General features: G+C 35.5%; 11 protein-coding genes and 1 non-coding gene across 22 annotated transcripts; 7 read left to right on the top strand and 5 right to left on the bottom strand.

The window, feature by feature from the left end:
* Nucleotides 1-14,461: 14,461 nt before the first annotated feature.
* On the top strand, nt 14,462-31,801 carry LOC6033065 (vitellogenin-4). Its single transcript, XM_038261561.1, has 9 exons — nt 14,462-14,700; nt 15,186-15,364; nt 19,789-20,971; nt 21,036-21,429; nt 21,492-21,711; nt 21,786-22,014; nt 27,479-28,455; nt 30,587-31,139; nt 31,198-31,801. The coding sequence occupies exons 1-9, from the start codon at nt 14,667-14,669 to the stop codon at nt 31,665-31,667; spliced, it is 4,239 nt and encodes a 1,412-aa protein (XP_038117489.1). The 5' UTR covers nt 14,462-14,666; the 3' UTR covers nt 31,668-31,801.
* Nucleotides 28,489-30,358, bottom strand: LOC6033066 (arginine kinase Lit v 2). The gene is made up of 3 exons (XM_038261562.1): nt 30,206-30,358; nt 29,173-30,145; nt 28,489-29,116 (listed from the first exon to the last, which is right to left on the bottom strand). The coding sequence occupies exons 1-3, from the start codon at nt 30,212-30,214 to the stop codon at nt 28,686-28,688; spliced, it is 1,413 nt and encodes a 470-aa protein (XP_038117490.1). The 5' UTR covers nt 30,215-30,358; the 3' UTR covers nt 28,489-28,685.
* A 6,943-nt stretch (nt 31,802-38,744) lies between the features above and the next one.
* Nucleotides 38,745-38,816, top strand: Trnad-guc. Its single transcript has one exon. It is a non-coding gene; the product is annotated as a tRNA-Asp (tRNA).
* A 146-nt stretch (nt 38,817-38,962) lies between these two features.
* Nucleotides 38,963-70,648, bottom strand: LOC6054337 (PH-interacting protein). Of its 2 annotated transcripts, XM_038258935.1 has the most exons (11): nt 70,110-70,648; nt 63,377-63,435; nt 63,267-63,296; nt 62,773-62,832; nt 46,656-50,185; nt 46,450-46,593; nt 46,275-46,396; nt 46,061-46,212; nt 42,114-42,304; nt 40,037-42,083; nt 38,963-39,964 (listed from the first exon to the last, which is right to left on the bottom strand). In XM_038258935.1, exons 1-11 carry the CDS (start codon nt 70,171-70,173, stop codon nt 39,638-39,640), a joined length of 6,726 nt encoding a protein of 2,241 aa, XP_038114863.1. In that variant the 5' UTR covers nt 70,174-70,648; the 3' UTR covers nt 38,963-39,637. The 2 variants fall into 2 exon arrangements, with proteins under 2 accessions (XP_038114863.1, XP_038114862.1); XM_038258934.1 differs by having other exon boundaries at nt 40,037-42,304.
* Nucleotides 70,649-78,016: 7,368 nt separating this feature from the next.
* On the top strand, nt 78,017-79,428 carry LOC6033070 (dehydrodolichyl diphosphate synthase complex subunit DHDDS). Its single transcript, XM_038265382.1, has 2 exons — nt 78,017-78,260; nt 78,322-79,428. Exon 2 carries the CDS (start codon nt 78,336-78,338, stop codon nt 79,287-79,289), a length of 954 nt encoding a protein of 317 aa, XP_038121310.1. The 5' UTR covers nt 78,017-78,260; nt 78,322-78,335; the 3' UTR covers nt 79,290-79,428.
* Nucleotides 79,429-81,831: 2,403 nt separating this feature from the next.
* LOC6033073 (myotubularin-related protein 13) lies at nt 81,832-114,305 on the bottom strand. The gene is made up of 8 exons (XM_038259196.1): nt 113,316-114,305; nt 94,167-94,252; nt 88,808-94,107; nt 88,597-88,752; nt 88,314-88,535; nt 88,133-88,257; nt 87,977-88,065; nt 81,832-83,671 (listed from the first exon to the last, which is right to left on the bottom strand). Exons 1-8 carry the CDS (start codon nt 113,368-113,370, stop codon nt 83,579-83,581), a joined length of 6,126 nt encoding a protein of 2,041 aa, XP_038115124.1. The 5' UTR covers nt 113,371-114,305; the 3' UTR covers nt 81,832-83,578.
* Nucleotides 114,306-122,054: 7,749 nt separating this feature from the next.
* LOC6033074 (zinc finger protein 853) lies at nt 122,055-142,606 on the top strand. Its single transcript, XM_038264722.1, has 5 exons — nt 122,055-123,039; nt 123,102-123,676; nt 123,732-123,824; nt 131,497-131,973; nt 142,397-142,606. Exons 1-5 carry the CDS (start codon nt 122,227-122,229, stop codon nt 142,470-142,472), a joined length of 2,034 nt encoding a protein of 677 aa, XP_038120650.1. The 5' UTR covers nt 122,055-122,226; the 3' UTR covers nt 142,473-142,606.
* On the bottom strand, nt 132,073-143,377 carry LOC6033075 (protein O-mannosyl-transferase TMTC4). The gene is made up of 3 exons (XM_038264721.1): nt 143,216-143,377; nt 142,667-143,153; nt 132,073-133,689 (listed from the first exon to the last, which is right to left on the bottom strand). The coding sequence occupies exons 1-3, from the start codon at nt 143,267-143,269 to the stop codon at nt 132,107-132,109; spliced, it is 2,124 nt and encodes a 707-aa protein (XP_038120649.1). The 5' UTR covers nt 143,270-143,377; the 3' UTR covers nt 132,073-132,106.
* Nucleotides 143,378-148,558: 5,181 nt separating this feature from the next.
* Nucleotides 148,559-246,631, top strand: LOC6033077. 10 transcript variants are annotated; one of them, XM_038264716.1, is made up of 12 exons: nt 148,559-149,324; nt 192,369-192,494; nt 194,045-194,495; nt 194,878-196,358; nt 219,749-219,840; nt 227,024-227,257; nt 227,328-227,755; nt 227,820-228,130; nt 228,195-228,353; nt 228,448-228,521; nt 236,394-236,717; nt 243,715-245,409. In XM_038264716.1, exons 3-12 carry the CDS (start codon nt 194,489-194,491, stop codon nt 243,797-243,799), a joined length of 3,195 nt encoding a protein of 1,064 aa, XP_038120644.1. In that variant the 5' UTR covers nt 148,559-149,324; nt 192,369-192,494; nt 194,045-194,488; the 3' UTR covers nt 243,800-245,409. The 10 variants fall into 10 exon arrangements, 9 of the variants coding, with proteins under 9 accessions (XP_038120644.1, XP_038120643.1, XP_038120646.1 ...); XM_038264715.1 differs by having other exon boundaries at nt 194,041-194,495; XM_038264718.1 differs by lacking the exon at nt 194,045-194,495.
* A 5,007-nt stretch (nt 246,632-251,638) lies between these two features.
* Nucleotides 251,639-265,848, top strand: LOC6033079. Its single transcript, XM_038263255.1, has 6 exons — nt 251,639-251,964; nt 258,072-258,482; nt 258,542-258,877; nt 258,943-259,470; nt 259,958-260,816; nt 265,589-265,848. Exons 1-6 carry the CDS (start codon nt 251,824-251,826, stop codon nt 265,738-265,740), a joined length of 2,427 nt encoding a protein of 808 aa, XP_038119183.1. The 5' UTR covers nt 251,639-251,823; the 3' UTR covers nt 265,741-265,848.
* On the bottom strand, nt 265,834-267,587 carry LOC119769741. The gene has a single exon (XM_038263256.1). It carries the CDS (start codon nt 267,267-267,269, stop codon nt 265,908-265,910), a length of 1,362 nt encoding a protein of 453 aa, XP_038119184.1. The 5' UTR covers nt 267,270-267,587; the 3' UTR covers nt 265,834-265,907.
* A 3,025-nt stretch (nt 267,588-270,612) lies between these two features.
* Nucleotides 270,613-271,611, top strand: LOC6033082 (translocon-associated protein subunit delta). The gene is made up of 2 exons (XM_001843530.2): nt 270,613-271,035; nt 271,096-271,611. The coding sequence occupies exons 1-2, from the start codon at nt 270,778-270,780 to the stop codon at nt 271,354-271,356; spliced, it is 519 nt and encodes a 172-aa protein (XP_001843582.2). The 5' UTR covers nt 270,613-270,777; the 3' UTR covers nt 271,357-271,611.
* The last annotated feature ends 4,178 nt before the right edge of the window (nt 271,612-275,789 follow it).

The raw sequence follows: 275,789 nt of genomic DNA, 5'->3' as shown, positions 1-275,789 counted from the left end.
AAATATCTCGAAATTCAAAGCGATGACCTATACTTTATATGGATAGAAAATGTTCAGAAATATTCTAAAATCAATTTGTAGTACTTGAAAATATTTTAGTACATAAAAATATTTATTTTGGGCAAAATATTGAGAAAAATCTATTTTTCAAAGAAACTCAATATATTCCAAGTATTTCGCCAATATCTCGAAATTCAAAGCGATGACCTATACTTTTATGGATGGAAAATGTTCAGAAATATTCTAGAATCAATTTGTAGTACTTTGAAAAATATTTAGTACATAAAAATATTTATTTTGGGCAAAATATTGAGAAAAATCTATTTTTCAAAGAAACTCAAATATATTTCAAGATTTGCCAATATCTCAAAATTCAAAGCGATGACCTATACTTTTATGGATGGAAAATGTTCCAATATTCTAGAATCAATTTATATTATTTGAAAATATTTTAGTACATAAAAATATTTATTTTGGGGCAAAATATTGAGAAAATCTATTTTTTCAAAGAAACTCAAATATATTCCAAGTATTTCGCCAATATCTCGAAATTCAAAGCGATGACCTATACTTTTATGGATGGAAAATGTTCAGAAATATTCTAGAATCAATTTGTAGTACTTTGAAAAATTTTTAGTACATAAAAATATTTATTTTGGGCAAAATATTGAGAAAAATCTATTTTTTTCAAAGAAACTCAAATATATTCCAAGTATTTCGCCAATATCTCGAAATTCAAAGCGATGACCTATACTTTTTATGGATGGAAAATGTTCAGAAATATCCTAGAATCAATTTGTAGTACTTTGAAAAATATTTTAGTACATAAAAATATTTATTTTGGGCAAAATATTGAGAAAAATCTATTTTTTTCAAAGAAACTCAAATATATTCCAAGTATTTCGCCAATATCTCGAAATTCAAAGCGATGACCTATACTTTTTATGGATGGAAAATGTTCAGAAATATCCTAGAATCAATTTGTAGTACTTTGAAAAATATTTTAGTACATAAAAATATTTATTTTGGGCAAAATATTGAGAAAAATCTATTTTTTTCAAAGAAACTCAAATATATTCCAAGTATTTCACCAATATCTCGAAATTCAAAGCGATGACCTATACTTTTTATGGATGAGATTGTCTAAATATTTAGAATCAACTTATACTTCTGAAAAATATTTTAGAATATTGCAAATATTTATTTTGGGTAAATATTGAGAAAAATCTATTTTTCAAAGAAATTCAAATATATTCCAAGAGCCACAATATCTCGAAATTCAAAGCGATGACTCATACTTTTATGGATGGAAAATGTCTCAGAAATATTCAGAATCAATTTGTAGTACTTTGAAAAATATTTTAGTACATAAATATTTATTTTGGGCAAAATATTGAGAAAAATCTATTTTTTTCAAAGAAACTCAAATATATTCCAAGTATTTCAATATCTCGAAATTCAAAGCGATGACCTATACTTTTATGGATGGAAAATGTTCAGAAATATTCTAGAATCAATTTGTAGTACTTTGAAAAATATTTTAGAACATAAAATATTTATTTTGGGCAAAATATTGAGAAAATATATTTTTCAAAGAAACTCAAATATATTCCAAGTATTTCGCCAATATCTCGAAATTCAAAGCGATGACCTATACTTTTATGGATGGAAAATGTTCAGAATATTTAGAATCAATTTGTAGTACTTTGAAAAATATTTTAGTACATAAAAATATTTTTTTGCAAAATATTGAGAAAAATCTTTTTTTCAAAGAAACTCAAATATATTCCAAGTATTTCGCCAATATCTCGAAATTCAAAGCGATGACCTATACTTTTATGGATGGAAAATGTTCAGAAATATCTTAATCAATTTGTAGTACTTTGAAAAATATTAGTTACATTAAAATATTTATTTTGGGCAAAATATTGAGAAAAATCTATTTTTTCAAAGAAACTCAAATATATTCCAAGTATTTCGCCAATATCTCGAAATTCAAAGCGATGACCTATACTTTTATGGATGGAAAATGTTCAGAAATATTCTAGAATCAATTTGTAGTACTTTGAAAAATATTTTGTACATAAAAATATTTTTGGGCAAAATATTGAGAAAATCTATTTTTTCAAAGAAACTCATATATTCAAGTATTTCGCCAATATCTCGAAATTCAAAGCGATGACCTATACTTTTTATGGATAGAAAATGTTCAGAAATATTCTAGAATCAATTTGTAGTACTTTTAAAAATATTTTAGTACATAAAAATATTTTTTTTGGGCAAAATATTGAGAAAAATATATTTTTTTCAAAGAAACTCAAATATATTCCAAGTATTTCTGCCAATATCCGAAATTCAAAGCGATGACCTATATTTTTATGGATGGAAAATGTTCAGAAATATTCTAGAATCAATTTGTAGTACTTTTTAAAATATTTTAGTACATAAAAATATTATTTTGGGCAAAATATTGAGAAAATCAATTTTTTTCAAAGAAACTCAAATATTCCAAGTATTTCCAATATCTCGAAATTCAAAGCGATGACCTATACTTTTATGGATGGAAAATGTTCAGAAATATTCTAGAATCAATTTGTAGTACTTTTAAAATATTTTAGTACATAAAATATTTTTGGGCAAAATATTGAGAAAAATCTATTTTCAAAGAAACTCAATATATTCCAAGTATTTCGCCAATATCTCGAAATTCAAAGCGATGACCTATACTTTTTATGGATGGAAAATGTTCAGAAATATTCTAGAATCAATTTGTAGTACTTTTAAAAATATTTTAGTACATAAAAATAATTATTTTGGGCAAAATATTGAGAAAAATCAATTTTTTTTCAAAGAAACTCAAATATATTCCAAGTATTTCGCCAATATCTCGAAATTCAAAGCGATGACCTATACTTATAACTGATGGAGAATGTTCAGAAATATTCTAGATTGAATTCGAGGTACTTTGAAAATATTTTAGTACAAGAAAATAATTATTTTGGGCAAAATATTGAGAAAAACCTATTTTTTCAAAGAAACTCAAATATATTCCAAGTATTTCTCCAATATCTCAAAATTCAAAGCGATGACCTATACTTGTTTTTCGATGAAGATTTTTTAAAATTTATTTGAATCAATCAACTTTTGACGAACAGTACCGCAACAAGTTTTTTTTTGCAATTTTTTTCCTCAAAAATTTGATATTTTGAAAACTAATGATTGCAAAACAACTGGGCAAGTTGAAGATGCATTTTAAAAAACTTTTTTTTTTTTCAAATGTTTATACCATGGCTTTCAATTTCAAAATATTTGCAACGGCCTGACTCAAAATTTAAATCACTGACCTTTTTTCACATAAGTATTTCGATACAAAAATATTAGCTTTGGACAATATATATCAAAATTGTTCATTGAAATATATAGATATTTTTTGAGAGTATAGTTCGAGTTCTATAATTGGGAAATATTTTCATAAGAATGATTAGGAACAAAGGATGAGCGAATTTGGACCATAATTGTACTTGAACGAGCTAGAGCTCGTCAAATCAGCAACATGTTTCTATCCAGTTGCTGTGAAGTTTGACATGATACCTCGCAAAATTTTTAAATTTGCTAAGAAAAATTTTCATTAGTATGGAGGAATTGCAACATTCGAGCAAAAGGTTTCTTCGTATACTGAAAAAAAATGATGGTAATATTCATCAGGAAATGGTGACAGATTTTGTGAAAAAAATGATTAATTTTACCCCAGAAAATCATGAATTTCCATCAGTTTTTGATGAATATTCATCAGGTTCACATTTTTACACATTTTTTATGTAATATTACTCAAAAAAAGGTAATATTCAACCTACCAAATTTTCAACATTCCAAAATTCAACTTTTTTTTTCTGTGTAAATTTTCAAATTCGTGTAAGCAGTTCACGATTTTTGAAATTATTATTTTCTATTCAAAACTATATTATTTTTCTGGCTGGAAGATTATTTCCTATAAAATATATTATTTATTTCTGTTAGGATTAATTAATGATTTCATTTGTAGCATAAATATACCGCAAAAAAACATGGCATATAATTGTATACATTCATCATGAGGAATTTCAACGTTTGGGGAAACTCATTCCTCAAATATTTATTTGTCCACACATACAATTTTGCATAATTGGTTTTTCAGTCAATAAAAAGTGTAAGATTATAGGAAAAAAATGTTATATAGCAATTCTATTTGAAAAGTGCATGTAAGCATATGTTCAAATATATTTTTCTGAGACAAATATATATTGCTTGAGCAACACATTTTTTGAAAAAAAAATGTTTTGGCAAGGTAACGCAAATGCACTAGAAGAAAAATCAAAAGTAATTTTTAGATGTAAAATTCTGTGCGATTTTGGCAACCTTTTCTAAATCTCAGTAATTGTTATGAAATTGAAACATTACAGGCCATTTTCATCTATTTCTAAAAAAATCAAACTTCTGTTGAATTTCTGCTAAGTTTTTTGTAATATTGAGATAAAGTACTACAAATTGATTCTAGAATATTTCTGAACATTTTCCATCCATAAAAAGTATAGGTCATCGCTTTGAATTTTGAGATATTGGCGAAATACTTGGAATATATTTGAGTTTCTTTGAAAAAAATAGATTTTTCTCAATATTTTGCCCAAAATAAATATTTTTATGTACTAAAATATTTTTCAAAGTACTACAAATTGATTTTAGAATATTTCTGAACATTTTCCATCCATAAAAAGTATAGGTCATCGCTTTGAATTTCGAGATATTGGCGAAATACTTGGAATATATTTGAGTTTCTTTGAAAAAAATAGATTTTTCTCAATATTTTGCCCAAAATAAATATTTTTATGTACTAAAATATTTTTCAAAGTACTACAAATTGATTCTAGAATATTTCTGAACATTTTCCATCCATAAAAAGTATAGGTCATCGCTTTGAATTTCGAGATATTGGCGAAATACTTGGAATATATTTGAGTTTCTTTGAAAAAAATAGATTTTTCTCAATATTTTGCCCAAAATAAATATTTTTATGTACTAAAATATTTTTCAAAGTACTACAAATTGATTTCAGAATATTTCTGAACATTTTCCATCCATAAAAAGTATAGGTCATCGCTTTGAATTTCGAGATATTGGCGAAATACTTGGAATATATTTGAGTTTCTTTGAAAAAAATAGATTTTTCTCAATATTTTGCCCAAAATAAATATTTTTATGTACTAAAATATTTTTAAAAGTACTACAAATTGATTCTAGAATATTTCTGAACATTTTCCATCCATAAAAAGTATAGGTCATCGCTTTGAATTTCGAGATATTGGCGAAATACTTGGAATATATTTGAGTTTCTTTGAAAAAAATAGATTTTTCTCAATATTTTGCCCAAAATAAATATTTTTATGTACTAAAATATTTTTCAAAGTACTACAAATTGATTTCAGAATATTTCTGAACATTTTCCATCCATAAAAAGTATAGGTCATCGCTTTGAATTTCGAGATATTGGCGAAATACTTGGAATATATTTGAGTTTCTTTGAAAAAAATAGATTTTTCTCAATATTTTGCCCAAAATAAATATTTTTATGTACTAAAATATTTTTCAAAGTACTACAAATTGATTTTAGAATATTTCTGAACATTTTTCATCCATAAAAAGTATAGGTCATCGCTTTGAATTTCGAGATATTGGCGAAATACTTGGAATATATTTGAGTTTCTTTGAAAAAAATAGATTTTTCTCAATATTTTGCCCAAAATAAATATTTTTATGTACTAAAATATTTTTCAAAGTACTACAAATTGATTCTAGAATATTTCTGAACATTTTCCATCCATAAAAAGTATAGGTCATCGCTTTGAATTTCGAGATATTGGCGAAATACTTGGAATATATTTGAGTTTCTTTGAAAAATATATTTTTCTCAATATTTTGCCCAAAATAAATATTTTTATGTACTAAAATATTTTTCAAAGTACTACAAATTGATTCTAGAATATTTCTGAACATTTTCCATCCATAAAAAGTATAGGTCATCGCTTTGAATTTCGAGATATTGGCGAAATACTTGGAATATATTTGAGTTTCTTTGAAAAAAATAGATTTTTCTCAATATTTTGCCCAAAATAAATATTTTTATGTACTAAAATATTTTTCAAAGTACTACAAATTGATTTCAGAATATTTCTGAACATTTTCCATCCATAAAAAGTATAGGTCATCGCTTTGAATTTCGAGATATTGGCGAAATACTTGGAATATATTTGAGTTTCTTTGAAAAAAATAGATTTTTCTCAATATTTTGCCCAAAATAAATATTTTTATGTACTAAAATATTTTTCAAAGTACTACAAATTGATTTTAGAATATTTCTGAACATTTTTCATCCATAAAAAGTATAGGTCATCGCTTTGAATTTCGAGATATTGGCGAAATACTTGGAATATATTTGAGTTTCTTTGAAAAAATAGATTTTTCTCAATATTTTGCCCAAAATAAATATTTTTATGTACTAAAATATTTTTCAAAGTACTACAAATTGATTCTAGAATATTTCTGAACATTTTCCATCCATAAAAAGTATAGGTCATCGCTTTGAATTTCGAGATATTGGCGAAATACTTGGAATATATTTGAGTTTCTTTGAAAAAATAGATTTTTCTCAATATTTTGCCCAAAATAAATATTTTTATGTACTAAAATATTTTTCAAAGTACTACAAATTGATTCTAGAATATTTCTGAACATTTTCCATCCATAAAAAGTATAGGTCATCGCTTTGAATTTCGAGATATTGGCGAAATACTTGGAATATATTTGAGTTTCTTTGAAAAAAATAGATTTTTCTCAATATTTTGCCCAAAATAAATATTTTTATGTACTAAAATATTTTTCAAAGTACTACAAATTGATTTCAGAATATTTCTGAACATTTTCCATCCATAAAAAGTATAGGTCATCGCTTTGAATTTCGAGATATTGGCGAAATACTTGGAATATATTTGAGTTTCTTTGAAAAAAATAGATTTTTCTCAATATTTTGCCCAAAATAAATATTTTTATGTACTAAAATATTTTTCAAAGTACTACAAATTGATTCTAGAATATTTCTGAACATTTTCCATCCATAAAAAGTATAGGTCATCGCTTTGAATTTCGAGATATTGGCGAAATACTTGGAATATATTTGAGTTTCTTTGAAAAAAATAGATTTTTCTCAATATTTTGCCCAAAATAAATATTTTTATGTACTAAAATATTTTTCAAAGTACTACAAATTGATTCTAGAATATTTCTGAACATTTTCCATCCATAAAAAGTATAGGTCATCGCTTTGAATTTCGAGATATTGGCGAAATACTTGGAATATATTTGAGTTTCTTTGAAAAAAATATATTTTTCTCAATATTTTGCCCAAAATAAATATTTTTATGTACTAAAATATTTTTCAAAGTACTACAAATTGATTTTAGAATATTTCTGAACATTTTCATCCATAAAAGTATAGGTCATCGCTTTGAATTTCGAGATATTGGCGAAATACTTGGAATATATTTGAGTTTCTTTGAAAAAAATAGATTTTTCTCAATATTTGCCCAAAATAAATATTTTTATGTACTAAAATATTTTTCAAAGTACTACAAATTGATTCTAGAATATTTCTGAACATTTTCCATCCATAAAAAGTATAGGTCATCGCTTTGAATTTCGAGATATTGGCGAAATACTTGGAATATATTTGAGTTTCTTTGAAAAAAATATATTTTTCTCAATATTTTGCCCAAAATAAATATTTTTATGTACTAAAATATTTTTCAAAGTACTACAAATTGATTTTAGAATATTTCTGAACATTTTGCATCCATAAAAAGTATAGGTCATCGCTTTGAATTACGAGATATTGGCGAAATACTTGGAATATATTTGAGTTTCTTTGAAAAAAATAGATTTTTCTCAATATTTTGCCCAAAATAAATATTTTTATGTACTAAAATATTTTTCAAAGTACTACAAATTGATTTTAGAATATTTCTGAACATTTTTCATCCATAAAAAGTATAGGTCATCGCTTTGAATTTCGAGATATTGGCGAAATACTTGGAATATATTTGAGTTTCTTTGAAAAAAATAGATTTTTCTCAATATTTTGCCCAAAATAAATATTTTTATGTACTAAAATATTTTTCAAAGTACTACAAATTGATTCTAGAATATTTCTGAACATTTTCCATCCATAAAAAGTATAGGTCATCGCTTTGAATTTCGAGATATTGGCGAAATACTTGGAATATATTTGAGTTTCTTTGAAAAAAATATATTTTTCTCAATATTTTGCCCAAAATAAATATTTTTATGTACTAAAATATTTTTCAAAGTACTACAAATTGATTCTAGAATATTTCTGAACATTTTCCATCCATAAAAAGTATAGGTCATCGCTTTGAATTTCGAGATATTGGCGAAATACTTGGAATATATTTGAGTTTCTTTGAAAAAAATAGATTTTTCTCAATATTTTGCCCAAAATAAATATTTTTATGTACTAAAATATTTTTCAAAGTACTACAAATTGATTTCAGAATATTTCTGAACATTTTCCATCCATAAAAGTATAGGTCATCGCTTTGAATTTCGAGATATTGGCGAAATACTTGGAATATATTTGAGTTTCTTTGAAAAAAATAGATTTTTCTCAATATTTTGCCCAAAATAAATATTTTTATGTACTAAAATATTTTTCAAAGTACTACAAATTGATTTTAGAATATTTCTGAACATTTTTCATCCATAAAAAGTATAGGTCATCGCTTTGAATTTCGAGATATTGGCGAAATACTTGGAATATATTTGAGTTTCTTTGAAAAAATAGATTTTTCTCAATATTTTGCCCAAAATAAATATTTTTATGTACTAAAATATTTTTCAAAGTACTACAAATTGATTCTAGAATATTTCTGAACATTTTCCATCCATAAAAAGTATAGGTCATCGCTTTGAATTTCGAGATATTGGCGAAATACTTGGAATATATTTGAGTTTCTTTGAAAATATATTTTTCTCAATATTTTGCCCAAAATAAATATTTTTATGTACTAAAATATTTTTCAAAGTACTACAAATTGATTTTAGAATATTTCTGAACATTTTTCATCCATAAAAAGTATAGGTCATCGCTTTGAATTTCGAGATATTGGCGAAATACTTGGAATATATTTGAGTTTCTTTGAAAAAAATAGATTTTTCTCAATATTTGCCCAAAATAAATATTTTTATGTACTAAAATATTTTTCAAAGTACTACAAATTGATTCTAGAATATTTCTGAACATTTTCCATCCATAAAAAGTATAGGTCATCGCTTTGAATTTCGAGATATTGGCGAAATACTTGGAATATATTTGAGTTTCTTTGAAAAAATATTTTTCTCAATATTTTGCCCAAAATAAATATTTTTATGTACTAAAATATTTTTCAAAGTACTACAAATTGATTTTAGAATATTTCTGAACATTTTGCATCCATAAAAAGTATAGGTCATCGCTTTGAATTACGAGATATTGGCGAAATACTTGGAATATATTTGAGTTTCTTTGAAAAAAATAGATTTTTCTCAATATTTTGCCCAAAATAAATATTTTTATGTACTCAAATATTTTTCAAAGTACTACAAATTGATTCTAGGATATTTCTGAACATTCTCCATCGATAAAAAGTATAGGTCATCGCTTTGAATTTCGAGATTTTTGCCTTCCAAGGTAAAAACCAGCTTTTTCAATATTTTCAAAATATGGTGATGGCGCGCTATAGTTTTTACTAAAAAACGGCAATATATTTTGGTCAAAAATTATAACAATGTTCTAGACATATGTTGCCCACATCCCAACGAACATTTTGGTGTATAAAAAAGTATAGGTCATCGCGATAAATTTTGAAATACCCCAGAATTTTGAAAAACTATTTTACTAAAAAGCACCGATGGAGAAGAAAAACTCACTTTTTTTGAAAAATGAACCCGTAGTTAGAAAGCTGAGAAAATTCTCTAAATCGTGATGTGTTTGGATTTTTAAAAACGATAATATAACAAATATGAAAAATGATAAACCACGCGCGCGCGAGTCACGAGACGGGGGCCTTAAGAAAAATATCAAAAACTATACGTTTGCCAATTTAAAAAATACCATGGAAGTTATAAGTATTGTTGAACTTTCGATTTTTTTTCAAAGACTAATTGTTTGTGTTTCTACTCTGAATCATAATAATGAAATTACATTTTTGAAGTTTTCTTTATTTGTTGTTTAGTGTCTGTATTTTAAAAAAATGCCTATATTTGGATTTTTTTTAATTCATTGAGATTTTTTTTCGGTGGTTAATAGGGTATATGGCCCTATTTTGGACCTACTATGCAAAGTGTCAACATATTTCCCTTAGTTCTCAGGAACGGTCTAACTAATTTGGCCCGTTTCAGGATTATTTTGTGCCTTAATTTATGCTTTACAAAGTGTACTATTGAAAATTTAAAATAATTTAACCATTCCATTGTAATAAGCATTTCAAGTAAAACTTTTTTTGGATGCTTTTTGGACTTATTGAATGTATTTTGGAGACATCGCTGAACCTATTTTGGACCCACACTCTGATTGGTTGAAATTTGGACAACTCGAATTGCGGCGTGCGACGGCAACACGCTCACTTACAAAAACTCGGTTTGATAAACCAAAGGGCCTATTCACGATTATAATTTGGAAAATATTTATTTCAGAAATTAAACAATTATGATGAAACAATGGATTTGAATTTGAAAACGTGTTTTAATCATATTGAATGGAAACTCACGCATCTTTAGCAGGTCTCTGTCCTATTTACAATTTGCATATTCTTACGACCTAATTGTTCAAGCATTAGAACATAAAAGACAACCCGTTATTACTCGCAATAAAAACACCTTATCTTAAAATTAAATGAATGACACAGATACATAACAAGTTACAATGAAAAAAGGTTCTAAATTTTACGCAGAGCTTATGTTCAAATATTATTAAACAATCAAGAAATTTTAAAGGGAGATTATAGCTTGTAACTTGGTGTGAAACTTTCTCATCTGTCATGTTAGACTTTACAGTTGCTTGACAAAAAGTTTAACTACATGTTGCACTTTAAAAACAATGTAATATTTGAAAAAATCTTTGTTTGAATACCAGGGTGCCTTTGATAGTCATAGTTTGTCTTGTTAAAAGCAGATTTGAGGTTTTCATACATTATTTTACTTCGAACTTACCATCACTTAGGTTGCTGATATATTTTTTAAGAAAATCATTCATGTCAATACTTAGTTAATTATGTTTATAAGTTTTTTAATATAATACATATAAATTTTAGGTAATATTGTAAAAAATTCAGAACTTTGCCTGAAATTCGTTGAAACTAGTTTTGTTTATTCAATTATGGATTTGTATTACATGTATAACTGAATTTAAAGAATGAATCAAAAGTTTTCACATTTTATATGAAATTTGTTTTACTGGAAATGCCTATAAATTATGAGATTTTATTTAAATTATGTTTCAAAAACAAATAATATTTAATAATATTGATATTACTTATTTTACCTTTTCCTAGTACCCTTTTCCTAGTAAAAGATCGTCCGAAGAATCCGAAAATGCATTCCGTTTTACGATTCAAAATCATGTTCATTGAAAAAATCATGACACGTTGAGAAGATGAAAATAATGCTATTTATCAACATTTTCTTAGTTATAGTTAACTAACTTTTTAAACTATTCAAAATTTCATGAAAAGTTCTTCATGAGGTACTTTGAGCACTTCTCTACCATGGTTAGTATGATTCCAACGTATTCAATTTTTACTCTTCATTTTGCGGGCTATATGTCTCAAATCATAAAATTCATAATGTTAACATCGCATTTACCTCTCATGCTTATTTTTTTTCGAAGATTTTTATTTTTCTAGCTGGTTTAATTGTGTTTCTAACATGATTGACACGGTAAAATTTCAAAGTGTAATTTATTATAAACCAACGCTGCCAATTGTGAAAAAAATCGTTATACCTGTATTTTTAAAAATTATATCTAGCAAAACAATGCCAAAGGGCCGTTGTGGGTTTGTAAACAAAGAGTGTATCCCTTTCATGCCAGATGTAAACACCCTCTAGCGTGAGCAGGACACACTCTTTGTTTACAAACCCACAACGGACCTTTGGCATTGTTTTGCTTGATATATAGATAAATATGCAAAAATCAGATAAAACTTACAAAAAATATATTTTCCATATGTATATTTCTCTGATTAGTTTGCAATACGTTTAAAAGCCATCACGATCTCCGACAAATTTTTGATTTTTTTTCTGAACCAAACCAAATTTTGTTTGTTTTCCAGTAAAGAGCATTTAAAAGACGTGCAGATGATAATTCAAAGCATTTTTTATTTATAATTCGTAAATTGATCGAGAACTAATCGAAAAATTGATTTGTTTACAACTAGCGCTTAGGATCTTTTTAAAACTAACTCAAGATTTTTTGAATTTAATTCATTCGACTTTTTCAAAAACCACTCGTAAGCGATGTTGACAGCTCCTGTCACGGTGACAGCTGACGATTAATGAACTAGACCCTTTAGGTTTTTCAATCGTTTCCTCTTCAATTCCAACAGGGTAGCCAGTTTGCAAAAATTTACAATATATGCGGCTAAATTGGTGATAATGATGTTAAGACAAAAATAAATCAACATCAGTTTAAATTTTGGGATACTTTGCAATCGGTCCTAACAATCATCTAAATCTCTAGCATCAATTTGCATTTTTATCGTTTAAAAAACATATTTTCATTGTTTCTGTTAATCATTTGCTTTTCAAAGCTTAGATTTCATTCAAATAATTACAGTAAAGAAATTCAATTCAAAATATTAAATTATAAAATTTCAATCAATTTCAATGAAATATCGAAATAAATTGATAAACAAAACTGGCAACACCTTGTTATGCATGTGTTGGTGATAGCCTTGAACCGACGGCAAAGTAGCTCCAAAAACTGATCCAACGCGGCTGATTTGAAAAAAATATTTTGAAATGAGTTTTTTTCGATAATAGAATAGTTATTTCAATGGTTTAGTGACGGAAAACAAGAAAGAATTAAATAAACAACAGTTACATTGCTCGGAAACCGGACGAAATTGCTTGGTGTCAGTGCAAAACAGAAAAAATCATCAAGGTGTCGCGAGCCAAATCTGATAAGCAACGAGGCCGGATTTTTTGGACCTAATTGATGTGCTAGGAAAATGAAAGCAAGTTCTAATGGCGTTGGAAAAAGTGGCTGAAAAAGCGGAAATAATCAAAAATGTTAACATTTTTGGAAGAGGTAAGATACAAAACGCTCCTGCCTACACTTTCTGTTGGTTGGATTCAGTGAATTCGTACTTTAAAAGCCTGAACTACCTCGATTAATAAAAATAGGTCCAAAATAGGTACTAGGTCCAAAATAGGGTCATATACCCTATTTTGTGAATTCAAAGTTTCGTAAATTTCAAATTTGCTATTTGAAAATGTTGTTGTTGTGAAGCTTTAAAATATTAAAATTGCAAAATAAACAAACAAAAAACCGGAATGTTCCTTTTTTGCCTTCCTCACCTTACTTAGAGAGTCTAAAAAATCAACTCAGAGTCAAAAAGTAAACAAATCTCTCTCTCTCTCTCTCTCCATACTTTTCCTGTCATTCTTGAACGACAAAACGGTCTACTTTTCGCTACCAAAAATATCAAAATGCAAAATTACCTTTCAATACAAGTGCTGAAAAGTTGAACTTTTCAGCACTAGTATCGAAAAGTAACTCTTTGCATTTTTTTTTATTTGAACGATCAATTTACTTGCCACTTGTATGTGAGTTTTTCGGAATTGCAAAAAAAAATCTAAGCGACTTGTTGCTAAACTTGATTTTTTTAAGTTTAAAAAGGCAAAAAGTGACTTCTGTCCGTAACTAAGTCAAACCTATTTTTTTACCTTTATTTTTACAAATTCATAAAAAAAATAACCCTAAAACTAATCGAATTCCTAATTATTAGCTTTTAAGGTAAAAATTAAGCATCAAAGTGGAATTCTTCTGAGTGTACGAATCAATTCCCACTCTTCGGCAAAAAATGTTAAAAAGACTCAAAAATAGCAAAAACCAAAAAGCATCGACTTTACGGGTTAACCTCTTTTAAACTTCAAACCGAGTGCGTCCCAACCGACAGCATAAAGGATGCAAATTCTGCAACTGCCCGACCGGCAGAATTGAATCTCAAATTTGTCCTGCCTCTTCCCCAATCACTCTCAGCAGCCTGCTATGCTGTGCTCTCGGCGAGTAGAGTCTCTCTTTTAAATATGTATTAGGAAGCCAGCCTACTGTGTGGGCAAATAAAAAGAGCTCGATCTTCTTGCGATCCTCTCAGTGTTCTAGTGAAAGTCGTCGCGATCGGTCGGTTCAGTTCGAAAGCGGACCCGCGGATATCAGTTGGGGTGTGATTTGTGAAGTTCTGGAAGCATATTTGTGGTGGGAGGCTCTGCTTCGATGGGATAACAAATCTGTGACTCAAAAGGACATCGAAGCAGGCTAGGTGATTGTTGGGAAACTGTGAAGAAGAACCCCCCTTTCGGAAACCATGGGTTTCAAAACGTGGCTAGTGGCAACGGCATGTTAGTATCTTTATCTTTTTGTGCAATTTTCGTGTTGCGAATTTGAAAAATTCCACACCCCAAAAGGAAGTAAGCTGCCCCAGCTGAGCGGAGCGAAACTCGGTTCTTATCAGTTTCGGAACTTTCTTTTCCGTTTACATCATTCTCACTGGTAAACTGACGATCATCGTGTCTCTATCAGTGCAGAGAAGGCAGAAGCAACAGAGAGAGAGAGAGAGTGCAAGAATGTGTCGTTTGGCATTTCGATGAAGTCATGTGGCGTCACTGTTAAGAACCACGCGCGTACGCGTAGTAGGCCGCGCTTCTTCAGGAGCTTATCGCAGTGTAATCCGGGGGGAGCGATGATTCAAGAGCATGGCGCCAAGCCTACTATGGTTGCCGGCGACGGCAGAACAGTGGGACGCTTGTTTGTGAAATTTAATCAGATTGTTTAAAAAAAAAAATGTTAATGAACGTCACATGTTTTTCTCACAATTTCACTGCAGTGTTGCTCGTGGGGTCTGTCGGTGCGTTTGACCTTTTTCCCGCGAACAGCGAGATCGTGTACCGGTTGGAGGCTGATGTGACGCTGGTGCCGGATCTGTCGGCCAAGTCCAACTACGTGTGGACGATGGTTGGGCAGCTGCACGTCCAGCGGTACGACGCCAGCAATCTGGCCGTTAAGGTAGGATGACGAGGAAGAGATGAGGATTGAATTGATATGTTTCAGGGAGTGTTTCCCGAGAAATTCAGACTTGAACTGTGCATGATTAGTGGTTGCAGATGTTTGCTGGTTTGGAAGTAAGATTTAAAGAATTGATTTTGATGATTTGATTCAATTGGGATCAAGCAGGCGGGTTAGGCAACCTAGTTAGAAATTAGTAAGAAATATGTTAGTCGGGTTTTGACCAATAATTTTTGTTATAAAATTGGAAATAATATTGATCAAAATAGCAATTCTCAACGAAATCCGAGAATAGAATTATTTTTTTATTTAGATTTAGATAAAACTTTGTGGGGCGCTATTCCATAGGATAGCATATTGCATCATTTGTCCGTTCATACAATCTTAGTTCATTCAAAAATGTTACTATAATTCCAAAATCTGGGACACAAAGATACGATTTTTTGAAAAAAAAAAAAATCAAAAATATTGGAAATCTATTCTAGTCAATTTCAAAAGTTAAATTTAAAACTAGCGTAACATTACAGATTCAAATTTTCAAAATTCAGAAATTCCATTTAAAAAGAGCCTAAACAGAAAAAAATTTCCCCGATCAGGTTCAAATTTTTTCTTGGGGTTCCTTGGCAAAAATAATTAGGCCCGTATTTTTTTTTTTGTTTGGCCACCTACATCGTGCCAGGGTGGTTAAAAATATGGCAATTTTCGCTATTTTTCGCAAAAACCACTTTTTTCAAAAAATCATGTCCCCGCGCTATTTCTTCCGATTTTAGCTGTCTTAGACGCAAAAGAAAGGTAATGAGTTTGGCTATTTGGGAAAAATAGCCTGAAGTTTCAAAAATCTAGCTTAACATTTGAAAAAATCGTATGAAAACTTAAAATGACGTTTTGATCGTGACCGAACCAAAGAGCCTATGTCTGAAAATTTTTTTATCGGATTCCTCGGAAAATTTCACACACCATAACAAAAAAAAAAATGGCGATGTCGAACCGTACGTTTCCGAGATATGATTATTGAAAATAAAAACTGAGTTTTTCGACGCGCCTCGCGCAGAAACAGGAGAATGATAAAAAAAAAAGAAAAAAAAAACATCTTTTTTCACTAAAACTGCGATAACTTTACAATATCAGCGATGACCTATTATAATACATATTTGGGTATCAAAATTTTCGTAATTGAAAGTCGCAACTTTTGGTACCCAAACATGTATAGGCCATCCCTGAAACAAAAAAAATACGGGTTTCATTATTTTGGCCAAGGAACCCCCAGAAAAATGTTGAGCCCGATCAGAGAACTTTTTTTTCGGTTTAGGCTCTTTTCAAATGGAATTGCTGAATATCTATTTTCAAAAGATTAGAAAGTTTTACAAAACTTCATTAAAAAAATCACATTAGCAGAGGATTTTTACAACCACCTATTTTTTTTTTTAAATTAACAGGCACCATCTTTAGAAATAAAAAAGACGCCTTTCATGCCACAAATAAGCCCTCAGGTGCCTATAGCTGAATAATTCTCTAAGTTTTCGCAAATCGACTTTTTTTTGTTACAACTTATTTGATTAAAAAAAAAAACTTTGTTCATGAATTTTTTATGTAATTAGTCTTTCCATACAAGGCTAACATTTGGCGGAATCTTCGTGCAAAATGAGCTAGTGCGATATTTTTATTTTATTTTATAACGTCAAAAGTTGAATTCAAAAAAACTCATTTTTTCATTTCTTTTTTTAAGGGAACTCAAGGAAACATTTTTGTTTGCGGTAAAGTTTAGAATGGCGTAACATGTGATTCCGTAGATACGACTTTTTTAAATGGCTGTATTTAAAAAAAATCTTAAAAATATTTCATGAAGGAAAAGCACCCCTGCAAAAAAGGTTCGAAAAGCTTATGCCTACAATTTTAAGTTTATTGGTAGGACTGCTGGTTGCTGAGGTACAGACACTTATAATTTAAATTTTGTCAAATCAAGCAAAACAATGTAAATGGGCCAATGTTGATTTGTAAACAAGCAGGTTGTCCTGCTCATGTCAAATGTAAACAACCACTGACATGAGCAGGACAGACTGCTTGTTTACAAATCCACATTGGCCTCGCCATTCAACTTTTTTTTTATTTAAAATTTCCTGCTCTTTTTTTACACTTTGCCAAAAAAATGAGTAAAGTTTTTTTTCAATTTAAAATTTTGTTTTGCCTCTTGAAATGATATTTAAAACAAATATTTGACTTTAATGTTTTTCTAAAAAAAATACTTCAGTATCACTTATCATTCGTAAAATATACTTTTTTGGTTCCCTAGAACATTAAAAAAAATCGAAATTTGATAAATATGTATTTTGAGAATGCAACTTTTAATGATGAAAAATCGAATAAAAATCGTTTTTTTCGCGTAACTTTTTTTTTCTGAAAAGAATCATATTCTACAACATTGCCGAAGACGCTAAATCAATCACGAAATTACCATGACACAGATTTTCTAATATTCACATGTCCATTTTTTGTACCTAAAAACTAATGATGCAAAAGAGCGTTTTTCGACATAGGGAAGCATGGGCAAAGATTCATCAAAACAAAATAAATAAATAAAAGTTAAAAGTCCCGACAAAAGTTCTGTGAATTTATCTTTAAAAAGATGCAACGTGCTTTTTGATTACAAATTTACTTTTAGCATTAAAAATGAAAGCTCTTTTTTGGGTCCCTAAAATATTGTCAAAACACAAAAATAAGGTTTTTTGGAAATCCATTTCTTGTGAAAAAATTACAACCCAGTGAGATATTGGCCCGAGTTTCGCTCGATCTTACCAAATTGGATTTCTAACTGGGAGATATTTGAATACAGCCACTAGCGTGCCCAGCTCATTGAGGAAGGTGGGGCAATAATAAGGACGTTTTGAAAAATACGTCATTTGTGGACACCCCCTGACCAAATTTAGAACAAATTTCTGAGGATGGTGGGGCAGTTGCCCCATGTTGCCCCACCCTGTGCACGCTAGTGAATATAGCCCAAAATCGATTATCCGAAGGTTTCTAAGGAACTTCGAACTCCATCCAATTTGCTCATTTTCACTATTTAACCCTCTACAACCTAACCCCGCCTTTAGACGGGCTTCGATATAAAAAATCGCCAAAAATCAATTTTCCAACCGATTTTTGATCTTTAAAAAGCATTGGAAAGAAGAACTCTTAAAATTTTAGAAAATTTCAGGGTTGGAAGTTTAACTTGTTTTATGTGACTTTGCCAATGTTTTCAAAAATATCATTTTTTAAGGGTTAACTTTGGCTGTGTTTTTTACTAACATTTCTGCCATATTATGTGAAATGAAGTATGCAGTAATTTTTGTAGTGTCCCAGACTATGCCTCTACGCATTTTTTTGCAATTTAAATGATGATTGTGCCATTCGATAGCAGAAAATGTGAAAAACATGCAAATAATTGAAAAAGTGACTGTAAAAACGTGAAAAATTAAATAGGCAAAATGTAATTATATTAGGTGGTAGAATAGGCCAAATACCAAGCCAAATACTACCAAAAACAAACATAAACTAAACAAGATAGATGCAAATTAAAATACTAAAAATAAAACAAGAAAAACATAAAACAAGAGAACTAAAATTTTTTGTAGAAAAAAAAGTTGCTCAAAATGCCCTCTTGAACACGTGAAAAATAAATATTTTCGAAAAAAAAAATTTGGGCAGTAGAGGGTTAAACAATTTATTTTTTAAAACTGTTTTTCTGTACCAAAAAAAAAAAACAGAATCGAATAGCAACACTTTTCAAAATAAATGCTGAAAAGCTCTACTTTTCAGCATTGAAATTGTTTCGAAAAGTGATACTTTCCAACATTTTTATTTATTTGAATGATTTATTGACAAAATACATGAACATTTGACGTTTTATTTTCACTCAAAGGGTGTTTTTACGGATTGCAAAATAATGGTTTTGAGTTGCTTACAACATTTTTTTGCAATTCCTTAAAACGCCGTTCAAAACAAAAAAGAATTGAAAAATGTTACTTTTCGATACTACTTCTTTTCAGCACTCATTTCAGTGCTTAAAAGTAGTACTTTTTTGAAAGGTATTAATTTTCCATTCTGTTATTTTTGGTAGAGAAAAATAAGCCTTTCCGTCAGTCGAAAATGACAGGAAAAGTAAGTAGTTTCACGACGGAATTGCAAAAAAAAAGTTGTATGGAACTACTATTTCATAGATCTAGGGTTTTTTTTCTCAAAATTTAGTTTCCCTAAAAGAGCACTCAGCTAGCAAATTCTAAACGTAGAAAAATGCTCATGAATTGATCGATATTGAAGCTTTTCGAAATTGCTGAATAGCAAATGAGCTAAATTCTAATAAAAACACAAATTGAATTGAATTGAAAAAGTCATTTTAAATCATTTGCCTACATACATTTCGCCCTCGTCACAAACAATCGCAGATCACGCTGGACGTCGATTCGGCCCATCCCCCGGAGAACAACGTGGCCACCGACATCCTGATGGAACCGTTCCGGGTCGTGATTGCCAACGACAGTACGGTGCTGAGTATCCTGTTCAAGGAGCATGAAACCATCTGGTCCAGCAATATCAAGCGCGCGTTGGCCTCGTTACTGCAGGCCCACGGCGATGGCCCGGGGGCGTTCGTCGTCGAAGAGCAGACCATTTTCGGCAGCTGTCCCACGGAGTACTTTGTGGTGAACAAGTCGAATGTGTTTGAAATTTCCAAAACGTACGACATGGACCGGTGTAACATCTATCCGGGTGGGATTTATTTGACGCGGAGTAACATTCCGTTGAACTTTTGCACGGCCCACAAGCAGGAGCAGGCGATAACGTCGCGGATTGCGAACTATAAGCTGCGGAAGGTTGAACCGTACCGGTACATGCTGCTTGAGGTGGACGGGACCATGCGGACGAATGTGAGGACGTTCGAGTCGTATCATCCGCAGTTTTTGTACACGAAAGTTCAGCTGAAATACGTTAGCCATGGTGCGATTGCTCAAGCGCTGGACGTTGTCCAGGGGATGGCTCTGCTTTATAGTCCGATGCTGTTTATAAGTCCCGAGGCCGAAGCGACCGGTGGCCGCAGTCCCAAGTCCAAGGAGAAGCTCGTCAAACGTACGGCCGACCTGTTGAGCACGCTGGCTGACAATCTCGAGTCGGTAGACTCGAAGTTGAAAGAACCGTACGACGAAACGGTGAGTGAGATCATCCGTTTGATGGGGACCATGGATTTGGACACGCTGAAGCTACTGTTTGAAGAGATCGACTTGGGTACGTCGTACCGACAGGAAACTGCCCGGAACATCCTGCTGGAAATCATCCCTCGAACGGGAACGGCCGCAACGATCCTGCTGACTCGTGAGCTGATCATCAACCAGCAGGTCAACCCGACTACGGCGGTCCAACTGCTGATCTCGTTGCCGTTCTACATGTCCGAACCGTCGTACGATCTGCTGAAGGAGTGCGAAGTGTTCCTGAGCTTCGGCGCGGACCGGCCCGACATCAAGCACGCCGCCGTCCTGAGTTACGCGACCATGATCTACAACACATTCGTCGCGGGCAAAGTGACCAAAGACGTGGTTGAGAAGTACGTCAAGATCTACTTTGACATGTTTTTGAGTGAGTTTTAGCAGTGTGTTGAAGGAGGAGGGTTCACGAGCTCTAGCAATCTTCCCCCTTTCAGACAGCTTCGAGTACGAGCAGCAGATGCTGTACCTGCAGGCACTCGGAAATCTGCAGCTGGAGAACGTGGCCGAGTATCTGGATCCGATCATCAAGGCCGATTACGCCCAAAACACCGACATCCGGTTCCTGGCGATGTGGGCCACGATGCCGACGGCCCACCTGCGTCCGAACCAGGTCTACGAGACGTACTGGCCCATCTTTCACTCCAAGAGCAGCCCGCTGCAGCTGCGCGTGGCCGCCTTCACCATGCTGCTGGTTTCGAACCCCACGCCGGGCCGGCTGCTGGGTCTGTACAGTGTCATCAAGACGGAGAACGACCCGCACATGATCAACTTTTACCGCACGACCGTGCTGAGCATCTCGTCGACGACCTATCCCTGCTATCAGCATATGTAAGATTACCATCTTTTAAAAGAGTTCCAATTATCTTTTTTCTTCCCTCCTACAAAAAAAGGAAGCAACTGCTAGCCTACATGACCCGCCAGCTGCCCAAGGCTCCACCGTCCAAGTACTGGGTCACCGGCAACTACCTGTTCGACTACCGCGACCGCAAGTTCCACATCGGATCGATGCTGCAGGCGCTGCTGATCGGCAGCCACCGGACCGACCTGCCCATGATGGCGTACGTCAAGTTCGACACCGAAGCCCTCGGGCGGTTCACCGGTCAGCTTGGGGTAAGTGTGTCTCACAAAACTGCCACCGTCTCCATTGAACACTGCTGAACCACCCTGCGTCTCCACCGGTTTAGTTCTACATCAAGGCACGTGGCCTAACGGACGCCGTCATTCACCGGTTGACCAACCTGAACTCTAGCTATCTGAAGATGGATCGGCTTACCAGTATCCTGAAGTCGATGAAGATGCCCGCGTCCAACCCGACACCGCTGCACTTTGAGTTTATCGTTCAGTTTGAGGGAAAAGCGGTTCTTTCGTACCACCTGAACCAGACGACCTTTCACAACTTGACCGACGGGGATTGTGAGTATTCTACAGGGGATTTTGTCGTGATCTGATCTTATAAAACCGTCAACTGGGGCGAATCGGGACAACAGTCTGGAATAGGGACAGCAATTCCTTCGAAGTGTCAAACGATTTTTTGAGTTGTAAACGGAAATCAAGGTTCCAGCAACACTTTCAACGCCAACTAAGATGAGCTATTAAAATTATCACAAATGAAACGCGAAACACTTTCTGACAGCTCAATACGTTTTTTTTTTCTTTTTCAAAAACGTATTAAAATATTAGGCAAAGTGCGAACCTCGGAAAGGAACACGGTCAAGAAAAGTTGCGGATTTATTGCGTGACCTCGGTGACTCTCCTAAGAAATGTTGACAGTTCGGTGTTTGAGCGCTTTGGGCCGTACAAGCGCCTGAGATTCTTTCGCATTCGCATCATGGAGGATGTGATCTTAGCGGGTTGCAGATTGGAAATTTTCGTCTTGTTAATGTGATGATTGTCAAGCCCAGATTGCTTCTGAGATTTCCTAAATTCTGGAGTTTTTTTAAAAAAAAAAGGTCCAATAAACCAAAATTTCAGTTTTTGCATTTGGGTGTTTTCAATACCCCTGACTCAAGGCGGTTTCAAAAACACCCATAAAGCAAAAACTGGAAATTTGGTTTATTGGACCTTTAACTTAACTTTTAAATTTGAAAATTATAAAATTCTAAAAAATATTCTTAAATTCTAGGACTCTAAAGCTCTTTAATTTTAAAATTCGAAAATCCTGAAAATTTACAATTATTAAAAAATATTCTAAAATTCTAGGAGTCCTAGAATTTTAGAATATTTTTTAGAATTTTATAGTTTTCAAATTTAAAAGTTACTTAAAAGTTTCTAAATTCCCGTCCCAAAATTTTAAGATTTTATTAAACTTTTAAAATTTTTAAACTATTTAGTTTTTAAATTTCTGAATTTATGTATTTTTGAATTTAAAAAAAAGTTCCAAATTTTCTACGTTTAATTTTTTTTCCAAGAAAAATAAGATTTCAACTGCCTTAGAATTTTTATTAAGTTTGGAATTGTTTTTTTATGTTCCCAAATTCTAAAAAAAAATAAATAAAAATTTTACAACTTAAGAGTTTTAGAAATCTTCCCACACGGTCCCGGTTTCGAGACGAGATTTGTCTGATCACGCCTTCCGTCGGACGGGGAAGTAAATGTTGGCCCCGGACTAACCTAAAAAGGTTAGGTCGTTAGCTCAGTCCAGGTGCAGGAGTCGTCTCTCTGGGTCCTGTCTCGGTGGAGTCGCTGGTAGGCAGTTGGACTCACAATCCAAAGGTCGTCAGTTCGAATCCCGGGGAGGATGGAAGCTAAGGTGTAAAAAGAGCTTTGCAATTGCCTCAACAATCAAGCCTTCGGACACCTAGTTTCGAGTAGGAATCTCGCAATCGAGAACGCCAAGGCAATGCTGTAGAGCGAATAATTTGATTTTTTGATTTAGTTCTAGAAATCTAAAATTATTTTTATTTACAAATTTTAGTAATTTAAAAAAAAATAAAAATGCTAGAATTTTCAAATCAAAGTTTTTTTTTTAAGTTTTAGAATTTTATTTTTCAAGGTTTTTGATTTATGTATAAAACATTATTTTAAATGTTGATGTTGATCGTAGTAATCGGTGCGTGCGGGCGTGAATTTTTTTTACTGCGTCATGTTTTTTTTTTCGAATTTAAAATTAACCTTCTAGGAAAATTTTAGAAAATTAAAGTGTCTAAACCAGATATTAGATCCGTATTTTGCCTTTTCTGACAGTTGGTTGTAATGTCATCATTCGCGGAAAACTTTGTAAGGTGTAAGCTGCCAAAGCGAAGAACTGGACATTTCTGCAGAAAGTGTGAAGTCTTCCGAGTGTTGGTCCAGAAGGGATTTCTACTTTCTTTTCGTATGGATATCGTTGAAGACGTCGGGAAGCTGTTCCAAGGAAATTGGAATGTTGGGTTCCGATCCCTACGAAATCTACCAAGCCGATGGATCGGAATTTTGCTTGTGAAGGAGATTTATTATGGATCGTTGAATCTGAATCTTGATTTGGTGAGATCTATCCATTTTATCTACCATTATTTGATAGAAGATTTTTTTTTTCTCTTATTTTATATAATATTCTATTGATCAAATGATATATCCATATTATCCCTTTCCCACCTTCCCTTTCTCCTATCCTCATTTCCTCCTTCCCCCTTTAAATATTATTATCTGCCAAATTTACACTAACACACCACACCACAACTGATTCGGAGCGTTTGGTACGGTATGTCCACGCATCCTTCCTCCCCTGATGATTCTGTGAAATGTGATCCGTTCACAGAATCTGTCTCTGCGGTTAATGCAACACAGTAGGCCTGGCCGCTTTAATTTTTGCTATACATTTTCGGGGTAACTCGGATGTACTGTAATCATTAATATTGACAAGAAAGGACTTGAGGCGTAATCTTACCACAAGTTCTTCCAGGATGCTTTCTTCGGACTGGCTGCGCTTGTGTTCGATTAGATTAGATTAGATTAGAAAACATTATTTTAAATGTTGCTCTTTTAAAATTTTAGAAGAATTTATTGTTTTATTTTGTTTCAGTCTTGATTTTTAGAAGTTAAGATTTTTTTGATTATTTGCTTATTATTTTACTTCTATTATCATTTCCAACTTTAAAAGTTATTAATTTTAATCGTTTTAATTATTTCGGAGTTATTGGAGGTTACTGTCGGAAGGAGATTCTCTTCCCCTGAGGACACCGTGAGTGATTTTGCTTGTTCGCATCCAACCATCCCCTTTTGGCCCTTCATACGGCAGTAATTTGAAGATGCTCCCTTTAAGTCTGAGCCACTGTAATTCTAGGCAACCGCTACATAGGTCATCCTTGTGGCCCTGTTGGTTATCCCATCAAATCAAATCAAATCAAATCAAAAATTTTAATCGTTTTAATTATGTTTTGTGGGTTTTGACTGAGAATTTCAATGTTTTAAAATTTTCAAAACTTTTAAATCTTTTAACTTTAGAATTTTTTAGTTCTTGGATACCCAAAATTTTGTATTGTATGCACATTGAAAAGAAACAGTTTTTTCAGTCAGCACTTTGCTGGCTTTTTCTGTCAAAATAAAAAAAAATAAAAAAAAAATAAATAAAATATTTAGAAATGTTCTGTAAAACATTGTTCAATTCCGAACTTTAAAGTTCTTCAAAATTAGAATTATTGTTTTTCGAATTTTAAAATGTTAGAATTTTAAAATTAATGTTTTTTTAAGTTTAAGATTTTTATTTTTCAAGATTTGATCATTGCATATTTTTTTCGAATTTTTCGATTTTTTCCCTTTTAGAATTTAAGTGTTTTAGAATTTTGGAAGTTCAAAATTATTTAATTTTATTTAGTTTTTGCATTTTAAAATTATTTGTTTTTTTTTATATATATTTATTTTTACTTTGGAATTTTTAATTTCTTGAATTCAAAGGTTTTTTTCAATTTTTAAAGTTTAGAATTTAAAAATTTGATAATTAAAGATCAAAACAAAATTTTTAAGTTTTTAAATTTTAGTATTTTAAAAGTTATAAATTTTTAATCTTTGAATTATATTGTTTTAGTTTTTGAATAAGAATTTAACTATTTTAAAAATTGAAAATTTTAAATCATTAAATTTTGGAATTGTTGAGTTCATTAATTCCAAAATTCTAAAATTTTTGATGATTTCAAAATTTTAAATTTTAATTTTAAAATTTTAAAAGTTTACTAATTTTAGAATTTCACGATCGTTAATTTTTTTAAAATAAAAAAACATTTTAGAATGTGATAGTTTAAATATTTTGGAATCTTAAAGTGTTAAAATTTTACAATGTGAATTTTTGTAGATCATTTACAGAAAAATATAGTTTAGAATTTTTGAAAATCCAAATTATTTTTTTTTGAATTATAAATCTAAAGTTTTAGAATGATAGATTTTTTGTTTTAATTTAAGATTTAAGAAATCTTTAAAATCTTTTAATTTAAATTTAGATTTTTTTGGATTTTATGACTTTTTAGAATTTTGATCTGTTTTTTTTCCGTATTTTAAAGTTCTTGAAAACTAGAATTATTGTTTTTCGAATTTTAAAATGTTAGAATTTTAAAACTAACGTTTTTTTCAATTTTTTCCCTTTTAGAATTTTAGTGTTTAAAAATTTTGGTAGTTCAAAATTAAATATTTTTTTTTTTAGTTTTTGATTTTTAAAATTATTTGTTGGATTTTATTTATTTCTTTTTTACTTTGGAATTTTTAATTCCTTGAATTCAAAGGTTTTTTTTTCAATTTTTTAAGTTTAGAATTTCAAAATTTGATAATTAAAAAGATCAAATCAAAATTTTTAAGTTTTTAAATTTTAGCATTTTAAAAGTTATAAATTTTTAATCTTTGAATTATATTATTTTAGTTTTTGAAGAAGAATTTAACTATTTTAAAAATTGAAAGTTTTAAATCATTAAATTTTGGAATTGTTAAGTTCATTAATTCCAAAATTCTGAAATTTTTGATGATTTCAAAATTTTAAATTTTAATTTTAAAAGTTTACTAATTTTAGAATTTCATGATTGTTAATTTTTTTTAAATAAAAAACATTTTAGAATGTGATAGTTTAAATATTTTGGAATCTTAAAGTGTTAAAATTTTACAATGTGAATTTTTGTTGATCATTTATAGAAAAATGTAGTTTAGAATTTTTGAAAATCCAATTTTTTTTTGAATTATAATTCTAAAGTTTTAGAATGATAGATTTTTTGTTTTAATTTAAGATTTAAGAAATCTTTAAAATCTTTTAACTTAAATTTAGAATTTTTTAATTTTATGAGTTTTTAGAATTTTGATCTGTTTTTTTTTTTGCAAAAAAATATGATTTTTCTTTTTGATTTAACTAATTGTTAACAAAAAAAAACAAAATTCACACTATTGATATTCTCTCCTTCAAAATTCAGCATTTTGAGATTCGGCCTTATGGAGCAGCTTTGGATTATCAATTCACAATAACATTGAATACATAATTATTTGAACGTTAGCAATTTTCAGTCGCATTCAAATTTAGGAAATTCAACTTCCAAATTATTCAATTTATTTTAGTTTTTCATATATACTTAAATATTTATAGTTAGAGAGAGATATATCACAAGATGCAAAGTTTTGTATAAATTTTCAAGGAATTTTCATGTTAAGTGTACAATTTTTTACAATTTGTAACATAGCCTGGCAAAACGATTGCAAACGACGTTAAATTTTCTATAAATTTCCACTGTATTTGCAATTTAAAAAAATAAATTACAGAGATTTTTTTTTGCGAAAATCCATTTCAAATTATAAAAACCCCAAACATTTTAAAAATATGGTTGAATTTTTTTTTCAATTTAAATTAGTTATCTCCGATAAAATTATCTTAATTCGAGAACGATAAAGGTTATTGTAACCAACTTTGTTAATAACTTTTCCCCTCCAAAAGTAATCAACCGGATCAACTTCCTGCTGCGGGACAGCCACATCAACATGCAGATCGTGCGGCGCCCGTTCATGATCAAGTACGCGCTGCCGACGCTGATCGGCACGCCGGCGGACATCCTGATCGAGAACACGGTGCTGGCGACGATCCGGGGCAACACGACGCAGCAGATGATGATGGACCGGGTGGCGCGCAGCAACCAGGTCGACCTGCGGTACTCGTCGTACGCGGTGATCAAAATCCGCAGCTACAACCCGATCGAGGACATTGAGTACTCGACGATCCGCGAGCAGGGCTTCCTGGTGTACATTCCGATCAACAACGAGATCGTGTGGGATATTGCGAGCAAGTCGATCAGCTACGCTTTTTATCGGCCGGACGGGTTGACCAGCGGGGTGTCGCTGAAGAGTCGTACGAGGAATACGCCGTCGGATTCGGCGTTGATTATGCGCGATCGGTTGGAACCTAAAGAGGAAGAGATTGCTGGGTTTGGGTATACGTTTGATGATTTGGGGATTCAGTTTATGGCAAGGGCGCACGAGGACTACACTAAAGACAACGTGATGTTTATGCTCGAGACTGACGTGCTGGACAATGCCAAGGTTCTTTCGGGGGCGCCGTTCTCGCTGGTCAACCATGTGCTCCGACTGATTAACCTGATTCAGCTCAACACGATCCACATCGGGCGGGACAAACACTTGACGCTGCTGGTGTCGAACCGGCAGAAGACCCGCCTCCAGGGAACGCTCAAGTGGGACGTCGAAAACTACTCCCGCCAGACGAACGTGTCCGAAAACGAAGTGTTCCGGGTGAATTTGATTCTGGCGCATACGATCCCCAAGCCGGAAGGAAGCCGCGACGAGGTCAAAGTGCTGCACAAGTGGGAACTGACGTCACAGTTCACCGACTACAAGAGCAACAACGCGGCCAAGTTCTTCTTCTCCGTCACCCGCCAGGAGTGGAACAGTTCAAGCTGGAAGGTGAGCGCGCTCAATTAAATTCAATTATAATCAATTTTCAGCGTTTGTCTTTTTATTTGGTGCGCGATTGCGCTTTCTACATCGGCGGCAAATTATCGCGTGATGGCGCGAATAAAATCAATTTTGCAGACTCTTGCAAGCAAACTAACGATTTAATACAAATTGTTCTAAGCAGGTCTTGTTACGTCGATTGTCTCCGTAAATCTTAAAGCAAGCTGATTTGTCAATCTCTACACCTTTGGTGCCGACTCGGACGGCTTCGTCTCCGACGGAGATGCTTCCGCTGGTTTCTCCTCTTCCTTCACATCCTCAGTGTTCTTCTCCAGCTCGATCAGCTCCTTGATGCCGTCGTACATCTCCTTGACCGCTTCGTACTCGGTGAGGCCGAGCCGTCGCTTGTTCGAGATGTCAAAGACGCCCTTCTCGGACTCGGTGTGCTCGCCGCGGGTGCCCCGAACCTGCAGCTTGTACTTGGCGGCCGCCTCGTCCAGCTTTTCGCGCACCTTGCCCAGCTTGGGCAGCTTGATGTGCACAGAGGCGCGGATCGTCGTACCGAGGTTGGACGGACAGAAGGTTAGGTAGCCCAGGCGTTCATTCCGCACGAAGGCCATGTCTTTGCCGATGGTCTCCACGGCGGTTTTGAGACGTTGGTAGATGGCACCTAAAAAAGGGGCAGTTAATTGTGAGGGTACGAGATTAATGTTGAGTAAAGCTTACCCAAATCTCCGCCCTTGTCCATCGAGATGATACGCAGGTGGTCTTCTTCGTTGACCCAAACCACAAAGGTTTTCGGCTCGTTCAAAAAGATGGCTCGTCCAATGGGCCAGAACCGGCAGGCATTCGCCGTCTGCAGAAACTTGTCGCCTTCCTTGAACAGGTAGTGATCGTCGATGAGCTGTGTCTGCAGTTCCTTGGTCATCCCCTCCAACGGGTGGAACACGCCCTTCAGATCGTCCTGCAGCCCTTCCAGGACGGTCTTCACGCGCTCCATAATCTGCTCGTAGTGGTCCATCGTCATGCGCGGGTTGAACGGGAAACCTTCGATCGACCTTCCGCAGCGAACCCTCGTCGAAACGATAAACTCGCCCTCCGGGTCCAGATTCTCGAACGTGGTTGCGTCTCCCCAGTCGCTGGCCGGGTGCGTTTTGTCATCGCCAAAGTCAACGTGGTACTCGTTGATGACCTTCTTGAAGAGCGCTCCAAACAGCTCGTAACATTCGGCGTCCGCCGCGTACAGTCCAACGCCCGAGTCGTGGTGCTCCAGCCCGGACTGAACGCAATCCAGCAGGGTCGATTTGAGGGCCGTCTTCTTCTCCTTCAACTCGTTGAAGACCTCTTCCGTGAGGTGCTTCTTGAGCAGCGACGTGCAGGCCTCATCCTCCTTGAGCTTGTCGAATCCGGCGGTCAACGCGAGCGCAACTTCGCTCGAACTCCGTCGGACTTCGCCCTTCATGGACATGATCTCCTTCTTCAGGCAGCAGATTTCCTTCTTCGAATCCGCCAGGTCCTTGGTCATCTCGGTGACCTGCTCGTCCGTGGGACACGTCTCGCACATGATCTGCCGGAGGAACTTGCACGCATCCTCCGGTTTCTGTTCCTGCTGGTACAGCTTGATCAGGGCCTTCGAGAGACAGTCGATGGCCCCGGCCCCTTCCAGGTACTTCCGGAACGCCTCCCGCTTTTGTTCCAACTTGCAAAAAATCGATACCATCATTTCAAGCGAAATAAAATCAAAATTTTCTAAACTTACCGAAGCCATGCTAATTTAGCTGAAATAGGTTCCAATTTTCAACAAATTTTAACCGCAAAATTCCGATCCACACGAAATTTTTCACCTGCTGCCAAAGTGCTGAACGAAAATTTTCACTCTGCCCTCCGAACGTTCCTAACAACTCCAGTGCCTACTGCGATGAAATTCCAAAGGTCCTTGTTGTCTTTGCATCGCCATAGTAACGACGAGGTCGCGCGCGCAAACACGCAGCCACCACGTGGAGGTGCGTCAATTGATGGCACGTGTTCACTATTCGTTTTTCGACCGAATTAGGTCAAGGAGAGGAAAATTGTTGATTTTTTCGGGGGGAGAAAACGATAATCAATAGCAATGTTAACGCTCTTCCCCCTTTTCCCGCAGCTATGCCTGTTTGCCGACTACGAGCCGCTGGTGTTCCTGAAGCGTCCCTTCAGCCTCACGGGCCACCTGGCCTTCAACGAGACGCGCGTTCCGAAGCGCTGTCCCGACTCACCCCGCATCACGTTCAACGTGTCCTACCATCTGCCCAAGTACGTGCACGACTTCTACAACATCCTCGACACCGGCGACGCAAACTGTCCCAAGGAGATTCTCCGGTTGACGCCGCCGCCGTTCTCCGGGAATTGCAGCGCGGAAACGTTCGCCCCGCTGACCACCGTGTCCGGGCTGGACGCGAGCTTCAAGTTTGAGAAACTGCCCTCCTGGAGCGTGAACCTGCTGCACCGGCTAGACCACCTGGTGTCGGCGGTCGTGCCACGACGTGTGCAAACCCTAAACATCACCGACCACCTGGACGTGCACATCAAGACGACGCGCTGGAACAGCGACACGGACATCACCATCAACGGGGGAACGATCTGGATCCCGACCCGGTACAACTACAACGAAAAGCTGCACCATCCCAAGAAGAACAGTATCGACTACGGATTCACGAGTAAGTTACCACAAATGAACCACTTCTCACCCCAATACAAAACTCATCTCCCCTCAAGGTATGTGCAGTCTGGTCAACAACAAGCTCACCACGTTCCACGACCGAATCATCCAGCTGACGCCGGAACTCCGGCAGGACTTCCGCGCCAACGATACCTTCCTCCTGGCGGCGGACTGTTCCGACTCGCCCAAGCTGGCCGTCTTCATGCTGGACAACGCCAAGGGCATCCAGATCTACACCGGTGGTAACTACGTCGTGTACGAAATTGCCAACCAGCAGGAAACGGACCCGATCCTGAACATCAACGACGAGCAACTGATCAACCTGCGCAACGTGGTGTACCAGTACCCGCCGGACGAGGAGATCTACGACTTCCGGGTGTACCTGGACGACGAGGACGTGCTCATTCTGGAGAATCAACTGAACGGAGCGGTGGTGCAGTACGACCGGAAGTCCATCGCGAGCATCCTGCTGCCGACGGTGCACAAGGGGCGGATGTGCGGACTGTGCAGCACCCGGATTCATTAGAGTAGATGTTTGTGTATTGCGAAACGTGGTTCATGACCATTTTGATATAGCTTTCTGATATATAGTGAATAGAGTTATTTTTTATTGTAGCAAAGCACGTGAATATATCAAGATAATGTATTCTTCAACCAAAACGGTACTTGTTTTTATTACCTTCTTATGATTTTGCAATGCGTTTCTTGAGTAGGTATTCATAAATATCTGAAAGTCAAACTATAGTTTACGTCATTGCTAATCGGATTAAAAGTTTGAAAGTTGTAACAACTTAAAAAAAAAACTCAGTTAAACAAATTGTTTCTTTAGTATGCAGTCCAGACTTGGCTATACAAAGTTCTCGGAAAAAATCACTTCGGATAAACGAATCGCAAATTTGAGTCTTTGAACTCGAATATGAGCTAATAATAATGGTTAAAGCAATTTGGTAATGTAACATGCGATCAATCATTAATTTTTTTTCTAAAATTGGCTCGCAGACCTAAAATTGGATGCTTGACATGTGAAAATAAAAAAATAAAAAAAAAAAACAAGAAACAAAAATTGTCGTGATTCGATTATCTGAACTTAGGTAGTTTAATTCCTTCGGATAATTGAAACATCGGATTATATATTGTCGATTACATTTCGCCGCGATTTTTACATTTTCATTTTTGGATGAAACTTTGTCCATGCATTCACTTTTTATCACTAAAAGTTGAATTGAGTCCTAAAATGAAGCATAGATTGCTGATATTATTGTTTACAGCGATAAAGCTTATTTTTCTGAGTACAATGACCCTTTGTACGACCACAAAGAGTTTAAAATGGATTTTTAAATCAATTTTGAAAAATTTACCTCGCGGTCCTTCTTGACAGCTCGTTCCAAGGGGACCATAGTTGATCCATCGAAAAAATGTTGTCTTGTCAAACAAAATTTTTGCATTAAAATGAAAAAAAGTGATCAGAAATGGTTTTTAATCGTGTTTTTTACCGTTGTACATAAAAATTGACATAGGACTTTAGTACCCAATTGAAATAATTTTAAAATTTTAATATTAGGCAGAACTTTTGAAAAGTTATAAGATAGAAATTTTCCTTATTTCATATTTATTTCGGCAAAATTCTAAAAAAATTCAAATATCAGAAAACTTCGCACAAGTTTCAATTTTTAACATTGAAAACAAAGCCAATCGTTTCCAAGATATAAAATTACAGTCCACACTCGATTACCCGGAGGTTTTCATTTTCTTGTTTTTTAACATAAAATTTTAGTTCTACGACCCCATTTTAGTAAAATTTGAGGTGTTGATTGCCTCCCCGATTGCATCACCGGCATTTTGGCCGCCATTTTAGCGTAGTTTAGCAGTCATACCTAATCAAAAATCAGACGTTTTTTTGTGAGGCTATATCTTATCTTTCAGAGAGAAAATTACAGGAAATTTTATCAGCTTTTCAAAAATATTTTTTTCAGTTGTGGTTTTTCTTCCAAGAATATTTTTTGAAACTGAAAAAAAATCTAAAAATCGCAAATTTGTTGATTTTACCATATGTTGTATAAGTACTTTTCAATTAAAATTCTGTTTAAAAGACATATTTTTAAAATTATTTTTGTCCGATTTTTTTCAAAATTTCATATCTTTTAAACCAAATTGTGCAACATCACGCACTATGGCTCACAATATGTATTTTAAGTTCCATAAAACATAAAAATAACTCAAAATAAAAAAATTATTTTGGGATTTCCACTTAAGTCATTAAAAGTGAAATAAAGAAGATAGGGCTCTTTCTTATAACCCACAACTTTGCCGAAGACATCAAATTGATCAGAAAATTCCTGCTCAAAATACAGAATTTCATAAATTTACATACCCATGTTGTATGATCAGCCTCCAAAATTGTACGGAGACTTATGAAAAACTTATGATGCATTTGATCGCGTTTTTAACCGTTGTATATACAAACTTACTTTGGACTTTTGGACCTTATTCGACCCGTTGGTTGGCCAATAAATTACAAAATAAAATGGTGTTGATAACCCAATGTCGCCATCTTTGATCACATTGGAGCACTTTTTGGTAATATTTAAGGTCAAATTTTAAATCAAATTAACTTCCTCCCTACCCAAGATTTTTTACGGTTTTCCTTGCCATTTGTTACAGAGTTGACCAAATTGGATGCAATTTGAATTGGAGGCAGTAAATATCCTGCGTAAATAAAACTGCGCAGGAAAACTGAGTTCACCTCATTCAAAAAATTTCGAGATGTTTCAATTTGAAGGGAAAAATTAGTGCTCTGGTGCAACGGGTGTGCCCCATTTGGCATAATTATTACTGTTTTTGCCTTTCTTACTAAAGAAAGGTATAGGGTTTGCTTTTGGCTCCGACTCCAAATCAAGCTTCGTTCCCAAATCATTTCTCGAGAAATATTCATTCGAAAAATCTGCAAAAAATCATGGACGACCGATTTTCGACGCCGGTTGACAATGACAGAATTGGTCTATCTTCAATATCCGAATTTTGGCGCTTAATTTACTGTAGAGCACGCGTGACGTCCGTGTGTGGTAAAAAAGTGCTCAATTTTGTGGTAGGGGGTTTCTCAGAGCCCACATTATGGATTTAAGCTCTCTTAGGCGCATTTGAAAGGGGATGTGCTGAACCTGGACCAGTTCCATACCAAATTTGAATTTATCCATTTTTTAAGGGGACTCGGAGTGTGTTTTCACCTGATCAGGTGGTTTTCAAATGAAAATTCGATCGAAAATTGAAGTATTGAAATCGTTTATTTATCCAAAAAATTGCATTTTTCGAGCCCTACAATTTAGCGATAGGCAGAAAACATAACGAACATCGCAAATAGTGAGCTAATTCTCTGCCTCACAAATAATTTGTTCTGATTTAAAAAACGAAAATGCTTGTGTGCGAGCACAGCTTACACCCGGCCATGGCAAATGAGGCAAAAACCAGCGCTTTTCAGTTTTATGAAAAAATCATGATGAGTTTTGAATTGATTCATGAATGGACTGTTCTTTATTTTGCTATTTCTTTGAAAAAAAAAATCAACTGCCGTTATCTTCCTTTTGTAAGAAAGGCTCTATCTCACCCCAGGTGGGATTAAATCGGGTATTTCTAATTTTTACAACTGTAAATGTATTGTTTTTTTACCTTTTTTATATTACTATAAGAGATTATCATTTGTTTCGAATTATTAGGTATCTCTATATTTTTTCCACAATAATAAATTGTTTCCTTTTTGAATAATTCACAATAAAACATTTTAATGAAGTCTTCATGCTTTTATTTAAAATTTAGTTTAAAAAAGGAAACATTTACATTTTTCCTCTTTCAATATAAGTAGCATTTATATTTTTTTTATGGAATTTTCCCTTCTTTAATTTGAATTTCAACTTAAAGATGACAAAAACCCCTTCAAATCTTCGACAATGGAGACAATTTTGCTTTTTTTTATATTTTGCAATTAAGTTTTTTTTTTGCAATTTTCCCATCTTTTTTATATTCAACTTGAAGAAGGGAAAATCTCTTAAAGATGTTCTCTTGAAACATTTCTATCACTTCTGCATTTTTTCTCTGTTGGTTTATTTTTTCGCAATAAAATTGTTTACGCAAGTTCCCTTCTTTTATTTATTCAAAACCAATCCTAAAGACGGGACAATAAAAAAAATGCTAATTAAATTGATTTTTTGAATAGATGTAGGTGAAAAACATAAAAAATAATGCGATTTAAACAAACATTTAAAGATTTTTATAAAAAAAAGAAGGGAAAATTTCATAAACAAACTCAATTTTCAAATATTCCAAAAGTATTTTTTAGAGATGTTCCCTTCTAAAAGTTGAAATTAAAATAAAAGAAGGGAAAATTTCATAACAACTCATTTGCCAAATATTTAAAGAAAGAAAAAATGTACATCCATTAAGTTGAATATGAAAGAAGAGAAAATTGCATAAAAAACAATAATTGCAAAATATTGAAAAAAAAAAAACAGACAGCAACGCTATTGAATGATTTTGCCTTTTTTAAGTTTTAAAATAAAAGAAGAAAAAATTGCTTAAAAAAACTTGTTGCATTTATTTAAAGAAGAACAAAATGCAGATACATTATTTAGGTTGAATTTTAAAAAGAAGGGAAAAGGGAAAATAGTTAAAAATCTTTTTTGCAAAATATTTAAAGACTGGCGAAACTTACATCACTTTGTTAGGTTGAATTTAAAATAAAAGAAGAAAAAATTTAATACAAAAAATTAGCAGCAAAATATTTCAAAGGAGAAATATCTTGATATTACATAAACTATTTTTAAATACATGTTTTAGTAAATTTATGAAAAATTGCATTTTAAAGCATTTTTAAGAAATATTCAAAAAAGGGGAAAAATTACATCTATTGGGAGAAAATGACAAAGATACTTGATTTCTTGAAAAAAAATCATCTTTTAAAGTAAAATTATCTGTTTAGTTAGAAGCTTTACATTATTATTCTTCACAAAAGATAAATACGTTTTAAACAGAATAGGCCAATTTTGTGAAGTTATTTTCTTTTATTTGATCCCTATGACCAAAGAAGCTATTTTCTGTCATTAGTTCACCCATAAAAATCTCCATACAATTTAAGCAGATGTCCATACACCCATAAAAATCTCCATACAATTTAAGCAGATGTCGCAATTCGCAATTCGCAATTTTCAGTGTAAGAACGGGCCTTGACCGATCTTATGCACCAGGTTCCCGACGAACACGCACTGCCCTTACACCTACATCTCACCCTTGCTCTGAGTCAGTACGAGCAGCACGCTAGAACACGCTTTGAGTGTTCGTGCCAGGCATGCACACCTTCTTTTCCGGTTACGCATTTTAACTCGGCCGGGGGTGGTACATTACGTAGGGTTTGATGTAAGTATAAGCGCCTAACCATTTATAGTGTGCCTATCAACTTTCATTAAAGCAAAAACTGTTATATTTTTAGATTGAATTAAAAAACTAATTGTTATTTACTGTGTATTGTTTTCTCCTGAAATCTTCCCTATTGTTGAGTCGTGTTTATCTGTTGCTATTTCTTTTGTCGCGGTGTTTTGTTACAATATTTTGGTCCTAAGCATTTTATAAAAGTTTTTCAAAAGTACAATAGTAATATTTGCGTTAATCCTTTAATCATTTCATAAATTGAGTCAGGGCTCGAATCTCACTTGCTTAAGAAAAAGGTGAAGTTTCAAAACAATGGACAGTGAAAGAAATATACTATGTAAAGAATCAATAGTAAAAGAAAGATAGTTATTTATGAAGAAGATAAAGAAATTAACAATAGTTAATGAAAAGAGATAACAAACAAGCTTAGATTATCATTATTGTTATGATGGGCAATTTACAGGGAAGATGAGAAATTATTGAAATAGATAAATAAAGAAAAGGCACATGATAAACAAAATTGACATCGCTGCCAAATTAAGGGAAAGCAGACAGTTTGTTGCAGCAGCATCAATTAGTAAAATAGAGTGGAAAAGCGTTGAGAAATAAGAGAATCAAATAAGTAAAATCGAAATCAAATGGAGGATAGTAAACAGAAGCTGCGTAAGAGAATCAGTGAAACAAAATTAACAGAATATAGATGATAGATAAAAACGGAAAGAAGAGAAACCCCGTTGTGTGATGTTTCAGGTACATCCACAGCAGTTGACTCAACATACTGCGAATCAAAACAATACCGTCTACAATCACAAATTACTTCCCTTTCCCACATTGTCGCGCCCCTTTCTTCTAGCCGTCTCGACTCTGACCCGCGGTGGTCAAAGGTTTACGATCCGTTTCCACAGGCCACCAGCTAGGTCATCATGAAAACCAAGCCAACGTGGAGGTAAGAAAATAGGACACTTGCAAGGAACCAGAGCTATACTGTCCTGATCAAGAAAGATCTAACAGGACTACGGACGTAGTCAGTGACGCTCCTTCCAGGATGTTCCTCGCCTGAGCGTCAACTGAAGGGATATCATCAGAATCATTCGCACTTGGCCTGCAATTTAAGCAGATGTCCATGCAAAAACGGTACGCAAATATTCGAAAGTCTGTATCATTTGAAAGAATCTCCTGTTTGTAGCGAATATCCCAGAAACCGACCCAATCTTTAATATTTTTTTGACGAAATTTTAGAAAGTTTTCTCAAAAAAGGATAAACACTACTCCAAACGGTTGAAAATTAGCGGTTAAAAAACCCCAAAGAGCAAAACTTCTTACTTTAAACAAAAAAATCGAGTTCTGCGACCCTATTTTAGCCAAATTTGTATGGTTGATTGCCTGTAAAATTAAAAAAAAATGCTTTTTTTCAATATTTAATCATCGCTATTTTGAGCGCCATCTTGAATTTAAAAAGCCTAAATAACTTTAGAATAGTTTAAAGGCTGTATTAAAGCTTAACAATCAAAAATAAGACAAAGAAAAAAAAAATCGTGATTCGATTATCCGAAGTGAAATTTTGTTAAGGCCTTCAGATAATCGAGTCTTCCTCCTAAATAAATTCCACAATTCTTGAAGTTCTATTTTGTTTAATTTTACGTTAATTAAGATTTTCTTCTGAATTTTTTAATTATTTTTTTTCTTTCTACCAAAAGTTAAATGAGTTTATTTGCAATATGTCATATTTTCAATTTTGGAACACTGAGACACTATAAAAATCAACGTAATTTTCATATGACATAATATTTTCTATCAAACCTAGTTTGCATTATTATTCTACCAAAGTGATTTTCCCGGCCAGACTAGAAAATTCCCAATTATTTCCCGTGGTAACCACCCTGGCCAGCAAATTTTGCTTATTCGATGTGCTTACTCAACGGCATCTGTTTGCTGGAAAGTTTATAAACAGTTTGCCATACGCCGAAGATAGGTGACTCACGAGATTAGACATATTCCCCCTACATCTGAAAATCAATTTGCGACAACGTGGAGAACTGCTCAAGTTGCGACGGAGCAACTGCACGAGCTGCACGCGAACCGTTGCCGAACAACAAACAGTCAACGCTGAGATAACGAAACGCTATTAATAGAGCTCAGTCCTCAGTCAACACACGGCTCGCCCCAAACTCATGAATGTATCACCAAATCCTCGATAGTATAGTGGTCAGTATCCCCGCCTGTCACGCGGGAGACCGGGGTTCAATTCCCCGTCGGGGAGAGAAGGATGGAACTTTTTTTTCACTTACCTTTTTTCTGTGAAGCTTGGTTCGTCACGGCGGATATTTCATCCTGCAAAATTAGTAACAGTTGAGATTATCGGGGATCACTTTCGGTACGCCTTAGCTAAAGGACAACAACGCTCGGTTCAGAATAATCTTTTGCAAGAAATTTAGTCTAACTTTTTTTGCGTTTGTTTCTCTCTGCGCTGCACTGACTCTCTCTTACATCTAATAACTACGTTGACAATCGATGCCTTTTCTGTGTTGTGTTGTGTTAGCATTACTCATAATAATAGCTTGACGAATCACGAATGTTACTCCTCGATTTATGTGTACTTTTTGAGTGAATTAAACTTAAGCGCGGTTGAGAAAACGATACTTACAAAGGGACACTCGAAAGCGCATAAACACTAACCTATTGTACATACACACACTTAGGATGGTTTTTTTTTTTTTTTTTTTTTCAGAAAGAGCAAAAGATTGAAAGTTGGCTTGTTTTTGCGACAACAACAGAAAAAAATGAGTTGTTAATTCGATCAGTCTTTTAAACTTTCTAACAAGTTACTCGTGTTCAACTCAAATCTAGCTGGTTCAAAGTTGAGCATCTGATTCGTGACTTAAACGATACTTTAAAAACCGGTACTGTGTGGGTGTGTGTTTCGGAAAATCTGGCAGTATTGGAACGCGGCGTTGATCCGTCTTTCTTGCTGTTGTAAAATCTAACAATCCATTGAACTTACAAAACTACCAAAACGGGAAAGAGACACAGAATAATTTACAAGGGTGACTGTACAAAAGAGACGCCTGCCTTCTGCTGCTGCTACTCGCGGAATATTCTCCGCACGTTCGGTTTGATGCGCCGAACTCGACCGCGGCTGCTCACGCTCGTGAGGGCCTCGTTGTCCTCGCTGTGGCTGTCGGTGCCGGTGTTGCTGGTTGTGCCGCCATTGTGTTGTTGTTGCCGACTGGCCGACGAAGGACCTCCGCCGCCAAAGTACTGATGGGGCCGTTCGCTGCTGGGCACAATGGTTGGCCGCTTGGGTCGTTGGCTTCGTCCGGTGGCGCCACCATCCTCGTCGTCGCTGTCCTCGTTGTAGCGGGGTCGCTTCAGGTTGCGCGTGTTTCGCAACGTCGACGGACCGGGACCCTAGGTTTTTGGAGGAGAGTTGCCGATTAGTATTGTGATTAGCTAAAAAAAAAAACAAGACGCAAAACTCACCCCGTAGTCATCCTCGGACGAGTTCCGCTCCTTTTGCCGCGTCCGACTGCTGATGTTCCCACTTCGGCCCGCCAACGCTGACGACGTCGATCGGCTGCTCGGTTGCGTCCGGCGGCTGGAGGCCGTCCGCGATTTGGACATTACCCGCAGCGGCGTATTGTCGTCCGAGTCGTCGTCGGTGCTGTCGCCGGTCACCTTCTCCTCGGAATCGCTCTCCTCTTCGACGCCGATAAACTCCTCGTCGGAGTCGTTTGGCCGGGCGCCGTCGTCCTCCTCGGACGTCCCGGACGACTTTTTGCTGCCCCTCTTGGCCGGAGAGGCGGTTTTGCTGCGCAACCTTGAGCTGATTTGGCTGGGACGCGTTGCGGTTCGTGGCCGCAGCGGGGCGTCGTCACTGGTGTCGTCGGTTGGCCCTTCCGTCGTGTGCGGATCTTCGCCCTCTTCCGGGGTGTGATCGAGCTCGTCGGCGTTTCGCTGGTGGCGTGAGAGCTGGTGCCTGTTGCGGGAGGAGCGTCGTGACGACGGTTCCCCGTAGTTGTGGTCCACGGTGTGTGGAGGTGGCGTCACGGAAGGTTCACTTTGGGAGATGTTACGGAGGCGACGATTCGTGGCGGATCGACTGCTACCTTCGCCGGCGGTTGAGCTGGTGGTTTTGCGGGGCGATCGGGTCGTTGACGCCGTACTGCTGTTGCTGTTTCCGTTGGGAGGAACCACCATTCGACTGACGCGAGCACGTGACGTGGACGAGCTTGTGCTGGGAAGTTCCGGCGACTGCAGCTGACGGTGGTCGTTGTCACTCTCACTGGCCAACCATAGGCGGGCTCGGTTGGCTGCGGCCCGCTGCGACGATCCTCGCTTGCTGATGGTGGCAGTTTCTTCGGGACTTTGCTCCGGATCCGAAATTCGGTTGCGAGGTCGCATCATCCGCCGACTACTGCTGGCAGCGGATTGTTGCGAATTCGACGGTTGTTCGTCCTCCGGAGCGGCGTCCAAACTGTCCTCACTTCGACCCCACTCGGCCTGAGCTCGTCGCGTACTGCCGCGCGTACTCCGCGGAGACTCCTGCTCCTCGTGGTCCGAATCCGACACAATCCGAGCCGCCTTCGGCCGTTCCATGTGATAGCTATGATCAGACTCGTACCGGTTTGCCCGTTTCGGTACTCGACGCCCACTGCTCGGACCTTCACCCGCCTCGTCATCGTCGTCTTCACTCTCACTTCCGGTATTGTTCCGGGTGCTTCTCAGCGTACGTTTTCCGCCACCACCACCAGTTCCAGTAGCGACGTTCTTTGGTTTGTCTTGCTCCTGCGATCGACGTTCTTCAACAACTCTCCTCGTTGAGCTGCCCGCCACTCCCAACCCCGCCACGGTGCCATTACGCTGTGGCAGATGCTGCCGACTGCTGGACGAAAACTGCTCAGACCTTGACCCTCCAGCGATTGCCGTACTACCGGACGTCGAGGCCGTCGCCGCACTCGTCGTCGGAGGCTTCTTCTTCTGCGGCGTCGATGAACTGACCTTGCTCGGATTCTTTTTCTTTGCCTTTTTTGGCTTCGACTGCTTTCGCCGCCGTCGCTTGTACGGATCGTACATCTCCCCGGAGTCGTAATCATGCCGGTGGGACACCGGAACCGACGCGCTGTCGTCGCTGCTGTCACTGGAATCGCTCGAGCTGTCCGTTCCCGCACTGCTCATCGTTCCGTCGTCTTCCGTTGCAGCTTCCTGAGATCTTCGCGTCACCCGGCTGGACGACGACGTACCGGCCGCCGCCGACGACGCCCCCACACTGGGCACCGCCCTGTTGCTTCGACTCGGTCCCGGCTGTGCCTCGGGCGAAACGTTGTTACTACTCGAAGAAACCCCGTTCGAACTGCTCGAAAGCATTCGCCGGGCCGAGGCCGTTCCGTTGCGGGTGGGTCGTTTCCGCGAGGGTCCCTCCTCGTCGTCTCCATCATCATCGTCATCGTCCTCGGTACGATTCTGATTCCTCGAACTCCCGCTTCCGCTGGCGTTGTTGTGGTTTTGCGGGTTTGACCGTCGACTGCTGGGTCCAGCTCCGCCACCACTTCGACTGCTGCGGTCGTCGCGGCCACGATTCTTTGGTGCTCCTCCACTGGATCCGGCTCCGGCCGATGATCCACCGCCCTGGCCGGCCGCCCGTTTGGCCGCGTTCGCCTTGCCACGCCTCCGGGCCGACTTCCAGTTGTAGATGATCGGTTTGATGTGCGCTTCGAACAGCGTGCTCAATCGCAGCGTCATCGAGTAGATCTGAAAGGGAGAAGAAATAAAATAAACTTGTTGAAAAACGTGTTCAGAACTTGGGTTCGCCTAACTTTCTTCGACGTTAAGAAACATTTAAAGCTAATCCCTAACGTTGACATTTAAGAATTTAATAAAATTTCATGCACATGAACAATATTCAAAAATAGGTAAATTTGTTCAATTGGTCTTACCGCAATACTCTCCTATTATAAGAAATCAAACGAATTTAAAATTATTCTCTCAATGGTACAAGAATTAACTCTCGTTTTCAACGGAATTTAGTTTTCGATAATAAATAAGTTTGTTTTCGAATGTTGTGTGCATGAAAGGGATGAGAAAATATAGAGCATGTTCAGGATTTTCTTTTCGGTCTAAGGGCATCTCCACTGCTGGGTGCAAACAGAGTAGCAAAAACTTGATCTCAACTGATTAGGATTTCACTTTGCTCTTTGCAATCGCGTCAAATTAAGTGATGGAACAAAAAAATATAAAGTTAAAAAAATCTAAGTTATGGGTTTTCAATACTAAAACTTCTTCTTTTTCTTATAACGAAATTGACTTAAAAGCGGTCGGCAACTAATGCTAGGTAAGTCAACATTTTATCTCCAAGGACTTTGCCGCCCTGGGCTCCTAAGGGTTTGAAAGGAGCCAGCTACCCATATTAACGCGAGTTTCGAGCCGGCGACCTCTGGATTGTGAGTCCTGTGCGCGATCCGTTTGATCCACATGGGCGGGACAAAAAAAATGTAATATCTCAAATTTAAAAAAAAAAATAAAATTGCATTTTTTCATATGCAATTTTATATTTACCAAATAAAAAAATATTTATATCTAAAATAATATATAAAATTATGGATGTTTTTTTTAATTTAGGAATTACAATTTAAGTCTTTTTAGTATTAATTAAAAAATGGAGATTTTTTTTTTTAATTTGTTATTTTGTAACTATTTGTTTTTGAATTTTTTTACATTGCATTTTTTTTTTTTAATTTCGGAATTTGTTATTCCCATTTTTTCTGCGTTTTTATTTTATACAATTTTTGAATACTAAATTACCTAGATTAAAAAAAATTAAACAGATTAGCAAAAAACATTCAAACATCCAAATTTAAAAAAGAGTTTTCCAAAATAAAAATAAACGAAATTTTAAATTACATTTTGTTCATAGTGTTTTTTTTTTACTTTTAAAAATATGGATTTATTTTTTTCAAGGTTCAGTAATTTTTATAAGTTCATTCTTGTTTTTTTTTAAATATACAGCAATTGGGTACTAAAGCCCTATGTCAATTTGTATGTACAACGTTTTACCGATTAAAAACCATTTCTGATCACTTTTTTTTCATTTTAATGCAAATTTTTTTTTGACAAGACAACATTTTTTTCGATGGATCAACTATGGTCCCCTTGGAACGAGCTGTCAAGTAGAAGCTTTTCTATCAAGAAGGACCGCGACGTTATTTTTTCAAAATTGATTTAAAAATCCATTTTAAACTCTTTGTGGTCGTTCAAAGGGTCACTGTACTCAGAAAAATAAGCGGTATCGCTGTAAACAATAATATCAGCAATCTAAGCTTCATTTTAGGACCCAATTCCCCACGAAAACAGCATGATTCAAAAAAAGTTCTCCGATCGGGCTCAAAATTTTTCTGGGGGTTACTTGGCCGAAAAAGTTAGACCCGTATTTTTTTGTTTGGCCATTAGGGTGACCTACGTCGTGTTAGGGTGGTCCGAAAAAGGGCAATTTTCGTCATTTTTAGCAAAAACCACTTTTTTTTTTTAAATCATATCTCCGCGACATTTAATCCGATTTTAGCTGTCTTAGACGCAAAAGAAAGGTGATTAGTTTGGCTATTTAGGAAAAATAGTAAGAAGTTTCAAAAATCTAACCTAACCTAAGGTCGTATGAAAACTTAAAATGCTGTTTTGAAGGCCTCGGGACCAAAGAGCCTATGTTTGAAAATATTTTTATCGGATTCCTCGGAAAATTTCACATAAAATATCAAAAAATGGTTAAATTATGGTTTCGATACTCTGAGATACGATTATTTTGAAAATAAAAATTGGGTTTTTCGACGCACCACGCGCAAAAATGGAAAATTGACGAAAACGGAAAAACCAACTTTATTCGCTAAAACTTAAAAAAAAAACTGCGATAACTTGAAAATTTCAGCGATGACCTATACATGTTAGGGTACCAAAAGTTGCGTATTTCAATTACGTAAATTTTGGTACCCTAACAGTTTTAGTGAAAAAAGTAGATTTTTTTTCCGTTTTCGTCATTTTCCCATTTTTGCGCGTGGCACGTCGAAAAACCCAGTTTTTATTTTCAAAAAATCGTATCTCAGAGTATCGAAAACATAACTTTACCATTTTTTGATATGTTATGTAAAATTTTCCGAGGAATCCGATAAAAATATTTTCAGACATAGGCTCTTTGGTCCCGAAACCTTCAAAACAGCATTTAAATTTTCCATACGACCTTTTCAAATGTTAAGCTAGATTTTTGAAACTTTTTACTATTTTTCCCGAATAGCCAAACTAATCACCTTTCTTTTGCGTCTAAGACAGCTAAAATCGGATGAAATGGCGTTAAGTTATATTTTTATGAAAAATGTGGTTTGTGCGAAAAATGACGAAAATTGCCATTTTTCGGACCACCCTAACACGGCGTATGTACCCCTAATGGCCAAACAAAAAAATACGGGTCTAATTATTTCGGCCAAGGAACCCCAAGAAAAAATTTGAGCCCGATCGGAGAACTTTTTTTTTCGAATCATGCTGTTTTCGTGGGGAATTGCTGTATATTTATTTGATTTACTGTTTTTACGGAAATTCCTTTTTAATCTGGAAATTGGGTTTTGAAATTAAGTTAAGAATGCTGATATTATTGTTCACTACGTTAAAGCGTATTTTTCTGAGTACAAAGACCCTTTACACGACCATAAAGAGTTTAAAATGGATTTTGAATTCCATTTTAAAAAAATAAACCTCGTGCCTGAAAAGGTCCTACTTGAAAAGGTCCAAGGGGACAATAGTTGAACCATTGAAAAAATGTTGTCTTGTCAATACTATTTTTTGCATTAAAATGAACAAAAAAATTATAAGAAATGGTTTTTAATCGTGTTTTTTACCGTTTCACATAAAAATTAACATAGGGCTTCAGTACCCAAATTTGTGTTTTTTGTCCTTTTTTTGGGCCAATATTGACGGAAGGGAAACTTTGAAAAATATTTGCAAATAACAATGAAAAAAAATATTTTTTATGTTTTTATTCAAATAAATTAACTTGTAAACAATTAGAAAAAAAAAGTACAAAAAAGGATTACTTTTTTGAATTTTAATGTTTTTTTAACCCTCTAATACCAAAGTCTTGCTTTATATTTTTCTTATTTTTACAAAAAAATTAGTAAATGTTAGTGAAAAAATGACATTTTTAAAAACATTTACATTGGCAAAGTTGCATAAAAAAAGTCAAACTTCCAACTCTAAAATTTTAATAGTTCTTTTTACCAATGCTTTTTAAAAATAAAAAAATAATTGAAAATGTATTTTTGACGAATTTTCAGATCGAATCTTGCCTAGAGGCGGGGTTAGGTTGTAAGGGTTAATTGAGGGCTTGAATGCTTGGATTTCAAATTGTTAAATGTTATTATTTTAGAATTGCCCTTCGGTGGCAAATTAATTTGCCCCCAGCAATGGAGACGCCCTAACCCAGTTGCAGGGTCCGTTACGCTTAGCATTACACCCCCACAACAAACTCACCCTCGACCGCTTGTTGGTGTTGTAGTTGCGCGAGTTCTGGAAGATGAGCTTCATGTCCTTGCAAAAGTCCAGCGGCGACTCGTAGTTCCCGCCGAGCAGGTCTTCCTTGATGGTGCGCAGATCCATCGGGGTGTCCACGATCTGCAGGTAGTCTGTGGGCAAAACAGGAAGGTTTAGTGTGACAAATCTACTTTCGTAATTGGGTTTGTCCTACCTGGATGCTGAATGGTATCCACCGGCTCCCGGAACGGTTCCGAATCGTCGCACTGCCAGATCATCTCGAGCAGCTCGCGGCAATCGACGCGCCAATCGCCCTCCGGAACCAACCTGCGAGATCTGCGGGATTTAAGCGTTAGTGTGAAGTTTCTAATTGGAGTCGACTAGCTTACCGTCGAGATCCAGCCGGTGGCCGCCGACTGCTGGTGCTGGTGGAAGGTCCCGCTCCCTGGTTGGTATCGCTGTCCGAGTCCGAAGAAATGTACGTGTCTACCAGCTGGTGGTACACGGCCGGAACGTCCACGTCGTTCACATCTCTGTGAAAAGATAAGATTAGAATCAGAATTTGAAATCGCACGTAAGGACTTCCTCAACCTACCCCAATATCCGCAGGCACAGATCGGTAATGATCCGCGCGTGCTTCACGATGTTGCTGTGCGATTCGTTGAACTTTTCCGCGTTCGTGGCCAGGTAACGCACGTCAAACTGGGCCGACGTGATGCGTCGATAGAAGTGGTTCTCGAAGCGCGCCTTGATCGTGTTCAGATCGATCGGATACTCCACGACGAACGCGTACTCCGGGTAGATGTTCAGATCGACCGGGGCGAGGAACAGGTCGGCGATGGCCAGGCCCATGACCTGCTCCAGTCCGGCGATAATCCTCCGACAGGACGCGTCCCGATCGCCCCGTGGCCACTCTTCCGTCTTGGGTTGATACAGCGTCGCTTTCAGTTCTTCGTCCAGCACGGGCACGGCTCCGCCCACCTCGACGGGCAGTCGGTTCTCGTCGACCGGTTCCAAATCCCACGGGCTCATGAATTCGTACTCGCCGTTGTCCCAGCGTACCCGGAAGCACATAAACAACGAGTCGGGGAAATCCGGCGACAGCTGGTTGTGAGATTCGATTTGGCCGAGCCACCACACGTCTTCGATCATACAGCGGAACCGGTCGCCGGGTCCCCAGTTGCGACGCACCGAAGTGTCGAACGTCTGCTTCAACACCAAAAAGTCCAGCACGTCGGGCATGTCGTGATACTTGATGACGAACGAGCGACCCGTTTGACCGCCCTCCTCGTTCATGATGCCCAGCTTGAGGCAGCACAGCCGCGGAGGTCGAATCTCGTACTTGATACCGATCACCTTGCAGCACTCGTGGTCACGCAGCTCGATCGACGCCCACGGTTCGCACTTGTTGCCCAGGTTGAACACGTTCTTGTTGCGGACGGCCTCCAGGTAGCGAGCGTGGCCCTGCCGGAAGTACACCACCGAATCTCCCATCTGCGGGTAGTACGGGGCTTTGCGCGGGATGACCTCCGACAGCCACTCGGGGGGACGGTACGTTTCGGGGATTTCACCGTCGCGGGTGATCGGGATCTTGCGCACCTTCGGACGCCGTCCGTTGCTACTGCTGGACGGTCCCGGGGCTTCCACTTCCGGAGGTGAGTACGCACGACGTTGGACGTGCTTGCGCTTGGACCGCTTGGGTGGTTCCAGGTTGCGACCCGGTTCGTGCGACACCCAGTCCGAGTAGTCGGAACTGTCCGTGTCCGAGGTGGACGATCCGGACAGGTCCAACTCTTCCTCGATGGCCGTTGAATCGTCGCTGTTGCTCGTTTCCGACGAGGACGATTCGTGCTGCTCGGGAGCTTCCGGTTCGGGTTCGTTTTCCCGCACGGCTCTCGTTCTGTACGCTGGCTGGGCTCGACTCCCGTTGGCGTCGCCATTGGCTTGTGAGCGACGCAACGGACGGCTCGAGTTGTTGCGACTTCCGCCGCCGGAGCGACGATTCGACTGGCTTGTCAGTGAGCTGCTGTTGTTGGACGTGTTGATCATGAGCGGCCGCCGACGCATCTCGCGACGGTACAACTCGTGCTCCTGCAGACCGGCGGCGTACGTCTTTTGTTTGAGCATTTGCAGCAGGGAATGGTTCATCGGGCGGACGTACTGCCGGCGGTGGAACTTGTAGCTGCCATCGCGATGCCAGTTGCCGGCACTGAAACGCTGCACCCCTTGCTGGGAACGTCCTCCGGCGGGACGGTTTGGGTCGTTGGGTGGGGCGTCTGCTCCTTGCGGTTGAGGATTGTCGCGATCGTTGTTCGAATCGGGTGCCTGATCTCCGCCATCTGCTCCGGCTTGCCGATTGGCCAACGCTTCGATCATTCGGTCAATGTTGGACCAGGACACTTCCTGCGAGGGCGATTCGGCTGCTTCTTGGCCGCCAATGCCAATGTTTGGCACCAGCTGATCCGTCGGGCAGTTCTCCCGTCCAGGAACTAACCGCTGCATGGCCGGAGGGTACGGATTGCCGTCGATGTCGACCAGGAACGGTGGTGGCATCAGATGGGGCATCGTTTGCGTTTGCTCGTCCATCACGTGGTGGGACGAGTCTCGAATCAGCGGTCGGTAATCCGTGTGAAAGAACAACTCTTTCGGCAGTTGCTTGAGCCGTTCGTGTCCGGAACCGTACCCGAACATCAGAATGTGACCGTGTGAATCGGTGGCAGCGATCATGTTTCCGTCCGGTGACCACTTGGCATCGAAAATCCCCCCATCGCCCTGACCGTCGATGTGGTTCAGGAAGTTGGCCAACGAAACGCCCTGCACAATGTCCCAGATGTACAGCTGACCGTCGTGCCCAGCCGAAAGCAACACTCCCGGATCCTTCTGGTGCGACTCCAACACGTAGATTTCATTCGTGTGACCACGCAGCACCTTGTGCAGCTTGCCGTTGTGAGCGTTCCAGATTTTGATGGTGAAATCGTTCACCGCCGTGATGACCCAATCGTCTCCGTTGTCCCACGACACCATCGTCACCTTGGGCTTCGAGCTGGCCTCCTCGGGCGTCGGCGGCGGACAACTCGGCAATCGTTCGGTCATGTTTAGCCGAGTTGACTTCCACTGTTGCGTTTCAAAGTGCCACACCAGTGCGGTCCCATCCTTGCTGCCCGAAATGAACCGCAACCCACGGTGGGCCCACTGGATCGAATCGACCGTGTCCGAGTGGGACTCCGTCTCGAGGATCCGCTTGGGCCCATCCTCGGACATTAGGTAAACGCGCACGTGATGATCCGCCGAACCGGCAGCGAGGAAAATTCCCCCCGGAGAAAACGACGCGCAAATCATCTGCGCCTGCCCGGGTCGCAGCTTCTCGTGGTACATGACCGGCTTCGAGTTAAAGTTGGCCTTCCCTCCGCGCGTGCTGTACTCCCAAAAAGCGACCGATCCGTCCGTGCTGGTCGTCACCAGGTAGCGCATGTCCGTCTTCGGCGACGGGCAAAAATTCACCGACGTAATCATCCCCGTGTGCCCAGACAGTACCGCAATCGGTCCACCGTACTGAATGTCCCACACGCGCAATATCCGATCCAACGAGCCCGCCGCCAGCATCGTGTTGTCCAGATTAATCGCAATATCGGTAATTTCCGCCGACGCCCCTCGGAACGTCGCCAACAACCGCCCATCGATGGCGCTCCACAGCTTCACCAGCAAATCATCCGCCCCGGTGATGATGTACTTGCCCGACCGGTCAAACAGCACACAGTACACCGCGCTCAAATGCCCCAGAGTGCGCCGTTGCAGCATCTGCTTCGAGTAGAACGAGCTAGGAATCGCCAGTCGGCGCACGATCGGCCCAGCACTCTCCCGTCCGTACAGCACCCGCACGATGTTGTGCGTGTTGTTCCGGTGGACGGCATCGGCCAGGGGCATGTGGTTCCGCCGCGAGCAGTAATCGATCAGCTGCTGGGGCTGGGTTACGCTGTGCCGCGTACGGAGCACACTCTGCCGACCTGCGCCCAACAGGGACAACACCCCGGGGACGGCCGGCGCCAGCTCCTTGTCCAGGATCGGTCCGATGCGGGCGCATAGCTCGAGCAGATGCTGCGGTCCAATGTGCGGATATTTGCGCTCCTGTTTTTGGGGGGGAAGAGGGGTAGAATTGCGTTAGTAAAGAGAGGGAGGGAGGGAGCAGAAAAAACCTCTTTCTTTGACCTAACACACGGGGGCAGTTTGTTTGTGTTTGTTATGATGTTTGAGTCTGTGTGAGTTTCTGCAACCAAAACAAACGTGTAGAAATTCGAGCAGTTGCCCTGTTTTTGTGTCGCAACATTTTACTTTGTGTCCGAGGTGTGTGCAACAGCAGCGCAGCAGCAGCGGCAGCATAGCCAAATTTATGCTCACACATTATTAGAGGTGACGATGCTGAGGTGCCATTATTTTATCTTTTGAGAAGGAGCTCAGTTGGTAGTGAGAAAATAGATTCAGGCCGAAGTTTTTGTTGTTTTTTTTCTGAGAAACATTCTTATTTTTTTAAAGGGTCCATCTCAAATTTGTTCAAATTATGAACAGGAGGTACTTTTTCAAAGTTTAAATGAAATGATTTAGTTCATTCTTTACAAAGTAAAAACTATTTGAAAACCAACCCGAGATTGGTACCAATGTAATGAAACAACTAAAGAAAACATCACAACAGAACATCAAGTTCATTGATATTTTGTATTACCGTTAACCGGAATGACATCGAGCTACAGTTTTTGCTAACATTTAAAGTAAAAGTAGGACAAAGCTTTACTTTCAGATAAGATTAATTGCTGCAAAAAAAGTTGATTGGATATTTTGACAATCAATTGCTAAATCTTAGCCAAAAAGATTTTTTTATCATGCCCAATTTAACAAGTTGAACCTGCTTGAGCAGTCTAATCACGCAAAATACCCTAGGTTGATAAACGCCTAGGATCTTCTTGTAACTATTAACATTTGCTGTGCCCCGTAGCATTACAAACGTCAAAGCGGCCAGGCCAACTGCGTAAAGTAGACCGCAAAGATAACTCGTTGAATTGGATTGAGTTTGAGCACGAGTTGAACCTGCTTGAGCAGTTGAAATAAGCTTTTAAAAATATTTGCAGCGCCCAATTTAGGTTTGCTATATTTGAATACGAATAAAAAATAACACACATGAGCAAGATTTCGGTCATTCGATTTTTTTTGTATTTTTTTATCTGGCTTAAACTTTTTTGGTGCCTTCGGTATGCCCAAAGAAGCCATTTTGCATCATTCGTTTGTCCATACAAATTTGGCAGCTGTCCATACAAAAATGATGAATGAAAATTAAAAAATCTGTATCTTTTGAAGGAATTTTTTGATTGATTTGGTGGCTTCGGCAAAGTTGTAAGTATGGATATGGACTACACTGAAAAAAATAATACACGGTAAAAAAAATTGTGATTTTGAATTTAACTTTTTGCATAGCATAGCATAGCATTGGTGTCTACCCGTAGCTGCTACTTCGTTATTGACCAGGACCCCCAAACATTGCTCCGTGGACCACAGATGAAAAGTAGGAACCAATCATCACCCCTTCGCAATTTTCAAACGTCCCTATCGTGCTGATCAATACCGACGCCGGCCACGACCAGTGGTAAGACACGGGGAAGTGGATGGGAATGTTAGTCCGATACTTGAGTGATGGGACCGCCAAATCGACTGCGTCTCCGACAAAGTATCACATGAGTTTTGAGGGGTTAGTAGATGGGTATGAGGTCAGGATTCACTGTGGTAGGTGATGCGACCATGAGCAACTTGTTTATCGGTTGAAATTTTAAAAATCTTAGGCAGCCGGCTGCGAAAAGATACCTATCTAAGGATTTAAATATAGTATTAATTCGACCGCGATTCTCCAGAAATTCTCCGTCAGCGTGCCTTCCGATCAACGGTGATGTAGGAAGGGCTTCATTCAAAAAATTATTTTATATCATAAGCCTTAAAACATATCCGTCGACGTGCCTTCCGATCCTCGATGATATAGAAAGGACTTAATCCAGCATAACGACTTGCTTGTCTCGAAAAAAAAAGAATTCGGATCGTTTCTATCGAAAACTATGTAAAGAGACCAAAAATAAACTCATTGGCCAACGAACGCGCGAACTAAAAATAAAGAAAAAGAAGAAGAAGAAGACCAATCACCCCATGCACACAAACAACGACACAAAAGAGATGAAAACAACACGAATCAGAAGAAATCCAATCACCCCATGTACACAAATAGCGACACAAAAGAGATGGAAAATAACACGAAAAAACAGGACTGAGCGTCCACACAGGCAACGCACTACCAATAATGACCAATCACCCCATGCACTCGAACAGCGACACAAAAGAGACGGAAAATAACACGAAAAAACAGGACTGAGCGTCCACACAGGCACCGCACTACTGATGCCATTATTTAATTATAATGACCAATCACCTCATGCACTCGAAAAGCGACACAAAAGAGACGGAAAATAACACGAAAAAACAGGACTGAGCGTCCACACAGGCACCGCACTACTGATGCCATTATTTAATTATAATGACCAATCACCCCATGCACTCGAACAGCGACACAAAAGAGACGGAAAATAACACGAAAAACAGGACTGAGCGTCCACACAGGCACCGCACTACTGATGCCATTATTTAATTATAATGACCAATCACCCCATGCACTCGAACAGCGACACAAAAGAGACGGAAAATAACACGAAAAAACAGGACTGAGCGTCCACACAGGCACCGCACTACTGATGCCATTATTTAATTATAATGACCAATCACCCCATGCACTCGAACAGCGACACAAAAGAGACGGAAAATAACACAAAAAACAGGACTGAGCGTCCACACAGGCACCGCACTACTGATGCCATTATTTAATTATAATGACCAATCACCTCATGCACTCGAAAAGCGACACAAAAGAGACGGAAAATAACACGAAAAAACAGGACTGAGCGTCCACACAGGCACCGCACTACTGATGCCATTATTTAATTATACTGACCAATCACCCCATGCACTCGAACAGCGACACAAAAGAGACGGAAAATAACACGAAAAAACAGGACTGAGCGTCCACACAGGCACCGCACTACTGATGCCATTATTTAATTATAATGACCAATCACCCCATGCACTCGAACAGCGACACAAAAGAGACGGAAAATAACACGAAAAAACAGGACTGAGCGTCCACACAGGCACCGCACTACTGATGCCATTATTTAATTATAATGACCAATCACCTCATGCACTCGAAAAGCGACACAAAAGAGACGGAAAATAACACGAAAAAACAGGACTGAGCGTCCACACAGGCACCGCACTACTGATGCCATTATTTAATTATAATGACCAATCACCCCATGCACTCGAACAGCGACACAAAAGAGACGGAAAATAACACGAAAAACAGGACTGAGCGTCCACACAGGCACCGCACTACTGATGCCATTATTTAATTATAATGACCAATCACCCCATGCACTCGAACAGCGACACAAAAGAGACGGAAAATAACACGAAAAACAGGACTGAGCGTCCACACAGGCACCGCACTACTGATGCCATTATTTAATTATAATGACCAATCACCCCATGCACTCGAACAGCGACACAAAAGAGACGGAAAATAACACAAAAAACAGGACTGAGCGTCCACACAGGCACCGCACTACTGATGCCATTATTTAATTATAATGACCAATCACCTCATGCACTCGAAAAGCGACACAAAAGAGACGGAAAATAACACGAAAAAACAGGACTGAGCGTCCACACAGGCACCGCACTACTGATGCCATTATTTAATTATAATGACCAATCACCCCATGCACTCGAACAGCGACACAAAAGAGACGGAAAATAACACGAAAAAACAGGACTGAGCGTCCACACAGGCACCGCACTACTGATGCCATTATTTAATTATAATGACCAATCACCCCATGCACTCGAACAGCGACACAAAAGAGACGGAAAATAACACAAAAAACAGGACTGAGCGTCCACACAGGCACCGCACTACTGATGCCATTATTTAATTATAATGACCAATCACCTCATGCACTCGAAAAGCGACACAAAAGAGACGGAAAATAACACGAAAAAACAGGACTGAGCGTCCACACAGGCACCGCACTACTGATGCCATTATTTAATTATACTGACCAATCACCCCATGCACTCGAACAGCGACACAAAAGAGACGGAAAATAACACGAAAAAACAGGACTGAGCGTCCACACAGGCACCGCACTACTGATGCCATTATTTAATTATAATGACCAATCACCCCATGCACTCGAACAGCGACACAAAAGAGACGGAAAATAACACAAAAAACAGGACTGAGCGTCCACACAGGCACCGCACTACTGATGCCATTATTTAATTATAATGACCAATCACCTCATGCACTCGAAAAGCGACACAAAAGAGACGGAAAATAACACGAAAAAACAGGACTGAGCGTCCACACAGGCACCGCACTACTGATGCCATTATTTAATTATACTGACCAATCACCCCATGCACTCGAACAGCGACACAAAAGAGACGGAAAATAACACGAAAAACAGGACTGAGCGTCCACACAGGCACCGCACTACTGATGCCATTATTTAATTATAATGACCAATCACCCCATGCACTCGAACAGCGACACAAAAGAGACGGAAAATAACACGAAAAACAGGACTGAGCGTCCACACAGGCACCGCACTACTGATGCCATTATTTAATTATAATGACCAATCACCCCATGCACTCGAACAGCGACACAAAAGAGACGGAAAATAACACGAAAAAACAGGACTGAGCGTCCACACAGGCACCGCACTACTGATGCCATTATTTAATTATAATGACCAATCACCCCATGCACTCGAACAGCGACACAAAAGAGACGGAAAATAACACAAAAACAGGACTGAGCGTCCACACAGGCACCGCACTACTGATGCCATTATTTAATTATAATGACCAATCACCTCATGCACTCGAAAAGCGACACAAAAGAGACGGAAAATAACACGAAAAAACAGGACTGAGCGTCCACACAGGCACCGCACTACTGATGCCATTATTTAATTATACTGACCAATCACCCCATGCACTCGAACAGCGACACAAAAGAGACGGAAAATAACACGAAAAACAGGACTGAGCGTCCACACAGGCACCGCACTACTGATGCCATTATTTAATTATAATGACCAATCACCTCATGCACTCGAAAAGCGACACAAAAGAGACGGAAAATAACACGAAAAAACAGGACTGAGCGTCCACACAGGCACCGCACTACTGATGCCATTATTTAATTATAATGACCAATCACCCCATGCACTCGAACAGCGACACAAAAGAGACGGAAAATAACACAAAAACAGGACTGAGCGTCCACACAGGCACCGCACTACTGATGCCATTATTTAATTATAATGACCAATCACCTCATGCACTCGAAAAGCGACACAAAAGAGACGGAAAATAACACGAAAAAACAGGACTGAGCGTCCACACAGGCACCGCACTACTGATGCCATTATTTAATTATACTGACCAATCACCCCATGCACTCGAACAGCGACACAAAAGAGACGGAAAATAACACGAAAAACAGGACTGAGCGTCCACACAGGCACCGCACTACTGATGCCATTATTTAATTATAATGACCAATCACCCCATGCACTCGAACAGCGACACAAAAGAGACGGAAAATAACACGAAAAAACAGGACTGAGCGTCCACACAGGCACCGCACTACTGATGCCATTATTTAATTATAATGACCAATCACCCCATGCACTCGAACAGCGACACAAAAGAGACGGAAAATAACACAAAAACAGGACTGAGCGTCCACACAGGCACCGCACTACTGATGCCATTATTTAATTATAATGACCAATCACCTCATGCACTCGAAAAGCGACACAAAAGAGACGGAAAATAACACGAAAAAACAGGACTGAGCGTCCACACAGGCACCGCACTACTGATGCCATTATTTAATTATACTGACCAATCACCCCATGCACTCGAACAGCGACACAAAAGAGACGGAAAATAACACGAAAAACAGGACTGAGCGTCCACACAGGCACCGCACTACTGATGCCATTATTTAATTATAATGACCAATCACCCCATGCACTCGAACAGCGACACAAAAGAGACGGAAAATAACACGAAAAACAGGACTGAGCGTCCACACAGGCACCGCACTACTGATGCCATTATTTAATTATAATGACCAATCACCTCATGCACTCGAAAAGCGACACAAAAGAGACGGAAAATAACACGAAAAAACAGGACTGAGCGTCCACACAGGCACCGCACTACTGATGCCATTATTTAATTATAATGACCAATCACCCCATGCACTCGAACAGCGACACAAAAGAGACGGAAAATAACACGAAAAACAGGACTGAGCGTCCACACAGGCACCGCACTACTGATGCCATTATTTAATTATAATGACCAATCACCCCATGCACTCGAACAGCGACACAAAAGAGACGGAAAATAACACGAAAAAACAGGACTGAGCGTCCACACAGGCACCGCACTACTGATGCCATTATTTAATTATAATGACCAATCACCCCATGCACTCGAACAGCGACACAAAAGAGACGGAAAATAACACAAAAAACAGGACTGAGCGTCCACACAGGCACCGCACTACTGATGCCATTATTTAATTATAATGACCAATCACCTCATGCACTCGAAAAGCGACACAAAAGAGACGGAAAATAACACGAAAAAACAGGACTGAGCGTCCACACAGGCACCGCACTACTGATGCCATTATTTAATTATACTGACCAATCACCCCATGCACTCGAACAGCGACACAAAAGAGACGGAAAATAACACGAAAAACAGGACTGAGCGTCCACACAGGCACCGCACTACTGATGCCATTATTTAATTATACTGACCAATCACCCCATGCACTCGAACAGCGACACAAAAGAGACGGAAAATAACACGAAAAAACAGGACTGAGCGTCCACACAGGCACCGCACTACTGATGCCATTATTTAATTATAATGACCAATCACCTCATGCACTCGAAAAGCGACACAAAAGAGACGGAAAATAACACGAAAAAACAGGACTGAGCGTCCACACAGGCACCGCACTACTGATGCCATTATTTAATTATAATGACCAATCACCCCATGCACTCGAACAGCGACACAAAAGAGACGGAAAATAACACGAAAAAACAGGACTGAGCGTCCACACAGGCACCGCACTACTGATGCCATTATTTAATTATAATGACCAATCACCCCATGCACTCGAACAGCGACACAAAAGAGACGGAAAATAACACGAAAAAACAGGACTGAGCGTCCACACAGGCACCGCACTACTGATGCCATTATTTAATTATAATGACCAATCACCTCATGCACTCGAAAAGCGACACAAAAGAGACGGAAAATAACACGAAAAAACAGGACTGAGCGTCCACACAGGCACCGCACTACTGATGCCATTATTTAATTATACTGACCAATCACCCCATGCACTCGAACAGCGACACAAAAGAGACGGAAAATAACACGAAAAACAGGACTGAGCGTCCACACAGGCACCGCACTACTGATGCCATTATTTAATTATAATGACCAATCACCCCATGCACTCGAACAGCGACACAAAAGAGACGGAAAATAACACGAAAAAACAGGACTGAGCGTCCACACAGGCACCGCACTACTGATGCCATTATTTAATTATAATGACCAATCACCCCATGCACTCGAACAGCGACACAAAAGAGACGGAAAATAACACGAAAAAAACAGGACTGAGCGTCCACACAGGCACCGCACTCAGATTTTGAATTTAACTTTTTGTCACTAAAACTTGATTTGCAAAAAAAAAAAAACATAAAAATGTCATATTTTCAGAAATTTCCAGGTTGTGCAAAAAATCTTTGACCGAGTCGGTCAAAATATCGGTCGCAAAAATTGTTCAACTTCCTTTTTCGATGCAAAATCAAATTTTCAATCAAAACGTAGTTTAGTGAAATTTTTATAAAGTTCACCGTTTTCAATAAAAAAACAGCTATTTTAAGGTAACTTTTTTGAAAATAGTCGAATTTTCGATTTTTCAAAATTCGGTTAATCCGAAAGTTTTTTAAATGTTCTTATTTTTAACAACTATTTTGCGTTTTGCAACCCCATTTTAGTCAAATTTGAATACACTGAAACCCCGATGGGTTGACACCCTTTATACGCAGAGCTCAAACCTACCAACAAACGTTTGGTTTGATAGTAAGTGTGAGACCCGTGTAAAAAGTGACAGTTCGTCACAGTTCGTTCGGAAATCAATAATTTTTTAATTTCAAAAATCGAAAATGTTAAAATTTGGGAGTTTTAAATTTTGATTTTTTTTGTTTACACATTTTTCAGTTCTGAAATCATTTAATTATACTTAAAGTTCTTAAATTAAATAATTTTGAAATGTTTAGTTGTTAATTTCTAAAATGCCGCCAGAAAATCAGACTTTTTTGGAGTTATAATAAATCAAAACCTGTGTGTAGAATAGTGGTTCGCAAAGCGGCCTCAATTTAGAACTGTCAAAGCAAAACCAATTTGCTGTTTGCAAAATGATGCTACGAAATGGCAAGTATTGTAATCGATCGCGTCGAGCTTTTAAAGTATTCAAAGTCAACTAATCTAAAGAAGAGAGTTGAAATCTCTTTTGGACGCCCATGATACGAACAAAAAAAAGCACGAAGCACTTAAATTATCAGCAAAAACTATAACATCTACAGAACCAAAATGTTTCAAAACAAGTCACTTCAGCAGCAAAAAATAAGTCATGCTTGAGTTTGAACATAGCCTTCTACTCTGTTTATGTTTACAGCTGTAGTGTAGTTGTAGTAGTGGGGAGCATTCGAAAATCACGCTACGCATTCTTTCTTTTCAGCACCCAGGTCAAAACATATCTTGTTGTTTTTTTTTTATTTTAAATTTTTTTTATTCATTTCTTTCAAAAAAAACTATTTTAGAATTATTCAATTAACTTTCCAAATTTAGAATTTTTGTGTTTTTTATTTTAAATTTCAGAATTAAAAAAAAATAGTCTTTGATTTCTTTAATTTTTACACTTTTTGAAAAAAAAACATTAGGTCGATGCAAATATTTTTCAAAGCCATAGTTTCAGCATTTGCATTGAAAAATGTTTTAAAATTCATTTTATACTAGTTCAGTTGTTTTGAAATCATTAATTTAAAAAAAAATGAAAGATTTTACGAAAACAAATTTTTTTGCGAAAAAAAAAACTTAAACATTCTAAATTTTAAAAAATTCTATAGATTTTTAAATCAATTCAAACATGCTTAAAGTGATTCTAGGGTAGGGAAATGCATTTTAAATTGATTTCAGCTGAATGTACCAAAATTTCGATTGAAATTTTGAAGTTTTTTGAAAAAAAAAAAAATTTGCTTCCTGATTTTTCGGGCCAATTTTAAAGTGGGGGGAGACAAAAACATTAAATAAAATTTGTTCCAGCCTTATTAAAGTTAGGAATTTTTAAATGTTGGACTCTCTGAATTTTTGAATTTCAGATTTTTAAATTTCTTTGATAGTCGTGACCCTTTCTTTGACCGTTTCTTGTGCGTTTTTTTTAAATATATTAAGTTCTTTTGTCAAAAAGGTCATACAAGCTATTGTTTTATATGTTTGTAGGAACTATTGAAAAAAAAATGATATGGAGGTTTGCGTTTCTTCCGAGCTGCGTGTCAGTCTTTTAGGAGTCATATTGAAAAAAAAAACCCCGTGATTCGATTGTCCAAAGTAATTTTTTTCCGAGGCCTTCGGATATTTCGAGTTTGGACTGGACTTGACTTAAAAATTAAGGAACAGAAAAATTAAAAATATCAAAATTTTAAAGCTCGTAAATTCAAAGAAAGATATCAAAAATTCAATTATAAATAGAAAATTCAAAAGTGTTAATAAAATAAAATTCAGAGTTTTTAATTTTTCCAAAAAATCTGAAATTAAAAAACAACACCTAAAAGGTAACAAAAAATTAAAAACATTTTTCTAAATAAAAAATAGCAACCTTAAAATCAAAGGTCTTCAAATTTTTGAACACAGTTCGTAAACGATTCTCCGAAATTTTCGCCAAAATTTCACTCAGGGTAATCAAATCACTGAATCTAAAAATAAGATGGCAGAAAAAATGGTGGCACTAGAGTTCAAGAAATAGTAAATGTTTAATTTTTATTTTTTTTTTGTATTTCTGAATTTTAGGAACATTTTTCAAGAGGATAAGGGAAATTCTCCCCGTATACTAAAGAAATTCAAATGACGATATTTCAGAAAGTACAAATTGGACCGTTTGTTTTTCGCTATCTTTATCATTGTTTTAAATTATTTTAATTTCAAATTAAGTACAAGGAATGTAAAGCCTCGTATGATTCGCAGGTTTAAGATTTGGTCCGATTTCCGTACATTTAGCAAATAACCGATTTTGCAATATTTAAACAAGTTATTTAGCAAACTTATTAGAGGAATCTGCTTGCTCTCTTCTCATTGAGCAATGTTTCTTAATTTCAATAAACAACGCATTTTAAAAAGCAGTATTTTAACTAACCAAACAAATTTTGCAAATAAAGGACCACCAAACTTGAATATTACCTCTTCAATTCTTCAAAGTAACTATCCCACGTGAACTTTTGCTGAGAACTTCGAAAAATCAAGTTTGTGTATTAAATTTAGCTCAAAGTCACCCCAGCTTACTGGTGCGCCTCGCCTGGGCCCACCAGCAGAAACACGATTCCTCGACTGAACTCAACGGTGTGTGCGAGGCGGGCCGACCTCCGTGTATTGTAGGTATTTCGTTCGAGAAGAACCTCCACCGCTCAACAACATCACGATGACGACGACGATGGCGAGTTGGTATTGGTGCCCGACCGAACGTTCCCCGGTTTCGAATATGGCGCTGTGCCATGTTATGAACGCGAGCTGACGATGATGAAATTGCTCGCAGAAAAAAATCTCGCAGCTTTTTAGGGGCATTTTTGGTCAAATTTGAGGATTTTCGAAATTTTAGTATTTTTGGAATGCTCGCGGCGAGGACGTTTGGAAAAGTGACACGATTTTGATTTTGGTTAGGTGGCCAAAAAGTGGGCCGGATCGGGTTGAGTCGCATACGGCCGGAATCAGCTGGCCGCGGCCGTTCCGTTTGTAAACAAACCATCCCGATTGGGCTCCTTTCGGCACGGCGGCGGCCAGGATGATTCAAATCGTGTGTGAATGAAAACTTTGCTTAGGTAACGCGCGCCCGAGCAAAGTATAGAGGGAAGGTTTTTTTTCCTCGTCTGCTATCGTCGTCGTACATCGATCCGGGCAGGGTGGTGAGCGAGCGCGTGTGGTTGTGTGGCTTCAACACAGTTGGATGTGTGTGCGGGTCTCGTTGAACCGTCGTCGTCGACGACGACGACGAGCGAAAGGAGCCAGAAGGTAGAAAATAAAATACGTTTCTGCCCCTGCTAAAATGGCGTCGCGATTTGAAATTTGAGGGCAATTGTTGTTCAAAAATTGTGAAAAAATATTTTTTTGAAAAAGTTTACTTTTTGGCATTGCTAGATCATTTGCTACAACTTTGGTAAAAGTGGAAATTTGACATTTTTTGTCTTCAAATCGCTAGTACTAACCTACTTTCAACCCTAACAATTAAAACTTTTACAAAAATCGTCAAACTATTGTAAAAATTACAAAAATATCCATCATTTTCGCTAGCTCTATAAATTTCTGCTGACGCAAAAGCAACACGAACGAGAGAGCGCACACACACTCAACGCTTCGTCGTTCTGCGCTTCACACAAAGCCGTAAATGAAAATTGTTCCCCTCGTAACATCCATTCAGCCTTCGATCCAGAATGTCCGGATTGTCCACTTCGTGAAGACCTTCGAACCATGGCTGATTGTCCCCCCGACTTGAATCTCAAACCCTCGCAAAAGAGGTGAATCACGCGCTCATCCAAGATGGCGGCGTCGACGAGGTCAAGCAAATCGATATCTCGCACAGCTTGCGCGGCGGGCGGAATTCCGGCGAATCCAGGTTGGGCGCGTCCGGTGGCCACTCGAGGCGTTTCGAGGGAGACTTTTGATTGATGGCTTGATAACATTTTTGGCCTTGGTTGAAAATTTTGGACGGGATTTTTTTCCGCTCAAAAGTCGATTTCGTCGCTCCACCGGATGTTCCGGGTTGGTTCCGGAACCGGTCGGGTGAAAACGGTCCCTCAATTTTGCGAGCTTCAAAGTGGTCTAAAATTAACATTATTATTCAAAAAATAATGACCAACGTAAAATTAAATCTTCGAACGGTTAAAAAAGTGACCACTTCCGGTCCAAATCCGCGGAGGCACCGCGGAACCGACAAATTTTCCCCCGGGGTCGCCCTTCATTCCACATCGCAAAACGAGTGCTGCTGCTGCAGTGCGCTGAGTGCTCAGTTGGCCATGTCTCTTGTGTGGTTGTGTGTGTGTTCGCGCGAGAGAAAGAGAGAGAGGGAGAGGGGACGGTTGGGTGGTTCTCCGGAGTCCGGATTCCGGTCATAGAAACCGAAAGTGGTGTCCGTGACTCATCAAGACCACCTCCAAACCAAGACTTCCCAGCAATACACTTACCAACTCCTCCAACGTCTGCTGGTGCTCCTGGCCGGTCCAGTCCAAACGGCGCGGCAAGATCTGCACGGTGGTCATCCCCCAAAAAACGGTCGGTGGGGCAAGGGAATCCAGAAATCGAAAGGGAAAGGAGAAAACGAGACCAAAACAAAAAAACCAGCATAAGTCAATGAACTTTGGATCGCAGCAGGCCCCGCCAGACGTCATCGGAGGCTCGCCGCCGTCTGTGTGTTTCTAGGACAAGGTCAAGGCCACACACGCCAGCAGGTCTGGGTCGTCGAAAACACACCCTGCACCGTTATAACACCACATAACGGTTTCCGATCGCCGCCTTTTTGACAGTTCTCGGAGCACGTGCTTCTTTCTAAACAAAAACAAACATTATTTTGAACCCCCGACGATGACGTCTGACGTTGCGGCGGCGGCGGCGTCTGGTGCTAAAACCGTTCTGGCATTTGTTTACAACCGTCCCAACAACAACAACAGCAAAAACTTACATTTAAATGCTCCAATTCGCGGGCCAAAACCTGGAACAAACGGAATGAAAGTTAGTGCGGTTCGGGGGTCCGCCCACCGGGGAAGCCCCGGCGGATCAGATTTTACCTACCTTGGCCGTTTCCTGCAGGGGTCCGTTGGCCAGGAACTTGGAAATCAGGAAGTAGAGTTCTGCGAACCGAGAAAGAAAACAAGGAGACAAATCTTGAGTCATTTCGCTGCTGCTGCTGCTGGCCGTCGATTTGTACGGTCGCAGATGATGGGTTTATTTTTGCTTGGTGCTGCCGCTACAGCAGAGCGATCTGAGAGCTGAGAGCCGTGAGAGGAGGGGGAACTCAGTCCACGGGGTTCTCACTGGGACGGAGTGGATTTCTCAGGGCACGGCAGGGGCGAAGTTTGAAAAGTTTGACTTAAAGTTTTTGCCATTCCAAATAATGTTTAGTAAAGGTTTGTATTTGAACAATTTTGATGATAATAATTAGGAATAGATTGTAAAACTTTTAACTCATACTGTTATGAAGAAACGGCCTCACTAAAACTAACAGAGTCGAAAAGTAATACTTTTCGATACAACATCTGAAAAAAATACTTTTTGCAATTCCGTCGTGAAACTACTCACTTTTCCTGTCATTCTTGAACGACGAAATAGCCTACTTTTCTGTACCAAAAATAACAGAATCGAATAGCAACACTTTTCAAAATAAATGCTGAAAAGTTCTACTTTTCAGCACTCAAATGGGTGCTGAAAAGTTGAACTTTTTAGCACTTGTTTCGGAAAGTAACACTTTTCAACTTTTTTTTTATTTAAACGATTTATTGGCAAAACACATGAAAATTTGACTTAGAATTTCACTCAGTGTGTGTTTTTTGGAATTGCGAAAAATGTTGTATGGAACTCGTTGCAAAACTTGATTTTTTCAGCACTCTTCGTATTTATCCAACTCGGTGAACCTCGTTGGATAAATGTACGACTCGTGCTGAAAAAATCCTCTTTTTGCAACTTGTTGCATAAACTACTATTTCAAAACTCAAAAAGTGCTATTAAGTTGGAATTTTCAGCATTTTTTTTTTTTTTTGAAAGTAATACACTTTTCAAAATAACTTTGTCTTAAACTATGGATTGACTTAAAACATCGTCGGTTGCCTTAAAAATCTTACTCAAATAGTATTTGTATTTTTTGGTATTGCAAAAAAATTTGCTTGCAACTAGCTTGCAAAAAATGTTTTTTTTTTCAGTACTCTTGTGGCAGCAGTACTTGTGGCATAACTACGATTCGAAAGCTTTTACATCATGTCCTTTTTATTAATTTAAGATAAATTTGGTTTCATCAAAACAATCTGGAATAATCGAACAATATATTTTTTTGTAAGTTTGTGAGGTGACGTCTTCCATCATTGCCAAAATTTTTCGTTAGACGATATAAATTTTGTTTCGTTTACAATATTTTCTTAAGATTATTTCTATAAATTGTGTAGAATAGTATTCTGCACGTGTTGATACTTTCTGATACCGATTTTCCTCATCGTTTTATAGTTATGAAAATCATTATAAATCCCGGTGACGAATATCCATTTGTAGGTTAAAATTACATTAAATAAATAAACAACATAATGAATCAATTGTTATCAAACAGTCAATGATTGTTTCATAAAATTATATAACTCTGAGATACACTTGATTTAAACCAAAAAAATTAGCTTAAAATTTCAAAAAACTACAGTTATCAAAATCGCACAATTCTTTAATCTAATCTAACACAAACGCAGCCAGTCCGATGAAAGCATGCTGGAAAGTCTTGTGATTAGATTACGTCCCAAGCACTTTTCTTGTCAATATTAATAATTGCAATACATCCGAGATCACCCGAAAATGTAATACAAAAATTAAAGCGGCCAGCCCTACTGCGTTGTGTTTACCGCAGAGAGGATTCTGTGAACGGATCACATTCCACAGAATCTACAGGGGAGGAAGGATGCGTGGACATACCGTACCAAACGCTCCGGATCAGTTAGGTGTGGTGTGTTAGTGTAAATTTGGCAGATAATTATATTTTTAGGGGGAAGTGAAATTGGTAAAAATGGGATTAAGGAATGGGAAACCCAAGTAACATTTTTTCCCAGGAGTTCTACAAGAGCTCTTCAAGATAGCTACAGCATAGCAGTTTGCCGCGGTTCTTCAGGAGTTTGGAAGAGTACTTGAAGAGAAATTTATCCTACGGTGGTCCAAACTGCTATGCTGTAGCTATCTTGAGGAGCTCTTGTAGAACTCCTGGGAAAAAATATTACTTGGGAAGTGAGGAAGGGGTAGGAGGGCTTTTGAATTTATAGTATAATAATATAAGGGAATATAATCATTTAGCAAATAATGATGGAAAGCTCTCACCAAGAATCAGCAAATCTTAAAATCATCGAAAGACACAGCCAGATTGTGTCCCAATCTGCAGCTCCTAAGTTCTTAGGAGCCGCCAATCTGGCCGCATCAAATCAGCCAAGATTTCCTCGTCATCTGCGCGATTGAGGCTCTATCCAAGGTCAGCGACGTCTTCCCGGACATGCAGCAACGCAACGCGAATCTCGGATATCTTCACCATCTCCACCTTGTCCACTGCCACTCACAAGTTCGTCTAGAACTAGCCGATAAGAATTTGACGGAAATCCTCAGAGGACGAAAAAACGCGGGACGAAAAATCCTCATCAAAATCGCACAATTCTTTAAAAAAAATTAGTTTATCTTGCGATTTTTCGATTGATTAATCTACCAACTGTTTTAATGATTAATTTACGATTTGCAGGGGAAAAAAATCTTTTATGAATTGTATGATTTTCACTTATGATTTTTTTTGTTATTGTCTGGTGTGCCACAGTTGTGGAAGGTATTGTACCTTCTCCCAATTACAAAAAAAAAACAAATCAGAGAACTGCCTAAACAAGGCTTGAGATTTTTCATCTCCATGCTCTTCAATTTTCCAAACTCAAAATCAGTAAAACTTTGTTTTAAGAGTCTTATGTAAATTAATACTATTAAGCAGGAAAAAAACAACCAGGACGTTTTATTCATTAAAAAATAAACTTCTAAATTTGTCAAACTTGAGTGAAACGGATTACAGTCCAGACTCAATTTTCCGAAGATTATCTGAAAAAATTCACTACGGATAATCAAATCATATTTTTTTCGTTGTCTTATTTTTGATTCTCGAGCTTACGTATGGCCTCTAAACTACTCTAAAGTGATTTAACATTTTTGGCGGCCAATATGGCAGTGACGAAATATTGAAAAAATACATTTTATTATTGAATAGGCAATAAACTTTTAAAATTTGACTAAAATTTAAAACAAAATCATTTTTTAGGGTGATCCAGCCACACATTGGTGATGTAGAAACCTCTGAACTGGGCCCTCGTCCTGTCACGCCCGTCAGAAATCTTGTCGTACATTATAACTAGTACCAGATCTGCCAATGAATTAGTAAAATTAGTAAAAAATTTAAAACCAATTCAAATTTGATATTTTAAACAAGAAAAAAAATAAAACGAAAAAAAAATAAAACGAAAAAAAAACATTTTTTTTCGTGATTCGATTATCCAAAGTTTCAAACAAACCTTCGGAAAATCGAACTTTCGGATAATCGAGTCTGGAGTGTACAAAGTTTAAAATAATTTTGCAAATATTCTTCACTGTGTTTGCCTCCTTCTTAAAAAAAAACAAAGCTCTATAAGGCCGCTGCACAGTGGTCCAGATCGCAAAATTAAGTGGAAAATGGATTTTTCGAAAAATGGTTAAGTTTTGGAGCTTTGGTGTCTTCAGAAGAGTTGTTGCAAATAGAAAGGGGCAACTTTTGGTTTGGTTGAAAATTAGGGTGGTTCACGATTAGGGTGATTTTGGAAATCTAACTTTACAGGAATATTTTTGGGATTTTTGTCTTCTAGAAAGTTGTTGGGCTTGCCATTTCAAGCAACTTTGTCGAAGACACAAAATTTTATCTCGTAATCTACGCCTTCTATGACCAAATTTATAGAAAGCATCTGAGCAAACCTTCAAAAATCAGTTTTTTGAACGTGGCAATTCAGGGTTAAGTTTTAGAGAAAAGCGATGTTCTGAGCACTTTTAGAGCTCTAAAAAACGAACATTTTTATTTGTTGACATGCCAATTTGGACTTAAGGGTCAAAAGTTACAGCCATTTTAAGGTAAAAAAGATGCAAATTTAAAACTTAAATATCTCGAAATGGCGCAAGCCAAATTTTAAGCACTAGGTTGCATTTGAAAGAGGAGATCTAGCACTACAAACGCTGAAAAAATCTCAGAGGTGTTTTTCTTTAAACTCGAGATATCTTCATTTGAAAAAGTCTAATTTTCAAGGGAAAATCATATGGGACCACCCTAACGAAATTCGAAAAATGTCCAAATATATGTTTTTCCATGTAATTTTGCCCGCTGAATCCGAATCTGCCCTCAGAATTGAGCCAAAGTATCGAAAAATCGAGTTTTGGTCATTTTTTGGGTTTCCATGTAAAATTATCATTTATGACCAAATTATGACCAAAACTCGATTTTTCGATACTTTGGCTCAATTCTGAGGGCAGATTCGGATTCAGCGGGCAAAATTACATGGAAAACATATATTTGGACATTTTTCGAATTTCGTTAGGGTGGTCCCATATGATTTTCCCTTGAAAATTAGACTTTTTCAAATGAAGATATCTCGAGTTTAAAGAAAAACACCTCTGAGATTTTTTCAGCGTTTGTAGTGCTAGATCTCCTCTTTCAAATGCAACCTAGTGCTTAAAATTTGGCTTGCGCCATTTTGAGATATTTAAGTTTTAAATTTGCATCTTTTTTACCTTAAAATGGCTGTAACTTTTGACCCTTAAGTCCAAATTGGCATGTCAACAAATAAAAATGTTCGTTTTTTAGAGCTCTAAAAGTGCTCAGAACATCGCTTTTCTCTAAAACTTAACCCTGAATTGCCACGTTCAAAAAACTGATTTTTGAAGGTTTGCTCAGATGCTTTCTATAAATTTGGTCATAGAAGGCGTAGATTACGAGATAAAATTTTGGTGTCTTCGACAAAGTTGCTTGAAATGGCAAGCCCAACAACTTTCTAGAAGACAAAAAATTCCCAAAAATATTCCTGTAAAGTTAGATTTCCAAAATCACCCTAATCGTGAACCACCCTAATTTTCAACCAAACCAAAAGTTGCCCCTTTCTATTTGCAACAACTCTTCTGAAGACACCAAAGCTCCAAAACTTAACCATTTTTCGAAAAATCCATTTTCCACTTAATTTTGCGATCTGGACCACTGTGCGCTGCAAATATTGGAAAATTGGTTTATTGCACCTTTAAAAAAAAAAAACTCCAGAATTATTCAAAGAATTTTTAATTGGGTGAAATTTTTTGATTACTCTCAAATTTCATCAACATCTTGTAAAAAAATTGATTTTGTTGTATATACCTAGTTGTACACATAGTCAAAAAAAAAATGCTTGCAAATTGATGTTATAAAACAATGCAAAAGGTTTGGAAACGAATAAAATGCTAGCAGTCGGGGAACAGCATCTAATTCCAGCCTGCCTCTAGTGTTGGCAGGTCAGAACTTTGACATTCAATTAAAGCTAATTAAAAATGTTTTCAACTGAACTCTAGTGATCAATAGCTCAATAAGAAGTGAGCAAGCAAGTTTCTATCAACAGTTTTGCAAAATTAGTTGTATAAATAGTGAAAATCAGCAAATTGGATGGAGTTAGGAGCGAGTGCTTAACCTGCCAAACATACGAGAATGTCCCTATCTGCAACAGATAAAATTGAGTTTTCATATGGAGTTTTGAAAATTATTTTGCTAAAATGGCTGTATCTTGGCACCTACCTACAAAATGATGCTATTGTTTTTGGTGCCAACAATTTTTTGATAAATTTTTGAGAGAAATTCGTAAAAAAATTAGGCAAAAAATGTACTTTTTCCAACGTTTACATGCTGCTAGCCAATGAATAATGACGACTTGGATCAATATAAATACAGAAAATGATTGGTAGGACCTCTAACCTTCATTTGAAGTGAAATACGGAACAATTTGAACGCATTTTTAAGATTTTAGAACAAAATATGATATTTTTTTATGAAAGCAGACCATTTTTCAGGAAATTTAAGTAATCCATTGAATTCAAATTTACAGGTTAAAATGAGTTAAATTAAACTAAAATTTGAATAATTTGAATTAAAATTCAAAGTAGCTTCTTGTTGTTTTGCTGCCAATTTGGGTATGATCAGACCAGAAAACAGCAGATTTGCAATAGAATTTTAAAAATAATATAAATAAAGCATTATATCGCATTTCTCGCCTACTTTCTCAAAAGGCGCTTCGATTGTTATGAAAAAGTAATTAACTCTATATTAAGGCTTTTTAATTTAACGTGTATATGCCAATATGCATTTATTAAGTGGAATGGAATAACATGGTCTCCCTAACATGGCGAATTTGTTCCTAAAACCACTTTTTAAAGCAATCTTTCGTATTTTTAAGCATAAATTTTAAACTATTTTATTTTAACAAGTACTCATACCAATAATGTATTTACTGGGCTCATTTTTTTTAAGTTTGACATTCCACTAATAATTAAAAAAAATCTACTTCATTGGCGAAAAAAAAAATTAAATGTTGTATCTCGTAATTTTATTCGGTAGCAAAACCCTGTTTAGGTAGACTTTACCTACTAATAAAATTTGCAATGGCTTTGAGATTTGTCCAATTTTTAAATAAAATTGTATTTTTTCACATTTAACACCAAAACAAAAATAAACCTCAGCTTTCAAATTCGATTCAAAAGATTCTTGACTAGTTGCACTTACCTGGAACCAGAATGTTCCTGCTCGGCCCACCTTGCTCCTCCATTCTAACAATGTTTGTATCCATGTTTAGGTGCGAAAATCTATTAAAAACTGCATTTTCCACGAAATAATCACTGTTCCACTTGTGCTAAGTTATTTCACTTCCGACATAAGAACTCTGCCAAAATTCAAGTCACGGTTCTCAGTTGCTCAGCCGACTCAAATGGCCACTCACTCCCACACTGACGCAATCACTCGCGAGCGCACGCACTCTCACCGCTCACTTTGTCGCTGGTGAGTGGTCGACCAATCGTTCCACTCTTTTGTCTTTGCCTTTTTTTTTGGCTCTTCCCAGCCAAGCGAACCAAAAGTTTTCCGCACTTTTCACGACCACCCGCCGCCGTAATCCATGTTGCACGACCGGACGCGCCCTCGGGACACCTTCGCGCACGGTTTGTAATCGATTCCGGAACACTTGGAGCGGGTTTTGCACGGAAAAGAACGATTTTTCGCGGAGCACGATCTGCACTGACTGGTGGTTTGCTTTCTTGTGAACGGTCGGGTGCTGGTGTGCGTGTGTCGAGTTCGAGTTCGAGTTGCGCGCGCCACCATGCGGTCAAACTGAGAACCAAAATGGGTTGTGTCTATGCTGGGTTAATCGAGAAATTAAAAGTGAGAGTGTGTGCAACATGGAGTTAAACTTTCTGTGAAGTTTTCCATGGCACATCTACGTGCGCATGTATTGCGTGTACTTACACGAAAAAGATTGGGGTTAAATTTTGTACCCGCCAGCAAAACAAATGGGGTGCTAGGGAAGAGCCAAGGTTGTAAAAGTGTGGTGGTGCACCAAAAAAGTCGCGTACACGGTTAAAGCGGTGTATGCACATCGGAAGGAACCGGTCAAGAAAAATTTCAAATGGGCAGCAGCAGCAGCGAAAGCAAGCCAGAGAGGGTGAAGAAAAGCCCCAAGAAAACGCTCCCTCTCCTTTGTTCTGCTGATCGTAAAGCTGTTTCTTGACCCCTTTCCTTCCGATCTCCATACACTCAACCCCCGGTGGTTGGTCACTTTTTCGTTTGACACTTTTTTAGTTTGTACCCCGTTGGTTGGTCAAAGTCAAACTAAAAAGTGACGAACTGTCACTTTTTACACGGCGCTCACGCACACTATAAAACAAACGTTTGGTAGTGTGTGTAAACTCCGTGTAAAAGGTGTGTCAAACTAAAACGTGACCCCGTTCGTTTGACAACAGTTTGTGTCAAACCATCGGGGTTTGAGTGTACTAGCCTTAAGGAAGAGGGGGCATTATGGGTAAATGTTGAATCCACTTCGGATCTTGCTTCGGATATTGTTGAAATTCGTTTTAATTTATTTTAAACATAGTTTTAAACATTGGCAATTTTGTGGTAATATGTAGAATGCGTCATATTGAGCAAATGGAAAAACATTTAGTTCCAAGTATCAAGTAACCAAGTAAAATACACAAAACAAGAGCTGATAAACACTGCACTGCACTTTATTTAAGAGCGAGTCTACGAACAGGGCATACCCCTTGGCATACCCCTTTGTATGGGACGTCGTTTGGAGCTCACCAATCGGCCTGAAAAAAACACAATCGAGAAATTAAAAGTGAGAGTGTGTGCAACATGGAGTTAAACTTTCTGTGAAGTTGCTGTGAAGATTACCATAGAACTTTGAAAAGTTTAACTCCATGTTGCACGCACACACTCTCACTTTTAATTTCTCGATAGAAACATGCATAAAAATGTTTATTTTGATCGATTTAAGCCCTTTAAAAATCAAAGTGAGCAATTCTCTACGAAATCGGTCTTTTTTCTTCAATTTTAATTTTTGTATTTTTTAATCCGACTGAAACTTTTTTGGTGCCTTCGGTATGCCCAAAGAAGCCATTTTGCATCATTAGTGTGTCCATATAATTTTCCATACAAATTTGGCAGCTGTCCATACAAAAATGATGTATGAAAATTCAAAAATCTGTATCTTTTGAAGGAATTTTTTGATCGATTTGGTGTCTTCGGCAAAGTTGTAGGTATGGATACGGGCTACACTGGAAAAAATGATACAAAAAATTTGGTGATTTTTATTTAACTTTATCACTAAAATTTGATTTGCAAAAACATTATTTTTATTTTTTTATTTTTGATATGTTTTAGAGGACATAAAATGCCAACTTTTCAGAAATTTCCAGGTTGTGCAAAAAATCATTGACCGAGTTATGAATTTTTAAATCAATACTGATTTTTTCAAAAAATCGAAATATTGGTCGCAAAATTTTTTCAACTTCATTTTTCGATGTAAAATCAAATTGGCAATCAAAAAGTACTCTAGTAAAATTTTGATAAAGTGCACCGTTTTCAAGTTAAATCGATATTTAGGTGACTTTTTTGAAAATTGTGGCAGTTTTCATTTTTAAATTAGTGCACATGTTTGCACACTTTTGGAAAAATATTTTGAAAAGCTGAGAAAATTCTCTATATTTTGCTTCTTCGAGTTTGTTGCAATAACAGGAAAATTGATGTTTTCTAAGTCTCACTCAAACAGCCCACCATTTTTTAATGTCGATATCTCAGCAACTAATGGTCCGATTTTCAATGATAATATATGAAACATTTGTGAAATTTTCCGATCTTTTCGAAAACATTATTTTCAAAATTTTCAAATCAAGACTAACATTTTAAAAGGGTTTAATATTGAATGTTTGGCCCTTTTGAAATGTTAGTCTTGATTTGAAAATTTTAAAAGTAATGTTTTCGAAAAGATCGAAAAATTTCACAAATGTTTCATATATTAACATTGAAAATCGGACCATTAGTTGCTGAGATATCGACATTAAAAAATGGTGGGCTGTTTGGGTGAGACTTAGAAAACATCAATTTTCCTGTTTTTAAACCTTTGCATTGCAATATCTCTGCAACTAAAGGTCGTATCAACAAAGTCCGAAGAAGCAAAATATAGAGAATTTTCTCAGCTTTTCAAAAATATTTTTTCCAAAAGTATGCAAACATGTGCACTAATTTAAAAAAATGAAAAACTGCCACAATTTTCAAAAAAGTCACCTAAATATGGATTTAACTTGAAAACGGTGCACTTTATCAAAATTTTACTAGAGTACTTTTTGATTGTCAATTTGATTTTACATCGAAAAATGAAGTTGAAAAAATTTTGCGACCAATATTTCGATTTTTTGAAAAAATCAGTATTGATTTAAAAATTCATAACTCGGTCAATGACTTTTTGCACAACCTGGAAATTTCTGAAAAGTTGGCATTTTATGTCCTCTAAAACATATCAAAAAATAAAAAAAAATAAAAATAGTGTTTTTTGCAAATCAAATTTTAGTGATAAAATGTTAAATAAAAAAATCACCAAATTTTTTTTACCGTGTATCATTTTTTTCCAGTGTAGTCCGTATCCATACCTACAACTTTGTCGAAGACACCAAATCGATCAAAAAATTCCTTCAAAAGATACAGAATTTTTAATTTTCATACATCATTTTTGTATGGACAGCTGCCAAATTTGTATAGAAAATTATATGGACAAACTAATGATGCAAAATGGCTTCTTTGGGCATACCGAAGGCACCAAAAAAGTTTCAGTCGGATTAAAAAATACAAAAAAAAATCGAATGACCGAAATCCTAGAGAACTGCTCAAGTTTGAAAAAAAATTAAGAAGCTGTTTTTTTTTCTGGTGTCATCTAGTATCCTTGGAAACGAACTTGATTTTCAATAAATGTGAATCAAAGATTTTTTTAAACTTTTATTTTTTAATGGGCTCAAATGGATCAAAATAAACATTATTATGCATGTTTCTATGATGAAATTGTCTCAGGAACACGAATATGATAAAATAATCACCAAAAAATGGGATCTAAGGGGTCCCACGATCAAAAATTTACAATTAAAAAATTCACTAAGAGTAAAAGTGTCTATTTAATATGTTAAAACGGCCTTACCCAAAGCGTTCTCAGTCTCAGATGGTAGTCCCAGATGTCCCCTACAAGCTGCAAGTCGAACCGAGTTGATATCTGGATGAAACACTTTTTTATTTGAGTTTGAAAATTATGCTACTTTTACTAAAATGCCAATAACTCCCTTTAGATTTATTCAATTGGGATGCTTCTCGCTGCATTTTGTTGCATTTGTTATGCCCTTTAAGATGCATTTTGAATTTTGAAAATAAATTGAATTTTGCCTAAGTTATAGCCTTTTTAAGATTTTTGACGGTTTTGAACTAGGTTTTGAACCTTCAAACTTTGTGTCCCGATTTGCCCCACTTCCCGTTGACCTAGAGTGCTCATATTTTGGCCAGATGCTAGTTTTATTTGTACAAACAACCCCTGAAAATTTCAGGCAGATTGGTGAGGTGGATCTGTGGTCCACGGAGCAATATTGGAAGTCCTGGTCAATAAATAACAGAGTAATCTTCAGAAATGGCATCTACGCCACTTTGTCAAAACATCAAAAATGACAGATATCAAATCAAATAGGGAGCGTTCTTTTATTACGTAACGCAGTACACGCAAAACGGACATTAGGTATAAATTCCTAATTTTTAGGTATAATCGAACCTGACTGCAATAAGTTATTTTATTACTAATCGGCTATTAGTAATAAAATTACTAATAGCGTTTTAGTACGAGAATTCCTATATTTAAGGTATAATTGTAGAACCAAAATACCTTAATTTTAGGTATTTTCTGGAAAAGTGAGGGGACCAAAATTACTTATATTTAGGTATAATCCAAGATGGCGGACCATGGTTATTCCTTATTTCTAGGTATAAATACCTAAATTTGAGGTATTTTCTGGAAAAGTGAGGGATCCAAAATTACTAATATTTAGGTATAATCCAAGATGGCGGACCATGATTATTCCTTATTTCTAGGTATATATACCTAAATTTGAGTTATTTTCTGGAAAAGTGAGGGATCCAAAATTACTGATATTTAGGTATAATCCAAGATAGCGGACCATTATTATTCCTAATTTCTAGGTATAAATACCTAAATTTGAGGTATTTTCTGGAAAAGTGAGGGATCCAAAATTACTGATATTTAGGCATAATCCAAGATGGCGGACCATGGTTATTCCTTATTCCTAGGTATAAATACCTAAATTTGAGGTATTTTCTGGAAAAGTGAGAGATCCAAAATTACTGATATTCAGGTATAATCCAAGATGGCGGACCATTATTATTCCTAATTTTTAGGAATAAATACCTAAATTTGAGGTATTTTCAGAAAAAGTGAGGGATCCAAAATTACTAATATTTAGGTATAATCCAAGATGGCGGACCATGATTATTTCTTATTTCTAGGTATAAATACATAAATTTGAGGTATTTTCTGGAAAAGTGAGGGATCCAAAATTACTGATATTCAGGTATAATCCAAGATGGCGGACCATTTTTATTCCTAATTTCTAGGTATAAATACCTAAATTTGAGGTATTTTCTGGAAAAGTGAGGGATCCAAAATTACTGATATTTAGGTATAATCCAAGATGGCGGACCATGGTTATTCCTTATTTCTAGGTATAAATACCTAAATTTGAGGTATTTTCTGGAAAAGTGAGAGATCCAAAATTACTGATATTCAGGTATAATCCAAGATGGCGGACCATTATTATTCCTAATTTTTAGGAATAAATACCTAAATTTGAGGTATTTTCAGAAAAAATTAGGGATCCAAAATTACTGATATTCAGGTATAATCAAAGATGGCGGACCATGATTATTCCAAATTTTTAGGTATAAAAATCTAAATTTGAGGTATTTTCTGGAAAAGTGAGGGATCCAAAATTACTGATAATCAGGTATAATCAAAGATGGCGGACCATTTATTCCTTATTTCTAGGCATAAATACCTAAATTTGAGGTATTTTCTATAAACGTGAGGGATCGAAAATTACTTATACTTAAGAATAATCAAAGATCAAATTAGGTATTATCCAAGAGATATGCAGGCAGAAGAAAACAATGGTTTATATGATATTAATATTTTTATTTATATCAAACACAACTATTTCATTAATGTTCTCACCTAAAAATGAATATTAAAATTTAAATTTTATTTTATTTTTTCAATGCATCTATATTTTTAATATTAAATTTATCTTTTTTTTTTAAATATTTTGGTTTTTTTATGTTTTAATTTTTTAATAGTTAAATATTTCAGTATTTTAATATTTCAATAGTTAAATATTTAAATATTTAAATATTTTAATATTTTAATATTTTAATATTTGATTATTTGATTATTTTAATATTTTAATATTTTAATATTTTAATATTTTAATATTTTAATATTTTAATATTTTAATATTTTAATATTTTAATATTTTAATATTTTAATATTTTAATATTTTAAAATTTCAATATTTTAATATTCCAATATTTTAATATTTTAATATTTTAATATTTTAATATTTTAATATTTTAATATTTTAATATTTTAATATTTTAATATTTTAATATTTTAATATTTTAATATTTTAATATTTTAATATTTTAATATTTTAATATTTTAATATTTTAATATTTTAATATTTTAATATTTTAATATTTTAATATATTAATATTTTAATATTTTAATATTTTAATATTTTAATATTTTAATATATTAATATTTTAATATTTTAATATTTTAATATTTTAATATTTTAATATTTTAATATTTTAATATTTTAATATTTTAATATTTTAATATTTTAATATTTTAATATTTTAATATTTTAATATTTTAATATTTTAATATTTTAATATTTTAATATTTTAATATTTTAATATTTTAATATTTTAATATTTTAATATTTCAATATTTTAATTTTTAAATTAGGTTTTTTCCAAGAGTTATGCAGGCAGAAGAAAAACAAAATTTTAAATGATATTAATATTTTTATTTACACTCACCCTCACCCTTACCCTCACCCTATCTCTTTCCCACATTTTCTTTCGCTCTTCCCCTCCAGCCTTCTCTCACAAACTCCCCCTTTCTCTCCCTTTTCTACTTTCTCTCTCCCTTTCCCATTTTCGCTCTCTTTCATTCCCTCTTCTCTCCCACTTTTTCTCTCCCTCTCCTACTTTCTCTTTCTTTCTCTCTTTCTCTTCCTCTACCCCCACCCATTCACTTTCAGTCTCTCATACACACACGAGCACACACACACACACACACACGAATCGCCACGGTCGCACAATCTCCACGGTTGGGGTCCGTTTATACTTCCCCTTTCCAGCTCTTCCGCAAATATCCGTCCCGAGATCCGTCCTCCAGAGCACGAGAGGGAAGTGGCGGCTTTTTTAATTCCGCCGGGAGTTGAAGGTTCCGTCCTCCTCCTCCTCCTCTTCCACAAGTACGCGAACCACACTTCCTCTAACAAGGATGCTCCGGGTTCCGTTCTCCGTGCAGAACCGGAGAGCCACTTTTCTTCCTGCACAAAACTTACCTTGCCAAAGTTCCTAAGTTTTCAGCAGCACTGCGGAACACCAACTCACAGCCACGAAATTATTTTGTTTTGACTTGTCAAAACGTGAATCGCAATTTTAGAACTAAAAAAAAAAATACTAAAATTTAGGAATTTTTAAGAAGTACTTCAGTGTTCTAAAAAAATCCTAAAATTTAGGAAGAAAAAAATACTAATTTTTAGGTATAATTTGACAAGCTAGAACATAAGTTCAAAAAATACTAAAAATTAGGAATTTATACCTAATGTCCGTTTTGCGTGTAGGGGGGGAGGGGGGGGGGGTCGGAGGCTGTGTTACGCTCCTTACAAAATTTTTAAAATTTGTATGGAAATTTTGTTACGAGGGGGGGAGAGGGGGTCTAAAAGATCGATTTTTCGCGTTACGTAATAAAAGAACGCTCCCATAATACTTCTGCTCGGGCTTCCACCTCCTGATGCTCCCTCTCTCGCACATTATCAAAACAAACCGCTGTCATGTGAGTTCGTTCGTGTTGCTGGTGCGATTTCGCTTTTCTTTCCAAATCGACACGAACCAACTCAGCCAGCAGCACGGTCGTCCGTCAAGACAAGTCAACATCGTTTGCGGATTCGAGGCCCCACCTGTTCACGACGACCGCGAGAGAGCGGACACACACAGAAAAAAGGTGAAATTTCGCCTGAGTCTCTGAGTTTAATTGGCCGGAACGAGGTAAGTTTCGTAACGAGAATCGTCTGAGTTGGTTGAGGAACATTTTGTTGTGCTTTTTTAGGACGGATTGAGACGATGTCCACACCAGGAAGTAGCAACGGAGTGGCCACCTGGGTGCGGGAGAGCAACCTGCTGTGGTACCATCGGTGGGTGATTCGGGTGCTGAAGGCGGGACCGATTCCGCAGCATGTGGCCTTCATCATGGACGGAAACAGGCGGTTCGCCCAGAAGGAGAACATTGCCAAGGCGGAGGGACATTCGAAGGGGTTTGACAAGCTGTCCGAGACGCTGCAGTGGTGTCAGGACATTGGCATCCGCGAGGTCACCGTGTACGCGTTCAGCATCGAAAACTTCAAACGCACCAAGGAAGAGGTGGACACGCTGATGTCGCTGGCCCGGGAAAAGTTCCGCAAGCTGCTCGAGGAACGGGACAAGCTGCACGAGCGTGGAATCTGCATCCGAATCATCGGCAATACCGCCCTCCTTCCCGAAGATATCCAGCGCTTCCTGGCCGAGGCCGTCCTCATCACGCGCAACAACACCAAAGCCTTCCTGAATGTGGCCTTTTCGTACACGTCGCGCGACGAAATGGCCCACTCGATTCGCACCGTGGCGGAAGGTTTCGCCCAGGGAAAGCTCCAGCAGGACGACATTGACGAAGAGCTGCTCTCCCGGTGCATGTACACGAAGCACGGAACCAACCCGGACCTGCTGGTGCGAACATCCGGCGAGGTGCGGCTCAGCGACTTTCTCACCTGGCAGTCCGAGTCGACCGTCATCTACTTTACCGAGACCCTCTGGCCGGATTTCAACGTGTGGCAGCTGTTTGGGGCGGTGTTTTACTACCAGCGGTGCCACTGGCAGCTGGGAGCCGGAGGAAAACGTGAAATCGAAGCGAGTGAGGGTGAAAGCAGTCCGACCGATGAGAAGGAACGCGAGGAACGGGTTCGCCGCTTTTTGGACGACGTCGAGCGGAGAGATCACGAGAGTTTGGTGAAGCTGACGGGGGCAATATCGCTGGAAGAGTGAATGAACACACAACTTAAGTCTCGTCCTGTTATTTGTAGATGACTTGCCGAATTAGTGTTAAGCTACCCAATCATATTCCAATTTAGGTAATAGCGTGTGTTAATTTTTCGGAAAATAAATTTATCTTATTTTACTGGCATTTTTTTAGTTGTCTGTTGTCAATATTAATAATTTTGTTGTTTGTTTCAGGATCAGGGACGAAAAGGATCAATTTGCAGATTTTCAATATTTAAATAACAAACTTTTGATAGAAACTTGCTTGCTCACTTTTTATTGGCAATTTATCACTCGTTTTTAGTTGAAAACGCGTTTAATGAGCAGTAATTGAATGTCAAAGTGCTAATATGGTAACATAAGAGGCACGCTGGAATCAGATGGTGTTCGTCTAGTCCAGGTTTGCTCACGAATAGTTGACAACTGAGCAAACAAGATTAGTTGCTCAAATGATGATCATTTGAGCGATTCTCGTTTTTGCTCTCTGGAGTGAGCGCTCAGTTATGAAAATATAATAATACTGAAAATCTAGAATCAACACATGAGGTCGAATCTTGAAATACCAGACAAATCTCGCTTACTTTTCCAAAAGGTCCTATGTACATAGGTTTTGAAAAAGTTATCTACGAAGACAAATGTTTAAAAATCAACAATACAAAATAATATATTTAAAAAATCAATGCATAAATTCAAAAATTTAATGTTATATTGTATAAAAAAAACAAAAACTAACAATTAAAAAATTACAAATATTAAAAAAATCAAGTTCAAAAATTAAAAAGTAAAAAAAAATTGAAACCGCGAGAAGAAGGAAAAGTTTACTCGCGAACGAGCGTAGGAGAGAACTAACTTCAATCGTTTTGTTGTTTTTTCATTGTCAACTCGTTCTACTTCTCGCTCGCGGGCAGTTCTGGCTCGCGAGCTGGCCCGTTCATGAGCGCTACCGATAGCGTGAGAATTCCAACACTGGAAAGATATACAAAATTTAAAAAAAAAAATCTTTAATTTAAAAGCCCCGAAAATTTAAGATTAGGAGTTTAAAAACTGATAAAAAATAATCTAATAAAAAACATCTAAAACAGATTCTGAAACATTAGAAGTCCTAGTCAAAATTTCACGATTTATTTTATTTTTATTTGGTTTTCTAACAAGTTTTATAACTTCGAATGTGTCTTCAAATTATTTGAATAGCGGAAATTGTCACCATTTTTATAAATAAAGATAAGTATTGAAAAATTGAAAAATTTCAGACATTAAGAATTAAGGAAATAAGGAATTTAAGAATTTAAGAACATAAGAATTTGAAAATTTAAAAATTTAAGAATTTAAGAATTTAAGTATTTAAGAATTTAAGAATTTAAGAATTTAAGAATTTAAGAATTTAAGAATTTAAGAATTTAAGAATTTAAGAATTTAAGAATTTAAGAATTTAAGAATTCAAGAATTCAAGAATTCAAGAATTTAAGAATTTAAGAATTTAAAAATTTAAGAATTTAAGAATTTAAGAATTTAAGAATTTAAGAATTTAAGAATTTAAGAATTTAAGAATTTAAGAATTTAAGAATTTAAGAATTTAAGAATTTAAGAATTTAAGAATTTAAGAATTTAAGAATTTAAGAATTTAAGAATTTAAGAATTTAAGAATTTAAGAATTCAAGAATTCAAGAATTTAAGAATTTAAGAATTTAAGAATTTAAAAATTTAAGAATTTAAGAATTTAAGAATTTAAGAATTTAAAAATTTAAGAATTTAAGAATTTAAGAATTTAAGAATTTAAGAATTTAAGAATTTAAGAATTTAAGAATTTAAGAATTTAAGAATTTAAGAATTTAAGAATTTAAGAATTTAAGAATTTAAGAATTTAAGAATTTAAGAATTTAAGAATTTAAGAATTTAAGAATTTACAAATTTAAGAATATAAGAATTTAAGAATTTAAGAAATTGAGATTTTAAGAATTTAAGAATTTAAGAATTTAAGAATTTAAGAATTTAAGAATTTAAGAATTTAAGAATTTAAGAATTTAAGAATTTAAGAATTTAAGAATTTAAGAATTTAAGAAATTAAGAATTTAAGAATTGAAGAATTGAAGAATTGAAGAATTTAAGAATTTAAGAATTTAAGAATTTAAGAATTTAAGAATTTAAGAATTTAAGAATTTAAGAATTTAAGAATTTAAGAATTTAAGAATTTAAGAGTTTAGGAATTTAAGAATTTATGAATTTAAGAATTTAAGAATAAAAGGATTTAAGAACTTAAGAATTTAAGAATTTAAAAATTAAGAAATTGACAAATTTAAGATTTTTTAATCTTTTTTAAAGATTTAATAATTTTCTGATTGTTTATTTTTTCAATTGTTGGGTTGTTGCTTTCACAGATTTTTGAAGAAGAAAAAATAACTTTACATTTTAGATTTTCGATTTATTAATTTTCATGTTTTGAAATTGAGTTATTAAAATTTTTTATGCTTTCTTATTAAATTTTTGAAGATTTGCATGATATGAAACATTCGGATTCAAAATAATACTCATTTCACGACTCATTTTTAAATTTGTATATAGTTATATATTTGCAATATTAATAATTTCATAATAGCATTTAAATTATTCATAATAGACACTTATCGATACACACCTCACATGGTTCTGTTTTTATTTTTTCGCTGTGATTTTTTTTAAACTTTTTTTTTCGCGGAATTACCTTTCCTCTCAGAGTTTTTTTTTTCCACTAGAAACTACTTGTTAAAATTTGTACAGGGTATAATATCCACGGCACTAATATCGCGCTCCTCTAATTGTTTTCTTTTTTACTTTTTTTCTGCGTGGTTTTGATCATTTTTTCTGCTTTACTGTTTCGACAATAAATACTTTTGCTCTGAAACAAACACTTTGATATGAATCGAACTGATGCTATTGGTTTTGTCGCGGGAAAATTAAAAAAAAGAAGACGATAAAAGGTAACTGTACAAAAACAAAACCGAAGAGATCATCAACGCGATCGCTGGAAGAATGTTCAAGTTTTTTGGTGTGAACGAGGGAAAAAGGGACAACAAAGTAAATAGATTTTTTTGTTTGTTTTATTTTCATAAATAACAAGGAAGACCGTGGTGAAACACTAGCTAAATTATTCGAACGGAGTACCTCACACACACACATTAAAAAAGGGGGAATGTTCCACTGGTTGATTAGAAAGAACGGAAAACGATAATCTTTTTTTTTTTTGAGATCGGACTCGCGTTCGTTCGTTATTCGATACATGTTGGACGTTAAAAACTATGTTGAAATAATGGTTGTCGAGCTACGATCGTTCAGCTTTCTGGTTTAAACGCACAAGAAAATATCACATTTGAGAAAGGTGTGTGTGTGGAAGGTTTGATTTGAAATGTGTGTGGAGGTGTGAGTTGCTACTTTTCTGTCACGGTTCGAGTTTACTAAGTATTTATCATTGAGGGTGAGTGTTTAAGCTAAATTATCGTATTTGAGCTCTTCTCGTCGTCAGCCTTAGCCTAGCGTTTTTTAAAAGACTACAACAATTACAAACCAACGAAAATCTTACGGTAAATGATAGATAGGAGTGATATACAATACACATATAATACATACGGAGTCTCAACAGAAATAAAACATAAAATTAAATAAAAGTTCGTTTTGGAAGGATGCCTTCCCTTTCGCGGCTCAAACAATAAAAAGGTAAATGCAAGCTTTAGTGTATCGGAATAAACCCAATAATAAAGAAGAAAAGAAAAAACGATATTCACAAAAAAAAACACATAAAATATAAAACACAAATCTTTTGGTATAGCTTTCATGCCAAGCTTGTTTTCTTCTCCCCATTTTTTGTTTTGTTTATTTTCGAGAATGTTTGCAAATCTCTCTTTACCAGTATGACACATCTTTCGTCCCTTAGCTAAATATAATTACTTTACTTCAATAGCGCTAAACAGTTCCATCTAAAAACGCAAAAATTAAGCATTCAACTGCGTAACATCAAATATTAGCGAATCATTACTATCCTCTAGCTATTTTTTTTAAACTAAACGTTGAAATTCTTGTGAGTTTTTGTTTTACTGATATGAAATTTTAAGCTTTTCATACTTCCGCTTCACATAAAACGCGCGTTTTCTTCTTTCTTTTTTTTTTTGCTTCGGTCCATAATTTCTGTATGTGAAAATCATTTTTAACTACTGCTACTACTTTTGCTAATATTATCGTGTGTGTGCTTGAATGAGTGTGTGTGTGCTGTCGAAATCCGTTGGGAAATGCTAGAGTTGAGTTTCATGCGTTCTTTCTTTCTTGCATTACTGCAGACACGCCTGGATCTTCTCGATCCACTCCTGGGCGCTGTTGGCGTCCACCGCGTAAAAGTTGTACGTCCGCCGGCTGGTTTTCAGCTGTAAAAATTTTGGTTAAAAAATTTGATTAAAATCTTAAACTTTGCTATCAAAATGTATTATAAAAGCTTAGATTTTTACTGAATTTTTCGAGCTCAGTAAACTTCTGATTTCGGTTGAAACCCCTTAGTGTGTCATTTTAGAACTTCTGATGTAACTTTTTGACTAATTCCATCTCATTTCATTTATTAAGTTGTTTTAGCAAATTATCAGTGCAGTAAAGGAGGTATTAGACTATGACAAACAAACTCGCACTTTTTGACAGTTTGCCTGCTTTGTATGTTTGCAGAAACGTAAGCCTGCATAAATCTTGTTTTGTTTGCGAGTTTGCCGCAAACAAGCAAGCTGTCAAACACGAAAAAGTTTGCCATAGTCTAATACCCCCTTGATTAAGTAAACTAAGTTAAGATACCCACTGAGTATTTAAGCTCGAGCTTCGAGTCGAGCCTGAATATCGTGTCGAAGCTCGAGCCAAAATTCTCAGTGGGTTGAGATATGGACCAAATTCTAAAGCTGGTATTAGACTATGACAAACAAACAAACTTTACCGAACTGCTCAACAGTTAAATATTCGGTAAATCCTTTCCATACAAAAGTGCGATCAAAATATTCGAAAGTTTGAGTCTAGAAAAGGGATTTTCGAATTGATTCTCGTGGTGATTATTGCATTTGGTCGTTATATTTCGATCGTCATTTCTCGACTCATGATGTAATTTGTCGATGGTAAGTCGTAATTTGTCGATAGTAGATTGAGATCATTCGATCGTAATTTATCGATCTATCATTGACAATTATGTTTTTTAAAATTTTTAAAATTTTTGAAATTTTTGAATTTTTTGAATCTTTTGAAATTTTTGAAATTTTTGAAATTTTTGAAATTTTTGAAATTTTTGAAATTTTTGAAATTTTTGAAATTTTTAAAATTTTTGAAATTTTTGAAATTTTTGAAATTTTTAAAATTTTTGAAATTTTTAAAATTTTGAAATTTTGAAATTTTAAAATTTTGAAATTTTGAAATTTTGAAATTTTGAAATTTTGAAATTTTGAAATTTTGAAATTTTGAAATTTTGAAATTTTGAAATTTTGAAATTTTGAAATTTTGAAATTTTGAAATTTTGAAATTTTGAAATTTTGAAATTTTGAAATTTTGAAATTTTGAAATTTTGAAAGTTTTGAAATTTTGAAATTTTAAATTTTGAAATTTTGAAATTTTAAAATTTTGAAATTTTGAAATTTTGAAATTTTGAAATTTTGAAATTTTGAGATTTTGAAATTTTGAAATTTTGAAATTTTTGAAATTTTTGAAATTTTTGAAATTTTTGAAATTTTTGAAATTTTTGAAATTTTTGAAATTTTTGAAATTTTTGAAATTTTTGAAACTTTTGAAACTTTTGAAATTTTTTAAATTTTTGAAATTTTGGAAATTTTGGAAATTTTGGAAATTTTGGAAATTTTGGAAATTTTGGAAATTTTGGAAATTTTGGAAATTTTGAAATTTTTGAAATTTTTGAAATTTTGGAAATTTGGGAAATTTTGGAAATTTTGGAAATTTTGGAAATTTTGGAAATTTTTGAAATTTTTGAAATTTTTGAAATTTTTGAAACTTTTGAAATTTTTGAAATTTTTGAAATTTTTGAAATTTTGGAAATTTTGGAAATTTTGGAAATTTTGGAAATTTTGGAAATTTTGGAAATTTTGAAATTTTGAAATTTTGAAATTTTGAAAGTTTTGAAATTTTGAAATTTTGAAATTTTGAAATTTTGAAACTTTTGAAATTTTGAAATTTTGAAATTTTGAAATTTTGAAATTTTGAAATTTTGAAATTTTGAAATTTTGAAATTTTGAAATTTTGAAATTTTGAAATTTTGAAATTTTGAAATTTTGAAATTTTGAAATTTTGAAATTTTGAAATTTTGAAATTTTGAAATTTTGAAATTTTGAAATTTTGAAATTTTGAAATTTTGAAATTTTGAAATTTTGAATTTTTTGAAATTTTTGAAATTTTTGAAATTTTTGACATTTTTGAAATTTTTGAAATTATTGAAATTTTCAAAATTTTCAAAATTTTTGAAATTTTTGAAATTTTTGAAATTTTTGAAATTTTTAAAATTTTTGAAATTTTTAAAATTTTTGAGATTTTTGAAATTTTTGAAAGTTTTGAAATTGTTAAAATTTTTAAAAATTTTGAAATCTTTGAAATTCTAAAAATTTTTAAATTTTTGAAATTTCTGAAATTTTTGAAATTTTTGAAATATTTGAATTTTTTTAAATGTTTGAAATTGAAATTCCGTTCAAATAAAAAATATTCAAAAAATGGTATTACAAATTACGATCGTAATTTCTCGATCCACGATCGAGAATTCTCAACAGTAAAATTACGATCGTAATTTCTCGATGGTAAGTCGTAATTTGTCGATGGTAGATCGAGATTTGTCGATGGTAAGTCGTAATCTTACTATCGAGAAATCTCGATCGTGAGTCGAGAAATTGCGATCGAATGCAATAATCACCACGTCTGTGTTTTCGGAAAATTAAATGTTGCTCTAATCAGTTCTATTTAAAATAAATGAATGAATCTCAAAATTATTTTTTATTACCTTTAAAATTTAAAATTTAAAATCACAAAAAAAACTGTTGTGATCAAACTTATCTACTTTGATTATTTTAATTTTTGGCCAACTTATGATTTTTTGAAAAATATGATGTGATTTTTTTTTAAATCTCAAGTAAAGCTATTATTATTTCCAAACATATTTTTATTGAACTCTTCAAAAGAAGAAAATAAGTCGTTTGATGTCCGATTGATAGGTTTGATATTATTTTAAAATTCTTAAGTTATATTTGTTTCCAAAGAGCTGAGACAAGTTCATAAATTCACAAAAAAGCTTAAAGTTACTAACAAAGAAGGATACTATTTTTTAAATGAATGTAGAAAACGTGAATGTCGCCCCTAAAAAGAATCAAACTTCAAAGCTTCAATATAAGTAAAATGTAACTCAAACAATTCAAATTGCATTTTTCTGCTATGATAGTCATATAAAGCATAACTAGGCTTGCTCAAAAATATGTTGAACAATAGTGAAATTTCAATGCACCGTAAAGGAGGTATTAGACTACGACAAACGAACTAACCATCTCGCACTTTTGTAAAGTTTGGCAGACAGCCTGCTTTGTTTGTTTGCCTGCATTTCTTTGTTGTTGTTTGTTGTCAGAAACGTCAGCCTGCATACATTTTGCTTTGTTTGTGAGTTTGGCAAACTGTCAAATACGAGAAAGAGCGAGTTTGTTTTTTTGTCATAGTCAAATAACTCCTTAGCCCAAAACAGACTTTTTTCCGCTTTTTTTTATTTGGATTATTTGAAAACGGATGAATCTGATGATTGAAAAACAACTGAACTGGAGTGTAATGCATTTTACAACACATTTCGATTTTCAAATTCAGTCTGATTATCTAAAGTCCATGCAAAAATTTCACTTTCAACTCAAATTTAACTTCAAAAATGACTTATTTGGACATACAGAATCGATTCGTAAATACATATTTTTCATTTGCTAACGCACAACATTTTTGTCGAAAAAAATGTCTTGAAATGCCAATAACTTTAAAAGAATTTCAATTACATATTTGATTTTTCATCTGAAATGATTTTTAAAATCTTGTTTTTGATAATATTTTCGATTTTTTTCTCCAAAAATCACAATGCTTTCAAAAATCTTTTTTTTTTGTTACATATTTTGCACCATCCAAAACCAAGGCTTGGAAAAGAACCGGATTCTGACAGAGATTGCCTGATAATTGACAGAGCCCGGAAGTCAGCTATCATTATCGACCAGATTGTGATTTCGTCAGTGGACTCACACAAAGTTGACACGAAAGAATGCCGAGCATAAACACTCTGTATTTTCCTATCTCTTTCTTGCTTGAGCGGGTAAGTGTGGTGACAGCAATCAATTGAATGCAGTCATGGGTCAAAGTGATCAGTAGCATTCCAACGAATGAGCTCTGAGCGAAGGAGAGAGAAAGAGAGAGGTGAGAATCAAACGACCGTATGAGTGACTTTGCGTTGCGCTCATTCGTTCGAATGTGTGTGAGCGAAAGCAGGGTATCAAAGTCAGACGGACGCAGCGGAAACGAAAGACAGGCTCAGTCGACTGTCACAAAAAAAATGTCGATTGATCACAAGCCCTGTCGTAGCGCTTCTCCTAAAATATATTTAAAAATCAACAATTCGAACATGTGACAATTTTCCCATTTTGAATATTAGAATAAATTAAACAAATTTGAAACACATAAGAAAAACTCACATCAAAGAACGCCTTCTCGTCAATCTTCTTCGAGGGCACCGGCGTGGCCTGGGGTGGCGCCTGCATCACCGATTGCACTTCAGCAAGTTCTGCAAAGTAGTTTAAAAACTTGTTAATTGCAAAGCTCTGCAAAACCATTACACAAACTCAACGCACCAATGTACCCCTTGCAGTTACCGTCCTCCATAGCGTCGTAATAGCGCAGCTGGTGCTTGTGCGAGTCCAGCACGAACCATCGCTGCTTCCAGTTCTTCAGGATCGCGCCCCGCTTGTACAGATATCTGTGGAAGAAGAGTTGTAATAACCTCAAAATTTTTTCACGGGACCACCGCCTTACCCCTCATGCGTCCGGTCGTCCGCCACGTTGCTGTCAAAGTCGTGATAGAAGCGGTGCATGTTGCTCGTATTGGTCGTGTTGACGCTGGACGAGACGCTCCCGTTGTCGCCCTGGTTGCGCGCCAGCGTCTGCTGGTTGCCCTCGACCGCCTTGTACTTGGTGCAGTTCTTCGGCACCGACTCGGCGCACTTTTCGTGGTACGTGTTGCCGCAGTCGACACATCTATAGCGAAAGGGGTGATGTTAGAAGTTGAGTTGAACACTTGGCAGAAGGTTCGCCATACCGTAGCCCGTTGAGCAGCGGTCCCCAGAGCACGTTGCCGCAGTGGTTGCAGTTGATCGGGGCCGAGTAGGCGTGCTTCTCGAACCGATGCGGATGTAGGAAGTTCTCCTGGTGGTAACCGACCTGCCGGCCGCGCATGATGATCTCCAGCGTTGATCTGAAAGGAGAATCATTTTAGTGAAGTTGTTAAGAAGATACAAGAAGAGACTCACTTCTTGTGCAGCAAGCGGCCGTGCGATCGCACCAGGGCACTGCTGAACGAGGCGTGCCGCGTCAGCGAGTCCGAGTGTGGCAGCTCGAGTTTGTCCCAAACTTGGCGCCACTTTTGCGGCAACAGTCCGCGCTCGGCTTCCGCGTTCTTGAGGTCCTCGAGCAGTCGGGAAAACGCGTCCGCGTCGTACCGGTGAAGGCTGTCGTACCCCACGGAGACGACCTTTCGGCGGGGATGGCGGTTCGCCATGGAGTTGCTGCCGCTGCCGCTGCTGCTAGTTCCGGCGTAATCGCTGTCCTCCTCCAGGTTGTCCCCGTTCACCAGCTCCGGATCGTACGCCGGTCCCTGCGCCAGCTCTTCATCCAGGAAGTACGACCAGATCTCCAACACCGACACGGAACTCTGCGGTCGTAGCACCTGCCGCTCCGGGTCCGGAGTGTACATAAAGTTGTAGAAGATGGGACTCTTGGTGTGCTGCCGCTCGATGTAGTCAAACAGCGAGGGGCCAAACCGTTGCGTGTTGGACGCGTGGTTGCCGCGACCTCCGACGCCGCCCGGGTAGATGTTGTCGTCGTCCGACACGGTCAGCGTCTCAACCACGTGCTTGTGGTGCGAGTTGAGCGAACCGCGCTTGTCGTCGATGGCCGTGATGCCAAAGTCGACCCGCTCCAGCTCGCAGTCGAAGAGGAAGGTTCGGAAGCGGGAACTCACGTGGTGGTACGCCAGGAAGCGCAGGTAGAACTCGTTGAACTCGAACGCCAGCGGGAACTGCGACTGGATTTGGTGCACGGCGTCCAGAAACTGGAGGAAGGTCGGAGCGAACGGAGATCCGCTGCTGCTGTTTGGTTTGAGATTGCTGCGATGGCCGAAGCGGTGCCCGAAGGCGAGCCACTCCTTCTCGATCAACACCCGGAAGCCTTCGATGGTTCGGTAATACGGATCGAGGCAAAGTTGGGCCAGCGATGAGATTTGCGCCGTCACGTCCCAACCGTCTTCGAGAGCCAGCGTCACGCTGGACTCCTGCAGGTCCATCAGATCTACGACGGCGCCGGAAAGTTGAAGCAACCCACGAATCTGCTGCAGCCACTCGGACTGCTCGACCAGCTTGGAGAACGTCTGGTCCGGTTCGGTGTTGACGCACGACGGCAGGCAGGCCCGCATCAGCTTCTTGAAGGCGGTCCGCGAGTGGCGCACGTCCGTGTAGTCCACCGGAATGAACTCCGCGTACATCTCCGACAGTTTGGCCGACTTGGACTGAGATTTTTCCCCGAGGAAGTACAATGGCACACGTTGAAAGGTATACTGCTGCTGGGACGGGTCCCAATGGTTGACGTCCCGAAGGGTCGACCCGCTGTTCTGACCTGCTCCACCTCCAGCGCTGCTTCCCGGCTTGAGCGATCCCCACTTGTTGGTTTTCGCGTTCGATCGAAGCGCTCCAAAGCTCGAGAAGCTCGAGTTGTTCATCGAGTACAGACCGACGTTGTTCTTGCGGCTAATGTCCGGCGTAAGCGTAGCCATATCCGACCGGATCATCAGATTGTTCGCGGCTAGGGCGAGCGAATCCAGCGAAATGTTCGAGTCGGAGAGACCCCACGTGTGCCGGATCGGTCGCGTGTGCGGCGTAGTCTTGATCACCGACACAAAGTACCGATCTTGCTCCTGGAACGATCCGGAATCCGCCGAGGTATTCGCCGATCCCGGGTGACCCTTCAGCATGCCCATGACTCCTTTCGCGAGCGGAACCGCCCCCCGTAACAGTGTCGCGCCGTTTTTGTGACGCCACGTGGCCACCGGAATCCGATGGTGCTTGTAGCAGCGGGCCAAATTCCGCAACGCGTCGTCGCTCACGTCCTTCGGACAAACCAGCATCGCCGGGTACGTCCGGCACAGACTGTAGTTACAGTTGATCGAACTTATCCGGTAACCCGTCTGCACATCACCCAACCCAACCCGGAACCAATCCTTGACGTAACTCCGCTCCTTCAGCCGCTCCACGTCCTTCACCGTCACCCGGGGCATCGTATCCGCACCCTCGTCCGACCCGTCCTCATCCTCCGGGTTCTCGTTGATCCCCGTGGCGCTGCTTCCCCCGTACCCGTCTTCATTGTCCGCCCCCGGCAAAATGTACTTCCGCTTCGTCGTACTCTTCTGCTTGAACCCGGCCTTCTTCGCCGTCCTCAACAGTGTCTTCTTGGCAAAGTCCTTCAACGTGGCGTTCTTCTCCTTAACCTTGTGCAGCGGCGTCGGATTCACGATCCCGTGCGTCGTCGCAAACGCAAAGTGCCCAAACTCATCCTCCGGATGCCGCACCCGGTGTATCGTCTTGCGAAAGCCCTCGATCGCCTCCTGCATGACCTCCTCATCGAACGCTACCTTGATCAGCTGGAACGTACTCGACCGCAGCTGCATTCCCTCCTGCAGAACCTGCTCCAGATGCTGCAGGTAGATCACCGTCAGCCGCTTCTCTTTGGTCAGCGAAGATATGGGGAACGCCCGCACGATGCTCTGCTCGCAGCAGTACGGATCGCACGGCCATCCCTTGAACACGATGCGGTAGTTGGTCAGGAAGAGGGCGCCCTCAGCTGGGAGTAGCAGATTGCTCGCTTGCGCCACGTCCTTATCTTCCCGACCATCCGCCAGCAAGTACACCCGCATCGGATCCCCGACGATTTCCTCACCCAACAACAGCGGCGGATACTGCAGCTTCGGCTTCTGAATCGGCGGAATCCGCTTCGCCTCCCGATTCACCGCCTCCAGCGTCTCAATGTGCATCTGAATGACCCCCGGAACCATCTGGTGCAGATTCCGCAAATGCTCCGCCGTAACCTTCCCCTCGTTGCACACCCGATCGATAAACTTGCACACCATCTTGGCGACCTGCGCGCCCACCTCGCTCGGATCGTTATCCTCAAACCCCTCGTCACTATGATCGCTATGCGAGTGCGACTCAATCACGCTGTTCGAAACGCTCGCGTCGTCATCCGCATGCGAGTCCAGCTTCTGAACCCGCCCCCCGCTGTTCACGTCCTGCGGAATCAACAGAAACACCATCCGGTTCGCGTAGTGAATCGCCTGGCTGTACAGCGTCTTCTCCTCCGAACTGATCAGCTCCGTCTGCTTCTCCCCGTCCATCGACGGCCAAATCCGCATCTGATCGGCGGCGATCTCCAGCGCGGAAGGTTCCTGCGCCCGCGACATCAACGTCGACCGGTCCAGCTTGTCCCGCGAGGCGGAGTGCGTCAGCCCGTTGTTGTCCGTCGACCAGCTGCTGTACGGTTTGTCCGCCGAGTGCTGTGACCGCGGCAGGTACAGCTCCTTGATAAAGTTCTGCACGTCGTGGTAGAATGCGTCCTCCCAAAACTGCTGGTTCTTCCACACCGGATGGTCCTGGATGCAGGTGTACGCGAACTGTATCACCCCGGTGCACAACTTCCGGCAGAAGGTGGTGGAGAGGGGGAGCAACGCCGCCGCCACTCCGTACTCGTCCTTCGACGAGTCGTCCTGCAGCGCCCGGTTCATCAGCTTCACCACCAGGTCAAACTGCTGGTGGTCGAGCTGTTTGTTCCCGTGGGCGATCTTCGCCAACTCCCTACACAACGTCAACCGCGCGTCCCGCTGCTTCAATATCCGAAGCACGGCGGGGAAACTTTTGCGCGCCTCCGTAATCTTGTTGTCGAAGATGCAGCTGATGCAGGTTTTGAGCACTTCCAGCTTGCGCGCGCTGTTGTTGACCACGGGTCGAAGTTCGGGGACCGGTTTCAGGTACGGTCCCATCGGGACGATCCGTGGCGTTGGTCGGATGGTTTGAAGTCGCGCTTGCAGGTCGTTCGCCGCCAGGCCATCGTTGATGACCTTTTGAACTTCTTGGGCGTCGATGAGCGGCATCGAAGGTTGGTGTATCCGGGCGAAGGCGCCCTCCGGTGGTCGGAGAACCTTTTGCTGGTAGGTTTGTGGGTTTGGGTTTTCGTTGTTGAACAACTGCTTCGCCAGGTCTTGGATGTGGTTGAGTATTAGGGTGGGGTCGTGCGTTTCTTGCTTGAGCAGATCGTTCATTGAGCTGTACAGTTCGTCCCAGGCGTCGCAGGGTCGCCACGGTGGACCCCGGTCGGTGACGAATTCGGTGAAGAACATGCTGTCCAGGACGCGAGAGAGAAAGTCGCAGTCGACGAGATCGCGGGCGCCGAGGAAGCCGGCCCGGTGGAACTGGATGATCGGCTTCGGGTTGATCCTAATGAGCGTCAGACAAGATCGGTAACCTTGCAGGAGTTGTGCGAATAATCTCATAAACACCGCCCGGATCTCCTTGTCCAGCAGGCAGTCGTTTTTCTGCTCCCGGAAGCTGAACCCGGCGCTGTTGGTGTTGTTGTTGTTGGGTGGGAACGCGTAATCCGCGAGGGCCAACTCGGGATGGAGAACGAGTCGCAGCGCACTCTCCGTCGACTCCCACAGGGCTCGCGGGAGTTTCGCAATCGGTGGAACCAACGACTCCGGAATGTGGATCGAGCCCCCGTCCAGATCGGCAACGATCACGTCCAACACTTCCGTAACTTCAGTTTGCATGGCGCTGTGAATACCCATGATGAAGGGCGTCGGCGTCGACAGCACCTCCAGCAGCGACGCCGGCAAAATTGGAATGTACACGTGGCTGTAGCGGAATGGATACATGAGTGCAGTCAACGCCCGACAGCTGTCCGTGAGGCGCGTGTAACTCGTCGAATGAAACAGGATCTTGTGCTCGGTCATCACCGCACAAAACAGCAACATCACGTTCTTAATGCCAAGCTGGTGAAACAGCAAACTCACGCAAGACCCCGTCACCGGAAGTGTGTGCGACAGCGGAGGTTGCAGCACCTGCTTGTCCCCGGCCCCGATCGAGAACCGCACCTGCGGACCACCCGGCGGCGGAACCTGAATACACCCCAAAATACTCCCAATCAGGTGGTGCAGGTGAAACTTCAAACTCTCCAAATACACCGTGTAGATCGTGCCCAAGCAGTTCCTAAACGTCTCGATGTAATCCAGCCGCGACACGATCACCAAACACTTGGGCGCGTACATGATGCTGTGGTGCGTGATCGACGGCGGCCCACTGTTGGCCGCCAGCAACGCCCGACTGCTCGGCGACAGCGCATCGTCCTCTTCCTCCTCGTCGATCGGTTTGCTCGGCGTGATCGCGATCGTCTCGTTGAAGCACAGACACGCGCAGTAGTGCCGGTTCGCGTCAATGTCCGTCAGGACCGACACGAAGAACTGCGGCTCCTGGCGCACCGTCGACAGTGACCAGCCCTGCGGTTGGCAGAACTGAAACGAAAGTTTTCGATGAGTATGAGCAGATGATCGCGGGGTGATCTACGCGTTACCCATTCGATGCCGCAGATGAACGGGGTGTCCGGCCAGTCCTTCTCTGGGAAGCGCTGCAGGATTTTGCCATTTCTTGTTCCGGTTCCTGTAATGAAGAAGACGAAACAAATTTTACTTTTCTCCACGCAAAGTCAATGGCAAAGTTCAAGGTTATCGAAAACTCTACTATACGCTACACGCTGTAGTAATCATGATTTAAATGATGAGTGAGTTGAATTTTCCCACCATCTAATGAGACTTAAGCTGGTAGCATAACGAAGTGACTGAGCGTTCAGCATGGAAATTCCATGCTGCGTGTGACTTTCCAAGAGTATTGTGTTTTCTCATGCTTCCTGGTTCAGAGTGTGAGTTTCAATTTGAGTTCTAGATGTAGGCCGGCTACGAAATTATGGGAAAGTATAATTTGTATCAACTTGGTTTCTGCTGATACAGCTTATCGCAGTCCAGGGTCCATTTCAGAATGTCAGAGCTCCTTGCGGTATTACAGTGGACTCCAAATCGTCCATTAACCTTTGTTTCGTTAACCATTGCATTCCTCACCGGTATGCCACCTTCCAATCAACAAATTCACCAAGATATGCAGTCGAGCAAAAATATTTTCTTTCCCCCTCGCATTTGGAGCAACCAAAGTAACGTGAGCTCGTAATCAATATAACAACTAAAAATGCTCCTCCCCGCAATTTTGAACTGCCCCCTCCCCTCCAACATCCATCGATTTTACAACTCGACACCCAATCCATTGACTCCGTTCATGAACAACTGAACCGCGAACAGCGTGATGTTATGTAGGTATCTGTATGTTTGAGTTGCACCTGTTGCAAATTACGTTCAGAGACCCCACCACCGCGTGAGGAGGGGGTCTCACAGCACAGCTACAACTGCCCCGCGGTCAGTAGGCCATACCGGGCAGGGGTTCTCAATGATTGATGAAATTTTAAGGATTTCAAATTTTGGATTAACATAATTATTTTGAAAAAAAAAAACAATGTATTCTTATATTTATAGTACGAAAATCGACACAATTTGACTTCTAAAATTCCTTCTAAATTTCAATTAAAAAAAAAAACAAAATTTAGAAAAGGTTCCTTAAAACGACGGAAAACTTCTAAAAAGTCGAACCTAAAAAAATCTGCTTGTCAGTTTCACAGAAGTATGTTTCACAAAAACTTTTTTTTAATCTTAAAAAAATCATTTATATTTGTTGCGGCGTATCTTCGATCGAGCGGACTGTAAAACTCGCGGATTTCGGGATGCCTTTCCGGACAATGAAAACACTGTGAAGTTTTACTAAAACTACGAAAACTTTCTCTTATTCCGATTCTATTTACTAAGTTAGATGTTCTTCCGTCGCGATCCTCCTTACGACTTGGTTCCTTCGTACTCGTTTGCGCACGAACTCTCGTCGTCGCGCCGTTGTTTTTAGTTCTGTCAGGTTGGTAGCGCCTAGCTGTCAACCCTGCAGGGGTGGGGTGGAGCACACTGGGCCAATTGGCACAAAACTGGGTCAAAACTTCGGCTTGGGCCGAACAGTATTTGTATTTATTTTTTGGCTTCAAAAACTACTAAATCGTAAATTTTCTTTTAGTATTTTTTTTAATAATTTAAAAGTTTCTTACATTACTTATATAACTACGGGGAAGTGTAAAATTTTAGCACTTGTATCAAAAAGTAACATATTTTTACAATTTAGTTGTTTTTGAGTTGACAAAACATAATGACGCCAAACTAATAAGAGGAAACAATTTGTTTTCAAATACTGGTCATGTTCGAAATCCCATTTTCAAATTTCTGACTTTTTCCAGGCTTTTCCAGAAACTCAAATAATAGGTATTTCTTATCTTAAAAATGTTTTCAAACAAAAAAATCTGTTTTGAAAAAAGTCAATATAAGCCATCGAATAAAAAAATCTAGATGAATTAAAAAAAAATCAAACTATTGACAACTTTCTTAAAAACAGAAATAAAACAACAAATTCCTTAAAAAATACTTCAAACTGGAAGCACTCATTAGTTTGATTCAGAGTAGAAACATAAACAATTAGTCTTTGAAAAATAATCGAAACGCAACAATACTTTTTATTTCAATGTTGTTTCCAAAATAGGCTAACGAACAGTTTTTGATGCTTCGTTTCAACTTAAAATGCTATTCCTTATTTTATTCAAAGCATAAAACAAGTAATAGCAAGTACTTTTTTTTCCAAGCATTCAGAAAAATATCAGAGAATTCGTTTAAAAATTTGTTTTTATCGAGTTCCCTTTTTAATTTTGTCAATTTGGATATTGAATTTTTGAATCAACATTGATTTATCTAGTTGTCAGTATTGACCTGTTTTAATTTTTTAAGTGAACTTATTTTAAGCAAAATGTTTGAAGAGATAAATTCTTTAAACATATTTTAAATAACTAAAAATTTCACGAGTTTTTTTTTTTGCAATTTCCATATTTTTCATGTTATCAAAAAGTAAACATGTTTTTCAAAATTTTCATTCACAATAAAAAGTTAAAGGGAAACATTTGGGAAAACAAATTTAAAAATTACATAATAAATTTAGTTAAACAGTTAAAAATGTTTACCACTCAAAAAATCATAGCCAAACTCAAGTTGGAATCTTTTTTCAAATATTCAATCAATGTGCCAAAATTAAACAGAATCATAACTTGACGCTGGCAAGTATGGATAATCTTTACAATTAAGATCTTTTATACAGTAGTTGTTCGGTAACTGGGCTGCTTTTTAACTGGGCGCTCGATAACTGGACCGTAGCCCAGTTAAAAAGCAGGCAAACGTCAAAAAACCAAAACAAACCAAAATGACCGAGGGGTTAATGGATGCAAAAACATATTCAAGAAATAAAAAGAAAAATCAAACTTTTGTGTAATTTCCAGTTACAATTAATGAAATATGAAAAGTTAGAATTGTAAATAAATTTGACTAACATTTATTTTTACATTTCATCTGTAAAATATTATTCATCGGTGGTCCCCTCGTTATTTTTTGTTCAGCCCAGTTAACGAGCAACATTCGGTGACTGGGTTACATTCTTAACCCAGTTACCGAAAAACTACTGTATTAGTTTTTCATTAACTTCACCTCTCGTTTAATGAGCAAGAAATAGCAAGGATCTCTTAATTCATAAAAAAATATTATGATTATCTGTGTTAAATGCGTCCAGTAGTAGTGAAAGGAACCTTACATTTAAGTAAGTTACCAAAGAAGAATTGAGTGAATTTAATTTGAAAATTGTTTAAAATTTTTCAAAATGATTCAAGAGTAAATAAAAAAAAATTCTAACAAGTTTGCTTGGGATACCGATTTCCCGACTTGAGTGGCCACCCTGTTAACCCTCTACAACCTAACCCCGCCTTTAGAAGGGCTTCGATCTAAACAATCGCCAAAAATCAATTTTTCAACCAATTTTTGATTTTTAAAAAGCATTGGAAAGAAGAACTCTTGACTTTTTTTTTTGAAAATTTAATGTTTTAAAAACTTTTTTTTTCAGGGGTCAACTTTGGCTGTTTTTTTTTTTACTAACATTGACTATATTTTCAGTAAAAAGAAGTATGCAGTTATTTTTTGTAGTGTCCTAGACTATGTCTCTACGTATTTTTTTACAATTTAAATGATGATGGTGCCATTCTATAGTAGAAAATGTGACAAATAAGCAAAAAATTGAAAAAGTGACTGCAAAAACGTGAAAAAATTAGATAGGAAAAATGTAATAATATTAGGTGGTAGAATAGGCCAAATACTATCAAAAACAAACATAAACTAAACAAGACAAATGCAAATTAAAATACTAAAAGTAAAACAAGAAAAACATAAAACAAGAGAAGTAAAGTTTTTCGTAGAACAAAAGTTGCTTAAAATGACCTCCTGAACACGGGAAAAATAAAAATCTTCGAAAAAAAATGTGGGCAGTAGAGGGTTAAATTAATAAATGAACTGCCAAAGCTTAAGAAATTTTTTTTTCAGGGAACTGGTCATTATTAAGAGAATGCAAAAACTCACAGATATCGGTCTTTTGAATAGTTTTCAGCCAATTTAAACTTTTATTTTGAGAAGGGCTTTTCTGTTCACTTTGGAGTCTTTAGTGAAGTTGTAGGTATTGGTTAAACCTGCCGGAAAAATAGTTTACCATAATTTTAAACGTTTTTCATCGGAATTTTTTCTATTTGAAATTTTTTAAGGTTGAAATCATGGTTATTAAGACTCTGAGAAAAAAAATCGTTGCTTTTTGGTATGGTAATTTAGTGCAATCAGGCAAATTTTAATAAAGTTCTTGACCCTCAGTCCTGGTAAAGGTATATAAAAAAGGTAAATGTCAAATTTTATCCCGATGTTCCAAACATTCAAATAAAATCTATCACAAAATGCTATGTGGTTCTAACCTTTTGTTACTGTACAAAATGTAAATGAAATATTGAACATATTTTGACGATCTTAGCATAACTTGGTAGCATTTTTGTATGGATAGCTGCAAAAATTGAACGAATATTCTTATGGACGAACTGATAAATCAAAAAGGCTTATTTTGTCATACAATTTGTACCCAAAAAAAATTCAAAAGATCTTGCTCATTCTTTTGTGCATGCAGAAGAAATTAAAAACAAGAGAAGACGAAACATGAAACCAACCAAGTCAACTGGAACCCCTGGCTGAAACCGAAACCCCGCGGTCGAACCAAACATTGCGGTAGTAATCAAAAAACAAACGGTGTCCAATTTTGACCTACCCAACATAAAAATCACACGAAAACAAGCAAATATCCATCCCCCAAACACAAAAACACACACACACACATATGATGATTACCCGTTTCAGTTGATTGGAGTTCGTTATGATGGTTTTCATTACAGTTCCTGAATTAAATCTTATTCCACCCCGGCGCGAGTATTGTACAACTTACTTGAGAGATTTTGTGTGAGCTGAGCACGCACTTTTTCCTTGTCTTAATTATCACTGGCCAGGCACGGCCCGAGGGGGGCACTTCCTCGAAGCCCAGCTGAGACAATTGCAGCGGAGTGGATGACGTCGTCACTCGATCGAATTACCACTTGCCAGTGCAAAAGGTTATAATTGGGGCTCGTTCATTAACTCAACCCCCTTGCTACTCCTCCTCCTCCTCCTAGCTGGCTGACTCTGAGTCATTACGTCGACAGGCGAACTTGCTGTACGATAACCGGAGGAGGAGGAGGAGACCCCGTTGAGACCCATCAAAGTGACTGTGACTCAGATATCGATGCCAGCTGACTGCGCGACACCACGATCGTGTATAGTCCTTCTTGGAGACAATTGGTTTGATTCATTTCATTCCGGCGAGATGATCGGTTCAAAATGTGGTCGATCCCACGCAAAATGAGGAGTTCTACTTTCGCAGAATCAATTAGAATTACTTTTTTTTCATGAAGGATGGAAACAAATCGAAAAAATTATATATTTGAATATTGCCCAAGGGAGAACAAAGCACGATTTCTGTGCGATTTAGGGGACTAAAAAAAAATCGCGTTTTGCACCAGAGTGGTGCAAATGTGATACTAAAGTTGATCTGCAATTTTCAATCGATGAAATCTTGGAAACTTTTGTGAAATTTTCTCCACTTCTTGAAAAAATATTTTTAGATTTTTAAACTCACGGCTTATACCTCAATCGTGATTTCACCATCTTATTGGATGTGCGACAAAAGGTCGAAAAACATAAGGTCGAATGGAGGTCGAATTAAAAAAAAAATTTTTTTGAGACGATTTCCATTCTTTCAAACATAAGCAGTTCTTTGAAAAAGTTTAACTTCTAAAATATATTTTTTTCTATTTTTTTTTCTAAGTATTTTTTTTAACATTTTTTTTATAATTTTTTCCTTTTTTTAACAGCTGCTTTGCAAAAAAAAAAGTTGAATTCTATAATATTTTTTAAAGTTTTTATTTAAACTTTAAAAACAACCTTTTCTTGTTGGGTGTTATATTTTTGTGAGTTTTTCCATTTTTTCAAACATGAAAAGTAAATCTTTCCCTATTCCTGAGGGGAACACCCGTGAAGAGTATCGGGGCCGGCATTGCCAAAGCGGATTCAGTGACAGTTTCACAGAAAAAAATGATGGTCATATTCATCGGGAAATGGTGACAGATTTTATGGCAAAATAAATGATAAATTTTACCCCAAAAAATGATGAATTTTCATCAATTTTTGATGAATATTCATCAGGTTCACATATTTACACATTTTTTTATGTAATATTACACAAATAAATAGGTAATATTCAACCTACCAAATTTTCAACATTCCAAAATTCAACTTTTTTTTTCTGTGTTATTAATCAACTTAATGTTAACATGTTAAGGTTAATGTCAACATTCCATAGGTTGTCTTCCTAAGGTGTCGTGATAAGGTCCAGTTTGCGACGATACACTACCTTCCCTTTACTAATCAATCGAATCTGAAATATTTTGGAAGCTTATTTTTATTTTTAAAAACAACCTATTCTTGATTGTCAAAATATTTTTGTGAGTTTTTCCATTCTTTCAAACATGAGCTGTTCTTTCAAAACAAACGACTTCTAAAATAATTCTTAAGTTTTTAATTTATTTTCATAAACCTATTCTTGACTTTCGTAATGATTTTGTGCATTTTTTCATTATTTCAAATATAAGCAGTTCTTTTTTTTTAATACTACTTCTTAAGTATTTTATTTTATTAATACATATCGTTGGAATATTTGAGGGATTTTCACATCTTTCAAATTGAAGTTTAAATTGTTTCGAAAAATTAAAGGTCTTCAAAAATTAAAGGTCTTTTCTTTCATGGTCACAATAGATCCTAAGAAAAATCTGATTTAAGAAAAAATAGTTGTATATATAAAAAAACGATCGTATTTATTTATATTTCAAAGGTAAACCCCCTCTAAATCACCCCCCCCCCCCATCCATAACTTTCAAATCACCTTTCCATAGCTGCTTAGGGACCATCCATAAACCACGTGGACAACTTAGGGGGGGGGGGGGGGGTATGGCGATTGTCCACGGTCCATACAAAAAAGATTTTTTTTTGTATGGACAATTGTCCACGAAGGGGGGGGGGGGGTTGAGATTTCCAAAAAAGTGTCCACGTGGTTTATGGATAGTCCCTTATCAATATTTGTGTATCTAGGCTCAAATCAAATGTTTTGTTTTGTTAAAGGTTGTTTTTTTTTTAATTCGGCCTATTGTCCTTTCGACGTTTTGTCAATTCGACCTTTTGTCGATTCGACCTTATGTAACCTTTTGTCATACATAACATCTCATTTGGTGGTCACAATCGACAATACATTTGAATAATACCGTTTGAAATGCTAAGGCGTTTTCTATAAAAGAAACAAATTTTGCTTTCTTTAAAATATTTTCTCAATTTCTTCTGCAAATTATTATCAAATAACGTAATATTGCGCTTTTGTAATGTTTATCTTTATTTCAAAATTTTTTAAAATATTTTTTTTCGAAAATATCATAAAATTTCATAAAATATATTGGCATTAGAAAATGTGAGAATGTTTGGATAACATTGAAAAACTTAAAATTTCTTGTTCCTTTTTCTATTATTACCTGTTTTTCGCTGTATGTCTCTAAGGCAAATTTTCAGGAATTATGAAAAATGTAAAAAAAAAAAAAATCGAAAAACGGGAAATTTAATTTCAAATTAATTTCAAGTGGCTATAGCTTGAAAACAGTGTTTTTTTCAAAAAATCCGTAAAGCTTTTTCGATTGCAAATTTGATTTTATTTTAAAAGTCAAAATGAAGTAAATTTTTTGACTATAAGTTCTATTTTTTCCAAAAAACTTAAGTTTTTCAAAAAATCATAACTTTTTGGCAATTTGTTTGCCCATGCTTCTCTTAAGCTAAAAAAATGCAGTTTTCTCCTCTAAAAAATATTTTAAAAATAATAATAATACAGATTTTGGTAAATTTAAAAATCTGCATTTTTTTCATTGTTCCTATTTTTTCTGAATAGTCCTCACCAATACCTACAACATTGCTGGCGGCAACAAATTGTATTATTTTTACGTACCATTTCTGTATGGACAGCTGTCAAAATTATATAGAGCCTTGTATGGGTGAACCAATGACCCATAAAGTTTGAACCAAATCAAACAATATAAATATAACCTATGTACGGTTTAACTGGAAAATTGCTTACGTGGTTTATGTATGAGCCCTAAAGTGTTTCTTACTGTTTCAAAATAATTAATAGCTCAAATAAATGTTAACTCTCTTTCGTTGAATTTTCTGAAAATTTCCTAAAAAGTGACCCAAAAGTGATGAGAATTGAAGATAGGTGTGCCGACAATATGTATAAAGCCTTACTTTGAGCATCAAATTCGTGTTCAGCGACCCCATATTAGTAAAATTTTAATGGTTGATTGGCTGTAAAATTAAAAAAAATGCATTTTTTCAATATTTCAACATCGCCATTTTGGCCGCCATCTTGGATTTAAAAATTCTAAATCACTTAAGAGTAGTTTAGAGGTCATAAGACAAAGAAAAAAAATCGTGGTTCTATTATCCGAAGTGTTTTTTCCGAGGCCTTCGGATAATCGAGTCTGGACTGTGTTTTCCACCGCAGATTTTTTTTGTCATTTTTTAATACTATTTCAAATATAGAAAATGTATGTTTTTTAAGAAATGTAAAAATAAATTATGAAGAAATATCATTAAAACCAATATTTTCGAAAAGCTGAGGAAATTTCAGCACAATTGTTTACCTTTAAACCTAAACATTTAATTGATTGAATGTTTTATCAAGGTGTCACCAAATAAGTCTTTGTTTTTTTACCAACGTTGTCTTTTTAACCAGTTCTGTTTTCCACTAAACAATAACATTTTCAAAAATAATTTTGTCAAAAAATTGTGAATTTTGATAGAAAACTTGTCCTTATGTCAAACTTTATTTTTTTTAAAAAGGTATTTAGATCACTCTCCCATTAAGTGAAGCTATTGAAGACATTTCAAAACTGTTAGAGGGCCATCCGTATATTACGTGGACATTTATTTTTAAACTTCAGACCCTCTCCCAGATGGACATCTATAAAATAAAAATTGAAATAACCACTTAGATAGAATGCAATGATTGATAAAAAAAGAGTTCCACAAACACGAATGAATTTTCACGGTGTTGTTAAAACAAAATATTGAGAAAAATATCATCTGGATCCAAATTTTCATCCTAATAGAATAGGTATTTGACCTCTCCTGTTATGTTTTATAAACTGGCAACACTGCCATCAATTATTTTGAAGAAAAAAAACGATGTTAACATAAAAATAGCCTTAAACGTAGATGTTTTTTTTAATGTATTGTACGGCAAAGCCATTAAAAAATCATAAAAAGTTAAACCGGACGCCCATGCCCACAATTCCTCCGCATGAGCCGCATCAACGGCCGAAGAAGTAGTGTAGCGAAAGTGAAATATAAACACCAATTCAGCAAATTCAAACACAGCACAGCACAGCCCAGACAGACAGATGAGCCGCGCAGCCGAATGCTTCTCCGTAGATACTTTACGAACGAAGCAGAAGCTTCGGACCAGATATCAGCCAAGGGGCACACCAAAATAGAAGTGGCCAAGCCGCTATGCTCTATATGGACAAATAACAGAATAGTCGAGGCAGTACCGTCAACGTGGGTGATTTTTAGTTCTACTAAATTATATTTATTTTTGCGGTAAAAATGTCCAAACAATTTTGCACGTAATTTTTGAACGGTCCCCGTTTACAGATAGCGACGCGTCGAAAATAAAGATGTATTAGTGAATTGCGTGCGTTGGTACAAAGTCGACATACAAAGTCACTCGAAATACAGTTTTGTTTTTTGCTGGAGGCTGCAAATTTTTATTTTGCAGAAGGCAGGGTACTGGAGCGGTTGGGGAAGAAAAAATGTGAGGGTAATAAATATCTGAGGAAAGCAAAAACACTCACTTGCGAGGTTTTTTTTCTTCTGTGGGGTGGGTGGCGATCCATAAAGCATTTAGTTATTTTGTTGTTTTTACTCTTTCTTTTTTATGTAACCGACTCTATTAGTTCGTTCATTCATTTTTTTATCTATTTTTTTTTGCTTTCGTTAGCAACATCGAGAGTGAATCGCTTAAAAGTGGGCAATTTCTTGAATATCTAGAGCTTCTTTTTTTTTGCTGACTTGATGAAGTGTAACATGACGACGATCACAACGATGATGATGGTAATGGTGACGAAAGATTATCTCAGACGCGGTGTGATGATGCGTTGAGGAATGTTTTGACACAAGTGCACACATTCTTGGCCGATGCCAATTAACTCCAACTTTGCGAGTATCATGCGCACATACATATTGGGAGTAAATAGAGTAGATCACGGAAGATTGCCTCTGCTAGACGGCAGCGACGACGTTGGCGATGAACGACATCGCCACGACCTTCAGACCAAAATGACTGGAAAGTTATACTACACAGCACGGTGTGGTTTTTGTTGCAGTTTTCACCTCGAATTTATTGGTACTTCATATTACATTATTCAAGAATAAGTATTTTTTTTTACTCTAATCTTAAAAAGACGCAGCAAGTCCGATGAAAGCCACTCGAAAAAAAAAATTAACGCGGCCAGCCCTACTGCGTTATTTTTACCGCAGAAAGGATTCTGAGAACGAATCACATTTCACAGCATCTACAGCGGAGGAAGGATGCGTGGACATACCGCACCAAACGCTTCAGTTCTCTAAGAATTAGTATTTTCCAAAGCTGAGAAAAAAAATCATAAATAAAACTCATTCATGGTAAAATAAATGAATTTAAGAAGACATATTAAACGTTTAAGCACACCGTGATCCTCGAACTGCTGGTTAATTAACTCTGCCTGAGTCAAGGTTGCGGGCCGTTTCGCTTTGGTTAGGCACATGCTACCTACAAAGTTGGTTGATTTTCTCGACGGCTCTGCGTCATCCGGCCGGCAGATTGACCTTCCGGTTTTCGTGGAGAGCGAATCGAATTTGCACCTTGGAAGTGGCTCTTTGGGCGTTATCAATGATTTTAGACAACTTAAAGTTATGCTAAATTTTCTGAACTAAATTTAAAACTAGTTCCAAAGCGGCAATAAAAAGGAAATGCAAATGGCACCAACAGAAAGAAAGAGAGAGAGAGGTGATAGTGGGCAGTAAACGGTGAGGTGATGATGATGTCATTTTGGTTTATTTAGTACGAAACTGTTGCCAAATTGTGGCCGCCTTCTATCGCGTGAGGGCTTGGAACGAGATCACAGACATAACAAAGAAAGAAAGAACAACTTGACCGTTTATGGATGATGAGCTATCAATGATTACGACTTTGGGGAAATCCGTGAGCAAAATAACGTTCTGCTGGGTTTTAACTGAATTTTATATTTCAAGCATAAATTTAACAATCTTGGAGCAAGAATATTCACAACATTTTTTTTTGTTGAGCCTTATGACCACTGCGACCAATTAAAGGAATATTGTGATTTAATCACAACATACTTTATACATTGTTTCAGTTAGGCCATTGCATTCCTCCCACCCCCTTAAAAAATGCCCCAAAAAGAAAAAAAGTATTGCTGTAAAATTTAATTTTTCATTGAAAAAACTTTTACAACTAATTGTAAACTATTTTAAATACATTGTATAACGTTTAATCTTTATTATTTAATCAAAAAGGTCTCTCCATCTTCAGGAAAAAAAATATTTTCATAAATTTTGTAATACTTTTGCTTCAAAATTTTGAAGGTTGGGCATGTTTTCTTTTTAGTTAGAGGAAATCCAGGGTTGTTACGGGAGAGTCGAAAAAAAAATCCGCGCCAAATCCGCGCCGACCTTAAATCCGAAACCGTGCAAAATCCACGCCATATAAAAAATATCGCGACCAACATTTAAGAAATTTTATTTTTTAATGAAGAAAAACTAATTCAGAAAGTTATTATAAAAAAAATCGTTTTATGGTTAAAGGCTCCAAAAGAATGAAAGCAATAAATCCAGGCAAGGGTCATGAAAAAAAAAAATCTTCAAAATAGAAAATACAATATTTAAAAACCTAAAAATTTACCTTCAAAAATATAACCTCAAAATTAAATCAAAATCTAAAATTATAATATGATAAAATTTGAAATTTCAAATGTCTAAATATTCAAAATCTAAGAATTTTTATACAGTTTGTAATCCAAAATCCTCGCTAAAATTTCACTCCGGAAGAAATTTAATTTCTGATATTTAAAAAAAATGGACTTCAAAAATTGTGGAATACAATTCAATTTCAGAACTAAGAATTTCAAAATAAAAACATTTAAGAATTTCTGAATTTAAGAATTTAAGAATTTAAGAATTTAAGAATTTAAGAATTTAAGAATTTAAGAATTTAAGAATTTAAGAATTTAAGAATTTAAGAATTTAAGAATTTAAGAATTTAAGAATTTAAGAATTTAAGAATTTAAGAGTTTAAGAATTTAAGAATTTAAGAATTTAAGAATTTAAGAATTTAAGAATTTAAGAATTTAAGAATTTAAGAATTTAAGAATTTTAGAATTTTAGAATTTTAGAATTTTAGAATTTTAGAATTTAATAATTTTAGAATTTTAGAATTTTAGAATTTTAGAATTTTAGAATTTTAGAATTTTAGAATTCAAGAATTTTAGAATTTATAAGCTTAAGGATACTAAAATCATTTTAGATTTGAGAATTTTTTGCTATATTGTTTTGAATTTGATATTTTTTAGTTTTTTTTAAATCTTCAAATTTTCGATTACCCAAATTTTTGGTATTTTGAATTGCAGATTGCTAATATTTTGAATTTTGAAATTTAAGATTTTTTAAATAACGATTTTAGAAATTTCGGAAAAAAATTATATGTATTATTGAAACAATTTTTTTTCGAATTTCTGAAGCTTTGAATTTTATTTTCGCCAAGAACGTTTAAATTAAAAAAAAAAAAAATATTTCTACCAGACCAAGCCCCAATGATAGTTTTTGTTACACATTCTAATGTCTATATCTTCGGGAAAAGTTTGTAATATTTGATTTACAAAATTAAAAATTCAATAAATCCAGTATAAAATTAAAAATAAATAAGGTTAAAAATCATTACTCAAAACTCAAAAGAAATTTAATATTCAGTGCCGGAGATGTTAAGAAATGACAAGAAACATATAAAAAATAATTTCTACATAATCTTTATCTTCATTTTTCGACGTTTCGTACTAAGAAAATACAAACAAACATTTTCAAAATTGCCATCCGCGCGAAATCCGCGCCTGAGCAAAATTAGCCAGCAAATCCGCACCAGATCCGCGCTATCCGCGCGAAACGCGCCATCCGCGCGATCCGCGCCGTCCGTAACAACCCTGAATACTCATATGTTTAACAGGTTAAGGATTCGCTCCTATTCCCATCTATTTAGCCGATTTTCACTCTTTAAACAAATTATGTTGCAAACTTACTACTTACTACATAGTATGTTTAAAATTATAAATACTCAAAATTGTTCACAAAAGACCGTTTTTTTTTCAAAAGTACTCAAATTTTCATAATTTACGAAAATACACAAATTTTAAAAGAATAGAATACGAATATCAAACGAAGCAAAATTTTGTTTTTTTTTAGTTAAAACTGAAAATTTTCACAAAATACCGTATTTTTGGAAAATACTCAAACTTTCGAAATTTGCAACGTGGGTTTCAAACAAAGCGAAATTTTGTGAGCTTTTCACATTTTTTTTAATACTAAAATTGTCACAACATACTTTATTTTTTCGAAAATACTTAAATTTCAAAACTATGGAATACGATGCAAAATTTTGTATGCGGTTTCACATTATTAGAGTTTTTTTTTTGGTTAAAACCTGAAAATTTTCACAAAATGCCGTATTTTTCGAAAATACTCAAACTTTCAATATTTTAAATATGGACGAAGCGAAATTTTGTATGATGTTAAGTTTTTTGAAAAATAATGAAATGTTCACAAAATACCGTATTTTTCTAAAATATTCAAACTTTCAAATGGACGAAGCGAAATTTTGTATGATTTTCCCTTTACTAAAGTTTTTTGAAAAATACTAAAATTTCCACAAAATACCGCATTTTTTGAAAATGCTTCAATTTTCATGATTTCCAATAAGGGTTTTAAACGAAGCAAATTTTGTTTATGCTTTTTCACTTTTTATTTGGAAAATATTAAAATTTTCACAGAATACCGTATTTTCTAAAATATTAAAATTTTCATCATTTTCAATATGGGTATCAATCAAACGAAGCGAAATTTGGTATGCCTTTTCAATTTATTAGGGTTTTTTTTGGTGAAACTAAAATTTTCACAAAATTTTAATGATTTGAATATTTTTGAAAAAAAACTAGTATTTTGTGAAAATTTTAGTATTCATAATAAAACTATAAAAACGTTAAAAAGCCTTTAAAATTTAGCTTCGTTTGAAACCCATATGGCAAATTATGAAATTTAAGAAAAATTGGATATTTTGTGAACAATTTTTAGTATTACAATTCAAAAAGGGCCCCCCCAAAAAACAAATGCACTTTGAATATTTCAAAAATATTTAGACAGGACCGAATGGGTTTTCCCCAATCTTTGTAGAGAGAATCAGGGCGTTATCGACCCTCGATAATTTTATCGTTAGCAACCTTTGCTATTATCCACTCCACTTGAATTTTCACAAAATCCCGTATTTTTTCGAAAATACTAAATTTTTTATAATTCGCAATATGGGAATTACACGATTCGATATTTTGCATATATTTCAACTGTATCAGAGTTTTTTAAATGAAATACTCAAATTTCCACAAAATATCTTATTTTCTCGAAAAAACTAAAATTTCTATAATTATCAATATTGGTATCAAACGATTCGAAATTTTGCATGTATTCTAACTGTTTTAGAGTTTTTTGAATGAAATACTCAAATTTTAACAAAAAAACGTATTTTCTCGAAAATACTAAAAAATTTATTATTCTTGATATTGGTATCAAACGATTTGTAATTCTGCATGTATTCTAACTGTTTTAGAGTTTTTTGAATAAAATACTAACATTTTCACAAAATAGCGTATTTTCTCGAAAATACTCAAATTTTCATTATTTGCAATATGGGTATCAAATGATTCGAAATTTACATGTATTCTAACTGTTTTAGAGTTTTTGAATGAAATACTCAAATTTTCTCAAAATATCTTATTTTCCCGAAAATACTAAAAAAATTATAATTCGCAATATTGGTATCAAACGATTGGAAATTTTGCATGCATTTTAACTGTTTAAGAGTTTTTTTTAATGAAATACTCAAATTTTCACAAACTATCGTTTTTCGAAAATACTCAAATTTTAATAATTCTCAATATTGGTATCAAACGATTGGAAATTTTGCATGCATTTTAACTGTTTTAGAGTTTTTGGAATGAAATACTCAATTTTTTACAAAATATCGTATTTTCTCGAAAATACTCAAATTTTTATAATTCGCAATATTGGTATCAAACGATTGGAAATTTTGCATGCATTTTAACTGTTTAAGAGTTTTTTTTTAATGAAATACTTAAATTTTCACAAAATTTCGTATTTTCTCGAAACTACTCAAATTTTTAGAATTCTCAATATTGGTATCAAACGATTCGTAATTGTGCATGTATTCTAACTGTTTTAGAGTTTTTTGAATAAAATACTAACATTTGCACAAAATAGCATATTTTCTCGAAAATACTCAAATTTTCATAATTTGCAATATGGGTATTAAATGATTCGAAATTTGCATGTATTCTAACTGTTTTAGGGGTTTTTTTATCAAGTGCTAAAATTTTCACAAAAAACGTATTTTCTCGAAAATAATCAAATTTTTATAATTCTTAATATTGGTATCAAACGATTGGAAATTTTGCATGCATTTTAACTATTTTAGAGTTTTTTGAATGAAATACTCAAATTTTCACAAAATATCGTATTTTCTCGAAAATACTCAAATTTTTAAAATGCTCAATATTGGTATCAATCGATTGGAAATTTTGCATGCATTTTAACTGTTTTAGAGTTTTTAGAATGAAAAACTCAAATTTTCACAAAATTTCGTATTTTCCCGAAACTACTCAAATTTTTATAATTCTCAATATTGGTATAAAACGATTCGTAATTGTGCATGTATTCTAACTGTTTTAGAGTTTTTTGAATAAAATACTAACATTTTCACAAAATAGCGTATTTTCTCGAAAATACTCAAATTTTCATAATTTGCAATATGGGTATCAAACGATTCCAAATTTGCATGTATTCTAACTGTTTTAGAGTTTTTTAATGAAATTCTAAAATTTTCACAAAATATCGTATTTTTTCTAAAATACTCAAATTTTTATAATTCTCAATATTGGTATCAAACGATTGGAAATTTGGCATGCATTTTAACTGTTTAAGAGTTTTTTTAATGAAATACCCAAATTTTTACAAACTATCGTATTTTCTCGAAAATACTCAAATTTGTATAATTCTCAATATTGGTATCAAACGTCTTATCTAATCTTGCATGCATTTTAACTGTTTAGAGTTTTTTGAGTGAAATACTCAAATTTTCACAAAATACCGTTTTTTTCTCGAAAATACTCAAGTTTTTATAATTCTTAATATTGGTATCAAACGATTGGAAATTTTGCATGCATTTTAACTGTTTTAGAGTTTTTTGAATGAAATACTCAAATTTTCACAAAATACCGTATTTTCTCGAAAATACTCAAATTTTTATAATTCTTAATATTGGTATCAAACGATTGGAAATTTTGCATTCATTTTAACTGTTTTAGAGATTTTTGAATAAAATACTAACATTTTCACAAAATAACGTATTTTCTCGAAAATACTCAAATTTTTATCATTCTTAATATTGGTATCAAGCGATTCGAAATTTTGCATGTATTTTAACTATTTTAAAATATGTTTGAATTTTTTTTAGAGATTTTTGAATGAAATACAAACATTTTCATATAATACCGTATTTTCTCGAAAATACCTAAATTTCAATGATGTGCAATATGGTTATCAAACGATTCGATTTTTTTTATTTCATTCGAAAAACAAAATGCATGCAAAATTTCGAATCGTTTGATACCCATATTGTAGATTATAAAAAATTTAGTACTTTAAATAAAATAAAAATTACTAACAGGAATTCAACATAATTTGGTTGGTTTTAGTCAATATTAGAAATATATTAAATATAAGTTATCGTCCGTTATCGTCGATAAAATTTTTGCCGATAGAATTGTCGGAATAACGATAACGATAACCATTATCGTTAGACGATAAAGAAAAATATTAGGGGAGTGTGGGGTAATTTGGACACCCTAAGGAAATTGCTCTGCCACGGGCTGTATGGATATTTTAAAGGAATGTTGATGACACCAGAGGATAATAGAGACCTTATTTGATGGAAAAATGTCATTCATTTCGATAAATTTTGATGAAAAACCCATTTTTACCGCAAAAATTAAAAGGTGTCCAAATTACCCCCACATTTTTGTGTGGGGGTAATATGAACACCCCTATGGGGTAATTTGGACATGCCTTGTGGGGTAATTTGGACATACCTTGTGTGGTAATATGAACACCTTTTGTGGGGTAATTTGGACATACCTTGTGGGGTAATATGGACATACCTTGTGGGGTAATATGGACACCTTTTGTGGGGTAATTTGGACACATGTTGAAGAATAAGTTTAACATTTGATTTTTTGAGCATGTTTTTGTAATTGTTTTATATTTTGATGTGTTTATTTTGCTCACAATATTTCATCAAAGGTATAAATAATGATTTTGTGATTGAACTATATTTCAATAGGAAGATAACAAATGGTTCAGTGTTGTATACATAATTCAATCATTAATTCTGAAATGATTTAAACATTGATTCTGGATAAGGCACAAGTATAGTTTTTAGTGATTAAGGTATTGTTTAGATTTATATAAATCAATCTTTATATAAAACTAATTAACCTGAAACCATCTTTTTTTTTAATTTTACATGTAGCCCTTCAAGTTTTGATATTTTTGTAAACCAGCATAGAAATTAGATATGTCATAGAAATTGACTAAAAGCTAAATGTGCAGTAATCAAATTTCATCCATTTGAATATTGCAATAAATTTATCTAAATTAAAAAATAGGGATTTTGTGAAAGTTCTGATTGCTCACATTCCTTTCTGAGTGTTTTGTCATTTTAAATCCCTCTAAATCCCTTTAAGAACTCAACCAACCATGAAAGTTATTTTTTACCTGACAGGTAGACTTTCAGGTATGTCCAAATTACCCCACAAGCCATGTCCAAATTACCCCCATAGCATATTCTATCATAAATTGCCATTTTTGATGATAAAAATTGATAAAATGCACAATTTTTATAAGTACATATCTCAGACATCGTCCAAGCAACCCCCTTAAACAAAAAATGTCCACTTTTTTGCCACATAACCTCTGCAAAACCTTATTTCTCAACCCTCAAATATTAGAACTTAAGGCAGTGCCAACCGGCCTTTGGAAACTTTCACATACTATACCAAAACTACTCAACCTATTCCAACTTTTTTGATTTGTCCATACTCCTAGGCCATTACTAGTACTAGCCTTATCACTTAAATTGCCGTTTTCACTTTATATCCGAAGAAAACGTGAATTTTTAAGGGGTGTCCAAATTACCCCCACTGTCCATATTACCCCAAACTCCCCTACTTTGGATATAAGTGACGCAAAGTTAAACTTTTCAGCACTCAAATGGATGCTTATTTTTTTTCGATGAAAATAAGACCGTTTTTTCATTCGATTATGACAGAAAAATAAGTAGTAGGGAATCGAACAGAACTATTTCCTAAATTCAATGCAAATTTACAAAGAAAGACTAACGCTTTTCATTGTTTGTGTCACGTCCTTTCCTCATTATCCGTGAAATCCCAACTTCAAAAACTATTCAATTCCATCAAACCATCACAATCGCACGTATTTGCACCCTCCTCCCACCCGTCGTCATGTTTTTAGAAAAGCGAAAATTCCATCCCAATAATTTGTGCGCCCTGGTTAAACGATCTCAATTGACGAACAAATGTTTTGAATAATTCATGTTATAGCTGGAGACCCCAGCGTGGAGGTCGCAACACCTATCAGAAGCCACTTACGCTCTTTCTCGTGATCGTAGCCGACAATTACGAAGTAATCGGCCAGCCGGGACATCTTTTGCTTTAGTTTCGATTTCCGGCGGCGGCGGCGGTTGTTGACGGAGGGTCAGATCAGGGACCCTCCGCGCGGATCTTTTTCCTGTGTGGGTTTCTTCCTGCCCAGCGGGGACACTCTTCCCGATTCTTGCACCACACGTCCTCACGACCAACAAAAACACAAAACACTCTCTCGCGGAGGGAAGAATGTCAACCACTGTCCACCATTTTCGTATTCACTTGCTGCTGCTGCTGTTGCTTCTGCCCGTGTTTCGTGTCTCCTTCTTTCGCCACTTGCGCCTCAAGGAACCGAGGCTGGCCACAACCCGCGTATCAACAAACCCCGAAAAGTGATAACACTCTTGAGAGCGCCTCACACACAAAACATTCACTTTTTTCCTTCTGTGAGCTGCCTCTTTTGCAGATCTTCCTAGGGCAGGGCACGGAGCCAGCGGGGAGGAAGAGGTCAGCAATCTCCCGAGGGGGGGACAGCGATTAATAGCTGCCGCTGGCAGTGGCGAAATCCTCAACCTGGAACATCCTTCAAAAAGTAATCCAGCTGTTCCAGCTGGAAACAGTTACGGCACGGGACCCACCCGCTGAACCTGTTCCGTCCGCGCTCGTCTTACTCTTGTTTTTCGTTTCCTTTTTTCTGGTTTTTTTGGGAGGGGTGCAAACGCCTTTCTTTTTTCCCCGTTTTCTGACGTTCCGTCGTCGAATTCACCCCTTCTGTAGGCGATTTCCAACCAAATCACGCCCGTCCGAAGCACGACCCGACACCGGAGGAACCGTTTTCGCGGAAAAGTAACTTTCAGGTACCGAGCGAGGGCACAAAGCGGAATCTGCGTTCACAGTCCTGCGATTTGCACTTTGCTGGACGGTCAGCAAAACGGACTGTGCGAGCGAACGAGCGCACACCAACACCGACGAAGAACCAACGCAAACTGTCACGCACGTCTTTTGGGTTGGCTGGAAAAATGTCATCGCGGGCAGAGAGGGCGTCAAATGACAGAACGGGGGTGATGATGATGGGGATGGGAATTGGCTTTCCGGGAAAATTCCGGGAATGTTGGAAATGTTTTGCAGCAGTGAAAAATAAATGTTAGTTTTGAATTCGATATGATTTTTTTTAGTGATTTTCTGAATATTGCGCGTATCGAGAAAAAATCAGTTTTGGTGATTTTCTTGTAGGGGTCTCAAAGATAGGAGCGCAAGCGAATTCATCGCAGCAACCGTGTAGATTTCAACTTTCCATTGCTGTCACATTTTTACAAATGTTAAGAAAAATGCCGGTTTCCGTACCAGGTCGGATTAGAGAGCCTGGAGCTTATTAGATAACGGACATCTCAAACCAAAAGTACCAATCGAAGCACGAGAACTGTCAAACGGAGGTACCAATCGAGCATAAGACAAAGGATTTTGCTCGATTGGTACCTCCGTTTGACAGTTCTCGTGCTTCGATTGGTACTTTTGGTTTTAGATGTCCGTTCTCTAATAAGCTCTAGGCTCTCTAGATCGGATGGGGGCAGAACGCGGGCGTGTTCACCAGTGGCCTCCTGTTTCCGGTTCCGGAGTGACCAGCCTGGGTTAGAGGATATCGGCATTACTACAGATGATTATATTTTGCAATTCCATGATGTTTGATTTGTCGCATATTCCGGAAGTGTCCTCCAGTGGCCACGGGTAACCGGTTCCGGAGCTTAATATCCAACATAACGAGTTTCTAGCTAGAACATTATTGGAACCGTTTTTGCGGTACCCTGGAACCGGTTCCGGATTGGCCACAGTTGGCTGGAACCGATTTCAAACTATCAGGGGCTGTATGTAGTGTAGCTATGTGATGATTTACAAAAAAAAAAATCCGGTTGAAAAAATGGGCCCACTGTTGATTTTGTAACAAAAGCTGTTAAAAACATGTTTTAGTATATTCCACGGGCTCCACTTTGGAAAAATTATCCATGCGGGAGCTTAAAGTTGAGGTAATAACCCGTCAAATGCAACCGGAAGTAATCCGCTAGGTGTTATAGTTTCGGAGATACAGGTCCTCAAATTCGGGTCCTCAAAAATGACTTTTTTCGGTTGTAGTAGGTTCCCGGTGGCCACAGTGACCAAAACCGGTTCTGCCAGTCAGAATCGCAAAGAAGGCATCCTAACCTTTCATTTGCGGCCAAGACATCCAATAGACCCCAGAACCATAAATAAGTGCATGAAACGAAGGCCATGCCCGGGTAACCTTCATGGAGGTTCTCCTCGGGGCATGCCACGATTAGCGTATGCCTGGGCTGCTGGTTCACCAACGAGGGGGAAACCTGCCCGACGAAACCAACAACGCCCGCTGAGCCTCCGTTCGACGGAACGACACAGCTTATTGCGAAGGTCGCAGATTCCGGCACTTGTACGGATGCCAACAAACCGGCCGGAGCGCAGGATTCTAATTTTTCTCGAAATGATTTATACATATATGTATTTTTTCAAGCAACAAATGTTGGCATATCCGCATTTTCGCTTTTAATTACAACTTCTAAAACCCATTTTAGTCTTATACTAGGTTTTATATCAAATATAATATATAGATTAATGGGAAGTGGACAAGCAAGCTTTTCTAAAAAAATATTACAAAATAAGTTGTTTGAACAGTCGAATTTAACTAATAATTGGGCCCTATGTAAATTTTTATGTACAACGGTAAAAAACACGATCAAAAACGAGATCAAAAACCATTTCTGCTCACTTTTTTCATTTTAAAGGCTAGTACCCGCATAATCAAAAACCATCGGGGGAATAGTCCAAACTATATTACTACTAAAAGAGATGTAGTTACCACATACTTAACCATTATCATATAGTTACGGCACTATACAAAACCATAACGAAACTGATCGTCAAATGATGACGTTTTTATTGAAGTAAATCTAATGATTCTAACTATTTTTGAACTATTTGGGGTACAATAACCTTACACTAAACAGTTCGGATTGTTTAGACAACGTGACTCAACGAAAAAATGTACAAGTCCAAATAGTTCAAACAATTTATCAACTTTATTGAGAACAATATAGCAAAATTCCACAGATTTTAGATTTTTATAGTCAGAACCTGTAAGAACCAAAACCTACTATAAATGCTATAGTAGAACACAATTGATGGCGGCCACATTTTTTCGATAAGTTTGTATAATCCAAATAATTTGTCAACTTACATGAAGTAAAATTACTATACACCATACTATTTTGAATTAAAAATTTCTATAAGTCCAAATAGTTCAAACAATATTTCAACAGTATGGAGTACAATTACAGTTTGTTATATAATCCAACTATATGTTAAACGATTGGTACAAAAATTTCAACTTTTATCAAGTAAATTGATCACAGTCGATTCCTCTGGATGATAGAGAACCTTCAACACCCCCACTTCTCCTCAGATTATCAGAAAACTCCCCAAAAGAAGAAAAATGTTACGAGGGCTCATGAAATTGACTTTCACTATTCCAGAAAAAGTAGGCATGCTGTTCTTACCATACACCAAAAATATGTGTACTACATGGTGGACTATTACTGTTCACTATAAAATGAGTCAATTGTTTGGACTACTTGGACTTATCGAAAAATACTTGCCCCCGAGCTTGCTCCCTTCTAACACAACATGTCACCAAAACCACTGAAAAACCACCAACAGATATAGATCAATCGGATAAGGCGGCAGCAGTTCGGCAGCAACGTAAATAACATCACATATAATGGCGGTAAACATTCACCAACTATCGATAGAACTTAAAAATCAAATTTGATTATATCCGAAGTAGTTATCACAACAATTGTAGGGTTCATTTTTGCGGTCTTTTTAAAGTGTCGGCAAAGTAGTGTCGGTAAAGTAGTTTTTCAGAAACTATATAGGGAATAGTCAATTTTTTGGGCAATGACTATTTGACGTAAAATCCAAGTTTATAAAAATATTTACATATGTATGAAAACCTCATATAGTTTTCTGCCTAACAACTAATTTCTCATATAGTAAAATCGACCAAAACTATTTTGGGAATGGAATTAATGGTTTGATATATCGTACATATATAGTTGGGTTACAATTTAATGAATAGTAGAGACCATTTGATAAATAGTTGAGTAACTATTTGTCATAAAGTAGTTATATAGTTCATGACTATGCGGGTAGTCTTTTATTTGACAGGTTGACAGGGCTATTTAACATCATGATTAAACATACTTTACTGAAATAACTTTTGCTCATTTTTGGTGGAGAAGTAGCATATTAGGAGTACTTTAAGAATATGCAATATCCCAGAAAGTGTCAAAATGTACATGATGCCTTTTGAAATGTTACCGTCGAAATGTTTAAAATCAGAATTTTAAAACCACACGCAGAAAAATGTTTTGTAGAATCAGCCTGTACGAGGTTTGAATCAACAATTTTTTTGTTAAATACAATCAACGCCAATTTTTCGTTGCAATAAACCTTGATTTTCTCAAGTCCACAAAAGTCTTATGTTGTTTCAAAAAAGCTGCTCAAATTTCGTTTCATAAAAACATTTTTTTCTTGATTTTTTTCACAAAATGGTGGTCTCTGCTCAAAAGTAAATGATGAAGAATTTAAGAATTTAAGAATTTAAGAATTTAAGAATTTAAGAATTTAAGAATTTAAGAATTTAAGAATTTAAGAATTTAAGAATTTAAGAATTTAAGAATTTAAGAATTTAAGAATTTAAGAATTTAAGAATTTAAGAATTTAAGAATTTAAGAATTTAAGAATTTAAGAATTTAAGAATTTAAGAATTTAAGAATTTAAGAATTTAAGAATTTAAGAATTTAAGAATTTAAGAATTTAAGAATTTAAGAATTTAAGAATTTAAGAATTTAAGAATTTAAGAATTTAAGAATTTAAGAATTTAAGAATTTAAGAATTAAGAATTTAAGAATTTAAGAATTTAAGAATTTAAGAATTTAAGAATTTAAGAATTTAAGAATTTAAGAATTTAAGAATTTAAGAATTTAAGAATTTAAGAATTTAAGAATTTAAGAATTTAAGAATTTAAGAATTTAAGAATTTAAGAATTTAAGAATTTAAGAATTTAAGAATTTAAGAATTTAAGAATTTAAGAATTTAAGAATTTAAGAATTTAAGAATTTAAGAATTTAAGAATTTAAGAATTTAAGAATTTAAGAATTTAAGAATTTAAGAATTTAAGAATTTAAGAATTTAAGAATTTAAGAATTTAAGAATTTAAGAATTTAAGAATTTAAGAATTTAAGAATTAAGAATTTAAGAATTCAAGAAATTAAGAAATTAAGAATTTAAGTATTTAAGAATTTAAGAATTTAAGAATTTAAGAATTTAAGAATTTAAGAATTTAAGAATTTAAGAATTTAAGAATTTAAGAATTTAAGAATTTAAGAATTTAAGAATTTAAGAATTTAAGAATTTAAGAATTTAAGAATTTAAGAATTTAAGAATTTAAGAATTTAAGAATTTAAGAATTTAAGAATTTAAGAATTTAAGAATTTAAGAATTTAAGAATTTAAGAATTTAAGAATTTAAGAATTTAAGAATTTAAGAATTTAAGAATTTAAGAATTTAAGAATTTAAGAATTTAAGAATTAAGAATTTAAGAATTTAAGAATTTAAGAATTTAAGAATTAAGAATTTAAGAATTTAAGAATTTAAGAATTTAAGAATTTAAGAATTTAAGAATTTAAGAATTTAAGAATTTAAGAATTTAAGAATTTAAGAATTTAAGAATTTAAGAATTTAAGAATTTAAGAATTTAAGAATTTAAGAATTAAGAATTTAAGAATTTAAGAATTTAAGAATTTAAGAATTTAAGAATTTAAGAATTTAAGAATTTAAGAATTTAAGAATTTAAGAATTTAAGAATTTAAGAATTTAAGAATTTAAGAATTTAAGAATTTAAGAATTTAAGAATTTAAGAATTTAAGAATTTAAGAATTTAAGAATTTAAGAATTTAAGAATTTAAGAATCTAAGAATTTAAGAATTTAAGAACAAGAATTTAAGAATTTAAGAATTCAAGAATTTAAGAATTTAAGAATTTAAGAATTTAAGAACTTAAGAATTCAAGAATCCAAGAATTCAAGAATTTAAGAATTTAAGAATTTAAGAATTTAAGAATTTAAGAATTTAAGAATTTAAGAATTTAAGAATTAAGAATTAAGAATTTAAGAATTTAAGAATTTAAGAATTTAAGAATTTAAGAATTTAAGAATAAGAATTTAAGAATTTAAGAATTTAAGAATTTAAGAATTAAGAATTTAAGAATTTAAGAATTTAAGAATTTAAGAACCAAGAATTTAAGAATTTAAGAATTTAAGAATTTAAGAATTTAAGAATTTAAGAATTTAAGAATTTAAGAATTTAAGAATTTAAGAATTTAAGAATTTAAGAATTTAAGAATTAAGAATTTAAGAATTTAAGAACTTAAGAATTTAAGAATTTAAGAATTTAAGAATTTAAGAATTTAAGAATTTAAGAATTTAAGAATTTAAGAATTTAAGAATTTAAGAATTTAAGAATTTAAGAATTTAAGAATTTAAGAATTTAAGAATTTAAGAATTTAAGAATTTAAGAATTTAAGAACTTAAGAATTTAAGAATTTAAGAATTTAAGAATTTAAGAATTTAAGAATTTAAGAATTTAAGAATTTAAGAATCCCAAGAACCCAAGAATTAAGAATTTAAGAATTTAGAATTTAAGAATTTAAGAATTTCAAGAATTTAAGAATTTAAGAACTTAAGAACCTAAGAATTTAAGAATTTAAGAATTCAAGAATAAGAATTTAAGAACCTAAGAATTTAAGAATTAAGAATTAAGAATTAAGAATAAGAATTAAGAATTTAAGAATTTAAGAATTTAAGAATTTAAGAATTTAAGAATTTAAGAATTTAAGAATTTAAGAATTTAAGAATTAAGAATTTAAGAATTTAAGAATTTAAGAATTTAAGAATCAAGAATTTAAGAATTTAAGAATTTAAGAATTTAAGAATTTAAGAATTTAAGAATTTAAGAATTTAAGAATTCAAGAATTTAAGAATTTAAGAATTTAAGAATTTAAGAATTTAAGAATTAAGAATCCAAGAATTTAAGAATTTAAGAATTTAAGAATTTAAGAATTAAGAATTTAAGAATTCCAAGAATTTAAGAATTTAAGAATTTAAGAATTTAAGAATTTAAGAATTTAAGAATTTAAGAATTTAAGAATTAAGAATTTAAGAATTTAAGAATTTAAGAATTTAAGAATAAGAATTTAAGAATTTAAGAATTTAAAATTTAAGAATTTAAGAATTTAAGAATTTAAGAATTTCAAGAATTTAAGAATTAAGAATTTAAGAATTAAGAATTTAAGAATTTAAGAATTTAAGAATTCAAGAACTTAAGAATCTAAGAATTTAAGAATTTAAGAATTCAAGAATCTAAGAATTTAAGAATTAAGAATTTAAGAATTTAAGAATTTAAGAATTTAAGAATTTAAGAATTTAAGAATTTAAGAATTTAAGAATTTAAGAATTTAAGAATTTAAGAATTTAAGAATTTAAGAATTTAAGAATTTAAGAATTTAAGAATTTAAGAATTTAAGAATTTAAGAATTTAAGAATTTAAGAATTTAAGAATTTAAGAATTTAAGAATTTAAGAATTTAAGAATTTAAGAATTTAAGAATTTAAGATTAAACGAATACAAATTAGCTAATTGGAACGACTGATTGCTGTCAAAAGCTTGAAACCACGTGCTCGGAAATTGTAGAACTATGGCACGGGTATGAATCTTCAAGCAACTTTAATATGGCGACTTGTATCAGAAGAAAGTGAGGCATTTTTGCTAGTTCTCACTGTTCTGTGTTCTGCGTGCACGTCCAAAAACATCGACCACACACATACTAACACAAAGCGCCACCAAGAGATAAAAAGTGATTACGCACGCAGAAAAATGTTTTGTAGAATCAGCCTGTACGAGGTTTGAATCAACAAAATTTTTGTTGAATATAATCAACGCTGATTTTGCGTTGAAACAAACCTTGATTTTCTTGATTCCACAAAAGTCTTTTGTTGTTTTGAAAAAGCTGCTTTGACGTTTAGCGTTGATTCAACAAAAATAATGATTTTCAAATCAACAAAACGTTTTGTTGATTCAAATATGCCTTATTTTTCTGCGTGCGAATATTTTTGGCACTTTCGTTAAAAAATATGCGGTTTTGCAAAAACAAATAACAAAACCACATTTTAAGTATAGTTCGACTATCAAACTTGTAAATCGTTACTGATTTATTCGAAAATTTATTAAAATTAATAAGTTTTTTTGCAGCACCCCTTTTGGACGGACATTTCTGTTGTCACCTTTTGGTTTCTTGAATTAGCCATGGATAATTTCACAGTGTAATAAACAGGGCAGCTACCACCACGCGGCGCCACCGTTTTGAAGGAAAAAATGATACAGGTTTCTCAGACGAGTTTCAATCCCGTGACTATGGTGTTGAAACGGCAACATCAGTTTGACAACTGGATTTGTCGCTTGAGTGCTTTTCTAATTCGAATACGTTCGAATTAGCGGAATCCGCTCCGTACAAACTTAAGTGAAGTTTAGGCGAATGATTTGCCATTATTGAAATTCCCGGGAAGCCAAAAGTAATCCAACTCCCCTTTCTTTTTTCTTTCCTTCGCGCTGTCATTTGACGTAAACAACGCTTCAAGCGCAAAACCAAACAGAATCGGGTGTACAACAAAACGAAGCAAAACAAAAACTGAAACTATTTGCAAACCAAACTAAATTGTTTCAATAGTGATGTGCGTACGATTGAGCTCTCTATGGCCGGTTTAGTGCAAAGTTGTGCTTTTTAAAACGCTTGTGGCGATGTCTCTCGCGGCGGAAGCGAAATTCAACCCGGAGTGGACGGTCACTTGCCGGGTGTGTTTGCAGGAGGGCACCGAGGCGCGGTCCTCGCTGTTCGATCTGTGCCCGGAATCGAACCTTAGCTACTGCGCCAAGGTAATGCAATGCACCAGCGTCCAGATTCGGCGGAACGATTCGCTGCCGGAGCAGATTTGCGCGGGGTGTATCGGGGATTTAACGGTGGCGTACCGGTTCCGGGTGAACTGCGAGAGCTCGGACGCGATTTTGCAGTCTTACAGGGAGGCTAGCCGGCTGGAGGAGGATGTGGGGGAGGAGCAGGAGGATTCCCGGTCTTCGTCGGAGATTCAGATTCCGATCGGGTCGGATGTGGTGTACAGTTACAAGCCACCGACCGGGCTGAACGTGAAGTTGGTGCCGAGGATGTTGCTGGAGAATAACGGGGAGATTGTGATGTGTGGAGCACAGGAGGAGCAGGAGCAGGATGGCGTTCCGGAAACACCAGAACCGTTGCAGGATGACGATGCGGCAGAGTCGTTGATTACGTTCGATGACGATGAGCTGGCGCCTTCGACGTCCCGAGCTGATGAGGAGGAAGACGAAGGGACACAAGAGCGACCAGCGCTTATTAGCACGGGATTGATGGCGGAAGAGGAGGAGGAAGATATCCGGCTTGCCGATGAGGAAGACAAGGTGGACGACAGCAGTGCCAATATCTTCTTTGACGCGGAACTGGTGTACGTGAACAAGGACGACCTGCTGGACCAGCTAGCGCACATCAAGAACGAGAGTGACCCGGAAGACTGGGAGATTATCGTGAGTATTGTTTTACTATTCCTGGTAGTTTCCAGGTCTAATTTCTCGATCCCTTTTTTCAGTACGATGAGGATGAAGACAGCGGTGAGGATCACGCAAACACGACCAGCTACTTCCAGAAGCTACCACAGTCGAGTATCACGGAGCGGGAGGACCAACAACCGGTGCATCAACAAATAGTGCTGGTTCCCCCTGCCGAAACCAACCCGGATCCACCCCCGGAACCACCGACCATGACTCCGATGAAGACGCTCCAAACCATCCGCAAGGCGAACGTCCCCAACGAGGAAAAACCAACCATCGAAGCCGTCACGACCCAACCGGGCCCGGACGGTTCCCTGGAGACCGTGATCCGGGTCAAGCGCAACCTCAAGCCCCAACAGCAGCAGCACGTGTGCAAGTTGTGCAACAGTTCGTACAAGTACAAGCACGCGCTGGAGACGCACATGCGCCGGCACCGGGGGGACAAACCGTACAAATGTTCCGACTGCGAGAAGGCGTTCGTGGTGCCGTTTGAGCTGCGCCGGCACATGCGAACCCACACCGGAGCCAAGCCGTACAAGTGTAAATTTTGTGAGCGAAAGTTTTCCGATTTCGGGAGTAAAATTAAGCACGAGAGGACGCACACTGGGGAGAGGTAAGAAGGAAATTGTTTGAATTTTAGCAGTTTAATTTTGATCATTTTGTTCCAGGCCCTACGTTTGCGAGGTTTGTGACAAGAGTTTTACGTACTCGCACGTGTTGAACAGTCACATGTTGACGCACACCGGTGTGAAGAAATATCCGTAAGTAGAACCCACCTAGAACCTGAAAATGACATTAATTAAATTTTGTTCAAATAATGTTGTGTTCGATAAAATAACATTTAAAGTCCATAGAAGCCTGGCAATTAATAATAATCTTTCCATTTTCTGGCAAAAAAAAACAATCAATAATTTCAAAAATATGAGATTTTAAAATTTCAAAATACTTATATTTAAAATTTCAACAATTCGAATGTTTATAATCTCCCAAATTTCGAAATTCGGAAACTCAAAAACACAAGCACTTAAGAATTCAAAGATCTGAAAATCATATATTCAAAAATTCAATCATTTGGAAATTTAGAAATCAAACTGCAATTTGAAATTGTAAAAATTGAATGTAGGGGAAATATGCCCATTTAAGCCTAATAAGCGGTCATGTTTGAATGATGCTGGATAATCTGGATTGTTCCTTGAAATGTGTGTGTGTGTGTGTGTGTGGTCCAATTCAATACCCGCTAACCGGTAGCGATATTATGGGAAAGTATAGTTTGTATCAGACTTTTGTATATGCCGAATGCTGATACTACTCTTATCTCAGTCCCGGGTATTAGGTGGTGATAGCCCTCGCGCTGCTTCCAACGACCCGTTTCAGAATGACCTTGCGGTCTAATTCCGAGGTCGCTGGGCATTGTTCGGCCCCGCCTAAACATAGAAGCAAGCATCTGAAGGAAACTCGATCTATATTTAGACTTCCACAATCCCGTCAGGCAAATCAGCGATCAGCGCGTATTTAATATGAGAAGATAACATGTTTCAACACTACGGATCAATTCACTGCTAGAGCGTAAACCTTCTGATGGCCGACTGCTTAGCAGTCCCAGACCACCAATCCAGGGGTGTGAGTTCGAATCCCACCTGATTAATTTTCGTTTTTGTTCATATTCTAAGTTTGAATTCCTGATTCCAAATTTCAAAGGTACCGGCCGGGATTTGATCCCTGAACCTTCTGCTTGTGAGGCAGAAGCCGTAACCATTAAGCCACGGAGCCGGTTAGGATTGTTCCTTGAAATTCACTAAAACCAAGCACACCAACGAGTAGAGCAACTTTTTGTGAACATTTTTGTTTATTTTCACTTTTGATTGTGTCACGTTCCCTAGAAAACCATTCCTCCGAATACCATTCCCCAGAAAACCATTCCCCAGAATGTACCGTTCCCCAGAAATATTTATCGTGGTGATTATAATTATTTCCAAAATTTAAAAAAAATCCAAAATTTTCAAAATTTCTGAATGTTTTCAAAATTTTCAAAATTTCTGAATGTTTTCAAAATTTTCAAAATTTCTGAATGTTTTCAAAATTTTCTAAATTTTTGAAATTTCCAAAATTTCCAAAATTTCCAAAATTTCCAAAATTTTCAAAATTTCCAAAATTTTCAAAATTTCCAAAATTTTCAAAATTTTCAAAATTTCCAAAATTTCCAAAATTTCCAAAATTTTCCAAAATTTCCAAAATTTCCAAAATTTCCAAAAATTTCCAAAATTTCCAAAATTTCCAAAATTTCCAAAATTTTCAAAATTTCCAAAATTTCCAATATTTCCAAAATTTTAAAAATTTCCAAAATTTCCGAAATTTCAAAATTTTCCAAAATTTTCAAAACTTTCCAAAATTTCCTAAATTTTTAAATTTTCTAAAATTTTCAAAATTTACAAAATTTACAAAATTTCTAAAATTTTCAAAATTTACAAAATTTCTAAAATTTTCAAAATTACCTAAATTTCCAAAATATCAAAAATTTCAAAAATTTCCAACATTTCCAAAATTTCTAAAATTTCTAAAATTTCCTAAATTTTCAAAATATCCAAATTTTTTAAAGTTTCTAAAATTTCCAAAAATTCAAAAAAACAAAAAATCAAAATTTTTCAACTTTTTAAATTTGTTATCAGTAGCATTCACGGAAAACAAGAAATAAAAAGAAACTGCAATTTATTCGGCATTTGTAAAACAAATTTAACATGACTGAAAAAGAAGGGAAAATTTCTTAGAATAATAGAACGAGTCATAAGCCGAATTAACATTTTCTGTTATTTTCTCAAGAATTGTTGTAAAAAAAAAGAAAAAATTCTTGGCATGGATAAAATACTTGTCCAATTTTTATATTTTCTAAGAAATTTCAAACAAACTAATATTTGAAACTACTTTGATTTTTCGAGAAAGAAACTTTTCTGGGGAATGGTTTTCTGGGAAATTGTACATTCGGGGGAATGGTTTTCGGGGGAATGGTTTTCTGGGGAACGTGACACAATCTTCACTTTTATAAAAAATAGGCCTTTTCTGTTACAAGCATTTAAAAAAAAAATTCCCAAATGCATTCTAATCAGTCGAGTGCATTGGGCCACGCCCATTTTTCTATTTTCAGCTTAGTTTTTTTTCCAGCGCTCTTTTGGGTCTGCTTAGTGCTGCCAAAATTGATGAAATTATAAGCAAACACTCACGAAAAGTAGCATTTATAGCTAAGGTTTCCTGGCTGCACATGCTCACTCTAACAGGCGCTGCACCAGCATGTTGACGGTGTTGGTGGCCACCCTTTGTTCTTTATTTGCCTTCGCGCGGTTTTCTTCAGCCTTCGATTGGAATGAGTAGTTAAAATTGAAACGTCAAAAGACCTGGCGCGTTTGTTTTTTTGATGGTGCTTGCTAATTATTAACATTTTTCGGGATTATTTTTCAAGTGAGTGACTAAGTAATGGTCAAAAGAACATGTTGCCGGTAGTTGGAAGCAATTTTATATCTTAATCTCGGATCTTGCGTGTGGATGTGTGTGCCACCAAAACGATGAGAAATGGTCTCGCAAAATAGAAATTATGATCAAAAGTGCATTAAATTTATTCTCTTTGGCCAGTAAGTGGCATTAATTTGCGTGCTTACTCGAGGCGGTGCTGTTGCTGGTAAGTTTATAGCCTAAATAGTATTTTTGGAGCTTTAGTCGAGCATCAAACTCTCCATATGGCGAAGATAGGTGTTTGATTAGAAAGGGTATATTTTCCCTAATGTGTTTGATGATTCGAAGTCCAAGCCAAAATTTCACTTCGGATAATCGAATAACACATTTTGCGTTTTTCTTTAAATTTCGATCTCTAATCTAAAATATGCTCCAATTTTGATGTTCTGCAATCCAAGATGGCGGCAAATAATTTAGGAATTTTATGAATTTCTGAATTTTTGAGTTTAAATTCAATAAGTCTATTTTCTTTTTAGTTTTTTTTTTATATTTCAAACTTTTTTACTCAAAAATCTCATTCGCAATGTGAACTTTTCTTGGAGGGGTCACGAATGGAATGTGCAACTTTTCTTAACCGCGTTCCTTCCGACCAGGGTTGCCAGGTTGCCTGGCAAATCTGCATGGGAATGCTAGATTTTCAAGTGTTCGTCAGAATAAAGATTTAAGGAGCTATTAGACTTTGGCAAACAAATAAACTCACATTTTTTTGTGTTTGACACAGGGGGGCGACATCTATATCTCACTACAGGCAGCTCGCCAGCAGCCAACACAAGCTGTCAACTTCGGCACCAGAACAAAAGGGAGCTGTCAATTACGGCGCCAGCACAAAAGAATAGCTGTTCGTTACGGAACCAAAACAAAGCAACTGCGCACTGTAAAAAAAGTACAAAAACTGCAGGCATAAAATGGTTATAAAGTAATTATTGTTTTTACGTAAAATTTCACTGCAATGTACGTTTGAAAGTTAGTGTATGTTTTTGAGCTGATTTTTATCAATTTATTTGCAAAATAAACTACTAAAGTTGGGAATTTTTCTCACTGTGCGCAGTTTGCGCGCGTTATTAATCTCAATCATCCAATATGGCGGCCTTTAGCATCCCCCTGGTTTGACAGTATGCCAAACTCGCAAACAAAGCAAAATGTATGCAAAATGACGTTGCTGCAAACAAACCTAGCAAAACAACGCAAAAGGACCGAAGCCGAAGTGTAAACAAAGAGTCTATCCTGCTCACGTCAGTTGATATTTACATTCGGAACGAGCAGGATAGACTCTTTGTTTACACTTCGGCTTCGGTCCTTTTGCATTGTTTTGCTAGAAACAAAGTAGGCAATCTGCTAAACTGTCAAAAAGTTTGCTTGTTTGTTTTTATAGTCTAATACGTCCTGTATGTGTCAGATGTCGACATATTTGAGATTTTCTGACAAGTTCAAACATCTTTTTGATTCAAATGAGCATGTTTAATTAAAAATCGAAAAAATGGGAAATATTTATTTTAATGAAAATATGGTTTAAACATTTTTGAGGCCGAATATCAATTAAACCGTCAAAATTTAACAAGTGTTTGAATTGATTTATATCTTTCCTCAGCCTTCCCATTCATATCTGTTACATTTTCGTTTGCCAGTACGGTAAGATTGTTTCAATTTTGACATGGCAACCCTGGAAGGGATCGTGCATAAACCACGTGGCATATTGGATTTGGAATTGTACAATATGAGAGTTTTTAGTTTGCAGCGATTTTCACAAATTTAGGATGTTTATGTCCTTTTGAAACATTTTACTGATTTTTATTCAAATACTGTAGAATAGCACAAGTGAATTTCTAGAGTTTTTTTAAAGGTCCAATAAACCCAATTTCCAGTTTTTGCTTTTTGGGTGGTTTTTGAAACCGCCTTGAGTCAGGGGTATTAAAAAAAACCCAAAAATCAAAAACTAAAAATTTGGTTTATTGGACATCCTCAAAAAAAAAAAAAAATCTCTAGGTTTGTAATAAGCAGTATTTCCTGCTCGACCTTTTGTGAAAATCTCGAACCTACATTCCATAGAATCATCCGGACAGGAAGGAGGCGTGGACATACAGTACTACGCCTTAATTCAGTCATGAAATAGAGTTATCTAAGCCCGATCTCACGCACACTAGCTTACCATTTGTTTTTGCTGGCGATCACAAATTTTAACCTAAAAATCCATCGTGTACGTACACGCAATACATGAGCACGTACACAGAAAAAAATATTCCTGTAAATTTACATTATTTATCATGTACCAAAAGGTATCATGATAAATGATGTATATTTACATTAGGTTCATTGGAAATTTACACTAGATTCATTGGAAATTTACATTAGTTTTGAAAATTTACATTAGTTTTGGAATTTACATTACTTTTGCAATTTACATTAGTTCAAATCAACTAATTCTGTTTGGCGAATGGGAATGAGAAGCTCGACTTGGATTGCAGTAGGAAAGGGGTGTGGCCTATGTTCTATTTTAAAATGGTTGAAGCGGGCAGCAAAAGGAAAATCTGATTTTAAAAAGATGTTTCACAGGTAGGGGACGCTTTCTCGTCGACGGCCAAGTGGAATAATGCTGGACTGGAATCGAACGGACGACGGGTAGGATGTTCGGTGTTACTGCTGCTACCCGCTGCCGACTGAGCCATCTTCGCATTTTATAAACGAGCGGCTAAAGCATCAACTTGTTGAGGTCGAGGCTCAGGCAGTGGGCAAGCGAAATATGAGAGCGATAGAAAGAGAACCAAATATAACTATTTTTAGTTCGGGTAGTTTTGAAGTCAACGTTTGGCAGAAATACATTGGATATATGATTTACATCAAATAGGAATTTACAGGAAGCCGAACACGGGTAGAAATCCATCAGATTTGAGTTTCCATGCTCAACGTTTCCATTCTATTCATGATTTACATTAGATTTAGATTTACATCGGAGTAATTTCCATGACTTTTTGCTCATTACATCATATTTCAACATTTCATTAAGTGAGTTTACATTATAAACAGCAATTACGTGCTGTGTAAATTTACATATTTTTTTCTGTGTAGCTCTATGGGCTGTAGCCCACTTAAAAAGCAGACACACGTCAAAAAATAAAAACAAACCAAAATGATCGAGGGGCCAGTGGATGCTAAAGGCATGTTCAACCAATTAAAAAAATATTTTGAGATTTGATGAAATTTCAAGTCTTAATTAAAGGAAAGTTGAAAGGTGAGCTCTGGCAAAAAATTGAGCAATCTCTTTTTTTGTATAAAAGGAAAATATTTTGCATCGATGGTTATTTTTCTTTCAGTCCAGTAGCGAGTAGCATTCGGTAACTGGGCTACGACCTCAGCCCAGTTACCGAACAAGTACTGTAGTCAAAAAAAAAAAATCAAGGAGACTGGTTGGGAATTGAACTCCTGATCTTAAATATATATATATAAAAAAAAACTAAACAAAACTGTGAATATTAAAAAAATAAGTTTAACATTTTCAAAAATTTAACTACACAGTAAAAAAATCATGGTAAATTTTTTACATAGAAAGGGGTAAAAAAGGTTAAATTTTACCTCTAACAATGTGTAAATTTACATCTGGCAGACGCTAGGAAAAAATATCTATTATCAAAAAAAAAAAAAAACCAGCGGTAGTTATATCTAGCTTACTAAGTCTGCTCCCCAACCCGCACGGCCAACTCGCAGCTGTTAAAACTGAACGATCAAAGCCGAATTGTACATGTACCGTATATGCAGTAAATAGGGACTACCTGGGTGCTGAAAAGACAGAATGCGTAACGTGATTTTCGAATGCTCCCCACTGCTCCTCACTAATACATCTGCACTACAGCTGTAAACATAAACAAAGTGGAAGGCTATGTTCAAGCTCAAGCGTGAAATATTTTTTGCTGCGGAAATAATTTGTTTTGATTTTTTTTTTAAATCTGTTCATGTTGAAATTTTCGTTGAAAAATTAAAGGCTTCGCACTTTTTTTGTTCGTAGACTAATCGGTGGGCGGCCAAAAAAGGCCTTTTTTGATTTCCACGTGACGAAATATTGCGTCAGAAGTGGGTGGAATTTTTGTGAATCAGAAGAAAAACCGAATCGAAGTTCCGAGATTGTGTATCTTTGAAGAGCAATAATAATGTTGGAGTAATATTATTCAACATTATTTGGCATGCGCCATTCATTGATAATTCGTCGCTAATATTTCAAAAAACGTCATAAACGTAGGTAGACATAGCGCTTATTGAAATGTTAGCGACGAATTTACCCAATCTCGATTTCTACCCTCTTTTTAAGATTTGTTTACGTCGAATACCGCAAAAGCTCGACACCAGCGACAAAATAAATTATAGATCGATTACAATACTTGCCACTTCTTGGTATCATTTTGCGAACAGTAAATTGGTTCCACTTTGACAGTTCTAAATTGAGGCCGCTTTGCGAACAACTATTCTGCACCCAGGGGACTACGTTTTCCACTTTTTCTCCATCGAATCCGTCTACTTTATCGACTTCATTGTGCTGGGCGAGATAGGGCGCCATCTATTTTTAGACGATAACTCAGCACTTAAAAAAACCAGATGGCAGCACGATGTAACGCCCGCCACAGCGGCGAGTTGGCCGTGCGGACTGGGTCGCAGTCTTTGTAAGCTAGATATAGCTATCGTTGGCTTGATTTTTTTTGGGATTACAGATATTTTTTTCTAGCGTCCGCCAGATGTAAATTTACACATTATTAGAGGTAAAATTGAACCTATTTTCGGACATTAAAGATGTACCCCTTTTTAGATGAAATTTTACCACGATATTTTTTACTGTATATAATTCTTCAGAGTGAACCAATCTCTTCGCACTCTTCGGCAAAATTGTACCCACATACTAGCAGCTCATGAAATTTTGAAAAATCAAGCTTATCAACTGTATTTTCCCAGATGTCCCGACTGCGGCAAGCGCTTCGCCAAATCGCACCACCTGAAGGCCCACCTGAACACCCACTACCGTGGCGGATCCTCCTCGTCGCCCAACACAAGCACCACCAACAACAACCACTTGAAGAGCAGCTGTTCCTCCGACCCTGCTGATCCTCCCGCCGCGGACCCCGTCACGCCGATGGATGAAGATGACGCCATGATGAGCGCGTCCAGCGACTTCCGGCTGGTGGACGACGACGACGATGAGGAGGAGGGTTCTAGCGATGGTGGCGGCGGCGTTGTGAACCCGTTCGGTCAGCTCGTCAACATTGGCGACTACATGATTGCGAAGGCGGCCTCTGAAGATGCGGGGGGAGGAGGTGGAGGCGGGACGGATGTTGGGGACGACTCGCTGCTGAACGTGGTGACGGTGCTGGCGGCGAACCAGGTCGCCGGGCTGGTTGAAGGGGACTACGGCAATATCCGGATCATCAGTGGGTGAGTTTTGGGGGAGGCGCGCGATATAAAGAGGAGAGATGTTTTTATTTATTTTAAAGAGGTGGACGTTTTTTCGGTAGAACAGGAAAAAGAACGCCCTGCGGGTTTACTAAAAAGTTTGTCGATTTATTGTTCACGTAGTTCGTGGCGTTCGTCGCGCCGAGAGTAGCTTTGCTAGGTTGTTTTTGGCCATGTCGGAGTTGGGGTTGAGGGCGAGGGCCTGCCGGTACAGTCGTTCGGCTTTGTCGAGCTTGCCCCAGCGGTGGTACAGGACGCCCATGTTCTGGAGGTACTTTTCGACGCGGGGATGTGCGTGGACGAGTTGGGCGTAGATCTGCTCGGCGTCCAGGAAGCGGCCCAGCTTTGCCAGAGCGGTGGCACGGGATGAGAGGATGGTTGGATTGTCCGGGAGGTGGCCGAGGGCTCGATGGGTTAGGACGAGGATCTCCTGCTGGCGGTTGGCGTTGTCGTACACGTTGATCATGTTGTTCCACGCCTTGATGTGCTGTGGATCTTGGCGGACCGTTTCGTTCCACGTGGCCAAGGCCAGGCTGGCGTTGCCCATGTCGTTGTAGAGATTCCCCAGGTTGAACACACAATTGGGGTAGTGCTTCTGCCTCTGCAGTGCCCTCTGGTAGCAGACCAGGGCTTCCGCGTGGTTCTTCATGGCCGCGTAGACAATTCCCAGGTTCATCCAGGCCGTATGAAAGTCCTCGTGGATTTCGATGGCCTTCTTCAAGTGCTTCAGCGCCAGCTCGTACTTCCCCTCATCCCGGTACAAATTCCCCAAGTTCATGTGGGCCGCCTCGTACTCTGGATACAACTCAATAGCCTGCCGGTAGAACTGGAACGCCGTCGTCCGATCACCCTCATCAGTAGCCAACCTCGCAATATTATAGTGCACCTTGGCGTTCCCCGGTACAACCCGGAGCGCGGACCGAAACAGCAAATGCTCGTTAGCCCAGTACGACGATCGCTGGTGAGTTCGAGCGGCCAGCAGCACACACGTAACGACGATCCCCACCCCGCACACCCTCCGACTCACTCCTCTACAACCGTTCAACAACCGGTAGAACCCAACCGCCACCAAAAAGCAAAACCCCAGCGATGGAATGTACAAAATGCGTTCCGCAATCACAAACCCAACCCGCACAAGCCCACTCGCGGGCAAAAACGGAACAACCGTCAACGCCATCCCCTTCAACACCGCCCCCCTCGCTCGATTCCGCCACGCCAAAACCCCAACAACCCCGTAAAATACCCCCACAAACCAAGCCCTGTAATCCCAAAACCCCCCAACCAACCCAATCGATTCCAGCGCCCAGTCGAAGCTCAACCAGTCCGGACACAGCAGAAGCCACGCGTTCAACGCGTACAGATAGCTCTGCGAGAGAAACCGCGTGACCCCAGCGCTGACCGCGACCGGGTTGTCCTTGTCGCGGAACTGGGGTCGGTTAAAGTCCTGCAGCCAGAGGCGGGCGTACACGATGGCGCAGGTTGCCGCGAGTAGGGTGGTCACGCGGGCCATGAGCAGGCGATTTCGGAGGAACGAAGCGAAGGGGTTGTGAAGGTTGGTGTGGGTTAGGATGTCCAGGGCGGCGCAGGTTATCAGGATGGTGATGCCGGTTTCCTTGCAGAGGACCGAGAGGATTGTGAGCAGGATGACGGAGGCTAGCACGGCCAGGTGGGTCGGCAAGGTTGGTGAGGTGTCGCGTGCTGGAAAGATGAAAGAGAATATTTCATTTTTTTGATTTATGTAAAATTTGAAAATATAACCAATTATGAAAAACAAACTTTAAAAATTAACGAATATAAAAAAAGATAAAAAAAATTGAAAAAAAAGCCAATATTTTTCAAATTCAGATCCAGAATAATAAAAAATAACAGAATCATAGAATTTCATAATTTAAGAATCTTAGAAACATATAAATTTAAAACGGATAGAAACAAGAGAAGTAATGTTTCAATCATGCAGACATATCAGAAGATTTAGAAAGTTTAAAAAATAAAAAAAAAATAGAAAAATTAGAAAATTTATGAAATTTAGAAATTTAAAAAATTTAAAAGATTAAGATTAATTTAGAATGTTAAGAAAATTTAAAAGATTTAGAAAATTTAGAAAGTTTTGAAAGTTTAGAAAATTTAGGAAACTTAGAAAATTTTGAAAAATTTAAAAAAATTAGAAAATTTAGAAAATTTAGAAAATTTAAAAATTTAGAAAATTTAGAGAATTTAAAAATTTAGAAAATTTAGAAAATTTTGAAAATTTAGAAAATTTAGAAAATTTAGAAAATTAAAAAAAATTTAGAAAATTTAGAAAATTTAGAAAACTTAGAAAATTTAGAAAATTTTTAAAATTTAGAAAATTTAGAAAATTTAGAAAACTTAGAAAATTTAGAGAATTTAGAAAATTTAGAAAATTTAGAAAACTTAGAAAATTTAGAAAATTTAGAAAATTTAGAAAATTTAGAAAATTTAGAAAATTTAGAAAACTTAGAAAATTTAGAAAATTTAGAAAATTTAGAAAATTTAGAAAATTTAGAAAATTTAGAAAATTTAGAAAATTTAGAAAATTTAGAAAATTTAGAAAATTTAGAAAATTTAGAAAATTTAGAAAATTTAGAAAATTTAGAAAATTTAGAAAATTTAGAAAATTTAGAAAATTTAAAAATTTAGAAAATTTAGAGAATTTAGAAAATTTAGAAAATTTAGAAAATTAAGAAAATTAAGAAAATTTAGAAAATTTAAAAAATTTAGAAAACTTAGAAAATTTAGAAAATTTAGAAAATTTAGAAAATTTAGAAAATTTAGAAAATTTAGAAAATTTAGAAAATTTAGAAAATTTAGAAAATTTAGAAAATTTAGAAAATTTAGAAAATTTAGAAAATTTAGAAAATTTAGAAAATTTAGAAAATTTAGAAAATTTAGAAAATTTAGAAAATTTAGAAAATTTAGAAAATTTAGAAAATTTAGAAAATTTAGAAAATTTAGAAAATTTAGAAATTTAAGAAATCAAAGAATTTTTTTAGGAAATTTTAGAAATTTTAGAAATGTTAGAAATTTTAGAAATTTGAGAAATTTAAGAAATTTAAGCAATGTAATAAATTTAAGAAATTTAAGAAATTTAAGAAATTTAAGAAATTTAAGAAATTTAAGAAATTTAAGAAATTTAAGAAATTTAAGAAATTTAAGAAATTTAAGAAATTTAAGAAATTTAAGAAATTTAAGAAATTTAAGAAATTTAAGAAATTTAAGAAATTTAAGAAATTTAAGAAATTTAAGAAATTTAAGAAATTTAAGAAATTTAAGAAATTTAAGAAATTTAAGAAATTTAAGAAATTTAAGAAATTTAAGAAATTTAAGAAATTTAAGAAATTTAAGAAATTTAAGAAATTTAAGAAATTTAAGAAATTTAAGAAATTTAAGAAATTTAAGAAATTTAAGAAATTTAAGAAATTTAAGAAATTTAAAAATTAAGAAATTTAAGAAATTTAAGAAATTTAAGAAATTTAAGAAATTTAAGAAATTTAAGAAATTTAAGAAATTTAAGAAATTTAAGAAATTTAAGAAATTTAAGAAATTTAAGAAATTTAAGAAATTTAAGAAATTTAAGAAATTTAAGAAATTTAAGAAATTTAAGAAATTTAAGAAATTTAAGAAATTTAAGAAATTTAAGAAATTTAAGAAATTTAAGAAATTTAAGAAATTTAAGAAATTTAAGAAATTTAAGAAATTTAAGAAATTTAAGAAATTTAAGAAATTTAAGAAATTTAAGAAATTTAAGAAATTTAAGAAATTTAAGAAATTTAAGAAATTTAAGAAATTTAAGAAATTTAAGAAATTTAAGAAATTTAAGAAATTTAAGAAATTTAAGAAATTTAAGAAATTTAAGAATTTTAAGAAATTTAATAAATTTAAGAAATTTAAGAAATTTAAGAAATTTAAGAAATTTAAGAAATTTAAGAAATTTAAGAAATTTAAGAAATTTAAGAAATTTAAGAAATTTAAGAAATTTAAGAAATTTAAGAAATTTAAGAAATTTAAGAAATTTAAGAAATTTAAGAAATTTAAGAAATTTAAGAAATTTAAGAAATTTAAGAAATTTAAGAAATTTAAGAAATTTAAGAAATTTAAGAAATTTAAGAAATTTAAGAAATTTAAGAAATTTAAGAAATTTAAGAAATTTAAGAAATTTAAGAAATTTAAGAAATTTAAGAAATTTAAGAAATTTAAGAAATTTAAGAAATTTAAGAAATTTAAGAAATTTAAGAAATTTAAGAAATTTAAGAAATTTAAGAAATTTAAGAAATTTAAGAAATTTAAGAAATTTAAGAAATTTAAGAAATTTAAGAAATTTAAGAAATTTAAGAAATTTAAGAAATTTAAGAAATTTAAGAAATTTAAGAAATTTAAGAAATTTAAGAAATTTAAGAAATTTAAGAAATTTAAGAAATTTAAGAAATTTAAGAAATTTAAGAAATTTAAGAAATTTAAGAAATTTAAGAAATTTAAGAAATTTAAGAAATTTAAGAAATTTAAGAAATTTAAGAAATTTAAGAAATTTAAGAAATTTAAGAAATTTAAGAAATTTAAGAAATTTAAGAAATTTAAGAAATTTAAGAAATTTAAGAAATTTAAGAAATTTAAGAAATTTAAGAAATTTAAGAAATTTAGGAAATTTAGAAATTTAAGAAATTTAAGAAATTTAAGAAATTTAAGAAATTTAAGAAATTTAAGAAATTTAAGAAATTTAAGAAATTTAAGAAATTTAAGAAATTTAAGAAATTTAAGAAATTTAAGAAATTTAAGAAATTTAAGAAATTTAAGAAATTTAAGAAATTTAAGAAATTTAAGAAATTTAAGAAATTTAAGAAATTTAAGAAATTTAAGAAATTTAAGAAATTTAAGAAATTTAAGAAATTTAAGAAATTTAAGAAATTTAAGAAATTTAAGAAATTTAAGAAATTTAAGAAATTTAAGAAATTTAAGAAATTTAAGAAATTTAAGAAATTTAAGAAATTTAAGAAATTTAAGAAATTTAAGAAATTTAAGAAATTTAAGAAATTTAAGAAATTTAAGAAATTTAAGAAATTTAAGAATTTTAAGAAATTTAATAAATTTAAGAAATTTAAGAAATTTAAGAAATTTAAGAAATTTAAGAAATTTAAGAAATTTAAGAAATTTAAGAAATTTAAGAAATTTAAGAAATTTAAGAAATTTAAGAAATTTAAGAAATTTAAGAAATTTTAGGGAATTTAAGAAATTTAAGAATTTAAGAAATTTAAGAATTTAAGAAATTTAAGAAATTTAAGAAATTTAAGAAATTTAAGAAATTTAAGAAATTTAAGAAATTTAAGAAATTTAAGAAATTTAAGAAATTTAAGAAATTTAAGAAATTTAAGAAATTTAAGAAATTTAAGAAATTTAAGAAATTTAAGAAATTTAAGAAATTTAAGAAATTTAAGAAATTTAAGAAATTTAAGAAATTTAAGAAATTTAAGAAATTTAAGAAATTTAAGAAATTTAAGAAATTTAAGAAATTTAAGAAATTTAAGAAATTTAAGAAATTTAAGAAATTTAAGAAATTTAAGAAATTTAAGAAATTTAAGAAATTTAAGAAATTTAAGAAATTTAAGAAATTTAAGAAATTTAAGAAATTTAAGAAATTTAAGAAATTTAAAAAATTTAAGAAATTTAAGAAATTTAAGAAATTTAAGAAATTTAAGAAATTTAAGAAATTTAAGAAATTTAAGAAATTTAAGAAATTTAAGAAATTTAAGAAATTTAAGAAATTTAAGAAATTTAAGAAATTTAAGAAATTTAAGAAATTTAAGAAATTTAAGAAATTTAAGAAATTTAAGAAATTTAAGAAATTTAAGAAATTTAAGAAATTTAAGAAATTTAAAAATTAAGAAATTTAAGAAATTTAAGAAATTTAAGAAATTTAAGAAATTTAAGAAATTTAAGAAATTTAAGAAATTTAAGAAATTTAAGAAATTTAAGAAATTTAAGAAATTTAAGAAATTTAAGAAATTTAAGAAATTTAAGAAATTTAAGAAATTTAAGAAATTTAAGAAATTTAAGAAATTTAAGAAATTTAAGAAATTTAAGAAATTTAAGAAATTTAAGAAATTTAAGAAATTTAAGAAATTTAAGAAATTTAAGAAATTTAAGAAATTTAAGAAATTTAAGAAATTTAAGAAATTTAAGAAATTTAAGAAATTTAAGAAATTTAAGAAATTTAAGAAATTTAAGAAATTTAAGAAATTTAAGAAATTTAAGAAATTTAAGAAATTTAAGAATTTAAGAAATTTAAGAAATTTAAGAAATTTAAGAAATTTAAGAAATTTAAGAAATTTAAGAAATTTAAGAAATTTAAGAAATTTAAGAAATTTAAGAAATTTAAGAAATTTAAGAAATTTAAGAAATTTAAGAAATTTAAGAAATTTAAGAAATTTAAGAAATTTAAGAAATTTAAGAAATTTAAGAAATTTAAGAAATTTAAGAAATTTAAGAAATTTAAGAAATTTAAGAAATTTAAGAAATTTAAGAAATTTAAGAAATTTAAGAAATTTAAGAAATTTAAGAAATTTAAGAAATTTAAGAAATTTAAGAAATTTAAGAAATTTAAGAAATTTAAGAAATTTAAGAAATTTAAGAAATTTAAGAAATTTAAGAAATTTAAGAAATTTAAGAAATTTAAGAAATTTAAGAAATTTAAGAAATTTAAGAAATTTAAGAAATTTAAGAAATTTAAGAAATTTAAGAAATTTAAGAAATTTAAGAAATTTAAGAAATTTAAGAAATTTAAGAAATTTAAGAAATTTAAGAAATTTAAGAAATTTAAGAAATTTAAGAAATTTAAGAAATTTAAGAAATTTAAGAAATTTAAGAAATTTAAGAAATTTAAGAAATTTAAGAAATTTAAGAAATTTAAGAAATTTAAGAAATTTAAGAAATTTAAGAAATTTAAGAAATTTAAGAAATTTAAGAAATTTAAGAAATTTAAGAAATTTAAGAAATTTAAGAAATTTAAGAAATTTAAGAAATTTAAGAAATTTAAGAAATTTAAGAAATTTAAGAAATTTAAGAAATTTAAGAAATTTAAGAAATTTAAGAAATTTAAGAAATTTAAGAAATTTAAGAAATTTAAGAAATTTAAGAAATTTAAGAAATTTAAGAAATTTAAGAAATTTAAGAAATTTAAGAAATTTAAGAAATTTAAGAAATTTAAGAAATTTAAGAAATTTAAGAAATTTAAGAAATTTAAGAAATTTAAGAAATTTAAGAAATTTAAGAAATTTAAGAAATTTAAGAAATTTAAGAAATTTAAGAAATTTAAGAAATTTAAGAAATTTAAGAAATTTAAGAAATTTAAGAAATTTAAGAAATTTAAGAAATTTAAGAAATTTAAGAAATTTAAGAAATTTAAGAAATTTAAGAATTTTAAGAAATTTAATAAATTTAAGAAATTTAAGAAATTTAAGAAATTTAAGAAATTTAAGAAATTTAAGAAATTTAAGAAATTTAAGAAATTTAAGAAATTTAAGAAATTTAAGAAATTTAAGAAATTTAAGAAATTTTAGGGAATTTAAGAAATTTAAGAATTTAAGAAATTTAAGAAATTTAAGAAATTTAAGAAATTTAAGAAATTTAAGAAATTTAAGAAATTTAAGAAATTTAAGAAATTTAAGAAATTTAAGAAATTTAAGAAATTTAAGAAATTTAAGAAATTTAAGAAATTTAAGAAATTTAAGAAATTTAAGAAATTTAAGAAATTTAAGAAATTTAAGAAATTTAAGAAATTTAAGAAATTTAAGAAATTTAAGAAATTTAAGAAATTTAAGAAATTTAAGAAATTTAAGAAATTTAAGAAATTTAAGAAATTTAAGAAATTTAAGAAATTTAAGAAATTTAAGAAATTTAAGAAATTTAAGAAATTTAAGAAATTTAAGAAATTTAAGAAATTTAAGAAATTTAAGAAATTTAAGAAATTTAAAAATTTAAGAAATTTAAGAAATTTAAGAAATTTAAGAAATTTAAGAAATTTAAGAAATTTAAGAAATTTAAGAAATTTAAGAAATTTAAGAAATTTAAGAAATTTAAGAAATTTAAGAAATTTAAGAAATTTAAGAAATTTAAGAAATTTAAGAAATTTAAGAAATTTAAGAAATTTAAGAAATTTAAGAAATTTAAGAAATTTAAGAAATTTAAGAAATTTAAGAAATTTAAGAAATTTAAGAAATTTAAGAAATTTAAGAAATTTAAGAAATTTAAGAAATTTAAGAAATTTAAGAAATTTAAGAAATTTAAGAAATTTAAGAAATTTAAGAAATTTAAGAAATTTAAGAAATTTAAGAAATTTAAGAAATTTAAGAAATTTAAGAAATTTAAGAAATTTAAGAAATTTAAGAAATTTAAGAAATTTAAGAAATTTAAGAAATTTAAGAAATTTAAGAAATTTAAGAAATTTAAGAAATTTAAAAAATTTAAGAAATTTAAGAAATTTAAAAAATTTAAGAAATTTAGAAAATTTAAGAAATTTAAGTAATTTAAGAAATTTAAGAAATTTAGGAAATTTAAGAAATTTAAGAAATTTAAGAAATTTAAGAAATTTAAGAAATTTAAGAAATTTAAGAAATTTAAGAAATTTAAGAAATTTAAGAAATTTAAGAAATTTAAGAAATTTAAGAAATTTAAGAAATTTAAGAAATTTTAGAAATTTTAGAAATTTTAGAAATTTTAGAAATTTTAGAAATTTTAGAAATCTTAGAAATTTTAGAAATTTAAGAAATTTTAGAAATTTTAGAAATTTTAGAAATTTTGGAAATTTAAGAAATTTAAGAAATTTAAAAAATTTAAGAAAATTTAAAAATTTAGAAAAAAATTCAGAAATTTAAGAAATTTAAAAAATAAAAAAAAATGAAAAAATTTAAGAAATTTAAAAAATTAAGAAATTTAAGAATTTTAAGAAATTTAAAAAATTTAAGAAATTAGAGAAATTTTAGAAATTTATGGAAATTTTAAAGTTTTTAGAAATTTTAGAAATTTAAGAATTTTGAAAATTAAGAAATTTAAAAAAAAATAAAAGATTTCATGTTTTTGTAATTTGAAATTTTATAATTAATGAATTTTATAATTCTAGAATATTAGAATCAAGGAATTTTAAAATTTTAGGATGAAAGATTTTTAAATTATGAAATTTGAGATTTTAGCATTTTATTTTTTTGAAAATTGCTTAAAATTCGTTAACTCTGAAATTTCAAAATTTATTTTCAAAATTATAAATTAAATGTTAAATTAATAATTATTGCTCTCATGGTAATGTCGAATAAAAAAATGTGAATAATTTTTTTTCTTAAGCTTAAAATGCCGGTATTAAAAATGCACGTGCACAAATAAACTTTATACAATGTACTCTAATGTTTGCATTCGATTGTACATGTTTTATTTACAACGAAAATTTAATTTTTTGGGCGATTATTTTTTGCTTCCTTGTCTTTTTGGAAAGACGAAAATTGAAAAATTAAATTGCGTCGAATTATAGTGTAGTAAGGAGCATTAGAATATTGCAATTTCGCTATTTTCGATTGTTTGTATTATGGTATTTCAAAGGCATATTAATTAAATGTTGGGAACATAGTTTTTGGGGGCTTAATTAATCGAGTGAGTCATTAAGCTTTTCCTTGACTTTGATCAGAGTAAAGAGTAAATCAAGTGAAAGATGAAAGATACAAAAACCTCCGAAATATTTTTTTTTTAAATTTAGCTCAACAAGAATATCTGAAAAAATGTAGCTTCAGCAAAAAAGATGAAATTATCCTTACCTTTAATTGTATTATAAGTTTATTTTTTCCAATTTTTATTTTCACATTAATATTTATGATTATATGATTTACATTATTTTCTAAGAACTGGAATCTTTAAGCTAAATTTTGAAGAAAAAAATAATTACATTTTTAAATTAGAAAGGATGGAAGCTGGAAGTCAACAGGTTTCATTCTTTCTTAGTTATTCAAACTTGTTTTACCCAGGGATAATTTAAACAAAATTAACTTAATACGTTTTTATTGGGGCAAATTCGTAATTACTCATAATGTGAACAAGGGCGTCTATGCGAATTGTCCCTAATGCCGCTTCAAATTACCTTTACTTGGGGAGGGGCGATACCATCTTTTTTATGTAACGCATTGCGTTATGCATGCGGGTATGACAATCATACACTCATTGCAAACAAAAAATCAACAGTTATTTTCTAGTGAAAACGACAACTCCCAGCTACACAAGTCGAACTTCAAATGCGCAAACTGCGGTAGTATCAAAACTGTTAAGTCTCGTGGCTGTGATGTGCACAATGTGCTGGTCCTTGATTGTTATAATTATGAGGACTTTTTGAAGACCAACATTTTTTCTAACATTTCAGATCGGTCCGCGAAATGTCCCGCTCGGTTCAATCCGTCTCGGCCTACAAGGCGCGCCGGATGACTGCTTGCAGGTAAGTACTGTATTGTTTGCTGATTATAGTTTTCTATGAATTGTATTTATTTTGTATGATAAGAAAGTGTTCTTTTTATGTTATTTGGACAGTATTTTAGAGAAAACCCCAATTGTACATTGAATTTTAAGATTTGAATTATAACCATTTCTCTAGAATGTCTGAGCCTCAAGTTTTAGAATGTCCGAACCCCCTTACCTCTGATCAACCTGCCGTACACGAGGACGGCCACCACGAACCAAAGCGTGGCCAGCAGCTCCGCCCGTCCCACAATGCCCGAAACCGCCTCCGTGTGAATCGGGTGCACCACAAACAGAACCGCCGCCAGGTAGGCCTCCCCACGGAACTTCCGTCCACCGGAAGCCACCACCCGATAGAAGCTCGGCAGCAACAGCCCAATGACGGTGTGCAGCCAAAAGTTGATGGTCTTCATCCGGGTTGCGTCCAGCCCAAAAGCTTGAACCTCCTGCCGGAAGCTGAGGATCGTGAGCGGTCGGTACGATTTGTGGCTCGTGGGATCGGTCAGGTTGGCGCCCCAAAAGTCGTGCCGGAAGAGGTCCACCAGCGGAGTGTCCTTCGCGGTGACATCCGGGTTCTTGACGATCGCCACCGAGTCATCGAACACGAAGGTTCCGGGCAGGGCGTGCCAGTAGCAGCCGGCAGAGAGCAACAACAACAAACCGTACTGTAAGATAATGTTTGGTGAAGATTTAAGGTTTTCATGAATGAAAACGGGACCATTCTTACGCGAATCGTTGGCAGCAGAAAGGACGGGACTTTAGGGTGAGGTTTGAATCCCATTTTTAAGAGTGGTTCTACATGATTAAAAGGGTACAAAATCTAATACATTTTGAAACTGTTTTCTTTTTGCGACGCTGCCAAATGGCAACACAAACAAAAGGTGACAGAGAGCCGGGCATTTTATTTTCACCACTTTTATGAATGAGGTGAGAAACAGGTAATTTTTGTTGTTTGTTGGATTTCATTCTGAAGACACGAACCCGCACATGAATGAGCGTTTCAAATAGGTTGGTTCTTGTCGTTATATCGAAACTCGTTTAACAAATATATATTGAAATAAATGTGACCTCATTTTTAATCTAGAGTAGCAAAAAGTTGCAGCATATTTGTTTAAAAAATGTATTTATTTTCTTCTTTGGTTGGACTTTCAAATAATATTTAATTTTACAGAGAAGATTTTTGCTTATTCAAACCCCGAAATTGCAAATACCACAACTCGACATTTTTGAAGTTGATGACAGTAAATGGTTCAGTTTATACAAGGTATGACAGATTTGATCTTTTTGATCAAGCTACAACCGACAGAATTGCATTTTAGTGAATCTTCTGCTAATAAATAAAATTGTAAATTGTTGAGTGGTATGGAGTCATCTTAAGCAACCATGTGTACTAGCGTGGTTCACGTTTCTATGAAAAAGACAAAAGTTGTTATTTTGTCTTGCATCAACCGGAATTTCGTTCTTTTATGTCCCCAGAAGCACTCCTGAAAATTTGAGCCCATTTGGTAAGGTATAGGAGCTCCAGTTTTAATTTGAAATTTATATGGGATTTTGATTTATTTTCCATGGGAAACTATCTTTTTTTACATTGTATTAGGATTTTTTTTTATAAATCGATGAAAGACTTGATTCTTATAGTAGGAGATAGGTTTTGAACTGGGGAACAACTTTGTAGAACATACCAACATGCTAGGAAGTGACCCTTTAAAGATACAGATACTTTTAGATGATGGCTTTTGAAGGGGCCAGCCACCATCTAAAAGTATCTGTATCTTTAAAGGGTCACTTCCTAGCATGTTGGTATGTTCTACAAAGTTGTTCCCCAGTTCAAAACCTATCTCCTACTATAAGAATCAAGTCATTTCATCGATTTATAAAAAAAAAATCCTAATACAATGTAAAAAAAGATAGTTTCCCATGGAAAATAAATCAAAATCCCATGTAAATTTTAAATTAAAACTGGAGCTCCTATACCTTACCAAATGGGCTCAAATTTTCAGGAGTGCTTCTGGGGACATAAAAGAACGAAATTCCGGTTGATGCAAGACAAAATAACAACTTTTGTCTTTTTCATAGAAACGTGAACCACGCTAATGTGTACCCACCTTTATCTATGGGAGTAGTAATAATAGCACCCGCTTATTACCCGGGCAGACGGTAATAACAAAATTAATAATATTTCAATAACAAATCCAGTTAAAATAACAAAAAGTGTTATTATTTTATCCTGAACTTCAACTTCAAGAAGAAAAAATAATAACAGTTTCTGATAAAATAACAAGATTTGGTACTGAAGTGATATTATAATCACAGCAAAAAATCCGATGGTAAAATCGCATGCATAAGCATGCACATCACCTTCGCCAAAAAAGACACTTAATATTACACACAGCATGTACAATTTTTGTAAACACAAAAAAAAGTTGCAACCGACGGGATTCAAACCCAGCACCAACAGTAAGGACTGGCGCCTTAGCCCACTCGGCCATCAGTCCGATGAAAAGCGGTAATGATAAACGCATATATGAGCTTGACATTTTGGTCAAGTAGGTTTCCCATACTGGTGGGCTACATGTTTCAAGGTGTAATATTACATGGAATTTCATAAAATAATGCAAAATTTATTTTACACCCAGGCCTTTTACACGCAGCTGGATTACTACTTTTCTTGCTGTGTTGATTACACGCTAATAAGAGGAAATGTTATACATTTCAAAAACTCTCCTAATAACAAGATTTGTTATTCGTTTGATATTCTGACATAGAAATAAAATTACCATAAATCGCACAAATGGAAAAGTTTCTAAGTGTCCATAACACAATCTGTTATTATTTTTTCTTTTGTTAAATATGTTTAGATCTTTAGGATAATTTTGACCAATTTCGTCGGGGTCATTATTTTGGCCATGAAAAGGGGCCCCTCAGCTAAAATTATTCTAAAAAGTTTAAATTTTGAAAATTGATTTTTTTATTATTTGATATACCCCCTAAGGGACTTTGCTAAAATTGGTTAGAACTATGCAATAATTTTGACCAATTTCATCGGGGTCATTTATTTGACCATGAAATGGGGTCCTTAAACTAAAATTAATCCGATAAAATTAACTTTTGAAAGCTGGTTATTTTAAATTTTGTTTATTCCCTGAGGGAATTGATTTATTTACTGAGGGTATTTGGAATGTGAATAACAAAAACTGTTATTATTTTCACAGAGCCAGGAAGTCGGAGCTGACGTTGAAGTTCGAGCTGGAGTGAGACCTCGGAGACGGCATTAGATTCAGCTATTTTTTAGCAACTTTTACTTGGAGTCGGAATCAGTGAAGTTGGGTATTTTTGGAGAGCTGAAGCCGTCGCTTTTTTTTTCAAAAAATCATATCTCCGCTACATTTCATCCGATTTTAGCTGTCTTAGACGCAAAAGAAAGGTGATTGGTTTGGCTATTTGGGAAAATAGTAAAAAATTTCAAAACTCTAGCTAAACTTTTGAAAAAGTTGTATGAAAACTTAAAATGCAAAGGACAGGTCCCAGAGCCTCGGAAAATTTTACAAAACATATAAAAAAAATGGTGAAGTTATGTTTTAAATTTTAGGAGACATGATTTAAAAAAATAATAAAAACTGGGTTTTACGACGCGCCACGCGCGAAAATGGGAAAATGGCGAAAACGGCAAAAAAATCGACTTTTTTCACTAAAACTGCGATAACTTGAAAATTTCAGCGATGACCTATACATGTTAGGGTACCAAAAGTTGCGTAAGTTAATAACGAAAATTTTGGAACCTCAACATGTATTTTATATTAGGCCGTTACGAATATTGTTTAAAGTTTATGCCTCCCCCCCCCCCTCCTCCAAAATTTGTCCGGAAATCTGTGGGCAAAATACATATTTTATTCAAAAGCTTCAATTTTTTATGAAAATAGAAGTTAAATCAACTGAAACCAATCTAAAATGCATTTTTCAGCATTGATAATCATATTTAGCATGTTTTTGCTGGATTAAACATATTTTGAATTTTTATGAAATTCCCATCGCAAAACTTTTTTTTTCGCAAAAAAACAAATTTTCAAAAAAAAAAAATTAATAATGTAGATGTTCAGAAATTCATTTATTAGGAAATTAAAAAAAATAAAGAATATTTAAAAATTTGTAAATTAAAAAAAAAAACTGCGGATTTTAAAATTTGTTTAACAGTTCGTACTCGATTATCCGAAATCCTCGTCAAAATTTCACTCCAAATAATCAATTTTGTTAAATCATCTAACATATAAAGTTGCGGCATTTTTTTTAATTTTTGATATTTTTTTTAATTTTCTTGATTTTTCTTATATTTTAGTTTTGAAATTTTCGAATTAGAGCTTTAATTTGGAATATTTCGAGCAAAACAGCGTAAATGGGCTAATGTCGCCTGTTAATTAAAAGGCTATAATGCACACGTCAGTTGATGTTTACATTAGGAGCGAGCAGGAAAACTTTTTGTTTGAACTTCGACATTGACCCAATTACATTGTTTTGCTTGAAACATTCCAAATTCAAAATGTAAAAAAAATTAAAAAAAAACTTAAATTATAAATTTGAAAACTTAGTCTAGAAAATATTTTTTATGTTTTTCATTCAATTGTTCCTTTTACATATTGTTGTGTACACAGTAAGAAAATGTAAAAAAATGGAAGGTATTACAGCTGTAGTCTAGTCGACTCTCTGGCTGTCGATCTTCTCGATATCAATATTACTCCAGCTGTCATTATATTTTTCAGTTCCTTCAAGAAGCATGCTTTGATTTTTTTTTTCAAAATCGACTGAAAAACACTGAAATTGTGGTGAAATTACACATTTTCAGAGGCAAAATTAAACATTTTTTGCGACATAAAATATGTACATATTCTCAGATGTAATATTACCATGACTTTTTTACTGTGCATAATTTTGAAATATTTAGAGGTAAATAATTTGTGAAATAGATTCCATAATTGTAATACTTTATGTATAAAAACTATGGAATCTATCTAGCTATTAAAACTTAAATTAAAACTGTTTTGAAAATGTTATTTTTAAAATTTATGTCACTGCTCTTTTCAAAAATGTTCCGAATAAACAGGGACTGAAAACTATAAAAAAGGGTTTATGTTTTTTTAGTGTTTAAGTGTTAGCAACTATTTTAGACTGTTTTTCCGATTTATACAAAGATTTTTTCTTGGAATTTGGATGAGAGTATAGGATTTTGAACCCTTAAAAAAGCTAAAAAGGTTTAAAAAAATGTTTTATGATTTTTTTCTGAATATACAATTTTGTTTGTAAAAATTAAACAACTGTTTTATAGTTTCAATAGTCTTAGAAAGTGAAATAGACTACATAATTAACCAAGGAACATTTTTTTAATTTATCAAAACATTAAACAAACCAAAATAATCATTCCTGCATAAACTCACCACTTTCTCCTCCTAGAGAAGTCTTAAAGAGAAGTGCCGTAGCTTACTCAGAGGCTTCCATTACTTGTCAAATTTTGAGTTCTCGAGCAATCCTTGCGTTCCTTTGAGTGATTTGAGTGACTTGACGCTTCTCTTTAAGACTTCTCTATCTCCTCCAAAGACTCAAACATTAAAACATTATGATCCGCGGCGAGTATATGCTCAATCATCGACAAATCGATCAAACCATTCGCTCTCCTCTCTTTCTCGTTACTCTCTCTCTCTCTCTTATGCTCACCACTCACGCACACACATTCACCACCTGGAAAATCCTCCACACGGCGGCGGCGGCCGAATCTTTTCCTGTTTGCTGCGCTCTTCCAAGCATGATTGTCCTGTGACTTCCCTTCCCGGTGTAATTGTGTAGTATTTCACACATTTCCTTCTGTTGGGAGGCACGTCTGTGTTGGTGCAGGGACGGATTTGGAAAACAATCTGCACGGTGGGTTTGCGGGTTAATGGTTTTAAAATGAGTTTATTTTGTTTTACGTTTTTTAAAATACATTTTCTTAAAGTGACTGATAATACATTTTGTTGATTTTTTTTAAAATAATTTAATTTCAATTTTCAGCCCCGCCTGACCAGCAGACAACATTCGCGCGCGAGTATTGGTGTAGTGTTTTTCATTGAAGGAAAACATCTTGCACTTTCGACTCGTGAGTGTGCGTGCGTGGAAAAAGGAGGAAAATTTCGTCGGGAGAGAGTTTGGAAACGACACGGCGAACCGACCACGACCAGCAGCAGCCAGCTTGGCAGGCCCAGAGAGTGCGCGCCGTTCTTGCCACCAGACACAGACTGGACACTTTAAGAAGTGGAGGGATACGGACTTCGATTTTCCCTCGATTTTGGCGACGCGGATTTTGTGCGAGGAATTTAATCTCAAGGAAGAACCGCTCCGCTCCAAGCTTGCTTGGATGGGTTGCTCTTTGTCTGGAGTTTTTGAAGTTTTTGAGTTTGTTGCAAGTTGGGATAAATGTTGAAAATTAAGTGAAAGTTCGGATTGAACTGATTGGTTGAGGAATTGATGGAAAATTTCCTCGCAAATCAAGTGAAGAAAAGTTGGATTACAGTACACCACCGTGAAAGTGTTGTTGTAAAGCTGCAATCGATATTTGCGGTAATTTAGCCGCCGTGGGAAGAACGCAAAATAAGATTTGCAAACAGTGACTAAAGTTACACACGGTGAAGTGCGTGATTTCCGGTTTCCTGGCTGCTGGTCCTGCCACCGGAACTAGAAAAGGATACTTGCCGCGGATCGGATTCCTTCGGCGAAGCCGAGAGAGTGAGCAAAAGGTCGTCGCAAAACATGGCGAACCCGACTAGCAGCAGACAAGCCAATCATTGACACCGGAAGGGGAGCTCCAACACACGGTGAGTCCACTGCACTCTGCCACTATTTTTATCTCTGCGCTGAACTGGTTTTGGAAAAATGGTGCCACCATAAATTACGACGGGCCATAAACCTTGTTGTGGAGTGTAAAATCTGCATCCACCCCTGCTCCTCTGCCCTGTCCCATTTCCTCTCTCCATCAACAACACACAATCCAAGTAGTCTGGAAAAGTCAGAGCGTTAAGAGGGGGAGGGGGTGAGGAATTTTCCACCGCCCACACTCGGCTTGTGCAGCATAGTTGGCCAGGCAGACGACGGCGAAGGTGCCACAGCCGGGTCAAGTAGCCCACAGAGAAATGAGTGAGGACTTGCGTGTGAATTGAATGTCCAGAGTGTCGATAAGGGGACGGCTACCTGGGCGCTGTTGTGTGTTGTCGTGTCGAGCGGGGAGGTTTTTCGGATCAAGGTAGTAGTACAGAATCAGTGTTTGCAAACATTTTGGTTCAGGCTGCGTACACAGAAAAAAATGATGGTAATATTCATTAGGAAATGGTGACAGATTTTGTGGCAAAAAATGTGTAATATTACATCAGGAATTGGTGAATTTTCATCAGTTTCTGATGAATATTCATCACGTTCACATTTTTACACATTTTTGAGTAATATTACTAAAAAAATGAGTAATATTCAACCAACCAAATTTTTAACATTCAAAAATGTAACTTTTTTTGTTGTGTAGTTTGTTTTGAACTTTATTGGATTTTTACAAAATTAATCCAGTAGGAAACATGATAAACATTTCAGCTTATGAAATTCCTATTGGATTTTAACAGAAAATCGGAGAGATTTTTATAATTATTGGGCCTTCCAAAAAATACGTAGACACTTTTTTCTCCAAAAAATATTCAAATGGACTAACACTGCCCATGTTCGCATAAATGTCAATTTTGGGGGGTGACAAAAACTTTAAATAAAATGTGTACCAGCCTTAACACTAGTTGAGTAAAAATTGCCACTGAATCCGCTTTGTAAATACCGGTTCTGATTCTCTTTAAAGAAACTGGGAATTTTTTTTTTGCGCAATAAAAAAAGTCTGGGAAATAAATATTCAAAACATTTACTTTATTGAACTGTTCGGATTTTGTGCCTTACCGTTCGGATTTATGTTCGTTTTCGGGAAATTTAAAAGGCTGGATTTTTGTCCGGAATTTTTTTTGCATGGTGAAAATATTTTTTTTGTATCTAAAATGCTTTTTTTTTTTGCTCTGGGGTTAAGGCTTTTGCTAATCATATAAACAAAAAAAATACAAAAAAAAATCTAGAAATGTTCTCATGGAAGCACTAAGAGCGATATTATTCGTAAAAGACAACTTGACATTTCGTTTAGTTTGAACAATTTAACAAAACATTGGAAGATCACAAAGATTTTCAAAAGTGCAAGTCTTCTGGCTTAATCAGTTTATGTCCCCTAAAACATATAAAAAAATAAAAAAAAAATATGGTTTTTGCAAATCAAGTTTTAGTGACAAAAAGTTAAATTAAAAAACACCAAGTTTTTTTTACCGTGTATCATTTTTTTTCAGTGTAGTCCATATTCATACATACAACTTTGCCGAAGACACCAAATCGATTAGAAAATTCCTTCAAAAGATACAGATTTTTGAATTTTCACATATCACTTTTGTATGGACAGCTGCCAAATTTGTATGGAAAATTATATGGACAAACTAATGATGCAAAATGGCTTCTTTGGGCATACCGAATGCACGAAAAAAGTTTCAGCCGGATTAAAAAATACAAATATTAAAATTAAAGAAAAAAGACCGATTCCGTAGAGAACTGCTCAGATCCAGTCATCATAGTAGAAATCATTATTCGCTTTTTTATCATTCATTGAAAGTTGCACCTTATTTTTTGTACCAAGATGAATAAAAAAATCCCGTTTTATCATTTTTTTCGGATAACAAAGGTATGTTAAAATTTTAAGCATTCTCCAAAATAAAAAAAAACTTTTTAAAACAATTAAAAGCTTACTAACATTTTTTTGGATCCCAGAAGTATGTTAAAATTTTAAACATTCTCCAAAAATTAAAAAAATAAATATTTTAAAAACAATTTAAAGCTTCGATACAGAAAATTACAGGTTTCCTAAAAAAAAACGCCAAACACAAACATTCATCCAACTAAGTAAATTTTATTGTAGTTAAAACAAACCTATAAGCTGTAAAAGTTTCAACAAGATTACAAGATATCTAGGAGTTTGTATTAAAATATGTTTCTATCAAGCTTCTTCTTTTATTTGAATGATGTTGATATTGAATTTGAAAAATCAATGCTGATTTATCAAGTTATTTGATTTTTTTTATCTCATTTTTTGCCAAATATATTTTTTTTTATTTTTTTTGTCAACATGTTTTCAGTCATAAGTTATTAGCAATGTAATTAAGCTTATATCTCGAGAGTATTTTTTTTTCGATAAGGTCCAATAAAAACTATTTATTTATTTTTTTTTTTGTTTTTTTCTTTGGGTATTTTTAAAAAAACTTCAGATTTGTTAGCTCATGCTTCCAATTTAAATGCTGTAAGAACCGGCTAGTTTATGGAAAATTTAACGAGCTTTTTAGTAGAACTATTGTCAAGACTGAAAAATGACCAAAAATCACAACAAAAAAGGTCGAAACTTCTGTTTTAACAACATTTTTATTTTATAAGCCGCTGTATATCAACAAGGATTGGAGACTTTGATGTAAAATTGAGTAAAGAATCGATTGGGCGGTTATGAAAATTTTGACCTTTAAACCACTTTTTAAAAACTACGGTTTTGATGGTCGATTTTTGTATGTTATAAGGCGAAACATTAGGGTGTAATATGATAAAAAATGATGAAGTTGTCCAAAATTATTGAGCACAGCATTTTTTTAGTTCCTTTTGGGGTTCTAAACAACTCCTCAAATTTTGGGAACAATTGGTTAAGTTAAGTGCAAAACGACTCAATTTTGTATGGAAATTTGTATAAGAATCCCTGATCTAAATCTCCAACCGATCTAAATCATAAAAATTATAACAGAGTCGGAATAGAAATTGCATTCCCTACAACAAGTGATTACGGAAAACTGAGTTTAAGTTTAAAGGAGGTATTAGACTATGACAAACAAACAAACTCGGTCTTTTTGACAGATTGAAAGTGTAACAGTATGCCTACTTTATTTTTTTATCTGCATTTGTTGTCAGAAAGTGCGAGTTTTTTTGTTTGTCACAGTCTAATACCTCCTTAACTACTCATTTGCTACATCGATTACCCCGTGGCACTTAAAATGCCAACTTTTCAGAAATTTCCAGAATGGGCAAAAAATCATTGACCGAGTTATGATTTAAAAAATCGAAAAATTGTTCGCAAACATTTTTCAATTTCATTTTTCGAATTTGCAATCAAAAAGTACCTAAGTGAAATTTTGATAAAGTGCACTGTTTTCAAGTTACAGCCATTTTAAGGTAACTTTTTTGAAAAAAGTCGCAGTTATACTTAAAAAAAAATAACTGCGACTTTTTACAAAAAAGTTTTTCTCAGCTTTTCAAAAATATTTTTTTTAAACGTGGGCAAACATGTGCACTAATTAAAAAAAAATGAATAACTGCGACTGTTTTTAAAAAAGTTACCTAAAAATGGCCCTAACTTGAAAACGTTGCACTTTATCAAAATTTCACTGAAGCACTTTATGATTGTAAATTCAATTTTACATCAAAAAATGAAATTGAAAAATTTTTGCGACCAATTTTTCGATTTTTTGAAAACAAAAAAAATGTATTGATTCAAAAAATCATTACTCGGTCAATGATTTTTTGTCCATTCTGGAAATTTCTGAAAAGTTGGCATTTTATGTCCCCTAAAACATATCAGAAAATAAAAAAAATTAAAATAGTGTTTTTTTTTGCAAATAAAGTTTTAGTGACAAAAGTGACACCAAAATCCAAAATGTATAAATTTTTTTCAGTGTAGTCCATATCCGTACCTACAACTTTGCCGAAGACACCAAATCGATCAGAAAATTCCTTCAAAAGATACAGATTTTTGTATGTTCACATATCATTTTTGTATGGACAGCTGCCAAATTTGTATGGAAAATTATAGGGACAAACTAATGATGCAAAATGACTTCTTTGGGCATACCGAAGGCACCAAAAAAGTTTTAGCCGGATTAGAAAATACAAAAAAAAACGAAGGATTAAAATCTCAGCGAATTTCTCATCTTCTAGAGTAATTTTATGGGTATTTTGGTTAGTTTTCTTCTCTTCTCACTTTCTATTTCTATATGTTTATCAAGCTGTCATTCCAACAAATTGTTTTATCCATAATTTTCCACGACACGTCCAAAATGTCAGCCCAAACGCAAAAACATCTCGAAATTAATGTATGTCTTCTTTCACGAACAAAATTTATTGCCAAATGTACAAATCAAAAGTTCGAAGAAGCAAAAAAAAAAAATCTGCTCGGCTTCGTATTTTCCACACCATTTTCCATTTCCCACATGATCCACAAATTCGCACGCACGCACGAGTCAGCGGCGGCGGTGAATTTGCTGGTTGCAATCCAGGAGGGGAAAAACCTAAACCCCCGGTCCGGAAAAACCTCAGGTCCCAAAGGCCCTCGGTTTCTGTTTTTGTTTTCGTTATGCGTCGAAACCGAACGTGACGACTACGAAGACGACGGCAGAGGATTGCGTCTTCTGATTTTGGGGAACAGTGGGGATAGTTTGGGTGGAAAAGTGGTTAAAATTTTTGAGTGATATTTTATTCAATAAATCGTGAATTTTGATTCATGAACTCGTGAATTTAATTCATGTTTTAAATTTTAACCGCATTCATAAAATTTTATTCATAAATAACACTTTCATGAACTCACGGAGGAGTTAATTTTTCTTGAATTATTGAATTAAACTATTCATGACCTCTTGTTTGCTAAAATATTAAAAATTTTGACATTTTTTCCACTGATGATCCCACCGTGTGTTGTACATCAACCCATGAGGGTACAAGTGTATTTCGACTGGCGCTAAATTTAGAATTTTCAGCAAATATTTGCGTTGCTCATTTACGTGCACGGAGTCTCGTCAGTCAGCGGAATGGACCAACATTAAGCAGAAGAAGATTGAAAAGTACCAGCACGCGGAAAAATCACCGAAGCGAGTGCACACATCGCGCCGAATTGGCTTCGACTGGGCTGGGAATCGAAAAATGAAATATCATCCGACTTGAAACTGGTGTGAATTTGATTTGGCATTTTTTTAGCGTAAAATTCGTCACACGGAATTGAAAAATGATATCTGGTTGGTGAAATCGCAAGTTGTATTGATAACTCTTTATTTTTGGAATAAAATAAAAACCAAAAAAAAAAAAAATCTTTCACCGATTCTTCAGCTAGCGACACTCCCAAAAATCAGCACCTTCAGTTAATTAAATTTCTATTCTTTTCGCACCCCGGCCTGAAAGCCGGCTGAAAAATTTGAAATAATTAATTACCTTCCATCGTTATGGCGCTTTTTTTTCTCCCTTCCCTAGAGCCAATTTGCAATATCGGCCAGATTTAAAAAATCACTTTTCGTTAATTAGCGTTGCCAATATGCAACGTAATATAACGATGATGATCGATATGTAAATAAGCACCTCTTTTCCCTTGCACACGACACGTCCTTCCGGCACGAATCGTGAATAGTGGGATGGGAGGCCAACTGTGCTAGGGAAAGTGGCCCAAGGCCGTTTCCAACGACGAGAAGGATTGTTGGCCCTTTCGGGTTCAGTTTTGATTTCTTTTGTAATATTTTTTTAATGAATTATCAAATCTAACTTTATTGAATTTATTTTTTTTGTTTTCTTGAAATTTATTCCTTTAGTAAAAAATAAATTTCAGTTCAATGGGCACAATTGGGCTGACTATTTCCTTCCTGACATTTATAACCAATCTTTTTCTTCCTGCCATTATGGAAATTAGTTCTCGTTTGGAAGCGACCTCTTACTGGAGGGTGAAAAAAATCCATACGCCCATTTTACGATAGTTTAGCTGACGCTTATTTCTTCTTTGTGCCTATTCTTGAGAATAATAATGCTCACTGGTTGAGCATTATCTTGAATAAGTTTTACTGCACGCAGAAACTGGGCCAACTGTGGGAAAGTATCGATCACCACGAAATGTACACCCAGAACTGAGCATACTTTTTTTTTTGATAGATGAATTTTTTTTGAAGATGAACCTACACCCAGAACTGGGCATCGGCATACGAGAGAATCTCGAAATTACCGAGAGTACTTTACTCATAGGTTCATCTTCAAAAAAAGTTCATCTATCAAAAAAAAGTACCGGTATCGAGACTCAAACCTAAGACCTTCGGCATATTGAACCGTGCCTTTGCCGTATGGGCCACCACGGTTCGGTGACTAAGTGGCGGTCATATGTCCATATAAGCCACGCACTAGGATGAACTGTTCCAATGAACGAATGAACACGCGAGAGGACTATACTCTCGCAAAATAGCACTTTCCTCACGTTTCTTTTCGTGAGTACTATCCCCTCGTTCTTTAACTTTGGGTGTAAGAATTAGTTTCTATAAATATGCTTGTTTTAATGTGTTTTAGGGAACATATTCCGTCATCAGATTTAGAAACGGAATTAGAATTATGTACACTTAAAAATACGACACGAATGCCATTGCAATGGTAAAGTGTCTTTAATAAAAATAATAATAATTCCGTCATCTTTTCAGAAAATTCTAAACAGGGCAGTTTTTTTACCAAACTATTTTTTTTATGGCAAGGCCGTTGCAAATATTTTTTAAGTTTATGTCACTCCACTCTATCCAAAGTCAAGAACACAAAAAATAAAAAAATATATAAAAATTGAAATTGCCTGTCATTGCAATCAAAACTGCATTACTTGCATTACTTTACAACGAAATTTCACAAAAAATCGAAATATTTTTAATTGATCATGCTTAATATGATTTTAAAAGCAGGAAAATGCATTGCGAATAGTTTTCAGTTGATTAAAATGCCATTTCCATTTAAATGTTGAAGTTTTAGAAAAAAATTACCCCCTCAACCTTTAACAAAAGTTTGCAACGGCTTGATTAGGCTGGTACAAATTTTATTTAAAGTTTTTGTCCCCCCCCCCCCTTCAAAGTTGGCCCTAAAAATCAGGGGGCAAAAAATATTTTTTTTAAAAAACTTCAATATTTTTATGAAAATTAAGGTGCAATTAGTTAAAATCAATTTAAAATGAATTCCCCTGCGTTTAGAATCATTTTTAAGCATGTTTGGGTTGATTTAAAAATCTTTTGAATTTTTGAAAATTTTCGATGGCTACTATCGCTAAAGTTTTTTTTTCGCTAAAATTTTTGTTTTCGTCAGATTTTACATTTTTTGAAAACTTTTATTGCAAAACAACTGAACTAGTGTAAAATACATTTTAAAACACTTTTTCCATGCAAATGTTGAAACTATGGCATGTTATTTTAATTTTATTTTTTTTTATTTTTTGCCCCCCTCCCCCTCGACTCCGGCCAGAGCCGAGGGACAAAAACTTTTAAAAATATTTGCATCGGCCCTAATAAAAAATAACAAAAATAAAAAAAAGTCAAATTAAATTTTCAGTCAAAAAGTACTTGAAATCACGTTTTCAAGTCAAAGCCTAACATTTAGGATAAAAAAAAGTCGCAGTTTTTCGATTCAAAAAAGATACCTTGTTTGCCAACATATCAATAATGTTCAAATGAGTAAAATGTAAGGAAGTTTCTATTTTTTTCAAAAATAGATTAACCATAGGCACTATTAAAAACATCGAAATACTTCTATTTTATCAATAAAGTTATCAAAAAAATCCACATGAATGCCATTGCCTATTTTCTGAAAACGGTAATTTTACTAGGGTACTATTTGATTGCAAATTTATTTATATAAAAAAATAATTTTCTTTTAGATTTCGGCCGATGCAAATATATTTCAAAGTTTTTGTCCCTCGGCTGTCCCCTTGGTCGAGAGTGGAGATGGGTTTGCATTTTAAATTGATTTCAGCTGATTGCCTTTAAATTTCCATTCCAGTTTTTTTTTTTGAAAAAATATTTTTTTTTTGACCCCTGATTTTTCGGCCCACACAGCAAAAAATTTCCGTGTAAAATCGCTTGTAAAAGCGTGCACATCACCTTTGTGAGCAAAAGCATGTAATATTGCATGAGAAAACGTGTACAAAAAAAGCATGTACGCAAGAAAAAATGATTTCGCACACCCCAAAAATATCATCAATCCGATGAGAGTTATCTCCAGATTACCACGTCCGCGCCCCAACCCTCTCGGCTATCTCGCCACTGTGAAATATGGACGTGACGTTACATCGTGCTGCCACCTGGTTTTTTTAAGCGCAAGAGTGGAAAAGTGCTGAATCATCGTCTAAAAATAGACGGCGTCCTATCTCGCCCAGCAAAATGTAGTCGATAAAGTAGTCGGTTTCGATGAGAAAAAGTGGAAAACGTGGTCTAAAAATAGCGACGCCATCCCCCTATACACCGTATTACAGTAAACGCAGTATACGACGTACGAGAAACCGCGCGTTGAACCAAGTTCTTATGAGATGATGAGATAGCCGAGATGGTTGGGGCGTGAACTTGGTAACATGAATATGATCAGATTGATGTTTTTTTTTTGGCGTGAGCAGACCTGATTTTTTTTCTTCGCTACATGCTTTTTGTGTACACGTTTTCTCATACAATATTACATGCTTTTTCTCACACTTTTTTCATTTCAAGAAATGTATTTAGGAGCTTTTTTGTAACATTTTTCAACTGGATTTTTTAATGTTTAACTTTCAACGCTTTTACAAAAATCTTCCTTTTTGGCCACTCTAAAGTTGGAGTTTTATGGTCACTCAAATGCATTATGTTGCACAGCAAAAAAAATCATTCGAGTTTTTTGTGAGTTGACTCTTAAAATTATTTTAAATCGTGAACAAAATAAAACAAAAAAAAAATGTTCGATTTTTAGTCTTATTTTGCACACATTGTTGCAAAACATAAATAATTATAACACAGCAAAAAGCAATCGTAAAATCAATCATTTAACCCTCTACTGCCCAAATTTTTTTTCGAATATATTTATTTTTCCCGTGTTCAGGAGGTCATTTTGAGCAACTTTTGTTCTACGAAAAACTTAACTTTTCTTGTTTTATGTTTTTCTTGTTTCATTTATAGTATTTTAATTTGCATTTATCTTATTTAGTTTATGTTTGTATTTGGTAGTATTTGGCCTACTCTACCACCTAATATAATTACATTTTGCCATTCTAATTTTGTCATGTTTTTACAGTCTCTTTCTCAATTTGTTGCTTGTTTTTCACATTTTCTGCTCTAGAGGGCACCATTATCATTTAAATTGTAAAATATGCGTAGAGACATAGTCTGGGACACCGAAAAAAATTACGAGATACTTAATCTTGCCTAAAATATAGAGAATGTTAGCAAAAAACACAGCCAAACTTGAGCCCTAAAAAAATTACATTTTTTTTAAACATTGGCAAAATTACATAAAAAAAAGTCAAATTTCCAACCCAAATTTTTCTTTAAAAATTATGGGTTCTTCTTTCGAATGCTTTTTAAAGATCAAAAATTGGCTGAAAATTTGATTTTTCGCGAATTTTCAGATCGAAGCCCGTCTAGAGGCAGGGTTTAGGTTGTAGAGGGTTAACACGTTCTTGTTCGTCTTGAATGAGACAGTTGATAAGGCAAGTCGCATTTTAACATTTTAAACCGTTAACTCTCCTCTAATGAGAATTAACTTGTTGAATTTTATATGTAGATAATTAGGTAAAAAATTGTTAAAAATAACTCTTCGCAGTTTTACAGTATATATTTTTTATTTTTTCTTTATCATATTTTTAAACCTCTTAAATTTTTTCTCCAGATTTTTTTTGTATTAAAATAACATTGTTGAGTCATGATTCATCACAAGAGCATAAACCATAAACAACTTTACCACAATTTATCAAAAAATTCCAGCATCTCTTGCAATCTTGCAAGAGAATTTAATAAAGCGATTAATCCACCGCCATGTTTGTATTGTGAATTTCACACCAGTGCGCGCTACTGGTGTGCGGTGTCGCAAACCGTGCGGATGACGCGAGTATTGGTGTCGCCCGAAATTCTGGTCTCCCCTTCCTAACTATTTTTAATAAACAGACCGCCGAACGAACTACGGGAGAATGAGAAGCAACAATAAAAATATCCAGCGGGTTTTGATCGGCGCGATCGCAGTGCGCTTTGTTTTTGTTGTTTGTATAGAAGAGCATGGAGGAAGAAGAGAGAGAGCGAGCGCGCGCGCGCGCGAGCACAAAAGAAAACAAAGACCAGGTGAGCGTGCTCTCTTCCGCGAGAGCTTACTTTGATCGTGAGCGATTGTCTCTTGTTCTCCAGAATCGAACAGGGCTGCGGCGTTGATCGCAGCTGGCTCGCTGGAAGAGCGGTCGATCACGATCAGTCTCTCTGTGACATTCGCGCGGCGAAGGTATTGTCGGTTTCGAGGGAAAAATAGAGTCGGCGTTTGGAAGTGCTCGCGCGTGAACGGACGTGCGGGGGTGTTTTCTGAGTGGTTCTGAGCTGTTTTTTGTATTTGCGACGTGATTTAATTCATTTTTTTGTGGCGCGAATTCCTGGAGCGCGTGGGTGCGATGAATTTTCGAGTGTGCAGAGAGGATTTTTTGCCGCTGATTTGCAGTTGATCGACGGTGACGACGGTTTTTGGGGAATGGAGGAATAAATCTGCGCAATTTATCTTGTCGGTCTCGGTTTGTGTAAAGTGTTGGCTTCTGGTTAAATCTGAAGAGTGGAAATAAGTGTTATAAATCGCAGGATAAAACTAGATATTGCGCTTGTCGCGGAAATTGCGCCAATCCAGCGCCGCCAAAAGGAGAAAATCGCTGAATATTGTCGCGTTTCGAGAGTGAGTAGGGTGCGCTGTTTTGAATAGTAAATGAGCACGGTGTTACATACACCCAAACACAAACACACACACACTGACTGGAGTTATGCTCTGTGTGGTGACGACTGGAAAAAGGTGTGTGCACGGCAGACTAGCGCAATTTCCTGTTTTTAACCGTGCGCGAAACTTTCTATCGCGAACAACGCGCGCGCGCACGTTTTTTTTTAAACTCTATTTTATGTGAAGGTGCGCACAACACCTCCAGACGGAGTACGGGTAACTTGTTTTTAATATTCCAATTTAAGTACACCTTAAACACGTGCGCCAGTGTATTGTTTATCGATCGTGACGGTATTGTCGTTTTCGACAAAAATATTCCAATCGAAATGGGCAATAAAAATGCAGCCTAATTAGCATTAATCTGACGAAATGGAGTTTTGTAAAAAAATGTCATCATAATTATCGTTTAAAGTTCGAATCAAGGGGAATAATAAAAAAAAAGTTGCAAAAAAAAAAAAAAAACAATCGAAAACAAATAAAGAAGAGGAAGCTCGACGAGCCAATTTGCAATTAGATGGCAATTTTACGGCGGTGGATTCTATTTCTTGATCGTGTGGGAGATGCTGGAGAGTGCTGAGAGGCTTTTCGAAAAATAAAATACAGACACACAGCGCGAAGCATCCGCACCGCACACTGAATGGCTGGAGCGTTAGTCAAAGCTGCTAAAAGTGGGCGGCAGCTGTAGGATTGGTTTAGTGTTTGTGATTTAAATGTTCAGACAAAATAAATATTGCAAATTTATTTTGGAGATTTAGTATTAACTCAGATATAGAAAAATGGCACAAACTTATTTTTTTCTAGATAAGATTGTAAAATTATGATTTTGAACGGAAAAAATCTTCCCGATTTTATAATTTTTTTTTCACAAGAAAGAATTGGTATTTTCATATTTTTGAGATTTTTTTTATATGATTCAATATTAAAAAAAAACTTGTCGATATTAGATTTTTTTTTTCACATGAACTCAATTTTCCAAAATTTGTATTTTCAGATTTTCGTGATTTTTTGATATGACTCAATATTTCAATATTATGAAATATTAATCTTGATTAAAAAAAATATAATTTGTTTTAGAAGAATCAAAAAATTTTACGAATGTTGAATTTTTTAACACTAAAAATTGGACCATTAGTTCAATATTTAAAAAAAAACTGCAAATATTTATTTCACTGAAATAAAACTTTCGGTGGCTAAATTTCGAAATTAAAAAAAAAAATGAGTAGATCTTTATGAGATCGGTCTTTTTTTAATTTTGGTATTTTTTAATTCGGCTGAAACATTTTTGGTGCCTTCGGTATGCCCGAAGAAGCCATTTTGCATAATAAGTTTGTCCATAAGATTTTCCATACAATTTTGGCAGCTGTCCATCCCAAAGTTATATATTGAAGGAAATTTTTTGATTGATTTGGTGTCTTCGGCAAAGGGACCATCCATAAACCACATGGTCACTTTAGAAGGGGGGGGGGGGGAGATCCATACAAAAAGTTTTTTTGTATGAAAAATCGTCCACGAAGGGGGGGGGGGGGTAACACATTCGTGGTTTATGAATGGTCCCAAAGTTGTAGGATAAGGGCCACACTGAAAAAAAATAAACACGGTAAAAAAATTGAGATCAGATTTTTATCACAAAAACATGCAAAAGTGCAGTGCTTCTGGGGACGCGCAGTCCTGTTTTTTCGTGATAATTTTCGTCTCTTTTGTGTCGTTGTTTGTGTGCATGGGGTGATTGGTTTTATGTGATTAGGTTTTATTTTTTTATGTTATTTTCTTTCTCTTCATTTCCGCAGTCTGATTTGCGATGCCTTTCCGTCGGGTCGTGTTTTTTTTCGCGTTCGTCGTCGGTGTGCAATAACAACAAAACCTTATCATACCATTTCAGCTCGATAAACATCGTAACTCGTCGTTCGCTTCATTAATCAGTACCCCACTAAACATCAATCATGTAAAACTCGTAAAAACATCTCAATTTAAAAGTCAGACTGTTAAATCCTTCATCATTTAATTACAAATAATTTTGGTTCTATCTTTCCACAGCCGGCTGTTTAAACCATTTCAATTAAAAGTTTACAGCCGATAAACGGGAAATGTCTCATCCGCAGCATCCGATTGCTTGCCTTGAGAATAAAACATAATACCTTTCAACAAACACTATGATTTTGGGTCGCATCGTCATCTTCTATGATGAATCCTGACCAAACACCCTATCCTACTAACAAATTTTCAGGTTCCTGGCGCTTGTGGGGTGTAAGCACAGAGTAAATCAGCTGCCCTAGTAGCAACCTGCGCTAATTAACATTCCCGTCCCTTAAAATCGAGATCTACAAACTGACATGGCGGGCGCCGTTGGTGGCCAATGACTGTTACCTATTCGCAACTGATCTAGTTTTAGCAATCATGGTGTTTTATCTTTCTTTTTTATCTCGGCGCATTCATACATGCTGTTGATAAGGGAAACACCACTTGATTGTCGAAGCCTATGATCAGTAGAGCTGAAAGGATATTACGGTCCTGTTCAGCAAAGGAGAAGGACAACAATGGGTGGTCTCTCATGCTCATGCTCAAAATCAAGTTTACAAAAACACACTATTTTTTTTTTAATTTCTGATATGTTTTAGGGGACATCAAAAGCCAACTTTTCAGGAATTTCCAGAATTTGCAAAACATCTTTGACCGAGTTATGAATTTTTGAATCAATACTGATTTTTAAAAAAAATCGAAATATCGATCGCAAAAAATTTTCAACTTGCTTTTAAAAAGTATCAAATTTTGATATAGTGCCCCGTTTTCAAGTTATAAGCATTTTTAGGTAACTTTTTTGAAAATAAATGTTAGGATCTTTTTTAATCGGCAACATTTCTTTCCAAGTAGGGGAAAGTGGGGCAAGTGTAACAAGCTAAGGAAATGCTCGTTAAAAACCATTAAAAACGCTTACTCATCTGTCAAATTTTTTCATAACCATCTTATTTCAGGTCTTGACTAAGACTTTGATAAAACAAATTTTGAAAAAATCCTACTTTTTAATGTAAAAAATTGATTTTAAAAATTTTTGATTTTCCGTACGTTCTACTCAACTAGTGGGGCAAGAACGACCCGTTAGGGCAAGAGGAACAATGCATGAAACAACATGTTAATTTGCTAACAATTGAACTGCTATCACTTTGAAACATCTGATTAGAATGTATTTGAAAGGATTCTTTCATTTTTAGATTAAATAATATTTTTTTTACAAAAAATTTGATCGTTTTTACGAAAATATAATTACTTAGATGATTAATAGTAAATTTTCATAATATCACTTTATTTTGTATGGACATTTTTTGACGATTGATTATCAGTTTTTAAGAACTTTTATGTATTTATTTCTGAATAAAATATGTTGTCGCAGCAATTCGTAATTTTTTCCGTACTAAAAATCCATATGGTACACTTGCCCCACCTGAACAAGATTTTTAAAAGCTCTCAACAAAAATAACCAAAAAAGCAATTCTCTACCAAAACCGGAAATGGATTTTATTTGTATTTTTTGATTTGCCTCAAACTTTGTGGGGGCCTTCCCTATGACCAAATAAACTATTTTGTGTCATTGGTTCACCCATACAAGTCTCCATACAGTTTTGGCAGCTGTCCATATAAAAATGGTATGTAAATATTCAATCAGCTGTAACTTTCGAGTGAATTTTCTGATCAATTTGATGTTTTCGACATAGTTGTAGGTATTGTTGAGGACTATTGAGAAAAAAATAGGTACATGGAAAAAAAATTGCAGATTTTTTAATCAACTTTTTTGTTTACATAAACTCAATTTCCCAAAATACGTATTTTTTTTTGTTTTTCGAGATTTTTTGATATGCTTTAGGGGATAACAATCCGCAACTTTTGAGCCATAGAGAAACATGGTCAAAAAATCTGCCGCCGAGTTATGAATTTTTGAAAAAATAGTGATTTTTGGAAAAAATCGAAGTTTCATGCAAAAACAAGTTTGACATTATTTTTTAATGCAAAATTGAATTTGCAATCGAAAAGTACTTTACAGATTTTTTGATAAAGGGCTCCGTTTTCAAGATATAGCCACCGAAAGTTTGATTTTAGCGAAATATTTTCAGTTTTTCAATTTTAAAAAATAGTGACCATGAGTGACCATTCAATGTTTCACCCTTTTAAAATGTTAGTTTAAATTTTTTTAAACTTGATTTGCAAAAAAACACGATTTTTATTTTTTTTCAAATGCCAGATTGTCAGAAATTTCCAGAATGTGCAAAAAATCTTTGACCGAGTTATGAATGTTTGAATCAATACCGATTATTTAAAAAAATCGAAATATCGGTCGCATAATTTTTTCAACTTCATTTTTTTATGTAAAATTGAATTTGCAATCAAAAAGTACTTTATTAAAATTATGATAAAGTGCACCGTTTTCAAGTTACAACCATTTTTTGGTAACTTTTTTTTGAAAATAGTCGCAGTTTTTATTTTTTTCAATTAGTAACCATGTTTGCCCACCTTAGAAAAAAATATTTTTGAAAAGCTGAGAATATTCTCTATATTTTGCTTTTTTGAACTTTGTTGATACGACCCTTAGTTGCTGAGATATTGCCATGCAAAGGTTTAAAAACAGGAAAACAGTCTCACCCAAACAGGCCACCATTTTCAATGTTAAAATATGTAACTTACGTGAAATGTTCCGATGTTTTCGAAAACAATTTTTTAATTTTTTTAATCAAGACTAACATTTCAAATTTCAATTCAATATTATGTCCTTTTTAAATGTTAGTCTTGATTTAAAAAAATACCGAAATCTCAGAGAATTGCTCCTTTGAAAAATTGACTTTCTTTACCCAAAAAAAATTTTTTTTTAATCGGCAAGATTTCTTTCCAAGTACCTACAACTTTGCCGAAGACACCAAAAGTGATCAGAAAATGCCTTTAAAAGTAACAGATTTTCGAATATTTATGTACCACTCTTGTATGAACAGCTGGCAAAATTGTATGGAGACTTGTATGGGTGAACAAATGTCACAAAATGGCTTCTTTGGTCATAGGGAAGGCCATAAAGATTGAGCCAAATAAAAAAATACATAAAATTAAAATGGTAGAAATCGGCCGATTTCGTAGAAAATTGCTCAGGATTGGTCATTATTTAAAAGTTCGCAAAATGTTTGTTCAATCACTTTTATTTCAAAATGTATTTTAACAAAAGTTTGTTTATAATTTTAAACATTCACCATTTCACTTGATCAAGGACAACTCCGGTTGCACCGACGACCACAACCCGGGGTGTTCACTTGCAAACCAAACACGTTTTATTCGTCGGCTGTGTATGAGTGCGCCGGGCATGAAATCGGGAAAAAATACCAATAAAATAAACAGCGAGGGCTGTGTTGAGACAAAAAAAAAAAATCAAATAACACATCCAGCTGGTGGCTACAAATACCCTCATGGTTGTTGGCATTGTCGAGCTTTTTCAAGTACAATTTCAATACCAGAATGTAATCGTCGTCGTCGTCGTCGTTTACGTTCGTTCGTTTGGTTTGGTTCGGTGGGCCCAACAAAAGAGAGTGTAGGAGTAATTGAAATTTTTCGTCCGGTTTGACAAGTAAGCGGATTTTGAGTTATTGAAATTGAGCTGAAGTGGGATTTGGGGCCGGTTTCGGTCGGTCGGCACTTCAAAACGGGGAGTTTTGCCGGATTTAAGAATTCCCAATCAGATTAAGGGTTCTATTTATGAACATTCAAGTGCTGTTTCAATTCTACTGAAATTGAAAATTTTATTAAAACTTCTACATGAGTCGTTCAATATCAATATCAGAAATTTTAGCGTAAATCTTTGAATTCCGTACCTTTTCTGCTGCTGTGACACCAACTTTTCCTATAATGATCTCTCCAGCTGTTTAGACGAATGGTGATGGTTAGTCGCGTGTACGGAGGCACGAAACATGCCTTGGACTACCTTCCCTTGAGCTATAGTGGGGAGCAAAATATGCTAATCGCATGGATTTTACTGCAACATGTACCCAAACCACGGCTGACGCTGGCGGAAATGGTTACAGTTAACCCTCAAGCTGTACGGTTTAGGTTACATACTTTAGGGACATGTTTTGAAACTAACCAACCATTTTCGAAATTGAACTTATTGAAAATAGATAAAATTAAGGGTAACGCCCTACTCGAGTCTCAGCATTAATGGCTTATGTGATGGATTTAGCAGCAACACTAGCAGTTTGTTTTATATGGCACTCAAACGCATCCCGAAATAAGTCATAAACACCGCAGCGAAAGTTGATCCACCATTCCGCCACTGGGCAAAGGGTAGAAGTACCTATTATTGGTTTATGGAACTTTTTTTAACTCTATGATTATCTAATTTGGTTTACGGAAAAAAGCTGAAAATTAAAATATTTTAAAAGCCATTTAAGGGCCACTTAACCTTATCTGTACCTCTAAACGCAGCCAATCGCTGGCAAGCGAGTGGATCTTTTTTTTTCTTCTAATTTTGAACCGCATCGATTGCTGCGTGACGTCCGACGGACGGACGATCCAGCCACGCATCAACGCGTGGTCGAAAACAAATTTGGCTCGTGGCACTTTGGGGCACTTTTTTCCGGTTGAATTCCAAATCAATTTTCCGAACTCTCAGCGTCTCATGAAATGTTTTGATTCGATTTGGAAATGCCGATTGAATTTTAATATGGTCAAGAGTCCATTATCCGAGGGCTTTAAAGAATCATCAGATGTTCAAGTCATGATTTTTTTGATATTTTTTAAATTGATTGTTTGATTTGTTGAACTTAAAATCTGTGTACAGCAAAACCAATTAAGTGAAATTCATGTGGAGAAGCTATAATAATTTTGAAATTTGAAAATATTGCCATTATTTGAAAATGTCCAAAGAAATGTTTTTAGCCCTATCAAAAGGTTTATTTTGAATTCTATAATTATTTTTGCAGAGGTGCTTTTCCTTTTTTAACGTATTTTAAATAGCAAACAATTTAACATTTTTCGATAAATTTCACCTGAAAATGTCTATAACTAGAGTTTTTTTTAATGGCTATAAGCTATTGTGGTTACGTTTCTAGGACCTTTTCTATAAAACACTTTAGAGGAACACTACACAGCAAAAAAAAAAGTCGTTATCCAGCTGCGTGTAAAAGTCCTGGATGTTAAATAAATTTTGCATTATTTTATGACATTTTATGTAATATTACACCCTGAAATATGTAGCCCATCAGTATGGGAAACCTACTTGCCTTTATCGTTGCAATTCTTCATCCGTCTGATGGCCGAGCGGGTTAAGGCGCCAGTCCTTACTGTAGGGGGTGGGTTTGAATCCCGTCGGTTGCATTTTTTGTTGTGTTTACAAAAGTTTTACAAAAGTTGTCTGTGGTCCCAAAATTAAATAATCAAAAAAAAACCTTTTTTGTACGTTAAATATGTTTGTTATTTTTTGTCCTTATTTCTTGGGAAAACTTGTCAAGGAGAAAGGAGACTGTCCTATAGAATTTAATTGGCGTGTTTGAGTCAAAACACTTGTAATCAATGTTATAAAATGAGCAATTCTCTACCAAAACCGAAAATGGATTTTATTTGTATTTTTTGATTTGGCTCAAACTTTGTGGGGGCCTTCCCTATGACCAAATAAACTATTTTGTGTGATTGGTTCCCCCATACAAGTCTTCATACAATTTTGGCTGCTGTCCATACAAAAATGGTATGTAAATATTCAAACAGCTGTAACTTTTGAGTGAATTTTCAACAAACAAATCAACTTTATTACTCATTTCTTTTGATACACCCAAAGGAAAAATATATCTCAAAATCTGCAACATTGGATTTGCTGCAGAAAATGTCATATTTTATAACATTTTTTTGCAGCAAGCCCGTAGATCATTTTTGCCCGCGTGTAAAAATTTCAGCGATCTGCAGTTCTTACCAACACATATAAAACTGCCCCGTCCCCGTGCAACACTCCAAAGAGAAGCATATATTGGTGCTCTTTCAATCACTTTTCATCAAGCGTCCATGGAGCGGTGGTAGCGTGTCGGATCAATAACCAAGAAGTTGGTGGATCAATTCTCGTTCTGCTAAGTGTTTTTTTTTTTTGTGAAATACAACCAAAAAGCCGTATTTAATGTCGATAATTGTCGGTAACGGGCAAAAATGTCATACTCCTATATCGCAAAAAATGCATGAGGACAGATTTCATGCAGATTCTGATATACTTTCATGCCGCCATGCATCACAATCATGCGACTGCCAGTTGGGTGTATGGTTCGCAGACCATCAATATTTCTGGCTCATCGGCAAGGTCTGATAAAAAAAACCTATCCAACGATAGTTCGCATGGAAGATTCAGACAATATTTTTATCACAATATCTGAAATCAAACCTCTAAAAAGTGTATGAATAACACTTAAGTGCCAATAACTTTTAATAGGGTTGTAAGATCCTTGATGTTTTAGGCTCATTTGAAAGGTCTTTCGATTATCTAACTAACGATGGGTCGCATGATGGACCCGGACATCATTTTTACTGAAATATCTGAGATCCGGCCTCCAAAAAGTGTATAAATAACACTTAAGTGCTAATAACTCTTGATAGGGTTATCAGATCTTCAATGTTTTGGGCTCATTGGAAAGGTCTTTTTAATACCTTTCTGAAAATGTGTAACATGACAGGGTTTCTTACAAAAACCACCCTTTTTACAATCTTCCGGACATACGCCAAAATCGTTTTTTAGCATAACTTTTGAAGTACTTTACTAAACTTCATAATTTTCAATAGGGACTTATGGGACCCCAAGACGAATCGAATGAGACCAAAACGGTCCAAATCGGTTAAGCCAGTGCTGAGATAATCAAGTGCATATTTTTGGTGCACAGACCCACATCCTCACACACACACACACACACACACACACACACACACACACACACACACACACACACACACACACACACACACACACACACACACACACACACACACACACACACACACACACACACACACACACACACACACACACACACACACACACACACACACACACACACACACACACACACACACACACACAGAGACATTTGCTCAAAATTTGATTCTGAGTCGATAGGTATACATGAAGGTGGGTCTACGAGGTTTTTTTCTTCGGGTCTACGAGGTCAAATTAAGAAGTTCATTTTTCGAGTGATTTTATAGCCTTTCCTCAGTAAGGTGAGGAAGGCAAAAATGTTGAAAATTGTTACTTTTCGAAACAAGTGCTGAAAAGTTCAACTTTTCAGCACCCATTTTTTGAAATTAAATTTGTCTTTATTGAACTTTCTTATAATAATTACATTTCATTTACATTCTAAGTGGTATGGCTACATGCTCTTCATCTTTGTTATATATTTCGTTTTCTTATTAACTGTTCACATTCATTTATTTACTTCAAATTGTTTTACATTTTTGCATTGAATCGAATACATTTGGGTAAAAAAGAAAAAAAAATATTTTAACAACTAATCCTAACTTAAAACTAAAAAAGCAAAATCAGCACCCATTTGAGTGCTGAAAAGTAGAATTTTTCAGCATTTATTTTGAAAAGTGTTGCTATTCGATTCTGTTATTTTTGGTACAGAAAAGTAGGCTATTTTGTCGTTCAAGAATGACAAGAAAAGTAAGTAAATTCACGACGGGATTGCAAAATCTTCAAAGTCTCTTAGACAATTGTATAGCAAATTTTCTGAACTTTTCACTTATGGTCATTTTTTTTTTAAATTGAAAAATTGCAAATACAGTCGACTCTCTGGTTGTCAATATCCAAGGGACCGTCGAGGAAGGGAATCATCAGTTTACAGAACGATGCAAAATGAAGACTCGATTGAAATTTGTTTTTTCTTGCTGACCAGCTATTGGAAAGAATCATGGCAACGTCCAGCAAACAAAAACAAATAAATGTCAAACACCCTTCAAAGCTTCGTTTCTCAAAGAAAAATGTCTATGCAAGCCATGAGAATGTAAAATTATTGACAACCGGAATAGATATTTAAAGCAAATAGAATTCAAGGGACCGTCGAGGAAAAGATCTTTCAAGCAAGAGAAAATATCGAGGAATAAAGACAATCGAAGTATGCAGTTTGAAGGGACTGAAGAATTCATCTGTACATGGAGCATTATTGATATCGAGAAGATCGACAGCCAGAGAGTCGACTGTATTTCGCTAAAATCAAACTTTCGGTGGCTATATCTTGAAAACGGAGCCCTTTATCAAAAAATCTGTAAAGTACTTTTCGATTTCAAATTCAATTTTGCATTAAAAAATAATGTCAAACTTGTTTTTGCATGAAACTTCGTTTTTTTCCAAAAATCACTGTTTTTTCAAAAATTCATAACTCGGTGGCAGATTTTTTGACCATGTTTCTCTATGGCTCAAAAGTTGCGGATTTTGCCCCCTAAAACATATCAAAAAATCTTGAAAATCAAAAAATACGTATTTTGGGAAATTGAGTTTTATTGAAAAAAAAGTTGATAAAAAATCTGCAATTTTTTTCCGTGTACCTATTTTTTTCTCAAAGGTCCTCAACAATACCTACAACTTTGCCGAAGACACCAAATTGATCAGAAAATTCACTCAAAAGTTACAGCTGTTTGAATATTTACATACCATTTTTGTATGGACAGCAGCCAAAATTGTATGGAGACTTGTATGGGTGAACCAATGACGCAAAATAGCTCATTTGGTCATAGGGAAGGCCCCCACAAAGTTTAAGTCAAATCAAACAATTTAAAAAATAAAAATGGTCGAAATCGGCCGATTTCGTAGAGAGTTGCTCAAATATAAGAAAATGTTAAAAATCAGTTTGGAACAGCTAGCAAAAGTGGCCAATTCAATATTTTATATGTATGGGTCGATTTTACTCAATGTTTTATTTTTAATCCATCAAACAAAAGGTAAAATAAGTTTTTTGAAAAGTTTGGTAAAGAAATAAATACAAAAATTGTCGAAAAACTAAAATATGAATAATATTGGCCGTCAAAACATGTGTTTTTATAGAATTAATAGACATAATTTGAGCACAAAAGGAAAAAACAAACTTTTAACTCAAATTCAGCGGTATTTCCCTTTTGAATTATGTTGCACTCTTCCAAACAAGAGGCCCGTTTTGCATTTTGAACTTTTCCAGTTTGGAGACAATTTGAATTACCATAATTGCTTCATTTACGGCTGCTCACACTACAAAATAAAGGTTCAATGTTCAGTGAATTGTCAAGTGTTGCGTGGCCCCGTCGAACCTCGTGTTCCCGAACGCCCCTGTGGCCAACACTTAATTTTAATAAATTAACACAACTTTTGAACCTTTCCGGGGCCGCGTTGTCAAGACGCGTTCCCTACCGGAGAAGTTGGAGGAATGTATAATAAGGGGATGTTACCAGCCGGAGTCTTCATTTCGTTAATTTTTAGTACGACATACTTAGGCTTGTTCAAACTGGGTGGAGGTTCCGCAACTTTGGCGTGGGTGTTTGGTGTTAGATAGTTTGTTTTTGTCGTAGGTGTTTGTGGATGCTTCACTGGAACGAAGATGTTAGGAAATTGTTTCGAAAAGAATCATTTTTCTCCCTCATACCCGGTGGAGCAGCTTTGAAAAGTGTCCAACGCCGACGCTGATGGTTCTAGCGAATGACGCCGTCACCAAGCCAAACTCTCGAGCTAGTGACATCGCGTAAAGTGCTCGAACAGCCAATGAGTTGTGTAGGATCTATCGATAGTTTGTTGGAGGTATTTTTTGGTCGCGTGTTAATGTCGGTCAAAACATCAATTTCTAGCGGAATTGCGGCGGCGTATTTGGTTAATTTCATGCAAAGTTGAGCGATAAATTTTAGAATTAATTTTATTGCTTAAATTTTATTGGATTTCGCCTTTAAATAGTTCAGAATATTGGCACGGGGTGAGATTTGCATAAATATAGATGAAATTGATTTTCTACACCCACAGGCAAAAAATGCTGCAGAAAGTGTCATTCAAATCGTGCTGCAATGATTGATGCCTTTACCGTCAATATACGTCAAAATTGTACTTGATAGATATTTTATAATTACACTCAAACCTCGATGGTTTGACACCAACTGTTGTCAAACGAAGGGGGTCATTTTTTAGTTTGGCACCCCTTTTACACGGAGTTTACACACACTATCAAACATTTGTTTTGATGGTGCGCGTGAGCGCCGTGTAAAAAGTGACAGTTCGTCACTTTTTAGTTTGACTTTGACCAACCAACGGGGTACAAACTAAAAAAGTGATCAACCACCGGGGGTTGAGTGTACAAGAAAGTAGATGAAAACGAACAAATTTAAAACTTTTTCGTGTTTAGTTTGAAAAATTCGTACACAATACAACATTTTTTTGAATAATAATAATCTTAATTTTACAACCCCATGATCGGTCTCAAAAAAAAAAAAAAAAAACTCAAATCAAGTCAATCATAAATTCGCACCAGCTTTGACCGATGCGTCGTTCATTTGGCAATAAAACCCAGTTACAGCAAAAATTAAGGTTCACCGCGACCAATTTCCCTCTCACTTTCGTGATGATCACGATCTCTCACTGCGGGCTGTTGGTGGTGTGGCGAAACCGAGCAAACGAAACGACGACGACGATCATCAATCGTTACAAATTTTGAAATTGGGTTATAATTGTGCTACCGATGCCACTGTTGTGGGTTTTTTTTGCTGATGATGACCTAGTATTTTTTACTCTGTTTTGTTCCCATAATAAATAACCTACGGTTTAGGTTTTTGTTTCTCAAGATTTTGTATATATATTTTTTTTTATTAAAGTGCCAACGACAAAATCAGGGTTTTCAGTGTTTGAAAATTTTTGAAAAATAAAATTTACATTTTACGCCATTCTTATATGTTTAGCACGGATCCTTTCACTGCCGATACGTAAACCACTTACTAGAGTGAAAAGTGCCCTTTTTCGAGCGGGCCAACCAGCAAATCGACTGCCAATTGATGGGCCAATGATCGTTTGATGGCTGATGGTACTTGCGCGAAGAAATACGTTCATGGGCCCGTGAAGGTTGTCTGAAGTGTTTTTTTTTCTCATTTCGACGTCGTCGTGCTATCTTGTCGCACCCGCCATTTTGACGTTCCGAGAAAAACGCGTTTTAATGTTTGACCTTGGACATTCAAAAACGAGAGCACGCAATGTAAACAATAACAAACACGTTTTGTTTGGCTCACCATTCTGTGCATTGTCCCAAAGTTTGGTTGAAGTTGGTTGCTGGAGTCCCGAGTTATAATTACAAATGTTTACGGTAGTCTAGCTTGTACCTGCGACAAACGCATCCTGACTTTCCTGGCCTGAAATTCCTTTGGCCTTTTGTCGCACTTACATCAATTTTCATGGAGTGACAAGATAGAAACTACTTTCATATGTAAAGTGACAAAAATGCACGGAGTTTTTTCGGTTTTTGTTGAATATCTCAGGATTGAAATCGAATTTTGGGGATCTGTGAAGGTCAAAAGGTGAGGCATTGTGAGCTGCACAAAATGGCGTTCTTAACTCAATTTGGCCCAAAATGCACGTACGACAAGTTAGCACGATGGCGACGATTTGCTATTTTGAATGCAGCATATTTTGGGAATGGGAATGAGTTCTTTGATGTCTGAACGTAAACACGAGTGTAATTTAAGTCGTTCTTTGATTTTCTTCACATCTAAAGTGCAGTGTTGCCAGAAAGCAAAACAAGCGTTTCTAACATGGTTACTTGATTTTACCACAATCACATTAACCTTCACGTTGCACTGACACCCCGTGTCACGCAATAATGGCACCCAACAGAAGAAAGAATCACTTTTAGCCCATCAGCGGCCATTATAATCGGATTTAACGTCGGTTCTTTGTAGTTTCAACGCCCAGCTTCCTCGCCATCGTCTATGTTGGCCTCCTCAACAGTGGTCGTCAAGCCTTTTCAGTGTCGCATCATTGAGGGGATTGAGCTCATTCAAAGGGATTGAATGAAAGCTCGAGCACGCTTTGATTGTTGAAAATTAGCCAAGGCAAAACGACCCATCACATGGGCCACTCGGACAAGTGCCAATGTTTTTTTTTGTTGTGGTCAGGGATGCAAGTTTTCAACGAAAAAATCACCTCGAATCATTTTATCGCCTCTTCCCTCGGGATATGACAGAAAGCAAGACAGTGAGCAAGAGTGCAACTCTCTTTCCTTCAGAGCTCGTTTGCTCACTATCATTCTTCGAGCGTCCGAGCTGACAAGTGGTCAATTTTCAATGACCAAGCATGGATACTTGAAAACGTTTGAGTTGTTGCTGAACTTGCGTGACCGAATCGAATCACTGGCTGTGACGGATATTGTCGTTGGTGGAAATTAGGAACGGCTTGCCAGCAGGTGGCGACACCGGCATAAAATTGATTTTTTCGCCACGGGGGAGGTCAATTTGGCTCGTCGAAGAACGCGCGGCGCGCGGCTATTTTCGGCAAAGAAGGTCGAGGTTGGGCCAACATGTTGTACTACAAACGTCAGGATTCGACGGGGCCCCTGTGTTTACTAAAAAGTGGCCAAATTAGAAACCGCAAGCGCATGCCTTCGAAGGGTTCGTCGACGTAACTTCCCCGGCCGGAAATTTTGCGCTTGGGCCGTAATTATTGGCTCTATTCGATACCCCCGTAACCGGGCCTCGCGTCACGTCACGTGTGCGAGTCCTCTCCGGAGATCGTAGTAGGCCGTCGAAGCTGTGCACACACATTACGTATTGAAACGGTTGGCACCATCAGCAGAGAGCGGACCAGAGGTGAAAGCTACTTGGATTGGATGCTGCCGACCGGCCGACCGAGGGCGAAAACCCAGTCTATTTGCGGTTTTATCGAGATAATCTCCATTATAGTAGTAGCAGCGGCGGCAGCTGCAGTAGGTAGGGCGCTGGCCACCAATTTACCGCTTCCTTCCACGTGGACTCGAACCTCTTTCTCCGGTTTATAGTGGTTTTGCAGGCAACACTAAACTCGAATTGTCTCGATTGGAGATATCACGTGAAGCTCAGCCTCTTTGGTGCAAGAATGAAAGGGTATTGAAGTCAGAGATTGCTTTCGAGATTTTCGATTGGGTTTTCCCCGGCAGCACTTATATATGTGAAGAAAAGTTATATTGGAAAGTGTCTAAAGTATATTAAGCAATGATGCGTCAGATTATCTTATCGCTGGGACGGAAACTAAAATTTTCATTTTTCATATTTGAAATCTTATCAGGCAATTATTTTTGCATAAAATTTTGAAAAGTTTAAAATGTTAGTTAACTATAGTTAAGAAAATGTTGATGAAAGTAATTATTTTAAACTTCTCAAAGTGTCATGGTTTTCTCAATGAACATGATTTTGAATCGGAAAACGGAATGCATTCTCGGATTCTTTGGATAATTTTCCACTAGGAGGAGGTTATATAAGTTTGTAAATAATAAATAATATGTGTTTTTCAATCACAATTTAAAAAAAATCTCAAATTTTATAGGCAATTTCAGTTGAACAAATTTCATGTAAAATGTGAAAACTTGTTATTCGTGCTTCGAATTCAGTATAAAATGCAATATAAATCGATAATTTAAAAAAAAAAAACTAGTTTTAATAAATTTTAGGCAAAATTCCTACTATTTTTTATCAATTTTACCTAAAATTTATATGTATTTTGTTAAAAAGGTTATTAACTTAGTTAACTAAATATAAACATTGGTTTTTTTTTTATCAAAAACTTTATCAGCTTCTTTAGTGATGGTACATACACCCAAAACTGGGCAGGGCTAGTCCGAGAGAATAATGGTCTCGAGACGAGAGAATAGTGGTACCATTTACGGACATAAAGAACACAGCTCGAGATTGGCGAAAGAATTATTCTATCGAGGCTCATTTGCAAAAAAAAAGTTCATCCGTCAAAACAAAAACCAAATATGTCAACTACGGGAATCGAACCAGAGACCTTTGACATACTAACCCAATACCTGAACTGCCTCGGCCACAACAGCTCGGTGATTAAGGAGTTGTCAGATATCGTTGTATGACACTTGTTTGAGACTTATTGGTTCATTTAAAGAATGAACTGATTTGCTATGGTGGTGTGAGTTGGTAGCATTATTCTCTCGATTTTGGCGCTGAGCTCTCTATAAATTTTGAGGGAAAGATTCTCTCGACTCGGAATTTTGGATGTATAACGTAAAAATAAAGAATATGTTATTCGTTTTTTGCTTACAAATAATAACAACTACGTCAATACATTATAAAAAACTTTTGATATGCAATATTCCAACCGGATCTATTCGACTGTCATTTTTTGCACCTCTATAAATCCCCTATTCGGATATTTCAACCAGAACTGGACATCGGCATACGAGAGGATAAAGAGCACGATTCGGTAGTAAAATGGTACTGTGTGCGGACTGAGAGGATAAATCCCGAAATTACCGAGAGTACTTTACTCATGGGTTCATCTTCAATAAAAGTTCATCTATAAAAAAAAGTACCGGTACCGAGACTCGAACCCAAGACCTTCGGCATATTGAAGCGTGCCTTTGCCGTATGGGCCACCATGGTTCGGTGTAGGGCGTCCAATTTTCCCGGGTTTTGAATTTCCCGGGAAACGGGAAAAATATTTGAATTAGTAATAAAATCTATGTTCCATTATATTTGTTGTTGTCAAGCTTAAAATCATTGAATTAGCTTAATAATATCAAATGGTGATAATCCTCACTTCAATCTAAACAAAGACGACAGTTTCAAAATAGCCTAAAAGATTTTTTTTTGTCTCTGTTGTGTTTAGGATTTTATATCAACTACTATTTTTAATTCCAGTATGATTAATTATTTTTTTATTTGCGAATCAAATTACATAATTCTTGAGTTTTTTTTTTAAAGGTCCAATAAGCTTTTGTCTTCCATATGTTTATAGGACCTATTCAAAAAAAAACTTTGGAATTATTTTATATTTTTTTCTTTTATATATATTTTTATATGACATGACTAAAACAGCTTAAAAAATGATTTTATATGTCTAAAAAACAAAAAAAAACGACAATAATTAAAATGATACCGATCAATGTAAAATTTTATATAAGTTTTGAACTCATTGTTTTATATAAAACATATTTTACAAATTATCTTCAAGTTACTACCGCCAACCGAGGGAAAATCAGAATTACAGTCTAAATAGGTACAGGAGATTTTAGAGCAACACATTTGGAAGTACAATTTGTTTTGTTCTGTTCCTGTTTTAACCGAAGTCATCCAAAACGTCATGCAATTATTATTTGCTTTAATAGCTGTATTTATTCGTTACATTTGTTGCCCTAGATGCCGGTGTTTGATTATAAATAATTTGATATGAGATTGTTTTTTTTTTTTCAAATTTAAAATCGAAAATATACGTAAATATATTCAGTCTTTAACAAAAATTAAAATAATAGAGAAAAAAATTAAAAGCACTAGGCAATTTGCGGACCTGTTAAATAGAATTATTATTTTTTTTTTCTAAAAAGCCAATTTAATGCTGAGATTTGCTGAATACAAATTTTAATTCATTGTATAGTTCTACTATTTTCACAACCAAATCTGAATTTCCAGACCAAAATATGTTTTTTTTTTCAATTTCGGGAATTCCCGGGACAAATTATAGAAAATACCGGGATTCGGGAATTCCCGGTTTAGGAAAAATCCCGGGATTTTTGTCCCGGGAATTCCCGGGATGGACGCACTAGTTCGGTGATTAGTGGCGGTCATTTGTCCATATAAGCCACTCAATAGGATGAACTGTTCCAATGAACGAATGAACACGCGAGAGGACTATAGACAAGAATATCGTGACGTCAGAAATGAACTCAAATCACTCAAAGTTCATTTTGTGAGTGACTTTAACAGTTTGGCCTAGTTTGACAGCTACACTGTCCCCAGCTTTCTGTGGTAGAGAAACTTTATGAAAATCATACCTGTCAAAATTCCTAGCCTCAAAATTTTGTCGCGAGTTGCTTTTCTCCTCTATACTCTCGCAAAATAGCGCTTTCCTCACGTTTCTTTTCGTGAGGACTATCCCCTCGTTATTTAACTTTGGGTGTTCATTTTCATATAAAAATATTTCATTTGAAATACACATCTGGAGTTTTTTTTTAAAAAGGTCCAATAAACCAAATTTTCAGTTTTTGCCTTTTGGGTGTTTTTAATACCCCTGACTCAAGGCGGTTTCAAAAACACCCAAAAAGCAAAAACTGAAAATTTGGTTTATTGGACCTTTTCAAAAAAAAAAAAAAAACTCCAGACATTATTGTGCCTAAGAAGAAAATGTAGCGTGACGGGACAATATAGTAATACTAGACATTACAAAATCACAAGAAAATACTCGTTCAAATTAAGCAGTTTTCTAAAGCTTATTTTTTTTTTGCAACCGACGAGATTCAAACTCGCCACCAACAGTAAGGACTGGCGCCTTAGCCCGCTCAGCCATAAGACCGATGAAGAATTGCAAGGATAAACGCATATATGAGCTTGACATTTTGGTCAAGTAGATTTCCCATACTGATGGGCTACATATTTGAGGGTGTAATATAACATAAAACGTATAAAAAAATGCAACATTTATTTTACACACACGCCATTTCCACGCAGTTGGATTACTACAACATTTTGAAAAAAATAGTTTGAACTTATGTCTCCCTTTATACCACCACGAAAGCCGAGGACAAAAATATTTTTTTTAAAAATATGGCCTGAAGATTAAATACCTAATCTAATGATACAATGTATGAACAAATGTGTGTACCTTTTCAAATCAAACTAATTCTTTGGTAAAATTAAACATGTTTCAAAAATTCTGCCATCAAAGGCAAAAGTCAAGTGCAATAATTTCCCTATTTAACCCACGCCTTAGCATATAAATCAAATAAATCTCGCCATGCTGCAAACTTTTCTCAATGGTATAACACCTCGCCAAAGGTCACCGAAAGAAATTTTCACCTTCGCAACAATAAAGCCGTCTCGTTTTGTGCCCGTGATATGACCTTTGCGAAAATACCTCGGTAATGAGCCAGTACACTTATAAAATGGCACTTCCAACCAAAACTGGCGTAATAAAATTAAAGGGTCAACGTTCACCATAGGGAACTTTTTTTAGGTGTCAGCAATCAATTGTGGAAAAAATTAGCTGATATTTAAAAGTTTTTGAGTTGGTATTGATTATTTTGTGATTTAAAAATTTAATTGAATTGCCGGTTTGGATGCATGCATTTTTTCCATCAGCAAAATTGTTCTTAAAGAGAAAAAAATCAGCTCAAGCTCACCATATAAAGCTCGAAGCGGTGGCAAAGCTTGAGAAACCTATATATCGACAAAACTTGAAGGTCAAATCCAACACCGCAAGCCGGCATTCTCCCGACAGAACACGCTCAACTGAAATTGCGTGACTTTTGGAGTGGGGGGCAACAACATCATGGATGGCGGTGCCTTTCGGGATGCAGTGCTGGCGGATGAGTTCTTTTTTTCACGCAGTGCAGCCAGAAAAGTTTTTTTGTTTCGTTATTATTATTTTTTTGAAATTTAAACTGAAAATTTGTCGATTTCAAAGTTATTTTGTGATATACTGTAATGCAACAGCTGAAAGGTCTGAGCAGCAGTAACTGTAAAGTCAGTCAGAATTAGCACTCACTTGAGCAAAACTGGCTATTAGAAGCAACTGCAAACATCAAAAGTGCCCCCCTTACTCCTCCTCCATCCATGATGGATATATTAGGGTTTTGAGGACGGGCAGAAAACCTCGCGCGGGAGGGTACAAACGAGTCTTCATTTTCATGCATAAATGACGTGTGACAGTTGTAAGTCTCAGCCGCTGCACATATATGCAACTCGCGCTCTCTTCCTGGCAAAATTCAGCCCGATGAGCACCACAAAAGCCGCACGCGGAACGGCCTGCTAGAAATAGCCGCGTTGGTCTGTCTGACTGACTGTTTCTACGAAATGTCCCCATAGCTAGTGGGATCTCCATCCGGCGGCTAACTTACGACTGTTGGCCATTTCTAGACAGTGACGTAAATTTGATTAACAATTCCCGTTTTTCAGAATTTTCTAATTTTAAGCAATCCTTGATAAGACTTTTTAAAAAGTGACTCTCCAGTGTAAAATATGTATGCAACTTGTCGCGTTGCCTGGCCGCCAGACCGGCAGACTGGCACATAAGCCAAAGGAGGCGAATAAGGCCAAAAGTGCAACTAGTTGGCTACTTTTTCAACCCGCGCAAGTCGCAATTGTCACTAATAAAGCCAACAATGGGTTAGATTAGGTTAATTTGGACGGTTGAAGATTCGCCGGTATAGTCAACGAAGCTTCTGAAATTCTTGCAACATTTTTTAAATTAAACTATTTTAGAAATATTTATCAAACAATAGTTCAACAAACTCTCCGTACACACGTACAGCATAACTGCAGCACGGAATAACTTTGTCCCAACCCCGCGGACGTTGTGCACCTGCACTCACTTGGGGCCTGGCCACAACATGGACGGACACTCTCTTCGGCGGGGGGCACGACACTTGCACCAGCCACTTCCAGCGCGATGCGCGGCTTGCAAGCCATGGCTGGTGGTAAAGTGAAATTTGTGTGCCTCGTTACACCGAAACGAATCGAATCATTAAATTTACATCAAATATAAATTACAACCTGAAATCCAATTTATCGCGCGGTGCAGGTTCGCAGTAAAGCTCTCCGAGGTACGTTGGATAGATGGATGGATTGGTGGTGTCGACCGAGGATGCGCCGCAACCGGACGGTATCAACAAGTTAAGCAACGATTACAGGGCCGTAGCCCAGTTAAAAAACAAACAAACGTCAAAAACCAAAACAACCTGAAATGACCGAGGGGTTTTTGGATGCAAATGTCAAGTTCAATTAATAAAACAACTTTTTCAAACATTTATATGAAATATGAAAAGTAAATATTGTAAACAAATTTGAGGAACTTTTTTTTATATTTAATTGAGAAAAAATTATGCATCGGTCGTCCCCTCGTATTTTTTTTCTTTTAGCCTAGTTAGCGAGCAAGTACTGTATATTAGGGGAAATATACCCATTTTAATCATTCTAAGCGGTTCGACAAATTCTCATCACTTTTGCCATTTTCCGCTATCATTTTCAGTATTATCAACAATGGAGAGCTGCTTGCTCACTTTTATTTGAGCTATTTGGCAAATTTGTATGTTATGATAAGGAGTTTTCAGGCAAAAAAAACGGTACACGAAAAAAAAATCTCACTTTTTCATCAGGAAAAAAAAATTAAAAACAATATCAAAAAATAGGACATGTCAGGCTACCAACTCTTGCTGAGCAAAAATCCGTACACTTTGCCGACACTATAACTGATAAAAAAACTGACAAATTTGAAATTTGAGAATTAAAAACATAAAACTGTTTCGTTTTTGCAGCTAACAAATTTCACTTTGCTATCAGAGTGCTTGTGACTTGTACGTTTAAAAATAATCACAAAATAAACCGTGATTTGCTAAAGTGAATCTTTTTGTTCTGCCATCTTTTTGTTAAACGTTTGAAAATTTACGGAATGTCATGTTTGCTTTTACGAAAATCGTTCACAGTGTTTACACGAAAACATTTCTAGACTTTTTATTGAGAAACATAATAGCTTATATGACCTTTAAAAAAACTCTAAATTCGTTAGTATAAATGTTCACAGGTTTTCACAAGCTTTAGAAAGCCTTTGAATCTTTTATTGGATAAATATGTTTTGTAAGGAATTTGGAAAGAACAATTCTAGAGTTTTCTTTGATGAGGTCTTTTGAACATATGAAAGACAATAGCACAAAGAAAAACTCTCGAACTATTGATGGTCAACTTTGAACTGAAGAAAATCTGGAATTGAACTTACAGTTTAATAAAAATGTCTAATTAGCAAAAACATTGGCCAAATCAGAAAAGCAATTCAATTTTTTAAAGTTGTTAAAATTCCGTACAAATCCGTATTATGCAAAAAAAATCCTGAGTAAGTAAGACCTATCATAAGAAGGTACACGGAAAAACTGACTTACTTTAAGGAAAATTTTAAAATCGTATTGTTTTTTTACGCTGGTTTATTAAAGTACTAAAGTAATTTTTTGAAAAAAAAAATCTAGAAAAAAATGCATCAATATTTAAAAATTATACTAATTTTGACAAATCTGTTCTTTTTTTTTTAAAAAAAAATCGAGATTATAACTATGGGAAAGGGCAGAAAATTTGCAAAGGTTTTATTTTAAAACACTGAAATTCCGACCAATTGTTTCCGATATATCGCGATTTGAGAAAAAATGGGCTAGTTAAAAGTTTTCAAAATAAGACAATCGTAGGAAATTTTCAGAGTCCTTCAGATATTTTTCAGGCTCTTCCTTAGTAAAGTATTTTTAAATTGCCCAAAACTATATATTTTCGATTTTTTTTACCTAAAGTTGCCTGTAAAACGTGAAAACGGAACACTGTATTAAAAATGCCAAAGCTTTTTTTCGATTGTTAAATGGATTTTTCGCTTATTTTTTTTGGTTTGACAATATTTTAGAACTTTGAATATTTTTGAATTGGGTGTATACAGTATCCGTAAACCAAAAATGCATAAACTTTTTTTTAATCTTTTGATTTCAAAAAGTGATGATTCCGGTACCAGGTGCTTGAAGACCTATTTTTTCATTCTGACAAAAAAATTAAAACCAGAATTTTCAATTCTGAAATTTTAAAAATAGAAATAATTGTTGAGCTAAAAAAAATAAAAATCGAAAAATACAAAAAATACAGTAATACAGATCTAAAGGAATTTTTAACTAAAAAGGTCCAATATACAATTTTTAGTATAAAAACGATACTTAATCCTCCTTTAGGTGGTTGGTGCCTTCCTCACATTCATAAAGTCAATACATTCAGTAAAAATAGCAACATTCCCTTAAAATGTTTAACAAATCAATTTTATTGCTGATTTCTTTTGATAGGGTTCGCAGACCTTCAATTTTTCTGGCTCATCGGCAAGGTCTGATAAAAAAAACCTATCCAACGAAAGTTCACATGGAAGATTCAGACAATATTTTTATCACAATATCTCAGATCCGGCCTCCAGAAAGTATATAAATAACACTTAAGTGCTAATAACTTTTGATAGGATTGTCAGATCCTTGATGTTTTAGGCTCATTTGAAAGGTCTTTCAATTATCTAACTAATGATGGGTCGCATGATGGACCCGGACATAATTTTTACTGAAATATTTGAGATCCGGCCTCCAAAAAGCGTATAAATAACACTTAAGTGCTAATAACTTTTGATAGGATTGTCAGATCCTTAATGTTTTAGGCTCATTTGAAAGGTCTTTCAATTATCTAACTAATGATGGGTCGCATGATGGACCCGGACATAATTTTTACTGAAATATCTGAGATCCGGCCTCCAAAAAGTGTATAAATAACACTTAAGTGCTAATAACTTTTGATAGGATTGTCAGATCCTTGATGTTTTAGGCTCATTTGAAAGGTCTTTCAATTATCTAACTAACGATGGGTCGCATGATGGACCCGGACATAATTTTTACTGAAATATCTGAGATCCGGCCTCCAAAAAGTGTATAAATAACACTTAAGTGCTAATAACTTTTGATAGGGTTGTCAGATCTTCAATGTTTTGGGCTCATTGGAAAGGTCTTTTTAATACCTTTCTGAAAATGTATAACATGATAGGGTTTCTTGCTAAAACCACCCTTTTTACAATCTTCCGGACATACGCCAAAATCGTTTTTTTAGCATAACTTTTGAAGTACTTAACTAAACTTGATGATTTTAAATAGAGACCTATGGGACCCCAAGACGGATCGAATGAGACTAATACGGTCAAAATCCGTTAATCCAGTCCGGAGATAATCGAGTGACAATTTTTTGTCCACAAACCTACACACATCCACACAGACATTTGCTCAGAACATGATTCTGAGTCGATAGGTATACGTGAAGGTGGGTCTACGAGGTCGAATTAAGAAGTTCATTTTTCGAGTGATTTTATAGCCTTTCCTCAGTAAGGTGAGGAAGGCAAAAACCCAGGAAGTAGAAATTAAAATTTTAGGCTGGTACAAATTTATTTAAAGTTTTTGTTCCCCCCCCCTTTTTAAAATTGACTCGAAAAATCAGGGGGGTAACTTTTTTTTCATAAAACTTTTTTAAACTTTTTTAATGGAAATTTAAGTGCAATTACCTGAAATCGATTCAAAATGCATTCCCCTGCGTTTAGAATAAGTTTTAGCATGTTAAGGTTGATCTGAAAATCTATTGAATTTTTTAAAATTTGCGATGTTTATTTTTACAAAAAGTTTATTTTCGCCAATTTTTCTTTGTTTTTGTCAAATTATACAGATTAAAATGTATTTTAAAACACTATTTCCATGTAAATGTTGAAACTATGGCTTGTTATTTCAATATTTATATTTTTTGCTCCCAATACTAAATTTTAAAATTCTACAATCTGTGGACTTTTAAAATTTGAATACAGATCGTATTCGATTATCCGACGTTCTCTCAGAAATTTCACTCCGAATCACGAAATTTGATTTTTTAACCTAAAATATGAGTCTGAAAATTCAAAAACTCAAAAATTCAAAAAATAAAAATAAAAGATTTTCAAAAATAAAAAATATCGAGAAAGTTAAATAGAGAAATTCTAAAATTCAAGCACTAAAAATAAAATCGAGAAATGCTTTTTTTTATTCTACAATCATAAACATGAAAATTTTAAAATTCTGGATTTAATTTTCGAAACAACCTGTGAGTAAAGGATTTCTTATGCAGATAGGACCTATTGAAAATTTAACCTAGAATTTTCGATTATACGACGTTCTCACCAACATTTCATTCCGAATCACGAAATTTGCGTGTTTAACCTAATATGTGACTCCAAAAATTATCCAAAGTTGTTTAATATTTTGTAATTTAAGATGGTGACAGTTAAGGAATGTTGTTTGTCGATGATTCAAAATAGCTTCGTTTGACATAGGGAATGCATAGACAATGTTTCATCATAAAATTACAAAATTACAAATTTCTCCAAATTTGTAGAAAACCCCAGAGCATAAATCTTTCCATTTCTGTCACCACGAGACAGCTCAATCTTTTTGAACTTACCCAACGACACGCGTTGGTTGTAACCTAATTCGAACGCACCCAAACCAAGGGAAGCAAAACCTACAAATTAGATCAAATTTTCTCCCCACGAAATTTTACCCATCGAAAAGCTAGGCAATTCGATTGAACACTGTTCTATTTTTATCACACCCTCCGTTTCTGTCTATCCGTCTATACTTGTTTTCTTGCTTTCGTTCGTTCGTTCTTTGCCGCCCGCGATCCGTGTTCCGAATTCCGTCACGACGACGACGACGACAATTCTCGGATCGGGTGATTTTCGGGCGCTTTCTCGATAAACGATTTCCGTTCGCGGCGCGGCTATCGTCTTTTTTTTTTGGTTTCTCTCTATTTCCACGAAGAACCAAACCGCGTTCTTCCGATCGAACGATCTCCGCTCTAGCGGGGTCGTTGGGCAGTTGTTGAACGAGGATTTTTTGATTCCTTTACTCGATTTATTGATTTCTGAGTAAAATTACTGTTTGATTAATAAACAAATGTAGTAGATTTGAAGTCAAGTACAACTATTGACAAACTCCCCTCCCCGATATGTTTTGTCTTACTGACAGACCTGGGCCTGAGCTGTTATGCCATACACTTGTCTATTTCGACGTGAGTTTTGTTTTCGTGACACGGTTCCTCGCCGTCACACGGATATGACTTTTTTTTCTCTCTCCCTTCCTCGTGACATGTAAATATTACGTCCGTGCGCGATAACGGTTTTACGTGCATGATCCGGATTTCGACAGACGTCCATCCGTGGCGTCCGGTGGCGCTGCTGACAAAACATTCGGAAAAAGAGGGGGCGGGAGGAGGTGGCGTTTACTTCCTTTCCCAGTTTACGTCCGCCTTCTCGTCAAATATAGAATTTCTAAATTCACTCGAACCAATTGACCGTGCATACGGTCACGTCAGGTTGATTGGACGGAGCGAAGACGCAAAAGTAAGCACTCGGTCATTTTCCGAATACACTCAACCCCCAGTGGTTGGTCACATTTTCGTTTGACACTTTTTTAGTTTGTACCCCGTTGGTTGGTCAAAGTCAAACTAAAAAGTGACGAACTGTCACTTTTTACACGGCGCTCACGTACACTACCAAAACAAACGTTTGATAGTGTACGTGAACTCCGTGTAAAAGGGGTGTCAAACTAAAAAGTGACCACGTTCGTTTGACAACAGTTTGTGTCAAACCATCGGGGTTTGAGTGTAGCACTAAATAGATCATCAATGTTAGCACTAAGTCAACACTGGAAGCTTTAAACGAAATTATAGAAGTTTGATTTTCATGTGTTGGTAAAATTTCTTTGTTATAGCTATTGTAAGTTACATAACCGCGCAAAAGTTACCTTTTCCCCTTTCTATTCGTTCCTGTTTCCGTTTCCTGTCTCTACCGCGTATCCGTTTTCAAAACTGTTCATGGCTGAACAGAGACAGTAACCCCCTCGGCTCTAAAGCCAAAAAGAAGAAAGTTCGACGGTGTCAGCCAAGGTCGTCGTTGCCGTCAGATCGGAGATGGCGATGCCCCGTCATTGTTTGTTTTCAAAGATTGTCGTGGTTGTGCTTCGCAGACGCACGTCGTCTTTTTCTTGCGTTCTTTCGTTTCCATACTCAATCTTGTGGCCATTACAGATCCTCAAACCTGGGGCTCAATACAAATAAATCGAACAAAAACACAAAAAAATGTGCAATTTTGCCACACGTCATACAAAACTTTGACCTTGAAGCGTTGCATCTTGCCACAAAGCTCAGAGTTTATACAAAAAAACGGATTTTCTCGAAACGTCAAAAACCTTCGTACGACTTCAAAGCACAACCACAGCAACCTATTCTCTGCAGACATCCTCTCAAGTCACACGTACATATATGACACACACATACGCCCCAGCAGAACAGAACAAATCGATGTGAAGATGTGCATTCTTCGTTTTTTTTTCTTCTGGTTTTGACATGGTCCACACAACGTGTGTGAGTCGTTTGATGGTGACTTTTCTCTTTTATGGCGAGATGTCCTTGGTAGATTTTCTTCGAGGATTTTCATCTGCAGTGGCGCCCCCCATTAGGACTGACATTAAATAGTTGTACGTAATTTATGGGTTGATTATAGTTCAGATTCGATTAAACAGAAGGTGCTTGCCACAATCTCGTTTCGGATAATTAAATTATGGAAAAGTTTATTTGAGTCAAAATAAAATCTGGAAATTCAATTTTCATTGGCTTTCTGTATACAAAAAACACATTTTGTGCTCAATCGATGATAACTTGGAAACCATTGCTCAGATTTTTAATGTTAAAATGTGAAACTTGTTTGGTATTTTCTCAACCTCCTGATAAAAAAATGTTGTGCAGCGTCCAATTTCCCGGGGTTACAAAATTCCCGGGATACAGGAAATTTTTAACAAATTCCCGGGAATTCCCTGGAAATTTGAAATTTATCGAAAATTGTTCTGATCCTAGTTCTAATTATTATTTTGCAATATAGTTGAATAGACAACACCCAAAGGAAAAATATATCTCAAAATCTGCAACAGTGGATTTGCTGCAGAAAATGTTATATTTGATTACATTTTTTGCAGCAAGCCCATAGATCATTTTTGCCCGCGTGTAAACATGTCAGCGATCTGCAGTTCTCACCAACACATATGATGATGGCGCGTCCCCGAGCAACACTCCAGAGAGAACATTATGTTTGCGCTCTGTCTCCCTCATCATTCATCAAGCGTCCATGGCGCGGTGGTAGCGTGTCGGATCAGCAACTTAGAAGATGATGGTTCAATCCTCGTTCTGTAAACTTTTTTTTCTGCAAAATCAATCTGCCGTCGGTAATGTCGATAATTGTCGGTAACGGGCAAAAATGTCATACCCCTATATAGCAAAAAATGCATGCGGGCAGTTTTCATGCAGATTCTGATATACTTTCATGCCGCCATGTATCACAATCATGCGACCGCCGGTTGGGTGTAGCTACTTAAATATTCAAAATAAGAGTTGGACTCAATTTGTGCCTTGACTGTTTGTAAAAAAAATATAACTTCAAAAAATATAGAAATTTTTTGATTCATATTCCTACAAAATATGAAAAAAAAATAATTTTATTGCTCCAAACCATAAAATTGCTTTTAAAAAATGTATCCGTGAATAGTATGAGAGATTATGGTCATCAATAATTTAATATTTTTTTAGGTTGAAATGAAAACAAAAACCATACAGAAAATATGTTTTTCTTTGGAAATCTTTTTTCCAGAACAAATCTTACTGGTTTAAGCTCATCATTCATAGATTAGCATTGAATTTACATTTAAATCTGCTTTTTTACTTGAAATAACATTTTAATGAAATCACAACTCAAAATTTTCATATATTTGGAGCGAGTTTCCATCTAAGGGCCATCTGGCCCTTAAAATTTCCATCTTTAATCTGTAATTTTTTGAACACATTTAAAAAAATAACCAAATTCTTCTTGCACAATCCTCTTTGAGACATTTTATGATACCGATTCAATTTTCATCCAATTTGGTCATGGTAAACAAAAACGTAAAAAAAACTCAATTTTGGTCTTGGCTGGAAGGGGTAGCCTATTTTCAAATCATATAGCAACAATTTTTGTTCAAAATCTTATCAATATTATAATAAATTATGTTCATTCATAGTTTATAAAATCGTAATTTTTGTTGCCGATCAAATAAACAAGATCTATTCTCAGTTGTGAATGGTTTAAAATTATTATTATTTGAAATAAACTTTGTCATGAAGTTTTAAGAATAACTGATAAAATCAATAAGAAGACTAAATAAAAGAAAATAAAATAAAATTGAGTTCTGTCACTATTTTTTTGATAAATTTGAAAAAAAAAATTCAAAGAAGTTAGGAAAATGCATAATTTCACGGTTTTTTTTTCGGGAAATCCCGAGAACTCCAGGGAATTTTTTTCCTGGACGGGAAATTGGATGCTCTAGATTTCTGAAATCAAGACTTACATTTAACCAGGGTCGCACAATATTATTTGAGCCCTTTTGGCATGTAAGTCAGGACAGATCAATGATTTCCAAAATATCATCATTTGAAATTTGAGGGTCAATTGGGTGGAACTTGAAAAAACTCAATTTTGTTTTGATCTACTAATGTCAAAAAAAAATAGACTGTGGAGACTATTTTTTAAAATTAAAAAAAAACTTTTTTGCTTTGCTCACTGAGAGTCTACGTTTTCATTTAATTTGTTATGTTTTTCAAGGTAACAATCATAGAATTAGCTCAATACTGTTTATTGGTGAAAATCTATACTCCAATCTGAACAAGAACAACAGTTTTTAGTTAGTTAAAAAAATATTAAAAATTGTTGTTTTTTGTTCTTTGTTGTGCTCTGGATTTTTAATGAATCATTATTTTTAATCCAATTTACATCACATTTCATATTAACAATCTTTAAATTCGTATAAATATATTTCTTTTATTTTTTATATGAAATGACTACAATAGATTAAAAAAAATTGAAACTGTAAAAAACAAGAAACGAAAACAAATAAAATGATACCATCCAATGTAAAATTTTAAAAAAGTTTAGAATTTCATTTTTTATATAAAACAAATTTTACAAATTGTCTTTAGGTCACTATCGCCAACTGGGGGAAATCGGGACTGCAATCTGAATATGTACAGGACAGTTTTAAAACAAAAAATTAAAAAATCGGTGTACTAATATTTAATTTTATTCATTATTATTGTTTTTTTAATTGAAAATATCAGAAAATTATGCAAAAAAATACTGGCAAACAGCTGTCTTCATTCGTTACTATTGTCCTAACTTGCTCCAGATGCCGATGTTTGATGAAAAATAAATTAATATGTTTTTAAAGTTTAAAATCACCATTAAACATAAATAATTAAAAAAATAATGAGATTCAATGGAAAATATTTAAAGCGCTAGGCATTTTGCGGATCCGTAAATTTAAACATTCAACTGTTAATTCCGGGAATTCCCGGGACAAAGTATAAAAAAACCCGGGATGGACGCACTAGATATAATTCTGCTCTAAAAATGAGCTTTTCACACACACATTTATACCTATCGCCTCAGAATCAAAAACTGAACAAATGTCTGTGTTTGTAGGGGAACTATACCCTTTCTCAGCCTATTTCTATTAGGCCGATGCAAATATTTAAAAAAGTTTTTGTCCCTCGGCCCTGGCCGAGGTCAAGGGGGCAAAAAATAAAAATATAAAAATTTAAATAACAAGCCATAGTCTTCACATTTAAATGAAAAAGTGTTTTAAAATGCATTTTACACTAGTTCAGTTGTTTTGCAATCATTAGTTTTCAAAAATCTAAGATCTGACAAAAACAAAAATTGTATCGAAAAAAAAGATTTTGCATCGAAAATTTTCAAAAAATCTTAAGATTTTTTAATAAACCCAAACATGCTAAAAATGATTTTAAACGCAGGAGAATGTATTTTAATTTGATTTCAGTTGGTTGCACTTGAATTTTCATTGAAATTTTGAAGTTTATTGTAAAAATATTTTTTTTGCCCCCTGATTTTTCGGACCAATTTTGAAGGGGGGGGGGGTGACAAAAACTTTTAAAAATATTTGTACCAGCCTTATCGGCCTATCAGCACTTTGATAATGAATTACAGCTTTCATAAAGTGTTTTTGACTGTTCCAAAGTAATGAATAGCTCAAATAAAAGTGAGCAAGCAACTCTCCATTGTTGAAACATCTGAAAATGTTGATTTAATAGCGGAAAACGGAAAAGTGATGAGAATTGGTCGAACGGCTTAGAGTGATTAGAATGGGCATATTTCCCCTATGTGCCCAAAATTCTCACTGAGTTTTCCAAGCACTGGCTGAACCGATTTTGATCAAACTAGTTGCATTCGATTTGGTTTAAGGTCCTATACGAGCCTATGGATTTTTGAAATAAAATTTCAATAATTAGGTATAAAGTTATGTGTTTTTGTATTTATCCGGATGTTAGATAAGTGACCGGAAATCGACTCAAATGCCAAAATATTATACATCTTTGGTAAGGTTATCCAAAAACCCTTGCAACGAGTCCAAAACATTGAAGATCTGGCAACTCTGTCTCAGGTTATGATGACCACTTAAGTGATATTTATGTACTTTTTTGAAGCTGGATCTCGCTTGAATGTATTTAAACTATGTCCAGATCCATCATCCGACCTACCCATTGGTTAGGTAATCGAAAGACCTTTCCAACTAGTCCTGAACAATGAGAATCTGGCAACCCTGTCTCAAGTTATGGCCGCTTAAGTGAAATTTATATACTTTTTTGAAGCCGGATCTCACCTTAATGTGTTTAAACTATGTCCGGATTTATCATTCGATCACTTGGGATCATTTTAGGATTTTAAAAATAATTTCAAAGTTTTAAATGATGCAATTTTACATATTTTCACACATTAGCTTATGGTTTTCAGAGTAATAACTTCGTCCAATCTGCTATCTTTATTATTCCATTATAATTAAAAACCACGGTTCTTGCGTAATATCATTAGTCTGCACTTCATCCAATATGAACTGAGCAACACAGAGATACCTACACCGGCCATAACTGCCTGCCGGGGGCCAGTTGACCACTGAACTGAACTCTCGAGTAAATGATTGGATCCATAACCTCTGGTATCAACCGAACCAAACACCATAATAACATTACAGAGTCGCCCAGGTCAGAACATGCCACTAAAGCTAGCCGGCTAGGTTCTGATGCTGGGCAAACGAAAACGAAAATAAAACAATTTTCAATTAACTCGAACCATTAACAACAACCGTCCGTCCGTCCGTCGTCGGCGACGACCCTTCCTCGTTTTCATGTACACACACACACACACACACACACACACTTGCGTAATGCGCACGCACACGCGTCCAGTACTAATCTCGGGATTTTTCCTCTTTTTCTTTCAGTTCTAAATATACCCGCGGCGAAGTTCGTGTCAACAGTTTGGACCACGCCGCGCAGAACAACACCAACTTCACGACGCAGCAACCCGTGACGTGTACGGGTCCCTCTCCAAATAGCACCCCCAATGGGTACGTGTGTCACAATCCCCGCGTTGAGCGCGATCGTCACCATCCAGTAGGCGCTGCCTAGAACATCAGCCTACTTGTGTGGTGTTGGTGTGCGCGTAACACCAGTATTGCGCGTTTCGTGTGGTGAAGATCAGCGCCCCGCGCTGACGGAGATTTATCTCGCCCCGATCGTGATCGTCGGCACGCGGTGTGAGTGAGAGAGAGAGAGAGGGCGGTGAATATTTTTTGATTTTGAGAGAGGCCCAGCAAACACACTTGGGAGCCGCAGCGGATTAGCTCAGTCGCGAGAGAACGATTCAACTCGTAGGACGTGTGTGGCTTAAAGTATTGCGCGTCGCGTCCCAAAGTGATTTAAGTGGCGGCGATCGTGCGCGTGCGCCTTCTGGTGGTCAATTAGTGAAACTTGCGGAAAATTGCAAGTGAAAAAAAAAAGTCTCAAAAGCGCCACCCTGAATAATGGCTTCAAAGTGAAGAAAAAAGTGCAAAGGGGAAAGATTTTCCGCGCGGTGAAGAAAAATCTCATTCATTTTCGGGTTGGGGTGTGTGGTTCGAGTTTTTCCCCATCGAAACCGAAAAAGAAGTGCGGTTCTAAAATTAGAAATCTCGAGAAAGTGGCGGCACCTCGTGTGCTGCTGTGCAACGTTCGTCGTCAAGTCGCAGAATAAGATGATGCGCGCTGCGGCAAGAAGATTCGATGAAAAGTGAAGAACGTATCGACCTTGTTCGATCGGGGATCTCGAAAGTTTTTTTTTTCTAGTTCACACTGAACCCAAAGCAAACCAAACATCCTCCTCAATGAATGAGGCATTCAATTTCTATTATCAAAACTTGTTTTCGATAAGTGAGTTCGATACTGGTGTCGCTTGCAAACGTTACACTGTGTAATGTGATGTGTTTAGACCCACCTTTCCTTCACCAACCAATACAAAAAAAACAAGCCAGTAGTAGCAACCTTTTAAAACAAATAAAACCAAATAATTCAAACCGGTGACCAATCGTTCGTGTACCCTTAAAATTTACCAAAAAACCAAAAGTGCGAACCAAAAAAAAAGGAAAACTAATGAAATAACATCCCCCAGCAAAAAAATCAATGTTATAAACCCAAAAAATCACCCCGAAAGCAATCGGTAATGAAACTGTTTGCCCTGCCACAGGAAACCACAAGAAAAAATAACAAATCCTAACATCTACTAACACTTCAGTGTAAATAACACTAACCAAGTCTCACAGACCGCTCTCCGCTGTAAACTGATCGCCATCCCCCTCTCTCACACTCACATGCGTGTGTGCCGCTGATATCCGCTCCGCCACCTGATTCACAATGCGAGAGAGCGCGCCTACTGCGCGCGATATTGTTCTCTCCCACCGAGACCATTTCCATTGTGAATCGCGCGCGCTTGTATTTGTCAGCGCAACAGCTCTCTCTCACACAATCACGCTCACTCACCTGACTAACTTGTGTGTGTGTGTGTTTGTCTTTGTGCGTGTTGTTGCTTCTATCTTTCTCTTTTTTGTTTATGTGTGCGTGTGTGATTCTACGAAAAAGCTAGTGTTTTGGGAAAGAATACAAACTAGCAAGGAATAATTCGCTTGGAAAACAAAAAAAAATCTCAAAAAAGTTGAAAATATCAGATCAGTGCACAAAAAAAAAAAGTGAACAACCAAAATCGAAACAACAACAACAAAATTATACATATGTGTGCGTGCGTGTGTGTTTGCTGTGGGCGACGTGACGTCACGAAGGCGTCTGCGTCGTCGTCGTCGTCATCATCACAACCAATAGCGACGCTGCTGCCGCTGCATTCCAGATGAAGAACCAAGCAATTCAGTAAACACACCAATACACACGCAATCACACTCATCGCGCGCAATCACCATCGTTACCAGTGTGTGTTGTGTGCGTGTGCGTGTGCGTGTGCCGTTGCTGCTGCTCGTGTGTTTGTGTGCAGTGCATCCCGAAACAGCAGCAGCGCCAACCTTGATTGTGGAATAATATGATGTGTAAGAAAAGTATTGTAATCATAGGAAAATATTTGTAAAATAGCTGCAGCAAAAAAAAAGAAGGGGGAGAAAGTAAAGAAGGATTGTGTTCTCTATGTGTCACTCGCTCATGTGCGTCATCTATTTGTTGTGATTAATGTGAACCAAGGAAAACACCAAAATATTTATGCTCATGTTTTGGAATGCACGTGTGACCGGCGAAGCTCAAAACCTAATAATCTCTCTCTATTTCGTTTCGTTTTAAATTGGGGAAAAAAAAATATCAAAATCTGTGTTCAATGTGTGAAACAAATCTATGATTCGTGAACTGTGCGTGAAAATTGGCACGAAAATTGTGTGACGTCACGAAAACTCGCAAATCGGATTACCATGGCGACCGCAGCGAAGCAGTCGTCTGCTTCGTCGCCTTCTTCGACGGTACGCAGTTTCGTCGAAGGGCAGCAGCAACATCAACAGCAACATCAGCAACAACAACAGGAAGACCTTGACGCGATCGCGAAGCAGATTTCCGATCACGCCGAAGCGATCTACCAGACATGGAAGGCTCGTGGCCTCGCGCCAACTGAGATCCTCAACTGCCAACTGCCGACCGTGGACGGCGAGGATGCGTTTAGCCGGACGTTGAGCCCGACATCCTCGGTAGCGCCATCGCCGACAGCATCGCCAGCAGGTGCCGCTTCCGCGTCTACTTCCGGTGTAGCAAAGCTACTCGCGCAAGCACCCGAACTGTCCAACAACAGCCTCGAGCAGCTGGTCAGTTCGTTCGTCAACGAAGACAAAGCTCGGATCGCCGCCCAGAAGCAGCGATCACCCGTAGCCGGACGGACAGCCGCCGCCGGTTCCGCCATCAAGAGTGTGCTACAAAAGTTCGAACAGAACGGTGCTCAAAGCAGCCTCAACACCTCGCCGGTCAACAAGCCAAACTTTATCCGACCCGGCGTGAAACAGGTAGTGAACAACAATAACAACAACAATCTCGGGACCTTGGACAAGAACAATGTACCGGATGTGCTAAAGGATACGATCGTCGTCGAGAAACCCCGTGAAAAACCACAGACTCCGGTGAAACCGGAACATCTGCTTAACCATGTTCCTAGCTGGCCGCTCAAGAATCGTGTAGTGAAGACTCCAGGCCAGCAACCCCAACAACAACAACAACCACAGCAAAACCATCACCACAGTTCGTCAGCTCCCAGCAGCGGTCCCGGAAGCAGTAGTAGTAATATTAGTAGTACCAGTGGCCTTAACAGCTCTCTCATCTCCAAGAACACCGCGGAGCTTATGGATGAAGTGTCCCGGGAGGAGGAACGTCTGATAAACGCACTCAAAACGGGCACCGTACTGAACAACACTGACGGACTACTTCCGGAGGTGATCACCTCGACGCTGGTCCCCGATCGCGGAGACGTGCCCGACTACGGCTACAGCAGTAGCAGTCCCGGCGCAGACATGGTGACCTCGTCAACCCTCATGGCCAACGGGAACGGCATCAACGGCAATGGCACCACCGTCGTCGCCGCCGACGGCCAGAACAACGCGGGCGGAAACGCCGCCGGCGTCAAGCACTGGAACGGCGTCCCGATGAAGCCGAACCACATCCCGATTATGAGCCTGCACCAGATCCACGAGCAGCAGAAGCTCTCCACCAACTTTACCCGCAACGTCGCAACCACAAGACTGCCCAAGGACTTTGGCCGGGGAGGCCAGCAGGACAAGAAGGAGGACTTCCAGGCCAAAACCATTCCGAGCCCGATCAGGCCGTTCCTGTCGCGCGGGTCGGTCGCCGAGCGGGTGCTCATCTTCGAGAAGTGCCCCGAGAAGGCGCCACCGCGCGAGCGCGCCAAGGAGCCGGTGAAGGTGCAGGTGAGTCAGACATTTAGTTATAGTTTTATCAGGGGGATGCTGGCTCTTCTTTCTCTGATTTGTCTAGAAAATGATATGGCTATACGTATTTTGGGTTTATTTTTGTGGAAAATACTGATGAAAATGGCATTCATTACCTAAGCTCCTAAAAGTTGGAAATTCCACATAAATAAATAACTTTCCCGAGCTTCAACGAATCGTCTTTGCGGTAAACTTTACGAAGTAGGCTTGGCCGCTTCAATGTTTGTGGTGTAATCTGCTATCCTAACCCTGCAGCTGGTTATATATTTTTTAACCTCAACTGTCAAAAGTGTATGAGATAAAACCTTGTTTACATAAGGGACCGAGCATAAAAAAGGCGACCTTCAAATTTGAAATTTTTAATCCCTCAAACTTTTTATATGAAGCGTACCAAACTACCAAACTTCGTGATAATGCACAGAATGGCCAACCAAACAAAACGAGTTTGTTATTGTTTACATTGTGTGCTCTATTTTTTGTTTATTCGAGGTACAACATTACAACGTGGTTTTTCCCGGAACGTCAAAAAGTGACTTGCGACAAAATAGCAGGACAATGTCGATCTGGCGAAAGCTCGAAAACTATTTGTTTGATTTATAAGACCCAGGGTGACCACTTAAATCCTATTTTCAAATTCTCGACTTTTTCCTGACTTTTCCAGAACCTAAAAAATAGGTATTTCTTATCTGAAGAATGATTTCATCTTAAAAACTCTTTATAAAAAGTCATTATAAATCATTGGACAAAATATTAAAAAAAAAACAAACGAAAAACGAAGTTGACTTTTAAAGCTGTCAGCCACCATTGCTAGTACCAACCACTAGTGTCTTCCTTTTATCTACAAGGACTTCGCCGCCCTGGGCTCCTAAGTGTATGAAAGTATGGCACGGAGCGACGGCGCCGAATACCCATATTTACACAAAGAATTTTAGAGCGCCCGCCGTGGGATTCGAACCTGCGACCTCTGGATTGTGAGTCCAGTGCGCGGTCCGATTGATCCACACGGGCGGGACAACAGTTTAAGTAAAAAAAATAAAATTCCAATAATAAATTCTTAAAACCATCAACCTTTCTTCCAAAATAAAAATATTATTTTGAGTAAAAACATAAATCATCATATTTTGAAAAATAACCACATTTTTGTTTTTGAGATAACCAAACATAAAGTTTTTTTCGAAATTTCGTTTCAACTGGCAATGAAAATGATGATGACAAAAAGTTAACGATAACAAAATTTTAAATGTTATTCTTATGTTTATATTTTTTATCAAATCTTTACATATTTTTTCACTTGATTAAAGTTATTATTTTTTCAAAGAATTTAAAAATATCGATGGATTCGTTTCAAAGATGTTTTACGAAGTATCCTTAATAATTTTATACATTTTGATATTTAATTTTATGAATCAATTTGGCACTGGCACTTCAGTAATTAAATGTTTAATATTCAATGAAAAATTCAGTTAAACAACACTTCATATTAAACCACTTATTTCATACGAATGTTTCTATAAAAAAAGTTCTCTAAACTTATTTGTTATAAATCAAAAAAAATCTTATTAATTTAATCAAGCCAATGCAAATTTTGATTATTTTTCTCCCGTCATTAGAAAAACATGAAAAATCATTTACAATCGATTGAGAATAAATTGTATAACGTTCATCAATAAATTTCTTATCAAGTGAAAGCTTTTTTAAACTTTTTACAAATTTTGTGCTAGATGTAAAACTTCAGAAAAACAATATTTTCGTAAATTCATTAATATACTGACCATATCTGAAAGTCAAAAATTTAAATTAAATTTTTTACCAGTTTTATTTACAATTCCAAGATTTTGAAATATTTTTAGAGCGTAAAACAATTTTTCCATTTTTCATTTGAGCAATTCTCTACAAAACCGGCCGATTTCGACCATTTTTATTTTTTGTATTTTTTGATTTGGCTCAAACTTTGTGGGGGCCTTCCCTATGACCAAAGAAGCCATTTTGCATCATTAGTTTGTCCATATAAATTTCCATACAAATTTGGAAGCTGTTCATACAAAAATGGTACGTAAATATTCGAAAATCTGTAACTTTTGAAGCAATTTTTTGATCAATTTGGTGTCTTCCGCAAAGTTGTAGGTATTGTTAAGGACTATTTAGAAAAAAATAGGTACACGGAAAAAAAAATTCCCGATTTTTTTATTAACTTTTTTTTCACAAAAACTCAAATTCCCAAAATACGTATTTTTTGATTTTCGAGAATTTTTGATATGTTTTAGGGGACAAAAATCAGCAACTTTTGAGCTATAGAGAAACATGGTCAAAAAATTTGCCGCCGAGTTATGATTTTTTGAAAAACTGGTGATTTTTGGAAAAAATCGAAATTTCATACATAAAATTTTTTTGACCTCATTTTTTAATGCAAAATTGAATTTGCAATCGAAAAGTACTTTACAGATTTTTTGATAAAGGGCTCCGTTTTCAAGATATAGCCACCGAAAGTTTGATTTTAGCGAAATATTTGCAGTTTTTCAATTTTTAAAAATAGTGACCATGAGTGACCATTTCTAAAAATATATTTTTTGAAAAGTTCAGAAAATTTGCTATAAAATTGTCTAAGAGACATTGAAGATTGGACATCGGGTTGCTGAGATACAGCGGCTTAAAGAAAAAGAAACACGAAAATTGAAGTTTTCTAAGTCTCACCCAAACAGCCCACCATTTTCTAATGACGATATCTCAGCAATTAATGGTCCGATTTTCAATGTTAATACATGAAACATTCGTGAAATTTTTCGATCTTTTCAAAAAAAATTAAATCAAGACTAACATTTTAAAAGGGCCAAACTATGAATATTATGCCCATTAAAAATGCTAGTATTGATTTAATTTTTTTCAAAATATTTTTTTTGAAAAGATCGAAAAATTTCACGAATGTTTCATGTATTAACATTGAAAATCGGACCATTAATTGCTGAGATATCGTCATTAGAAAATGGTGGGCTGTTTGGGTGAGACTTAGAAAACTTCAATTTTCGTGTTTCTTTTTCTTTAAGCCGCTGTATCTCAACAACCAGAGGTCCAATCTTCAATGTCTCTTAGACAATTTTATAGCAAATTTTCTGAACTTTTCAAAAAAAAAAGTTTTAGAAATGGTCACTCATGGTCACTATTTTTAAAAATCGAAAAATTGCAAATATTTCGCTGAAATCAAACTTTCGGTGGCTATATCTTGAAAACGGAGCCCTTTATCAAAAAATCTGTAAAGTACTTTTCGATTGCAAATTCAATTATGCATAAAAAAATGAGGTCAAAAAAATTGTATGTATGAAATTTCGATTTTTTCCAAAAATCGCCAGTTTTTCAAAAAATCATAACTCGGCGGCAGATTTTTTGACCATGTTTCTCTATAGCTCAAAAGTTGCGAATTTTTGTCCCTAAAACATATCAAAAATCTCGAAAATCAAAAATACGTATTTTGGGAATTTGAGTTTTGTGAAAAAAGTTAATAAAAAATCGGAAATTTTTTTCCGTGTACCTATTTTTTCTTAATAGTCCTTAACAATACCTACAACTTTGCCGAAGACACCAAATTGATCAAAAAATTGCTTCAAAAGTTACAGATTTTCGAATATTTACGTACCATTTTTGTATGAACAGCTGCCAAATTTGTATGGAAATTTATATGGACAAACTAATAATGCAAAATGGCTTCTTTGGTCATAGGGAAGGCCCCCACAAAGTTTGAGCCAAATCAAAAAATACAAATAAAATCCAATTCCGGTTTTGGTAGAGAATTGCTCATTTAGAACAAAAAAGCGTTTGTATTATTTTCGATATTTAAGTTTTCCAAAAACTGAAAACGAAGCTTTATCTATAACTGCCCACCATTGAAAAAACGGCTAATATCCACTTTTGGCAAAAACGAGATATTAGCACCAGGTGGTAGAGGATGTTCCAACGCATCTTCTGGATCATGAATTTAACTGAAATAGTGTTTTGACTTGGCTGCCGATGCGAAAAACCAAACGGCTAATATGCCACTCTTATGGGAAATTGCCTTGACGGAGATTTTGTGACAAACACTAAAACGCGTTTTTCTCGGAATACTTGATTTGGCATAATAGCCGAATTTTAAATTATGGGCAGTATAGTCTATCACACAAAAGTTTAAGGGAATCAAACATTCGGACACAATATTTGAAATGACTGAATGAACATTTAAAAAAAATACCACAAATAAAAATTATGCCAAACTGAAGTTGGATTCAATTTTTAAATATTCAACCAATTTGGCAAAATGGAACAGAATCAGAATCATAACTATACGCTGGGCTTGATATTATTTGAAGTTAAATGTTATGTTATCATTTGTTTGATAAACTTTTCCCGACTTTTTAACAAAAAAATCAAAAATTCTCGACTTTTTCCCGATTTTTCGTGGATTTTGGCAAATTCCCGACTTTCCCGATTTCCCGACTTGAGTGGCCACCCTGAAGACCGTTGCAAATATTTTTTAAAGGTTAATGTCCCCCCCCCTGGAATATTGCCTCGAAAAATCAGGGGGCAAAAAATATATTTTATAAAAAAATACTTCAAAATTTGAATAAAATTAGACGCGCAATCAACTGAAAACTATTTTAAATGCATTTCCATTTGATTATCAACACTTTGAGTATGATTGAAACAGTTGAAAAATATTTTGGAGTTTTGTGAAATTTCGATGCATAGGTTTACTACTTTTTATTTTGCAATAAATCTTTTTTCTTCAACTTTTTTTTTATTTGTTGAGTTGTCATAATTGTAACACAACTGTACTGGTGTACAATGCATTTTACAACACATTTTTCTTTGAAATATTGAAACCATGGCAAGCTATTTAAATTTTTCATTTTTGTTATTTTTTGCTCCCCCTTTGACTTTGGCCAGAGGCAAGGGACATAAACTTTGAGAAATATTTGCAACAGCCTAATGTAAAAATTAAACTTTTTTGAAATTTCACGATCTTTTAATCATATATTAAAAATTTAAAAATCTAATCTATCATTCATGTTAAGGCATCTTACTAAAAAAATCTAATGAAATTTATGATTCATATCGTTGACCATAACAAGCACGAAACCATCCTCAATATTTGACGAAACTCATATTCAAGATTCATCGCTATAAAATCTCGCTCAGCTCCAAGTGGCAATTTTGATCCAACCAATGCCTCCCCCAGAGCTTTACCGGAACGAAGCGCTTGGTTTATATAATAAAAATTAAAATATCAACACACAGATTAGAGTCGGGGTTCGATTTCCATTCGGTTTACTATACCGACTAATCATGATTTCTACCCTGACCTGGCCCAAAGCGTGTCCTCTCTCTCTCTGTCTCTCTTCAGAGGCTTCCACAATACTCGAATCCATTTGGTTTAGGTTTTGGTTCTTTAAAGTCAGCAGCAGCACGGTGGTGGTAAATGATACCTTGTCTATATTTGAAAAAGTCGACAAAAACAGGTAAAACCTACACGAAAACCAACCTTAGAGGTCTGTTGTGGTATGTTTCCCTCGAATACCAGTCAGTCAGTCAGTCGGCGGTGGTGGGATCAAGTGTGGTTTGCCAGGGCGCCTTTTGGCCACAGGTAAAACCGGTCCGAATTATGCGCCCATGCTGGGGCTTGGTTCTCGGTTGAGTTTGATTCGAGTGGTGTTTTTGAGCAAACTTTAAATTCTTGGAAAAACTATGCTAAAAGCCCCAAATCTTAGCTCTGCTCACTGGGTGAGCGAATAAAGAGGTGTCCAACCTGCGACTAACGACTACAACGAATCGATCCGCTGGTGTTTTGTACTCACTTTGCTACATCCGCAGGCTCTCCACTGTACACACAAAAAAAACTCTACAAAGAGTTGTAGACGTCGTACAAAATGCTACTGATGCTGGGAGGGGGTAATTAAATTTTATGGGAGCCTCAATGCCGAACACTTTTCCATACAAGGGCCTTTCGTTGGTCCGCGGACAAATTGACCGCTTGCTCTCGAAGAGGGCACAGCTATACTCAGTACAGATTCGCGACGTAACCTCGGAAATTGAGTCACGTAGGCGGCGGCGTACGGGTAATTACATGGTGCAGTAGCAGGCTCTGACGTTTTCGGATTTCCGGGCTGCCGATCGGTGGGGTTATTGCTTTCCAGTCAGGTTTTTCGTTTTTTTTTCAGTGTAATTTTTTAAAAAATTTAACGAAACGCAACATGGATCCACTTGATGATCTAGAGTTCTTTTTGAGAGTATTTTTAAGAGTTCTTTTTACCAAGAGTTTTTCATTAAAAATATTCAAAAATAATTAAATTTGCGGGTTGATCCGTAGTAAATAAAATGACATATCTCAGTCGAATCCGCAAAAAAACGACTGTTATGAAAAAAATCTACAACTTTGCAGAAGCTACCAAATTAATTAGATCGATTCTCGAGGTACAGATTTTCGGATATTCACATACTTATTCTGTATGACCAGCCGCAAAATTGTATGAAGCCTTGCATGGAAAACTAATGATGCAAAATGGCTTCTTTTAACATGAAGAATGCATGAAGAATGTTTTAATTAAATAAAAATGTGTGAAGAAAATTACTTTATTTCATTCATCACATGCGTTTTCTTACCAACGAATGTAAAACAAGCAGCAAGAATAAAAGTTCCAAAAATCGTGAACAAGCATTCATGAAATTTGAAACCACGAACAAAGTGTTCAAAGTGTAGTTGAGTCGTTGTCAAAGATACTTGGCGTACCCAGAATTCCGAAAAACGTATTTTACATCGAAAAAAACACATGCATAGTTTTAAAAAACTCTGCCATTTTTTGTTACTCAACTGTCACATTTTTGGAGCGTGTCAAAATAGTAGTTTATGCAACAAGTTGCAAAAAGAGGATTTTTTCAGCACGAGTCGTACATTTATCCAACGAGGTTCACCGAGTTGGATAAATACGAAGAGTGCTGAAAAAATCAAGTTTTGCAACGAGTTCCATACAACATTTTTTGCAATTTCGAAAAACACCCATTGAGTGAAATTTGAAGTCGAATTTTCATGTATTTTGTCAATAAATCGTTTAAATGAAAAAAATGTTGAAAAGTGTTATTTCAGTGCTGAAAAGTAGAACTTTTCAGCATTTATTTTGAAAAGTGTTGCTATTCAATTCTGTTATTTTTGGTATAGAAAAGTAGGCTTTTTCGTCGTTCAAGAATGACAGGAAAAGTAAGTAGTTTCACGACGGAATTGCAAAAAGTAACTTTTCCAAACAAACCCCTTTTGTTCATATAGGGGAAATATGCCCATTCTAATCACTCTAAGCCGTTCGACCAATTCTCATCACTTTTCCGTTTTCCGCTATTAAATCAACATTTTCAGATGTTTCAACAATGGAGAGTTGCTTGCTCACTTTTATTTGAGCTATTCATTACTTTGGAATAGTCAAAAACACTTTATGAAAGCTGTAATTCATGATCAAAGTGCTGATAGGCCGATAATAGAAATAGGCTGAGAAAGGGTATAGTTCCCCTATATATTTTTTGTAATTTGTAACTCTCAAAAATGCAAAGTTACAAAAAACACGAAATTTTAAAATGATAATTTTTGTTCTGAACTAAAAAATGACCCTTCTTGGTTATTACAGATTCGAAAAGTACATTAAATTTCCCATTAAATTACATCTCAAGTAACATTTTTAAATCAACTAGCCACCACTTAGTTTTATTGAGGTTTTATGATAGCATCTTGATTATTTAGGCATTGAAAACCTAATGGCAATGTCATGCCAAACGGTTTTATCGCAAGCTTTTTTAAAACCCAGGGTGTTTTAGCAAGTGCCATTAGGCATGCATAAAGCTTACTTAAAACTATAAGCGCCTGAAAAAGCATTTAACGCGGCCAAATAGCAGTGCATAAACGCGTTCTCTGATTGAATATGATTGACCGCCATCTTGGTTGAAAAAATAGAAAACTGAAAAATTTGATTTAAATTAGATGAAAACACACATTTATGCTGAATTTCTGGTATGATTAATATAGCAATAGATGTTTAAAAATAGTTTGAACTTTTTTTTTTTTCAAAGATTTGCAATAAAATATTTGTTAAAATGAAACACTATGATTACAAAATACTGGTTTTTGATGAAGCGAGTTGAATTTTTTGGCTCTATCTCCCCTACATTTATTAATAATAATTCAAATGCAGCTGAATTTGAGCCATCAATTGCGAGAAATAAGCTTTCAAATTATTTGGATTACCTCTAATATCTATTATTTATCATTTTTGCCATTTTTGACAACCATCTCCATAATTTCATTTGGCAAGACGAAGACTCATTTTTGCCAAAATAAAACCTATTTTGCATAAGACGTTTGAAGATGTATGAAATGTCATTTTTCCATGACTCCTGACCAGGTTTTAACAAAGGTTTTATCAAGGCTTTGAGTATGTTGTTAGGATTCAGTTGTAAAGCCTTGAACTCCTATGTAGGTCCTTTTGGGTTTTAAGTGAGGTTTATCAAGGTTCTGGGGAGTTTGTTACGACCAGGGATGGAATAATCGCAAAACAATCAATTTCGCTTGCGAACTTTCTTTACCCGCGAAAGAGAGAGGAGGCAAATCATGCAAAAGAAAATCGCTCCCGGAATTCTGATTTTTTTAGATTCCTTTTACCGATCTTTCGTGCGCGAGAGAGGAGAGCCATGCTCCCTTTGGATTTTTTCTCTTGATGAACATCCAAAGATTTTCGTTTGATGATGATTATTCCATCGCTGGGCGGCATGCCGATTACAAAACATTGAAATTTCACGGAAATTTCACGGTACTCTAAAAACTGCTCAAAATAAACGTTAAAATATATACTTTTAGCAAATTTATTAACAGAAAAGTGTCTTAAAAGTTAGCAGTAGTTCTATGTACAAAATAAAACCCCCTGACACAAATTATTTAATACTCCTTATTGGATCAATCTTGGGAAATTTTGAAAAATTTCCGTCAGTTGAATTCTAGACTTTTTGTATTAGATCATACAAACAAATGTAAACATTGAGTGTATCCCGCTTAAACTAATAAACATTTACATAAGGTGTGAAAGGGATACACTCAAACATTTGTTTATTGAACCTAATAAAAAAAGTTGAAGAATTTATGATTCAGCTGTTTTAATTTTATTGAGATTTTATAAAATTAGCACGTCCTCTAATCATCAAACCTAGAATCATTAAAAGAAATGCAATAAAGATTTTTTTGCTTTACTTAATTTCAGCAATAGGAAAATTTTAGTATTTTATTAAAATTCAGGTAAAACTTCATTAAAAGCAATTTTTACATTTATTGATAATTCAAGAAAAAATATAATGCATTGCAAAATGGTTAACAAACATGATATCAATATGTATTATTCTACTAATCAATTGAATTCAAACACATAATTTATATTCAAAATATTTAAATGCAATTTGTTCATCGTTGTTTAGTATCGTTGATTATTTAAAATAAATTTTACAAAAATTTGAAAATAAAAAAGATATTATCTGCGTTTTCTTTCAAAGAAATTTTGATTGATGTTCTTTTCAAATCTTTTGGGATTTTTGTGGAATAAAGAAACTATCTACATTTTGTTGAATATTCTAATGAACAATATTTGCAACGAATAATTATTAAAAAAAAATCTTCAGCAAATAATTGTAGATCTGATATGAAATACTTATTTATTTGTAAACTCCTTTTAAAATGCTTTCGAAAAATCTTTTAAAAGGTCTGAATTAAAAAAATAAAGCTTAATTGCACTGAGTAGCGATTTATCAATTGAATATTTCAAATTTCGCGGCATTTCACGGTATTTCCCAAATTTCACGGCCAGAGGCGAATTTCACGGATTACGCGGCTTCCGCTCTACCACGGGTATGAATCTTCAAGCAATTTCAATATGGCGACTTGTATCAGAAGAAAGTGGGGCATTTTCGCTAGTTCTCACTGTTTTGTGTTCTGCGTGCAGGTCCGCAAACATCGACCACACACATACTAACACAAAGCGCCACCAAGAGGCAAAAGGTGATTACGAATATTTTTGGCACTTTCGTAAAAAATATGCGGTTTTGAAAAAATCAAATTACAAAACCAACTTTTTAGTGTAGTTCGACTGTCCAACTTGTTATTCGTTGCTGATTTGTTCGAAAATTTGTTAAAAATAATAAGTTTTTTGAAGCACCCCTTTTGGACGGGAATTTCTGTTGTCACCTTCTGGTTCCTTGGATTGGCCATGGATAATTTCACAGTGTAATAAACAGGGCAGCTACCACCACGTGGCGCCACTGTTCGAATGAGAAAATGATACAGGTTTTTCAGACGAGTTTCAATCCCGTGGCTCTACCCTTTAGCAATCATGTAAAATACATGGATTTTTATTATCCAAGTCAGCATCGACACATTGTAGAGCAAAGTGACCTCCATCCAGTCCAGTAACGATTCATTCGTAGATTCTTAGAATTTGGACTGGTGATCCAACCAGTTGTAGGGTCCAACTCCTAAAGAAATGACGAATTTGACATGAAGCATCATGTGGGGAGATGATGAACTGGTGATGAAATAACAAAAAAAAAAAAATACTGACATATTTTAAAAATCAATTTAAGTAATTTTTAGAAAACATTAAATCTCATCCTCTACGTCCTTTTCAAAAATAGTTCTAGCCCTTATACATCTGTTTGACTTGGCATGAAGCTCAATCATTATTCGCCTCGTTGCCATTTGTTGTTGGTGGTGGTTCACATTACACTGCTCGACATAAAAATTACGTTAACATTACAGATGTTCCAATTTTCACATGATGATTTGGAAATGGCACAAGTTATTCCAAGTTTTGAAACACTTTCACGCAGATACAATATCAAACCCCCCATTTTTGTCGAGTAGTGCTGTGCGATACTTTACCACGACTATCGCAAACACTAAATGAGTGACTTATTTGCATTATTGGTCCTTCTTTTGCTTGCGTTTTCATATTGAAACAAAACAGCAGCTCTTTGTAGTGCATTTCGCTCACAAATACTTGAGCACCAACGGTATAATTGGCCCCGTATCTAGGCGAGGGAACGCGCAAGAAAAAAAACAAATGCAGAAAATAAGTCAATCGAAAGATGTAAACAAACCTCGCGATCGTGGAAAAGGGCGAGGAGGGAGAGTCACTTCTGGCACTGACTTTGAGGAATGTTCATGCCCAACGCAAGCCAGCAGCGCAACCGGCCAACTTTGTTTGTTTCATTTATCGTTTGAGCGAGAGAGAGAAAAGAAGAAAAATTGTAAAATGTATAATAACACTGCAAAAAAAAAGAAGCTAAAACAAAATATGCGCGCTACCATGCGGTTGAACAAAAAAGAGAAAACAAAAATGGATAAAAGAAAAAAAACATTTACAAAACGGCTGATAATGAGCTAAACGGGCTGTTGAGAGGGAAAGAGGCGCGCGCGATTTGAATTTTTGATTTTGGGTTTTGGCAACTTTGTTTCAGAGATTAGAGCGGTTATAATTGGCGGACTTTAATCACGTTTATTTTTCAATTTGAGTTGCTGAGAGGTTTATCTTTCATGTTATGGGATGGAATGTTTACAATTTTGCTTAGATTAACATACGTTTTTTTCTCCAATTTTTATTTTGTCATATAATTTTATAGAAACACTGTAAATTTCAAAGCAGAATCAATATTTCAATGACTTTTGAAGAAATTTTAATTTAAACCGGTACATATTATTTAGAATTTCTTTTCGTGAGCTTTCATGATCTTACAACGTTTTCGTTAGCTACTAGCTATTGCTATTGATAATAGTTAATAAAATTTTCTGTTTTAACAGTGATTTTGGGTTCGAATCGAGCGAAAATACTTTGCAAGTATAAGCTGAAATATCACTTTAACAAAAAATCGATATATTTATCATAATTTTTGTGAAACTGCTGTATATAATAAATAATAAAAAGATTCACTAAATTTTGTCAACCCTGAACTGACAACTCTTCAAATGTTTTTCTCTGTCTCTAGTTTTTTTTTTATTGTAAACGTTATTTATTTATCAACGAGATCCTCATACAGTCCAGACTCGATTATCTGAAGACCTTGCGAAAATTTCAATTCAGTTAATCGAATCATAAAAAATGTTTCTTTTTTTTGTTTTCATATGTAAACTACGCCAAAGTGATTTAGAATTTTTAGAACCAAGATGGCGGCCAAAATGGCGGTGTTAAAATATTGAAAAAAAAAAATGCATACACTTTTGGACTCGACCTTCACCAATTTGGACCAAACTTATAGGGAACGTTTATCTATTGATAGCTAACAGAAATTCCAAGTTTGGTGCTGATTGGACCATCCCTCTGTTTTTGGCACCGCCCTCGTTTTTGGCGATTTTCTAAAAAACTTTTTTTTCTTTTAATCATAACTTTGCAACTATTTGAGCAAAAGTCTTTCTACAGGTTGCATTTTATAGAAAATTGTCTAAGAAATTCGATAAAAATAAAATTTTAACCCTTAAATGCCCTCTTATATTATATTTTAACGTTTTAAGTATTAAAATTCAGTTTTGACCGATTCCTTATATTTTTATTTATTTTATTTTTTCACCATCGTGTTACCCGGACAATTTTGCATAAAAATAAATGTAAACCTCAAACTAAAACAAACTATTGGCGAGATACAGCGATTTTATTGTAAAAAGTATGATTTTGCACAGCACTCTGTCCTATGAATTCAAATTCAAAATAAGTTTCTCACATATAAATACCGAACTATGCAGGATTCATCTCTTTTTGTTGAAAAGTACACCATGTAATTCCGAGTGCTGCGCAAAATCAAACTTTTTACAGTAAACTCAATGTATCTCAACAATAGATCATTTTAGTTTGAGGTTTACATTAATTAGTATGTAAAATTGCCCGAGGAACACGATGGTGATAAAATAAAATAAATAAAAATATAAGGAATCGGTCAAAACTGAATTTTAATACTTAAAACGTTAAAATATAATATAAGGAGGCATTTGAAGGTTAAAATTTTATTTTTATCGAATTCCTTGGACAATTTTCTATAAAATGCAACCTGTGGAAAGTCTTTTGCTCAAATAGTTGCAAAGTTATGATTAAAAGAAAACAAGTTTTTTTAGAAAATCGTCAAAAAAGAGGGTGGTGCCAAAAATAGAGGAATGGTCCAACCAGCACCAAACTTGGAATTTCTGTTAACTATCGATAGATGAACGTTCTCTCCAAGTTTGGTCCAAATTGGTGAAGGTCGAGTCCAAAAGTGTACCCAGTTGACATGGAATGACCCATTTTGTATTTTAATAGGCAGTCAACTATTCAAATTTTACTCAAAAAGGGTCGCACAACTCAAATTTGATGCTAAAATTAAGAAAGAAAATTAAGGCTTCGGATAATCGAGTCTGGACTGTACTTTTTTTTAAAGCAGGGCATAGTTTAAAAGTTAATCTTTTGATAAAATATGAGTTTTTTCTCAATGATCAGGTTTATTATTTTTTTTGTTTTAAAATGAGCTATTGTGTTTTATTTGTTTATAGGACCTATTCGAAAAAAGCTCTAGAATTATTCTAAAACAGACATTTTTAATTTGTAATTCGCAATTTCAACACAATTTGCATAATGGTCACACAAAGTTTTCAAACAAAATTTGTTGAAATGTGACATTATTTTGATTTTATTTGGTCAATTCTTTTTTTCAGAGATTTGTAAGAATGTCTGGATGACCCTAGAACTTTGAATAACTCGATTTGATCAAATCTGTAATTTTTGCGATTAAAAACATCGTTCCAACTCTTTTTTTTTCGCGCGTTAAAAAAAAGTTCGCCAAAAATTCCGCGGAGGCACTCTTTTAAAAAACTTCAGATTTTTTAATGTTCACATAAATTTTTGTATGGATAACTGCCGAATTTGTATGGACAAACTGATGATGCCAAATGTTTCAGCCAGATGAAAAATAAAAATAAAAATTATAATTTGAAAAAAAAATTGTCGCGCGTCGCTTTGAGGCATTCCGAGTTTTAATGTTTGACCTTGAATAAACAAAAAATAAAACACGCAATGTAAACAATAACAAACACGTTTTGTTTGGTTGACCATGCTGTGCATTTTCTCGAAGTTTGGTTGAATTTGGTTGCCGGAGTCCCGAGTTATTATAATTACACATAATTACGGTAGTTGGGCATGAACGTGTGTCAAACGCGTTCTGACTTGAAATTTCTTTGGCTAGTTGTCGCTCTTACATACATTTTAAGGGTGTGTCAAAATAGCACGACAAGATTGTTTTTTTTTTTCATATGAAAAAGGACAACAATGTTTTGTTTTGAATATCTTAGGCTCGAAATCAGATTTTGGGGATCTGTGAAGGTAAAAAGGCTGCACTAAATTTGGCCTAAAATGCACGTGTTGCATGATAGCACGACAGCGCAAATGTGAACATTGCATTCAAATTTGTTTTTATTCTTTAGATGATTTCTGCAGATGATTCCTTAAATTGAAAAAAGAGCTAAAAACTCAAGAATAAGCCAAATTCAAATTAATCTCTTTTTTTAATCTCTTAGAGAATTAAAGTAATCTTCCGTTCCACTCGCACCAATTGGACCTGAGTGTTGATGTTGCGAATGAGCCCCAACAGACCAACAAGAAGTCGACTTCAGGAGCGCCAGAGATCGCGTTGAGCACTCGCGCGAATGCTCGAATACACTTTTAAACACTGATAATTTCTCTAATTGAGCATACACACACGCCACCCTCCGTAATGTATGTGTGTACAATAATGCGCGAATGATCAGCAATCTTCAAAGAAGGAGGAGTAGGAGGAGACGGTGGAGTGACGAGGGGTAAATGTTTGGAATTTATTCAGATGAAAGTAAAACTGTTGATATGTTGTTGTTGTTGTTGTTGTTGGAGCTGATGCCGGTGGCTCGAAACTTGGTTGATTGGGCGCTTGTTGTGGTGAAAGGTTGTTTTGCTTTGCTTTCTGGACAATATTTAGTTTTTTGGTTGTTTGTTTATATGCCAGCAAGTGGGTGAATTGCGGTTTAAAAAGGAACTTAAATGTTGATATTTTGCCAAGTGACGTAAATGTTTACTACAAAAAAAAGATTATTCAAATAATAAAAAAGCACATAGCTAAAGGAGGTATTAGACTATGACAATAAAACTTTCAAACTGACATTTCTGCAAACAAATGCAGGCATTTTGTCATAGTCTAATACCTCCTTTAGAATTAATTTTAAGTTGCTTTTTCGGCGAATTCTCTCAACTTCCTCACAGCTTAAATTCTCAACTGAGCAACTTTTTATACGCCACGATATGAGTTCATACGTCTCGTGCCATTAGAGTATGTCGCACCCCGAATGTGTCTGCGGTGGTGATCCATCTCAAACTCCTGGCTGTCATCCGTCAAGATCAAGCTCGGAATTTATCTCTTCAAACGCGACAGTGTAACCATGGCAACACCCTTACAATGTCTGTTTTTTTTCTTCTTGCTTTTGGTTAAAAGATCTTTGCGCCAACGCCAAGAGTTCGCCGAGGTCGATTAATTAAAGCTTTTGAATTGTGGCAGCACCCGAGCAGAAGGGTTTATCATTTGAATAACAAATTTTGTTATTTTGAAGTTGTTTTTTTTTTTCAACATAACATTATTAATTTTGAGTTTAATGACTATTTTCTAAATTTTACAAATATATCAATCAGAAACAAAAATACAAATAATTGTGTTCTACCGTCTAGTCGGGTGCATCAACACTAGGTCGTCGCGTTAAGAAAACACTCTTTGTACTCGCACTTGAATGGTGCAAAGTACAGGCTCTTGCAAGACGACACAAGATTTTCCCACACTGGGTCACCACGGTACCTTAGGAATGAAGTGTCATGTACTGTGGGTGGATCAAGAAAAAGGGGTGAGGGAGGGAGATACAACCCCCTCCCCCCCCCCCTTCGCCCTCTTCCTTCATTAATAATAATAGAGATATTGAGTCGCCGAATCAAGCAACAAAAAAAAAGAAGAAGAAGAAAAAGAACGAAAAGTGTTGTGTGAAATTGTGTGTCTATGCCTACTTGACTACCTACATGTGTGCATTTGGGTATGTGTCGTAAACTGGCACTATATAGGCCTCTCAAGCGAGAAAGATGTTACCTCTCTAGCAGGCCGAGAGGGGTACGTACCTCGTTGGATCTTTATGGCCGACCCGTTGTTCTGGGGCCGCACGGGCAACCACGAGCCCAAGGTAACGACGACGACGACGCACGTGGATCAGGTTGTGCCAGCACCAGAGCCGTCGCAAACAACAACCAACCGACATTCGTGTCATTGTGGCAGTGGTGTGTGAATGGAACAACACCGCTTCACCGTGCTTTGGGGATTCGATGTGCGAAAAGTTTCTTGTATTGCCACAATTTGGTATGAACTGTTTGCGATGATCTGCAAATCTAGAGTATTATTTGAAATTTACAATAATATTTTTTTCAATAGATCAGAAAATTCCCAGGAAGGTGCTGTGTCCTATCCCTCGCCTAGACCAGACCAAATTCCATGATAAAGCTGACAGACCAAATCTGTCAGACCAAGACTGTCAGACCAAAGAGCAAAAAGTAAACAATCTTGGTCTTCGACGTAGGTGCACACATATCAACTAAAGAAAATTTGAAAAAGATTTTATTTTTCCAATTCAATGACTGGGTTTGGACTGCAAAATTGAATGGACGTCAGAAAATGATTAAACAGTGCGGCGTCCTGTACACCGACAATTAAATAAGCAGTTATAAGCCTTATTCTTCCATTTTAATTTTTGATCGCGTTTTCGGTTTACACCTGAAAAATCTTGAAATTATTTATACGGATTTGTGATTCCTCTCTTTCCACCATTCCCTTGAAAATTCCAGTACAGTCCAGACTCGATTATCCAAAGTTTCGTTTATCCGAAGTTCGATTATCCGAAGGTTTGTATGGGACTTTGGATAATCGAATCACGAACAAAAAAAAAGTTTTTTCGTATTTTTTATTTTCTTGTTTTTAACACCAAATTCGAGTTCTGCGACCCCATTTCAGTCAAATTTGAATGGTTGGTTGTGTATTAAATTAAAAAAGCATTTTTCCAATATTTCATCACAGCAATTCTGGCCGCCTTCTTGGATTAAAAAATTCTTAGAGTAGTTTAGATAGAAGTAATGTCATACCTACAAAATCTGAAATGAAATTTTGCCAAAGCCTTCGGATAATCGAGTTTGTACTTCACTTCCAAACAACCGTTGATTGATTTGTTTTATTTATTTTTTCAAACGAGGAAGTTTATTAAAAGATTACATTTTTTATGAATGTTTAACACTTGCATCCTCAACCGGGTCAAACAAGTTAGAAATGCAAATTCAAACATATCTCTATACAATTTCAACAAATTTTGATGGTTCTTGTTGCATTTGGGAAAAAAAGAAGTGCATTTCCAATTTTTTTTCATGAGTTGTTTGTTCCAATCAACTTTAATTAAATCAAACAATGTTCTCCACTAAGTTAGTGATGAGATGTCAAGGTACTCGACTTTTAATTTTCAAATTGTCATACAATTTTCATCGTTGGATAATCGAATAAAGAAAAAAAAGTTCGTTGTCTTATTTTTGATTTTTGGGCTAAAGTATGACACCTTAACGACGTTAAAGTGATTTAGAATAAATTATTTTTTAATAAAAGTTAACTATTTAAAATTAATAAAATTGTGTCGCAAAATTCGAATTTGCTGTTAACAGCATGAAATTAAAAAATACAAAAAAAAAGTTTTTTATTCGTGATTCAATTATTCGAAGTCTCATACAAACCTTCGAATAATCGAAACTTCGGATAATCGAGTCTTGACTGTATCTTAGTCTTTTTCGGACCAAATGTATTAGAATTGTAGATTTTGACACACTTCAGCTTAAACCATAAGTTTGAATTATTTGACATGTATGAAACTCGCTAAACGAATCCTTAAAATTTGTCATTTTTTAAAAGCGTCACAATTTAAAAGCGTTCGCATTTTTTTTTATTATTGTTTATATTTTTTTCTGATAACTCCAAATCGCCATCATTGGCAGCTAACCACTCAAAAATGATACTTGATTATTAAAAAATGTGTATTTTTTAAAGGAATTCTTTAATCGATTTGGTTTCTTCGGTAAAAGTGTAGGCATTTTTGCTGATTTTTAAATCAGTTTTTTTTTCATTAGAATTATTTTTTCCAAATTCCGTATTTTTTTACATTTGAAATGACTGTAAAAATGTTCGGAAACTTTTGAGCCATAGAGCGCTATTGAAAAAAAAACCAATCTAACACAAAAACACAACTTGTTAGTGATAAAGCACTATTTTTAAGATAAAGCAATTTTATTTCTAAGATAAAAAAAGGAATATTTTTGATTTTATAAAATAGTGTCCACTTTGTGAATTTCTCAAGGCATTTCTAAAAATATTATACAGAAATTTCTTATTAATGTCTATATTTGGACTATCAAATGAATGCAAAGAACAAAAGTTGACAAAATTAATTATTTTGTCCTCCAACCATTCAAACCATTTTTCGGATTTTAAACTTTGAAACGAAACATTCCTGAAATTTCCGATCTCTTCGAAACTAATATATCATTCCAAAAAATATTTTGGAATCTACACAGCAAAAAATCCGATGATAAAATCGCACGCAAAAGCATGCACATCACCTTCGTTAAAAAGACACTTAATATTTGACACTGCATGTACAATTTTTGTAAACACAAAAAAACGCAACCGACGGGATTCAAACTCAGCACCAACAGTAAGGACTGGCGCCTTAGCCCGCTCGGCCATCAGATCGATGAAGATTGGAAAGGTTTAAACGCATGAATGAGCTTGACATTTCGGTGATAATTTAGGGTGTAATATTACATAAAACTTCATAAAATAATGCACAAAAAAAAAATATACCCAGGCTTTTTACACGCAGCTTGATTACTACTTTTTTTGGTATGTAGCCATGGAGAAGGCTCCCACAAAATTTGAGCCAAATAAGAAGTACAAAAAAAACAGAATTTATCAGTTTGCAAAATTAAATTGGAAACAAGAATTGCACAGGAAAACGAATGCTGTAAAATTAAAAATTATTGATGCAATAATCGAAAAAGCATGATTATTTAAAAAGGCTCTGCTCAAATGTTAGTCTTTCGAAATATTTTTCCTGGTAAGATAAATTAAAAACCATGAATGCTTTATTTTTTCATTATGAATATCGCACACATAGTTTCTAAGAATGTTGGTACTGTTACTAAAATTAACATTTCCCGCCTCTTTGTATCTCTAATAGTTTTAATCTCTTCGAGAGACGTAATTTGGGATGAACAGCAGTATGGTAATGTCAAAAAATTGTACAACTATATGTTTTTCATTAACGTTCGCCCACTGATTCCGAATCTATCCATAGAATTGAGCTAAAACGTCAAAATATAGACTTTTAGTGACACGGGGTCCTCGTGGCGTGGTGGTTAGCGGCTTCGGCTGCCGATCCCTAAGTTGCTATGGGGCGCGGGTTTGATTCCCGCCTTATCCTCCTGACCTTCTATCGGATGGGGAAGTAAAAAGTCGCCTAGAAATGAGCAGAAACTTGCAACAGAGCCTCCAAAAGACCCGAGGGTCGTTAAAGTGGATTGCTTTGCTTTTTTTAGTGACACAACTTTACAACATAAACAGTAAAAAATCGTGGTAATTATATCTAGAAATACATGCGTCTTTTATGTCAGGAAAAAAATGGTGAAATATACACTATTCCAGTGTGTTGCCAATTTTTCAGTCATAAAAGAGGTAATATGCCCCTCAATTTTTAAACTTTCAAATTTACTAAAAAAAATTAACTGTGTTAAAAAAAACATCAAAGAAATTAGCTGTATTTTTATATTTTTTGAAACGTGCTCCTTTTTTTAGTTAAAAACTTCTTAGTTTCAAAATCAGTGCAAATTGAAAATTTGCTCAAAATGATCTCCTGAACACGAGAAAAAAAATCGAAAAAAAAAATTGGGCAGTAGAAGGTTAACGGTTGAAAGTCGCTTTTTATCGTTGAAGTTTTTATGGGAAAAATCGCAAAAATCTATAAGGAACAGCAACAAATTCAAAATTTCATCACAAGGTTGCGTTAAATGTGTCGAATAGTTATGAAGCGTGAGATTCTCATGTTTTTTTTTTTAATTTTATGACAAACAACTTTAACGAAGACCACAAAACGATCTGACTAAACCCTGACGAGTTATTAGCGATTTAAAGAAGACGTTTTTGTATGAACAGATTTCTTTTCATCACCTTTAACGATCTGTAGCCACCCTTAAACTTTATCAGATTTTGCTTAAAATTTTCACATTTACTTATTTTTGCCTAATGAATCGAAACAGTGTGTATATCTGAGGTTGATTTTTTTTGTTGTCACCCTAGTGCATATCTGGCGTTTTTTTTTTTTGAAAAGGTCCAATAAAGTCCAATAAGTTTTTGCTTTTTGTGTGGTTTTTTAAAACCGCCTTGAGACAAAGGTATAAAAAAAACGCCCAAAAAGCAAAAACTAAAAATTTGGTTTATTGAACCTTTTCAACAAAAAAAAAACTCCAGATATGTACCAAAAAAAATTAGCATGTTTATTTTTTGTACTTTGAAACTTTTTCCAAATTTTTAATTTTGGGACCACTAATTGAAAAAAGACAGAGTAAAAAATATTCATTGATATTTTGCAAATTTTTGTCACTAGCGTAACAGTTACAATGTATAAAGCATTTTGTGAAACTTTTTGCCTCAAATTTTAAAAGTTGAGTTTGAAAAAAGATTTTCTGTTAAAATATCAAATTTTCAGCTCTCAGCAACTACAATTATCCCGCCTGAATATTCATGCCTCAAATATTCTCGATTTCATTGGTAGCACTTACAATGAACTCAAATTGATGAGCGATGAACTCGAATGCATGTAAAATGACACAAACAGGAATCAGGGAGTAGGAAGTAAGACGCGAATGTCAAGAAAATGAAGGAATTCGATGATAAATGGGAGAGAATTGAGCGAAAAGAGACCGGAAATGGTAATTTTTCTCTCAATTCTCTCTCGTTTTGCACAAACGATGAACGTTTTGATCGAACGATGAACGTTTTGACCGAACGATTATCATTTTGCTTCGTGCATGTTTGAAAAGATCTGAGTGAAAAGGATAATACAACTGCTCTTCTCTCCTTATTGAAACTCTCAGCGCCGAACATAGCCGAACACGTTTTTCGTGTTTACACACTCGCGATTGACATTTTCCCTTTCTCTCTCATTCCCGCTTCCACGATCATCCTACCGCAACAGCGTTTAACCACAAAAGTCGCCACACAACCAATTTCGCAGACGCAGTTTAACGGGACGTCATGCGTGGTCGGCTTCTAATCGCCATCTCGCGCTCTCTCATTCCAGTTTTCGGAGAGATTGAGAGACTCAGCGGTGAAAGCGCATAGTCGAGGAAAAGGGGAGGAGTGCTATACTCTCGGATGTTTTTGGTGCAGAGATAATCAATTGATAGTTTTTCTATCACTCATTTGCAACACTGCTGTCAAAAGATATCTTATATACGCAAAAAAAAATGAGTACGCGTAATGTTCAGAGTTCATGCCAACGGGAACCAGGAAGAAACTGTGCATCTTTTATGGTGCAAAATTCAAAATTGCACAATGAAAGTGTTCACTTTTACGCAAATTTTTTTTATTGGGTGTACATTTTCAAATAATAAGTTACATATGCGTAAGGACATATTATTTTCGCTTATTTTTCAAAAAAAAAACCTGTTGGGAACGGGCTCAATCGACCCACCTTGACGGTAAGGACTTTATGTATTATTTTTATGATCATTATAGCAAGCAGCAGCAACTACACTACAAGAACCTCGCCTAAGGTGTCATGCACAACGCCGAATAGCATGTGTCTTGGAGAGGGCATTTATGCCCGGTCGAGCGTGTAAACACCGAATGGTTTGTTTGCTCAAATCGTGTGTGCCGTGTGAAAGTTCAACATTGTTTTGAAAGTTTTGGTTGAAGGTCAATTATGTTTGATTTCTTGGAGGTTGATTGAAAGGAGATGATATTGTTGAAGAGCATGTTTCTGCACTGCGAGGTGAATTAGTCTGCGCCATTGTATGCCGTGGTATGCAAACTCACCTACATTCTGGAGCAGATTATGAAGGTATTTTTGCTGGTTGCTTTATTTGCTCACGTGCATTTATGCATGGGAAAAAAAGAGTCAAGGTAATGAGGGATACTTCAAGACTCGTAACATATCTACGGGACTGCATATGGATAAGAATTTTGTCATTTTGGCAGATGTTCTCCTTTTTATCTGCTGAACTATCTCGTTAAGTTTACAACTGAACTGCTCCAAGCAAAATTAATGCAAAAAAAAAATGGTATGTAAATGTCGATGGTGGTTGAACGTGTGTGCAGTTTTAGTTCGTCAGTCAGTGAGGCGTTAAATGAAGGGAAATGGCGGTGATCATGCGGTAATTTTGCTCATCAGTGGTTACGATCATTTCATTAAACTCGACGTCGACGACTCGAAAAAAAACACCGCAGTCGTGGCGTCACGGTTCGTGAGGGTGATGTTTTCCAATATGTGTTGTTGACGGGGCCTTCCATATTGAAAGTTATCACGGTTTCTTGGCACCTTTAGGCGGCTTCGGGTGGAAAACGTGGGGAATTATCTTACTAGTATGAAAAAAGAATTGTTTTTTTTTTCTTGATGATATTCTTAATCCATATATCTTAAAAATGTGATTCAAAAATTTGTCTTTCTTTTTATGAAAATACTTTAATTTTGATCAAAATTTATGTTCAACTTCGTGCTGAACCGCACTTTGTTACCACCTTTTGTTAGTTTCTTTTTGCACATACAGCATCCTCAGCATCTGGTCGCTGAAAAAAGAGTAAAAAGCCAAAAAATAAACTCCCAAACTTTCAATCATTCAAATGTCACTCAACGCCACGTCCCCGTGGCGGAACAAATTGACGTGCTCTTGAGCTGTCGGTCATTGGTCCACCCACCACTCTATAGAGAGTAGCCAATTACATACATGTCATCACAGGCAAACCGTAAGTGTGCTTACGTGGGAAAGAAGAGCCGGCAAATTTCCTGTCACCAACCCACGAAAAAAGAGTAAAATACCGGAAAGTATCCGTCAGAAACAGTACAACAAAGAACACGAATCAACCAAGAAAGCAAACCGAAAAGAAAGTGAAATGTTTCTGAAACAAAAATACAAACAAAAAATCAGAAGCATTTCACCGAACTGAGAGTGTTAACATTATCCGCTGACGATTCTTTTTTTGTTCAATCTGGTTTTTTTTCGCAGTCCAAACCCGTCAACAGACTGATCCCGCCAAACATTCACACAACGCTTCAACGACACTTGAAGAACTCAACGAAAGCTCCCTACATACCACAGTAAGTATTGAACGTTATTGTTAATTTAAGGTGGTACTCCACTATGGGAAACTTTGTTTGTTTAACATTTCGGTGTTGGGAATTTTTGCCGTAGTTGAATACCACCTTCAGTTTGCTTAGTTTAGATTTACTGCACAAAATTTTATTCATCACTTTTGTCAACTTATAATCAGACCATGTTTTCACCTTTGTCCAACAACCTTGCAGCCATTACTGTCATTTTGTGTGTGGCGTTGTGACCCTAATTCTTCTGCTATTTATCGTTGTTTTTGACGTATACGGCGCCACGAACTTTGTTTTGATTCGCTTGGTGCGTCTCGTAAAGTCGTTTGAAAAATGTGACCCTCTAGAACATTTGATCGCTGTCACAAAAGTCGTCTTCATATTTTTTTTGCTCTGTTTTGCCACCACACACACACTCTTGAAACGACGATGAGCAGATGCTCATCGTCGAGTGTTTTCAAATGTGTATTCTGTATCCTTGGCGGATGAGCAACAACAAAAAAAAAACGAGATCTAGAAAATCTGTGCTCTCCGCTAGCCTGTCTGGCTAGCCGACGAAACATAATTGATTCCCTAGAGATTTATTGCAGAAATTCGTCTGGCATCACTGCTGTGGGTTGGTTGTTTGTTTGTGTTTTGTCGGGACTCTAAATAACTAGTCGGTCTCCGCGAGAGGTCTGGTCTGGCGAGACACACAAGACCGGCTGTCTGACTAGCTTCTAGAATTTCCTGTCACTCTCAAAATGATATTTGGTTTTAAGGGTGATGTTTACCGATTCTATGACGTGCCTTTTTGAAAATGACACAGATTTGATTTGATGAGCAGAGCAAAGCCTAATTTGTACTCAGTTTTGAATTTCCTTCTGGTCTTGGAGATAATTTTCTTTTGAATATATTTTGAATATTTTGAATATTTTGAATATTTTGAATATTTTGAATATTTTGAATATTTTGAATATTTTGAATATTTTGAATATTTTGAATATTTTGAATATTTTGAATATTTTGAATATTTTGAATATTTTGAATATTTTGAATATTTTGAATATTTTGAATATTTTGAATATTTTGAATATTTTGAATATTTTGAATATTTTGAATATTTTGAATATTTTGAATATTTTGAATATTTTGAATATTTTGAATATTTTGAGTATTTTGAATATTTTGAATATTTTGAATATTTTGAATATTTTGAATATTTTGAATATTTTGAATATTTTGAATATTTTGAATATTTTGAATATTTTGAATATTTTGAATATTTTGAATATTTTGAATATTTTGAATATTTTGAATATTTTGAATATTTTGAATATTTTGAATATTTTGAATATTTTGAATATTTTGATTATTTTGATTATTTTGAATATTTTGAATATTTTGAATATTTTGAATATTTTGAATATTTTGAATATTTTGAATATTTTGAATAATTTGAATATTTCGAATATTTTGAATAATTTGAATATTTTGAATATTTTGAATATTTTGAATATTTTGAATATTTTGAATATTTTGAATATTTTGAATATTTTGAATATTTTGAATATTTTGAATATTTTGAATATTTTGAATATTTTGAATATTTTGAATATTTTGAATATTTTGAATATTTTGAATATTTTGAATATTTTGAATATTTTGAATATTTTGAATATTTTGAATATTTTGAATATTTTGAATATTTTGAATATTTTGAATATTTTGAATATTTTGAATATTTTGAATATTTTGAATATTTTGAATATTTTGAATATTTTGAATATTTTGAATATTTTGAATATTTTGAATATTTTGAATATTTTGAATATTTTGAATATTTTGAATATTTTGAATATTTTGAATATTTTGAATATTTTGAATATTTTGAATATTTTGAATATTTTGAATATTTTGAATATTTTGAATATTTTGAATATTTTGAATATTTTGAATATTTTGAATATTTTGAATATTTTGAATATTTTGAATATTTTGAATATTTTGAATATTTTGAATATTTTGAATATTTTGAATATTTTGAATATTTTGAATATTTTGAATATTTTGAATATTTTGAATATTTTGAATATTTTGAATATTTTGAATATTTTGAATATTTTGAATATTTTGAATATTTTGAATATTTTGAATATTTTGAATATTTTGAATATTTTGATTATTTTGAATATTTTGATATTTTGAATATTTTGTCAAAAACAGCAATCTGATAAAAACGCAAGACAATTTTGTCCCACACATAAGGCTACGTGTTAAGGCCGTTAATTTTTTTTTTTTTTTTTTGAAGTTTATGTCCCTTGACCCTGGCCAAAGTAGAGAGGGGGGCAAACAAATAAAAAAATAAAAACATTGAAATTGAAAGCCATGGTTTTAACATTTGAATGAAAAAAGTGTTTTAAAATGCATTTCACACCTGCCCAGATGTTTTGCAATCTTTAGTTTTCAAAATATCGAAGTATTGGCGAAATATTTCTTGTCGAAAAAAAACTTTTTGCAGTACTGTGCTACGGAATTTCACAATAAATAAAATAAAATATTGTTGATCGATCTCAAATTATCTAAATATGATTTTAAACACAGGAAAATGCAATTATTTTCAGCTCATAAGACTTCTTTTTCCATAAGAATTTTGAAGTTTTTTGAAAAAAATATTTTTTCCCTTGATTTTTTGGACCGTTTTTGTAGGGGGTCGCGACATAAACTTTAAAAATATTTGCTACAGCCTAACTTTTCGTGAAAAAATGGATTCCCTCCAGATTTCTAGAACAATGCACTAGACATTTTTGGGTTTAAACCAAACTGCATCATCAACTCAAAAGGAATTAAAATGCATATGGGACATTTATGTGAACAGGGGCAGTATAGAGTTGTCGAAAAATAAAATCTTTTAATTTCTTAGGTTGATTTGGTCGTAGTTTTATGAAGATAATGCCCAGTCAACTATCAGTGAAAGCTACCAAACGTGTTACGTAATTTATGACCAGCACACAGTCACGTTCGATCCCATCCTCCCTCCCACCGTTGCTCTGATGCAAATCGCGCAACCCTGAGTCACACCACCTTCGTCGGTCGAGAGAGTGTTCAAGCGAAAAAAATGTACTGCGTTTGCCAATGAAAGCGACGATGTCGCCGGCCATTAGACACAAAATTCATTTTCAAATTAAATTATACATTCCTCGAAAGTCACCAAACGGCGGTGGCGGCGTCGCCAATGACACTCCCAAAACAGCTTGGCGCGTCAATTTGAAGCAACAAAAAAAAATCACAGCAAAACTCACGATGTGCCAAAAATTTCTCAAATCTGTTTGAAAATAAAGAAAGAAAAAAAAACACTTACACAGACTGAACAAATAGGGAAACATGCCAGCAGCGACACAGACACACGTTTTTTTTTACTGAATGTGTGTGTGTTTGTGTATGTGCGGCCAAAAAGTTGTTTTTTCATTCATAAAATTTTTAAGCCGCGTCATTTGGTCGGTCCTTGCAGGGCGACGAGGTAAACGTGCAAAAGTTAAGTCATTTACAAAACTGGCTTTGGCGTATAGGTACCGAATAGCTGTACGTAAGTACGTGTGCCAATGTTGCGTCGTCGACGATGTAAGCCGCCCTGGAGCACTTTCGCTGGATTTGCAGTGGAATTTAAAACTGCTGCCAAATGAGTGGTGCCAAAAATTAAATGAAGACGAAGGAAATTGGACAGTATGTTTGACTGTCGTTTCTTTTAAATTGTTTTTATTTCGTCGCTTGCCTTTAGCATTTGCTAGTAGGTTTAAAGTTTAAGTTTTCTTTTAACGGATAATGAATTTTGCACATAGAAAGTATGATTTTTTAGGTCTGTTTGTGGGAGGATTTTTTTGTGGGTTTCTTTTATATTTTAAAATATTTCATTTTGAAACTGCTGCTACGGCAATTCCATTTAAAAAGGACACAAACCAAAAAAAAAAAAGTTCTCCGATCGGGCTCATTTTTTTCTGTGGGTTCCTTGGTCAATGTAATTAGACCCATTTTTTTTTTTTTGCTTGACCATTACGATGACCTACGTCGTCCTAGGTGGTCCCAAAAATGACAATTTTTTTTTAACGAAAACCACATCTTTTAAAAAGTTATAATAAATCGTATCGAGGTTTTTTTTTTAATTTAAAAATCCATTTTAAACCAAGAATGAAGGGTTAATGTGCACAGATACATAAGATTTATCGTTGTGAACAATAATATCAGCCATTTAGGCTTATTTTGTGGACCTAATTAAGGTGTTGAAAATCACCAATAGCATCAAATATTCAGCAACTATCGAAATAATTTGAGCAATTCTCTCAGATTTCGGTCATTCGATTTTTTTTTGTATTTTTTTATCCGGCTGGATCTTTTTTGGTGCCTTCGGTATGCCCAAAGAAGCCATTTTGCATCATTAGTTTGTCCATATAATTTTCCATACAAATTTGGCAGTTTTCCATACAATAATGATATATGAAAATTCAAAAATCTGTATCTTTTGAAGGAATTTTTGATCGATTTGGTGTCTTCAGCAAAGTTGTAGGTATGGATAAGGACAATACTGAAAAAAAATGATACACGGTAATAAAAATTAATGATTTTTAATTTACCCTTTTTTCACTGAAACTTAATCTACAAAAAACACTATTTTTTATTTTTCTTATTTTTTTATATGTTTAAGGGGACATAAATTGCCAACTATTCAGAAATTTCCAAGTTTTGCACTAAAACTTTGACCGAGTCATGAATTTTTGAATCAATACAGATTTTTTTTTAATCGAAATATTGGTCGCAAAAATTTTTCAACTTCATTTTTCGATGTAAAATCAAATTTTCAATCAAAAAGTACTTCAGTGAAATTTTGATAAAGTGCACCGTTTTCAAGTTACAGTTAACATTTCAAAAGGGCCAAACTTTCAAAATTACAGTGTAGTCCCAATCCATACCTGAGCAGTTCTCTACGGAATCGGTCTTTTTTCTTTAATTTTAATTTTTGTATTTTTTAATCCGGCTAAAACTTTTTTGATGCTTTTGGTATGCCCAAAGAAGCCATTTTGCATCATTGGTTTGTCCATATAATTTTCCATACAAATTTGGCAGCTGTCCATACAAAAATGATATGTGAAAATTCAAAAATCTGTATCTTTTGAAGGAATTTTTTGATCGATTTGGTGTCTTTGGCAAAGTTGTAGGTATGGATATGGACTCTACTGAAAAAAAATGATACACGGTAAAAAAAATTTGGTAATTTTTAATTTAACTTTTTGTTACTAATACTTGATTTGCAAAAAACACTATTTTAATTTTTTTTTTTTATATGTTTTAGAGAACATCAAATGCCAACTTTTCAGAAATTTCCAGAATGGGCAAAAAATCTTTGACCGAGTTATGATTTTTTGAATCAATACAGATTTTTTCAAAAAAATTAAATATTGGTCGCAAAAATTTTTCAACTTCATTTTTCGATGTAAAATCGAATTTGCAATCAAAAAGTACTTTAGTAAATTTTTGATACAACATTTCAAAAGGGCGTAATATTGAATGTTTGGCCCTTTTGAAATGTTAGTCTTGATTTAAAATTCTTGAAAATATTTTTTTCGGAAAGATCGGAAAATTTTACGAATGTTTTATGTTTTAACATCGTAAATCAGACCTATAGTTGCTGAGATATCGACATTAGAAAATGGTGGGTTGTTTGGGTGAGACTTAGAAAACATCAATTTTCCTGTTTTTTAACCTTTGCGTGGCAATATCTCAGCAACTAAGGGTCGTATCAACAAAGTCCGGAAAAGCAAAATATAGAGAATTTTCTCAGCTTTTCAAAAATATTTTTTTCAACGGTGGGCAAACATGGGCACTATCTTTAAAAAATGAAAAACTGCGACTATTTTCAAAAAAGTTACCTAAAAAAGGTTATAACTTGAAAACGGTGCACTTTATCAAAAATTCACTAAAAGACTTTTTGATTGCAAATTCGATTTTACATCGAAATATGAATTTGAAAAATTTTTGCGACCAATATTTCGATTTTTTGAAAAAAAATTGTATTGATTCAAAAAATCATAACTCGGTCAAAGATTTTTTGCCCATTCTGGAAATTTCTGAAAAGTTGGCATTTTATGTCTTCTAAAACATATCAAAAAATAAAAAATAAATAAAAATAGTGTTTTTTTGCAAATCAAGTTTTAGTGCCAAAAAGTTAAATTAAAAATCACCAAATGTTTTTTTACCGTGTATCATTTTTTTTTCAGTGTAGTCCATATCCATACCTACAACTTTGCCGAAGACACCAAATCGATCAAAAAATTCCTTCAAAAGATACAGATTTTTGAATTTTTACATATCATTTTTGTTTGGACAGCTGCCAAATTTGTATGGAAAATTATATGGACAAACTAATGATGCAAAATGGCTTCTTTGGGCATACCGAAGGCACCAAAAAAGTTTCAGCCGGATTAAAAAATACAAAAAAAAATAGAATGACCGAAATCTCAGAGAATTGCTCTTGTGTCAAAAATCAACCTTTTTCATACTGTTTGGTTTTTGAGTTTTTCGAACTTACGGACACCAAACTAAAGAAGTGAAATAAACTTGTCACTGAAAAAACTTTTTCAAATGTGTCAGATTATTTTTCCTGTCATTCTCGCATGACGAAAGGCCTACTTCTCTCTACTCAAAATAAAAGTTTCAAAAAGTGATACTTTTAAGCACTTGAGTTAAAAAGTTAAAATTCCATTCCGAACACCATTTTCGGAATTGCTAAAAAATATATGGAACTTGATTTTTTCAGCACTTGTCGTATTTATCCAACTCGGTGAACCTCGGTAGATAAATGTGCAACTCGTGCTGAAAAAATCATCTGTTTTGTAACTTGTTTCATAAAATACTAAAAAAAACGTATGTTGAAAAAAAAGGTAATGAAATGATTCGTTTTCTTGAATGGAATCACTTTTTTACTCTCTACTAAAGCGTCCCTGTGATAAATTTCCTAGGCGTTAGAGTGATAAGCTTTGACTACCATGCGCATCCATGACAAACTTTAAACTCAGAAGAGACGCATGGTTGTTCATTGAAACAAATCTTATGTTCCCAATCTGCCGTTTTAAAAAAAACCTTTGTAGCTTCTCATTGCCGAAAGCGTGTAATTCTAATCACCTCTTCTTCTTCTTTCCACCGCCAACAGATTCCACTTCCCGAACGGCAAGCCCCCGGCGGCCATCACGACTGAGACGACGATGCAGCGGCTGGAGCAGGTCTTCGACTCGCTGCCCAACTACGAGTGCAGCCGGGACAAGTTCCACAAGGTGGTGACGATGTGCCAGGTGCCGCTGTACTGGCGCGTCCCCCTGTTCATGTGCACCCCGCTCACCGCGACCGGCTGCGTCAACGGCGACAAGTTCATCTCGTTCTGGCGGCAGTAAGTGGCCAACCATTTTAGTACAAATTGTGTGCTTGGGTTTTAATTTTGTTGGTCCTTTTTTTTCCAGAATGACCTCCTTCTGCCACGATCCGGCGTCCCGCTTCGTGTACATCATGTCGCGCGGGGACCGGACGCGGTCCTTCATCCTGCCGGAGGACTTTGCGCCGCTGATTCAGGACGTGGTCGACACGCACCCGGGGCTGGCGTTCCTGAAGGAGGCGGCCGAGTTCCACTCGCGGTACGTGCACACCGTGATAGCGCGCATCTTCTACAGCGTGAACCGCAGCTGGACGGGGAAGATTACGGTGCCCGAGCTGCGCAAGTCGAACCTGCTGGACGTGATGCAGCTGCTCGAGGAGGAGGAGGACATCAACCAGATTATGGCGTACTTTAGCTACGAGCACTTTTACGTCATCTACTGCAAGTTCTGGGAGCTGGATCGGGACCACGACCTGTTCATCGACCAGCAGGACCTGGCGCGGCACAATGACCACGGTAGGTGTTTGTGGTGCTGGGTAAGGGGAGCTGGTTGACGCAGTTCTTTTCCCCTTCATTTCAGCCCTGTCCTCGCGCATGATCGAGCGCATCTTCTCCGGGTGTGTGACGCGGGGTCCGCGCCGTGGCAACGCCAACCCGATCGTGATGGGCCCGAACGGGCCGAAGATGTCCTACACGGACTTTGTGTGGTTCCTGCTGGCCGAGGAGGACAAGACGCACCCGACCGCCATCGAGTACTGGTTCCGCTGCATGGACGTCGACGGCGACGGGATGCTGTCGATGTACGAGCTGGAGTACTTTTACGAGGAGCAGCAGCACCGGATGGAGTCGCTCGGCATCGAGACGCTCCCCTTCGAAGACTGTCTGTGCCAGGTGATTGCGGCGGCGGCATTGTTGTTCAGAACGAATGATTTACGATAATGTCTATTCCTCCCAGATGCTGGATATGATCAAACCGACCACGCCCGGTTGCATCACGCTGGCGGACCTGAAGCGCTGCAAGATGACGCCCATCTTCTTCGACACGTTCTTCAACCTGGAAAAGTACATGGAGCACGAACAGCGGGATCCGTTCGCGCAGCGTGATAATGACGATGTAGGAATCCAGTCGGCTGGAACGCTTGCAATTGCAGTCCTGATTTTGTTGTTGTCTAATTTCAATATATATTTTGCATTTCCGCCTTTTGCAGCTCTCCGACTGGGATCGGTACGCAGCACAGGAGTACGAGCTACTGGTGGCCGAAGAGGGAGGTGATACGCAAGGGTAAGTCGGCTCTTTTTTTTACGTCGCTTTATTTATTTTTTTACTAAAGCTATTGAGAATCCACTCACATTTATGACTATGAAACAATGCACTCACCTTCTCAGCCCGCTTCAAAAGGGTTATTTTTGAATTTACTAATCACCAACCCAACTAACGCACCACCAACTAGAATAGAACCTTTCCAACTACTCTCATTTTCAAACTCTCAAATCTAACTACCAACTCAAACTACTAACAGCGTTTTGAGAACTTGTCTATCTTTCCCTCTGAATCTTCTTTGTAAGCTAGTACGGAGTTCGGAAGGAATGCTAAACTCGACTATGTAAAAAACCGCTTAAAAACGGTCCAGAAAAAGGGCAGATCTTTCCAAAAATTCTGAAAATTCAAATATTCCAAAAGTTTTGAAAATTCTAAATATTCTAAAATTTCAAAAATTCGAAAAAAAATAAATCTCTACAAATTTCGAATCATTAAAGTTCTAAATATTTTAAAACTTTCAAAATATTCGAAATTTAATTTATTTGAATTTAATTATTTTTTTTGAAATTTTAAAATTTTTAAAATTCAAAAAATTCTAAAAATTCTAAAAGTTCAGAAAATTTATAAAATTTTGAAAATTCTGAAAATATAGGAAGTTCAGGAAATTCAGAAAGTTCAGAAAAATCAGAAAATTCCTAAAATTCAAAAAATTCAGAAAATCCAAAAAAATTAGAAAATCAGAAAGTTTAAAAAAATTCTAAATATTCTGAAAATTCAAAAAACTCAGAAAATTCCGAAAATTTTGAAAATTCTTTAAATTCTAAAAATTCTGAAAATTCTGAAAATTAAAAAAAATCTGAAAATTCAGAAAATTTGAAAAATTCAGAAAATTTAGAAAATTCAGAAAATTCAGAATATTCAAAAAATTCAGAAAATTTAGAAAATTCAGAATATTTAGAAAATTCAGAAAATTCTAAAAAAAATTAAAATTCAGAAAATTTAGAAAATTTAGAAAATTTTGAAAATTCTGAAAATTTTTAAAATTCTGAAAATTAATCAAATTCTAAAAATTCAGAAAATTTAGAAAAATAAGAAAATTCAGAAAAATAAGAAAATTTAGAAAATTAAGAAAATCCAGAAAATTAAGAAAATCCAGAAAATTTAGAAAATCAGCAAGTTTAAAAAATTCTTAATATTCTGAAAATTCAGAAAATTTAGCAAATTCAGAAAATCAGAAAATTCAGAAAATTCAGAAAATCCAGAAAATCCAGAAAATTTAGAAAATCCGCAATTTTAAAAACTTCTGAATCTTCTGAACATTCAGAAAAATTCTGAAAATTCAGAAAATTTAGAAAATTCAGAAAAAATAGAATATCAGAACATTTAGAAAATCCTGAAAATTTAGAAAATCAGCAAGTTTAAAAAATTCTGAAAATTCAGAAAATTCAGAAAATTCAGAAAATTCAGAAAATTTTGAAAATTCAAAAAATTCTAAAAAATCAAAAAATTCAAAAAAATAGAAAATTCAGAAAATTCAAAAAGTTCAGAAATGTTCAGAAAATTCAAAAAAAAATGAAAATTCTAAAATTTCTGAAAATTTCTAAAAATTCTAAAATTTCTAAAAATTCCGAAAATTCTGAAAATTCTGAAAATTCTAAAAATTCTAAAAATTCTAAAAATTCTAAAAATTCTAAAAATTCTAAAAATTCTAAAAATTCTGAAAATTCTGAAAATTCTGAAAATTCTGAAAATTCTGAAAATTCTGAAAATTCTGAAAATTCTGAAAATTCTGAAAATTCTGAAAATTTTGAAAATTCTGAAAATTTTGAAAATTCTGAAAATTCAGAAAATTCAAAAAAATCTAAAAATTCTAATAATTTTGCACATCCTAAAAATTCTAATTTTTTTTAAAATTCTAAAGTTTTTGAAAATTTTCAAAATTTTAAAAATTCTGATAATTCTGAAATTTAAAAAAAATTAAAAAATATTAAAATTTGCAAAAAATTTAAAAAGTCTTAATATTTGAAAACTCTGAACTCTGAAAATTCTAAAAATTCTTAAAATTTGGAAAAATCAGTAAATCTTGAAAATTCTTAATATTCAGAAATTTTAGAAAATTTAAAAAAATTCTGAAAATTTTGAAAATTCTTAAAATTTTTGAAAATTCTTAAGAGTTCTGAAAATTTAGAAAATTTTGAAAATTCTAAAAATTCTGAATATTTTAAAAATTCTAAACATTCTAAAAAATTAGAATGTTTTAAAAAATTTTAAAATTTTAAATTTTTTCAAAATTCTCTCAATTTTGATTTTTTTTTAATTTGAAGATTTTTAAATGCTACAATTTTTATATAAAAAAATATTACATTCAAAACTAAAAAAAAAAACAATTTGATATTGGATGTTGTGGAATTTTTTAATTTTAGAAGTTTTTTTTTTTAATTTGGAAATCTTGAAATTTGTTTATTTATGTTTTGAAATTTAGGAATTCCGGAATCAAAAAAATAATATAACTTTTGATTGTTTTAATGTTTCCCAATTATTTTTTTGAGAGTGACAAGGCCCCCCGCTACTTTTCTTGACCGCGTTTCTTCCGAGCTCCGTACTTAGCTTAAATCTGCTCTATACCTCTCTACCTCATGTGTCAGTTAATTCAGTCGGCTTACATCCAAAAAACCAACAAACTAAAAGGCATTTCCACCTAATCAAACCAACAACCAAAAAAAAATCCATTAAGCTCCGATCCAATGCAAAGGTCCCTCTCCAAACAGCTGCTACTACTATTACTAGCGTTGATGATGATATTATTATTAGTGTGTAGCATTTTTCCTCCTCTAATTTTTATAATTTGATTTTTGGCATCTTACCCCAACCGGCAACCGATTCGCAGAACCGAAAGCAACGCATTTTTTGTTTAAGTTTTACTTAAGTTACTCAAATTAGGTTTAATCTGTACTTGCCACCCTCTTCCAACAAAATCACAGTTTGTCTCATATTACAAACAAGTTTTTCTTTTCGTTTCATATCTTTTTTCCCGTTTTTATATTACACACACACGATTTGTGTTTTGTATTGTTTGTTTTTTTTTTTTCACGGCGTGAAGGGAGGAAGAAACCACCCGATAGAGAACACAAACCCTTCCTGCGGGTGCACACAATTGTAATAGGAATGATGGGGTCTCGGTCCACGTGGTTTTTGTGAGAGAGCGATGAGTTTTGAGTGTTGAAATAAAGCGTGAAAATTTCGGGGGTAAGAGAAAATACAAAAAAAAAACACTCACAAATCAACAACAAAACATCAAACAAATGAACCATTTAACACTAAACTAGTGCGCTCTGTCTCTTGCTCATCTGCTCACGCGTGATCTCGTGCTCGTTCTCTCTTGCTCTTATCAAAAATATAAAACAAAAATCTCAGCGAAATGCTCTCCGCCCCTATCAGCAAATATGTATCTGTCTAATCGCGCTGCTGAAAAAATATTCTTAATCCTTAATTTGCTCAACCTAACCATAACGGTGTCCTTTCTCAATCTCCAATCAGTAGGTACCAAACGAAAATCATTTCCAAGCCCGCCCTTCGACGTTTCACGATACCAAACTGGATAAAAAACAAATGCTTAACAGATTTTGCCTGTACATTTTTCATATCGAAACAAAATGCATCCAATTTCATGCCATATTTCGTGCATTTCAGCCAGTGTATACGATTTGTGACTAACTCTCATAACTACCTGTACCTTTAGATTTACTAATTGTTGACGGGTGTAGCGTGCTTGTAACATATGGCACCTTTCTAGAAAAAAATCGATTCGATTGGAAAAATTTAAACTGTCACAGCAAACAGACATCCAGGCAAGCCGTGCCCAGCATGGTGACCACTCATGCCGAGAAATCGGAAAATCCGGGCAAAATCCCAAGAATTTCAAAAAATCTGAAAAAAAAACTAAATTTTTTGTTTTTTTTATTGGGAAGTCACACCCTGAATCTATGTATAATTTTCCAAGGATCCTGAATATATTCTGTAATTGAGACAAACAAAATCAGGCGTATGCAAATTTTATTTAATGGCTCGAGGAAAGGGCAAAAAAATAATTAAAACGCTAGATTCAAATTTCAAGCTCAAATTTCTAATTTTTCAAACAAAAGGTGTCACAAAATGTTATTCAAATTATAACTGTTACGCTACTGCTTTGCAAAATGTCCATGAATTTACAAAAATATTGTTTACCTCAGGTTTAACTTTTTTTTTCAATCTGTGGTTCTAAAAATAAACTGGTACAATTTTTATTTAAAATTTTTGTTCAATGCCTCTGGCCAAAATAAATTTAATAAAACTGAATTTCAAATTACAAGCCCAACTCTCAGAACTTTGCAGCAGAGTACACCCAAAGTTAAAGACCGAGCAGATAATCCTTCCGAATTGAAACGAGAGGAAAAGCCTATTTTGCGTGAATACACAGAAAAAAGTCGATTCTTGAAATCGTGAATTATGTTTATAAATTTGAGAACCACGAAGGAATATATTAATGCTCATGCTCAAATGCACTCATTAATAAATTTCTTCGTGGTTCTCAAATTCATGAACACAATTCACGATTACGCAAATTGATTTTTTTTCTGTGTATAGACCTCTCGCGCTAACAACAACAACAAATCGTGTTCATTCGTCCATTGAAACAGTTCATCCGAAAAGCAAGAGGTCTTGGGTTCGACTCCCGATAGTGACACTTTTTTTTTTGAAGGGTGAACGTTTTGGAGAAAGTTCCCTCCGCTTTCGCAAATCGTATTTTTTTTTTTGTATTTTTGTTTATTTGGCTGAAACTTTATCTTTGTTTTCCCTACTTCAAACGCAGCCACTTTGCATACAATTTTCTGGGCCTGTCATACAAAATGGTTATGAAAATGTATGAAATTCTGTATCTTGAGAAGGAATTTTCTGATCGATTAGTCTCTTCGGCAAAGTTGTAGGTGATGATTATAACATCGGTTTTCCGTTAATTTATTTTACCTTTTTTCAATAAATGTCAATTTCCCGAAAGACTTATTTATTAATTTTCGAAAACAAAAAAACAAAAATGCTGAAAAATCTGGGAGATATGAATTTTTGAAAGAAAAAAATGTGTTTCAAAATATAAAAAAATAGATTTTTTTTAAATCAGATCGAATTTGAAATTTGAAACTTCTTTACATTTTTTTTGATCAAAGGTATCGTTCTGAAGTTATATCCACTTTAAAGTTTATATTTTCGATTTTTTGCGCTTTAAAAATACTTGATTGAAAAGCACCTCCGAAACAATCCGAAACGTTCTCTCGGAAACTATTAGTTCGAAACTTTCTGATCTCTTCAATAAAAATAGTCTCAAAATTCTAAACCGTCATAACTTTTGAAAATGTCCACGAATAGATAATCTTCCTCATTTCACATTTCAGACCAAATTTGAAACTGTTGAAATTATTTTTATTGGAATTATCACAAAATTTCACAAATAGTAGTTTGTGCAACAAGTTGAAAAAAGAGGATTTTTTCAGCACGAGTCGTTCATTTATCCAACGAGGTTCACTGTGTTGGATTAATACGAAAAGTGCTGAAAAAATCAAGTTTTGCAACGAGTTCCAAACAACATTTTTTGCAATTCCGAAAAACACCCATTGAGATAAATTTTAGGTCAAATTTTCATGTATTTTGTCAATAAATCGCTTAAATAAAAAAAATGAAAAGTGTTACTTTTCGAAACAAGTGCTGAAAAGTTCAACTTTTCAGCACCCATTTCGATATTTTCAAAAGTGTTGCTATTCGATTCTGTTATTTTTGGTACAGAATAGTAGGCCATTTCGTCGTTCAAGAAAGACAGGAGAAGTAAGTAGATTCAAGACGGAATTGCAAAAAAGATTTTTTTTTTTTTACATTAAAAATCAAAACAATAGTTTTCTAGAAATCGTCGGTTCAAAATAACAGGCTAAGGTGACATCAAAAAACTCATTTTCAACGATTCGAATTCTTTGTGAGGATATATCTGTAAAACAAACTGTCCGGCAAAAGAATTTTGACATTTTTCTTACCATGTTTTCGACATTTGAAAAAATAGCACTATCGTTCATAAGGGTATTTTTGAGTCCCGTAAAATATATCAAATAAATTCGAAAATTTTAAAAGACGTTCTTAGGAATCAACCTAACAAAGTTAAATAAAGACATGGGTTATGTTTTTTAGAGTGCATTTCTAAAAAAAAACCTGATTTAAATCTATAACTTTGCCGATGGCATCGATCAGAATCTCCTATCGTAAGACACAGATTTTCATATATTTTCGTATCCCTTTTTGTATGGCCAGCCCCCCCAAAATTGTATGGAGACTTATACGAAAATAGACTAATGATGCAAAATTACATTGGCTTAGAGTGGACTAAATTATCCAAATCACGGTGCTCAAAATACCGTTATTATGAAAAAAATATGCACTCCGAGATTTTGGGGTCTATCGATTCCTTACACCATAGCGCATCTCTGTGCAAAAAATAAAAACATTCGCTGATGTAGTTTTCGAGATACAGCCCTTTTAAGATGTTACATCCGATTTTTAATAAGAAAACCAAAACAATCAATACAATTTCAGCACTTTAAAGAATATACATTTCGAGATAATGATGTTTTTTGCTTCATATGACTGTCAAGTATCTCTGGGCCAAATTTCAGAAGGTTTGCTGATGTAGTTCTCGAGATACAGCCATTTTAAAATGTTATTTCCGATTTTTTCAAAGAAAATCGAGAACTACATCAGCAAACCTTCTGAAACTTGGCCCAGAGATACTTGACAGTCATATGAAGCAAAAACACCTTTATCTCGAAATTCATATTCTTTAAAATGCTGAAATTGTATTGATTTTATGGATTTTCTTTGAAAAAATCGAAAATAACATTTTAAAATGGCTGTATCTCGAGAACTACATCAGCAAACACAATTCAATTTTCTTTCTTCTTAAGGACATTTTTTGTGATTGTTACAAAATAAACTAAAAAATCTAAAACTAAATGGGTTTTCATTCAATCTGCATTATTCAGCTAGAACCAGTGCTTTGAATTGGTAAATCTTGCTAAAAAGTGAATTTTATTTAGCTTCAATCTAATGTTCATTTTAAGTCAAGACGCCGAGATTTTAGTGAAAATCTAAAAAAATTAGATTTGAGTAGCCACCCTGATCAAGAACAAGAGCGTTGATTTATAAACATGGCAATTTGAAAACTCAAACATACATTCTCTACATTGTTGTAGCATCATAAAATGACTTAACATTGATGATCAAGCCGGGATGTCTGTTTTCTGTGAGAAAATGAATTTTAAAGTTTAAATTCGAATTGGGAATTGACTTTTACAATCAGAGTAAGATTAACGTGAGATCAATTTGAAATATTTTTGCAAAACTTTGGACTACTTTTGTTTTTTAAACCAACGTAAACACAAAATGGAGACCAATTTGATTTTTAAAGAGTGTATGGAAGTCTACTGTTTGCAGCGTGTACAAATTGTCTTGTTTGTAGAACCAAGCGTTCCCATTTTAAAAAATCAATGGAGACGCGTAGTGATTTGGGTTTGAACATTAGCTAGACTCATTTAGATGAACCATTTTTTGGCTCCCGGATTTTTACCCAAGTAGCCTACTCCAGACCACTTTATATTGAAGTAAAGCTAGCAGTTTCCCCCTTTGTAGTTGTTCGTCTACCAAATTCTGGCCTAACATTTATTTTTTCTCATATTTTCTTCCCGTTGATACCGTATAATGCCATCACAAAAATAACAAAACAAATATTCACGTGTGTGTGTTTGTGTGCTACCTAACCAAACCAAAATTCCTTGCACACATTTTCACGCGGAAAAAAATACAACCAAAAAATTCGAAAAGATTTGGCTGTTTCGCGCCCATCGACGACGACGACCTCGACGACCTGTACGGTGGTAACGGCGAAGACGGTTTGGCCAGAAAGCCACTGCCGGGTCACGGAGCGTTGGGCACTGCAAGTGTCAGCACCCGCGGCAGGACCGTTAGTACGGTGTCCTCCGCCAGGGGTACGACCCGTCAGCACAGCGCCAACACCACAGCCACCGCCAACACGACCAAGACCAGATCCTCCTCGAAAGCCTTTTCCAGCACCAAAACTAACCAAGCGGACGATGAACCACGCCGTCAACCGAAAGATTCTAGCTCATTTTTTAACGCATTCTGTGTGTAAGTAATCTTTTTAAAAGCAAAAACCTTACCAAGAAAAAAAAAACACCTCAACCAAAAATTGCAATTCCAAGCCAGTTTCATTATTTTCGATAACTAGTTTCCTTCCCACCCCTCAAAAATTCCCTTTGTATTGTAAAATCTTCTCCAAAGAATGACCTTCTCTGTGTTTAATATGTCCGATCTAGCTTCAACAAAAACAAAAACATGTCAACCTCAAAAGAATCGACTTCCAAAAGCAATGTTTTATTCTAAACCTAATTGGTCTCCATGTGTCTCTTGTACAAACTTAACAACCAACAAAAAATCTCCAATCTGGCAAATTCGTGAAAAATCGTGCACTTTTTTCCTGTCACACATATAGATGGTGCGTGCGTGCGTGCGTGTAGATGTGTACAAAAAGTGAACTGATAAAAACAAGATTCGGTATGCGTCCTCTTTCCCTCTGGATACTGTTCTCGATCCAAAGTCTGTTTGTCTATGTCTTCTTTTTTTTCCTTCCCACATTCTCTCACACACACACGCTCTCTAGTGTCTGCCTCGATGTTATGCGAGTGTTTCTGTAGATGGTTTCAAATATCTTGTTGTTACATGTTGCTCCTTTTACCTTCCCGCTGACAAAAATATACATAATCTGGATGTTTTCATGAAAAACTATACTGTGGTCAAGATTTATTGTACAAAATTTAGAATGAAAAAATGTTAAGTTTTATTCTATAATAATTTATTGTAAGATTAGTTCCTAACTGGACTCGGTCGTTGGAAAACGACCGACGAAATAGGCGGCGGGCCAGATGCGGGCATAAAAATGTCAAAACCGCTCCCCCCTCACATCGTCTCCCCATCCAGCTGCAGCTTTGTTGACAAACAAACGGAGCACGCGGTCGCATGATGGCGGCATCGAGCCAGAATTAGGGTGGTCATGTGGTTAAAAATGAAACTTTTTTCAAGAAAAATAATATTTTTTTCCGACTGAATTAAAAAAATTGCGAGCATGTTCAAACAATTATTCCCGATGTCAGAGAAGTGACTAAAAATCCAAAATTTTAATCCATATTTTTACTAGAATTAAAATTTTTTTACACCATTTGGGAACCCCTAGGCCTATCCACGACCGTTTCCAATGACCGTGAAAATGCAGAGCATCGAACAATTTTCACCGAAAGCATGTTGCGTAAATTCACTAAAAGAAAATATCGTAAAAAGAATGAGCATTTCTTCTCTCTTTCGTGAGATATCGGTAAAAACAAGTTTCAAAATTATCGCGAGAAATTTGGAGCTTATTGAAACGTTTACAAGTGAAATGTCAAACCCCTTCCGGAATGTGTCATCATCATTCAGTGAATCATGAACTCATTGGGCTTTTGGCGATAAGACAAATTCACTAGTGGCGAATAAAATCTGTAGAAAATTTCATTGCTGGCTCAGAGAGAGATACCTCGTTTTATTAGCTTATAAAAATGAACCTATTGAATTAGAACAAAACATTTGTGAAAACTGTTTTCATTTGCAAAATGAGCATCAAACGAAGCGTTTTTTTATATATTACGCTGAATCTAAGTTTATTGTGTAAATACTTAATTCTTAACGTTTTCTCACATCAACTTTTTTGTAGGGGAGTTTGGGGTAATATGGACAGTGGGGGTAATTTGGACACCCCTTTAAAAATCACTTTTTCTTCGGATATAAAGTTAAAACGGCAATTTAAGTGATAAGGCTAGTACTAGTAATGGCCTAGGAGTATGGACAAACCAAAAAAGTTGGAATAGTTTGGGTAATTTTGTTATAGTATGTAAAAGTTTCCAAAGGCTGGTTGGCACTGCCTTAAGTTCTAATATTTGAGGGTTGGGAAATAAGGTTTTCCAGGGATTATATGGTAAAAAAGTGGACAATATTTGTTTAAGGGGGTTGCTTGGACGATGCCTGAGATATGTACGTATAAATATTGTGCATTTTATCGATTTTTATCATCAAAAATTGCAATTTTTGATAAAACTTGCTATGGGGGTAATTTGGACATGGCTTGTGGGGTAATTTGGACATACCTGAAAGTCTACCTGTCAGGCAAAAAAAGTAACTTTCATGGTCGGTTGAGTTGTTAAAGGTATTTAATTAAATTTAGAGGGATTTAAAATGTCAAACCACTCAAAAAGGAATGTGAGCAATGAGACTTTCACAAAACCCCAATTTTTTTTTAATTTAGATAAATTTATTTCAATATTTGAATAGATGAAAATCTGACTACTGCACATTTGGCGTTCAACTAGACTCTAATGTTGATTGTTTCAATTAATTTCTTTGATATTTCTAATTTCTATGCTGGTTTACAAGAACATTTAAATTTGAAGGACTACGGAATGTAAATTTTAAAAAATGAATGGTTTCAGGTTAATTTGTTTCAAATAATGATTGATTTAGATAAAACTAAACGATACCTTAATCACTAAAAACTAACCTTGTACCTAATCCAGAATCAATGTTTAAATCATTACAGAATGAATGATTAAATTATGTATACTACACTGAATTATATGTTATCTTCCTATTGAATTATAGTTCTATCACAAAATCATTATTTAAACCATTGATGAAATATTGTGAGCAAAAAAACACTTAAAAATATAAAGCAATTACAAAACAAGGTTGAAGGTTAAAAAACATGCTCAAAAAATCAAATGTTAAACTTATCCTTCAACATGTGTCCAAATTACCCCACAAAAGGTGTTCATATTACCCCACAAGGTATGTCCACATTACCCCACAAGGCATGTCCAAATTACCCCACAAGGCATGTCCAAATTACCCCATAGGGGTGTTCATATTACCCCCACACAAAAATGTGGGGGTAATTTGGACACCTTTTAATTTTTGCGATAAAAATGGGTTTTTCATCAAAATTTATCGAAATGAATAAAAATTTTCCATCAAATATGGTCTCTATTATCCTCTGGTGTAATCCACATTCCTTTAAAAAATCCATACAGCCCGTGGCAGAGCTATTTCCTTAGGGTGTCCAAATTACCCCACACTCCCCTACGTCAAAAGAAGCCATAATTGGGGCTCCATATACAGCAATTCCATTTGAAAAGAGCCTAAACCGAAAAAAAAGTTCTCCAATCGGGCTCAAAATTTTTCTGGGGGTTCCTCGGCCAAAATAATTCGACCCGTATTTTTTGTTTGGCCATTAAGGTGACCTACATCTTGCTAGGGTGGTTCGAAAAATGGCAATTTTCGTCATTTTTCGCAAAAATCACTTTTTTCGAAAAATCATATCTCCGCGCCATTTCATCCGATTTTAGCTGTCTTAGACGCAAAAGAAAGGTGATGAGTTTGGCTATTTGAGAAAAATAGTAAGAAGTTCCAAAAATCTAGCTTAACTTTTGAAAAAGTCGTATGAAAACTTAAAATGGCGTTTTGACCGTGTCTGGACCAAAGAGCCTATGTCTGAACATATTTTTATCGGATTCCTCGAAAAATTTCACATAATATATCAAAAAATTGGCGATGTCGAACCGTACGTTTCCAAGATATGATTTTTTGAAAATAAAAACTGAGTTTTTCGACGCGCCACGCGCAAAAACAGGAAAATGACGAAATCGGCAAAAATCAACTTTTTTCACTAAAACTGCGATAACTTAAAAATTTCAGCGATGACCTATACATGTCTGGGTACCAAAAGTTGCGTCTTTCAATTACGAAAATTTTGATACCCGACATGTATAGGTCATTTCTGATTTTTTTAAGTTATCGTTTTAGTGAAAAAAGTTGATTTTTTGCCGATTTCGTCATTTTCCTGTTTTTGCGCGCGGCGCGTCAAAAAAACCTAGTTTTCATTTTCAAAAAATCATATCTCGGAAACGTACGGTTCGACATCGCCAATTTTTGATAAATTATGTGAAATTTTCCGAGGAATCCGATAAAAATATGTTCAGACATAGGCTCTTTGGTCTAGACACGGTCAAAACGCCATTTTAAGTTTTCAAACGACTTTTTCAATAGTCAAGCTAGATTTTGGAACTTCTTACTATTTTTCTCAAATAGCCAAACTCATCACCTTTCTTTTGCGTCTAAGACAGCTAAAATCGGATGAAATGGCGCGGAGATATGATTTTTCGAAAAAAGTGATTTTTGCGAAAAATGACGAAAATTGCCATTTTTCGAACCACCCTAGCAAGATGTAGGTCACCCTAATGGCCAAACAAAAAAAAATACGGGTCGAATTATTTTGGCCAAGGAACCCCCAGAAAAAATTTGAGCCCGATTGGAGAAATTTTTTGCGGTTTAGGCTCTTTTCAAATGGAATTGCTGTATAATTTTGCAGGTCATACAAAATGGGCATGTGAATATTTGGAATCTGTATAGTGAGATGGGATTTTCTGATAGATTTGGTGTCTTCGACAAAGTTGTAGTTTATGGTTGCAACTTTTTATTACAAAAAACAGGTGCACGGAAAAATCTCATTTATTTTATTTGACTTTTTCTTACTAATAAAAAGTGAATTCAACACAAAAAACGTATTTTTTTATTTTCAAAATTACAAAAGGCATCTTTTGCGTTAAAGCATAATATGGTGCAAAATTTGGTACCGAAGGAATGATTTTTTGATAAGAATGCGATTTTTGAAAAAAAAACATCGAAAATATTGTCAAACAAAATTTTAAAAATTAATTTCAAGTTGCACGATAAAATTTGCAATAAAAATAACATTACACACTTTTTGACAAATTGCACCGTTTTCAAGTTATAAGCAAATAAGGATAAAATTTCTTTAAAAATGTTTTTTTTTTTAAATGGCAAAACTTTCCAATATTTTTATTGAAAAGAGCAAAAAATATCACAAAAGTTTCAAACTTTACCATTAAAAATTAGAGCTAATAAGTTGACACGGAGAAAATCTCAATTTTCACAAAATTTAAGCTTTATGGAATATCTCAACAACAAGCAGTCCGATCATCAAAGTCAAAATGATAATTAGTAGAAAAGGTCCCCTTTTTGCAGGGGTGCTTTTTTTCGTGAAGTATTTTTAAACTGCTAAAACTAATTCTCAAAAATTGTGTTAAAGGAGGTATTCGACTACGGCAAACAAACTCGCACATTTTGACAGTATGCTAGTTTGTCTGCGTTGTTTGTTCGCCAACACTTGTTTGCAGAAACGTCAGCTTGCATACATTATGTCTTGTTTGTGAGTTTTTTTTTTGTTTGTTTACCATAGTTTAATTCCTCCTTAAGTTGTTTTCGATTGCAAATTTGAATTTAAATCTAAAAAGAATTTTTTATTTTCAAAAAATATAGCTCCGGTCTTAAACTATAGCGCAAAAGATGCCTTTTTACCAAAAAAAAAAAGCAAACATTTACGAAAATTACAAAAATATGTGTATAGGGAATTCATCTTTTGGTAATAAAACGTCCAATAAAAAATTGTGAATTTTCCTAAAATGTCCCAACCAAAATCTACAACTTTGCCGAAGACACCAAATCGATCAGAAAATCGCATCTCATGTTACAGATTTGAAACATAATTCTAGCAGAATTATCAAAATTCTTCCAAATTTGGACGAATATAATTTTTATTGTTTATACATTTTCACAAAATATCGTTTTTTAAATACTGTCATCAAGGGTGACATTGGGTCACAAAAAATGCAGAAATTTGTATGACCCAATTTCACCCCCAGATAAAAATGTCACTCCAGATTTTATAATTTGGAATATGAGCTGTAAAAAATTTTAAAAGATTTTCACTGTGGAAAATGGTTTATGCAAAATAACCCAGCATAACCTGTGCTGACGGAGAGTTTTTAGTGCAAAAAGCTATATTAAAATTGAACAATCAGTTTTTTAAAGCTAAAATTTTCAAAAATTTAAATAAGGGAATCAAATGTGTTATTTTAAAAAGATTTTCCCTACAACATTTATTTTTTGTTTTTTGTTTAAGTAAGTTAAACATAAAAAATGTTCATTTCGATGATTGCATTTATGATTGACTGTAATATTAAATAAGCTTAACAGTTTCCAGTGCATGGCTTTTTTCTCGCCCACTTATTCAGAAGCACGGAAACTGTCAAAGTGTCAGTCTTGTCTAGTTTTTAAATAACGTTTTAAAATATAAAACGATAAGATAACAAGTTAAAAAGCGTTGATGAATTAATAAATCAACCTTCTTTCAAATTCAAAACTTTTATTTAATTTTTAATTTCAAAAAATCAAATTATTAAAACCAAGGTATTTTTTTCTATGCGACAGAAACAAAAACAAATTTTAAGTTTCTTGTCAACATTTTGTCAAGAAATCTGATAGAATTTTTTTGGTGAGCAATATTTCCTGCTGGGCTGTAGAAGAGCTATGTTGCAAATCTTCTTAAAGTTTAATCAAATTACAAATGGTTTTAAATGAAAAAAAAAAACAAATCAATTAAAAAGTAATAATTTTATTATGTAAATCTCCAATTGTTAAACTTAACTCTAAACTGATGTTCAAAGGGATAGCTTTAATTATGTTTGTGTATATATTTTGTATTGTTTTATGTGCCATATGTTATTATTAACCTTATCTATATTTCTCTACGAAGCTATGTCTGTGTAAATGCTTTTCTGTTTGTAACTCGTTTCCAACTATCCTACCTAGCATAAGCCATATACTGAAGTATTTTCACTCACTTGCTCATTTCATCGGACAAATTTATTGCATCACGTAAAGCATTCTATAAGCTATCACCATTATAAGTACCAATCATAACGTTCACATTCGATAGTAACTAAGTAACTCATCAGTGCCCATACGCTAGCCGCTTCAAACCAAGCGAAAAGCCGTCAAAAACAAAACTCACTAACAAACGTATTTTTCTCTCTGCGAACGCCGACTTTCCCTCTCTCATTCTCTCACCCACTCATCCATTCACTCACTCACTCACATCATTCGCTCTCGGAACTCATCCCAAATTCCTTGTTCCCCATCCCTTCCCCCCCCCCCCCCCACGCGCCTTCGTTCTCTTCCGCAGGTCGTACGACGAGGACGACGACTACGAGTCCAACATTGATATTCTAGAGTCCCAGCTGGACGACTGCCTGCTGAACGAGTGGTGAGACGGGGCCTCCGGCGGACCGCGTGGCCGCCGCAAGTTGCTCACCACCGGTTGGTTGGCGCGACGCAGAAAAAAGCAGCAAAGTGGCCAAATCGGGATCGACGACGACGACGATGACGAGGAGGACGATGAGGACGACGATACGCCGCTGCCGGACGAGGAGCTGGCCCGGCTGGAGCAGGAGATTTTGGACGAGCTGAACCAGTTTTAGACAGAGGGAGGGGAGGGAGAGAGAGCGGAAGAGAGCGCGCGAGTCACCCATCGTCAGTGTCGACACTCACTCACTCCAACAGCACCACTACTCACAATACTCTCATCAGATGAGCGTAAACGAGAGAGCGCGAGCGAGCGCTCGCGGTAACTCATTTGGATTCGGGTCACTCACCGATGAGATACCGAGGTGGTGAAGACGCGTCTTGGGAGAAAAGTGAACTTCTTTTGTATAGCCTGTAGATTTTTTCCCCTCTAGCCTGAATAGGATTTTTTCTCTTGGAGTGAATGAGACCTTGGATCGGATGTAGAACTGAATCATAGCGACGCGTCATCATCATAACCTTCACTGTCTCATCGGTAGCTCACTCATTTGTCGTCGATTCCGTGGAAACTGTGTAAGAATGTGCTGATTAAAAAAACACAGGTTTTTGTGTGTGTATTTTAACGTGCAAGTATTTTTCAAACTATTCTATAATGAAACGTACACACACAGAACTATCGAAACAAAACAAAAAAACAATTGAATTCTTAGTGTCATACACGTGAATATGCACACGTTCAAAGAGAAACAACCCGTTGATGAAGAGAACAATGTTGATCATTTTCTTTTTAGTCTACACGCCTGCTTATTAGCCAAAAACAAAACAAACAAATCGAAGTAATCGTTGTCAAATTTTGATGATTTTAATTTTGTTATGTAGCGATAAATGCAAAATTATCATATTGTATAGTTTTACCTTTCATTTCTCTCTCTTATTTGATAAGTGTGTTACTAGTTACCAAAACAAATCATGACAAACAGAACAAAGCTCGATTGAATCGCCATTTGTTGCATGCTAGTTGATTTTGTAGAAACTTTTTATTTAAAGAAAAAATCAATCCATTGATATTAAAAGGGCGAAATCGATGTGCTAGAAAACAAAATACACAGAACCAGACTTGAAATTTAGGGAAGCCACTGATCAGTAGCGAAAAGATTCATACTTATGAGAGATAAACAACACACAAATAACTGATAAAACATTTGAATGTTGCATTAAATTTAGTAGAAGACCGGATTTGGTGTGTCAACGGTGAAAGCACTCACTCAGTTGAGCCGGAATTAAAGGGGAAACCCCTTTTTAAAGGGACCCATTTTTAATCGGTAGAATGTGTTTGCCTAACTAGCCGTGTAGATAGGGCGAAGGGAGTTGAAATTGGTATACACAAAGTTTTAAAAATTGACGAGCGGTGCCAAACACACACACACAAAATGTAACAGACAGCAGCTTAAGTTGCGACCACCATCGTCCAAAGCTTTAGCAGACTAAACTCATCAACCCCAAAATCAGCGTCGCGTCATTTTAGCGTGTACATCATGCCACTAACGTCAAAGCGTCTCGCCATCTTGCTTTCTTCAACAAAAAAAAACCGTAACGAAACTAAACAAGTTTTATCTTCTTCTTTTTTCCTCTCTCTGTTGCCGTTTTTGTGTCGGATGTATGTCTTGTTGTGGTTTTGTTCTAAGCAGGGAAGGCAGCGACACGGACTCGGACTCGGACTCGGAGAATGTCCGCAGCCTGCGGATAAGCTGGCGGGAGCGCTACCTGCGCAAGCGACGCAACAAGAAGAAGAGGAAGTAGAAAGGGTGCCCCCTCCCTCCTCCTTCCAGAAATGAGTTTGCTTTTCCCTTTCCTTGTCAATTTTTAAGAAGATGATATACACGCACGTTCAAAATCACTCAGTTTTCGTAAAAACCGAACCTACTCAGAAATGAGTAAAGGAGGCAGCTGTCAGATTTGAGTGAATTTCACTCAGAATTCCACGAATTTCACAGTGAAATTCACTCAAATTTGACAGACAGTGTGCCCTCTTTACTCAATTCTGAGTAGGTTTGGTTTTGACGAAAACTGAGTGATTTTGAAGGTGCGTGTAGGTAAAATACAATTAATTGAGATTGAAATTGTAATGTAGAAACAAAAATTACCCTTATTTGCGTGTTTTCTTGGGAGCGTGCAGGTCGGTGCAGCATTTTTCGAAATGACCGTTATTTTGAAACGCGTTTTCAATATTTTTCAAGATTTTACTTCTTTTTTGTATGGTTCGTACGGCTCAAGATTTTTAGTATCTTTTTCTATGGCGTGAGAATTTTTTTTACAAAGTTGTTTCGTCCAAACAAGCATGCATAGAATTTAAAGAGCTTCTCAAACAAAACTTCTAGACGCAAATATTTAAATAATTTGTTTGTCTTGGGAACTTATTTTATCAAGCTGATATTTAGAAAACAGCCCTTAAAGTTTGAACTGTCGATAAAAAGATTACACTTTAAAAAACTTTACTCAGAACAAGCATCATCAGGTGAACGTCAATGTTAAGTTCCAATTTTCATCACTTGTATCTAAAAGTAATACTTTTCGACCCTATTTTGGGTGACCAAACACACGGACGCCAAATTTAGAGTAAGGAAACAAATGTTACCCATTGTTTTGCGTTTTCGAAATTTCGAATTCAATGCTCCGTTAATTGGGTCCTAAAATGAAGCTTAGATTGCTGATATTATTGTTTACAGCGATAAAGCTTATTTTTCTGAGTACAATGACCCTTTGTAAGACCACAAAGAGTTTAAAATGGATTTTTAAATCAATTTTGAAAAATCAACCTCGCGGTCCTTCTTGACAGATAAGCTCCTACACTCAACCCCCGCTGGTTGGTCACTTTTTCGTTTGACACTTTTTTTGTTTGTACCCCGTTGGTTGGTCAAAGTCAAACTAAAAAGTGACGAACTGTCACTTTTTACACGGCGCTCACGCACACTTTCAAAACAAACGTTTGGTAGTGTATGTGAACTCCATATAAAAAGGGGTGTCAAATTAAAAAGTGACCCCGTTCGTTTGACAACAGTTGGTGTCAAACCATCGGGGTTTGAGTGTAATTGACAGTTCGTTCCAAGGGGACCATAGTTGATCCATCGAAAAATCGTTGTCTTGTCAAACATTTTTTTGTTTTGCATTAAAATGAAAAAAAAAAAGTGATCACGAATGGTTTTTAATCGTGTTTTTTACCGTTGTACATAAAAATTGACACAGGGCTTTAGTATCCAATTGATATTTCAATTTGAAATACGATTGACTACAATTTTAGTAAAGCAATTGGGTACTAAAGCCCTATGTCAATTTTTATGTACAACGTTAATAAACACGATTAAAAACCATTTCTAATCACTTTTTTGCATTTTAATGCAAAAAAATTTTTTGACAAGACAACATTTTTTCGATGGATTAACTATGGTCCCCTTGGAACGAGCTGTCAAGTAGGAGCTTTTCTGTCAAGAAGGACCGCGAGATTAATTTTTCAAAATTGATTTAAAAATCCATTTTAAACTCTTTGTGGTCGTACAAAGGGTCATTGTACTCAGAAAAATAAGTTTTATCGCTGTAAACAATAATATCAGCAATCTAAGCTTCATTTTAGGACCCAATTGTGACAACAACTGAAATTTCAGCAAAAGAAATGTCTGTTTGTTTTGCTGAAAATTCAGTAATATTATTTTGTCAGTTTGACAGATTATTTGCCAAAGATGCAGCATTTTTTTTTTTCAATTATCACGGTTTGATTTTTATGCCGTTTGTTGATTTAGATCACTTTTAAATATTTCAAAATCAAAAGCCATACATTATATGTCAAAAGCACTGGCGTGCCCAGATCCTCGAGGAAGGTAGCGCAACAAACAGAGCGTTTTGAAAATTTCGTCATTTATGGACACCCCCTGAACAATTTTAAATCAATTTTCTGAGGATGGCGGGGCAATCGCCCCATGTTGTTCCACCCTGTGCACCGGGGGGATGGCAACCCTATTCCAACCAAAGCAAACTGACAACAGTCGACATTAGTAGGGTTGTCAAATGAGAGCCCACAACAAAAACAATAGCTGTCAAATGGTAGCCCATAACAAATCATTGTTTGGGTTTTTGATTTTAAAATTTCCCGCAATCTAAACGATAAATACCTGAAAAAACACGTGAATTGTGTTGCTGATGGCACAATCTATCATATCCTTGCAGATTCCATCCCAATATTGGCTGAAAATTCATATCGAAAAAAGCGATTTTTCTGTTCACCTTTTTTGCTTTTTTTTCTTTTGGTCGATCAAACAGTGCGCCCGTACACTGTGAATCGGCATTACAAATTTTTCAGTTTGGTTTTACACATTTGCATGGGACTTTTGAGTTTAACCCGTTTAACCAAGTTAACACCTTTCGTGTTACCAAAGTAATATGAATAATACTAATTCACAGTGTTTGTAATCAGAACATTCAAGCTGGCGGCTTCTTCGCTACCCAAAAGTGACATTTCAGTTTGACAGATTCACTGTTTACTGATTTTTTGTCAACGTTATTGTTTATTTTATTAACGTGACTTTAGCCTAGAGAGGTCATTCGACACTCTTTTTTTGTCAATGATTTTGTTTCATTACCGAATGTTAGCAAACGTGATGATTGCTGAATCGCATTCAGTTATTTATTTTGCTGAAAAGACGATCCAAAATTTTGTGTGTACTTATCAGTGATTCCACGTCAAACCAGCATGATCTAAATCAAAGGAAATAACTAGATAAGTTTTTTTTATTGGGCGATTAGGGTGGTCCTAGCCGGGTTAGGGTGGTCGGAAAAATCAAAAATTGCGTTTAAGACAGTTTTCGTACAAAAATTCAAAAATAATATCTCTCAAATGGTCTAACCGAGTTTTTGTGTTTGACAGTTTGCCAAACTCGTAAACAAAACCAAATGTATGCAGGCTGACGTTTCTGCATACAAATGCAGGCAAACAAACAAAGCAGAAAATCTGCCAAACTGTCAAAAAGTGAGAGATTGTTGTTTGTTTGTGTGCCGTAGTCGAATACGTCCTTTAGCTCGCCGCGTGGTAAAACAAAAATAAATAGGTGGGCTTTATGAAAGATACTAAAGATTTTTTAAAGCATTACTGATTAGACAAAATGAAAACTTTATTTGGCTTCGAGACCAAAGCGCCTGCAGTTCGAAAAATGGTAGATATTAATTAACAGGATTTTGATATATGATGTTCTGAAAATAATTTTTCCGATTTCTGCTAAAAAGGATCTATTTTTATATGATTCCTGCTTGTTTGGCGTGGCGTGGCGCGATTTTCAGTATTCGTCTTATATTTTTAAACTGAAATATAATCTTTAAAAATTATGTTGTCTAATTTGCTCCGTATACAAATTTATCAGGCAAATCGTTATCCAGACAAAGATTTATCAATACTTCATTTCAATTGTTTGCGAACTCTGGTCAAAATCGTATAACCATGGGAATACATCTCTGACAAAAAAGGGTAATTATGAAGCCAGTTAAAAACAAATTTCAAAATGAAAATTGCTCGTTTTTGAGAAAATTGCTTCCCTAAACAATACCCTAAACAGTTTTGTTCAAATTCAAAGAAGTTCTTTCCCCCAATGTACTGACGCCAGGCCATGACGTTGCAGCATAAAGTGAAGCGAAGCAGAACCGGTTGAAACAATACCATGAAATTATCTCTAGTGACTAACCATAGGCAGAGAAATCGATTAGTTTTATAATCAAACTTTTTCCCCGAACGATGATAGTGGTTAAAAGTCCAAAGGATTTAAGTATAAATAAACAGAGAGAGAGAGAGATACTCACAGAGAAGAGAGTACGGCTGAGATTCAATGTATTTTATGGCTAGCAAACTCTGGAAATTCATACACATAAACAACACAAATCACAAGCATAGAAAACCAAATAGAAGATGAAACACGGAGCAGTTTGATACGAAAGATGGAAAAAAACAAAAAACATTTAGTAAATAAGGACATTTTTCTAAGAAAATTTTCTAAGGCCAAGCACAATATGCTACAGAACAAAACAAAAAAGAACAGAACCGAACACATAAAATATAAGTATTCTCTGGAAATGATTCACACCAACTTAGGATATGCGAGCAGTCTAAAATGTGTCTACCAAACTGCAACATAAGTGTCACTCAACTCCTCGATGTAATCGCAGCAACAAAAAAAAAAGAAAAGTATGAAGAAAGGAAATCCAAAACCAACCTATGTAATCTTTCAACAGTTGATTGTACTCCATATTATTAATTGATTAGGAACAAACCAACAGAAACCAACCAGCGCATATCTAGTTATTTAATTCGTAACCCTAATCTAGTCCAATTTGTGCTAACCAGAAGATTATGTGACGAGAGATCCAAGCAAGAGAAGGTGAGAGCGAGAGAGAGCCTATAATCCATGCCAAGCTGAGCGCGCTCTTTCTCTCACGTGGAAGCAATCTATATCGCTATAAACCCACTGTTTAATTTATTATTTTAAAATTGCTTCTTCGAATGTACATTCAACTCTGACCAGATTGAAACATACTGCAGCGACGGTCGGCACTTGTTAAGTTTTAAACTAGTTTATGCTAAGTTTTCCAACGCAAAAACCTGACTTTAAGGTACATTCAAATTATTTATTAAACAAAACCATTAAACGAAATGAGTTATTCTGAGTATAGCTTTCGGGTTCTCACTCGCAGAACCAAACAACTTCGTCGAGCTTTTTCATCGTGTTGAACAAATTTGCGTTTACCCGCCTCAAAATCGCATCTACACACGCGCCTCCAATTATTTAGATCAAATTATTATCACAAATTACCCCCGCTGTAGTGGTGCGTTTCTCCCCCAGCTCCTATTTATAAAAATTCAACTAAGTATAAGTCGGAAATCGAAACATAAAGGTGATTTCACTGTCAAACCAGACAGCTTCTAAGCTCTAGCACACGTATGCATATTTAAACAAACATACAGAAAATACTACGAAAGGAAGTGAAACATTTTTTTTTGTTTTTAATTTTGTATGAATGAAGTTGAATTTGTAGCGAGAGAGCAACGCCACTAAACTAAGTTTGTAGAGTTAACCTTGTGCGGTGACGTATTTTTTTAAGTAACATTATTTATTCTTTAACAAAAAAACACGAGATTGAGTCAACCGCACGAAACGTGCGGGCGTGCGCGAGCGGAAATGCAAAAAAAAACAAGGAACAAAATTAAGTAACACATGAATATAAAAATACTTAACAATAACTAGGGTTATATCTGAGGAAATGCAAACCAACCAACACACAAAAACAAACAAACAAAACAAAATACTTGAAAATAAACCTAAGTGACGAAATGGAGCAATCGCAGTAGTCATTGGAAAGAAATTGGCCCTTGACCGTTGAGGTGCTGCATTGCAGCGAGATCGCTTTAGGGGAAGGTGGCCAGCGGTTGTTGTCAGCCCTGAAATCAATCTTCAATTTTACCTCCAATCATCTTATTTAAATTAAAAAAAGGCATTTTTTCCAAAGACTTCTAATGACTAGCGACTCAAAACCCCCTAAAACCAAACTTCGGGAGGTCCTTGGCTGTCCAGGCGCTCCGAACGAACCTAACCTTACTTTCCGCGGGCACCACAACCCGACTGACGGTCCCGCGGAACAATGCCGTCTCCATGGGAACCGCATTTAAATCAATAAAACAGCTCCTCTCCGCGCCAGCAGCTGCACTCGCTTCAAGGTTAGGTTCAGGCCGAAAGCGCGAACCCATCCTATAGTAGGCCAGTCGTGATCCAAGTTTTGAAGAAGCAACCACGGGAGAGACCCGTCCCCCCGTTGGGTTGTTGTTTTTGCAGTGAAAATGAAAGTGACCTACTTTGGCGCAGGGATAGTGGTGCCCGTGGGATCGTGTAATTGAGCTCGCGGAAGGGGATTATTCGACACGTTGTTGACGCGCTGTTGTGCCACCTTCTAAACCATCGAAATGAACATCTCAAAATGGCTACCGAAGCAGCACTATGAAGTAATCAAGCTGTTCGACCAGACCCGGGCCCTGGAGCGGGAGTTCCGGGTGCTCGGGAAAAAGTTCGCCACGGATATCAACCTGGACTTGCCGGATTACTATGTGAGTATGGTTCTGCTCGGAGGAACTTTCATCGCAGTTGGCCTTTGGGCAGGAAGGGGGGTATTGATTTTTCGATGCACTGGATTTTGTTTTATTGGAGGATATAATCTAGTCATCACAGGACCTTTGCTCAGGTTCGTCCTTGGGTTCGTCGCTTGCGGTACCGAAAGTAAATTGATGTCTCTTGCTAGTGGTGGCGATTGGTGGAGACGCGTTGTACTTGGTTGTTTTAAATGAAAATCTTCCGAAGTTTCAACCATTTTTTTAAGCGAAATAAATAATTTCTTTTAAAAATTACAGGGGAGAGTAAGGATTAGAAAGTAACATAAATATTTTTGTGGGCATTCGGTGGCTTATTCCGCCGAATGAACTGAGACCCAATCCCAGTCACGATGTTTTAGCAGGATTCTTGACTGGGTATTTGAGCTTAGACGAGATTCAATCGTTAATTTTTTTTTCAAAAAACGCAGATTTTTTAGGTATTTTGGCCACAAATGAGAAATGCTGAAAAAAAATTGTTTTCCCCTTCAGAAATATTTTTTATTGAAAAAAAAATAACTTTTACTTTTTGGCATTGAAAATCGAAGCTAGCTAAGAAGTCATTAGTAAAAACACTGAGGCACACTGAGAAATAAACACAATTTTTCACATAATTTAAATATTCAGAGGCTATGGCAACTTGCAGGAAATTATCAAAGCTTTTTGAAAAAAATATAACAGATATCATTGAAAAAAATTATAACAGATATCATTAAAAAAAATAAAAAAATATCCATAATGCTTTCAAAAATGTCTCCTGTTTTGAGTAAGTTTCAAGTTTATTCTCGCCCCCTTTTCAAAGTTATTCTAAAAAATTAAAGGAGAATTCATTTAAGAAAACCTGTAAAATCGAGTGAAATCTTCAAAATACATAAACATTTTAAAGACTTTTTAATGTTTTACATTTTTTAATTTTGTGACAAAGATAAGCTATAGAATTAAATGTTTAGGAAAAAAACATACTTTCATAAACTTATTCATATTTTGAGCAGTACTCTCAGATTTCGGTCTTTCGATATATTTGTATTTTTTAATCCGACTGAAACTTTTATGGTGCCTTCATTATGCCCAAAGAAGCCATTTTGCATCATTAGTTTGTCCATATAATTTTCCATACAAATTTGGCTGCTGGCCATACAAAAATGTATGAAAATGTATGATGTATGAAAATTCAAAATTCTGTATCTTTTGAAGGAATTTTGAAGAAAATTCTCTATATTTTGCTTTTTTGAACATTGTTGATACGACCCTTAGGTGCCGAGATATTTCCATGCAAGTGTTCAAAAACAGGAAAATTAATGTTTTCTAAGTCTCACTAAAAAAAACCACCGTTTTCTAATGTCAATATCTCAGCAACTAATGGTCCGATTCACAATGTTAAAATATGAAACATTCATGAAATTTTCCGAACTTTTCGAAAAAAAATATTTCCTAAATTTTTAAACCAAGACTAACATTTTAAAAGGGTGTAATATTGAATATTTTGCTCTTTTTAAAAGTTAGTTTTGATTCAAAAAATCTGAAAATATTTTTTTCGAGAAGATCGGAAAATTTCACGAATGTTTCATATTTTAACTTTGTAAATCAGACCATTAGTTGCTGATATATTGACATTAGAAAATGGTGGGTTGTTTGGATGAGACTTGGAAAACATCAATTTTCATGTTTTTAAACATTTGCATGTCAATATCTCAGCAACTTAGGGTCGTATCAACAAAGTTCAAAAATGTAAAAAAATAGAGAATTTTCTCAGCTTTTCAAAAATATTTTTTTAAAGTGGGCAAACATGTGCACTAATTTAAAAAAATGAAAAATGCAACTATTTTTAAAAAAACGGTGCACTTTATCAAAATTTTACAACAGTACTTTTTGATTGCAAATTTTATTTTCCATCGAAAAATGAAGTTGAAAACTTTTTGCGACCAATATTTCGAGTTTTTGAAAACATCAGTATTGATTCGTAAATTCATAACTCGGACGAAGATTTTTTGCACAACCTGGAAATTTCTAAAAAGTTGGCATTTGATGTCCTCTAAAACATATCAAAAAATAAAAATAATTAATAATAGTGTTTTTTTTTTGTAAATCAAGTTTTAGTGACAAAAAGTTAAATAAAAAATCACCAATTTTTTTTTACCGTGTTTCATGTTTCCAGTGTAGTCCGTATCCATACCTACAACTTTGCCGAAGACACCAAATCGATCAAAAAATTCCTTCAAAAGATACAGATTTTTGAATGTCCATACATCATTTTGTATGTACAGCTGCCAAATTTGTATGGAAAATTATATGGACAAACTAATGATGCAAAATGGCTTTTTTGGGCATACCGAAGGCACCAAAAAAGTTTCAGTCGGATTAAAAAATACAAAAAAAAATCGAATGACCGAAATCTGAGAGAACTGCTCATTTGATGTCCTCTAAAACATATCAGAAAATTAAAAAAAATAAAAAATTTTTTTTTGCAAATCAAGTTTTAGTGACAAAAAGTTTTAATTTCACACACACAAAATCACCAACAAAAAATTTACCGTGTATCATTGTTTTTTTTTCAGTTAAGTCCTTACACATACCTACAACTTTGCCGAAGACACCAAATCGATAAAAATAGTGTCCATGACCCTGAAAATAATTGATAATGATCCAATTTTCAATGTTATAAAAACGAGACCACTGTGATTTTTTCGCAAAAAAAAATATTTCGAAAATTACAAGCCAATTATTCAAGAATTGCCTAGTATTAAGTGACCATATCTTTATAACCTTGTCGATAACGGCGCGCTTTATAAAAAATCCTGCAAAGTACTTTTCGATTGCAACTGATGTAATACAATAAATTTATTTTTCCAAAAAATCGTAAATTGTTACTTTTGACGTTCTGGTCGGTAGCTCGTAAGTTGCGGGTAAAATTCGAGAAAATGTTTTTTTTTTTTTGAACAAAAATGGTAATATTTTTCCCGTGTACTTAGTTCTCATCAATATTTCCAACATTGCCGAAGACATTGGTCAGACAATTCCTAGATAGGACATTTTCGATTTGCTGCCAACATTGTTCGGAATCGACACAAAATGTCTCTTTTGGTCATAGAGGAGGCCCCCAAAATGTTAAAATTTAAAATCCAAAAAATACAAATACCCGACATCAGCCGATTTCGTAAAGCATTGCCCAAATGCATTCAATAAAAATTCAAATATTCAAACTAAAATGGCGAGAGACTATGAAAACTTTTTTTTAACGAATTTGTTGGAACGTCTTCTTTGTTAGAATTTTGAATAGGACTCGAATTTGATACATCGTGTAGCAAAGTTTCAAAGTAACGTCATGATTCGAATTGCCGGACGCTTCGAAACCCGGACACCTCAGGGCTTTTGTTAATTTGATTTGGTTAACCGCGGTGGATTTTCTTGAAATAATTCGAACTGTCAAAAATCCATCAAAGCATCTACCGGTGGATACTTTTCTACCACAGATTTTTGTGCAATCAATGTGGTAGATGCTTTGGTGGATTTTTGACAGTTCGAATTATTTCAAGAAAATCCACCGCGGTTAACTAAATCATCTTGTTTTATCAATTATTTGGATATAGGTTCGCATTATGAATGTCAAAATTGTGTAAGTTGATGAACTCTAACATCGAATTTGATTTAAAGTTTGTTTGAATGCTGTAGTTAATGCCAAAACAAAAAAATTAAATAAAATTATAATTTTACCAAAAATGCGAAACATTTCACTGAAATATTTCATAGGCGTTCGAAGCACCACCCAAGTAACCGCGAAGCACTAAATAGCAGCATTCAATCAGCATTATATTGGCATTTAATACCAGCAAATAATGCTTCAAAACATTTAATCAGCACTTTTCCCTTGAGAAATATTTCAAGTGGCGCACAGTGATGCCGATTTAATGCTTCGCCGAAAGCTCGAACAAAAACAAACTGCTTTATCGACGTCAAGGCTGGGGGAAAAAAAAGAACAGCTGCTCCACTCACACACTTGGTGGTGGGCCTCCTTTGTTTGTTTTTTTTTTCTCCTGTTGCGTTTCATGTGTGAGTGTGACACTTTGATGTTATTCCTACATTTTTCTCGTCGATCTCCAGGATGCGCGCCAGCCAACTGATGTATTCGGAATTGAGTGTTTGTTTTGAAAGTTTTAATCGATGTGGTTGATGCATCGAACATTGACTAAGACTTTCTTTCTGCTGTTTCGAGTTTCCGTTGTGATTTCGTTGGACGGAAATTATCGATTACCACTCAGCAAATTGCGGCCAGCCAGGCAAGTGCAGTACAATAAGGACGTGGCGTTACATCGTGCTGCCATCTGGTTTTTTAAGTGCAAGAGTGGAAAAAGCGTGGTCTAAAAATAGCGACGCCATCCCCCTATTATTAGGGGGATGGCGTCGCTATTTTTAGGCTAGGTTTTCCACTTTTGCTCATCGAAACTGACTACTTTATCGACTTAATTTTGCTGGGCGAGATAGGACGCCGTCTATTTTTAGACGATGACTCAGCACTTTTCCACTCTTGCACCTCAAAAAACCAGGTGGCAGCACGATGTAACGCCACGTCCCTATTACGGTTTAAAAGGGACAAGCACTGGCTAACGGCTAACGGGAACTGCTTTTCCGAGGAGTGCTTGGTCCACAGTTGGCAAAATTTCACAAAGTGTATCAGACTTCCGGAAAGCAACACTTCAATCTGCGGGAATTGAACCCAGTTCATGCAAAAATGAAACTGATGCACACTGGGGGAACTGCGCCTTAGCCCGCACGCTTACTAGAACGGTATGACGGGAGAAGGATTAAAGTCAATAAGAGCGCTCCTGATTGAGATGTTTCCCGTATCGATGGGTTACTTTGTTGATAAACATCAAATGCTTTGAAGCACATTTTCATAGGGACGTGGCGTTACATCGTGCTGCCACCTGGTTTTTTGAGGTGCAAGAGTGGAAAAGTGCTGAGTCATCGTCTAAAAATAGACGGCGTCCTATCTCGCCCAGCAAAATTAAGTCGATAAAGTAGTCAGTTTCGATGAGAAAAAGTGGAAAACCTGGTCTAAAAATAGCGACGCCATCCCCCTATGGTCGTAAATGGTGATTTAATGCCAGTTGTAATGCTGCAAAGTTTTGGTACTTTAAAGCATTCGCAAAACTTATTTACTACTTCAAAACATTCCAGTGCTGATTTAGTACTGAATTAATACTTCAATTTAGTGCTTGTGGTTACTTGGGGCATTTTATGGAAATTAATGGCTTTGATTTTCTTAAATTCTAGCAAATTTTTATATAAAAAAAATCGATTGTTTTGATGTTAACAGCTTATTTGAGACCTAAAGATTGCCATTCACTAACATTTTAGTCCAAATTTTTTGCGATTTGGAAGCAAAATCGTGTGTCCGGAATTCGAAGCAAAAATGTCCGGATTTCGAATCAGCTTTTATCAGTGTCCGAGATTCGAAGAACAACAAGTTATTTTAATTTTCAAATTCTGATGAAAAATTGTCAGAAAAGACATATTTAAATGATAAATGATATGCTACTAAGTGTCCGGATTTCGAATCATGACCCAGAACATTCGATTGAACTCCATTTAATTGAGCGATAGCAGAAGGGGGAAAACGTAATTTTAGTAATGTTCCCCTACCTCTCTACTCAGTATCGCCAAACAACACGAACCCGAGTTCCTTCCACTACGGTCACCACGTGGTACTACACCTGTGAAGGATTTATGCTCCGTGTAGGTATGCCTCCGTGACGGTGAAGTTCACTCGCTCGCGTGCTACGTGCTCACGACCTAGACCATTTCCATTTCGTGTCGTGTCAATTTTCACCAAACAAAATCACGGCCGAACAGAAATTTGCTTTCGTGAAGGCCTGAAGGCAGCCAACCTAGGGTGACGGTGAGGTTCATTGAAACAGGCTGGGCGAGCGCGCGAAATTCAACGATGATGATTTCGTTAAACGAAATTTTGATTAGTTGGGGGTTGATCGTAATCCTGTTGTTTACGGAGGGCGCCTACGGCGCAGAATCCTGGCTTTCATTCATGCTTGGTTTTTTTTTTGTACTTGTAGGAATTTGAACGGCTGCTGCAGCAGAGTCGTCAGAGTTTTGAATTGTCGGCCCACATCCAGACGCGGTTGATCCGGATGTCGGCCTCGTCGGCGGACAAGAATGTCGAGCGGAGTTTCTTCAGGATTTTGATCAACCGGAAGGCTCACCTGATCCGCCAGAGTCTGAGGAAGCGCCACTTTCAGCTGATGTTCATCCTGCACAAAATGGTTCGGTTGATGCTGGGACTCACGTACAGTTCGGAGGTGGTTATCGACGGGGCCATGCTGCTGTCCACGTTGCACAACGAAGCGGTGGCGTTGGCGTTGAGGACGACGAAGGCGCGCACCCAGGACGGTGCGCAGGTTTGTAGCAACTCGTTTCCCGGGTTGATGTATCTGCCGAAGAAGCTGGACATTGGAACAATACTGCAGGTAGGATAGTAGTCTTCAAAGGTTCACAACACCCAACTCGACGATCTCACGCATCGCAGGTCGTAACGAAGCAACGGTCGGAGCAGTGCTGCGCGATGCTGATCAACTGTTTGCTGGTCACGTGCAAGGGCGCCACCACGACCGCCCTCGAGGACGACGAGTCGGACTCTTCCAGTGTGGAGATCCTGCGCACCCTGACGGCCAACTTCAACGAGGGCAACAAGCAAGTGGACCCCTCTCTTGAGGAGTTGAACACTCGTCGGAAAGCGAGCATCAATCTGATCGCCAGCGGTGAAATTCACATGGGCCAACTGCCACCTCCAACGGACAAGCACGTCACGATCAGTCCGATCGTGAAGCCAGAATCCCGGGAACCGGACGAGTCGGAACATAACGTGAACTCGCGATCAACGGCTTACTCCCTGGGCATCACAATCTAACAAGAACCCTTTCTTTGCAGGATCCTGCCATAAACTTTTTCGACGAAATGGCCGCCGAAGCCGCTGCGTACAACTCGATCAACTACCTGGTCAACGAGCCGGAAGGAATCGACCTGCTGGAGAACTTGATCGCCGACGAGGAGATCTTCATCGCCAACATCCTGATGAAGGTGGTCAAACTGTGCCCGTCCGCGTTCGACAAGACCCTGGACAAGTCCGAACTCATCAAGTGGGTTAACCGGGGCACGCGTGGCCTCTGGACGCAGGTCGGCGGCACCCTCGAGCACGTGGTCCTCTGGTGGAGCAGTTCACCGTTGGCTTGCCGGCCGGCCGCTTGCGCCAAATACCTGCGCGACTGGCTTCTGCTGATAACCCCGGACGAGGCTCCCGAACCGATACTGTCCATGCTGAAGGGTCTCGCCGAAACGCTGACGGTCCACGTGACCAGCACGATCTGGGATCGACAGTTCCGGCTGGCGGTCGTCGCGTCCAGCCTCCCCGTCGACTATCCCTTCGAAGAGTCGGAGTTTTACAGTGCCAACATGACGGTAAGCTATCCCTGACCCCATGTCCGCTTGCGTCGTGTCCTATTCCGGATTCCGCCAACCGGTTCCAGCACAATTCAATCACACTCACACTTCCACGCCGAACGTTCACTCTCAACTGTCCACACCGTAAACATAAACACGCGCCACTTTTCATTCGCTGTCAAAATCAAGTACACTCAACCCCCGGTGGTTGGTCACTTTTTCGTTTGACACTTTTTTAGTTTGTACCCCGTTGGTTGGTCAAAGTCAAACTAAAAAGTGACGAACTGTCACTTTTTACACGGCGCTCACGCACACTATCAAAACAAACGTTTGGTAGTGTGTGTGAACTCCGTGTAAAAGGGGTGTCAAACTAAAACGTGACCCCGTTCGTTTGACAACAGTTGGTGTCAAACCATCGGGGTTTGAGTGTACACGCTCAATATATTTATCGAGATATTTTTATTATTTTGAAAGACAAACCCCCTACACTCTCCCCTCGTTACAGGTCGAGGGAACCGTTTGCGGTAAGGTTTGGAGCGAGCTCCTGTACCAGTTGGCGCAAATCTCCAACACCTGCGACGTAGGAACAATCCCGAACGAACTGCCACTGGTCGAGCAGATACCGGTGCTTCACCGGCTCGACCACTCGATCCATTCGATGCGAATCTGGGCCTCGAACCGGGCCCGCTCGCTGTGCACCGACTGGAACATGATGATGTTCTTCAAGGTGGTCCACAACGACATCGGGCTCTGTTTGGAGCAGCTGCAGTACCTGCGCGTCCCGGAGCTGGTTCCGCCGAGCGCGCTCGAGGTCCAAGTGCAGGTTTGTGTCGCTCTGCGCGAGAAGCTAGTGTCCGAGATCAAAGAGAACATTCGCAAGCTGAAGCAAGCCAGCGCCGAATGCATCGACGTGCTAGCGGCGGTCTGCAGAACGACCAGCCTCGCCTCGTTGACTCTGTGCTTTCCACCGTTGCGCCACTGGCAGACGGAACTGCTGCAGGACGCGGCCAACGACTACGTCGCGTACTTCTTCAACCAGGTCTACCTGCCCGTCATTCAGGCCACCCGCGATCTGGACATTCTCAAGCTCACGCTCAAGATTATCTGCGAGGCCTGGCTCGACCACATCTACATGAAGAAGACCAAGTTCAGCAGCACCGGCGCGCTCAACCTGCTCAAGGATTTTGACGGCGTGGCCGACTGGATCTACAGCCTCAAAGTGCTCGACAAGAACCTCAAACCGGAGCTCTCGAAGCACGAGGTGCTGCGGATGTGCGAGGGCGTCGGCAAGCTGCTGCTGCGAAAACCCGACGAAACCATATCGATTCTGCCGAGCCCGAAGACCGGCCGCCGGGGAGAGGAAGGTAAGCGCGTGGCTCCCAGAGCAGGTCTCTGGAATTTTGAACACCACATATTTAATTGCGTCACTTCCATACAAATCTTTGTTACAATAATTGGAGCCTAACATTTCAAAAGGGCACATAACTTTTGTAAACAATAGTGTATCCCTTTCACTCAAATGACAGTTTACATAAGGTGTGAAAGGGACACACTCTAGCCTGAAAAAATTATGTGCCCTAATGAAATGGCAAGCACGAATTCTATTCCGGCTGCTTTTTGAGCTCAAGTAATAAGAAAAACAAGCACAAAGTTCGTCTTTTAACATGTGTATTGAACCGATTGATGGTGTTAGTGTGAGTGTGTGTGTGTGTGCGTACAACATCTTCCTGATGCACTTCTTCTTGCTCTCTCTTTTCTTCTTCTTTCGTGCTCCACACGCCCTTTCGGCATCTCGCACTTTTCCGTTTTCTTCTTCCTCCTTCTTTTTCCTTCCCCAGCTCTTCTCACTTTGCCTCCTCCTCTTGCTCTCTCACTTGCTCACCCTTCGATCGCCAATTGCCGCGTGGCGTGTCGCCTTTTGCCCGCGTCCGCGCGGGATTCTTCACCTCGGCTCGACCGGCCAACTTTTCCACTCACGAGCACCGCCGCGGAGCAAGCGGATTCCACGTGCCTCCGCCGTCGTGCAAACTTTCACCCCGCCTGCGTTGATTGTTCACTCCCAACATGCCGCGCGCGCCGGCGTGTTTCGTCCAATGATCCAAGATCTTCCTAAGACTGTCTGCAGCGCGAAGTTTTATAATTGTTTCAAATTGCGAGCAGTTTTAAATTTTTAGAACTGGAGGAAATGAAACTAGAACACGGTGCTCGCAACGCGCTGATCTATATGTTGTTTCAAAAAAATGCTTTTAATTGTGTGCGTATGATTATCAACACAGCATCATAGTGTGTGTGTAAGAATACGTGGATATCTCTATATATCTGATTTTTTTTTTGAAACTGAGTTCTATTCCAGTTCCAAATCGTCTCACGTTTGAAACAAACTCGTCGAGCAGTTTTATTCCGGTTTCAAAATACTGCTCGAAAAATAAAACTGCAACTCCGCGTTGCGGGTGGTCTGTTTCAGTTCTATTTGAAAAATGAAACAGCTAGAACAAAGTAGAGCCGCGTTGCAACCAGTCTAAGGACCTTAACCTCGGGCGTCCTCCTGCGGGACTTCAAAACTTTACGGCGAGGCGAGCACTTTTCGCGGAGCAGAACAACTGCGCACGCGGTTTGCGTGGAACTTCTTCCACCGCACGACCGCTCCTTACGATGCCGAACACTGAATGAGCTTTCCTTTTCAGCGGAAGTGAGCGCGCACGGCTGTGTGAGTGCACAGCGGCCAGACAATCTTGTCTGTCAAACAAGTAACGTTGACGTTCGCGTGGTAGCGGGGGTGATTTACAAATTTCGCACAGACTTTTCACATCAAAATATACATAATTGCTATATCTTCATACAATTTTTGCAGTTTTCCAAACCAAAATGCAGTCTTTAAAAAAAGGTTCTTGGAGTGGTTTTTCTGATCGATTTGGTGTCTTCGATGAGGTTTTAATTTGAAATTTTACTTCCGTTTGCCGGATTTTGCATACACAATGAGTACATTCACCACAAAAATTGTAAAAATTATATTTCTTGGATCTCTTTGGTTCTGATTTTTTTTTATTTTTTTTTCTTTATTTTTTAAACCCAAACAAAGCCCAAAAAGTTTTTTTTTTTCAAATCAAAATATTTTCGTTAAAACTTGGATTTTGTGCAAACTAAGATTGCAAACCGACTGTACTGCTGCATAATGCATTTTCCACAAAGATGTTAACGATAAAATTATCGAGGTTCGATAACGATGTTGTTAATTATTTTTTATTTCTTTTTTCGGGACGATAACGCTAATCTATCGTTATCGTTATTCCGATAATTCTATCGACGATAATATTATCGACGATAACGGATGATAACTTATATTTAATATATTTCTATAATTGACTAAAACCAACCAAATTATGTTGAATTTTCATGCTTCCTCTTAGTGAATATATTTTTTGAAAATAAGGTAAGTTTCAAAGTAAAAATACTGAAAAAAATCGTAAAATACCGTATTTTTTTGAAGGTGTACTCATTTTTTTTAAATTTGCAATATGGTTATCAAACGATTCGAAATTTTGCATGCATTTTCACTGTTTTAGAGATTATTGCATAAAATACTCTTATTCTAAAATCTCAAAAATACTCTAACTTTTATTATGCGCAATATGGTTATCAAACGATTCGAAATTTTGCACGTATTTTAACTGTTTTAGAGTTTTTAAATAAAAAATCAGGTAGAATATCGCTTCGTTTGATACCCATATTGCAAATCATGAAAATTTGAAAACTTTAAAAAAAATACGGTATTTTGTGAAATATATTAAATATTAGTTATCGTCTGTTATCGTCGATAAAATTATCGCAGTTAGAATTATCGGAAAAACGATAATGATAACGATAGAATATCGTTATCGTCCCGACGATAACGATAACCATTATCGTTATCGTTAGACGATAATATTATCGACGATAATTGTATCGATTAACAACCTTGATTTTCCATGCCTTTTTGCATTGAAATGTTGGAATTCTGGCTTGTTATTTCAATTTTTAATACTTTTATATTTTTTTGCCCATTTGCCCATTTTTTGGCCAGAGCCGAGGGACAAAACCTTTGAAATTTTTTTGCATCTGCCTTAACTTCTAAAATTTGAATTTGAATTTTTTTGCTTTATATTATGTTGTGTTGTGTTGGTACTAATGTTTAATTTTATTTTTTGTTATTTTTCGTATTCATTTGTTTCTTTAAAAAAAATATGTTTTAACTTTATTGCGTATTTTTTGTAATTTCTATTTTAAGATTTTTTAATTTGCTTTTTTTTTATTTTCTGAATTCTTTGGGTTTTTTTTTATTTTTTATTATAATTTTTTATGTTTGATTTTATTAAATTAGATTTTTTTTGTAACTTTTCTACGATTTTTTGGATTGGAGTTTTTTTTTAATTTGTTTATTTGTTGAATTTTCTAAATTTCGTTAATTTTTTATCTTTTCTGTTTTTAATTTTTTTTTACTTTTATCTGTAACTTTTGCATGTACATATATTATTTGTTTTGATTTTTCTGATTTTTTTAATTTTTGAATTTTTGCTATCGTTAGATTACGACTTACCATCTAAAAAATCTCGATAGATGTAAAAAACGGATTTTTTTTTATTGCGTTATTATTAAATTTTTATGTGTTTTTATTTCGTTGTATTTTTTATTTTTTGCATTTTTTTAAATTTTAATTTTTAGTTTAAGAAAATTTTAATTTGTTAATTTTCTAAATTCTATGAGTTTTCCATTTTTTAATTGTTTTTTTAAATATGTTCAATTTTTTAAATTTGGATTTTTTTTATTTTCTAAGCATACATTTATATTTGATTTATAAAAAAAAATCAATTCTATTCGGTTCTATTGGTGAATAATCAAGATACAATGAGTTATTTTGAAGTGCATAACAGAGTTTTGGAGTTCCTTTCAGCTGCGTGTTACATCATAATCCATTTTGGAACAATTTTTTTAACTAAGGCACTAGCAAGAGTAAGAAAAAAAACTTACAGAAATTTAAAAAAATAGCTTTTATCTTTTTTAATGCTTTTATTAAAGAATACTTATAAGTTTTAATTTTTACGGATTTTTTAAATTTTTGCCACCGCTATTAAGAAAATCTCGACTGGTATTTTTTTGAATTGGACTTTTTTAAATTTTCATTGTTTTTAGATTTTTTTTCATGAATATTTTTTTATCGTTTAAATTTTTAATGTTGCTTTTGTTTAATTTTTAATTTGTTGTATGTATCAGTGTTTATTTGTATTTTTTAATTTCATAAGATATAAGATTTGTAAAAGTTATTTTTTGTCTTTTATTACTGTTGTTGTTTTTTGTATAATTTTCATTTTCTAATACATTTTTTTTTTTGAAAGGACATAAACTATTGTGTTTTATATCTAGAGTTTTTTTTATATGGTCCTATAAACATATGAAAGACAATAGTTTATAGGACTCTGGATATTTTTATAGAACCTTTTAACACAAAACTCTAGATCTGTTTGTTTTTTCTTATTTTATTTTATTTTTAGAATTTTAGATTTTTGTTAAACCTTTGTATTTTATTTATTTATTTTTCAAATGCTTTTATTTTTAATTTTTATATTTGTTTTGTTTTTTTTTTCTAATACAATCTTTGCATTAGAAAAAAAGCCTAGCTTTAAGAATAAAAATTTTTAATGATAAAATTTAAAAATCTGAAAAAATTGGATTAAAGAAAAAAACGCTCTATAGGCTATTTTTTTTTAAATAAATCGACCCTCCTGCCATTTCATTTTCCAGATTCTAAAACAGCGATTCCACGGCAAAACAACACAATTCAAATGAAAGTACTCCAAATTAGTTGAAATTTGGCACGGGAGTTCCTTGGCCAGAATATGTAATAAGAAATGTCTGATCTATTAAAAAAAGTTAGATGGTTAAGCTTGGACATGACTTGTACATCTATACCTACAACTTTCCGAGGACACTAAATCGATCAGAAAATTAGTTCTTAAGATACCGATTCTTGAATATATTTCAGTATGAACAGCTGCTTAAATTGTATGAAGATTTGTATGGAAGAACCACAAGAAAGTCGAACAAATTGCTGCTCTTCATAAAAAACGCTGAAAAAACGTCTTTCTATTTTATTTTTTCCAAGAACCACCCGCCACCGAGGACGACAAAGCGCCCCTGCCGCCGGAGATGTTCGTGCCGAACCAGAAGCGCTGGCTGGAGCTGCGCGCCCGGGACAAGAAGGTCATCATGGGGCTGAACTGTACCTGTCTGTGTGCCGGAATGGACGTTTACTAGGGACGCTGCTTGTTCATCTCCAAACGAATATTTCAAAACTTTGCGATCTTTTCCATCCAACTTAGCTCGTTACAGATTGTTCGAATAAAGTTCTGTATCAAATTAAAATCCTTATTTTATTAATATTGTCACTCTTTAAAAATTTTATAATGATTCATCGTTTCACGTTACAACTGTACCGCCAACTTTTGTTTAACCGGGACCAGCTTCTTCCGCTCCTCTCCGGCCGGTCCAAAATTGTAAAGCACGTACGCCACGCAGCAGTTGGTGCCAGATTGGCCGCCAACCATCAAAGGATCCGCAGCATTGCTGCAGGCGAAGCGCAACCCGCTCTCCGGCTGCTCCGATTCAAAGTTCTTCCGACAGAACAGCGACGTTATGCCGTGGTGCATCTGCACCTTGATCGTGCACGTTACGCCCGCATCGATGGGCTGCTTCTGGAACAGGACTTCCTCGACGCAAAGGTCCTCTCGCGCGGTTACGGTGCGCTTCTCATTGGTCGGAAACATGCCCGTTCTTTCGACCGAAATGTCCATGGTGACGGTTTGCTCAAACTGTTTGCATTTGATGTAGATTCCGACGCCGTAGATCGAGCACGGCTTGTCGGTGTCAATTTTCAGGATGAACGTCTTCTGGGTTGGTGAGGTTATGGGTGCAGTTGCCGGCACAATGGGCAAACTTCCAAATACTGGTCTTTCGATTATATTTGAGGGTGCGCCAAACGGTGATCTTGCGGTTTCATAACTAAAGGGTGATGGAGGTAGCTGAGCCGGCTTGAGAAACCCGTTGCTAGTCACGTAGTGGCCAGCCGCAAAGTTGTGGATCTTCTTGCACATCACACTGCGGCCCTTTTGCTCGCGAACCATGGCCACAATCTTGGTCCCGTCCTCCTGTTCATCCTCGTTGACCTGTATCCACCGTTCGATGGCGCTCAGCAGCTGATCCGTCTGGCAATTCATGGCCTTTCGGGAGGCAATCAACCGAACCGATTCCCGGGCCAGCGTCAGAAACGACTCGTGGGCAAAAATCCTAATCGGATTGTCGCAAACAATATCCAGGCAAATCCGGTTGATCCCTTCCAGCTCGTAGCGCCGGTTACTGTCGAACACGCCGAGCACATTGTCCTCCGTTACGTTCTGCTGTACGAAGCTTTCGCAGAGCTGGTTCAGCTTCGTCAGCAGATACTTCTTCGATCCGTACGAAATGTCCACGACGTTGTCCGCCGTAACGGTGACCCGCTCGCAGTACATGTACCGCAGCAGCTCCTTGAACGTGCCCGGCTCGATGTCCACGATCGGAATCTCGTGCTCCCGTACATTCTCCCGGGACTCCTTGAACATTCCGGAAAACTGCGCCCGAAACACTTCGCTCGCCTCCGAGAGGATGGCCTTGTGGCCGAATATGACCTCACCGGGTTCGCCGACCCGGAAGGCCACATCCGCGAACTGTTCGTTGTTGACCAGCCGCTCCAGCCGGGCCGGCAAGGATGAATCCGCAGGAAGTGGCGTTGAAGACGATTTGCCGGTCATTTCGTCGCATATAAACAAATAAGCTCAACAAAACAAACACTATAAATTAACAAAAATCAGCTTTGCAAAGGAGTTAAATCAGTACAAGCTTTTAAACATTGAAATAAAACCGAAATTGCAGTCAAAATAGGTACTTTCAAATGACTCAGAGCTTATCAGCATTTTTTTTGCAAAGTCAACATCAACAGAAACATAAAATCGCGCCTTCGTTGGAGATTTTTGACGAGAGAGATTGACGCATTTGATGGTGTCATTCTCTCTTGAGGCAATGCCAATTTCCCAGGTTACAGATCTTCCGGATATCACCATTCACTTGATCTCCCCAGCTGGTTCAGCGCGGTCAAATAGCAGTCTGACAGGCTGGCTCTCGTCCATTCGGGCGACATGGCCGGCCCACCTGAGAGCCTCCCGAGAAACGCGTGCAGTTCGTGGTTCATGCGTCGTCGCTACACTCCGTCAGACACCTGCACTCCACCGTAGATCGTTAGCAGCCCCTTCCGTTCGAAAACTCCAAGGGCCGTTCGCCCTCTTGCCGCATCGTCCAGGTCTCGTGTCCATAGAGGACTACCGGTCTAATCAGTGTTTTGTAGTGAGGGTTTTCCGTAATCCGAAGTACGCACGATTCCCAGCTAAAAAACGAGTCCGGATCTCTTTGCTGGTGTCGTTGTCGGCGGTTACCAGCGATCCCAAGTACACGAACTCGCTCACCTCCTCCAACTCATCGTCATCCACACTGTAACTGAAAATCGCACTTTGCTGAGTTCGTTTTCGCACTTTTTCATACGATTTTTTCAGTTCGACTGCGATTACACACAAAAGTGTAATCGTAGTTGAACTGAAAAAATCTCGGAAAAAATCGTATGGAAAAGTGCGAAAACGAACTCAGCAAAGTGCGATTTTCAGTTACAGTGCACAGTTTAGAGGGGTGAGATTTGAGGGGCCGACTAGAGACCCTAAATAGGGAGACTGGTCTATGTTTGCAAAATCGATCTGGCAACGTATGATCCCCTTTTTTCGACCAGTCTCCCTATTTAGGATATCTAGGGCCGACAATCGACATCCTTCGAACTAGAGACCCTAAATGGGAGACTGGTCGATGTGAATTTGACGTACCTAAACATACACAAGTTTGACGTATCCAAACGAGCATTTGCCTTTAGGCCCATCAAAACTTGGCAGTGTTGGCAAGCACAAAACATACGTTGCCAGATCGATTTGGCAAAGTCTGACCAGTCTCCGTTCGTATTCGTCGTATCCATGCCAAGTCCTACACGCCTTGCTTGTACCACAGACCAGCAGACGTGACACTCGAGTCCCGAACCAATTTAGCTTCGGATGCCGGGCCACTCGTTTAGATCAGTAGTGCGGTGCCTGTGTGGACGCTCAGTCCTGTTTTTTCGTGTTATTTTCCGTCTCTTTTATGTCGCTGTTCGAGTGCATGGGGTGATTGGTCATTATAATTAAATAATGGCATCAGTAGTGCGGTGCCTGTGGGGACGTGCAGTCCTGTTTTTTCGTGTTATTTTCCGTCTCTTTTATGTCGCTGTTCGAGTGCATGGGGTGATCGGTCATTATAATTAAATAATGGCATCAGTAGTGCGGTGCCTGTGTGGACGCTCAGTCCTGTTTTTTCGTGTTATTTTCCGTCTCTTTTATGTCGCTGTTCGAGTGCATGGGGTGATCGGTCATTATAATTAAATAATGGCATCAGTAGTGCGGTGCCTGTGTGGACGCTCAGTCCTGTTTTTTCGTGTTATTTTCCGTCTCTTTTGTGTCGCTGTTCGAGTGCATGGGGTGATTGGTCATTATAATTAAATAATGGCATCAGTAGTGCGGTGCCTGTGTGGACGCTCAGTCCTGTATTTTCGTGTTATTTTCCGTCTCTTTTGTGTCGCTGTTCGAGTGCATGGGGTGATTGGTCATTATAATTAAATAATGGCATCAGTAGTGCGGTGCCTGTGTGGACGCTCAGTCCTGTTTTTTCGTGTTATTTTCCGTCTCTTTTATGTCGGATTAGTGCGCTGACCACGGGGACGCGTTGTCTTGTTTTTGCATGCTCATTTTCATTTCTTTTGTGTCGCTGTTTGTGTGCTTGGGTGCGTGGTTATTATATATAGGTGAAGGGATTTTATTAAATGATCATTATATTGCATTATTATATTTATTTGATTATATAACCACACTATATTTTACACTTTACACATCATACAAAACACATATGAAACTGTAAACAGGAGCGTTTGGTACGGTATGTCCACGCATCCTTCCTCCCCTGTAGATTCTGTGAAATGTGATCCGTTCTCAGAATCCTCTCTGCGGTAAACACAACGTAGTAGGGCTGGCCGCTTTAATTTTTGCAATACATTTTCGGGTGTTCTCGGATGTACTGCAATTATTAATAATGACAAGAAAAGTGCTTGGGGCGTAATCTAATCACAAGACTTTCCAGCATGCTTTCATCGGACTGGCTGCGTTTGTGTTAGATTAGATTAGATTAGATTAGGATGCCGGGCCACTCGTTTAGATGCCCGCTCTTCGAATAATGCCCTCAAGGACGATGTTGAACAGTGCACAAGATAAGCTATCACCTTGCCGCAGCGTGGTCCAAAAGATTCCGCTCCCCGAAACACGCACATGACACATCACACCATCCAAGGTACACCCTTACCAAAAATCATGATTTTCTAAGTTCAATACGAACTCAAAAATTCGTATGAAATTCGTATGGAATGATTTTTGGTTAGGGTGTAGCCTTGATCAGCCGAGTCAGTTTATCTGGAAACCCGTTCTCGAGCATAATCTCCCATAGCTGCTCGCGGTCGACTGTATCATAGGCCACCTCGTAGGCCACCTTGAAATCGATGAAGAAGTGATGTGTGGGCACGTTGGGCATCCATTCCTCCGGTAGCTTCTCCTCCTCCCAGATCTTGGAGATCACACAGTGAAGCGCCCTCACCGGGTAACCGATCCTTGCCGGCAACTCACTCATGCAATCCAGCTGCAGTTAAAAAGGTGCCCAGTTACTACTAAATTCAACCAAACTTCAGGAATATGCACAGAACGGTCAACCAAGCAAAACGTGTTTGTTATTGTTTACATTGTGTGTTCTCGTTTTTGTTTATTCAAGGTCAAACACTGAAACGCATTTTCCTCGGAACGTCAAACAGCCACGTGCGACAAGCTAGCACGACATCATCGAAGTACTGTTTTCGGCAAAAAAAATCTGCACATAGCTAAAAATCTGTACGCCCTATTCTGATCTGATCTGCACAACGAAACCATTTTGCTTGTACAGTTACCAATGGTTAAACTCTTCGCTACCAACCACTGACAGCTGGCCACGTTCGCATCGTTTTCCCAATCTGTCACCGCTACGTGGCTGCTTTTGCTTTCATTTCTGGCAAAGTTTTCGAGATTTCGAGTTCGCCGCACAACAGTCTCCGCACAGTTATTCAAAGAAAAAGTGGTGCTCGCGTTTCCGTAACTAAATAAAACAACACCAGCAGCCATGAACCCGAAAGCCGTGCTCGCCGTCGTCGCCCTGGTGGCCGTGTCCGCGTCCGTCTGCGCGGCCAGTTCCTGCAGCAACCCGGTGGTCAAGTCGAGCTTCTTCTCCACCTCGGACGCCACCATCGTCAGCCAGATCGCGTTCGTGACGGAGTTTACGCTCAAGTGCTCGAACGCCGGTGCCGAGAAGCTGCCGCTGTTTGCCGAAATCGGCGGCAAGTTGGCCCCGGTCGTGCGCGTCGGAGACTCCAAGTACCAGGTAAGATTGAGAAAGTTTGGAGGTATTTAATGGGAGGCTAACCCGTCCGGAACCTTACAGGTCAGCTGGAACGAGGAGATCAAGAAGGCCAGCAGTGGCAAGTACACGATCCGGCTGTTCGACGAGGAATCGTTCGCGGCCGTCCGTAAGGCGCAACGTGCCGGCGAGGACATCCAGTCGGTGAAGGCCCTGACCAGCGTCCAGATCAGCTTCCCCGGTGCGTACAAGGGCCCGTGGATCAACTCGGAGATTCTGGCCGCCGGTGTGGTCGCGTTCGTGGCGTACGTGGCCTTCTCGACCCGCACGAAGCTGCTTGCCTAAGCGGTCTAGCCGGAAAATCATCGCGCGTCATTTACATCATCGTCGTGAGCATTTTTTAAGTCTTGTTTTTTTTTGTTTCACAAAACAGCGATAGACAGTTAATTTATGTATGTTTGAAGGGAATTTCGTTCCTACTCAGAGGCATCGACTACAAACCTCCTGCAGGGCACATGTTCTAAATGTGACCAGCGGATTATAAGTTCATAGACTGGATTGATTAAGATGAATTGAATAGAAGCCTCCAACGAAAACGGATGAAGCACTGGTTCCATTTTGATATCACATTCCTCTTTTACCATTCTACGCTTAGTTGTCCCATGTCATTCAAACGATTCTGAATTATTATCATTTATTTATTACTTGTTTATGATGATTTTTACAAAAAAGTTATTCCTATTTTTTTTACAAAAATATTTCCAAAGTCTTTTAAGTATGGTCTTTGGAATAATGCTCATTTTGCATAATGATTTAAATTCTTTATAGAGAAAAAAACTCTTTTGACTTACATAACCTGCTGACACAAGACTAATTTTCCCTTCTTTACCACCTAGATTCAGAAGCTATTAAAAAGGGGAGAATTTGTGAAAAAAATATTTAAAATTTAATAATTCTCATAAAACTGCGAGAATAAAAATAATCAATAATTCAAAAATGAAAAAAAAGAATTGAAATATTATAACCTTTTTTTATTAGAATTTTTAAAATTTCTTTAAAAAATCAAATTCAAATAAAATTTGGGATTTTTTTTTTAATTTAAGAAAGTTTGGAATAGTTTAAAAAATTTGGATAGTTTTGAATATTTTAGAGTTTTTTGATAATTCCAAAAAATTAGAGAAAAAAAATTTAGAGATTTTTTTTTTAATTCTTAAAAATTGCAAAGTGTTTAAATTTAAAAAAAATATAAACAAAAATAATAATTAAAAATGATTTTTTAAAACTTTTGAAATTTTAGATTTTTTTAATTGAAGCTTTTGAATTTGGAATTTTAGAAGTTTTGGAAATTTTGAGAAAAAAAATTAAATTTTGTAATTCTAGAAAATTTGGAAATTTTACAAAATTTGGAATATTTTAAAATAAAAATATACTTTGGAATATTTAATTTTTTTTTGATGTTTTGAATTTTTTTGATAATTTAAAAATACATATTGGAAAAAAAATAAAATTCAGGGAAATTTGTAAAAATTTAAAAAATTGCAAAGTGTTAAATTTTTTTTAATATTTTAAATTTTATAAATATTTTTAAATTTTTGGAATAGTTTTTAATTTTTGAATATGGGTAATTCTCTGCCAACTCACACGAAATCGGGAAAAGTTGCGCCGACCCCTTTTCGATTTGCGTGAAACTTTGTCTTAAGGGGTAACTTTTGTCCCTGATCACGATTCCGAGGTCCGTTTTTTGATATCTCGTGACGGAGGGGCGGTACGACCCCTTCCATTTTTGAACATGCGAAAAAAGAGGTGTTTTTCAATAATTTGCAGCCTGAAACGATGATGAGATAGAAATTTGGTGTCAAAGGGACTTTTATGTAAAATTAGACGCCCGACTCAGAATTCCGAAAAAACGTATTTTTCATCAAAAAAAAAAAAACTAAAAAAGTTTAAACAATTCTCCCATTTTCCGTTACTCGACTGTAAATTTTTTTGGAACATGTCATTTTAAGGGAAATTTAATGTACTTTTCGAATCTTCATTGACCCAGAAGGGTAATTTTTTCATTTAGAACATTTTTTTTCATTCTAAAATTTCGTGTTTTTTTAACTTTGCAGGGTTATTTTTTAGAGTGTAACAATGTTCTACAAAGTTGTAGAGCAGACAATTACAAAGAAAAGATATATAGATATAAAGGGTTTGCTTATAAACATCACGAGTTATCGCGATTTTACGAAAAAAAAGTTTTGAAAAAGTTACTTTTTGCGTTTCTATTTGTTTCGTCGTCCGTGTCTGTCGCGGGTGACCACGAACGGCCATGATCGATGACGACCAACTTTTTCAAAACTTTTTTTCGTAAAATCACGAGAACTCGTGATGTTTATAAGCAAACCCCTTATGTCACGAGATATCAAAAAACGGACCTCGGATTCGTGATCAGGGACAAAAGTTACCCCTTAGGACAAAGTTTCACGCAAATCGAAGAGGAGTCGGGGCAACTGCTGTGTGAGTTGGCGGAGAATTACCCATATGTTAATTTTTTTTAAATACTTCTAAATTTTTAAATATTTTTAATTTTTTTAATATTTAGAAATTTTTAAATATTTTTAAGTTTCTAATATTTTTAAATATTTTCAAATTTTCAGATATCTTCAAACTTTTTTAAATCTCTTTAAATTTTTAAATTTTTGAAGTTTATTAATGTAAAGTTTCAGAAGTTTTGGAAATTTTGGGAAAAAATAGATTTTGGAATTTTAGAAAAGTTAGAAAATTTGGAATACAGTCCACACTCGATAATCTTAAGTTTCGACTATCCTAAGTTTAGTATGGGATTTCGAATAATCGAATCACGGAAAAAAATTTTTTTTGTTTTTTTTTCATTTTTCTTGTTTTTAACATCAAGTTTGTGTTCTTCGACCCCATTTTTGCAAATTTGAAAAGTTGATGGCCTGTTGAGTAATAAATAGCATTTTTTCACCGCCATCTTGAATTTGAAAATTCTAAATAACTTTAGTGCAGTTTAGGGGTCATATTTAAGCACGACAGTCACAAATAAGACAACGAGAAAACTTTTTTTTTCGTGATTCAATTATTCGAAGTTTCGATTATCCGAAATGAAATTTTTCCGAGGCCTTCGGATAATCGAGGTTGGACTGTATTTTGAAAATTTTGGATGACTTGGAATATATTGAAAATTTTTGTTAATTTAAAAATTTTGGAATTTTTTTTAGGGAAATGTTTAATAATAATAATAACAACGTTTAGCCGGAGAACCCACGCGACATTTAAAAGTGAACGGAATATTTTTGGGAGGTTTGGAATGGGGGTTAGGGGAATTTCATCAAGCCGATGAAAATAGCAACCGGACCTGGTCCATTTACTCACAAACCAAACAAAATAATCTTTTCTTCGAGGAAGACTGGCCACTAGGGTGACAAGAAAAATTGAAAATTTCGGAAAATCGCAAGAGATACCCCCTGGATCGATTCTTTAGGCAAAAACAAGTAACTGTGCCAATTTTGAGACAAATCGGTTAAGGCTAAGGGCATCTCCAGCGCTGGGTGCAAATCATATTTTTACCCGGCTTAAGAATACCGAGATCAAGTTTGCCACCTTGAAAAAACTCCGTCATCCCCACCGCTAGGGTAGCAAATTTGCCACCGAAACAAGCCCACCGCGGGGGGCAAAAATGGGTTTTTATCATTTTTTGCTCTCGTTTACCTTCAAAATCAATAATTATGTGTTAATCCATGCCTAGAAATGCTAAAAGTTTATTAAACGTTTGAATCCAATTGAAAATTTCGAAGAATTTCATTTTTCGAAAATGTCGAAAGTTAAACCATTTGCTACCCGATTTGATTCTCACCAAATTTGCTCTCGAGTTTGCCCCCGAGTCTCCCACCGCGTGTATCAAGTTCATCTGTAGAAGAAAAATATGTGTCGGTACCTGTCGGGTACTCATTTTCTGATACCCGACAAGTACCGGCAAGCCGGGGGCAAAGTTTTGAATGCGTGTATCTCCGAAACATTGTATGTCTGCTCTTGTGTATGATTCAAAAATTCAAAAATTTAAAAGTTCAAAAATTAAAAAAAAAAACAAAAAAATAAAAATTTAAAAAGTTTAAAACTCTAAAATTAAAAAATACAAAAATTCAAAAATGTGTTTAAATAGCTTATTTCTTTCAAAAATTAAAAAATTCAAAAATGCAAAAAATCGAAAATTTTAAAATTAAAAAATACAAAAATTCAAAAATAAAAAAAAATCAAAAATGCGATTAAATAGCTTAATTGTTGTTATTTTTTTTAAATTTAAATAGAATTTTTTTTTTAATTTTTTCAATTTTTGTTTATTTTTTTCAATTTTTTTTTTATATTTTTTTGAAATTTTTAATTTTTTTGAATTTCCTTACATTTGTTGTTTTTTTTAAATTTTGATTTTTTTTAAATTTTTTCTTGAATTTAAAAACAAATATGTTTTTAATTTTTCTTTTATTTTACCTTTTTATTTGTTTTTATTTTTTTTAATTTTTTTTTATAATTTTTTAGATTTTTTTTAAATCTTTTTATTTTTTTAAATTTTATTTTAAATTTTTTAATTTTTAATTTTTTTTAATTTTTTTTTAATTTCTTTATTTTTATTTAATTTTTAATTTTTTTTAATTTTATTTTTTTAATTTTGTTATTTTTTATTTTTTAATGTTTTGAATGCGTGTTTCGGAGATTTTTGTATGCCTGCTCACGGTGCTCAAAATACCGTTATTATGAAAAAAAATATGCACTCCGAG

This window comes from Culex quinquefasciatus, chromosome 3, assembly GCF_015732765.1.
Source record: "Culex quinquefasciatus strain JHB chromosome 3, VPISU_Cqui_1.0_pri_paternal, whole genome shotgun sequence".
Lineage (NCBI taxonomy): Eukaryota > Metazoa > Arthropoda > Insecta > Diptera > Culicidae > Culex > Culex quinquefasciatus.
Note: the sequence above shows the minus strand (reverse complement) of the source record. Positions and strands in the feature narration are given on the sequence as shown.

What these genes read in the sequence shown, in the direction of transcription:
- LOC6033079 (XM_038263255.1), top strand. Translation starts at nt 251,824, where the DNA reads ATGAACATCTCAAAATGGCTACCGAAGCAGCACTATGAAGTAATCAAG. An exon ending in TGGACTTGCCGGATTACTAT is followed by an intron (nt 251,965 to 258,071) that starts GTGAGTATGGTT and finishes TTGTACTTGTAG; the next exon opens with GAATTTGAACGGCTGCTGCA. An exon ending in CGGCCGCCGGGGAGAGGAAG is followed by an intron (nt 260,817 to 265,588) that starts GTAAGCGCGTGG and finishes ATTTTTTCCAAG; the next exon opens with AACCACCCGCCACCGAGGAC.
- LOC119769741 (XM_038263256.1), bottom strand. Translation starts at nt 267,269, where the DNA reads ATGACCGGCAAATCGTCTTCAACGCCACTTCCTGCGGATTCATCCTTG.
- LOC6033065 (XM_038261561.1), top strand. Translation starts at nt 14,667, where the DNA reads ATGGGTTTCAAAACGTGGCTAGTGGCAACGGCAT. An exon ending in CTACTTTGACATGTTTTTGA is followed by an intron (nt 20,972 to 21,035) that starts GTGAGTTTTAGC and finishes TCCCCCTTTCAG; the next exon opens with ACAGCTTCGAGTACGAGCAG. An exon ending in TATCGACTACGGATTCACGA is followed by an intron (nt 31,140 to 31,197) that starts GTAAGTTACCAC and finishes TCTCCCCTCAAG; the next exon opens with GTATGTGCAGTCTGGTCAAC.
- LOC6054337 (XM_038258934.1), bottom strand. Translation starts at nt 70,173, where the DNA reads ATGGATACAAACATTGTTAGAATGGAGGAGCAAGGTGGGCCGAGCAGG. An exon ending in CTGTGCCTGCGGATATTGGG is followed by an intron (nt 46,594 to 46,655) that starts GTAGGTTGAGGA and finishes ATCTTTTCACAG; the next exon opens with AGATGTGAACGACGTGGACG. An exon ending in GGATACCATTCAGCATCCAG is followed by an intron (nt 46,213 to 46,274) that starts GTAGGACAAACC and finishes TTTTGCCCACAG; the next exon opens with ACTACCTGCAGATCGTGGAC.
- LOC6033074 (XM_038264722.1), top strand. Translation starts at nt 122,227, where the DNA reads ATGTCTCTCGCGGCGGAAGCGAAATTCAACCCGGAGTGGACGGTCACT. An exon ending in ACCGGTGTGAAGAAATATCC is followed by an intron (nt 123,825 to 131,496) that starts GTAAGTAGAACC and finishes GTATTTTCCCAG; the next exon opens with ATGTCCCGACTGCGGCAAGC. An exon ending in AATATCCGGATCATCAGTGG is followed by an intron (nt 131,974 to 142,396) that starts GTGAGTTTTGGG and finishes CTAACATTTCAG; the next exon opens with ATCGGTCCGCGAAATGTCCC.
- LOC6033070 (XM_038265382.1), top strand. Translation starts at nt 78,336, where the DNA reads ATGTCCACACCAGGAAGTAGCAACGGAGTGGCCACCTGGGTGCGGGAG.
- LOC6033075 (XM_038264721.1), bottom strand. Translation starts at nt 143,269, where the DNA reads ATGGGATTCAAACCTCACCCTAAAGTCCCGTCCTTTCTGCTGCCAACG. An exon ending in TTCTGCTGCCAACGATTCGC is followed by an intron (nt 143,154 to 143,215) that starts GTAAGAATGGTC and finishes ATTATCTTACAG; the next exon opens with TACGGTTTGTTGTTGTTGCT. An exon ending in GTACGGCAGGTTGATCAGAG is followed by an intron (nt 133,690 to 142,666) that starts GTAAGGGGGTTC and finishes TCATCTTTCCAG; the next exon opens with CACGCGACACCTCACCAACC.
- LOC6033073 (XM_038259196.1), bottom strand. Translation starts at nt 113,370, where the DNA reads ATGTCCCGGCTGGCCGATTACTTCGTAATTGTCGGCTACGATCACGAG. An exon ending in GGCCGCTTGCTGCACAAGAA is followed by an intron (nt 88,753 to 88,807) that starts GTGAGTCTCTTC and finishes TTCTCCTTTCAG; the next exon opens with ATCAACGCTGGAGATCATCA. An exon ending in TAACTGCAAGGGGTACATTG is followed by an intron (nt 88,066 to 88,132) that starts GTGCGTTGAGTT and finishes ACTACTTTGCAG; the next exon opens with AACTTGCTGAAGTGCAATCG.
- LOC6033066 (XM_038261562.1), bottom strand. An exon ending in GGACAAGGGCGGAGATTTGG is followed by an intron (nt 29,117 to 29,172) that starts GTAAGCTTTACT and finishes CCCCTTTTTTAG; the next exon opens with GTGCCATCTACCAACGTCTC.
- LOC6033077 (XM_038264712.1), top strand. Translation starts at nt 193,290, where the DNA reads ATGAATGAGGCATTCAATTTCTATTATCAAAACTTGTTTTCGATAA. An exon ending in CGCAGCGTGATAATGACGAT is followed by an intron (nt 228,354 to 228,447) that starts GTAGGAATCCAG and finishes CGCCTTTTGCAG; the next exon opens with CTCTCCGACTGGGATCGGTA. An exon ending in GAGGGAGGTGATACGCAAGG is followed by an intron (nt 228,522 to 236,393) that starts GTAAGTCGGCTC and finishes AAATTCGAAAAG; the next exon opens with ATTTGGCTGTTTCGCGCCCA.
- LOC6033082 (XM_001843530.2), top strand. Translation starts at nt 270,778, where the DNA reads ATGAACCCGAAAGCCGTGCTCGCCGTCGTCGCCCTGGTGGCCGTGTCC. An exon ending in TCGGAGACTCCAAGTACCAG is followed by an intron (nt 271,036 to 271,095) that starts GTAAGATTGAGA and finishes GGAACCTTACAG; the next exon opens with GTCAGCTGGAACGAGGAGAT.